This window comes from Lithobates pipiens, unplaced genomic scaffold (assembly GCF_037356315.1).
Source record: "Lithobates pipiens isolate NorthernLeopardFrog02 unplaced genomic scaffold, aLitPip1_a1.2 Scaffold_8, whole genome shotgun sequence".
Classification (NCBI taxonomy): domain Eukaryota; kingdom Metazoa; phylum Chordata; class Amphibia; order Anura; family Ranidae; genus Lithobates; species Lithobates pipiens.
Window position 1 is genome coordinate 200,116,673 of NW_027507903.1, and position 243,793 is coordinate 200,360,465.

General features: G+C 42.0%; 2 protein-coding genes across 2 annotated transcripts; both read left to right on the forward strand.

Annotated features, from left to right (window-relative positions):
* The first annotated feature begins 34,637 nt into the window (after nt 1–34,637).
* Nucleotides 34,638–102,876, forward strand: IQUB (IQ motif and ubiquitin domain containing). The gene is made up of 13 exons (XM_077473587.1): nt 34,638–34,768; nt 45,833–46,464; nt 56,696–56,830; nt 60,312–60,479; nt 64,523–64,698; nt 67,631–67,786; nt 68,637–68,847; nt 77,519–77,694; nt 84,522–84,692; nt 85,544–85,720; nt 86,542–86,790; nt 92,422–92,607; nt 102,494–102,876. The coding sequence occupies exons 2-13, from the start codon at nt 45,879–45,881 to the stop codon at nt 102,665–102,667; spliced, it is 2,565 nt and encodes an 854-aa protein (XP_077329713.1). The 5' UTR covers nt 34,638–34,768; nt 45,833–45,878; the 3' UTR covers nt 102,668–102,876.
* Nucleotides 102,877–112,713: 9,837 nt separating this feature from the next.
* LOC143962677 (V-type proton ATPase subunit S1-like) lies at nt 112,714–243,293 on the forward strand. The gene is made up of 10 exons (XM_077472042.1): nt 112,714–112,876; nt 153,042–153,165; nt 153,260–153,328; nt 157,478–157,671; nt 162,255–162,295; nt 167,600–167,685; nt 217,770–218,005; nt 221,364–221,417; nt 225,324–225,567; nt 242,717–243,293. Exons 1-10 carry the CDS (start codon nt 112,779–112,781, stop codon nt 242,924–242,926), a joined length of 1,356 nt encoding a protein of 451 aa, XP_077328168.1. The 5' UTR covers nt 112,714–112,778; the 3' UTR covers nt 242,927–243,293.
* The last annotated feature ends 500 nt before the right edge of the window (nt 243,294–243,793 follow it).

The following is a 243,793-nucleotide window of genomic DNA, read 5'->3' on the forward strand; positions in this document are numbered from 1 at the left end:
AGGAGATGGAGAGATTTAAAACAGAAGTATGTTTTTGTTTTTTTGTAGAATCATACTTACCTAGGTGGATGCAGCATCAGACCGATGCTGCATCTGTCCCCTGCAGCCTCTTCACTGAGAATCACGGTTCTCTCTGTCAATCAGCAGCTCTCCTGCTCTGCTCCTCCACGCTCATTGGAGCTCTGAGCTGTGGAGGGGCAGGGAGTGGCTGTCTCAGTGGCTCGCTGAGAGGCTGAGACTGCCATCAGTCCAGGCAGGTGTCGGATCCAGACTTCCTAAATCGATATGACGCAATGCCTGGACTGATTCCAGTGACACCAGCGGAGAGAGGACTTCAGACCGCTCTCTGCTGAAAACGGGTCACAGGACTGAGAAACAAATTGCACTCCTGTGACCCTTAGAAAAAGCCCAGGCAAACAAGCCCAGGCTTGACTTCTCCTTTAACCACTTGCCGACCAGCCGGCGCAGTTGTACTGCGGCAGAATGGCACGGCTGGGCAAAATGACGTTATGTAACGACGCTTTACCCTGTGGTCACCATGGGGTGCGCATGCCCCCCGTGCCGATGCAAGTGTGTGGCATTCTTGATCACCGCCAGGCTCCTGCGATCGCTGCTGAGACATGGAGAACCCAGAAATGTGTGTGTGTGAACAGTTTCTGGTTCTCTGAGGGGAGAAGTGACAGATTGTCTGTTCATACAGAGTATGAACAGCGATCTGTTAGCTTCCCTGCACAGTCCCCATCTCCCTTCAGTTAGAAACACACTAGGAAACGCATTATCCCCTTCACTGGTCCCTAGTGTTAACCCCTTCACTGTCAGTGACATTTTACATTTATACAGTAATCAATGCATTTTTAATTGCACTGATCGCTGTATTAATATAATGCCAATGGTGCCAAAAATATGTAAAAATTGTGTCAGTTAACGCAACACAGTGCCGAAACACAAAAAGTGCTCTGATCAGGAAGCGGGTAAAATCTTCTGGGGTTGAAGCGGTTAATAAGTGAGAACTCTTTATTAAATGTGTTATCTAGGGTTGTTATTTCATTCATTACAAAATTAGTCCACTAGGTGGAGCATGTGTCTGTATCATGGGTCACTTTGATAAGCTTTGTAGGGTTTTATTTAACCACTTCAATACCAGGCACTTTCACCCCCTTCCTTCCCAGACCAATTTTCAATTTTCAGTGCTGTCACACTTTGAATGACAACTGCACGGTTATGTAACACTGTACACATATGACATTTTTATCATTGCTTTCACACAAATATAGCTTTTTTTGGTGGTATTTAACCACTACAGCCCCGGACCAATAAACACCTTAAAGTGGGGTACCCCCTAAAAAAAAAAAAATTAAAAGTCAGCAGCTACAAATACTGCAGCTGCTGGCTTTTAATAATCGGACACTTACCTGCCCCAGGGTCCAGCGATGCGGGGGAACGAAGCCCCCCCCCTCGCTCCCCGCTCCGCTCGCGACGCCGTCATGCATATTGTGGGCACCCGGCTGTGGCTTCACAGCCGGGCACCCACTGCGCATGCGCGAGCGGCGCAGGGCGCCGTGATACGCCGTACAGTCACCTGGGACACATGACAGGTCCCAGGTGAATGTGCGGCGCGAGGGGAAGTGATGTCACCAGCCCGGGCAATGAAGAAGGCAGACTACGAGGGACCCCCTAGCAACCGGTATTTAGAGGTGAGTAAAAAATGTTTTTTTTGCCAATTTTTTTTTTATTTTTTTTATGAATTTTAAGTAGTTTTAATTTTTTGGGCAACACCACTTTAAGGACCAGAGGTATTTTTCCAATTTCGCACTGCGCTGTTTTAACTGGTAATTGAGCGGTCATGCAATATTGCACCCAAACGAAATTTGCGTCCTTTTCTTCCCACAAATAGAGCTTTCTTTTGATGGTATTTGATTGCCTCTGCGATTTTAATTTTTTGCGATATAAATGGAAAAAAGAGCGAAAATTTTGAAAAAAAAAGATATTTTCTTCTTTTTGTTATAAGAAAAATCGAATAAACTAAATTTTAGTCATACATTGAGGGCAAAATTTATTCAGCCACATGTCTTTAGTAAAAAAAATGTCAATAAGCGTATATTTTTTGGTTTGCGCAAAAATTATAGCGTCTACAAACTAGAGTACATTTTCTGGAATTTACACAGCTTTTAATTTATGACTGCCTATCTCATTTCTTGAGGTGCTAAAATGGCAGGGCAGTACAAACCCCCCCCCCAAATGACCCGATTTTGGAAAGTAGACACCCCAAGGAAATTGCTGATGGGTATGTTGAGCCCATTGAATATTTATTTTTTTTTGTCCTAAGGGATTGAATAATGACAGAAAAAAATTAAAATTTTACAAAAAGTTGTCACTAAATGATATATTGCTCACACATGCCATGGTTATATGTGGAATTGCACCCCAAAATATATTCCGCTACTTCTACCGAGTATGGGAATACCACATATGTGGGACTTTTTGGGAGTCTAGTCGCGCACGGCACCCCGAAAACCAATCACCACCTTCAGGATTTCTAAGGGTGCAAATTTTTCATTTTACTCCTCACTACCTATCACAGTTTCGAAGGCCATAAAATGCCAAAATAGCACAAAACCCCCCAAAATGACCCCATTTTGGAAAGTAGACACCCCAAGCTATTTACTGAGAGGCATGTTGAGTCCATGGAATATTTTATATTTTGCCACAAGTTGCGGGAATATTACAAACTTTTTTTTTTTTGCACAAAGTTGTCACTAAATGATATATTGCTCACACATGCTATGGGCATATGTGAAATGACACCCCAAAATACATTCTTCTGCTTCTCCTGAGTACAGGGATACCACATGTGTGGGACTTTTTGGGAGCCTAGCCGCGTACCGGACCCTGAAATCCAAGCACTGCCTTCAGGATTTCTAAGGGCATAAATTTTTTTATTTTACTCCTCACTACCTATCACAGTTTTGAAGGCCATAAAATGCCAAGATGGCACAAAACCCCCCCAAATGACCCCATTTTGGAAAGTAGACGCCCCAAGCTATTTGCTGAGGGCCATGTTGAGACCATTGAATATTTTTTTTTTTTTGTCCCAAGGGATTGAATAATGACAAATAATAAAAAAATTTTTTTTTTTTTACAAAAAGTTGTCACTAAATGATATATTGCTCACACATGCCATGGTTATATGTGGAATTGCACCCCAAAATATATTCCGCTACTTCTCCCGAGTATGGGGATACCACATGTGGGGGACTTTTTGGGAGCCTAGCCACGTACGGGACCCCGAAAACCAAGCACTGCCTTCCGGATTTAAATATAAAATGCTACCAAAAAAACTGTTAGCGATTGCAGGGATCAGGCCTGACTCTGCGATCGCTGCAGTTATGTGTTTAGTGTTTTGTAAGTGACAGTGATCGATCGATACTGCACTTGGGTGGGCTGGGCAGAGGGGCAAAACGCAGGTGCTAGCAGGTATCTGGGCTGATTCCGCTAACAATGCGTTTTTTTGGAACCCTAAACTGCTGGGGACGCTAGTATAGATCTGATCAGATCAGATATTGATCTGTTCAGATTCTATACCACTACAGGAGGTTTATGCTTTGCGTGTGGGTGTTAGCGGTACTGGCACTAACCTAGCACTGCCTGGGGCGACGCAGACCCTGACCCTAAAACCTAATTGATATCACCTGCCGGGTGATCAGGGGGTTAAACCTTTATTGGGTAATAAATGGTGGGTGCCCTGATGCTATAAAAAACAAACTAACCAGAGTCACCCGTAACACTTATACGGTGATCAGTGGTGAAAGGGTTAACTAGGGGCAATCAGGGGGTTCAAATTTTTATTAGGTAGTATATGGGGGTCCCTGGCGCTATATAAAAACCTGACGGGGAACCTAAATAACTAACTGGCTAACCAGCGTCACCAGTGACACTTATACTGTGATCGCTGGTGAAAGGGTTAACTAGGGGCGATCAGGGGGTTAAAACCATTATTGGGTAGTATATCGGGGTACCTAGCGCTATAAAAACCTGGCGGTGAACCTAAAAAAATAACTAGCTACCTAGCGACAGTAGCGACACTAATGCAGCGATCAGAAAAATGATCGCTTAGTGACACTGGCAAAAGGGGGTGAAAGGGTTAACTAGCGGCAATCAGGGGGTTAAAACCATTATTGGGTAGTATATCGGGGTACCTAGAGCTATAAAAACCTGGCGGTGAACCTAAAAAAATAACTAGCTACCTAGCGACACTAATGCAGCGATCAGAAAAATTATCGCTTAGTGACACTGGCAAAAGGGGGTGAAGGGGTTAACTAGCGGTAATCAGGGGGTTAAAACCATTATTGGGTAGTATATGGGGGTGCCTAGCGCTATAAAAACCTGGCGGTGAACCTAAAAAAATAACTAGCTACCTAGCGACAGTAGCGACACTAATGCAGCGATCAGAAAAACGATCGCTTAGTGACACTGGCAAAAGGGGGTGAAAGGGTTAACTAGCGGCAATCAGGGGGTTAAAACCATTATTGGGTAGTATATCGGGGTACCTAGCGCTATAAAAACCAAGCGGTGAACCTAAAAAAATAACTAGCTACCTAGCGACACTAGCGACACATGCAGCGATCAGAAAAATGATCGCTTAGTGACACTGGCAAAAGGGGTGAAAGGGTTAACTCTAGGGGCAATCAGGGGGTTAAATCTTTATTAGGGGGTGATAGGGGGCTACCCTGGACCTAACACTAACTGTCCTGACAGTTTTTACTTTTACAACTGACACTGAATGCATTGATCAGTAAAGAAATGATCAATGCAACCAGTGACACTGTGACTGGGGGGGGAGGGGGGGGGATCGGGGGGGGGGGGTTTGTGTGCCTGTGTGTGCCTACATGTCAGTGTAGTGTTGGTGCACACTTACTTTGTGTCTTCTCCTCGTAGTCCGGTCAAAAAGACCGCCCCGAGGAGAATGACATCACTTCCTCCTTCCTGTGTAAACAATACACAGTGGGAGGAAGTTCGTCATTGGTCAGGAGCGATCCAGAGGGGGTGGCCAGAAACCAACGGCCATCCCCTCATCACGGATCGCTCCTGGAGGGAAACGGACCGCCGTATCCAGCGGGAGGGGGTCCAATCGGACCCCCCACCCGCTGGAAGGCAGGCACGTACATGTACGTGCTTGTGCCTGCCTGTGCCATTGTAATGACGTACATTGGCAATACGGCGGTCCTTAAGTGGTTAATCAGCGCTGGGGTTTTTATTTTTTACGCCACAAATATAAAAGAAAACGAAAATTTAACAAAAAAATGCATTTTTCTTAGTTTGTGTTATAAAATGTTGCAAATAAGTAACTTCTCTTGATACATATTGACAGCAGTGATGGGGGACAGACAGAATTTTTTATGGGAACACTGAAATGTGTATAGGGACAGGGGTATATCAGTGGTGCTTGGTGTACTTTGTGGGGTGATCTGTAACAGCTCTCTGTGTAAAATCATCCTCACACAGAGAGCTGTCACAGATCTGCAGATTACCCCCCCACTGAGCTCTCACTGAGCTCTCACCTGTCACAGAGACACGCGTCTCTGTTTACATTGTGAGGGCTATGATTGGACACAGCCGTCAAGTGATCGGGAGGGCCAATCACAGCGCCCATATCCCGATCTCTGCTCAGCTGGATCCTGAGATCAGAATGATCACAGGATCAAGCGGCAGCGTGCCTTGTGGCCACGCTGCGAGCACTCGTTCTGAGGGACGTTCCTGAACGTCCACTCAGAACAAGGAAAGGACCATCCGGCCGTTTATGTACAGTGGCCAGGTGTGGGAAGTAGTTAAAGGAATACTGACAACAGAGAAGGGTGGACGCTGTCAACACTAGTTGGCTGCTTATAATGCTAACCCTTTAATTTAATACTTTCACTCATTGACCTGGGACAGGTATGCAGACAAGGACTTCTGAATTTCCTGATCTGCAACCTTGAGTCAATTACTCTGACAATATTGAATTAATTTAACCGCTTCAGCCACGGAAGATTTTACCCCCTTCCTGACCAGAGCACTTTTTACAATCTGGCACTGCGTTGCTTTAACTGACAATTGCGCGATACGTGCGATACTGTACCCAAACGAACTTTGCTGAAATAGAGCTGTCTTTTGGTGGTATTTGATCACCTCTGCGGTTTTTATTTTTTGCACTATAAACAAAGAAAGAGCGACAATTTTGAAAAGCCTGTGCAGTATGAAAATTCCTACTACAAGCTTTAATGAGGCACTGATAGAAGACAAAGACTGCTATATACTGCTGATGAGAAAGGGTATTTATCCATTTTTATTTACTAAAATGATTGCATTTCCATGTTCTGTGAACTGTGTGAAAATTTTGTTCCTACTCACAAATAATTCAGATTCCCACAATTGGGAACCAAGCAGCTATGATTAATTTTTCATTTTCATAAGATATATTAAAGGGAAACTGTCAGACAATCAATTTTAGGTCTGTTTTATTTTGCATGTATTAAAAGTATAATTTTTAAAAGATATACATTTTGCTAAAATGTAACAGGTGCTACCTTGTCACATGTTATTTCAGCTCTGCATAGGATGCATTAAGGTGAAAAAACTTGAACCTTTACAACCCCTTTAAATCACACTTGTTTAATAATAAAAGTAAAAAGAACAAACATAGTCAAAACATATCCAGAGTTCAATAACCGTAACGGAAAGTCAGCCAAGCAAGAAGTAAGGGATCAAAGTAGAGGAACAGCAAGCAGGATCTGGAGCCAGAAGGGATGTCAGCAAAGCAAGTCTTTAAACAGGACCACAAGAGTGGTTTCTTGTGATGTTGACCAAGGCGAAGGCAGAGACCCTCTGCACTGGACGGCTTAGGGTCCTTTCACACGGGGCGGATCAGTTCTGATCCGCCCCGTGGATATCCGTTTGCTCAGCGGGGATCACTCCGTCGATCCCCGCTGAGCAGGGAGATGACAGTTCCGTCTCTGCACACTGCGCAGGGACGGACCTGTCACAGCGCCGCTCTCCCCTATGGGAGATCGGATGACGACGGACCGCAGTGCCCGTTGTCATCCGATCCGATCCGCAAACGGATGGAAAAATAGCTTTTTCCTCCGTTACACTTTTTCGGATCGGAGCGGGTCGGATGTCAGCGGACATGTCACCGCTGACATCCGACGCTCCATAGACCTCTATGGAGCACCCGTTCAGGTCCGCCTGAAAAACTGACAGGCGGGCCTGAACGGAACGTCAATGTGAAAGGACCCTTAAGTAGACAGGACTGATGAGCAGAATATGAACAACAGCTGAGTAACTGTGGCGAGAGATGGGAACTGCCAATTATCTGACAGCTGAGTGCCCAGCTCACAGAAGGAAGGGCTGAGACCAGCCATGACAGTAACATGACAAAATGCAGAAAATGTCAAGGGGTGTGAATACTTTTTCAAAGCACTGTAAGCCAAGAGCCCTAGGAAATGGTAACATAGGGGGTAATTTACAAAAGGAAAATCCACTTTGCACTGCAAGTGCACTTGGAAGTGCAGTCCCTCTAAATCTAAGGGGTAGATATGAAATGAGTGGATGCTCTGTTGATTTTATCATCCAATCATGTGCAAGCTAAAATGCTGTTTTTTTATTTTCCTTGCCTGTCCCCCTCGGATCTACAGCGACTTTACTTCCAAGTGCACTTTCAAGTGAACTTGCAGTGCAAAGTGGATTTGCATTTAGTAAATAACCCTCATTGTGATATTATCAGCATTTTGTTTTCTCTTCCATTCATTGAAGAACACAGCAGATCTTCACGACAGATGAGATTGATGTTGCCACTATCCCACATTAACCACTTGACCACTGGGCACTTAAACACCCTTAATAACCAGACCAATTTTCAGCTTTCGGTGCTCTCACATTTTGAATGGCAATTACTCAGTCATGCAACACTGGACCTATATGAAATTTTTGTCCTTTTTTTCACACAAATAGAGCTTTCTTTTGGTGGTATTTAATCACCTCTCAGTTTTTTATTTTTTGTGCTATAAAAGAAAAAAGACTGAAAATTCTGCGAAAAAATGAATTTTTCTTCGTTTCTGTTATAAAATTTAGCAGATTAGTAATTTTTTCTTCATAAATTTTGGCCAAAATTTATACTACTACATATCTTTGGTAAAAATAAGTACAAATTGGTGGATATTATTTGGTCTTTGTGAAAGTTATAGAGTCCACAAGCTATGGTGCCAAGATCTGAAAATGTATCACACCTGAAGGACTGACGGCCTATTTCAATTCTTGAGACCCTAACATGCCAGAAAAGTACAAATACCCCCCAAATGACCCCTTTTTGGAAAGAAGACATTCCAATGTATTTAGCAAGAGGCATGATGAGTTTTTTGAAGTTGTCATTTTTTCCCACAATTCTTTGCAAAATCAAGATTTTTTTACTTTTTTTTTTCCACAAAATTGTCATATTATCAGGTTATTTCTCACACACAGCATATGCATACCACAAATTACACCCCAAAACACATTCTGCTATTACTCCCGAGTATGGTGATACCACATGTGTGAGACTTTTACACAGTGTGGCCACATACAGAGGCCCAACATGCAGGGAGCGCCATCAGGCATTCTGGAGCACCCAGGACAATTCTGACATTTCTCTCCTACATGTAAAAATCATCATTTATTTGCTAGAAAATTAAAGAGAACCCCAAAATATTATATATTTTTTTTTAGCAAAGACCCTGGAGAATACAATGGTGGTCGTTGCAAATTTTTATCTCACACGGTATTTGCGCAGCAATTTTTCGAACGCGTTTTTTTGGGGGAAAAAACAGTTTTGTGCTTAAAAAAAAACAAAAAAAACAGTAAAGTTAGCCCAATTTTTGCATAAAGTGAAAGATGAAGTTATGCTGAGTAAATAGATATCGAACATGTCACTCTTCAAAATTGCACATGCCCGCGGAATGGCGCCAAACGTCGCTACTTAAAGAATCCCCATAGGCGACGCTTTAAATTTTTTTTACTGGTTACATGTTTGGAGTTGCAGAGAAGGTCTAGGGCTAGAATTATTGCTCTCGCTCTAACGTTCGTGGCAATACCTCACATGTGTGGTTTGAACACCGTTTTCATATGTGGGCGGGGCTTACGTATGCATTCGCTTCTGCATGCGAGCACATGGGGACAGGGGCGCTTTAAAAAAAAAAAAAAAGTTATTGTTCATTTTACTTTATTTATTTTAGTTTGACATTTTTTTCCCCAAAAATAAATTTTTGATCACTTTTATTCCTATTACAAGGAATGTAAACATCCCTTGTAATAGGAATATGGGGTGACAGGTCCTCTTTACAGTGAAATCTGGGGGTCAATATGACCCCACATCTCACCTCTAGGCTGGGAAGCCTGAAATAAAAATAAATAAAGATTCTGGCTTTGATCGTACTGGCGAGTTGGTAGAAGCACCGGAGGGCGGTGAGGGGTGGGGGGGCGTCTATGGCTGGGTATTGCAGGGTATCACCGAGTATGGCTGGGTATCTCCGAGTATGGCTGGGTATAGCAATTTATGGCAGGGTATTGCAGAGTATTGGCGGGGTATTGGCAGGTATTGACGGGGTATTGCAGAGTATTGGGGGGTATTGCAGAGTATTGGGGGTATTGCAGAGTATTGGGGGGTACTGCAGAGTAATGGCAGGGTACTGCAGAGTATTGGGGGGTACTGCAGAGTAATGGGGGGTACTGCAGAGTAATGGCAGGGTACTGCAATGGTAGGGTACTGCAGAGTATTGGGGAGTACTGCAGAGTAATGGCAGGGTACTGCAGAGTATTGGGGGTACTGCAGAGTAATGGCAGGGTACTGCAGAGTATTGGGGGGTACTGCAGAGTAATGGCAGGGTACTGCAGAGTAATGGGGGGGGTAATGCAGAGTAATGGCGGGTACTGCAGAGTAGTGACGGGTACTGCAGAGTATTGGGGGTACTGCAGAGTATTGGGGGGTACTGCAGAGTAATGGCAGGGTACTGCAGAGTAATGTCAGGGTACTGCAGAGTAATGGCAGGGTACTGCAGAGTATTGCAGGGTATTGCAGAGTATTGGCAGGGAATTGAGGGGTTAAATTCGGTGAGCAGCAATGTGGGCACTGCAGATGCAGCCCACATCGCTGCTGACACCGATCTCTTTCCCCTCCGCTGTACCGATCGGTACAGAGAGGGGGAGGGAGGAACCGGCGTCATAACATGCTCAGCATCTTTCCAAATAACCGTTCTCCTTTATTATGATGCATTTGAAGGTTTTTATACACATGATTACGTAGGTATCACATTAATATTACAATTATACGTTTATGGTAACAAGGGGCGTTACATAGGCAGGCTAATTCTAATCAGGTCTCCAAAGAATGCAAAACATGTACTCAAAACATTATTAGTGCCGTGTGCACAGTCAGGGCATTGTGCAATACATATAAAATAGAATACAATTATATACAGAACCTACAAATTTCCATTACAGTCTCCTCTCTTTTGATCAATATTTTGATCATTAACTATACCTGCTATCACCTTTAACCTGGAACCTCCACACGCTTAGGTGGAGGTAGTCCTGGCCAAAGAGGCAAAAACTCCATTGTGGAGAAAATAATAGCTAAGCCGCTTTTTTCATTACAAAATGACTTTTCATTGTGAAAAACAAATGATTGATAAGACATATTTACAGAGTACTGGCTGTACACTCCTGTGGCCAGAATGGCCTTCTAGCTTAATTGTTGGTATGCTGACTTATCAGCATATATAAACACAGATCACACAGAACACAGATAAACACAATTCTACATAAAATGGAAGCGGTACAAAAGACAAATATGACTTCAACATGGCTAAACTAGTTTTCAAATATATATATCCTTTACAATTAAAGTAATTGAATAAAAAATTACCCTAGACTGTGATCGCAAGAGGGAAACAAATCAAACACAGAGATTTCTTTAATTTAGTAATTTTTTGCAGTGTCTGGTGTGGATCCAGGTGACTTTTCCTTCAAGTTTTGCAAAACTGTACATGAAATAGATGCTGTATTGAGTCTCCAAACATTTCCTTATATATAAATGTCTCTTAACAATCCACAAGTCACCTTGCTTTAGTTTTAGATCCTTCCAAACTTTTAGGATCTGGAATTGGGGAGAAAACATATAAGTGAGTTTGTCAAAAACCTTAAAAGATCAGCAACATTCTCTGTGAGATCCAAATGGAGGACTTCAGCTGCTGAGACAAAATATAAGTAAGCGAGTAACACACTCCCAAACCAATTCCCATAGGGAGAGAGTCCAACATCCACTTAGGGGCTTGATAAAATATAATAAAACATTCAGGCAAAAGTTTTCTAGTTTCTTACTCTACTTTGTCCGCTACATTGTAGACAGTAGGGGGTGTAAAAATAAAACCTCAAAACTTCTAGTAAGGACTCTCCTATAAAAATTATTTCCTCTGTTACTCTCTGTACTTAAAAACTACTTCTGATAACACTTTCTACTGTGGTCTTTGCAGTAGCATTTGCCACTGGACATCCAGAAAACATGTCCATACAAACAAAATACATACTCATAAGATCCTGACTTGGGCATCTGGATATATATTTTTGTTATCTCTGGAAGGGATGTTCAGCTTTTAGTAACACCTTTGGTAACAGGTAAAACAAGAAGTGGTATGTTATAAAAACAAACTGTGGTGAACCCTGGCTCTATCCCATGCTCATTTACTAAGGCAGCCATAACTGCTTGTGACTGATGACACGGTGCATGTGTCAAGCTGAAGGGAAAAGTGTCGCTGGCAGACATAAATGATCACCTTTTCCAAACTCTTGTTTCGTAAGAAGTTGCCCTCTGTGGACCACTTGTTCTTCTCGTTCTGGGGTCCTTAAAGTTGAATTATTAATCCCAGCTATACTGGGCCAGAACTAGGGTGGAATCTGTGAGTTGCACAGACCCAGCAAGTGTCCAGGGCTGTAAATGCAGCATCCTTAAGCCCCATACACACGAGAGGACTTATGTCCGACAGACTTCCGAAGGAGTTCTGCCGGAGTTCCGACAGAGTTCTGACGGACTTTTCGACTGAGCGGACTTGGCCACACACAATCACACTAAACTCCGACGGATTCGAACGTGATGACGTACGACTGGACTCGAATAAGGAAGTTCATAGCCAGTAGCCAATAGCTGCCCTAGCGTCGGTTTTAGTCCATCGGAATAGCATACACACGAGCAAATTTTTCGAAGGGACCGGGTCCGGCGGAGTTCCGTCGGAAAAATTTGAAGCATGTTCCATATTCTAAAGTCCGTCAGACTTTGGCGAATCAAAAGTCCGTTGCAGCCCACACACGATCGAATAGTCTGACAGAATCAGTCCGTCGGACTTTGGATATTGAAAAGTCCGCTCGTGTGTACGCGGCATTAGAGTCACCTGGTCTGCTTCCATGTGTGAGTTTTACTGTTAGTATGGCTACCTCAGCAAGAACCTGGAAGGCGAAAATAGCTGGTCAAATTAACTTGGCATGCTTGATTGGTTTGCCTGCCGAAGTAAAAACAAACTTCTGGCCCTTCAAATGGAACCAAAAGCTCTCTATATCTCAACTATCTATATAAATATATACTCTTTATAGCTCACAGGCTTTGCTAAAATATGGAGCTCTGCTTCTTGAGCTGGGGAAAAGGATCCAATGACTCTGGATACAGAGAATCCTTCTGGAGGTTAAACTTCATCCTCAGTATAAAACTGGGAATAACACTACAAAAAAGTAAATACTCGGGTCTTCAGGGAGTGTGTCCTGCACTGGGCTCACAGCAGTTGATTCCTACGTCATCAATTTAACACATGTGCTTTTTCTTTGTCTCCAGCCTCCTCCAATAGAGGCAATAAGGTGGCTGGATTCAAATATACGCATTTTTCATTGTTAGATTTGTACATAAACAAACAACACAAATTCATATTTTGAACCTTTCAAACATTTAGTTAGCTATATATTTGCTGTGCAGAATGTCAGACCATTAAAAATTAAATATTCAACCAAAATAATGTCTCTAACTTTGTCTAATAGCTACTGCTCTGATATATCAGGGTGAACCCTTCATTACTGGGTCCAGCTTGCATAAATATAACAATGGCTTGTTTTCTATCATGCTGTTTGTCTAAGAACTCCAGTTTCATGTTTCAAAAAGACAACTTTTTCCTGGCAGTATTATAATAAATGATAAGAATACCCTGCAGTCATGCAGAGATGTCCATAAACCCTAAGTATTCTTCTACTTATACCCACTGCACTTACAAGGAAAAGGGGCACATCATTTCACAATCCACACATTCGGCTTTGGATTTCAAAAATAAAAATACATAAAAACAAAAGGACCAACAATATGTATGATGGACCAGAAAGCACTCGGCCATCAAAAACTATAAACCAACTGGCTGCAGGCAGCATGTATCCAAACAGGGTGTGTGGACTTGATGTGATGGGTCTGATATATTTACATTTTATTTATTATTACTCTCACATCATGGACTGCACATCAAGTTATTATCAGACTTTAAGATTTAATTTTTGTAGAAAAACTTCTTATGTATCCCATCCATCTTGGCTTTGTTAAACATTATTGTAGCTGTATTCAAATTAACAACCTCATCTTAATCTTTTTTTTTTCTTTCCACTCAATAAATGTAAAATTACAAAATTGTTATCTTAATCTAAACTAAGCCCATTTTTACCAATTTCCCCATAAACCTGGATTTCATTTCCAACCAAAGGTTGTCTAAACTAGTTTCAATATATCTATATTTATTAATAAAATTGTTAAACTCATATTAGAAATTAATACTCATATGTGATAATTTCAATATCACACTAATATATATGCACAGATAAATGTCCTTAAAGGGGGACATATTACTTAATTTTACTCAATTTCTCTCTTTTTTTTTAATGCACTGTTTCCACTATCACAGGATATTCAATTTGTGTAAGACACGGTTAAATGTAACCTTCATTTTACCATGTTTGGAAAACAGATTCAAAAATAATTGTGATCACATTTTTTTATCATTAGATTCGTTAACCCGGCACATTTGTTATACATGTTTTGTCTAAAAAACTGAAATTGGCATGGTGTCCTTCCAGCTTATCACTAACCTCTCATCCCAGCTACATTCTTTCAGGAGAGCACAAAGGAGGGGGTCACATCTGTGTACATGACACACACAAGCGATAGAACTCAAGGTTCCAGCATTCACAAACCTACACAAATATATCTCTAAAATTGCTTACATTATTCCCATTTGTACACAACACATGCATATCATTCTCTCACTTTATTTTAACACTTTTTAATACTTCTTTGCTTAAACTTCTGCTTTCTTTATTTTGCTCTGATATCCTTTGCATCCAATGTATTGTAATACCATACTTCACATACTGTACCTTCTATGATCAGATGGGCAGCCATAGTGCTCATCCCATCTTCCCTCTCTGACAACATATAAAGCATTCTGTCTTAACTGTCATCACTGTTTCTTGACTTTACTAGTTGTAGTGCCTGACCTCAAATTCTACCCACAACTTAACATCAAAAAGTCCCTTTCTGTCTAGTGTTAATTGTCACCCTTGATCCATCCTGCTCACATAGATAGCTGTTTCTCTAGCTGTATACTCTGCATGATTCTTTGTCCCTGTGGACTTTGGTGGTAACCCAGTTACCCATTGTGGATCCCTGTCCACTTTAACCATTAATCTAGGGGCTCAGTATAGGCGGAACCACACCTTCGGTTCATATATAGCGCTCCTCTTGCGCTGGGCATTTTTGAGGGTCTCTTACCCTTCATTCCCTTACTTAATTTAATGCCCATAATGACTGGCCAGTCTTCTCTATGTGTGCCTATACCCTCTTGCCTCTAAACGAATTTATCTAGCAGATGTACTACATATACCTGTGAACAGCACTATTCTTCCCTTTCTCTATAACACTCTGATGGACAGTAGACAGTGACAACATAACATATAACCACCAATCAATACAGTTTGATTAAGGGAAGTAAAATAGGTACCCTTTGTCCCGAAAATGCCTTAACGACCAAGGAAGTCTGATAACTCAAATGTAAGCAAAAGGCTTACCTCAGCCGGCTGATTATCAGAAATTCCCGGATCGTCTCAAGCTCCTCGTTTCGGATACTCAGGGTCACCTGGGAACCCCTGCTGGCCAAGCTCGCCACCTGAAATTGATATTTTATAGATAGGCAACTCCTATCCTCAAATTGATTAGTGGTTCCAAATTAATAATAACTACTGCAGTAGGCAACAGACACAAAAGATACGCTCAGCATCTTTCCAAATAACCGTTCTCCTTTATTATGATGCATTTGAAGGTTTTTATACACATGATTACGTAGGTATCACATTAATATTACAATTGTACGTTTATGGTAACAAGGGGCGTTACATAGGCAGGCTAATTCTAATCAGGACTCGAAAGAATGCAAAACATGTACTGAAAATATTATTAGTGCCGTGTGCACAGTGAGGGCTTTGTGCAATACATATAAAATAGAATACAATTATATACAGAACCTACAAATTTCCATTACAATACCATTATACTTACCAAATGTATTCTCCTCCTCAGGTTCTACCTATGGATACTTCTGACACCTCTCCAGAAGATGGTTTTTATATGAATTAATTATTTTTGGATGGAGCTCAGTGGGACAAAAATTGATGATTCAATATACTTGCCACATGTCTGTTTTTACCTTTGGCCTATGGTATATAGTATATTATGTGTACAATATTTTTAACTAATACAAGACATCTAAGTTTCACAAGTCACATGCACTTAAAAGGTGATGGTTTCAATGGTTCCCACACATTGGTCAATCAAAACCGACCTCCTTGGCCTTTACTACATATAAGTACTGTTTCTTATCCTGCAAATCACAGTTCAGGATGGATTCTGGGTGAAATACATACATAATCACACTGGTCATGCCATTCTCTTTGGGACATTGGTGCTGAACAAAACACATCTAATTTCAAAATGGTTATCAGAGCCAAAGAAGCGACCACATTGTACCACAAATAATACTGACACTAATTACAGCTGTCAAATGCTAAGTGAAGCATGATCATTAAAAGCCAAACCCCAGGCACACAGCTAGATACAGTGGGGAAAATAATTTTATCCCCTGCAGATTTTGTAAGTTTGCCCACTTACATAGAAATGAAGGGTCTACAATTTTTTTGCATAGGTGTATTTTAAATGATAGAAACCATATATCAACCAAAAATCCAGAAAAACAAACACATGATACAAATGTTATAAATTGAGTTTCAGTTCAGTGAGTAGAATAAATATTTGATCCCAAAGCAAAACATGACTTACTACTTGGTGGAGAACCCCTTGCTGGCAAGCACAAAGGTAAGATGTTTCTTATAGTTAGTAACCAGGTTTGCACACATCCCAGGAGGGATTTTGGTTCACACTTACAGATTTTCTCTAAAAGTCGGCCAGTACCTTTAGCAGAGAAACAGCCCCAAAGCATCATGTTTCCACCTCTGTGCTTGACTGTGGGGATGGTGTTCTAAGGGTCATGCATTTTTCTTCCTCCAAACATGGTGAGTCCCCCTCCTCAAGAAGGCACATGTACAGTCATGCCATTGAACATCTAAATGATTCAGAGAAGGATTTGGAGAAAGTGCCGTGGTCAAATGAGACCAAAATTGAGCTGTGTTTGGAGGAAGAAAAATGCTGACTATGACCCTAAGGACATGGTCCCTACAATCAAGCACAGAGGTGCAAACATGATGATGAGCTGTTTCTCTGCACAAGGCGCCTCATTGAGGGGTCAATGGACAGGGCCATTGATTGTGAAATCTTGGATGACAATCCTTTTCCCTCAGCCAGATATATATCATGAACTTGATTCTTTATATACTATATAGTCATATATAAGCCGTGTAGCTGGAAGGCATTATTCACACTTGTCCATTTTTCTGCAGTAAAATGCATTGGTTTAACTTCCTAAAAATACATTTCAATTAACAATCCTATTTAGTCCTGTGTGACTGACACAGCTGCACTGCAGCTCAGTGCAGTTTTAAATATCAGACATGTATCATTTTTGTAAATTTCTGTACATTGAATGGTAGGTACTCCCTCACCCTGCACAATGCTTGAGCAAAGACATAGGCAAAAAAATTGCACAAAAATGCATGCAGTGGAAAAAATAACAAAAGACCCTTGTGCATCACCCTACTACAGGCATCAGTGGTGCAGACTCCAAGCATTAAGAAACACTGTTCTTACTACTGGGAGGCTGAAGCTCAACCCTGAGAATTGCTTTTAAGGGGTATCTAGACCAAAAAAAACAAAAACAAAATTGAATCGTTAGTTTTATTTTCATCTAGTGATCCCGAAGCAGGGGCAGACTGACAACTGATGGGGCCCCCGGGCAGTAGAAGATCATGGGGCCCCCTGCGTCCCAAACCACACCTGCACAGGGGGACATTGGGGGGGGGAGAGCACACAGGGAGACCCTGGGAGGGGGAGAGGACACAGGGGGGCACTGGGGGAGGGGGAAAGCACACGGGGACACTGTGGGGTTGGACAGCACACAGGGGGACACTGGAGGGGGGCAAACAGGGGGTCACTGGAAGGGGGCACTGGGGGGAGAGCACAGGGGGACACTGTGGCGGGGGTAGAGCGCACAGGGAGACCCTGGGGAGGGGAAGAGGGCACAGGAGGACACTGGGGGGGGGAGCACACAGGGGGACACTGGGGGGAGCACACAGGGAGACCCTGGGAGGGGGAGAGGGCACAGGGAGCCACTGTGGGGGTGGGGAAGAACACAGGAAGACACTGTGGGGGGGTGGGGAAGAACACAGGAAGACACTGTGGGGGGGTGGGGAAGAACACAGGAAGACACTGTGGGGGGAGGGAGAGGGCACAGGGGGACACTGGGGGGGGGCACAGGGCCACACTGGGGAAGGGAGAGGGCACAGGGGCACACTGGGGAAGGGGGAAACACACAGGGGATACTGGAGGGGGCGCACACAGGGGACACTGGAGGGGGCACTGGGGAGAGAGCACACAGGTGAACACTGGGGGGGACACACGGGGGGACACACAGGGGAACACTGGGGGGGAAGCACACAGTGGGACACTATGGGAGGGGGAAGAGCACACAGGGGAACACACAGTGGGACACCGTGGGGGGGAGCACACAGGGGAACACTGGGGGGAGCACACACTGGGACACTGGGGGGGACACAGTGGGACACTGGGGGGGGACACACAGGGGAACACTGGGGGGACACACAGGGGGAGAGCACACAGTGGGACACTGTGGGAGGGGTGAGAGCACACAGGGGAACACTGGGGGAAACACAGTGGGACACAGTGGGGGGTGGAAACACACAGGGGAACACTGGGGGGAGCACACTGGGACACTGGGGGGGGCACATGGGAACACTGGGGTGGAGAGCATACAGGGGGGCAGTGTGGGGAGGGGGGAGAGCACACTGAACACACATACATCTGTACTGCATTGCCCCCTCCCTCCGATGGCGACCCTCCAGTAAAAAAAAAGTTTCACTTACCCCCGGTCACCCGATGCCTGTAATAATACCTAACAGCACGCTGCTCCCTGCTGGCCCCTCCTCTCTTCTCGTCCGTCCTAGGTGATGTTGCGTACAGTGCAAGCACCTGCGACAGACGCTAGAGGAGGAGGGGCCGGCAGGGAGCAGTGCGCCATTAGCGGTATACTTCAAGGGGCCTCTCCTAGGGCCGGGCACAGACCCCTAATGGCTCCGGGCCCTCGGACGGCGACCGAATGAACGATGGGTCAGTCTGCCCCTGTCCTGCAGATAACACACTTCCTGTCCTAAGGTGACAACAGATACTCACTGTATCTATGTAGGCAGCCATGGATGTCACCCAGGCTGGACTTCAAACATGTCTCCCTCTCCGTCTTCATTAAATGAGAGATGGGCAGATTTGTTTTGCAGAACAACGATAACATCCAGCTCAGTTCACAGAAAGTGACAGGGACATTGCATTTCTGGCAAGATCAACGGGTATTTTTTTAGTCTGAAAAATGAATACCAGTGGAGCCACCACATCTAAGGATATTAGATGTATGTTCTTGGGTCTAGATATCCATTCATACCTCCCAACTGACCCTCATGTGAAGGGACTGTCCCTTGTCTACAAACCAATTCCTTTCCTTCTTTCTTCCTTAGTTGTCCCTCTTTTGTTCTGACGTACAGAAGTCTATGAAAATGTACTTGTAACTACCAAAAGTGTTATTCTGCACTAAAACCTTCACCCTTTTGCTTACCTATCTCGTTTGCTGCGTAAAGCCGCGTACACACGGGCGGACTGTCTGGCCTACTTAGTCCGCCGAAACACATTTCAGCGGACAGTCCGCTCGTGTGTGGGCTTCAGCGGACTTTTTCAGCGTGCAGTCTGGTGGACTAAGTATTTCGGAATTTCCGTAATACTGTCCGTCGGACTCGCATTTCGGCGGACAATCCGCCCGTGTGTGTGCCAGTCCGCCGTACTTTTGAAATGAGCGGACTTTTCCCGCCCGGAGAAAAGTCCGCTCATTTCGAGCGGGTATCCAGGTAGGCGGGGCCCGCGAAGGAGACGTCGCTGGCCCCGCCGCCTGGTATGGACTTAAAGGGGAATCCCAACACTGAAAAAAATCGGTGTGGGGGTCCCCCCAAGTCCACAACAGACCCTTGTCCGAGCACGCTACCCGGCCGGCCAGGAAAGGGGGGCGAGCGAGCGCCCCCCCTCCTGAGCCGTACCAGGCCACGTGCCCTCAACATGGGGGGGTGCCTTGGGGAAGGGGGGGCCGCGCGGCCCCCCACCCCAAAGCACCTTGTCCCCATGTTGATGAGGACAAGGGCCTCTTCCCGACAACCCTGGCCGTTGGTTGTCGGGGTCTGCGGGCGGGGGGCTTATCGGAATCCGGGAGCCCCCTTTAATAAGGGGGCCCCCGGATACCGGCCCCCCACCCTATGTGAATGAGTATGGGGTACAATGTACCCCTACCCATTCACCTGTAAAATAAAAGTACCAAAAAAAACACAACACACGAGATAAAATACTTTATTGCACAGCTCCGGGGGTCTTCCGTCTTCGGGGGTCTTCTCGCTGGACTCCTCCGCTATCTTCTTGTAGCTCTTTTGCTAGCGGAGGAGTCCGGCTTTCTTCCTCGCCGCCGGCCTCTTCTCCCGACTTCGGGGGTCTTGTCCCCCTCTTCGGTTCTTCTGCCGGGCCACCGCGCCTCCTTATAGCTCTTTTACAGGCGGTGGCCCGGTCTTCTGTCGCCGCCGCCGCCGCCGCCGCCTTCCGTTCTTCTTCTTCTTCTTCTCCAGGAGATGTTGCCTCGACGATCTCTCCGGCCGGAATGCCAAGGACGCACTGCTCGGCCACTTATATAGGGACAATGGGGCGGTGTCACATGGCTTTATGTCACATGGGTTGGTGTCACATGGTGACCCCGCCCCCTTACGATGTCATAGTCCCCATGTGACATCAACCCATGTGACCAACCCATGTGACATAAAGCCATGTGACACCGCCCCTTGTCCCTATATAAGTGGCCGCGCAGTGCGTCCCTGGCATTCTGGCTGGAGAGATCGTCGAGGCAACATCTCCTGGAGAAGAAGAAGAAGAAGAACGGAAGGCGGCGGCGACAGAAGACCGGGCCACCGCCTGTAAAAGAGCTATAAGAAGGCGCGGTGGCCCGGCAGAAGAACCGAAGAGGGGGACAAGACCCCCGAAGTTGGGAGAAGAGGCCGGCGGCGAGGAAGGCACCCCCCCATGTTGAGGGCACGTGGCCTGGTACGGCTCAGGAGGGGGGGCGCTCGCTCGCCCCCCTTTCCTGGCCGGCCGGGTAGCGTGCTCGGACAAGGGTCTGTTGTGGACTTGGGGGGACCCCCACGCCGATTTTTTTTGGCGTTGGGGTTCCCCTTTAAGTCCATACCAGGCGGCGGGGCCAGTGACGTCTCCTTCGCGGGCCCCGCCTACCTGGAGACTTTCCTCCGCGTGTGTGGGCGAGTCCGTTCATTTCAAAAGTAGGGCGGATAGTATGGCGGACTTAGTACGCCGTATTAGTCCGCTCAAAAAGTGGTGTGTGTGGTCAAGTCCGTTCATTCGAAAGTATGACGGACTGTCCGTCGGATTGTCTGACGGACTAAGTTGGCCAGACAGTCCTCCCCGTGTGTACGTGGCTTTAAAAAGCATAGAAAAATTGGTAATGGTGGAACCCTAATAACGCAACAGGGCACCACCCCTTCTCAAATCCCCCAGAAATCTCCCACCTATAGCTCCACCAGAATGATGGGAGGGGAGAGAGGAATATAATGGGACTTTACATGTGTCACCAAAGAGTGCAAACAATATCTGTAAAACAAAAAATATTCTATTTACAAATATTAATACATAACATATTATAAAATAAGTTTCATACAGTATATACATATTTCCACAGATATATCTATCAATGGATGTAAAAACGCTTCCTCAGGATCCATGCCACTTGATACTACATTCATAAATCTATCTGTGGAAATATGTATATGGCACTTATGTTATGTATTTTTTATATTTGTTTTAGACAAAAAAAATCTGCTAGTCTCAAAAAATTATTATAAACTCAAAATTTTGGAGTGTAAAAATAATGAATCTACAGTTCAAAAGAATTTGTGCGGGAAGTGAATCTTGTATAGTAGATATGTAGAAAGTCCAAAAGCCGATTAGACAGGTATACCACCACCAAAAAGTCATGCAGAGCCTTGTGTGGCACCCCACACCCCGCAGTCAGGGACGCTTACCAGATGGTAGGGACCACCTATCACTAGAATGGTCAGGCAGGCAGGCAGGCAGGCAGAACAACCTCTGAAGGGTATTGAAAACCAAGAAGCCTCATGACACTCTGGTGGTACAATGAATCCTCAAATGTGGTCACATTCACAGTGGGATACCCAAGCCAGCCAAATCCGGGAGGTAGACCTTACAAATAGAGAGCTCCAATAGTGTAATATTTATTTAAAAGAAGAAGCAAATGGCTACTTACAATGGCTAAAACCAATAGAGCATGAAGTAAAAATGTCTGCTGTCAAACATGAAATCTATCAACTGCACTTCCAGGGTCACGTGGGGTGCGATGCCATCAGCATGTTGCTCCACTCACCATTTTTAGTCAAACGTGACATCTTCCTGGGGCATGGGCGACGTACTGAGCCATTGCTATAAGTACCAATGTGAAATGACCAAGCCTCGTTTCCACATGGCGGCCATATTAAGCTAAATTCAAGCCTCTTTCCCATTGACCACTATATTAGCAACCACGCAGCGGTTTCAGATATGAACTGAATAAACCAGACCATCTTATCAAATCGTGGTTGTACTTAACTACTATCAAAAATAAAAAATAAATCTAAAAAACAGCATCTGGAACAGATACCCTATTATAGGAACTACTGATGGACATTGAAAAGAAGTTCCAAAAATATCAACAAACGCCTAAATATAAGGCAAGGGGGACACTGAGGACCTCTAGTGGATATCTGAAATTTAAGTAAAGGATATCTAAAAATTTAGTGACTGGGGAAAAAAACTCAAAATGTGTCTAATAACATAAATTATGGCAAAAAAATGATATTATAGCTCCCCTATACAAATTGGTAAAACTAATAATAATCTCAAAAAGAATGAATATATTCAACAAAAATTGCATAAAGACGAATGAATCCCCAAAATGGAATAAACTAAAACAACAACTAGCAGAGAAAAGGTAGTATATAGGAGCGTGTGATGCATTATAAAAATGCATCAAGCATTATCAATATTTGTAAATAAAATATTTTGTGTTTTACATATATTGTTTGCACTCTTTGGTGACACGTAAAGTCCCATTGTATTCCCCTCTTCCCTCCCACCATTCTGGTGGAGTTGTGGATGGGAGATTTTTGGTTTGTTTTAAAAAGCCAGTATAAAGCAAAAGTAATGTTTCAAAATCTGGGATTTAGCCAATTATTTTTCACATATTAATTCTTAATAGTCCAAATAATTGGGGGTGTGGCAGCGATACTGTATGTCCATTGACTAAATATATTGTGCTAGAAGATGTCCCTCCTTCTCATCTTAGAAAGTTGGGATATATGCCCATTTTAATCTATGCAGTAATAATGAATTTTCAAAGAGCTGGACAAGAGAAACTGTCTGTGTTTATCACAGTAAGCAGACTCCAGCCAATCAATCCCCAGTTATAGTGCAATGAAGTGCAAATTGGAAGACAAATTTCTATTGGTTACTGTGGCTTTCTGTCATGCTATTTTCTCCCAACGTTGTGTATATTGTCTGAATTGGTTTTCTTTCTTTTTATTATGAATGAACTTCCATAGTGGCATGACGGCAGAACAACAACCCAAAAAACGTATTTAACTTGGTGTTGAAAATCTGGATAAAACCAAGTAAGTGAATTGTGTGATAAATGAATATTCAGCATTGTATCTAATATTACTACAGGTAAATTTTTATGAAACAAGAAAAATAACCGCTCCAGGTGTATAAAGATAAGGCTGATTGGAGTATCTTGCAGGGTGCTAGCCCCAGCCCGCCTCCGTGGGAACTTGGAAAGAAGAAAGAAATGGCTGCACACCCAGAACTTCCGATTGCCTTTTATTTGCTTCACAAAGATAACACCAAAGACACCAAACTGTGGTCTCCGCTCCTGAGTCCAATCACGTACACTTGCTTGCAGGCAGCATAGCAAGGGGCGGCGCCAGAGCGTCAGTGGAGCTCAAGGCCCCCCCCCACCCGCAGCCCGCTCCTTGATCGAAAAAAAATGCAGCACTGGCACTGCAGCACTGTGTGTGCATGCTGCTGACGCCGGCTGATGACTGTCTGTGACAGACAGTGTTGGGATTTTCAGCGCCGATTTGCGGGCAACGCATGGGCTTGAGGGGGAGCTCTGCTTTGGGCCCCAAACAGTGAAAGGGCCCTGGGCAGCTGCCCCGTTTGCCCTGCAGCAAAGACGGCCCTAGGTGGAACTCCGCTTTAGGAAATATTGCTGGGCCTGCCAGATCACAAGGGTGGTTGATTAGCATCTCCACTCCTCCCTTAGGGATTGAGTTGCTAAGAGACAATTGTCTCCTCCCTACCTTTTGAAAGTTTCCTGTGAATCCCCTCACAAATCATCCAAAAGATACTTAGGGACTACCCACTTATGGGATACACTCTTCGCAGTATTCCTCAAGCAAGCAAAATGTCAATTGCCTAAATCCACACCATGACCAGAAAGTACCTGGCTGATTATTGGCCATTGCCTAAAATGCTGTGTTGGCAAGACAGTTCTTCAAAGATCACTTCCAGTATCGCTATCCCAAACAAATCCTAGATCGATTTGGGCCTATCCACAAATTAGGCATTTTTTGACCATTCCTCAGGTTAAACCTCTAAATGCAAGACAACTCACTTCGTTTGAGGCTCTGTAACCACCCCCCCCCCCCCCATAGGCACATCACCTCCTCGATATACTTATGGTGGCTTCACACTGCCCCACTGTGCTTTTTCTTTGTGTGGGTTAGCTGCGTTTTCCCATAGACTTCCATAAGGACCTGCAGTTTTGAAATTGTTTCAGAGAGGGCACCAAAGATGCATCATTCAGGAGTTTTTGAGCACTTTATGAAACTGCACCAAGACCGCAGCATCTAATAAAAAGTGTGAAAGTGCAGCTAACCCACATGAAAACCAGGAGTTAATTGTGCTTTAGAAAAAGCACAGCTGTACAGTGTAAAGCTGCCCTTAGGCTGCACATTGACGGAAGAAGGACTCTCTTATTGTTAACATACAGGAAAGCTGATACAGGTTGTGGTTAAGATGGTGCAGGAAGCCTCCGTTAATGCACAAATTCTTTCCTACTGTCTGTGAACACAGTTGGCACTTTGAAGTAGAGGCAGGTATCATACTTCAGATGTGATGGCAGTGTCCAGTGCTGCAGAGTTATTGAAAAGAAATACACTGTGTTATTTGGGCACTGGGCAGTTTCCAGCAGTTCTCTTGACTACACTCCCTCCCAGTAACTAGACTAATTTCCCAAGCCATCAATACTTTAAGACTCTAGCTATGCATATGATAAACATGGCTGGAATGTGTTTTCCTGTCCACTGGTGATCAAAACAAATACCCATGCTGGTGAAATGCCTCTCCTCTTTTAACAAAGTGGCAGAAATAGAAGTGCTAATCCATATTACACAAGACAGACTGATTCAATGCACCACAGTTTGAGCCAGCTGGCTCTACTACAAATCCACAGCAGAATATAAGACTGACCTGGGCCAGTTGTATACACCTTTGTTAACAGCAGAACCACAAAGCCTCCAGGAATGGTAGAGGCAGAGGAGTAGCTTGAAGCTTGTGGGCCCCGGTGCAAAAGTTGACCTGCCCCCCCCCCCCACTACTTCCAATGTGCATGCTTTACATCAGAGGACAGGGATTACCACTGGAGAATCAGAGGACAGGGACCCCTGGCAGGTCACTTGGCTGAGCTCCTTTCCCATTCCAGCACTGTATACAGCTCCCCCCCCCCCCCACACACACAGGGCTGAAATCACTATACACACAGTCTGTCACAGGGTGTATCTGGCTCTTCTGGCCCTCCTGACCTGTGAAATTCTCTGTAGTTGTAGTAGGCAGATAAACCCTGTGCAGATTATGGCCAACTGTCTGTGTTGTAAAGGAATGTGATTTCAGCCCTGCGGAGGAGGAACAGTATAGAGTGCTGTAATGGGAAAGGAGCTCAGCAGCCGAGCATCCCATGCAGGGTGGAGGGGGTGGTCAGGGGTCTTTGGGGGGGGCAACTTAGATCTGGGAGGGCAAAGCTATGCGACACAAAATCTGAAGCCTACAGCCATTCAGCCCCCCCCCCCCCCCCCCAAAGGAGATGTTTTAGCAATTTTGGAAGGTTTCTCTGTTGGTGTTGGCAGGTGCGTCTTTTCCCCAGTTGTCAGGAATGTGGGGTAAGTAGACATCCCCAGGTGGGGGAGTACAGAGAATCCCAGCTGGTGACTAGGAGACACTGAGCAGTGTTATACCTCACCAGTGACATTGGTCCCATCGTGGCTACAGGACGGCACTCTCCTCTTGCCTCGCTGAGCTCGGTTACCATTCCATGTTGTCAGCACATAGCACAGACACTTCCCCATCCTAGACTGTTCTCACCTTGTTCCCCTCTCCATTCAGGAAATGGCTCACAGCTTCTCCCCAGCCAATGGAAACAGAGGGGTGTGGACTGTGGAAGACAAAGTAGAAGCCCAGTACTGGAGCTTGGCTGTGGAGTCCTCAGGCAGATCGGAGCTAGATTTTGTGGAGGATATGATAATATGACAGGGAGCCTGCAGGGGCCCCCTGGAGCTAGGGGCATGGTTGCAATTGTGACCCATGCAACCCCGTATGCTACGCCCATGGATAGAGACTTTACTTGAAGTCAGGACTCTTGTGTGCAACCTTTTGTACCCCCTAAACCAATAACTGTTCCTGCCACTTTTAGTTCCATCTTGCCAAGTTTCTCTACTTACATTTCTCAGCTTTTCCCCTCCTATCTGCCAGGCTATGCGTTTCCCCTCTCTTATCCACATTTTTCTTCTCCATAGTCTTCTTCTCCTTCTTAATGAATTCCTCATTCTCTCTACTCCTCAGCCACCCTCTCCTTTTCATTTAATTATTTTTTAGCCCCATTATCCTCTTCCTTTGTCCCCAGTAGTCCAAGTACATACAGGTCGGGGTGTAACCCCCTGGAGTTCAGCTTTATCCTCTACTTTTTCCAGGGGGTGGGAGAAACTGAATGATGCAGAGTGGCACCCTTTATTCTCCTATGAGTCTGTAAAAGAGGTAGAGCAATGACACCCTGGTTTCACAAGCAATGGGTTGAATGACAATGGGTGTTGTATACCATTAAAGAGGACCAGCGCTGAAATGGTGAGCAGGTAAGTCTGTAGGGAACAGAGATGAAGATAGGGTGAATAGTGCAGCTGGAGCTGCTTTAGATTTTTAAAGAGGTTTAAGAACAGATAGTCCATTATTTGTCTGCTGTAAATAATTCAACCAGAACCTTTTAAAGAATACTCCTGCTGTTCACTAGAGACTTGTAAAATGCCAGGGTAGCTGTGAGATGACATTAGATGATTATTTTCTCAGGTTTGCTGAGCTTGTTGCAGTGCATTTAATGCTATTTTGATTGTTTGTAGGTATTTTTTTTTTTTTTTGAGTAAGGAAGGTATTCAGTTGTGTATTCTTTTTTTAATTACGCCTTAAGATGCTTGTAATCTTAAAATAAAGCAAACAACTGTCAATAAACATTACATGAAATGAGCAGCTTTTATAGTAATCCCATCTACAGAGGTATTTTTTAAATGAATGACAAATTGTGCCATAAACCTATTTAATGCTCAATGACATCAGGTATTGCGAAAAATATGCAGGATGCCATTCGTGACCACTCCTAAAAATATTAGCTTTCAGGCTGATCATCTAGCTTTAGGCTCGGTTCACATATGAGCCACATGCGATTCACAGCATGGGTCCAGTGCGTGCTGTTTCACAATTTCAGGTCCAATTTCAGCCCGAATTTTGGGATGAATTTGGACCTGAAAAGGGACCAAAAGATGCACAGGACCCGCTGCGGATATATGTGAACCGGATCCATAGAAAGTCGGTCAAAATCTCCTGCTATTGCGAATTGGATGATGGTGTGAACACAGCCGTAAAGTGGTATTACACCCAAAAATAAAAATGTGTATATTTTGCAACTCACTAAGACTTAAATGTGGTGGCTACATTAGTTTTCTTTTGTAGGTTTTTTCTCTCATTTTTACCTAGTGATGCAGCCAGTAAGTGTGTTATTTTTCATCTTTCTTTATGGATTTCCAGACTGGAAATATCTTTAACAGACAAAGCTGTGCAGCAAAAAAGGCAAAGGAATTTAATAACAAAAAAAAAATCCTGATATTAAGTATCACAAAGGACAGAAAATATATCACACCATAGAGAGATAAGTAGAGCTGCTACCACCTACATGTGCAATCACTATACACATAAAAAAAACAAAAAAAAACAAAAAAAAACATAAATCAGATAAAAGTGAAGCACTCCACACTACAAACATGAAAACAAAACACAATAATACAAATAAAAATAAGTCCTAAATAAAGTAAAATGGCAAAGGGTTTCGGCAAATTATTTAACACTGACAGAGGCGAATACATTGATCAGCTTTTATTTGTTTACTGAATGTAAAACCTTAAAGCCCCTTTTAAGGCCCATACACACGATCAGACTTTTTGACAACAAACATGCAAATTAGCTGTTTTGGAGCAACATCCGACCGTGTGTACGCTCCATCGGACAAACTTTTTTGGTTTTCATCTGACTTTTGTTGGCTGTGCGAACGGACAAACTTTCTGGCAACAAAAGTCCGATGGAGCAAAGTCTGATCGTGTGTACAGAAAACCATAGGACTTTTGTACAAAGTACAAACAGGCATGCTCAGAACCAATGCAAAAGATCAGACAACAATACAGAAGTTGACCAAAGGTGGCGGTAAAGAGCAGAAAAACCACGTGATTTGGTGAAAGTTGGCTGAAAAAGTCCTGCTGTGTGTATGCAATACAAGTTCAGGGCCGACGCCCTTTGTACAAAAATCCAAGGGAAAGTTTGTACAAAGTCCTATTGTGTGTATGAGGCTTAACACGGGTGCCTCCATGAAGTGGGATCTGCTTGCTTGGTGCTGGATCTGTCCGCTGATCCCTGCTTGGCAGGTGGATAACAGGTCCGTATCCACTTTGCTATACAGAGCAGACGCACACAGCCTGCACAAATCTATGGGGCAATCGGATAGAAACAGACCGCCTGTCCGTTTCCATCCCATGCCTTCCAATCCGCCTGACGGATGGGGAATAGGTTGCCCATCCATCTGTTTTTTGGTGGACACGATCAGATCGGATGGCGGCAGGTGTCAACAAATGTGTCTGCGGATATCCACCGCTCCATAGTAGACTGGAGGGTCCGATCGGGTCCACCTGAAAAACTGACAGATGGACCTGATAGGATCGCCTGTGTGAAAGGGATCTTATACCACAAGAGAAAACAATTGTTGCTGTACTTGCTTTAAAAGTGTTAGCTGCAATGCAACTTTTATTTGTTCACATTTAAATAGGAACTTTACTCATCTCCACTCCAGCAAGAGTGTCCCAAAGCTCTCTCTTGCCAGCCGCTGACATCTTTGGCTGATATTATTGGAGTGGACAATTATTTTTCAATAGAGAAATTGTTGGACAGAAATCTATATCAACCTATTTTTTTTTCCCACTTTGCTGGCCGACAATAGAGAGTGTTGGGACAAATGAGTGGATTTCCAGACTGGAAATATCTCCTACATCCTAGAATTTCTCGACTCGGCCAACACTCTTAGGCCCCTTTCACACATGCGGACATTATGTCCGTATTTCATCCATCCATTTGCGGATGAAATACGGACATACATGCATCCCTATGGGACAGCGGGTGTCTGCGGATGTTCATCCGCAGACACCCGCTATTGTCCGCCTCCGCAACAGTTCGATTGTGCAGACGGAGGAAAATCCTATTTTTCTATCCGTCTGCAGAGCGGATCGGATGAACACGGACAGACAGTCCGTGCTCGTCCGATCCCCATAGAGGAGAGCGGAGAGCTGACAGGGCGGTCACTGCACAGTGTGCGGAGACCGCCCTGTCCGCAGCCGGCTCAGCGGGGACAACGGAGCGATCCCCGCTGAGCGAGCGGATCATCACGGGGCAGATCATTACTGATCTGTCCCGTGTGAAAGGGGCCTAACTATTACAAATCCATCCAATCCATCTGATATCAACTTTTTTTTTTTTTTTTTTTGCACTTTGCTGGCCAACAATAGAGAGTGTTGGGACAAGCAGACATCCAGACTGAAAATATCTCCTACACCCTAGAATTTCTGGACTCATCCAGCACTGTAACTATTTCAAACTGGGCTAATTTTTAGATGCAGTGCATTTACACATACACATGCAGACAGCTGTCCAATCTTGATCTTTCCTGAGCACCACCCCCTATTTTTCAGCTTTCAATCAGCTGTTCAAACAGCACAAGCAGATACTGCATAATGCAGGCCATACACGGTCGAATTTCGAAACAAATTTTCTTTTCAAAATCAGAAAGTTTTTTTTTTGTGATCAGATGATGCCACCATTGATTTTCGAAATTCAGCCGACCAAGGCTTCAATTTCACCTCATGTTGCTACAGAAAAGAATTATCGTGGCCGTGAATCTTCTTTTCTCTCCGTAAATTTTCTTATCTTGCACATGCGCATTTTTTTTTCTTATTACATTTCTCGCACGATTCTCCCATCATTGATTAGAAAATCATTCGTATTTCTAAATATTTCCAAATTGTCAGATTCCTCAAATTTGATTTCCGCATGAATATCGTCATTGGTATATGCCACTGCGGCCCCTTGTAGTCTGTTTACAACTCCCATTAGTCAGTGGTTCACATTGACATTGGTTTGAGTGGGTTGGACACGGATTCACTTGCAGATGGTCAAAACAAGGCGAATAAGCAAGCACTTACTTTCATTATATACATTTAGCCATTCATTCTACAGATCACTTCACACTGATAACTGATACAACTGGACCTGTTACCATCAGAAGGGGGAGCACATTCACTGGAGTGGGAGATAGAGAAGTGGCAGCGATTTTTGGGGAGAGCAGAGTGGGGTGGGTTGTGTTGGGTGGGGGGCCAGGAGGGAGGGGTATATGTGGGGTAGGGTTTTCTTTTTACATATATGTCCAATAAATACAATTTTGTACTGAAATTGATAGCCTTTGTATGCGCGTTTTACCTTTGTTTTTTTTTTGGCATGTATATTTTGGAAGCATCTCCCCTCATTTAATAGAGTATAGGCCACCTTTTTCACAACGCTCCCAGGATCCACACAATTGTGGGGTTTTTCCACTAGAATTACCATCCCCTGATATAGTAAGTTTTGACATTTTTTAGAAGAACTCCTTGTTGTCACTAGAGCAATTAATTCTTTTTGGCCCAATCCAAGACTTGAAGGATGACTGATTGTCCAAATATGGCCTGAAGTGCTTGTCCTGAGGTTTCGAGACCAAAGCTGTAGACTTAAAAGAGGAACAACCAACTACTCATAAGATACAGTAGGTATGGGTAGCAAAATCTCAAAAAGTTTATTGAAAGAAATCTGCACCACCAATCCACTCTTTAGTTAATGTACAGTGGCTAACATTAAAGTGTAACTACTGCACTCCAAATATGAAACCAATAAATATGTGACAGTGCTGTCACATATTTCTTTGTTTCACAATCTCAAAGACGCCAGAAAGAATATTGTCTTCCCGAAGTGGAGCTCTTTCCTGACCTTTTGATTGAGGAATGTCTCTTTACAGTTCCTGGACTCCCAGATAGGACTGCTGGAGTGAACCTCATTTTGGAGTGATTTAGATACTGTGGTTTTCTTTACTTTAACAGACATTTAAGCCCCACACACACTATCAGATTTTCTGCCGATTTTTGTCTTCAGATTTACCAAAACCATGTAGTGCAAGGGCCTGCCTGATTACATAGAAACTGAAACTCCTAAGGTTTGACCTCATATTATATGGTTTTGGTAAATCTGAAGGAAAATCTGATAGTGTGTATGGGGCTATGCAGGAAGCCAGACTAAAACAATCCCAACTCTTTGCTATCAATTGAAACTTGTCCTATGAGAAAGATCGCAATTCCAGCTCTTATAATGCAGACAAGCTCTCTCCCTTGTCAACATATCCTTTAGGATAGAATTAATGTCTTCTACCCAGCTTTCCATTGCATTGAGAGAGAGACAAGGGTTAAAGTGGTTGTAAACCCTTCCATATTCCCAGTGAAGGGACTATCCTCAGGTGATACACAGAGATGACACAAATCCTCCTACATAAGTTGTACTTGTTTATCTGCAGTCTTCTTTACATCCGTTCAGAGTGCAGAGTTTATAAAGTGTGTCTGGCCTGTCTTAAAAAGGGGGCGTAGAGCTGAAGTTACACTCTGCAGAGCTCACTGAAGAGAGTTTGAGGAGCTGATTGGGGAGAAGAGACACACCCCCTTCACACAGTCCACAGGAACAGAGCTGAGGCTGTCAATCACAAGCTGTGCCCTCTCCATCACCATTTTCCTCTTGGTGTCAGGAAAACTCAGAAATTAGTCATACTAATAGCAGAAGAACGAAGCAGCAGACAGAAATGAAACTTAGTCCGCATTTACATTGTCATGTGATTTGACATGTCAAATCGCATGACAAGTCACACCCTATTGTCGGCAATGGCCCTGTTCAAATTAATGCAATGCCGATTTTGTGGTGCCACATCGATTTGAAAAAGTCATTCTTGCACTACTTTTGGTGATTTTTAGGTGTGACTTGCATAGACATCTGTGCATGAAGCCAAACAGATGTCTTCAAAGTCGCACTGACATGCAGCTTTGAAATCGTGTGATTTCAGATGAAATTGTATGATTTCAAAGCCACATTTAATGTGAATGAGGGCTAAGTGCTCTTCACAAAGACAAGTACACATTGTAGACGGATGTGCTTTGTTAATATTTAATGTCTAGGGAAGATGGTTGACTGGCTTGAGAAGGATCTGAAACTGGTTGAATGGCCCTGGAAGGAAAACTGGATGTTGCTAGAGTTAGATGATCCCTGTACAGGGTGAGTAGAAACATCTTCTTTAGGCCCCTTTCACACGCCAAGCCCACTCGGATGTGCCTGTAAAAATGGACAGGTGGATCCGAGCGTGCTTGCTGTGTGAAAGGGGCCTAAAGAAGATGTTTCCACTCACCCTGTATATCCATCCATTGACTTCTATGGGGAGACGGATGTCAGTGGAGATGTGTCCACTGACACCCGTCTGCCATGCGATCCACTAACATCAGAAAGAAAAAAAGTGCTGATAATGACTGCTGAAAATGCCCATGACTTTGCCGTGATTTTGTCGCAGTTTTACCTTGCTTAAGCCTGGTACACACAGGCTGAATGTTGGCCTGTTTAAAAAAAAAAAAAATGGCTGACATTCGACCCGTTTGTATGTCAGTCTGTCCTTTTGGCCGGCTATCCAGTAGGGTTGGATTTACATGCTAGAAAACCAGCAGCCATCCGACTCCCGATCAGCGCTCTTAGCCAATGTCAGAGAGCGCTGATCAAAGTGTTCTGGTTGGGGGGAATGGGGGGCGTCCCCCTGTCAGAACCAGCGGCGGCTGGTGGTTCTCTGCACCCCAAGCCCACCCTATTTTGAAGCCTCATAGAGCCTTTGGCTGTAATCAGGTGCTTCAAAAAAAAGATCACCCAACCCCTAATGGAATCCATGCAGCCGGCGTCCTGAAAGGGGCGGGACGCATGGATGGGGGGGGGGGACCCTTAATAGACAGGCCACCCCTGGTCAGACCACAACAGCTCAGCGGTGAAGATCGCTGCACTAACTTCGAATAGTCAGTACAGTAACTTAGACCTGACAGTTCTCAGTGTGTACCCGGCTTTATTGCTAGGTACATACTGTTTTTCATAGGTCATGTGACTCAAAATATGCATCATAAACACAACAGGGGTGCATTTATGTGTTCTTGCGGCATTTTCAATGCATTTCGATGGGGAGGTGCATTTTTGGTGCGGTTTGCCAAAAATGCAGCAAGCAGGATTTTTAACACCGTTTTAACACTGTTTCATAGGTCATGTGACTCATGCATATTTTGAGTCACATGAGCTATGAAAAACAGTATGTACCTAGCAATAAAGCCGGGTACACCCTGAGAACTGTCAGGTCTAAGTTGCTGTACTGACTATTCGAAGTTAGTGCAGCAATCTTCCCCGCTGAGCTGTTGCGGTCTGACCAGGGGTGGCCTGTCTATTAAGGGCTCCCCCTCCCCCATCCATGCGTCCGGCCCCTTTCAGGACGCCGGCTGTATGGATGGTTTCAAAAGGTGCCGATAATGGGCGATAAAAAAATGTTTAATTAAAAAATAGAATATAATACTAATACAGTTATTTATTAAAAAAAAAAATATATATATATATATTTTTTAAAAACCAAAAATTTTGGTTTTGGCCACGCGCATCCTGAATTTTCATTTTGGTGCACGGGTATTTCCATGGATGTTTATGAACCTGAAATCGCATAAAAATGACCCCGCACCTCTTCCAAAAAAAGCTTTCCAGGAAACTGCATAGATGTGAATGCAGATTCCATAGTAAATCATGTTTAATCGATTATTGTGAGTTCCTGCACTTCTGAAAATGCACACAGCTGCGAACCAATCCTGAATGAGCCCTAACTAGAAGCTGATTGGTTACTCTCCATATCTGCTCCACTCTTAGTACATTCCCCTAACATGTGTGTAATGAGTATTGTTATGCCATGTGACACTATACTGTACACAGCCATCTGTTCTCTCTTATGGAAGCCGATCGTGTATGATAGAAGTCTCTTTACATCAACCAGCTTTGACGATCGTACAGATGATCACACACGGCGCTGTACAATCCTACACCACACATGGGCGGAGTCTTCTCCCGCGACCCGCCCGCCTGTCACTGGAGAGACCTGTCCCCGCCCCCTGTTCCCCTGGAGACGCCGGTGACAACACATCAGCCTGGACTGTGAGCTCGGTAAGAGGGTTACACATGGGGGTCCGATGTACAGGGGGGACACTGCGACACACACTGGACGATATTCTCATTGACTGTCTAGGAGAATGTGAATGCTGATGACACTGAATGGGGACTGAGCAGTAGATAGGACACCATGGATGGGATCATTTCCACATAAAGACTCAATTTCAATGATGGCTTCATCGTTCCATCTCCCAATTCAATTCAGAGGTCTGTTTGCACCCCTGATATGTCATCAAAGCGCAAAAAAAAAAAAAAATTGTAAAAAAAAAAGAAAAAAAATTTAAACAAAAAACAAAAGTAAATAAAAACTACTGACACCAGTTGCAGAACTACCAGGGTCCGGTCCGGGCCCTGGCCGAGAATCAGGGGAGCACTTTATGATTTCTTGCACCAAGCCCTGGAGTTCCACCACTGTGGGAGCCCGGGGGAGGATCGGTCAGGACGCTTTAAGTCCACTTTGACATTGAGGCGCTTTTCAGGCGTTTTAGCGCTAAAAATAGCACCTGAAAATAGCCTTTCAAGCCACCCCAGTGTGAAAGCCCGAGTACACCCCACTCCCAAAACGCCCTGCCCTCGCATAGCGCTGAGCTGAAACGAGTGGCGCTTTACCGCTAGCAGGGGGGGGGCTTTAGTTTTTCTATATTTTTTAATGAAACGCATTCGCTTATACCTTGTGATGGTATATAGAATATGGTTCCACACTGTGTGTTTTTATAGCTCAGTTGAATTGCTGTTTGTGAGTACCCACCTTTTTATGAATTTTATTATTTATTAAATGTCATTGGTAATGCACTAGTTGTGCGCACCTTCCATTTTTTTTTTGCACGCATGTAAAAATCTGAGTTTTGGCCATAAAATTACTTAAAGTGATACTAAAATCACATGTTATATTTTCCTGCTCTGTGCAGTGGTTTTGCACTCCACCTCTTCTCGGGTCCCTTGCCGGTGCTCTTGGCCCCTCCCTCCGGTTTAGTGCCCCCACAGCAAGCAGCTTGCTGTGGGGGCACCAGAGCCGAGCCGCAGCTCTATGTGTTCAGACATGGAGCCGTGGTTCTGCCCCCCCCCCCCCACTGGCTAAATTACTTTGACCGCAGCAGGAGGCAATAGCGCTGCTGCTGTGTCTCAGCCAATCAGGAGGGAGAAGTCCCGGACAGCCGAGGCACGCGTGCAACATCGCTGGATCGAGATGGGGCTCAGGTAAATATTAGGGGGGTTGAGAGGGTTGCTGCACGCAGAAGTTTTTTATTATCCTAATGCATAGAATGCATTAAGATAAAAAAAACCTTCTGCCTTTAGAACCAATTTAACCACCCAGAATATTATATATTTTCTGAAAGCAGAGACCCTGTAGAATAAAAAGATGGTAGTTTCAATGTTTAATGTTGCACAATATTTGCGCAGCTGTTTATCAAACGCATATTTTCAGGAAGAAATTTAATAAAATTAATTTTAGTGCAAACACACACACAATATACTACCTAGTTTTTAGTAAAATATAAAATATGGAGTTGTGTCAAGTAAATACCAAACACATCAAGTCTTAAAATTGCATATGCCTGCAAAAAACGATGGTACCCAAAGTCTCCAAAGGCAACCCTTCAAGGACAAAGTAGAAAAATAGCTGGCAACTGCAATCCATAAGAATCATTTATTGGCACATGTAGGAAAACAAAAAATCAGATGCGTTTTGGCTGGAAAGCCTTGGTCTTCTTGGCAGTGACCAAGGCTCTCCAGCCGAAACGTGTCTGCTTTTTTTTTTATATGTGCCAATAAATTATTCTTATGGATTGGAGTTGCCAGCTATTTTTCTACTTTGTCTACCTATTTGGGTGTTGTCTGGAGGACACCGCAGACTGAGCACCCACCTGTGGGCTCTGCCCTGCCTGTTGGTATTCCCGTTTAGAGCGCTGCACCATTCTGTTTGTATGACCCTTCAAGAACCCCTACTACTTATCAGTTTAGAGTTAACTACGAGACATGGTGCTTTTTTTTTTAACAAACCACCATGTGATGGCATTGGGCAGGTACTTTTTTTGGAGACATTAGGGGTCTTTTTGACCCCAATGTCTCCCCTTCCCTCCAAAGCAGCTAATCAAGCACAGATCTGATAACTTACATGATTCTCTGGCTATATCAGCCAGAGAATGATAGCTCGGAAACCCAAAGGGACAAAATCATTGTCACTTCTCGCTTCATTGACTGCAGAGGAGATTGAGGATTGGATGTTCCTCAGTCTCCTCCCATTTGCCGTCAAATGTAGTCCTGTCCTATCACCTGTGCCCACTCAGCCCCCATACTCTGCCACCTGTCCTATCACCTGTGCCCACTCAGCCCCATACTCTGCCACCTGTCCTATCACCTGTGCCCACTCAGCCTCACACTTTGCCCCCTATCTTATCACCTCTGCCCACCCAGCCCCACACTCTGCCTCCTGTCTTATCACCTCTGCACACCCAGCCCCATACTTTGCCTCCTGTCTTCTCACCTCTGCCCACCCAGCCCCACACTCTGCTTCTTGTCCTGTCACCTGCGCCCACCCAGCCCCATACTCTGCCTCTTGTCCTATCACCTTGCCCACCTAGCCCCATACTTTGCCTCCTGTCCAATCACCTGTGCCCACCCAGCCCCACATCCTGGGGGGACCAAAATTGGCAAGTAAGCCTTCTGCACATTGAACACCTACCTATCTCTCTTCTTCCTCCTCTCACTTTCTCTCTTGTGGTTGCAGGAAAGATAATTGCATTGTCTACGGCCTGCTGTTTGATCTGCAGTTGACATGGTGCTGTGCATGTTATGACCCCAACCATTTGATGGCTTGACAAGTCGATTGAGAGCACAAACAATTGTATGTGTTGAATGTAACTGTTTTAGCAAACCGTTAACTTGGTGGGTTTAGTTCCATTTTAATTTCTATATCAGCATAAATGCCCACAACACTTTCTACTGATGTTGGACTTCAGTAAACAGCCATCTTGAAAGTTAAGTCGGAATGCTGTTTTTTTTTAACATTTGTATTTCCAAGGTGTCACTGTTCAGCCAAGCGCAGAAGCGCCGGCCCTACAGATGAATTATATGAAGTTTGTGCAGTGTAGTCCAGTGCAATACATGATTGATTCTTCTCCATGAAATCAGTTAGCCAAGAGTGTCTTGTGATGCCCAGGAACATGAGCCTATATTTTTTGAATTTGCTAAAATTGCCATAATGGGCAACTGGTATCTAATGTCTGTGAGAAACGTTTGACCTGCCTAATTTTTAACAGATTTAGCTGGATGTATATGTCTAAATTTGTCAAATCAATATGTGCATTATCCAAGCCATGCTCACGTGAGGATAAAAGAAGGATAAGTTCAATACTCACATTCATGGGCATTTTGAATGGCCACATGCGTACCCTACTAGGTGACATTTAATGATTCTAAAGTGACCACATCAGCTTAATAATGTTACCATCAATAAATGTCACCTAGTAGGGTACACATGTACCTAGCTTTGCCATGTCCTGATGGAGGTCCCAAGGCTTTTGACATTTTTATACCAGATGTGTAATATACAGTTTTTACTTATGCAGGTCAGGGGACATGTTTTTCCCCTTGCTGTGTCAGTGCACTGATTTCTTCTTTAAACTGATAAATACTTTGATCTATACTGAAGTTAAATATGTAAATGCTACTCCTTGATTTATCTACGAGAAGAGAGTTGAAAAAAATTTGATGAATAGTTGATCTTATGAATCACTAATAACACATACATATAAATACATACACAATAAATAAATACAAAGTGTTAATTAAACAGTGCTGTTAAATTGTTACTGAAAGATTGTATCAAACAATTAGGGTTGTTCTTTTTCAGTTTTATTAGCAAATATGTTTTTGAAATGTCTCATGTGGTTTATTGATTAATAACAATGCCTTGTGTACTGTAGTTACACATTTGCAGTATACTGGCAGTCTTTTGCATTGACCTAGTGTAAGATTATTTTTTTTTATCATGTTAAATTCATGCATGCCATGAAAATGTATGTGTATTTATTACTAGTTTATTACAATTCAAAGAGGTTACAATACTTTCCCTGGAAAGGCCCTAACTTTTATTTCTTGCCTGAAGGTCAGCGCTATTTTTGTTCAGGTAGCCAGGCCCAGAGATGACACGGTTAGATAATGGTTGTAATGCCTGTCGGGGGGGAGGTTTGGAATAGGGTTGAAGAAAGGGCCTCAATTGCTGATGGCAGTGTTTTTTGCTGAAGTCTGATTGGTGTGTAGTACTGTTTGCAAGATATAGAATACTTGTCATTTATCATAGTTGGCATTTTATAACTGCACCTTTTATGCCCTGTACACACAGTCTGACATTCCGATTTTTTCCAACGGATTTTGGTCCAAACTTGTCTTGCATGCACACGGTCGCACAAAGTTGTTGGAAAATCCGATCGTTCAGAACACGTACGACGGGACTATAAAGAGGCCAACAGCCAATAGCTTTCGTCTTGTACTTTATTCTGAGCATGCGTGGCACTTTGTGCGTCGGAATTTAAACGATTGGATTTTGTTGTTGGAAAATTTTAGATCCAGATCTCAAACTTTGTGTGTGTCGGAAATTCCGACAGAAAAAGTCAGATGGAGCCCACACATGATCGGAAATTTCTGACAACACAATCCGATCGCACATTTTCTGTTGGAAAGTCCGACCGTGTGTACAGGGCATTACAGTTAACCTTTCAAGTGGTTGTAAACCTCAGAAATGAAATATGAACAAAGCATATCCTTCTATAGTATGTACTAAATGTCTCAATTAAGAGCTTCATTCCTCTGCTATAAGCATGAATCCCTTCTGACAAGTTTTCCTGACACCAAGAGAAAAGGGTGACAGGGGAGGGATCTCCAGCATATTGATAGCCTCAGCTCTGTTTCTGTGAGCTGTGTGTGTGTGTGTGTGTGTAGGCTGGGGGGGGGGGGAGGGGGGTGTCTCTTCCCTCCAATCCGCTTTCAGAGCTCTCTTCACTTAGTATCTTTTCACACTGGGGAAGTGGGTCCGTTAGCAGTAAGGCACCGTTGGTTTAAGCAGAGCTTTACCACTGTTTAAGCAGCACTTTTCAGCCGATAGCAAAGGGGTTAACAAGGAGTTAAAAGTGCATGTATTGTGGCGCTTCCGAGTCGCTATTCGGGTGCTTTGGAAGTGCTGCCCATTCATTTCAATGGGCAGGGCTGGTGTAGGAGAGCTGGAGGAGCTATAGAGACCCACAGAACAGGTGGGAGAATCTGTCCACAAGATAACTATTAGTCATGCACTCCACAAATCTGGCCTTTATGGAAGAGCGGCAAGAAGAGAGCCATTGTTGAAAGAAAGCCATAAGAAGTCCCGTTTGCAGTTTGTGAGAAGCCATGTGGGGGACACAGCAAACATGTGGAAGAACGTGCTCTGGTCAGATGAGACCAAAATTGAACTTTTTGGCCTAAAAGCAAAACGCTATGTGTGGTGAAAAACTAACACTGCACATCACCCCACACATACCATCCCCACCATGAAATGTGTTGGCAGCATCATGTTGTGGAGATGCTTTTCTTCAGCAGGGACAGGGAAGCTGGTCAGAGTTATTGGGAATATGGATGGAGCCAAATACAGGGAAATCTTAGAAGAAAACCTGTAAGCCCCTGTACACACGGTCGGAGATTTCCACAACCAAATCCGTCGGATTTTGCCCGTCGGATTTTGTCCGTCGGATCTTGTCCGAAACTGTTGCATACACACGGTTGGACAAATTTGGCAAAAAATACGATCTTTCAGAACGTGATGACGTAATTTCGTTACGATGGGACTACATTCAGGCTAGTAGCCAATAGCTTTGATGTAGGAATTTGATCTGAGCATGCGTGGCACTTGGTCCGATCAAAATTCTCTACACATGATCGGAGTATGTCCGATCGGCCCAGTTGGTCGAGAAATATTTCCAACATGTTGGAAAATTGACGGATATTCCGACGGAATCAGTCCGATGCATACCACTCACAGTCGGATTATCCGACGACACGGTCCGATAGGACACATTCCGACGGATTCTCCGACCGTGTGTACAAGGGCTTAGAGTCTGCAAAAGACTTGAGACTGGAGCAGAGGTTCACCTTCCAGCACCACAACAACCCTAAACATACAGTCAGAACTAACATGGAATGGTTTAGAACTTTAGATCAAAACATATTCATGTGTTAGAATGGCCCAGTCAAAGTCCAGACCTAAATCCAATTCAGAATCTGTGGAAAGACTTGAAAATTGCTGTTCACAGAGGCTCTCCATCCAATCTGACAGAGTTTGAGCTATTTTGCAAAGCAAAAAATGTCACTTTCTAGATGTGCAAAGCTGGTAGAGACATCCCCAAAAAGACTTGCAGTTGTAATTGCAGTGAAAGGTGGTTCTACAATGTATTGACTCAGGGTGGCTGAATACAAATAAACACCACACTTTTTACATATTTATTTGTAAACAATTTTGAAAAACATTTATCATCTTCCTTCCACTTCACAATTATGTCCCACTTTGTATTGGTCTATCACAAAAAATCCCAATGAAAATAGGATTTTTTTAAACCGTTTACCTGTAAAATCCTTTTCTTGGGATTACATCAGGGGACACAGAGCTCTATTCATTACATCATGGGTTAGATAGCCACCTTCAGGTGTTGGACACTGGCAACCCTACCCTAATTGTAAGGAGAGTTCCTCCCCTATATAACCCCCTGTATGGAAAGTACCTCAGTTTTGTAGCAAAGCAATAAGTATCACGATGCATATATATTCATAAATCCCAAGAGGGGTAGGGAGCTCTGTGTCCCGTGATGCAATCCCAAGAAAATCCTATTTTCTTGTTCATACATCATGGGACATAGAGCTCTATTCATGACATCATGGGACGTCCCAGAGCAATGCCCAAATTGAGGGGAGGGAGACAGATCAGACATACACTGCTGCTTGCAGTACACTGGGCCTGAAAGTGGTATCCTCATGCCCCCTTACATCCACCTGATAAAATCTAGTGAATGTATGGATCGAAGACCAAGTTGCAGCCTTGCAGATCTGAGCCATGGAGGCCTGGTGATGCACTGTCCATGAAGCATTTACTGCTCTAGTTGAGTGCACCTTAACTTGAAAAGGAAGAATCTTATTTTCCAAATCATAGGCCTGAACAATAACTTGTCGAATCCACCTAGCTATAGTGGACTTTGTAGATACAGTATGCATCTTTGGTATCTATTGATGCCAGGAATTCAGCCCCCTGAAGGCTGGATAGACTCCATGCAGAACAAATGAATGTTTAGGAACTGATTTAGGTCCTTTAGATCCAGAATGGGTCTGACATCTTTGTTTGGTTTCGGGACTGTAAAGAGGTTTGAATAAAACCCAGAGCCTTGCTCCTCTGGAGCCACCTCCATGATCACCCCTTGAGACAACAGGTGATCCAAAGCCAGAAACAATGATCTCCTTTTTTCTGGGTGCTTGGGAACACTCTACAAAAGAAGACGGGATGGTGGACATTCCCAAAATTCTAGCTTGTACCCAAGAGATACTGTGGAGGATACCCACTTGTCTTGAATCTCTTTCTGCCAAACACCTGAAAAACCCAGAAGCTTTCCCCCCCACTCGGCCGAGCAGGGGCACCCCTTCACGAGGAGGCTTTGGGATTCTGCTTAGCAGACCTTTGACCCCAAGGCTTCTTTTGCACATGGGCTTGGATTTGGACCTTTCCTCTTGTACTGGGCTGGGAAGGCCGTCACTACTGCTCAGAGGCCGAGGTACTCGGAGCTGAGGAGAGAGAACATTTAAAAGAAGGACGTCTTTCTTTTTAACCGGCAATAAGGTGGTCTTGCCACCGGAAATCTTCTGAATATATTTATCCAGATTATCCTCAAACAAGCATTCCCCATGAAACAGGAACCCAGCTAAATATCTTTTGAATGAGGCTTCAGCCGCCCTATGTTTAAGCCAAAGAGATATACGCATGTGTACAAGCAGGAGTGTAAGGTGGGATGCTTGTTGGAGAGAATCTATAATCACATCTATTGCAAAACATAAGGCCCTTGGAAGGGCTGCATAGTCTTGAACTTGTTCATCAGGAAGAAAATTACCTGCATCACCTGCTCCTTCAAATATTGGCACATACCAACTGCTGCAACAGTGCCAACCATGGCAAAAGAGGATTTAAGTAATGATTCCAGCTTTTTGTCAGTTGGATCTTTAAACACCTGAACATTGGCAAAGGGGACAAGTTAGGCTTTTGTTCACACAAGAAATAGCAACATCAATTGCTGGCACACTCCATTTCTTGGCAAATTTTTCCTCCATAGGGTAGAGCAGGGAAAATTTCCTAGGAGTAGAAAAAGATTTATCAGAGTGAGCCCAACCATCATACAATCGTTTTTCCATTAATGGATGGATGGGAAAGGAAAAAGCAGCCTGTGAAGACTTACAAGATCCAAGGGATGAAACAGGGGACACAGCTGGTTCAGTACAGGGCAAATTGTATGTGGTACGCCCCACCTCTGTATAGTATTGTATCTGTAGCCTGAGAGCCTGCAAGGTAGAAGAGAGCTTCTCCTCATCCCCTGATTCGTCCTACTGCTCATGATCCTTGTCCCCCGACAATGTTGTATCATCATCAGACTGCTGATCGTCTGATAGGGAACCCAGAGCAGAGGAAGGATATCTACCCCTTTTCCTGCTATCTGCTAAGGATGCTGTGATAAAAGCAGTAAGCCTTTGTTCTAAACCACCCAATGCTGCCTCTATAGCATCTTCAATGACATATGCGGGGCTGCAATATTGGTAGAGACAGCAATTCCTGAAAGCGGTGATGGCTCACCCTGCATGGCTGCCTCCAGTCCCTACAGGCATGTCTAGAGTACCCAGACGGTGACTTCTTGGTGCTCTTTTTACCTGCCCCTGAAAACCTTTTGTGGGGTGACATAGTCCTATGCTAACAAAGCAGAGGTACTAAAATCAATTGCATACACTGTTGTGCCTAGCTTACAATAGTAATGTTTCCTTAGATTGCACAACCTGATGCTGAGTAGGTGTCTAGGTGTGCCTGTATCCGAACCACATGAGAGCTTATGTGCCCCAGCTCTGTGTCCTGCCGCTTACAGACTCTTGGCGGCCTGGGCTCTTTAAAACAAGCACCTCGTGCCTGCACAGTGAGTCGCCGCGCACGCCACATGTGCATGGCGCTCGCACACCCCCCCTCCTTCCCCGCTATTTTCACCGTAAAAGCATGCTGTAGGGGCAATATGGTGGCGGCCGGGAGCGAGTGGGGAAAAAAGACCGGAGACTACTCAGGGACCCCAAGACTGTGTAGGATCTCCTTATCATTTGAGTGGCAGAGCCTGCAGCAGAGGAGGTGAGCGACTGACAGATCGGCTTCACTGAGCTGTATATCCTGGAAGCATGTAAGTAACACCAGGTATGCCTCTTACTCCCTCTAGTGGCGGAAAACAGGTAAGACATACAACAACTCAAAAAAGCTAATCCTTAAGGTATTTACCTAGGATTGCTTCACTTACCTTATCCCCGCCTCAGGATACTGCTGAGAACAGACCCAACCTTCACCCATCACGACAGGTAGTGTTGTGCCAACCTTCAGGGATCTGGGTTCCTACTTACAGGAGCCTCTTACCTGCACCTGTAGAAGACTCTACCAGAAAAAAACTTTGCGCATTTAATATATATGCTCAAAAGTACTGGATCCCAGAGCCCAGTCCTCAGAGAGAGACATTACAGGCAAACCTTGTTTCTTCTTTTACGGGGCCCAGGTACCACCCATCTTAGGCGACATAGATTGATCCGAGGTATGGATCCGGTTGTGTAGCTCCTAGAACCCCCGCAGGGACCTTCAAACAGAACTTTCTTCTAAGCACATCTTGCATCTTGACCAAACACCTTAGACACTGGCAAAAAAACAGAGGTACTCTCCATATGGGAGGGGTTATATAGGGTAGGAACTCTCCTTACAATTAGGCCGCGTACACACGCGGGGACTGTTCGCTCAACTTTGTCCGGCGGACAGTCTGACGAACAAAGTTTTTCGGAAATTCCGTAAAACTGTCCGCTGAAACTTAGTTTGAACGGACAGTCCGCCCGTGTGTAGGCTTGTTCGTCAAACTAAGTTCCGCGCATGCTCAGAAAGGATTTACACGGCGAAGGTTGCATTGCAGTGTATAGGACGTCGTATTTCTAGTTCCGTCGTACGTGCCGTTCACGTCATCGCGCAAGTTTCAGCGGACTGTTCGTTCGTCGTGTGTGGCCAAGTCCGTCCATGCTAATTTTGAGCGGACTGTCCGCTCAAACTGTTTGACGAACAAAGTTGGGCGAACAGTCCCCGCGTGTGTACGCGGCCTTAGGGTTGCCAGTGTCCAACACCTGAAGGTGGCTATCTAACTCATGATGTAATGAATAGATCTCTGTGTCCTGTGATATATGAAGAAGAAATACATTTACATTTTTGGTTGTAACATGACAAAATGTGTAAAATTTCAAGGGGTATGAATACTTTTTTAAGGCACTGTATAACTTATGTAGGAAGCCAGTCACTTCACTGGGTATATGGAAGGGTTTACAACCACTTTAAAGTAAATCTGGGAAGTAAAGAAGTCTGCATACTAAAGTTGGTACCTCCAAGTGCCATCATACACAATACAAGCGGAGCACCCCCAAACCATAGAAAATGGGGCTTTGCGATGGGGAACAGTGACTAGCTCAAACCCTAAACTTTTTCAACTTTCTTGCCCTTTTGCTAACCCACCACTGTTATGGGTAGCCTTTCCAACCAACATCAAGACAGGAAGGAGCGCAAGTACCAGGAACCATGGGGCGTTATTTCTATTTTCTCATCAGAGTACCCTTCTTTTCTGGAATCTGGTTTGCTCCACAAATAACAGAAAGTATATGCAGTAGGTGGCTGCAACAGTAGATAAGATGTTTTGACCACAGACTACTTTACATTGTTGGATGTATGTAATGCTCTTTTTAGAAATCTTTCATAATGTTTTCTTTTTTTTTTCTTTTTTATTATAGACTTGGGATAAATCTCATAAATTTAAAGAAAACCCAATAACCTAAGATGGAACATTCAGGTCAACCACCTGAAAGCACAGATGTAGGTCTGCAAACTGATGATGAGATCCAAGAAACTGCAGTTCATGATCTTGGTGAAGACATGGCTACCTCTCTACCATCTGTAAAAGATGAGGCAGCTTTTCAGGAACAAGACCAACATTTCAGTGCTCAGAGTAAAGGGGTACAAAGCATTGACGAGCAACCGCACACTGAAGAAAGTCAAAATAGGCAAGAGGATTTACCTACCAGTCAAGACATTGTCAGCACAGGTGATGAACCACCTGATTCAGACATGTCAGCTGAAAAGCAATATAAACAAGAGGCTGAACCTACACCACTAGACGATGTTATAGATCAAGCTTTAACAAGGCAGCAACATATTGGGGATCAGACTGCATCAGAGCTCATTGCTGATTTGCCAGCAGCAGAGCAGGTGCCAGAGACAATGCATGAAGACCATATACAAATCTTAAATGATACAGTGGCAGACGAGATTACAGTTTCACAGAGAGAAGAGGAGGAGCCATCTACAGAAAAAGATGTATTTGAAAAAAAAATATCTTCAGATATAACCAGTCCAACAGCAACAGGTAGTTTATTTGAATGGAATTTAACTGCCTCACTTTAAAGTGGCCAGTAATGTCAAAAAATTCTGATTTCTTGGCCATTTTTTAGAGAATATGAATGATAACACAAAAAGTGTTTGGATGAAAATATTTATTATCAATCAACTGTGTTTACTCTTTTTAAATCATAATGACAACAGAAACTAGCCAAATGACCCTGATCAAAACTTTAGATACCCCAGTTCTTTTTTTTTGCAAATTTCTTTTTATTGGTTTTTGTATAGTACAAAAAAGAGAAATAAAATGATTTTATCCGCAGGGCAGGAATTATAACCACCATAACATAACACCCCCCCATCTCCCCCCAATACAGGTTCACGACCGCGTGAGCAAATCCGCCCTCTCGGATGCAAAGTCCATAGAACAATAGGGGTACACATACCAACATCATATTAAAAACATTAATATAGCAACTGTACAGTTCTCATAGTAAGGAGTCCAGCAATCATCTTCACACACAGCCATTAAAACAGCAGTCAGTCCCTGAATAATCCCAGTGGGGATGCAGAAACAACAGAGACTTATGCCGGCCATACACGGTTCGAATTTCGAAAGAATTTTCTTTCGAAAATCGTATCTAAGAATTTTCGTATGAATTTCGCACCATTAGTGGGCTGCAGCAACAGCCGATTTTCGTGCGGAAATAAAATTTGAGGAATCAGACATGTTGGAAATTTTTAGAAAAACAAACGATTTTCTAATCAATGATGGGAGAATCGTGCGAGAAACGTAATAAGAAAAGAAAATGTACGGAGATAAAAGAAAATGTACGGAGATAAAAGAAAATGTACAGAGAGAAAAGAAGATTCCCAGAAAAGAAAATTCTTTTCTGTAGCAACATGAGGTGAAATTGAAGGCTTGGTCGGCCGGATTTCGAAAATCAATGGTGGCATCATCGGATCACAAAAAAAACCGAATTTTCTGATTTTGAAAAGAAAATTTGTTCGAAATTCGACCGTGTATGGCCTGCATTATACTCAATATCCAGGCCCAGGCACACCTCCCCTTCCAGCTCAGTGAAGTCTTTAAAGTCATTAGGCTACAGAAAGATCGCTGTCCAACCAAATTTTCCAAACTTTGTCAAATTTCCTCTGACATCCTCTGCTCAGGTATGCTGCTCTATAGAACAGAATCGCTTTGTTTACAAGCCGTTTCCAGTATGACAGTGATGGCGTCACAGGTTTTTTCCAATAAAGGATCAGTGCCTTACACGCATAAAACAACAACAGGCTAAGTAAGGTACGTTGGGCCCTGGTAGGTGCCAAGCCCCCCACCAAACCCAGTAAGCATGTCGCCACTGTCAAGGGCACAGGTATAGATGTAATCTCTCTGATCTATCTGATCTCCTGGCAATGCCAAAAGGCGTGACTAAAATTGGCCGGGGACAGTGAGCTTCGCAAACATTCAGCCGATGTGCCCATGTTCATTTTAGATAACTTTGCTGGGGTGTAATATATATCCTGTGCAGGAATTTAAATTGAATTAATCGATCAGTAGCGGACACTAAGTGAGTGAAGTAAACGCTCCACATATCCCACTTTTCTCCACCCAAATCTGGGACCTCTTCCACCCACTGCTTCCTACATCTACATTTGATCACCGAAGGAGGTAAGACAGGAAAAAGCTCCTTATATAATTCAGCTAATGTTTATTTCATGGAGTCATCCAAGAGAACATTTTCCGAAAGGTCTGAAGGTCTAATATTCAGCTTAGTGGAGCCAAACTGGGACAAAAAGGCGTGATGTAGCTGGAGATAGCTAAATAAATAAGGATTTGAGAGCTCAAACTTCAGTTTTAAGATCTGAGAACTGTAACAGCTCACCCCCCTCTGGTGATGTCACCCAAAGTTTTAATCCCTCATGACACCCATATTATTAGATTCGGTATAGTGAGCAGATGGGGAAAAAGGGGGTTCCTCCCCGAAGGCGAGGCTGGCGATTGCCTCACAAAGAGGAAGAATGGGGAGATGCTAAAGTCTCCCCGTTCTGCCTAGCAACAGTGTCACTGATCTCTGCTCCCTGTGATTGGAGCAGAGATCAGTGATGTGTAAAACACAGCCACGCCCCCCACAGTTAGCAACACGCCCCTAGGACACACTTAACCCCTATACTGCCACCTAGCGGTTAACCCCTTCACTGCCAGTGTCATTTACACAGGAATCAGTGCATTTGTATAGCACTTATTGCTGTATAAATAATAATGGTCCCAAAAATTTGTTAAAAATTACTGATGTGTCCACCATAATGTCACAGTCACGATAAAAATCGTTGATCGCTGCCATTTAAAAAAAATAATTATTAATAAAAATGCCATAAAACTATCCCCTATTTTGTAAACGCTATAACTTTTGCGCAAACCAATCAATAATCGATTATTGCGATTTTTTTTTTAAACAAAAATATGTAGAAGAATACGTATCAGCCTAATCTGAGGGAAAAATTTATTTTTTTTTAAATATTTTTGGGGATATTTATTATAGCAAAAAGTAAAAAATAATGCGTTTTATTTTCAAAATTGTCGCTCTTTTTTTGTTTATAGCACAAAAAATTAAAAACGCAGGGGTGATCAAATAGCACCAAAAGAAAGCTCTATTTGTGGGAAAAAAAGAACATCAATTTTGTTTGGGAGCCACGTCGCACGACCTCGCAATTGTCAGTTAAAACAACGCAGTGCCGAATCGCAAAAATTGGTGTCCGTAGACTTCCCCAGCATAAAGCCAGTTTGGTTCACATCAACCAGGGATCAACCAGGGATGGGAGCACTATAGACAATCTAGTGGCCAAAACCTTTGTGAGAACTTTAAAGCGGAGGTCCACCCTAAAGTGGACCTTCCGCTCATCGGAACCCTCCCCCCCTCCGGCGCCACAATTGGCACCTTTCAGGGGGGAGGGGGGTGCAGGTACCTGTACAGTACAGGTATCTGCACCCACTTCCGGGATAGCTCTCTGCGGAAAGGGGCGTAGGTTACACCCCTTTCCGAAAGTCCCCCGCTGCCTGCTGGGAAACACACAGATCCCAGAGGCAGCGGGTCCATCCTTATTGCGCAGCGCGACTCGCATGCGCAGTAGGGAACCGGGAAATGAAGCCGAAAGGCTCCACTTCCTGGTTCCCATACCCAAGATGGTGGTGGCAGCACCCGAGAGACGATCGAGAGATCGGCTTCGGGTGCCGACATCGCGGGCGCGCTGGACAGGTAAGTGTCACTATTTTAAAAGTCAGCAGCTGCAGTATTTGTAGCTGCTGGCTTTAAAAAAAAAAAAAAAAAACGCGGACTCCCGGCGGACTCCCGCTTTAAGATCAGCATTAAGGAGTGCTATTGGTCTATATGAGGAACAACATGTTGGATCCTTACCTGGCTTAGGTATGAGCACCGCATAAGCATCCAGCATAGAGGAAAGCAAAGGCCCATTCTCAAAACAGGATAAGTACAAAGTTCTCAATCGTGCACCCAGTGTGTCTGAATATTGCCTGTACCACTCCACCGGAAAACCATCTGGGCCTGGAGATTTATTTGAAGGAAATTATAGAATGGCCTTCTATTTCTTTGAGAGTAATATCCTGGTCCAACCATGCTCTATCATCATCCTCCAAACTTGGGACAGGAAGGCTGGACATAAGATCTATTAATTCTCCCCTATCATAAGAGGGTATAAGCAAATATAGATCCGAATAGTACTCAACAAATTGAATCATAATAGCCTCAGAGTCAGTAAGCACATCCCCCATCTGAGAATGTATACAGGGTACATTAACAGGAGCCCTCTCATCTGATACCAGCATGGCCTATAACCATTTTTGTCCCCCTTTTCAAAGAGTAATTCAGCCCTATGTAGCAAGGTAGTGTGTGCAAGGTTTGTGTCAAACACGGCAAATTGATGCTTGGCTGCCTTCAAGGATGCAAAAATGGCATCCCCAGGAGCAACCGCATATTCCACCTCCAACCTGCACCCCTTGGACTGCAACCTTTTCCTCTCCTTTCCTCTCTGCAGTGTCTGCCTTACAGGCCGCCGAAATTGCATAAATATAGTGTCCCATCATTACCCACCACCTTGAAAGTATCCCAGACCATCGTTTCCCCAGCAGCGGAAGAATTATTTTCCCAGAAATCAGACATAGGCGTTTGTACTTGTGTCACCTGCTCCACCTGTAGCCAACCAGGCGATAAAGGATCATGATTTTATAACCCCCCTGCCAAATATGTGACAGCATGTACCAGATTTAGGCATTGGCTATTAGCAAAAGCAAGATCGACTCTTGATGCTGTTTTGGTTGTGCGAGATAGACAAGACTAGCCTCTAGGATTTTTCCACCACCATAACTCGGTAAGTTGGGCAGTAGACACCGATGCTAAAAAATCAGTGGGGGAGAAGTCTTAATGCTTATTAGTAGCATCTAGCCTGCAGTCTAGAAAGGCATTGACATCACCAGCCAGGAGTAGAGGGAGGTGCATGAATGGAGCCATCACAACCAACATGTCACACAATAATTGAGCATAAAAAAGGTGGAGGAAAATATACATCGGCTAATACCATTTTTATCGGCAAAATTTCTAGCACTAAAATAATGTATTGCCCTCCTGGGTCAGAGATCACCCTTTGGACCTTGCAAGGGACACTCTTGCAAAGTAAAATAATCACCCATCTGGCATAAGAGGAGTAAGAGGCATGATTAATTTTCTGTATCCATGGCTTATGTAAAGTCAAGACCTTTCTCCCGTCCATATGAGTCTCCTGCAGAAGAACAATATGCGGTCTGGCTGCCTTCAGATAAGCAAACATAGCCACCCTTTTAACTTTATTATTAAGGTCCTGTATATTCCATGATAGTACATTAACCGATATAGCCATTAGTACAGTTTAAAGACCCCGCCAAGATATGTATTCCTGAGAAGCTGTAAAACAACACAGATAACATGATGTAATTGCATCTTGTCCCCACAAGATGGCTTCTGAAAACAAGAAAAATAGTTGCAAAGCAAAGAATATTTAAGATGATGAAATTGTACAGATTCCCCACACACTGGCACCTGGAAACTGGAAAAAACATACCCTGCTGTAATATCTAACATAAAAAAAAGAACAAAAACCTGGCATTCAGCTTATACCCTTAACCCATATTAATAGTCACTGGATGGTGGCTAGAAGATTAGCAAACAATAGTCATCTGCAGAAGTCCTGAGATTAAAAAAAAAACATCCACCTGCAGATTTGAAAAAGACAAAAGAATATAGGCAAAACCAAAAAGAAAAGAAAAACGTACATAGAACTGTAGCACATTTCATGAGCTCACTATGTGACTCCATAGCACAGGAGGAGAAACTCTGCACCAGTTAGCAAACCAATGCAAGGACATTCCTGATGCAAATGGGCAGATAGTGTTATCAGCATGGTAGAGAAGGCAAAAGAAGAAAAAACATTAACAAAACAATGTCAGAGCAAGAACTCATGAGCAAAAAGCTTGCAAAGCAAGCATGTCAGGGAGAATCACATACCCATTCACTGACTTACAGGAACAACTTCCAGAACCCTGATGTAGCAGTGAAAAAAATAGAGTTAAATAGTGTCAAGACAGTCCGTGGCATCCCCTGAGGATTCAAAAAACGTCACAGTACCTTGGTATTCCAACCGCAACTTGCTCGGATACAGCATACTATACTTTAGGTCTTTGATCCTCAGATGCCTGCGAACCTCAGTATAAGAGCAGCGTTTCTTCTGCGTTTCCACAGCAAAATCAGGAATAAGCATTATTTTGGCATTTACATAATGTAAGGCAGCGTACACACGAGAGGATTGTCCGTCCAACTAAGTCCGTCAGACAATCCGACAGACAGTCCGTCCTACTTTTGAATGAACGGACTTGACCACACACGATGAACAGACAGTCCGCTGAAAGCTTGCGCGATGACGTGTACAGCACGTATGACGGGACTAGAAATACGACGTCCAATACACTGCAATGCAACCTTCGGCCGTGTAAATCCTTTCTGAGCATGCGCCATACTTAGTCCGTCCAACTTGCCTACTCACGAGCGGACTGTCAGCTGAAACCAAAGTTGGACGGACAATATTACGGAAATTCCGAAAGACTTAGTCCGCCAGACTGTCCGTTGAAAAAGTCTGCTGAAGCCCACACACGAGCGGACTGTCCGCTGAAACACGTTTTAGCGGACCAAGTCCGTCAGACAGTCCGCCCGTGTGTATGCGGCCTAACTCATCCCTTTTGCGTGCCTCTGTCAGGATCGGGTCCGGTCCCTAAAAGTCTCGGCGGATTTCCAGGAGGGTGTTCGTCTGTGGGTACCCGATGGGCCCTTTCCATCACATAGGTAGGGGAGACTTGATTGAAGCTAGAGTAGATCTTGAAAGAATTGCTCCACAATCTGGGTCAGATTGTGCCTCTTAGCCTTTTCCAGTAGTCCCACCATTCTGATGTTGTTACAAAGCTGTCTATTTTCTGTGTCCTTCTCCATTTTTTACACATTGTTCTCCCCTGGGCCCTCAGTTCAGCCAGTTGTGCAGTATGTGTAGTAGATGAGGGATTCCCACCTGCGTCAGGCTTACCTCCTTCCATCCTCTTTGCAGGCTTGTCTTGATGAGGAGGCCATGCTGTGTGCCCTGGCATGATGACTGTGGCTGCACATATAGGTTTGGTCTTCTGAGAGCACAGGGACCCAGGAGTGTGCTTTGCCGACGCCGATTTTCAGGTTTGCATGGAGCCTGTGATCACCCGATTCCAGGGATGTATAGATGAGGCACTGGGGTGAGAGATTTTTCCACGATGGAACTGGATTGTTCAGGATCATATGGAGCTCTGTGCAGACATTTCCTGTCTTGTTCACATCCCATCCACGCCCTCCACATACCCCAGTTCTTAATACCATATATTGCCCCCTATTTAACATCAATGACAGCTTGAAGTCTTTTGTGGTAATTGTGGATGAGGCTCTCTATCTTCTCAGATGGTAAAGCTGCTCATTCGTCTTGGCAAAAAGCCTCCAGTTCCTGTAAATTCTTGGGCTGTCTTGCATGAGATCTCCCCAGAGTGGCTCAATGATATTGAGGTCAGGAGACTGAGATAGCCACTCCAGAACCTTCACTTTATTCTGCTGTAGCCAATGACAGGTCGACTTGGCTTTGTGTTTTGGATCATTGTCATGTTGGAATGTCCAAGTACATCCCATGCGCAGCTTCCTGGCTGATGAATGCAAATGTTCCTCCAGTTTTTTTTGATAACATACTGCATTCATCTTGCCATCAATTTTGACCAAATTTCCTGTGCCTTTTGTAGCTTACACATGCCCCAAAACATCAGTGATCCACCTCCGTGTTTCACAGTAGGAATAGTGTACCTTTCATCATAAGCCTCCTCTCCAAATTATGGTTGTGGCCAAAAAGCTAAATTTTGGTCTCATCACTCAAAATTAATTTGTGCCAGAAGGATTGAGGCTTGTCTCTGTGCTGTTTGGCGTATTGTAAGCGGGATACTTTGTGGCATTTGTGTAGTAATTGCTTTCTTATGGCGACTCGACCATACAGCCCATCTTTCTTCAAGTGCCTCCTTATTGTGAATCTTGAAACAGCCACGGCATATGTTTTCAGAGAGGCCTGTATTTCACCTGAAGTTATTTGTGGGTTTTTCTTTGCACCCTGAACAATTTTCCTGCCAGTTTTGGCTGAAATTTTAGTTGGTCTATCGGACCGTTGTTTGGTTTCAACAGAACCCCTAATTTTCTGCTGCTGATTGGCATTCTCAATTCCTTGCATATCTTTTTATATCCCTTTCCTGTTTTATACAGATCAACTACCTTTTCCCACAGATCCTTTGACAATTCTTTTGCTCTCCTCATGACTAGGAATCCAGAAATGTCAGTGCAGCACTGGGTGAAAGATGCAAGGGTCTGCCAGGAGTCCAGAAACTCACTGACCTTTTATACACACACTAATTACAAGCAAACAGATCACAGGTAAGGATAGTTACCTTTAATAGCCATTCAAACCCCTTTGTGTCAACTTGTGTGCGTGTTATCAGGCCAAAATCATCAGGGTATGTAAACTTTTGATCAGGGTCATTTGGGTAGTTTCTGTTGGGATTATGATTTAAAAAGAATAAACACAGTCAGCCAAACACTAACCATGAGTGAAAGAAAAGTTTTTGTGTTATCATTCATATTCTCTGAAAAATGGCCAAGAAATTATAAATTCTGCCAGGGTATGTACACTTATAAGCACAACTGTATATTCTGTCAGTGGTGGTCAACTTTCTTCATACAGGGGTCTCAAGTGCCGCCCCTGACATCACCAAAGGTCCACACAAAAAATAAAGTAAATATTCATTCTTAGAGACAGCAAACACCCAACAAGAGATTGTGAAACACTTTGGGTATGTTACTGGAGAATGTCAAAGACAGTGGCTATAATACAATAGATAGTCATAGACTGCGGGCATGATACAAGAGATGGTCAGAGACTGGGGGCATGATACAAGACATGGTCAGAGACTGTGGACATGATACAAGAGATGGTTAGAGACTGTGGGCATGATACAAGGGATGGTCAGAGACTGTGGGCATGATGCAAGAGATGGTCAGAGACTGCAGTCATGATACAAGAGATGGTCAGAGACTGCAGTCATGATACAAGAGATGGTCAGAGACTGCAGGCATGATACAAGAGATGGTCAGAGACTGTAGGCATGATACAAGAGATGGCCAGAGACTGCAGTCATGATACAAGAGATGGTCAGAGACTGCAGACATGATACAAGTGATGGCCAGAGACTGCAGGCATGATACAAGAAATGGTCAGTGACTGGGGACATGATACCAGAAATGGTCAGTGACTGAGGGCATGATACAAGACATTGTCAGAAACTATAAACATAATACAATAGCTGTTGGAGACAGTGGACATTTTTCAAGTGGCAGTTATAGACTAGAGACACATTATATGAGACTACTAGATATCACTGCTGTAACAGGGCAATAGGGAAACCTAGATCAGTGTCTGCAGGGCCACACATAAAGTGCCAAAGGGCCACATGTGGCTCCTGGGCCCCAGGTTGGGCACTGGGGTTTTGTGTTGTCTTCTGTTTTTTCTCATTTAATTTCTGCATCTATTTTACTGGTAATTTACATAATGCAAAGAATTGGCACTGTATGATCTATATGATCTATATGATATGCAGCTTTGCTGCCTTTTGTAACTAGTTTCATAATTACTTTCAAATGGCTGCTCTCTGCTGAGATCCAGTGAATCAGAGCTGAATACAACAGATGTCACTTTTGTGACATCCAAGTTTGTTCAGTTTGGAATGCCATAGCTTGTGACTAAAAGTAAACAGACCCATGTTGGGCCTATGAACATGTCAGAGTAAACAGACATGCATTTAATTTCTTTTACCACCAATCCATCATTTTTTGTAAAAGACTGGAAAATATTTTTTTTACTTTTTTATTTAGATGAACTTAGAGGTAATCAAATGTAAATGGATGAATGCTTGTTTGCCATTTTACATTCGCCTGCCCATAGACTACAATACGCGTCCAGTCAAATCCACCTGAAAAACGAACAGGCCAATGTGATGAAATTGCTCATCTGAAAGGACTCAACAAAAAAATTAAAGTTCAGAGTTTAGATTGACATGGACTCAGATAAGAAAATGACCAGTCATCCATACCTGGATGGGAGTGATAATGTAAGATTTCTGCTACCTGTGAATTCAATGAACTGTCTGGTTTTAGCACAAAGTGGGGAATTGATCTGGACTGAAGTATGCAGAATCTGGAGCAGCATGGCAACCAATCCGTTTCTATCTTGAAATTTCCAAAGCTTATCTGAACAAGCTGAAAAAAAGAACCTGGTTGTCATACACAGCTGCTCCGGATTTTAGCTGCTGCAATTATAATAAATTCCCCTCTTTGACTCTGCTAAAACCAGAAAGTTCACTGTGTTTACTTGATAGCATTAGTAGCTCACTGATTGGTTTTATTTTATGCCTAGAATTGCTCTATATGGATTAACACTTTTTTTCTGAACAAGGCCAGTGATTACCTGTGTTGCTTCTCAGCATTTGATTTACTAAAGCTTTTGTAAATCATCAAAGTACATTGACAAAGTATACCATTTAACAGAAAGGTACATTGGTAATTGAAAAGAAAATGCTTCCGATATATAATTTTGCTTATTTTCTTTATTTTTAGTTAAGGTTATGTTAGTTCCAGTTGGTCAAGTCATTACTATTGCATTTTCCATTGGAAAGTCTGTTGGAAATCTTAAAAATGACTTTGCATCTCAGATGAAAATACCAGAAACAGTCATACGCATTATGTTTGAAGGTATGTAAAATAGACTTACTAAATAGTTTTTTGTACGTTCATTACCCTTCAGGCTCTATTCACACTAATGCGTTTTTTGACGTATTTTACATTTTGCAGCAATGCAGGGAAATTTTTTAACATGTATTCCTATGAAACATGTTCACATCAATGCATTTTTGTGCCTCTACATTTTTGGAAAGGTTTGGGGACGTTCAATGGAACCTCATTCAAAATGCAAGTACCGCGATTTTGCCACGATTTTTTTTTACACTGGTTGTTTAGATGGAGGCCGGGAAGCCTTAAAAACCGATGAGTCATCAGCTGTCAGCGGTGTTCCCGCTGAATGTAATGTTCAGATAAGGGTCTGGTATGGATTTTGGGGGGACTCTCTGAATCCATACTAGACCCAAGGGCCTGGTATGGACCTGGGGGGACCCCATGCTGTTTTTTTTTTGCACAGTTTTTGTTAGCCGGGCTGGTATGGTTCGGGGGGGAGGGGCGCTCGTCCCCTCCCTTTCCTGGCCTTCTGGGCTGTATGCTCGGATAAGGATCTGGTATTGATTTTGAGGGGGACCCTACGCCATTTTTGTAAAAAAAACAGCAAGCACCGCAAAAAGCACTGCAGAAACGCTCTAAAGCAACATGCATAGATGTGAATGGAGCCTAAAGGAAGGCTTAAGTATAATTTCAAATCGGACTGCTGCACCGACTATTTTGCATTTTTTTTTTCTTTTTTTTTACTATTTTGCAATTTAATCATATTAAGTCTGTGGGAGGTCCTAAGTTACCTTGTACCTAATACCAAAATACCAGAAACAGTTATACAAGGTAATAGTGGAAAGTACGTAAAAATATATGTCTGTATGGAATTTTCAGTGTAATGTAATGGGAGACTCAAACTTCATTAAAAATTGATACAATAAAATACCTTTTTTATCCTTGCACCAAAAGATTTTTATTTCCAAAAAACTTTTCCTGTAGTTGGCTCACTGCTTGTTCCACTAAGCCAGCCAAAATATGAGCAAAGATTACATTCACTGTGTGGCATGGAATGCAGCATCCTTGGTAAATCCACAGTTTTTTCTGCATTCAGGGTTTCATCTGTGTTGAAAACTGGCATGCTCTGAAGGATGTCACCTGAGCAACCAACTATTTCTATGCACAATTTCAGTCTCAGCTTTACAATTAATCTACCATATGCACAAAATGTATATCTTGATGACATGAATACTTTAACGTAACAAGCAAGGCATTTTGCCTTTCTGGTTATAACCCCTGTTGCGATAACTTTACATGACACACACCTATGATATTTGAAGTTATTAAATATGGGATGACTGTATCTGTCTTCTCGTTTTATTTATTTTTTATGTATTTTGTGTTCCTTTATTTCTATCAGGGTGGATTTGATTTAAATCAGGTCGATTTAAATCATGATTTAGATCACTAGTAAAAAGGATTGATTTTAAAAATAGTTTTTAAAGAGCAACTGTCATCTCTGTCCCGCAGCGGCTCTTCCTCTGACCCGCTGTTGACTCACTGACAGTCCCATTCACTTTAATAGGACGGCTGGTGATGACATAACAAGATGAGGGACGTGACGATAGCAGGTGAGGGGATGCCCGCTAACAGGCGCTGCCATGATGGATGTGAAATGACAGGTGCTCTTTAAAGTGGTTGTAAACCCTTACAAACCACTTTGACCTACAGGTAAGCCTAGATTAAGGCTTACCTGTAGGTCCAAGAAATATCTCCTAAACCTAAACGGTTTAGGAGATATTTGCCAAAAGACAGGCACTGAGCGTGCCGATGTCAACGGCGATATGCTGCGAGTGGCGGCTCCCGTGCACATGCACGGAAGTGATGTCATCGCAGCTCCGTTGAATGACAGCGCCAGAGCAGCGAGACCCACCAAGAAGATGCAGGCTCTGTACACAAGGGGACAGCGGTGACTTCGGTGGGTCCTGTGTCAGGTAAGTGACACATAATGGACTACTATGCGATGCATAGTGGTCCATTATGCTTTACCTTTGCAGGGAATCAAAGAGGAAGTAAAACCATCAGGGTTTTTTCTTCCTCTTTAAATGTATGGACTTATTCTTGCTGGTAGTTAGAGTCTTTATTATTTGCAAACAAACTGAAGGTTTCCTATTTAGAATAATAAGCTGTCAAGTTAGTAAAATGGCGATATCAGAACTGATTCAAGTATGCAGTGTGTAGTGTACATAGATTTGCAAAACAGTGGGATAAAGGAATATTCCTGAACTTTGTTTTATCTCATGGTTACTGTGAAATTCTGTGAGTGCATCAATGCAGTGCATGTCAACTCAGGTTGCAGAGTTTGGATTAATTGAATGAGTTTACCAAAATGTAAATATTGCAGAATATATAGTCTCATGCTACATAACTTAGCTCCATTCCATGCTGAATAAACTAAATTATTACTTTATCTTAAATAGAAAGCTATCTTTAGATCGATTTTAACTCCAAAAGCATTTTAGTAAAATAAATTTAATAAACAAAAATAAAAAAAATCGATTCAAATAAAAAAAAAAACTCAGATTTATTTATTTATTTTAAATCATTGATTTTTTTCCACCCTAATTTCTATTGTGAATATGCAATATAGGGGGCACTAGAAATAACCAAACCTGCTGCCTATTATGTGCATATAACTACATGTAATCATAAGTAATAGATATAACCTATATGTTGAGATATGTCATACAAAAACACAAACGAATTAAATGATAATATAGATATACAAAATAAATCACATACTCATAAAGTCCGCGAATATCATCGCCAAAATAGGGCAAAAAATTATTTGTGTCTGAAAAGTTCATATAGTGAAGTCCATAGATGAATCCGCCTGAGATATTATTATTATTATCCATGCTGTGCAGACACCCAGTGGCTGATGTGCACACTAAACACTCACCAGACAGCTCCTAAATCACAAGCAGTCTGAAAAGCCTTATTCCACCTCTGCATGTTCCAACCAGGGAATCAGCTCATACATTACAGAGATGTTCCTTCTAAGTCAACTTGCACATATAGAACCAGCTCAGAAGAAAAGGAAATATGGTTGGAAAAATGTTTTTTCAAATCGATGCGGCACCCCAAAGTCAGTGTTGCAGTGATTTGAACAGTGCTATTGCCGGAAATAGGGTGCGACTTGTCATGCGCTTGGTCCTGTCAAGAGCATGACAAGTCACTCCAATGTTAACGAGGGCTTAATTGTGGAAGTATTCACTTAAATTATCTAACCATTTAAAAACAAATTCATGTATATTTTATCTGCACATGAGTGGGTAATTGAAATTAATATTTACACAATATATTGTGTGAAATTTCTCACCTTCTTTATTACATAAGTGTTTATATGTTATTAGATGTCTGTGTCACACTATAATAATTTAGAATTTACTGTAATTTGCCTACATCTCATAGCACCGGAAGCATACTATGTTTTCTGTTTGCTTGTTTCTTACTACAGGCCGGGCAGTGGAAGACCATGAGACTTTAGTAGATCTTGGTATCACACCCAATGGAACTATCCAGCTGGATATGCAGTCGTTGGATCCTGAAAACCATCCAGTCAAAGCTGTGAAATTTCAGCATGAATACAGCATGCCAGATGTGATAACTGTCCGGGTTCAAACAGGTTTGACAGCAGTTAAAATACTTATGATGAACCTGCCTTGCTTGTATTTACGTCTTTGACATACAAAGTGGTGATCCCATCCCTTAAATCAGTAGACTCCAAACCGGATGTGGCCCTTTACTTGCCTTTATCAGGCCCTTGGGACACTATTCCTCCTGTTAATACAAGGCATTATTCCTTCTACACCAGCAATTGGGCATAATTCCTGTCACTGATACCAACAATAGGGCCAGTGGCGGAACTACCGCCATAGCGACCCATGCAGGCGCTATGGGGCCCGCAGCCGCGTGGGGCCCGCAAGTGGCATACTAACTGGGGGTGGGGGGTGGTCCGCACTGGGTGGCACACGCTGCGGGGATGTCAGACGGCGTATGAAACAGTGACAACGGGCAGACTTGGTAGCAGCAGTGGCAATGTGTGCAGGGAGATCCCAGCTCAGGTGGACTGAACCATCAGGCATAAATATAGGGATGTCGGCTGTACTTGACACAATGCTGTGCATTACGTTCTAACAGCCCAGCGAGTACAGCTCCCCCCCACCCCCTCCACAGAAATGGAAGAGGCTGCATCGGCTCTGCTCCCTCTCTCCCTCCCCTCTGTGTCCATCCAAGCTCCGTGCAGCCGTGTGCTGTGTCTGAAAGGAATGTGGGGGCGGGAGCGTTTACAAAAGTAGCCGACAGCTACAGAAGCTAGTGTGAACATCCTGGGAACATCCAAGTGAGTTTGCAGCACTATCACTGTGTCTGGACTCTGCCCTCTCTCTCCCAAATCTTTCTCTCCCCCTCTTTCCTCTGTTGTCCTTCAGCAGAATCTTTCATTAACTCTATCCAAAACATTTTCTTTTAACCAGCCGATACTAATAGATGGCCACATCATGTTCCTTTAGCCATGTTTTTCACTAGTGCAATCACAGACATTGCATGTGATTCGCACCACATTGCTGTGCAAATCACATGCAATGTCTGTGCAATGCAAGTTTAGCCATACAAACTGTATGGCTGAAATCATTGCATTCTCTCCAAAATGGTGCAGGACCCTTTTTTGGTCTGCACTGGAATCGGATCGCATGGGTGTTCACACCTATGCGATCCCATGCCTGCACCATTTCACAGTTCGCACTGTGATCTGCAAACTGATCTGGGGATGTGAGTAACTTTACATTGACCCCCGTAGCAGCTTGCAAAGGGCAGTGTGAACCTCCAGAAAACGACATGCAATGCAGGAGTCCGCACTAGAATCGCGCTGATTCCTGCATTGCATATATGTGAACCAGGACTCGAGTTGATTCACACTGATGCACTGTGGTTCAGTTGCAGTGATGGTGTATACAGATTTTTCCTGCATTTAACTCCATTTCCACTACAGTCCCACAGACTTCTATTAGGTTACACATTTTGACAACATTTTCTGAAAGCGCACCAAATGTCCGCTATACTGCAACTTTGGTGTGCTTTCAGAAAACACAGTAACATTATACAAACTAATAGAAGTCTGTGGGACTGCAGCTAAAAATGGGGATAAAATGCAGAAAAAACTGCGTGTACCCCAGAACTGCGAAAAACTCCAGGACAGCAATGTGAACTCAAAGGCTGCAGGGTGCTGAGTAATATAAAGGGGTCCAGAGATGCTGTGTAATGTAAAGGGGTCCAGAGGTGCAGGGTGCTGTGTAATGTAAAGGGGTCCAGAGGTGCAGGGTGCTGTGTAATGTAAAGGGGTCCAGATGTTCAGGGAGTTGTGTAATGTAAAGGGGTCTAGAGGTGCAGGGGTTCTGTAATGTAAAGGGGTGCAGGGGGTTGTGTAATGTAAAGGGGTCCAGTGGTGCAGGGGGTTGGGTAATGTAAAGTGGTCCAGTGGTGCAGGGGGTTATTTGATGTAAAGGGGTCCAGAGGTGCAGGGGGGCTGTGTAATGTAAAGGGGTCCAGTTTTGGCGAGGGGGTACAAAGTAGTGACAAAGAGATATTGGGGGATGCAGAGGTATGCGGGGGCACAGGGGGTTGTTTTTACATTTTAAAGTGGGGGGGTGCCAGATATAGGATCTGCCCTGGGTGCCAAATGCTCTATGTACCCCCCCCCCCAGGGCCCGGTGAGGATGAGGAATGTAAGTTTACTGTTAAGCCTCCCAGGCCCTGCGAGTCCGGCCATGTCTTGACACACGCAGCCGCATACAGCAGGAGCAGAGAGCAGAGTGGGTCAGGCAGAACGCTTGAGAGCGCCTGTGAAGGGACATCGTTTTCAGCACATGAGGAGGCTCTGGAGTCTGAACAGGAGGTAGGAAAGGAGTGTAAGACTATCATCTTTTTTTTGTGGGGGGAGGGCCCAGTACAACATTTTGCTATGGGGCCCTGTGATTTCTAGTTATGCCCCTGAATAGGGCCTACTCTTACTACTGATCTCAATAATGGGACACTATTCTTCCCACTGACACCAGTGGTGGGGCACTATTTTTTTCCCTAATACCAACAATGGGGCAATATTCCCCCTACTGATACCAATGATGGGCCATTCTTTACTCCCATTGACACCAGGGCATGTTCCACCCACACTGGCCACAGTCTGGCCCCCTCAAAGTCAGAAGGATAGTAAACTGGCCCTTTGTTCAGAAAGTTTGGAGGCCTCTGCCTTAAATAATAGCAGCTCAGCCCAATACAGCAGGTGTGTGGAGTGCCTGCCATGCTGATTTCAGCTTTTCTTCCTTCAGTACAAAGAGTTTGCTTCCAAATGAGTGTCCGAAATAACTGTGTCCCCTCTAAAATGCCAACCCAAGTGGTGACAGCAAGCAAGTTTTTCTTCTTTGCCAGTATCCCAAAAAGGTGATCTCCTTTTATTTGTAACTTACCCCTGCCCCAGTGAAATTTATTCATTCACCTGAAGCTATGTTAAGTTAAAATGTTAGTGATTGTAAAGCTCTGACATGAAATATGAACAAAGTTTGTACTTGCATCAATCCAGAGCACTAAGGTGGTTATCTACGAAAGGCAAATCCACTTTGCACTACAAGGGCACTTGGAAGTGCATTCACTTTAAATCTGAAGGGTAGATCTGAAATGAGGGGAAGCTCTGATGATTTTATCATCTGATCATGTGCAAGCTAAAATGCTGTTTTTTATTTTCCTTGCATGTCCCCCCTCAGATCTACAGTGACTTTACTTCCAAGTGCACTTGTAGTGCAAAGTGGATTTGCCTTTAGTAAATAACCCCCTAAGTGTCATTTCTGCTTTGTTCCTCTACTATCAGTCATTTTTGACAGGTTTTCCTGACAGCAAGAGAAAAATGGTGGCAGGAGAGGAATCTCCAGCATACAGCCTGTGATCAAGAGCCTTGGCTCTGTTCCTGTGTGCTGTGTGAAAGGGGGGGGGGGGGGTATCTGCTCCCTTCAATCGCCTCTCAGTGTTCTTCTTACTGAGCTCTGCAGTGTGTAATTTCAGCTCTTCGTCCCTGTTTTCTGAAAGATCAGAAAAGCTTTATAAATTCTGTATTTTGAACAGATGTAGAAAAGAAAAGACTGCAGATAAACAGGTACATGTAATGTAGGGGGATTTGTTTCATCTGTATTTGTATCACCTGAGGTCAGTCACTTAACTGTAACCGTTTCAACCACTTTAAACTTTTGGGATAACCTTTTATAAACTCTTTCCTTAAAATAACGAAACCCTGCAAGAAAGACGTACGGAGGCTGCCATTATTTAACTTCCCATTTAAAAATACCAGTTATCTGGCTAACAAGCTGGATCAATGACTTCATTTTTTTTACTCAGGCTAATTAATACCGTATATGAAATTGAGGCTTGTTTGCGTAAGTAAGGGGACAATAGCATAAAAAAAAAAACGGAATACATTTTTTTATTTTTTTTAAATGATAGCACATTAATACAGTATATACAGTATAAGCCCAATCGAAGCTAGTGACTGAAATTCCACAATCCAAGCAATTCTTTGCTCTCAGACGCAAAAAGGCAGAACTGGTATAATGGCAACATACCAGTCATTAAAAATATATCAAAAACTGTATTTTTTTTAAATGTAACACTTATTCTTTTGATTAGGAGAAGATGTGTATCAGGATATAGCAGTGGAAATTGAAAGATTAAACTACCGCAAACCATATCTGGGTGGATATCGACACAAGTTGACAGGAGTGGTGTACCATCATGCTGGAACACAAACTGTGCCAAAAAAAAGGCCAGAGAAAGGAGTTGAAGTATTCTGTAGAGACACTCAGGTATGTTGCTAAGATTTACATAAGCTTCTTTTGTTCTGCCTGGGTTGGGATTCTACAAATTAATATAAATTATATGGTATATTGATTTTCATGACCTTTTCCTGCATATGCACATCCCAAAATGCCCATCTTCTGGTCGCTGCATAATTGACCTTGAAAGTATTGCAAACAGGAAAGTTTGTTTGATTATATTTTTTCAAAGGTCCAGTGTTCACAAGTCTGCAGGTCTGTGAAATTAGCATGTTTAGTTATGTACTCAGGAAAGAACTCCACGGGAAAAGTACCTTCCTATTATATTACTCTTCTGTTTTAAAAAATAACAAATCTCTGACTAAAACACCTACTGTTTTAGGGTACACATGTCCCTTAGATTGTTCACATAGCCATCAATTTTCCACCTGGCTCCTTCAATTGCGTGATGACATGTTGGAGGGAACTGCCAGCCAGACACCCGTCAATTGAAAATTCAAAGTAGCTGGACAGAAAATTGTTGGCTGAACAGATTTTGCATCCAGTCAGATGCAGACACTATTTAGGTATTTTGACAGCCAGCTGTCAAAATACAATAGGCACAGTGGGAGATGCTTGATGTTTAAAATTCACTGTATGAAAGCTTTTTTTATTTTTAATCCAAGCATATTTTATTGAAAATATATTTTGTACACAATACAAAGAAATGTTGCTTGTACATTGTAATGATATATTTGCAAAACCAGAATTACAACATAAGAAAGGGGTAAGGAAATATATCTGCAAGGAAGGGAGATAAAAAGAACATAAACTCTCATTATACATATGTGTACATAAATGGTTATAGACTAACAGCGTGTCAAAAGCCCAGGGGATACCATAAATTCAATGGTGAGGCTCTGTGTTATTATACTATAGGACAGCCGTTCTCAACCAGGGTTCCATGGGACCTTAGGGTTCCTCCAAAGGGTGCTAGGGGTTCCTTGAGCTGTGGTCGATTGACCTCCTATCTTAAGGTGTCTGCATAGTTCTGGGGTCAATGCCACATGGTAGAGCCAGTTGCATGAAGCCAACAATCTTTTAAGCCATCTGTGGGGATTGCATTTTGACCACCAGTGTAAGGACTGCCTCATTCCACATGACCACAAATGTAAGGGGTTTTCAAGGGTTCCTCTTGGGTAAAAAGTGTTGAGAAAGACTGCTATAGGAGCTTATCCCCAAAGCATTTTTATATAAAACAAGAAGGAAGTATAAAGAGATTTGTCCTAAGGGTAAATACAAAGTAAAACGACACTCAACTTCCTACTCCTGGAGAGGAAAGTGCACCTTGTTAACATTATGGGGGTGGGAGTAAGAAAGGTTGGTGTAAGAAGGAGTAGTTTGAAATAGAGGAGATGTGGGGAATTAGAAAGAGATGCATGGGTATATACATAGAAGAGTTAAAGCAGAGTTCCACAAAAAGTGTAGCTGCTGACTTTTAATAAACAGACATTCACCTGTCCCACGGTCCAGCGATGCTGGCGGAGGCCCGAAGCCTCGCTTCTCTCCTTCTCCTCTCCACGGTGCCATGATTGCAAGTGTGGGCACCTGGCTGTGACAGCTTGCAGCTTCTTAGTAGCCAGGCAATATTATGGGACCTGTGACGTGTCCCAGGAGATTGCAGGGAGGGAGGGAGAGAGGAGGAGTTGCCTAGGCAGCCGAGCGAAAGTGGGAGCTGGGTATCTGTCAAAACGAGGTACCCACTCCCCCCCAAACGAAATTTACATGCCAAATGTGGAATATAAGGGGGCAAGGAGTGCTTAAAGAGGAAGTTCCACTTTTGGGTGGAACTCTGCTTTAAGTGCTAGGAGGTCCCGCCGGCAGGAGTTCTTCCCATCCATGTCCATCATGTAAAGAAAACGGTGTAGTGATAAAAATATGCACTCACTGTACTAATGACACTAGCTGGGAAGGGGTTAAACATCTAGGGCGATTAAAGGGTAAAATGTGTGCCTAACCAGTGTTTGTGTGTTTACCATGTTCTGTTTTTACTAAGGGATGTGCTTTGCAGGGAAACAAAATCCAACACATCCCTGCTGACAGAACAGAGCTCTCGCCTCTGTGACTGATCAGCGGATGTGGGCATAAAATCCATTGGCTAGCACTGGCTGATCAGCTTCTGCTGTGTCTGATCATAGCACAGCCGTGGTACACATGCGCATGCCCCCTACCTGGAAGTGCCGGATCACGTGCTAGGTATGTGATGCAATGCAGGAGAGCCGCTCTGCTGCTGTACTCCTACGTAAGGCAGTCAGCAAGCAGTTAAACAAAGATGTTATTCAAAGCAGAGTTCCACCCAAAAGTGGAACTTCCGCTCATTTATCCCCCCCCCTTCCCGTGCCACATTTGGCACCTTTTTTTGGGGGGGGGGGAAGTGGATATCTGTCTTTGACAGCTATCATGTCCCCACTTCCGGGAGCCCGGCCTGCAGCAAAATATGTCAGCAGCTTGGCTCCCTCCTCCCTCCTCCTTCCCACGCCGCCGGGCCAGTAGGAGAGCTCAGCGGTGCCTCGCACATGCACAGCAGAGACCCAGCTGAAGCGCTGTAATGCTTCACTACCGGGTTCTCTTACCTGCAATGGCAGCAGCAGCACCTGACAGCTGATGGAAACATCAGGTGCAACACCGACATCGCTGGACTCCAGGACAGGTAAGTGTCCTATTATTAAAATTCAGCAGCTGCAGTATGTGTAGCTGCTGGCTTTACATTTTTTCAGGGGTGGGTGGACCTCCGCTTTAAATAGTACAAATACATCAGAAAAAAATTAATTCAAACCCATTGTAGTCATCTTTTGAAAACATTACATTTTGGACCACTAAACAACTAAACAGTTTTCTATGATTCAGCATGTTTCAAGCCACCTGTGGATTCATCAGTTTTTGTGCCCAGTTTTTCTCATAATTTGTTTTATTTTCTCTACAGACTGTGTTTCAAAAGAACAAGACTCAGCAGTCAAGGAATACAATGTCCACACAAATGACAAAAATCGGTCACTATGTATCAAATATAACTGACAAACTCTTACAGCCCTCAAAATATGTTACAGCAGATGAGTATCATGCCAGAAGACTAAGAGCAGTAAGTGATTGAATGTGTGTGTGTTTGTGTGCTATGCCTGTGCCATTAAAAATAACTACAATATTTTTTGAAGGCGTTCCAATTTCTTTGACCGTTGATCCATTTGTTTACCATAGAGAGGCCCTATCAATAAAGCATGTAGCGTATTAACATTCCTGGCCACATTGCTGCTGGACATCAACAATATTTTGTAAAGCTAAATTTATATGGCAGTAGTTTAGTGTACATGTCATGCAAAATCCAGAGCTTATGGTCCTTGTAATAGACCTACAGAAAGATACACACATTTTATTGGAAAGTCAGTTGCCCAACCATTGCTCTTCAATGTCATATTGAATTCCGGAAAGGTTTTCAAAGTCTTGTGCGACTTATGCTAGCCCACAAAGACTCTTTGTTTAAAAGACTACAGACCACCACCTCAGACACACAAGTAGGCAAAGAAATTGCATCTTTTATAAATAGATTTTGCCAAATGACAACTGTAAAAAATATATATAACAAGTTATGATGTTGATGATGATGTTGAAACCAATGAGGATGAATTTGCAGTGTCAGGAATTCTGAAGTATATAAACTAGCTGTGATTCAGAGTTTTGGTCATCTACTGCCAAAGACCCCCCTCTTTTACTCAGATGCTACACCACTGTCCATAACCTGGCTTGCACTTGAAAGGAGGAGGGGGTGGGGGGCAACAGGGGTCCTGGGTAAAAAATAGGGCACATGCAGCACAATATGTAGTAGGGAACAGGCAAAAAAACTGAGTTGCAATAATAAAAAAAAAAGTTGTGCTGTTTTGGTCAGTTTTTTCAGGTTTTTTTGCAACTAATGTGTAACAATCGTTGTCATTCAGGTCATAGTAATACAGACTTACTTTCGGCGATTTCATGCCAAAAAAGTGGTGGAGCAGCTTAGGGAGGATAAAATGCTGAGACTGCAATGGGAAGAAAGGGAGGAATTGCGAAAGATGGAAGAGAGAGAAGAAAGGCTGAGAAAAGATTATGAACGTCGAATGAATCCGAAGACTAAGGAAGATTTTGAGTTGCTCTACCATGCTCTTGAGTGTAAGTATAATGTACTGAGTGAATGAGTGAATGTAACATCACCCTAGAACTGTCACTATATATACTTCATGGTTATTATCATTTAACTTAGTAAACCTTAGGTCATCTTTGGAAAAAAAACATTACCAAGATGATCTGTAATTTACAAAGAGACCTCGGCCCACACCTCAATTTTTGTTTGCTGCCTGTGGAAAAGGTATGTTTCACTGCTGCCATGCATTCCCAGAAAATCCCCATGATTTGTGAAATTTGTGAATTATGAATCTTTGACTGAAAACATTGTACATTCACTGCCATAAATAGGGCGCAAACTATATTTCAGTGTATATGAACCTATGGTGCTCCTCAAACCTGCTCTTAAAGGCCTTGATGGTACACCCAACTTATAATAAAAAGGCACAAAAGGCAACAGATAAAAAAAAAGCAGATATATTTTGCCATTTTTGTCTATGAATGTTTTCTGCCCATGTAGAATATATTTGCAAGTGAAGCATTTTCTTTTTCTGCACTGGTAGGTAGGGACCTACCAGTGCAGAAAAAGAAAATGCTTCACTTGCAAAGACCTTGTAGGGACAAGATTATCAAAGAAGCTGTATAGGTCTTTAGATTGCAGTTTAGTTACATAGTAGGTGAGGTTGAAAAAAGACACAAGTCCATCAAGTCCCTCCTATGTGTGTGATTATATGTCAGTATTACATTGTATATCCCTGTATGTTGCAGTCGTTCAGATGCTTATCTAATAGTTTTCTTATCGTACATCACGGGACACAGCGCCATAGTAGTTAATATGTGGGTTATAGGCCACCTTCAGGTGATGGACGCTGGCATGCCCTGAATTAAAATGTGCACTCCGTATATAACCCCTCCCACTGGTGGGAGTACCTCAGTTTTTTTGCCAGTGTCTAAGGTGTTAGTCACGAGTGAAGATGTGCTTTGCTGAGCTCCTCTTTAGCAATCCTTGCTGGGGCTAGCCATGCAGACCAGATCCATTCAAAGTGCCTTTTTGGCCGAATTTAATGGTATTTGGGCCTCGTATCAGAAGAAACAAGGTTTTGCCTGTAACGTTTCTATTTTTAGAGAGCTGGACCCCGTGATCCAGTACTTTTTGGTAGTAAGGCCATACCGTTTTACTGGCGGAGGTGCTATTACAGGTCCAGGATTGTGGGTTTCCTCAAGGATCCACAGCTCCTGAAGGTTTAACGGAACCCACCGTGAAGGGTGAAGATTGGGTCTATTACCACAGAAAACCCTGCGGCAGAAAAGGTAAGTGGAGTTTTCTAAGAAATTTTAAAAATGTTCTTATGAATGTCTCCTTTAAATTAGTAACTGTTGTCATGCCTATGTGTAACCACTGGGGGCTGTATTGAGCACTTACGTCTCATGCTTCTCAGAGAGTGCATGTTCCTCTCCCCACCAGACGCCCCCTGTGCCGTTTTTTCTTCCCCTCTTCCCCTCTTCTTAGCAAAAGAGCGCCAAATGATTTAAAAATAAATAAAAATAACGGCGCGAATGGCATGCCGTTCGGTGGTTTACAGACCCCCCCCCTCCGCCATTCCTCCTTACTCCCGGTGGATTCCATGAGATCAGGAGCCCGCGCTCACGCGGGAAATATATATATTTTTTTAATGGGTGGAAGGGCTGTAGACGGCAGAGGGGGGGGGGGGGGGCGTTTAGCACAGCATTTGCCTCCACCAATGTCCAGCACGGGAAGGTCTGTTTTTAAGCACCATTTGTGTTATTACATACTGCAGGAGGGACACAAGAAAATTGAGGTTGGTATCATTTCTTGACACATTTACTGCTGCATCAAGCTGAGCATTAATAGCAGTAACAGAGCTGGACTATTACTCAAGCAGTGCATGCATTTTTTCTGGTACCTCTGCTTTGTGCATCAGGCTATGGTCGGAAGGGGGGTAAAAAAAAAAACACACCTCAATAAAGGGCTCTAGAAGGACTACTACAGTCACACGGAAGCCTAGCTCCATCCAAGTAAGATGGCATCTTCTCCTGAGAGTAATATGGCTGGTCAGAGTGAACCGTCAGGAGGGGCAAGTGTTGCAGCTGCTCTTAACACTGCAGCCCTTGTGTATATTACTAAGGACGTTTTTTCTTCAACCTTTTTAAGCTTGAAGCAAAAGTTTGATGCTTTAATTGTATCCCCGAGTGGGATTAAGCATAACAGATTCCCATCCATTGCTCATGACCCTCATACTGAGGAACTAGGGAGATGGCAAATTTCTCTCAAGGACCAGGAAAAGGCTGATGTCTCCTCTTCTAAAGAACCTAATGTGGAGTATCAGGCTCGCATGAAAGGTTGTTTACAGTCGCTCACTAAATTGGTCTGCTCTACATTTTTACTGCCAGTAATGCAGTCAGTCGATGAGTCCACTTCTGCTTTGGGTTCACTGAAGCCCCCCCAATGTGTTCATGCTTTTCCTATCCATTCATGGCTAAGAAAGCTTAAGTATTCTGAGTGAGAGCACCCAGATAAACAGGTTTTTCCTCTGAAAAAGTTCTCAGTACTTTATCCTACGGAGGAAGAGTTTTATGGAAAGTTCCAGCAATTAACGCTGCTGTATCCTCCGTAAACAAAAACCTGACTTGTCCATTAGACAATGCTCATATGTTAAAGGGTCCAATAGATATAAAGTTGGAGTTCCTTTTTAAAAAAAACTATATTTCGCTCACAGGTTCAGTCATTCAACCTGCACTGGCAGCGTTCAGAGTATCTCAGTCCTTAAAGGACCAGTTTATAGAGGTACTCAAAGTTATTCCTGATCAGAAGGACCAGCATTTGGCTGGCATATCAGAAGCGTTCTGTTTTACAGTTGATGCTATGAAAGATTCTGTTCTCCAGGCCTCACGGCTCATGCTAGGGCTGGTACATGTGCATAGAATCCTATGGTTGAAAAATTGGTCAGCCAAAGCTCTTGGCCAGTTTCCCTTTTAAGGTGAATGGTTATTTCCAGATGATCTGGATCAGTATATCCAAAGAATTTCTAATGGGAAAAGTTCCCTTATACGGTTAAGGAGAAGTTTAAGTATTAAATGTGCTTCTTCTCCAGTGCCAGGGGCATCTGCCTCAAGGTAGTCAAGAAGGCCTCCACTGTCAGGTTTCAAGAGGTTAACCTCAGGGTTAGTCCCAGGGCCAAAAAAGGACCTGGGGAAGAAACCCACAAAACAGAATACTAAAGCCTCCTTATGATAGTGCGCCCCCGCTCACTCGAGTGGGAGGAAGGCTTTTACAGTTTTCAAAGGTCTGGCAGGAACAATGTCTAGACAGATGGGTGGCTTCCTCAATTTCTCTAGGTTACAAACTAGAGTTCCGAGAGTTCCCATCTCCTCGTTTTCTCAGATCAAACATTCCCAGAGATCCAGTGAGAAAGAAGTCTGTCTTTCTAGCTTTGGATCATCTCTTGTCTCCAATAGTGATATCGGTGGTCCCATTGGAAGAGCAAGGTTTGTTTGTTTTTTTTTCAATTTAAAAGAGTTTATTAAGCCAATAAACAGATACAGTAGAAAACAAGGGTTACAGCATATTACCGTATACAGCAAAATATCCAACAGGTAAACAGTAAGTCAGAGCTTGTCTTCAAAAGAAAAGAAGAAATAAATTTGTCACCTGAGCAGCAAATCCGTTACAAGAACGGTTTCAAGACGTAATCCAGGTGTATACACAAACACATTGAAATCATGTCAATAAAACTAATTGTACATAAGAATCAGTAGCCAGGTATCTGTAGATCTTGGCAATGAATTCCAAAGAAGATCGTAGGTATAAGGAGATGAAGAAAAGAATAAAAGGAGAAAAGAAAAAGCAGGTATGAACAAAGGTGGAGAAGAGAAAGAGAGAGCAAGGCGTCAACGGAGAGCGATCCCCCTCTCAACGGAGGGGGTCCGTCAGCTCCTCCCCACCGGGCCTGGAAGGGAGGGGGAACCGGAGAGCCACATTCCACCTAATGTAGGTGTATCACAATCACCCCTTAGTGAGTCTAGAAAAAGCATCCGAGTACCTGAAAAGTACCCACGGGGACCAGGTTGTGTGAAATCTGTCAGCCGATTCATCGGCAATAGCGAGCGTCTCCTCCATTGTATAAATAAGGTTAACCAGACCCAACCATTCTTTCACTGTCGGTATTAGTTGGGATTTCCAATATTTAGGGATCAGTGATTTTGCTGCCATTAGAAGGTGTTTGGTCAGGGATCTTTTATATATCGCCCCAGTGAGAGGTCAGAGATGTGAAGTAAGCAACAGGCCGGGGAGAGAGTCATCTTGGTTTCTGTTATCTGTCTAACTAGTCCCAACACTTGATCCCAATAGCTACTTATCTTGGGGCAGTTCCACCAGATATGTAGCATATCGCCCTTAGCCTCGCCGCATCTCCAACACAAGTCTGAGGACAGCGGGTACCATCTCTTCACTTTATCTGGAGTGGCATACCAATGTGAGAGAAGCTTATATGAATTCTCCTGCAATCTAGTGCTAATAGAGCACTTATGCGCTAGTATACAAGCATTTTGCCATTGCATGTCCGTAAACTGTGTTTGGAGAGCCAACTCCCACTGAACCCTGAATCTGGGTGCTTCCTGGTTCTCAAGGTCGTGTAAGAATGCGTATAAGACGGAGGTGGTTCTCGCCACTGGTTCGCCCTTGTGACATAAGGATTCGAAGGTGGCGAGATCCCCCAACATGGTCTGTTTCCTTGTGGACGTCAGTATGTAGTGGCTGGCTTTGAGATATACAATCCTCATTCAAAGTCCAATTTTCCATGAGACTACAAAACTTACCCCCTTGGTATATTGCTTTTTCATCTGGGTAGATGGCAACCTCAAGTGGATTCTTAGATATCATCTCCAACCACCCCCCCCCCCCCCCGTGGATTTGCTGAGACCTACTGCTTCCATGTACAACAATACTGAGCCTTGTGGGCACATGACAGTCAGTATTTACCATATAGGTCAACATTCTGTGCTGCATTTATAGACATATGTCAGAACTGCAGAATGTGTTGATTGTATCTCTGAAAAAAAGCATATTTTCTGTGCATAAGCCTTAAAATTGTTCATATCTCTATGTACCCGGTGTCAATAAATCAGCTTTGTATGCGCAAAACAGAATGATTCATTTCATATCAGCCCATTTTCTTGAAATAGATTCAAAATATGTCAAGGCACCTCACTAAGGCTATCTTTTGTAATAATAATGTAATAGTGACATTTATCATCAGCTTAGCTTACAGCTTTCTAAAGGCCACGTTTTTATGATTTAAGATTTTTATAGTGAATAATTGAAAAACGTGACCTTAAAAACAAAGATATCTTTACAGCCAGGAGAAAAGGCTTCTAGAAATCTAAACAAGTCTGGAAAGCAAGAAACTGACTTGGGGACTTTTTAAAAACATCTGGCAAGGTACAAGCTGAAACCTTCTACACTTGGTGAAAAACATGCAATTTTACTTCACGAAAACATACTAAAACCAAAAAAAATAAAAAAATTGCTTATGCAATATAAATAATATGAAGCTCAGAAAACAATGTACCTAGCAAAGTTATTGCTTATCAGTTAGTTCAGGTTTTATCACTGTTCCAAAATATTTTTGTAAATTAGTATGTCTTAACCACTTAAGGACCGCCACATGGCAATGTACGTCGGCGCAATGGCACCGACAGGCACAAGCACGTACATGTAGGTGCTCGCCTTCCAGCGAGTGGGGGGTCCAATCGGACCCCCTCCTGCTGGATACGGCGGTCCGTTTCGCTGCGGGAGTGATCCGGGATGAGGGGATGGCCGTTGGTTTCTGGCCATCCCCTCTCGATCGCTCCTGGCGAATGAGAAGCTTCCCCCGCTGTGTATAGTAAACACAGGCAGGGAGGAAGTGATGTCATTCTCCTCGGGGCGGTCTTTTTGACCGGACTGCGAGGAGAACAGAGAAAGTAAGTGTGTACCAACACTACACTGACATGTAGGCCCACATAGGCACACATTTCACCCCCTTTTGCCAGTGTCACTAAGCGATCATTTTTCTGATCGCTGCATTAGTGTCACTGGTGCCGCTAAGCAGCTAGTTATTTTTTTAGGTTCACCGCCAGATTTTTATAGCGCTAGGTACCCCCATATACTACCCAATAACGGTTTTAACCCCCTGATTGCCCCTAGTTAACCCTTTCACCCCCTTTTGCCAGTGTCACTAAGCGATCGTTTTTCTGATCGCTGCATTAGTGTCACTGGTGCCGCTAGGTAGCTAGTTATTTTTTTAGGTTCACGCCAGGTTTTTATAGCGCTAGGTACCCCCATATACTACCCAATAATGGTTTTAACCCCCTGATTGCCCCTAGTTAACCCTTTCACCAGCGATCACCGTATAAGTGCCACTGGTGACGCTGGTTAGCCAGTTAGTTATTTAGGTTCCCCATCAGGTTTTTATATAGCGCCAGGGACCCCCATATACTACCTAATAAAGATTTTAACCCCCTGATTGCCCCTAGTTAACCCTTTCACCAGTGATCACCGTATAAGTGTTACGGGTGACTCTGGTTAGTTAGTTTGCTTTTTATAGCATCAGGGCACCCACCATTTATTACCCAATAAAGGTTTAACCCCCTGATCACCCGGCGGGTGATATCAATTAGGTTTTAGGGTCAGGGTCTGCGTCGCCCCAGGCAACGCTAGGTTAGTGCCAGTACGGCTAACACCCACGTGCAGAGCATAAACCTCCCGTAGTGGTATAGAATCTGAACAGATCAATATCTGATCTGATCAGATCTATACTAGCCTCCCCAGCAGTTTAGGGTTCCAAAAAAACGTATTGTTAGCGGGATCAGCCCAGATACCTGCTGGCACCTGCGTTTTGCCCCTCCGCCCAGCCCACCCAAGTGCAGCATCGATCGATCACTGTCACTTACAAAACACTAAACACATAACTGCAGCGTTCGCAGAGTCAGGCCTGATCCCTGCGATCACTAACAGTTTTTTTTGGTAGCGTTTTATATTTAAATCCGGAAGGCAGTACTTGGTTTTCGGGGTCCCGTACGTGGCTAGGCTCCCAAAAAGTCCCCCACATGTGGTATCCCCGTACTCGAGAGAAGCAGCAGAATTTATTTTGGGGTGTAATTTCACTTATGTCCATAGCATGTGTGAGCAATATATCATTTAGTGACAACTTTGTGCAAAAAAATAAATAAAATTTTAATATTCCTGCAACTTGTGGCAAAATATAAAATATTTAATGGACTCAACATGCCTCTCAGTAAATAGCTTGGGGTGTCTACTTTCCAAAATGGGGTCATGGGGGGGGGGGTGTTTGTGATATTTTGGCATTTTATGGCCTTCGAAACTGTGATAGGTATTGAGGAGTGAAATCAAAAATTTGCACCCTTAGAAATCCTGAAGGCAGTGATTGGTTTTCGGGGTGCCGTACGTGGCTAGACTCCCAAAAAGTCCCACATATGTGGTATCCCGTACTCAAGAGAAGCAGCAGAATATATTTTGGGGTGCAATTCCACATATAACTATGGCATGTGAGAGCAATATATGATTTAGTGACAACTTTTTGTAAATTTTTTTTTTTTTGTGTCATTATTCAATCACTTGGGACAAAAACATTTTTTTCAATGGGCTCAACATGCCCCTCAGCAATTTCCTTGGGGTGTCAACTTTCCAAAATGGGGTCATTGGGGGGGTTTGTACTGCCCTGCCATTTTAGCACTTCAAGAAATGAGATAGGCAGTCATAAATTAAAAGCTGTGTAAATTCCAGAAAATGTACTCTAGTTTGTAGACGCTATAACTTTTGCGCAAACCAATAAATATACGCTTATTGAAATTTTTTTACTAAAGACATGTGGCTGAATAAATTTTGCCCTAAATGTATGACTAAAATTGAGTTTATTCGATTTTTCTTATAACAAAAAGTAGAAAATATCTTTTTCTCTCGAAATTTTCGGTCTTTTTCCATTTATATCGCAAAAAATAAAAATCGCAGAAGCAATCAAATACCATCAAAAGAAAGCTCTATTTGTGGGAAGAAAAGGACGAAAATTTTGTTTGGATACAACATTGCATGACCGCGCAATTACCAGTTAAAGCAGTGCAGTGCGACATTGTAAAAAGACCTCTGGTCCTTAGGCTGACAATTGGTCCGGGGCTGAAGTGGTTAAACAGACCATAGATGATTAGAAAAACAACCGAAAATTCTGGTCCTCGATTTTTGCATAATTAGTGTGTCCGCTGTGACAGCTGATTTTCATGCTGCCATGAAAACTGAACAAATGAACATGTTTGTTTGATATTTTTTTTTTTTTCAGAACCATTTTTTAATTATTAATAGGGGGACTAGTATAAAATATAAAAATAAAATGCAAGTGAGCAGAAGAAATCATTTGATTGATGTTGAAAATGATTGTAATTTCACTTAAATAGTTCCAAAACAATTATGGGACTGTTGCATGTTAAATTGAATGGAAATTTAGATTTTTCTACTCAACTATGACCTGCCTTATACACACTCAGTTGTTATTTCTGTGATATCTGATTGGCCGGTGACACTGTTATCTAAGGGGGGCAATGATTAATATATTCAAATTTTCTCATGGCATTTGATGGTGGAAGTTGTATTTATTATCTTTTTCTTTAGTTTCATTGTGTTTAATTCCTCTGTGCATATTGTTTATAGTATGGAGAAAGGAAGAAGTTGAGCGTATAAACCAACGATATACGGGTGCTGAAAGGAAAGCTGCTCTCTGTGCACTACTGGAACAAGAGACCCAGCTGATCTCTTCTATTGGCAGACACAAAATAGATGCTGGAGAGGAGAGCCAGCAGAAAGCTATACAATCTCTCCTAAACAAGGTAAGTGTAATCCTCACATGTAAGAGCTATGATGCTCATGCTACTTGTGATTATTTCCTGCACAAGTGGTGGACCTTCAGTATGGAAGCTAAAGATAAGGCAAGTAGGGAGGGCCATTGCTAGGATTGTAGAGGACCTGGGCGCATTGAGGAGATGAAGTCACCAGTGAACACTGGGCATGCCAAGATTGCACCAAACAGTGCAAATGACCTAAAGAGAACCTGAACCTACATGCTGTATACACTACACACAAATATTCTTTTATTACAAGACAACAAGTGAGAGTCTCACAGGCACACATAAACCTCAGTATAAAGTGTCATTTATGTACAACATAAAATATTCAGTCAGAATAAAGTAACATACAACATGATGTATATTGTAATATTGTCAAGACAATGTATTGTACTACATCCCTTGTACAGTACAGAGGTCAGGAATATGTAATTTAAAGCAAAGCTTATAAAGTGCCGGAGTCAGGATTATGTAGTGCACAGCACAACTTGCAAAGTGCATTAGTTAACGCTTTGTTATGCTGGTGGTCAGTGCCCATTTATACTTTGATGGTCAGTGATGTTGGCCAGTTGTAACTGCCCTCTTAAACCGTGGTCAGTGGTGACTGTGCCTCTTATCATTGGTGGTTAGTGCTGAGTGCCCCCTATAAAGTTTGTGGTCAGTGATCACTTAATGTTGATGACACTTGGGGAACGCTCTCTTACCTTGGTGGTCAGCGGGGAGTGATCAATTAAATGTAGGTGCTCACTGGCCCCCTTTCATTAGTATTCAGTGGAAGAAAGGTTTAGTTAACTGAGAAATGTTGCAGTGGTCCCACATCGCTTTCTCCCACCTCCATAAAACGTTGTAATGTTAAGTTGGAATTATGCAGGTAGCATCTGGGGCTTGATATCCCTTCACATGGCAAGGCCAACATAGAACAGAGTAATGCTGGCCATACACTATTTGAAAAATCGGCTGAACCTATATTAGAAAAAACAAATATTCGGCCGTGAGCAGAAATGATAGGGCCATCATGTAATGACTGCTAAATCATTCAGTGGACATAAATGAATGTATTTTTTGTTTTGTTTTTTACATATTTCTAGTGCAGACAGTTCGGACGGGAAACACATTAACCTTTCAATTTATCGTTTGTTCGGCAGAAAAATTCCAAACTTGTCCTTTGTTTTTTTGGCTCAAAAACATCCCAGAGATCATTAATTTTGTGGCCATTAACTGGCTGAAAAACGAACACACTGTCTAAATGACCGAATTTCGGCAGATTTTTCGTATAGTGTGCAGCCAGCATAAGTCACTCTGCTAGATGGAGCGACAGCTGAATTAGAACTGTCACTAAACCCAGGGCATCTAGTGATGCCTTTGGAAGTAGATGTGTTGTCTATGAGTAACTATTCAGTTGCTTTCTTTCATTTCCTATTCCACAAAAAAAAAACATAGGCTATGAGACTACTGAGTACCATTTTTCATCATTATGACTGCTGTGGATAACGCTGATGTGCTCCCTTTTTTATATTTTCTGAATGTTAACTGCATTTGTATTTTCGTAATAAACCTAATGCAGTAACTAAGGTTGGAAGATTATAACCAACTGTCACCTTGTCTAAACTTTGTATTGTTTACACAGCACCATTGCATATTTGTTATTAGTTAGTTAAACAATATGTAAAAATGAATGCAGTTCTCAGTGTGTGACTTATTTAGCACATAAGATGGAGTTTAGCTGGTACAGGAGACAAGGCTTGACATTTTCTTTTTGAAAGACAATAAAACTATATTGCAGCATATTTTTTTGCCCCAAGACAGTTTGTAAACTTAAAGCTAGGCAATTGTATAATTGTATTTGTGTTCTCAAGAGCTATTGGAATCTATTAGCTCAGTTCATTGTAATCTGTAGTACTGGAATTCCTGGTTTGTCTTTTGTATGTGTGCTTTGAGTCTGTTATTTGGATTCTATTTATTTGCATGTGATCATCTTCTTGGCTAGATTACAATGCTTAACTACTGGTGCTTATAATAGGGTTTTCTGATACAGTAAGAAAGTTCCTCTCTGATTCATAAATAGGGCTGTTTTTCGCATCCAGTCTCACCTTGTAGTGAAAACACTAAACTATGGATTGCAATTCTTCACACTAGGTTTCATATTTACTTTTTTGGCACCCCTTTAGTCTGTTAAATGCCTCTGGTGGATATGCTTTGCCAGCTGCTTTATTCACACTACTGCCCCCAGACAGTTGCTGCACTGGCTCCCTGTTGATTTTAGGATTCATAAAATGTTTGATTGTTTTCTACAATAGTGTTTTACTGTACTTGTCTGTCCCTGGTTCCCTGTCCCCATGTTTACAATATACACATACTATGTGTGCATATGTGTATATATATATATATATATATATATTTTACATTTTTGACTTTGGCATTCGACCATGTTACCAACTCCCACTCTTATATACATATATTGTACATTCACATCAGACCCTGCCCTCAAGAGCTTTCCATCTAATGTCAATGTCTAATGTCAATTTACACAGAAGCTAATTAATCTACCAGCGTGTCTTTGGTGTGTGGGAGGAAAGCAGAGCACCCGGAGGAAATGCATGCAAGCACAGAAAGATAATGCAAACTTTATGAGAGTAGTGTTGTCATTGGAATCTGAACTGATGACCCTATCAGACCCTTTATCCCTGTCCCTTGATATTTTTATCCAGTGTGCACAAACTTCTATCTACATCTCCTGTGCACTTATAAATTGTTGACATCTCCTCATGCTTTATCCTACTACTTACCTAGAATTTTTTGCTTTGATTTTCCTATTCTTCAAGATGTTTGGTGACGTCTGCTACACTAGATCAACTATGTGGTGCAAAGGTCTGATTTTATACAAATGTAATGGCTTGTTGACATTGTATGCATGAAGGTAAAAAAATCTTCCATGTGCTGCCCCCCCCCCCAATATTCACCTGAGCCCTTTTTCAAACCAGCAATGTGCATGGGAGCCGCAGCTCTCTCAGGTCTCTCCTCAGTGGCTAAGACAGCAGCGGGAGTCATTGGCTCCCGCTGCTGTCAGTCACGCCCAGTGAGCCAATGAGGAAAGAGCGGGGCAGGTCAAATCCATGGCTCTATGTGCATAGAGCCGGGGTTTAGGAGTGAGAATGCACCATTTGCCCCCATAGCAAGTGGCTTGACATTGGAGGCACTGGTCAAGAGGGGGGGAGCCAGGAGCACTGGCGGGGGACCCGAGAAGAAGAGGATCGGGGCTGCTTCGTGCAATTCCACTGCAAAGAGCAGGTAAATATAATATGTTTGTTATTTAAAAAGCAAAAAATTAACCTTTAATATCTTGTTAGAGGTCACTGGATTTTACAGACATGGCATTGCAATAAAAATTAGACAATTGGTCCACTTTTTCCAATAAAACATAGATATGTCCTCCACAGCTACTGCTACCCCTCCTTAGCATAAGTAAAAATCTGAGTTCTTATAAACAATCAGCTCCCCTCTACCAGAACTGTCAGTATTCTGGTCTCCATGGCAGGGAAAATGACCTCCCTTTCACTCTGACTCATAAAAGCACAACGTCCATTATGCCGCGTACACATGAGCGGATTGTATGGCGTACTTAGTCCGTCATACAATCCGACGGACAATCCGGCGTACTTTCCACTGAACGGACTTGACCACACACGGATACACAAACAGTCCGTCGAAAGCTTGCGCGATGACGTGTACAGCACGTACGACGGGACTAGAAATAGGAAGTCCAAGACACAGCAAAGCTACCTTCCGCCGTGTAAATCCTTTCTGGGCATGCGCCATTCTTAGTCCGTCGAACTAGCATACTGACGACCGTATTGTCCGCTGAAACCAAAGTACGAAGGACAGATTTTTGGAAAAACCGAAAATCTTAGTACTCCGGACTGCACGCTGAAAAAGTCAGCTGAAGCCCACACACGAGCGGATTGTCCGCTGAAATGTGTTTCAACGGACTAAGTACGTCAAACAGTTCGACCGTGTGTACACGGCATTAGAAATCGGGGCTTATAGTTCTGCAAATCACATCCTATTATTTCCTGAGGGACTCTGGACATGTATGTGGTAGTTAAAAGGGCAGATGTGTTTCCTTTTGCTATCATAAAGTGCTGCCCAGTCCCATCAGTGAAGTGAAGAACTGCATTTATAGAGGTCTGTTTTTTACATAAACTCTTATGAGAGAGACTGATGTGAACTTTTTTTTTCTATTAGAAATAAAATGTGTACCTTTTGCCAATGCTGTTCCACCAAAGACCTATTAAGGTCAGAACAGTGAGCAGACCCTACCACCCTAAAGCCTGAACAGAGCTGTTTTATGCCAAGCACCGTGTTTCCAAGGGTCATAGCTATGCCACTGCAAACCGGTACCTTGTCTTTATAAAAGCAGAATAGAACTGTGGCACACCCAGAACAATGCCATCATACAGCCAGAGTAGATCCTACACAATTATCTGTTGTTACCCATATTCCATTTCCCTGAAAAATCTCAGAACAAAAGCCTCTATCTGGTCATGGTAATTACCTTGCTTTCTAAATAATTCCCCTTGTGACAAGCATGTTGTAGGTGAAGTCATACATTCTGATTTGCCTGCTTGTTCCAGGTCAGTAATTCAGAAAATATTGATGCCATTAGATCTAACAGAACTGCTAGGAGACCATCATCTTTTTTTAGAAGCTGAAGTCAGCAATGTCCGCCTACATACTGTATTTCTGGCAGTACAGATTTCCTTTCAGTCTAAACAATACTATATTCATATGATCAGGTTGCTCGCTAAGTCTCAAAACATATACTGTGTGTGCACGTTAAATAAAGTTTCTGGATAACTATGGTACTTATCCTTTTAAAGAGCTTTATTGATTCTAGGAGAAAAGTAGTCGGTGCACCTGAAGTACTGTAGATGACCATTCATTTCTTTTTGGACAAAGAGTCTATTTTATTCTATGTGAATTGTACACTGCCTTGTAAGCAAAAAAAAAATAAGACATGTGAGAGCTGTTATTGTGTCAACCGTTTTAGCTGAAAAGCAAAACCAGAATTATCCAGAGTTACTACACATCACAATGCACTTTGCCTCCTCTTTGCACCCATTCACACAGTACCAGAGCCTACTTTTGACTATAATATGCAGTTACTGGTTAATATAAAATAACATGTATGTCTGTTACGTAAAAAATGATGATGGCTGTAATTAGATCTTCATTGGCGCTTGCTGTATTTTTAAGGTTATGCATGCTTATATTTACGATACATGGATCTTTCCGTATTTTTAAGGTTATATATTTACTATACAGGTGTTTAATTTCTTTTTTAATTTTATTTGAATGACAATTAAAAAATGTACAGTAATAACAGCATGAAAGTGTCATGATTTTTTGGGCATCCTACCTGAAATAATGTTGTTTAGGATGATGCTCAAGGAGGATTATCCAAAATATGAAAGCATTACTTTCAAAAACTGTTTTCATGAAATGACCTTTTATGAGGAGATAGGGTTTTCATGGTATGTAGTTAGAGTATTAAAAACTTTATCTTCAGACACATAATTTAATTTGATTATTTTCTTTATTATATGCTTTGATACAAAAAAAATCCGAAATGTTAAAGCTATGTTAAACTCCAGGCTCACAATAAAATTAATAGAGAATAGCCTAATGGTGTTTGTGCTTGAATATGAAATTATTATTTAAAAATAGGTCATTTTAAATACATGCTTTTGATTCTAAAACTATCTCCCATTATTCCTGGGTGCAGCTGCAGAGGTTTGTATAGTCTATCGCTGCTGTCATACCTGCTGGTCATGTTTGACTCTGAAATGTACTTACCAAGTATTTATATTATGATAACTCGGCTATTGTATTAAGCTAGAAAACTGATTGCTCGGTACTGGATGTCATCTACGGTAACTACAAGAAAACAGTGGGTTGAGTATGTCAACTCCTTGAGTGTAGGGACCGATGTGAGTGTGCAATGTACAGGGATAGAGACAATTGTAGACACTCACTCAGGTTGATTTGGATGGTCTTTATTCAACCTTACTAACTATATAACTATGTAACTCCCTCCTATTTGGAGAACAACTAGCTTATTGCCACCGTAATGCGATGCGTCCATTTTATTGTATTTGGCAGAGTTGGTTAGACACTCCAGGTTTAGCACCTCCGCAGCTAGTGATGGATAGACTACAAATGTTAAGCTTGGCTGAACCCCTGTTAAAAGGGCCCAGGTCTTTTGTCCCACTAATGGCTTAAGTTGTTTTATTTTTGTTCTATGTGATAGTTTACAAGAAAAGATTTTCCAAAAAATAAGCTGTTGTTGATAGGATCTACCTATGTTCATACTTTTTGTTTTGTATAGAATGACTGTCTACTATTCAATCTCTGTATACCACATGATGTACATGTTTTCTATGTTCTCTGCTGATCATGTGACTCAGAGGTAGGCAGCAGAGGGGGGCATGTCAGGGAGTAGACTTAAAAAGTGTATGAAAAATAAACTCAGTGTTTCTTTAAAATCTAATTATTTAACTGGGCAACATGCAAAGTGGTCTACTGCTTAACGCTTCTGCACAAAATGGGCCATTAGTCTGTACCAAGTTGTTTTTCTCACCACATAGGCTGATTTAACAAACAACACTTTCTGGGCTGCTATCATTTTAAGCAGTATGTTTTCCCTGAGCCCAGAATTCATCTTTAATTGTTATACGCTTCTTTTAGTTTGCATTTGCTGTATGTTTATGTAAGCCTTAATGTATCTATCTAAAATCAAATTCCTCATTTTAAAGTGTTGTGAACCCAAAAAATGGAAAGCCCTTGATGGAAAAGTTACAGAGATGGATACCCAGTTTACAATCCGTGCCAGAGAGCTACGTGATATTTATAACAGCATTAACACCCAATACTTCACTCGTGATGAAAGGATTGATGCTCTTTTGACGCTTAAGCATACTGTCAAGGTAATTTATTTTTCTTTTGAAAACCTGGCTGTGTGAACAGGTGTTTTGTAACACTATTAATATTTTACAGTTCATTTATGCAGATATCAATTATTAATCCAATATTAAGAAATACAAATGTCTAGTTAAAAAAAAAAAGCTGAGACAGAAGTGACGTATATTGTATAAATGCCTAAACTGTAGTTAGCCAAGGCACGTCACAAACTTGACCACTAAATCGTAACTACCAGCCTATATTGCCAATGTACTATAATATTTATCGTCATGGGGGTCTGTACCAGTTCAATAGACAGAACATTTTGAAGCCAGTTATATCTAACAAAGTTCTAAAGTCTACATTCATTTTAGTATATCTATCCATATGCTCTACCTTTTTTACAAACACCATAGCAGGCAGCCTTTTTATAAAATAGAGGATATTTGCTTTCTGATTTAACAGTTGCCTCATTTATTGAATAATTTCATGTTTCTGAGTTTCCAATTTTTAAATGTTTTCCTGATATAGTGGCAGTAATTGGATTGCCATGTTTTACTCTGTGTAACAATATAATAGGGAAAGTCACTAGACAATCCCACTGGTGAACATGTAAAACCAAACGTAATATTTCAAATTGTTGCGTGTAATGAACCACATGAGTGCTTCATTATATTCTAAAACTATTCATACTTTAGCTGATTATTGTTAAAATTAGGTCATTGCGGCCCCTATTAAATGAAAAATCTGCCTTTATCTGAATCATGAAGTAATTGCAACTTCCTGTGTCTGAGGTCAGCTATATTACTATTTCCTGCATGGCCCAGAAATATATATAATTTATTTTTATTTGATTTTTTTCATTTATTTCTTATAGGAACACAATTGCAAATTAACTCAAGAGATTGTGGAGCTAATTGACAGAGAGGCTGACCTTTTATTTCGTGGCGTAGAAGAGCACAACCTGAAAGGACTTCGGAAGAGAATATCTACACTTTTCCTACAGTACATTAAAATTCCCACATTTAACCCAGAAATTGCCAGATTACTGAAGGTAGTGATTCAATACATTTTTAAGCAAACCTGTCAGTATAGCATTAAGTCCTATGAGCAAGGAAGCATAGCTAAATTCCTACATACAGTGGGGCCATGGAGAACAAATGTAGCCACCCTCTAACAGGCAGTCAGAAAGCAGCAGCAAAAGAAAGGAATTCAGAGATTGGAGGAGGCTGAAAACAATAGAAAGTACATTTCTAAATTATGAACACTTGAAAGATTTTTCTAAAACCAATTTCACTTTAAAAAAAAAAACATCTGTATCATAAAGGTGCCAAATAGGCTACAGCAATGAAATGCAGTCCCCTAGCAGTACCTAGATTGCACTTCCAGCTCCCAAAACTCAGGCAACTGTAAGATGCCAGCACTTGCTGATAGTGTCAAGCAGTCTCAATCTACACGTGTTCATACTGGGCTAACACCATGGGTGGCCCTACTGGCTAATAGTGAAAATCAAGCCATCTCATGAAACCTACAGCAAGTGTCAAAACTACATAAAGTCATATAAAGTTATATGCGGGATCTCCTGATGATATATTTACAGCAGCGTTGATCTAATGCACAAACCATACAAATCAATTTAGAGATCATTCATCACTATACTTACTATAGCTGCCTCTATATAGTGAATAAATCATTTTTGTTTGTGTGGATCAGTGATAAATTAGAGCTTTTAGCATTATCAGGCTGTACTGTCAGAAATGCCAGCGTTAATGTTGGTGTGAATTCAGCCATAAATTCAATTGCCTGGCTATGGTTGTGGTTTCCATTTTACCTCTGGTTGTATGATAGTTAACTAATTACAATTTTTATCTTCAGGTTCCTCAAGATCCTGCTGTTCTTCGCAAAAATATATATTTCTGTAACAGCTGCAAAAGTTACCTACCATCAACTGAGTTTTCTCTCTCTGCCAATGCTCGCAGTATTGGCAGGTGTAGAAAATGTTCAAAACTGGACAATGAAGCTCGACAAAGAGAAGAGTTTTCAAAATATAGACTTTTAATGAAACAACTGAAAAGATCAGAAATAGAATATGGTGATGATGCTAAAATAGCATTTGTGCTCCAGGTAAGTGTTTTTTTTAAATACATTTTGAGGTTGATTGTTCTTGTTGGTACATTTAATTACATAAATAATTGGAATATTTGTATAGTACTAACCATTTTCAGTTGGTGTCAATGTACACTGCTCATACAAATTACAGGAACGCTTTTTAATCAGAGTATAGCATCAAGTCAATTAAACTCCTGGGATATTGATCTGGTCAGTTAAATAGCAGAGAGGGTTGTTAATCAGTTTCAGCTGCATTGGTGTTAATGAACTTAACAGGTGCACTAGATGGGAAACAATGAGACAACCTCATAAACAGGAGGAGGCCATTCACATTTTGTTCCCCTGCTCAGCTTTTCTGACTGTTTTTCACTAGTTTTGCATTTGGCTAGGGTCAGTTTCACTACTGGTAGCATGAGGCTATGCTATTACCAGAAGGTTTGCTGTGTCTCTAAACACAGTCTCAAGAGCATGGCGGAGACAGGCAGTTACTATAGGAGAGCTGGACAGGACCGTAGAAGGTCCTTAATCCATCAGCAATACCGTTATCTGCTCCATTATGCAAGGAGGAACAGGATGAGCACTGCCAGAGTCCTACAAAATGATCTCCAGCAAGCCACTGGTGTAAAGGTCTCTGACTAAACAATCGGAAACAGACTTCATGAGGGTGGCCTGAGGGCCTAACGTCCTCTAATGGGCTCTGTGTTCGCTGAGCAGCACCATGGAGCTCAATTGTCATTTACCATTGAACACCAGAATTGGCAGGTCCACCACTGGCGCCCTGTGCTTTTCACAGATGAGAGTAGGTTCATCCTGAGCACATGTGACAGACATGAAAGGGTCTGGAGAAACTGTGGAGAACATTATGCTGCCTGTAACATCGTTCAGCATGACCGGTTTGGTGGTGGGTCAGTGATGGTCTAGGGAGGCATATCCATGTAGGGACGCACAGACCTCTACAGGCCGGACAATGGCACCCTGACTGCCATTAGGTATTGGGAGGAAATCCTTGGACCCATTGTCACACCCATGCTGGTACAGTGCTCGGCCTCATGTGGCGAGAGTTTGCAGCCTGTTCTTGTAGGATGAAGGAATTTATACCGTTTGAATGGCCCCCATGTTCGCCTGACCTAAATCCAATAGCACACCTCTGGGACATTATGTTTCGGTCCATCCAATACCACCAGGTTGCACCTCAGTCTGTTCAGGAGCTCAGGGATGCCCCGGTCCAGATCTGGGAGGACATACCCCAGGACACTATCCGTTGTCTTATTAGGCACATGTTGTCTGGCATGCATACAAGCACATGAATGGGCAGCACAGTGGTGTAGTGGTTAGCACTCTTGCCTAGCATTAAAATGGGTCACTGGTTCGAGTCCCAACCATGACACTACCTGCCTGGAGTTTGCATGTTCTCCCTGTGCCTGCATGGGTTTCCATCGGGTACTCTGGTTTCCTCCCACACTCCAAAGACATTAATTGGCTTCTGTCCAAAATTGACCCTAGTATATCAATGGAAACCTTGGATTGTGGGCTCCTTGAGGGTAGGGACCGATGTGAGTGTGCAATGTACAGGGATAGGGACAATTGTACACACTCACTCAGGTTGAATCTGGATGGACTGGTGTCTTTATTCAACCTTACTAACTATGTAACTATGTGAAGGCCATAGGAACTTTCAGCAAAATGGACTAGTCTGCTGCATCATTTTTTCACTTTGATTTTCGGGTGGCCTTTGAATTCAGCCCCATGTAGGTTGAAAATTTTAGTTTCCTTCAAACGATGTGACATCATTTTATTTCGAACACATTACCCAGTCCATATCAGTATAGATATCCAGCATGATATTTTTCACTATTGAGATCTGATATGTTTTCAAAGTGTTCCTTTCATTTCTTTGAGCAGTGTATTTGTATACCCTAACTTATATGATACTTATGCTGCGTACACACGATCGGACTATCCGGCGGACTTGGTCCGGCGGACAATCCGCCCGTGTGTGGGCTCCGGCAGACTTTTTCTTCTCAAAAGTCCGGCGGACTTAGAAAGAAGTCTTGACTCAAAATTGTCTATCCGGCGAACTAGCCCGTCTGTGTGCTAGTCCGCCAGACTTTTGAAATGAACGGACTTGCCCACACATGGAGAAAAGTCCGTTCCTTTTGAATGTGGCTCCAGGAAGACTCCATCGGCGAGATTGAAACCTCACTGTCCCCGTTAACTGGTATGGATTTAAAGGGAAACCCCTGCACCAAAAAAACGGTGTGAAGGTCTCCCCAAAGTCCATAGCAGACCCTTATCCGAGCACGCAGCCCGGCCGGTCAGGAAAAGGGGTGGGGACGAGCGAGCCCCCCCTCCTGAGCCGTACCAGGCTGCGTGCCCTCAACATGGGGGGGTGCTTTGGGGAAGGGGGGCCCTGCGGCCCCCCCACCCCAAAGCACCTTGTCCCCAAGTTGATGAGGACAAGGGCCTCTTCCCGACAACCCTGGCTGTTGGTTGTCGGGGTCTGCGGGCAGGGGGCTTATCGGAACCCGGGAGCCCCTTTAATAAGGGGGCCCCCCACCCTATGTGAATGAGTATGGGGTACGATGTACCCCTACCCATTCACCTGGTGTAAAAAGTGTAAATAAAAAAACACAACACAAGTTTTGAAAACTATTTATTAGACAGCTCCGGGGGTCTTCTTCCGTCTTGGGAGTTCTTCTCGCCGGACTTCTCGGCTATCTTCTGCTAGCTCTTTTACTAGCGGAGGAGCCCGGCTTTCTTCTTTGTTGCCGCCACCGTCCGGGTGTCTTCATCCGACTTAGAGTCTTGTCCCTCTCTTCGGTTCTTCTGGCTGGGCCTCCGCTACCTTATAGCTCTTTTACTAGCACTGGCCCGGTCTTCTGTCACTGTCGCTACAGCTGCTGCCTTCTTCTCTTCTTCTTCCTCCCGATGTTGACACGCCACTCTCTCTGGCCGCAATGTCCTCCAGGACTGTGACATCATAAGGGGGGTGGTCACCATGTGTCATCACCCGGTGACCCCGCCCCTTATCCCCATATAAGTCTCCGCACAACGCGTCCCTGCCATTGCGGCCAGAGAGAGCGTCGTGTCAACATCAGGAGGAAGAAGAAGAGAAGAAGGTGGCGGGAGTGACAGCGACAGAAGACTGGGACAACGCTAGTAAAAGAGCTATAAGAAGATAGCGGAGGCCCGGCAAGAAGAACAGATGAGCGGGACAAGACCCCGAAGTCGGAAGAAGACCCCTGGATGGCGGCGGCAACTAAAAAGAAAGCCAGGCTCCTCTGCTAGTAAAAGAGCTTCGGGGGTCTTCTTCTGACTTCTCCATGCTTTCCAGTTCTTCTCACCGGGCTCCTCCGCTATCTTCTGCTCTTTTGCCGCTCTTCTGCTAGCGGAGGATCACGGCTTTCTCCTTCACCATCTTCTTCTTCCTTCTGTTCTTCCGATGTTGACACGATGCTCTCTCCCGCTGTAATGCCGTGGACACGGTGCATGGCGACTTATATAGGCATAAGGGGCGGGGTCACCGGGTGACATCCCCGGTGACCAGAAGGAGGAAGAAGAAGACGGTGACGACGAAGGAGAAAGCCAGGCTCCTCCGCTAGCAAAAGAGCAGCAAATGAGCAGAAGATAATGGAGGAGCCCGGCGAGAAGAACCGGTAAGTGTGGAGAATTCTGAAGAAGACCGATGCAGTAGGAAGAAGACCCCCAGAGATGCCTAATAAACTACTTTAAAAACCTGTGTAGTGTGTTTTTTTATTGACACTTTTTCCCCCAGGCGATGTACCCCATACTCATTCACATAGAGTGGAGGGCTGGGATCTGGGGGCCCCCTTATTAAAGGGGGCTCCCGGATTCCAATAAGCCCCCCGCCAGGAGACCCCAACAACCAACAGCCAGGGTTGTCGGGAAGAGGCCCTTATCCTCATCAACATGGGGACAAGGTGCTTTGGGGTGGGGGGCCCCTTGGGGTGGGGGGGCCCCCTTCCCCAAAGGACCCACCCCCCATGTTGAGGGCATGCAGCCTGGTACGGTTCAGGAGGGGGGGCGCTTGCTCGTCCTACCCCCTTTCCTGACCGGCCGGGCTGCGTGCACGGATAAGGGCCTGGTATGGATTTTGGGGGGACCCCCGTGCCATTTTTTGGCATAGGGGTTACCCTTAAAATCCATACTAGACCTAAGGGCCTGGTGTACAGTACCCTGTAGTCAAGAACCAGCGTGATAAGATCACGCTGTAAACATTTTCGCGGGCAGTTGCGTTGTAGTTTGTCCGTCGGACCAGCATACAGACGAGCGGGCTTCACGACAGGACTTTCGGCGGGAAGATTTAAAGCATGTTTTATTTCTAGGTCCGCCGGACTTTGGGGAAGAAAAAGTCCACTGGAGCCCACACACAATCTAATTGTCTGACGGACTCTGGTCTGCCGGACCAGGTCTGCCGGATAGTCCGATCGTGTGTACGCGGCATTAGATGTGATGACTGCTATGTTTCCATTTTTAGGCTTTCTTTCCTTTATTTTTCTCCTCTGGTGATTCTGCCAGTAAGTCTGTTGTTTTTCAACAGATCAAGCTGTTCTGCAGTGCAGCAATTTAGAAGGTTAAGACATTTTAAATTTAACACTAACAGGAGGGCTTATAATGGCCAGCTTTTATTAATTTATGTAAAACTTTTGCTTCAAAAGGAAATGAAAATACTGTTGCTGTAACTACCTAAAAAAAGTATTAGTTTGGCTTCAGTTTGTTAGTATCTAAATCTACAAACGCTGCCCTTCCCTCATAAAATGCTGCTACCCAAGGGTGTCTTTGTGCTCATTCCTCAAGAGTGTAGGCATCCTAATGCAGTAAGGGTGTTACTGGTCAAATCAACAGGTGAAAACAGAGGGGGAAAAAGCCTGAAAGAGAATGAATGCAGCCACCATATCTGATGACTGGAAATCAGCAATATTTTACATTTTTGGTTTTGGGTTTAATACCACTTAAATGTTTACCCCGACTCTCGTCAACCCTTTAACATTTAACTTCCTTTTAAAGTGGTTGTAAACCCTGTACAACTACTTTTACCTACAGGTAAGCTTATAATAAGGCTTGCCTGTAGGTACCGTGAATTTCTCCTAATAATGGCATAGTTAAGGAGATATTCACTGTATCCTCATGTGCCGACGTCATTAGGACATGTGTACTGAAGAAACTGCTCGCTGGTGCCGTTACTTCAGCTGCTGTGACGTTACTGGCAGCTCCCACGCACATGCACGGGAGTGACGTCATCGAGGCTCCGGCCAATCACAGAGCCGGAGCCCACTAACCCAGAAATAACTCCAAGATGACATGTCACCAGTCACATCGCTGTACGGGGACTGCTGCAACAGCATCATTCTAAGGTAAGTATTTGATAATGAGCTAGTATGTGCCTTTTTGTCTTGTAGGTTTTTTTAATCTTTACAACCATTTTAAACAGTTACCTAAAACATAAAAAATTTTGCTGGCTAGCTGGTAATTGCACTGGGAAATTATTGTATTGTATGTCTACACATTGTTTTTCTAAGCTGCTGTAAAATGCGCAAAGCTCCCTTTTAATGCCTCTTTTTTATTATTGTGCTAAAAAAATGCTACCACAGTCTTACCAAATATATGTTTATATTTTATTTGCAGCAAGAAGACCTCCAATATCTGGTTGAAAATATCTGGGCAGCCCAGTCTGTTCTCAGTGTCTGTGATGACCTTTATGATCTGGTCATGGTTAGGTGGGACAAATACTATGAGTGGTCTCCATGGAACTGTATCCTATTAACAAAAGATGAAGCAGCTGCCCATTTAAAACTTGGCAATGCGGAACAGGTAACTTAACACATTTATTTGATTTAGTTTGTGTGTGATTTTATATTTATATATATATATATATATATATATATATATATATATACACACACACATATACAAGGAATATATAATTAGACATCACTATTGAGCCCTACATTTAAAACTGTTCTCATGTTTTTAGAACCATTAGCTACACTTTCTTTACTTTTATCAATTTAAAACCATCATAGCTTTGTAAACTCTGGTTAAACGTTTATAAATCACATGTCTGAGTAACGTGTATTGCATTAGTTTACTGATAACAGTACATTTCTGCCAACAGAGGGCATTGCAAGTCAGCTATTGTGTGTTGTAATTATTAATCCGGTGAGTCAAGTAAGTAATTCAAAACGTGTTGCACGTTTTGTGAGAAGCTGTAAGATGTTTGCCTCATTCACAGGAAAAGTGAGCAGTGTCAGCGAGATGTGATAACCACCATATTCCATGAAAAAATCTCCTTAAATCTCAGTTTTAACAACTAAGCAAGCATATGTTTGGTGCAAACTGCCTAATTTTGTATAATTGTATACACGTGTAGAAAAAAAAAATTAAAAAATATATATATATATATATATATATATATATATATATATATATATGCTCATGAGTTTACATACCCTTGCAGAATTTACGATTTCTTTGCCATTTTTCATAGAAAATGAATGATAGCACACAAACTTTTCTTTCACTCGTGGTCAGTGTGACTAGAGGCGATTCAGTTCGCATTGTGTGCTATACAAGTATACAAGTATTTCATTCATTCATTCATTCAGTGTTTGGCTGAAGCCATTTATTATCAATCAACTGTGTTTACTCTTTTTTAAGTCATAATGACAACAGAAACTACCCAAATGACCCTGATTACATACCCCAGTTCTTAATACCGTGTATTGCCCCTTTTAACATCAATGACAGCTTAAAGTATTTTGTGGTATTTGTGGATGAGGCTCTTTATCTTTTCAGATGGTAAAGCTGCCCATTTCTCTTGACAAAAAGCCTCCAGTTCCTGTAAATTCTTGGGCTGTCTTACATGAACTGCATGTTTTAGATCTCCCCAGAGTGGTTCAATGATATTGAGGTCAGGAGACTGGGATGGCCACTCCAGATCCTTCACTTTATTATGCTGTAGCCAATGACAGGTCGACTTGGCCTTGTGTTTGGGATCATTGTTATGTTGGAATGTCCAAGTACATCTCATGCGCAGCTTCCTGATGCAAATGTTCCTCCAGTATTTTTGATAACATACTGCATTCATCTTGCCATCAATTTTGACCAAACTTCCTGTGCCTTTGTAGCTCACATATCCCCAAAACATCATTGATCCACCTCCGTGTTTCACAGTAGGAATGGTGTACCTTTCATCATAGGCCTTGCTGACTCCTCTCCAAATGTAGCATTTATGGTTGTGGCCAAAAAGTTACATTTTGGTCTCATGGGTTCAAATGACTTTGTGCCAGAAGGTTTAAGGCTTGTCTCTGTGTTTTTTGGGGTATTTAAGTGGGATACTTTTTGGCATTTGCATAGTAATGGCTTTCTTCTGGCGACTCCACTATGCAGCCCATCTTTCTTCAAGTGCCTCCTTATTGTGCATCTTGAAACAGCCACACCATATGTTTTCAGAGAGTCCTGTATTTCACCTGAAGTTATTTGTGGTTATTTTTTTTGATCCCAAACAATTTTCCTAGCAGTTGTGGCTGAAATTTTAGTTGGTCTACCTGACTGTAGTTTGGTTTCAACAGAAACCCTAATTTTCCACTTCTTGATTAGAGTTTGAACACTGCTGATTGGCATTCTTAATTCCTTGGATATCCTTTTATATCCCTTTCCTGTGTTATACAGTTCAACTACCTTTTCCCACAGATCTTTTTTTACAATTCTTTTGCTTTCCCCATGACTCAGAATCATCAGTGCAGCACTGGATGAAAGATGCAAGGGTCTGTCAGGAGTCCAGAAACTCATTGACCTTTTATACTCACACACACTAATTACAAGCAAACAGATCACAGGTGAGGATGATTATCTTTAATAGCTATTCAAACCCCTTGGTGTCAACTTGTGTGCATGTTATCAGGCCAAGATCACCAGGGTATGTAAACTTTTGATCAGGGTCCTTTTGATAGTGTCTGTTGTGATTATGATTTAAAAAAAGAGTAAACACAGTTGATTGATAATAAATTGCTTCAGCCAAACAATAACCATGAGTGAAAGAAATACATAGTTACATAGAAAGTAGGTAAGGTTGAAAAAAGACACAAGTCCATCAAGTCCAACCTATGTGTGTGATTATATGTCAGTATTACATTTTATATCCCTGTATGTTGCGGTCATTCAGGTGGTTATCTAACAGTTTCTTAAAACTATCAATGCCCCCCGCTGAGAACACTGAGAAGGGAATTCCACATCCTTGCCGCTCTTACAGTAAAGAACCCTCTACGTAGTTTAAGGTTAAACCTCTTTTCTTCTAATTTTAATGAGTGGCCACGAGTCTTGTTAAACTCCCTTTTGCGAAAAAGTTTTATCCCTATTGTGGGGTCACCAGTATGGTATTTGTATATTGAAATCATATCCCCTCTCAAGCGTCTCTTCTCCAGAGAGAATAAATTCAGTGCTCGCTAAGGATGAGCCGAACACCCCCCTGCGAACAGACCTGCGAACAGACCTAAACTTCGTGTGAACTTTAGAACCCTATTAGTCTATGGGACTTGAACATTCACAATCTAAAGTGATAATTTTAAAGGCTAATATGCAAGTTACTGTCCTAAAAAGTGTTTGGGGACCCGGGTCCTGCCCCAGGGGACATGGATCAATGCAAAATAAAGTTTTAAAAACTGAAGTTTTTTCAGGAGCAGTGATTTTATTAATGATTAAAGTGAAACAATAAAAGTGTAATATTCCTTTAAATTTCGTACCTGGGGGGTGTCTATAGTATGCCTGTGAAGGGGCGCATGTTTCCCATGCTTAGAACTGTCCCTGCACAAAGTGTCATTTCGCAAGGAAAAAAAGTCTTTTAAAATCACTTTCCATTGTCGGCTCCCGTAATAGAGAGAACAATCAATTAGTGTTCTCTGTATTAGCCGACAATTCATTCATTGATAAAAAAAAAAGCGTGGGGGTTCCCCTAAATTCAATTACCAGGCCCTTCAGGTCTGGTATGGATATTAAGGGGAACCCTGTGTCAAATTTAAAAAAAAATTGACGTGGAGGTCCCCCTAAAAATCCATACCAAAGTACCCCTACCATTTCACAAAGAAAGTGTAAAAATGGTTAAATAAGACAAACTTCAGCGGTGGTAATCCACTCTTGCTATCCAGCGACGGATGATCATCTCTCCGGGGTCCAGCGATGGCTGATCTGATCCAGCGACTGGTGATTTTCAGTCCAGCGCTGTGTTCTGTCTCCACTGCGGAGACACTGCGGGGATCCCAGCACTGACGTTTCTTATATTAGGAGGGCGGGGCCACCCGTCACCTGACCCCACCCCCTCTGACGATGATGAGGGAAGCCATGGGGTTCCCCAGTGACGTATGGGTGACCCCACCCCCCTCTGATGTAGCGCACTACACTCACCTTCAAGACTTCTCCAGAGCCTCTCCCATCCTCTGGAACTCCCTGCCCCAGTCTGTCCGTTCAGCCCCTACCCTGTCCACCTTTAGGAGTTCCCTGAAAACAAATTTATTCAGGGAAGCCTATCCCACACCCACCTAACTGTCCCAGAGCCACCCTCATCAAATCATTCTCTGCAGCTATTACTGCAGCTATTACTTTTTGTACCACCACCCCCTCCCTTTAGAATGTAAGCTCTATGAGCAGGGCCCTCCTGTACCTTTTGTATTGTACTGTAATTGTGTTGTCCTCCCTATACATTGTAAAGCGCTGCGTAAATTGTTGGCGCTATATAAATCGTGTATAATAATAATAATAATACATAATGCATACCTGGATGCAGATACACAATAGTACAAGCTTCCTGCTGGTCCCCCAGTGTCTTCAAGAAATCCATATATACAGTGTAAGGTATAAAACTGTTTGTTTTTGTCCAGCTCCTATACAGATATGCCATTGTTTGTTAGCAACTATCTTGGTTTATTGAACATGAACGTAAAATTTTATTTATGTTATGCCACTGGCTTGGAAATAAACTGATTTGTCTAGATTAGAAAGATTGCAATGGGTTGAGACCAGAGTAGTTAAAGGAGAACTATAGTCAAAACTTTTTTTTTCTTAATTTCAGATAGAGTAAGGCCGCGTACACACGCGCGGACTGTTCGCCCAACTCTGTCCGTCAAACAGTTTCGGCAAACAGTCCGCTCAAAATTAGCATGGACGGACATGGCCACACACGACGAACGAACAGTTTGCTGAAACCGTGCGCGATGACGTGAACGGCACGTACGACGGGACGAAAAATACGACGTCCTATACACTGCATTATAACTTTCGGCGTGTAAATCCTTTCTGAGCATGCGCGGAACTTAGTTTGACGAACAAGCCTACACACGAGCGGACTGTTCGCTGAAACAAGGTTTCAGCGGACAGTTTTTCGGAAATTCCGTAAAACCTTGTCCGTCAAACTGTCCGCTGAAACTGTCCGCTGAAAGCCCACACACGAGCGGACTGTCCGCCCAAACACTGTTCAGCGGACAAAGTTGGGCGAACAGTCCGCGCGTGTGTACGCGGCCTAAGGGTTGATTATGACAAAACAGGAAGTAAGAGAAAAATCTCTTCAAATTAAGGGAATCCCTTGCCCCCCCAGGTCACTAGAGCTGGTGGCCCCATTGGAAGATTTCCCCTCTATTGCTTTTCTGGGGACAACCTAAAATTTGGGAATTTTTTTAACGTTCATTTCATTGTTAATGTAAACAGGACAAATAGAGAAGGTGAATCTCCCTAATGGGGGTCACAGGCAGCAATAAAAACCTAATAGGTGTTTCTAATCCCTCTCTGCTCAATCCAAAACTAAAACTTTTTTTTGCCTTTAGTCATACTTTAATGCAGTCAGTAATCTCTGTTCAATGAGTGGCAGCATAATAAAAAATGCAGTCCAACAATAAGGTGGTGGTTAAAGCCAACTTCCAGAGAAAACAGAAAAAGTAACTAACAGCAGTAAAAACATGAAAGAGGTTCTAACCCTTCTCCACTCTATTCAAAAGTAAAACAAAAATATGTCTGGAGTTGGGCTTTAAATGATGAAGTGAATTTGAAAAAGGACAAGTTAATATTTTCCTAATTAGTAATAAACCAACATGACTTAAAAATGCTAGAGTAGTTAGCTTATGGGAAAATGTATGTAGTAAATGTGGTCTTCCTCAAGATTCAGCCTTGCGACATCTGGTTACACAGATCCATTAGTGGCCGTGTGTCAAACAGATGAGCTACAAAATTATCTTGCCAGGAACATTTCAGATTACTTTAGAGTTTGACACCAAAACTGTGTGAAAATGTCTTTTTCACAGTTAGAAGATGTCACTTTAGGACAGCGAGTAGCCTGTGAACTTAGACAAATTTGGCTGCATTCCCTATCATGGAGAAGGTCCTGAGCTGTCACTGTTCTTTCTACAGCGATGTTGGCGTGAGACAAATTAGATTTTTTTTAATCAAAGTTACATAATTTTAACAGACCTGTGGGACGCAGATATTTTTGGGATATATTAAAGCACATGCTGTAGTTAGTGCTGCCACATAAAGGCTTGTTAAAGTGGGATTGAAGGCAAAACGTGTTTTTTTTTTCATTTGAATAGAGTAAGGGAGGGTTCTAACCCTGTCAGGTTTTTTTTTTTGTGTTTTTTTTTTTTCCATTTGTGTCCCATTGTGGAGATTTCCCTTCACTTCCTGTCCCATAGCCAAGTGAGGGAATCCTGGTGTGTCACCAGAAATAGTGTCCCCATTAGAAGATTTTCCCTCTAGTAGCTTTCTAACGTTAACCCAAAATTTGGGATTTGATTTTACTTTCACTTTTGATGATAATGGTAAGCAGGACTAATAGGGTGGATCTCTTCAATGAGGGCACAGACAGCAAATAAAACTGACAGGTGCTCTAATCCCTCTCAACCAGTGGTGGCCTGTCCATTAAGGGTGCATGGGCGCCTCCCGATCTGTCATGCCAGCCCCTATATGTAGAATGGATAGATTCATGCATTGCATGAATCTATCCATGGCCGCTGTAGCCACCCCCTTTTCAGGCGTCCTGCCCCTTTTTGGACACTGGGCACCTGAATTACAGTAATGGTGTTTTTTTGTTTTTTTTAAGCACCTGATTAGTAACTAGGCTAAATAGGCTTTAGAAAAGGTGGACTCCGAGCTCAAAGCATTGTCCATCGAGATGTGTTAGAAAAGCAAATTAATATTTTCTTTTCTAACACTGAACCTCCTCTTCGCCAATCGGGAAGTGTGTGTCTAATACCCGTCACCTGATTGGCTGAAGGCACAGGCATTCCTATTGGACGCCTAGTGGAACGGAAGAAGAGAAGCACGAGAACCATGGAGGATACAGGAGACGTCGCCTGACCCGCTGTGTGTCCCACAGCTCGCCACTGTCACCCGCTGCCTGACCAAGATGGGGTAAGTGCTGGTCAGGCGGGGGGGGGGGGTCACAGTGGCTGCATTTTGATGGCAGAGTGGCTGCATTTTATGGGCACAGAGGCTGCATATGATGGGTACAGTGGCTGCATGTGATGGGTACAGTGGCTGCATGTGATGGGCACAGAGGCTGCATTTTATGGGCGCAGAGGCTGCATTTTATGGGTACAGAGGCTGCATATGATGGGTACAGCGGCTGCATATGATTGGCATAGTGACTGCATTTGGTGGGCACAGTGGCTGCATATGATGGGCACATTGGCTGCATCTGGTGGTCACAGTGGCCAGTGGCTGAATATGATGGTCACAGTGATGGCATTTGATGGGCAGGGTGGTTGCATTTGATGGGCATGGTGGCTGCATATGATGGGTACAGCAGCTGCATTTATGGGTACAATGGCTGCATTTTATGGGCACAGTGGTTGAATATGATGGTCACAGTGGCTGAATATGATGGTCCCACTGATGGCATTTGATGGGCACGGTGGTTGCATTTGATGGGCACGGTGGTTGCATTTGATGGGCACTGTGGCTGCATTTGGTGGGCACAGTGGCTGCATTTGGTGGGCACAGAGACTGCATTTTGTGGGCACAGTGGCTGCATTTTGTGGGCACAGTGGCTGCATTTTGTGGGCACAGTGGCTGCATATGATGGGCACAGGGGCTGCTAATGATGGGCACAGTGGCTGCATTTTATGGGCATAGAGGCTGCATATGATGGCCACAGAGGCTGCATATGATGGGTACAGCAGCTGGATTTTAGGGGCACAGAGGCTGCATATGATGGGCACAGTGGCTGCATATGATGGGTACAGCGGCTGCATTTTATATGTACAATGGCTGCATTTTGGGGGCACAGTGGCTACATATGATGGTCACAGTGGCTGAATATGAAAGTCACAGTGATGGCATTTGATGGGCATGGTGGTTGCATTTGATGGGCATGGTGGCTGCATTTGATGGGCATGGTGGTTGCATTTGATGGGCATGGTGGCTTCATTTGATGGGCATGGTAGCAGCATTTAATGGGCACAGTGGCTGCAATTGACGGCATAAAGAGGCTGCAATAGATTTTTTTTTTTCAGTATTTTTCTGAATTTTTACGTTTGTTTGCACCAGCCGCCATTGCTCTCAACTCTATCCAGAAATAAAAAAAGTTTTGTCTTAACTTACATACAACAGAGTGAATAAATATGCAATTTGTGATAATTGTGTTAAAACTCATTATTATACAGCAGTGAAGCTTTTTTTTTAGCTAAGATCTTTAAATTGAAAAGCAGCATACGCAATGACACCTGGTTATGTAAAGTTGTTCAAGTGTGGTCTAAATCAAAAGCTGCTTGCATAATGAACCCATAGGTCCAAATTATCAAGACATAATTGATGGAGACAAATCATGACTAATGTATTTTTTTTTTACTGCCATTATTTTATATAGATAATCACCAGAAGTTAAAAATCCTTTTTGAATGCTCCCAAGGAACCATGCACACATGTCACTAGGTCCCATTTGTATCTGTGCAGTGTTTTACAAGCATTGTGGTTATATAGCTCTCATACTTTTCAACCACTCAGCTAGTAAGGAGATAAGTATATAGATAGAAACTAGTTGGCATCATTAAAGTGGAAGTAAAGTTGTTTTTGAATCAAATGGCTGACAGGCAGGGTATTTATAACAGAAGAGAGTCTATTTGTCTCTAAATGCACCCTTCTGCCTGTCAGATGTCATGTTCACTGCATGCGCAGCTCAGCAAACATTTATGCCCCCGATCGGCCCCTATCCATGCCATGGGATGTGACTTCCGTGCACATGAGCAGTAATGGCGGTCATTGGCTGACAGCTGTGATCAGCTGAGTCCAAAGGGGGCATGCGGGCAGTGCAATCATGGAAGGAGGGGAAATGTGCTCAGTGTATGCCTTGCATTAGGTCTTTTGTATGCTGTCACACTCCACAGAAGGAAAGTATCTGGCTTGTTCCAAGGGAGATTTTCCTGCAAATTAGGAAATTTTCATGTGAGATAATGGGCGTATGCTGTATAAATACAGCCTGATTATCTCAAGCTGTGCTTACAAATTAGATGTATCACTTGTTTGTGGGGTTATTTATGTGAAAGTTTATTGTTCCTCTTATATCATTGCAGGTTTTGCACATATAGTAATTCTGTAGGTGCCATACACTGTAAGCAGTATTCTCTCAGAAGTGCTGTAACAAACATGCTGATTGCAGATAGCCCTGAAAGCAAAAATACTGTATTTATTGGCGTATAACACACACTTTTTCTACCTGAAAATCGGGTGCAAATAGCTTGTGCATGTTATACACCGATACTGCAATTTGGGCTGCCTAGGAGGGAATAGGGAAGGAGGGCGGGACGAACGCCATCAGATTACATTCAGCAGCCTCTGTAATAGGAAGTCCCGTCTCCATTGGACCAGTGTTCTGTGTATCATATAAGCCAGTCCAGGAGGTGGGACTTTGTATCAAAGAGGCCACAGAGTAAACAGGAAATTCTCACTGTATGTAATCTGATGGCGCTCATCCCGTCCCCCCCTCCCTGTCTCCTCCGAGGCAGCAGTAATCTGAGGTGAGGCTGCAGATGGGCATTGATCAGGCTGCATTCATGGCAATGGTGAGGCTGCATATGGGCATTGATCAGGCTACAGATGGGCATTGATTCAAGATGCATTGATGGGCAATTGTGAGGCTGCAGATGGGCATTGATCAGGCTGCATTGATGGGCCATTGTGAGGCTGCAGATGGACATTAATCAGGCTGCATTGATGGGCAATTGTGAGGCTGTAGATAGGCATTGATCAGGCTGCATTGATGGGCAATTGTGAGGCTGCAGATGGGCATTAATCAAGCTGCATTGATGGGCAATTGTGAGGCCACAGATGGCATTAATCAGGCTGCAGATGGGCAATGGTGTGGCTGCATTGATGGGCACTGACCCTTATTTTGCTTCAAAGTTCTATAGTTAAAATTTTTGTTTTTTTCCTTTAACTTCCCTCCTAAAATGAAGGTGCGTGTTATATGCTGATAAATACAGTATATACTTTTTTTCATGAAAATATGGCACATTAGGCCAATACAAAGATAGAAAAAAAAATTGATGTTTACACACTAGTTTCCCTTTAAAACTGATGTTGTTTCTATATTAATAGTCATTACAAATAACAGGCTGTGCATTCATATAATTGATGCGCTACAAATTTAGTTATTTAATTAGGATAATACAACTGCACACATTTTAAAGACCTTGTTTATTTCTTTCACCCTCTTTTCCAGGCTTATGGTATTGTTTTTATTCGAAAGATCAAGCACAGACATACTCTTGCCAAGAACTATTTTTCACAGATTCCAGAGATGGCACCATTTCTTCATCAAGAGAAATCAAATCAGATGTCTGCTGTTAATGATCTGGTTATTAGTAAACCTATCGCTACTGCTTTCCAAGCCTAGACTATTTACCACTCACTTCAGTATGTTTATCTTTTTCATTAAATGCCTTTATATTTTCCCTGCTGGATAATTCAGTAATGGAACATTTTCTGACTTCAGCTATGCTCTCTACAATTCTATGGATCCCATATTTCCATCCCCAAACATGAAGCAGTGATTGTATAACTATCAAACCTGTTATAAAAAAATAAAGTCAAGACTAGACCATTTGTATGGGTGTTGATGTGTGTTCACATTGTGTTAACATTAGTTATAGCATTATTTTATTGTATCACTAATGATTTAGCCATGCAATTGAAGTTCTTCTCCGTATTGAAAGCCACTGCTTCTAAACATAGATTTTTGTTTAGTTTTGGATAGCATGAAGAATGGTTAGAACTTCTGCCATTTTTTACTGCTATATGTGTCCCAACTGTGTATTATTTCCTCTTACACAAATAGATATATATCAGGCAAAAAACACTAAAATTTTATTCTCAGAATTTTATTGCTCTAACTGCACTTTTAGTTTCAATCAAATTTTATTGTAAATTATAATACAAACATAAACAAATTCAGACATACACAAGTACATACATATATAGACAGCATAGTTGTTTCATCCCACAAATTATGGATACATTTTCACACACCCATCGAAAGGAAAAAAAAAACACATAATATCCTACATTGAAACTTTGCCTAGCCCATCCATAGTCCGTCATTTTTTCTTTTTTTCTTTTTTCTAGAGGTTTTTCTAATTTCTTGTTATTTCCCTATACACCGCCTCCAGGAGGCCCACATCCGGAGACACCTCTCGTGTATATCTAATTCCTGTGCTAATTCTGCCATTCTTTCTATACTGTCCATTTCTAAGGCCCATTCGTTGACCGATGGAGACTGTGTTGACCGCCAATGCCGCGGTATAACCAGTGTCGCTGTCATCAACCTAGGTATTTTAGTGCCGGGGAACAAATTTTAAATGAAAAGTTATTTCTCAGAGCCAAAACTTGTTGTGATGTAAGTGACACATTGAGGATTTCTGATTTTAATACGTTTACTTTAAAATTACTCAGAGTCCCAAAACACTGGAATTCAGATAGTATAGAGCAGGGATATGCAATTAGCAGACCTCCAGCTGTTGCAAAACTACAAGTCCCATCATGCCTCTGCCTCTGGGTATCATGCTTGTGACTGTCAGAGTCTTGCTATGCCTCATGAGACTTGTAGTTCTGAAACAGCTGGAGGTCCGCTAATTGCATATCCTTGGTATAGAGGGTAGCGAAGTATGTGGGTTAGTAACATAAAGTAATAAATCATCGGCAAACAAAGCTAATTTTATTTCCTTTTGCTTTATCTGTATGCCAGTAATGGAAGGATTCTGTCTAATTGCTGTTGCTAAGTGCTCCATTACTATGACATAGAGTAATGGGGATAATGGACATCCCTGGCGGGTACCATTTTGTATAGTAAAACTTGTTGTCAATGATCCATTAATCTTTATTATAGCCACCGGTTTAGTATATAGTGCCAAGATCTTATGAAGTAGATTTGACCCTAGTCCTATTTGCATCAGAGTGTTTAAGAAAGGGCCATCCAACCCGGTCAAATGCCTTCACTGCATTGAGTGAGAGAAGGCATACTGGTATTTTAGCCGTTTTTAGCATGATTCTTCCTTGAACGAATCCTACCTGGTCCGTATGTATTAAGCTCGGAAGAAGAGGTTGAAGACGGAGGGCAGTGAATTTAGCATATATTTTTATATCTATCCCAATCAGGGATATATGTCGATAGCTAGAGCAGAGTGTTAAATCCTTTTCTGGTTTCGGGAATCAAGGTGATATGGGATTCTAGAGTTTGTGCTGGGAATTGCTTGTTAGGGGAACTAGAGTTAATTTTGGGATGAATCCATCTGGGCCCGGACTCTTGTCTGTTGGAATATTGGCAATTACGTCTAATAGTTCTTCATGCAAGAAAGGGGAATCCAAGGATTTCTTGGTATCATCATCTAATGTCGGTATAGCATTTTCCCGTACATATTCTTCAATATAGTGATTTCCAGCTCCTTTATCCTCCAAAGATGGTGGATGAGCCAAGTTAAAGAGGGCTGAAAAGTATTCCCTAAAAGTTTGTTGAAGGGATTGTGGATCTGATGTAAGTTCTCCCGTTGACTTCTTTATATATAGTATAAAGGTTTGGGAGGGGCACGGGTGCAGTGTGCCAGCTAACAATCTCCCACACTTGTTCTCAAATCCATACCTTCCCACAGCACGTCTTTGTTGATATGAGCTATAGGATGTTTCAAAAAGCTGTAATAGAGACGTCCTTGTAGATGATATGTTAGCTGATATTTCTGCAGAGGGGTGGGCTTTGTGTAAGGTTTCTAAGGTTTCTAGAGTGTGGAGTTTAGACAAGGTATTTTCAATGGTTTTGAATTTTTCTTTAAGGCGTGAACCATGTTGAATGAACACCCCCCCCCCCCCCCCATATTACCGCCTTTAAGGCTTCCCATTTTAAAGACAATGCAGTTTCGTCCTGTTCATGATCAGAAATTGCACTTTTAATATACATGTTTACTGCAAGTAATGCTACAAGAGATACTCACAAAGAGTGACGATTCTATTCACAGCTAGTAAGAGTGTGACTATAGCGCACCATAGATGGACAGATTTTCTTTTGATTTTCCAATCAACACAGTGTTGATGAGGGAATCCCTCAAGCAGATTGTGTTCTCCCAGGCTGGTGAGCAAGAGGGCAGGGGGAAAACACAGTGATTACTGCTAGCTGCTATAATAGCCCCTAGCAATAATCACATGTAAAATCTGAAAGTCTGGTTATACCCAAGTAGATTAATCGATCAACTTGGGTACAATCATCCTGCTGATACATGGTTCGAATCTCGGCCGGTCCTTGCTGAACCAGCCAAGACTCGAACCGTCTATGGCCAGCTTTACAATAGCACAAAGTACAATATTTTACCATTGAAAACACAAATTAATGTCCTCAGTTTAAACACAAAAACAAAAGAACAAGTTGAAACCAGGGCAGGCAACTAAGGTCACTAGGGGCAACTGACTTCTTGCAGAAGGGAGAGATGGTAAAGGAATGTATTAGATTTAGAGCAGACAGAATCTGGTGTACCTTAGCTTCAGCTTGTACATTGAGGCCCCTTTAACAGACGCATTCAATAGTCTGGATCTTTCTGTCAGTTTTTTAGATGGATCCAGATTGAACCACCTATACGACTATAAGCAGGTGGATGTAAACAGACATACACCCAGTGTGCATGAGGTCTCGCATCCAAGTCAGTTTATGTCCGCAAAAAAAAAAAATGGAAAAGAACTGCATCATAAATCAATAAATAGATGTAAACTGAACTGAGTTGATCTGAAGATAGATGTTCAAACTCATGAACTGAAATGAACGTACATGCTGACGTAACCCAAATCAGTATACATAATTTTTTTTCTTAACAAAAACTGTGACTAAACTTATGTTGCTGCATGAAAGAAGGCTAAGGGTCCTACTATAAGCCAGCTCTCCACTCCCTTTAGCAGGGGATCTGTGAACAAATCTCCTGCTGAATCGGAGCTGAAAGGGATGGAAGTCAGTATTGTGACATATGCGCCTATTCAGTTTTTGTCCATGTTTTGACAGCAGACTGTGGCAGACCTATGATTGCTCATGGTCAGCTGTCCATTTACATCAGGCTACCTGCAATCTATCACCTTTTAGGTCTAGAAAAACAAAACAGGATACAAACCTTTTCCTTTTTTTAATTGGATCTTGACTGAGTTAGAGGTAGGCGGATAAAACGGACACAAGTCTGTTTATATCAGCATGCCCGTAGGCCTGCATGGAGCTTCTGATCAGGTCCCTTTGAAAAACTGACTGGCGGACCTGATAGGAAAGCCCATGTAAAAAGAGGCTAAAGCTTTTAAAATGAAAGATAGAAGTTCTCCTTCTCCAGATCCTGTCTGTTCAGTTTTAATACATTTATTTTTATATCTAGCACTTTGTCTTGCAGTGTAAGGGTTCTGAATTCAACTTCCACCAAAGACTGTCTGCATGGAGGTCACATGCTCTTCCTGTGGTTTGATGAGTTTCAGTTAGTTAACATTTATCCCCCCAAAAAAATATTGAAAATATACTAGAATATATACTATCACCGTATAGTACCAGAAGATAGCATTCTACTATACTTTTGATCTTCCTAAATTCCAAACTATATGCTTTGGAAAATACAGTCTTCCTAGCTATACTCACGGCTCTCTTCAAAACTGAGTCTAAATAAACCTGTTGCTGAAAGCAGCTACTCATGTGGGCCAATTTTCCCTCAAAGTTTTTTTCTTTACTACATATTTCCCATAGCCCCAGGAATTGGCCCATGGGGATACCCCTTACTGTGTGACTGGTATGACATGAATCAGCTCGCAGGATGCTGTTACCTGACAAAGGTTTTCTATAAAGACTGGTAACTATACGTCTGCCACATCCAGCCAACACAACATTGATGGCCAGTTTGTAGGTGCTTGCGGGTGAGGCAGCATATTCATCTGGCAGTTAGGAGCAGGTGGTACTGGTGGACGAGATGTACATCCATGGTACCCTACAATGTCAGTGTTTAGCGTTAGTTGTTCCCTTAGTTAAATGGAAAGATTATGAAGCAAAGGTTTAAATATGTCACGTTGTTGAATGCACATCATGCACAGCTTGTGTGCAAAAAAAGGACACCAGCAACATCATATTCATCTTCTTCTTGTCCCATGACAGTTGAGACATGCCTCAGAAAACTAACTGTATTATAATCATTAGATTTTCTTTTTTCCTACTATGTGTAGTCACACCCGATACTCCTGACTGTTGTGTCTCTGGGTTTCGAGTATCCTAGGGGAAAAAAAAAAAAAAAACTGTTACTGTATAGCAATAATATTTTCTATTTTCCACTCCAGTTTCCTATCAATTCAGAGGAGTGGCAAGCCATCGCCAAGGAATTCCAGGCTATGTGGAATTTCCTGAATTGCTGAGGTGCCAACGATGGAAAACATGTGCAGATCATACTACTTGTGTTACTTCAGCATTGTTTTACTGGCAATAGTAAATGCCAAGTATGAATTTATGTATCTTAATATTAGTGAAAAAAGCTGAAGAAATTCTGATGGAAGCCTGAATGAGTGCAGTGTTTCTGAAAAGATTGAAATAAGGTGTTTTGTATCTGCCATCAACTACTAAGACTGGAAAGCCTACATTTTGTATTTATAGGGGATGACGCATTTGGGTTGCATGAGAACCTAATTAAACCTTATCTCTTGAGGAATTTAATGGCACAGAAAAAAAAATTCACTTATCACTTGTCCAGGGCAAGGTGGGTGGTTGAAAACACTTTTGGAATAATGACCACCCATTTCTGGATTTTTCCACACTGCTATAAATGTGACAGTGGAGAAAATGGACATAATAGTGGAGTGCTGCTGCGTGCTATTACATTTTCTAAGGTGCACAACAGTGTCCTATGTGCCATTTTCTTCAGTGGATAATGAAGACATTACAGCAAGAATAGGCGCCCAATTCTAAATCAACACTGTAAAATCTTCCAATATATTTAACTAATAAGAATAAGAAACCGGATAGGAATATAAGTCTCTAATGGTAACAGTCCAAGTTCTAAAAATATGTAGGATCCAAGGATATGCAGACAAGGCAGCCAGTTGGAAATTAAACCGTGTTCCATAGAACTGCAAAATTAGATAATAAGTAGATAAAATTAGATAAAGTAGATAAAAATAAGTAAAGAGGCGCCTATGAGTGCAGTAGTTAAAATAACAGATTTTAATAAGCAACAAATTGTGCACTCACATTTAGCAGAAGAATGACAGGCATTGCATATGAGTTTGTATAGACGTTTTCCCGGAATGGAATGTAGCCATCTGATCACATTGTGAACTGGATAGTATGTTTCCGTATGATGGAAATGCCGGCTTGCGAAAGAGAACCTCAAACCGAGGCTTAGAACACACTGTTCAGACGGCTCCAGGGGATGTCGTCATTAGTGAAGGACGCGTTTCGTGAGCATGCGCGCTTGGATGTCCTTTCAAGTCGTACTCCTTTGTCAACAACCTTGGAAGCTACTCTGGTGTATACAGGTTTGCCTCTTCATGTGCAACCTACAGTAGACCCGTGTGCACCACCACTTCTATATGGGGTATGAAGCTATTCTATATGGGGTATGAAGACTTCATCCCCCATATAGAAGTGGTGGTGCACAAGGGTCTACTGTAGGTTGCACACGAAGAGGCAAAGCTGGAGCAGCTTCCAAGGTTGTTGACAAAGGAGTATGACTTGAAAGGGCATCCAAGTGCACATGCTCACAAAACGCATCCTTCACTAATGACGGCATCCGCTGGAGTCGACTGAACGGTGTGTTCCAAGCCTCAGTTTGAGGTTCTCTTCCGCAAGCCGGCATTTCCATCATACGGAAGCATACTATCCAGTTCACAACGCGATCAGTTGGCTATATTCCATTCTGGGAAAACGTCTATACAAACTCATATGCAATGCCTGTCATTCTTCTGCTAAATGTGAGTGCACAAGTTGTTGCTTATTAAAATTTGTTATTTTAACTACTGCACCCAGAGGCGCCTCTCTACTTGTCTAATCATTAAGACATTGCAAGTGGAACAATTGTGCTGGGTAACTGGAGAAATGGCAATGTTTTTTTATGTGCCTTTATTTGTGTACAGCAGTTCAACATTTGCAATTGTCATAAAAAAATAGATTTTTTAATGAATTCACCAGTGTCACTATCATTTCTTCAAGTTCCTTCACATGCTCTGTAGGGGACAATGGAATTGAGTCTGATGAGCCACTTGGTTGCAGAGTACAATGAGTCTCTGGCTAGAAAACACAGGCACATAAATGTGGCACATAAACATCACCTGCTACTACACCTGACTTTTTGGAAGCTAGTAGTTCCTTGTTACAGAGATCGTCAATCTTGTGCCTAACGTAGTCTTCTGTGGGATTAACACAATCCGCAGTGTATAATTCTGTTTTTGTAACTCCTCATCACACTTCATGCGATTAGAGTAATCTTTTGACTTCCCTTCCCATAAGCAGGATAATTCTCTCTACAATTCTATGAACTGTGGCAGAAAATCTAGTACATTTCTTTGTCATTGCTGGAAAAAAAAAAGTTAAACACTGCAGGAAACTTGTTATGCATAACATTACCATAAAGGGTTATATTGATTATATAGATTAATTATGTTATTATCAGGGCTTTTTTTCATACGGGATTGGGGTGGAACACCGTTCCCCACATCAGTTGATAGATGCTCGGGTTGAGATGCCGCAACTGTTTTTAGTTGGAGGCTTCCAGTGGCAGCTTCTGTCTCTGCCTGCTGCCTATCAGATCAGTGTAGAAATACAAAGAATTACCGCTCCAAGGTAAGGACTTCTCCCAAAACAGCTGTCTCCACAATCCCACAGGGTGCCGGCTCAGTTTGCAACAGGAACTGAAGTAGAAAAGATGTAGCTGGATAGCTGCACTCCGAATTATTCAACTAGCTATGACTAAGCACCATGTTCGGTGTGAAACATGTCAGCGGCTGTGCAGTTAGTCTGTTTACAAGCCTAGGTGCTATGAATTGAATTACATTTTTGAAATAAAGTTGAATAATTCGGAGTGCGGCTAACCAGCTACATCTTTTCTACTTCAGATGAGTGTAGTGCTCTGGAAGTCCTCCTCGGCTCTGTGCTACACTGATCTGATAGGTGACGCTGCACAGATGAGACCACACAGTAGGCTGAGAAAAAAACCCTACCTAATAGAATGTAACTGACTGCACTGTTCTAATGCTGTGAAGCTAAACTGTGTGCTGTAAACTGTGAAGAGGTGAGAAATCGGAAGGGGCGGCTGTGCAGAGGGACAGCTGTGGAGATGTTGTGGTTGTTCAGCAGAGGTCAGGTCCTTGGGATAGGAGGGGGGGAATGTAAGATTGGGCAAAGTGAGAGCTGAGGGGGGATCTGGAGGTTCAGAGGTGAAATATTGGAGGTTGCAGAGGTTGAGAGCTATATATTTGGGTGAGCTGTACATAGGGGTTCAGAAGTGAAACATGGAGGGGGGGTGGATAATCTGTGGAAGGGGATGCTGAGGTGACATGTTGACAGAGGGTAAAAAAGTGAGTTGTGTATGGGGGGGGGGGGGGCACATACTAAGGTAAACTGTGGAATGTGGGGGAGAGAAGGGGGGGTTGAGCTGTGTATAGGTGTATAGGGGGAGGATGTGGAGAGGGTGAGCTGTGGATGGGGAGGGAAGGGGAGATGGGGATGAGGGGAGAGAAGGGGAGCTGTGAATGAGGGGGAGGGAAGGTGAACTGTGGACAGGGAGAGAGGGTAAGCTGTGGATGAGGGGAAGGGAAGGTGAACTGTGGACGGAGGGAGAGGATGAGCCGGGGAGGTGGGGGGGAGAGGATGAGCTGTGGATGGGGAGGGAAGGTGAGCTGTGGATGGGGGAGAGAAGGGGAGCTATGGATGGGGGGGAAGGGTGAGCTGTGAATGAGGGGGAGGGAAGGTGAACTCTGGATGGGGAGGGAAGGTGAGCTGGGGGTGGGGAGGGAAGGGGAGCTTTGGAAAGGGGGGAACGGGTGTGCTGGTGATGGAGATGCAGGAGTTAGGGTGATCTGAGGTGTGAAGATGCAGGAATTGGGGTGAAGGTCAATATGCGTAAGAAATAAATGTAAATCTCTTACTAATATTCAAGTAGTAGCAGTAGCATTTACTTTATAAAAATTTTATTTTTGTGATTGAGAATGTGAAGTTGACATTTTTATATAACTGGCACTCTCAATTTCTTTGATAACATCTTTCGGCACACTGTGCTCAAAAGGTTGCCTATCCCTGGTCTAAACCCTCTAACTGCTATTTTGTCTGGCCAGTTTGGTATGCCAAAGGAAGTTGAGAAATAACAGACCTACTGGCTGAATCACTAAGTGAAAATAAGTGAAAAGAAAAAAAAAAGAAGAAAACAAATGCAGCCACCACATCTAATGATTAGTGAGATGTAATTTAATATATTTTATTTTTGGGTTTATTACCAATTTAGGTGTAAGTTAAAGTGACTGTAGAGTCTTGTTATTTTAATTTTATTTTATACAAATAACAAACATGTTATACTTTCTTCCTCCTCTTCTTGGGTCCCTCTTCTGTGCTCCTGGCCCCTCCCTCCTGTTGAGTGTCCCCACAGCAAGCAGCTTGCTACGGGATCATCAGAGCCAAGCCGCAGCTCCCTGTGACCATTCAGACACAGAACTGTGGTTCAGCCCGCCCCCTCTATCTCCTGAGTGGCTAACTGGCTTTGATTGACAGCAGCGGGAGCCAAGGGTGCCGCTACTGTGTCTCAGCCAATCAGAAGGGGGAGTCCCGGGCGGCTGAGACACTCGTGGACATCACTGGACAGAGCGGGGGTTCAGGTTAGTATGAGCGGGGCTGCTCCATACAGAATATTTTTTATCTTAATGCATAGAATGCATTAAGATAAAAAAAACTTCTGACTGTACAACCCCTTTAAGGGTTATGCCTTTGTTAGATGTAAAGGACTTTTAGAAGCACAATCTAACATATTCTCAGGGCTGAACGTCACTCAATGAGACCAAACTACCTGTGCTGAAAATAAAAATGGTTGTTTATTTTCAGAGTTTGTGCTGGACCTAAATCATGTGGTCAGTTTATATATGTATGCTATGTACAGGAGAGTTTTTTTATTTTTTATTTTTTATTACTGATGAGCAGCACGCTGTGCAGTATTTTTATACCTTTTATTTACTTACATGCATTGTTTGCTAGTATTGGTAATGTAGTAATTAACCAGAAAACCCCTTTAAAGTAGAATTGGCAAAATATCCCTGTTTTTTTAAGGCATGCAGCTCTTCAAAGGGCGGAAAACTGAAAGCAGCATCAGAACTGCCTTATTTATGGTATAAACGCCGTTCATTGTATTAATGTATTTACACAAAACAGTCAACAGAGTCTTGGTTTTAACCAGCTACTACAGATATAACCAGTTTTCCTCTGTACTTGGGTAGGATAGCTATATAATATATGTTCATTCTGTAGTTCACTTCTACTTGCAAACATGCAGCTGGTGCTTGTATATCTGTCCCTGGTCTGTGTCTGCATGTCAGGCGTGACGTCTGTAAGTCACGTACCTGTACTTTTATGGTCATCTGAAAGGTAAGTAACACAATATATATGATTGTATTTCAATGTAGAATACAGGACAATGGGCTCTACATGTAGACATAACTGGCTGGTTTAGTGCTTGTGTATTTGGTGGCTAACAATGAACATTTAATTTGGGTAATGTGAGTCAGCCATTTAAAAACCATTCACTGATGCCAGATCCAGGTGGTTTTCATTATATCTTTAAATACATTTGTATAGTAAAATCAGCACTGACAGTGTAGCCTATTGAGCAATATACATTTGATTAGACAGTATTCACTTTTAATGCTATAGTAGTTCCAGATCAATATTTGATCTGGAACTATTTAAGATTTCAAATTGCTACCCATAGATGTTAGGGTTCATATTACAATTGCTCACCACCCATTGTTCTCTAGGATGAAACATGGGCTTTAAGGGCGACTTCAAGTTGTGTTGTAAGTCTCCCCAAGTCATGTTGAAGTCGCCCCAAGTCATGCTGTGATTCATACTTAAGTCGTGTCCAAGTTGCCGAGTCACGCTGGAAGTCGTGTTGCCTGTGTGAATGGACTCTAACTCTGCTCCACTGAGCATATCTCTATTATTGCATTGACCCAAACCTGTGAATTGCAATCCCAAATATGCTTAACTCAGACAGTGAATGTCTGAGTCCAGAGTTGTTAAAAATAATACAGTATTCAATAGGATTCTATTGGGAGTAAAAAAAAAAAAAAAACGCATTGTGGGAAACAACACTATGGAAATGTGATAGAGGTCCTATAAAATGTAACACTGATATAGTGAGGCTGCCGCATAAAACAGACTGAGCATCTCTGAATTATTAAATAATATTGTATCAAGAGAAGTGGGGGGTTACTCAAGCAGGATTAATAGATTTGAGCAGATAAACTTTTGTTCACTTGAGATACTCTCATGTTGTACAGTGGAACCTTGGATTACGAGCATAATCCGTTACAGGAGAATGCTTGTAATCCAAAGCGCTCGCATATCAAAGAGAGTTTCCCCATAGAAGTCAATGGAAACAAAGATAATTGGTTCTACATTGACTTCTATTGCATGCAATACCACATGTGGCCAGAAGTGGGGAGGTGCCGGAGAGCCTCGGAAATACACAGGGACATCTCGGCTGAACTCGGAAAGCCTTGGAAAGGCTTGGAAACACTCGGGGACTGAGTATTTCCGAGTATTTTTAAGTGCTTCCGAATGGCTCCAAACCATTCCAAGTGTCACTGGCGCCCCCGCACCTCTGGCCAAATGCGGTACTGCACACCCCATTAGCTTAAATTCTGCTCGTTTTGCGAGACTACACTCGCAAACCAAGTCAGAACTTAAAAAAAACAGTTGCTCGCCTTTCAAACCGCTTGTTAACCAAGGTTCCACTGTACATTGAAAATGCTCACTCACTGAATACCAAGATGCAGGACCATGTGGCTAACTATTTAGAAAAGACTGTCAAATATTTTTAATGCTCGCATTTATGACAATATAGGGATTTTATTATGATCGTATATAACAGACAGTTTGATTGCTGCCTGCCTTTGTAAGTATCCAGCAATGTTCATTAAAGTATTACTAAAGGTAAAACTTTTTTTTTTTTTAGTTTTGGATAGAGTAGATATGGATCAGAACACCTATTAGTTTTTTTCCCCTATTAGGGAAATTCATCTTCTCTATTTGTCTAGTTTATCATTATCATTGAAAGTAAAAGAAAATCCCAAATTTGGGTTGTCCCCAGAATAAAAATGGTGGGGATATCTTTGAATGGGAACACTAGTTCTGGTGACCTTGGGGGTTACCTTCATTTGCAGGGATTTCCTCTCACTTCTTGTTATGGCTATGAGACATGAACTGAAGATAAATCTCCCCAATGCGACACAGATGGCACAAAAAACCTGACAGGGGTTATAACCCTCCCCTACTCTGTCTAAAATAAAAATAAAAAAGCTTTGCCTACAGTTCTAATTTAAATCCTGGTTCACACTGGTGCGATGCGGTAAACCCTTTGATTCAGTGCTGGTTCTCGTACACTGGTTCACACTGACATCTGCGAACCGCTGGGGTGTCAATGTAAAGTTAATGACACTCCCAGATCGGTTCGCAGATTGCAGTGCAAACTGTCAAATGGTGCAGTAATTGGATCGCATAGATGTAAACACCCATGCAATCCGATTCTAGTGCAGACCCAAAAAGGGTCCTGCACCATTTTGGTGAGAATGCGTTTGAGTTTGCATGACTGAATTTGCATTGCACAGACATCACATGTGATCTGCACAGCAATGTGGTGTGAATCAAATGCGATGTCTGCGATCGTGTAAGTGTGAACCCAGCCTAAAGGGTAGACACATTTTCTCAGTAATATTTTAGGCATAGTTTTCAAAGTCTGCAATTTCTATACAATATTTGTAAGTCCTCTTGTCTAGCTTTCTCATAGGACTTCAGCAATTTGGAGAATGGTCACTGTAATGTAATGCTAGAGAAAAAACCAAGAAAACTGCAGAGTAAGCAATTAGCAAAAGAGTAAAGTGTCAAGTACATCATGTTGTCAGTGGTTGGAAAGGTTGGAAATAAAATGTATACAGACTTTGAAATAGGAATGAATAGCTGTTAAGGTCACTTTACTCTCAAGTAGGGATGAGCCGAACACCCCCCGGTTCGGTTCGCACCAGAACTTTCGAACGGACCCCAAATTCGTACGAACATTAGAACCCCATTGAAGTCTATGGGACTCGAACGTTCGAAATTAAAAGTGCTAATTTTAACGGCTAATATGCAAGATACTGTCCTAAAAAGGGTTTGGAGACCTGGCTCCTGCCCCAGGGGACATGGGTCAATGCCTGAAATGTTTTTAAAAATGGCCGTTTTGGCGGGAACACTGATTTTAATGACGATTAAAGTGAAAAAAAAAAAAGGTGAAATATTCCTTTAAATATGGTGCCTGGGGGGTGTCTGTAGTATGCCTGTGAAGTGCCACGTGTTTCCCGTGTTTAGAACAGTCCCTGCACAAAATTACATTAAACGGAAATAACATCATTTAAAACTGCTTGCGGTTTTAATGTTATATTTGGTTCCTGCAATATGGTTGAAAATCATTGAGAAAAATGGCATGGGTAGCCCTCCCTGCCCATTGCCAGCCCCTTTGGGTCTTGTACGCATATTAAGGGAAACCCCGTACCCATATTAAAAAAAGAAAATGCGTGTGGCCCCCAGGCCCTATATACTCAGAACAGCAGTATAAAGGCGGCGCAAACAAGACAGGGACTGTGTAGGTTTGTTGTGTTAAGTTGAATCTGTTTGTAATTTTCAACTGGTACATTTTTAAAGTGTAGCTCCAGTCAAAAAAACTATTTTTAAGCTTTTTGGAAAACATAAGGAAGGGTTATCACCCCTGTATAATTTGTTTTGTCGTACATCTTTTTTCATCTCACTTGCTGTTGTCTCCTTCCGTTTGCAAGTAGGAGATGTTTGTAAGTTGGATGTTTGAAAGTAGGGGCCTGCCCTATATGCTCTGCAGAAATGGCGGAACAAGGTGTTGGTTTTGCCACAACATTGTAAGCCCTCAAAGTGACTCTTGGTGGGCGCTGGAGCGCCCTGCTGTGAACGATTATAATCAACAATTGTAATTACATGCCATTGTTGAACAGTGGTAGAAAAATTGACCTTTGGTGGTTGTGGTGCTGGTGCCACAACACTATAAGTCCTCACAGTTACTCTGGATGGGCACAGGAACGGGCCCTCCTGTGAAATATTATATCAAGAATTGTAATTACATGTCCCTGTTAAACAGGGGCAGAAAAATTGGGCCTTAGGCACTGGTACTGGTGCCACCACACTGCAACCTCTCCCATATACTCTAGTTTTATTGCAGGAATTAGCCCTGCTGCAAAGCATTGCATCAAAAATTATAATTAAACGCCCCTGTTAAACAGGGGCAGAAAAATTGGGCCTTAGGCACTGGTGCTGGTGCCACCACACTACAACCTCTCCCATATACTCTAGTTTTATTGCAGGAATTAGCCCTGCTGCAAAGCATTGCATCAAAAATTGTAATTAAACGCCCCTGTTAAACAGGGGCAGAAAAATTGGGCCTTAGGCACTGGTGCTGGTGCCACCACACTGCAACCTCTCCCATATACTCTAGTTTTATTGCAGGAATTAGCCCTGCTGCAAAGCATTGCATCAAAAATTGTACTTAAACGCCCCTGTTAAACAGGGGCAGAAAAATTGGGCCTTAGGCACTGGTGCTGGTGCCACCACACTGCAACCTCTCCCATATACTCTAGTTTTATTGCAGGAATTAGCCCTGCTGCAAAGCATTGCATCAAAAATTTTAATTAAACGCCCCTGTTAAACAGGGGCAGAAAAATTGGGCTGATGGCATCACCCAGAACCAGAAATGTTCTTCCAACATATCAGCGGAGGAGGAAGAGGATAGACAATCAACATAACAGGACAGTCACTCAGCATCAGCATAGGCAGTCTTGAAGGGATGTGATATTTCAAAAAAAATTATTCGGTTACATCAGCTTCAGGTGCTTGGTAGCTGTGGGTGATCCAAGACTGATTCATCTTGATGAAGGTCAGTCGATCCACTGATTCGGTGGACAAGTGCACCCTGTGATCGGTAACAAAGCCACCAACAGCACTGAAGGTGCGTTCCGAAAGAACGCTGGATGCAGGACAGGCCAGTAGCTCAATTGCATACTGTGCAAGCTCTGGCCAGTGATCCATCCTCAAGACCCAGTAAGCCAGAGGATTTTCGGTGGGAAAGGTGTCCAAGTCTGACCTTGCCCCTAGGTATTCCTGCACCATGTAAATCAGACGCTGGCGATGGTTGCTGGAACCGATCATACCTTGGGGCTGCGGACTAAAAAATTGTCTGAAAACATCAGTCAGACGGCCACCTTCTCCACCGCTCCTTCTGACCGATGCCTCAGCAACACGTTGTCCAGGACCAGGAGTTTGTAACCTCCCAGTCTCTGGGAACGCGTTGCACAGACCTTTCTGCAAGGCCTCCCGGAGATGTCTCATCCTCTGCTCCCTCTGCGATGGCAAGATAAGGTCGGCAACCTTACCCTTGTACCGTGGATCAAGGAGAGTGGCCAGCCAGTAATGGTCCCTCTCCTTGATCCGAAGAATACGAGGATCCTTCCGCAGGCTTTGCAGGATCAGGGAGGCTATGCAGCGTAGTTTAGCTGAGGCATTCGGTCCGGCGTCCTCTGGGTCACTAAGGACAACATGATCCGCAGCTACCTCCTCCCAGCCACGTACAAGTCCACGTGTTTCTTGGGACTGTAAATCATCCCTACAAGACTGCTGCTGCTGATGCTGAGTGCCAGCCTCCACCTCCATGCTGACACAATCATCCTCCTCCTCCTCTTCCTCCTCCTCATCCTCTTCCTGTGTGATGGGTGGCACAGCAGGAACACTGTCTGGATAAAGGGGGCCTTGAGAGGCAAGGAAGTCCTCCTCTTCCTGCCTCTGTTCTGCCTCAAGTGCCCTGTCCATTATTCCACGCAGCGTATGCTCCAAGAGGTGGACAAGAGGTACAGTGTCACTGATGCATGCACTGTCACTGCTCACCATCCTTGTGGCCTCCTCAAACGGTGACAGGACAGTGCATGCATCCCTGATCATGCCCCACTGGCGAGGTGAGAAAAAACCGAGCTCCCCTGACCCTGTCCTGGTGCCGTAGTCGCACAGGTACTCATTGATGGCCCTCTGCTGCGTGTGCAGCCGCTGCAGCATGGCCAACGTTGAGTTCCACCTGGTGGGCATGTCACATATAAGGCGGTTCTTGGGCAGGTTCAACTCCTTTTGGAGCTCAGCCAGCCGAGCACAGGCATTAAAGGATCGGCGGAAATGCACACAGACTTTCCTGGCCTGCTTCAGGACATCCTGTAAGCTGGGGTACCTGCCCAAGAACCGCTGCACCACCAGGTTAAGGACGTGAGCTACACAGGGCACATGGGTCAGTTGTCCCTGTCAGAGGGCGGAGAGGAGGTTGGTGCCATTGTCGCAAACCACCATTCCTGGCTTAAGCTGGCGTGGCGTCAACCACCTCTCGGCCTGCCCCTGCAGAGCTGACAAAACATCCGCCCCAGTGTGGCTCCTGTCCCCCAAACAAACCAGCGCAAGCACGGCATGGCATCGTTTTGCCTGTGTACTTGCGTAGCCCCTGGAACGCCTACGGAGCACCGCTGGTTCTGAGGACAGAGCACTGGAAGAGGCCATGGAGGAAGAAAAAGAGGAGGGGTGGAGGAGAGAGGTGTGTCACAACCAATAGTAGCATTTTGGAGGCGTGGTGGCGGAACAACCTCCAACACTACTGCACCTTGTCCTGCATCCTTCCCAGCTGCCAGAAGAGTGACCCAATGGGCCGTGAAAGACAGGTAACGTCCCTGTCCATGCCTGCTGGACCATGAGTCAGCAGTAATATGCACCTTACCGCTGACCGCCCTGTCTAGCGAGGCAAGGACATTGCCTTCCACATGCCGGTAGAGAGCCAGAATTGCCTTCCGTGAGAAAAAGTGGCATTTGGGGACCTGCCACTGAGGAACCGCACATTGTACAAACTCACGGAAGGGGGCTAGCAATTTAGCCAATTTAGCCAAGCTAGCATTCAACCGCTGGGCATGTGGATGGCTGGGAGTGAACTTCTTTCGCCGGTCCAGCAGCTGAGGCAGGGACATTTGCCTGCTATAATCGGACGTGGGTGTACTGCTAGCAGAGTGCCTGGAAGCACTTGGCTGTGACACACCTAATTCTACACCTTCATTCCTCTCAGAGCAGGTTTCAGAGAGGACTGAAGGTCTAGTGGGGTTGGAGATGCCAGCTGATGAGGAGCAAGGAGAGGTCCGCTTTGTTCTTTGGTGTGGGTCTTTGAGGTACGCTTGCCATCGAGCTGCATGGCAGGTCAACATATGTCTGGTCAAGCATGTGGTGCCCAAGCGGCTGATGTTTTGGCCACGCAAGATACGCTTGAGACATATGTTGCAAATAGCAGCAGTGCGATCTGATGCACTCGTCTCAAAAAAGGCCCACACCAAAGAACTTTTAGAATAACGCGCAGAGGCAGCGCCCTGCACAGGCGGAGCTCTGCGGTGTGATTCAGTCGGTGTGCTGCCCCTAAGCTGGCCCCTGGAGGGCATCCTGCCTCGTTGGACATGTGCCTCCTCCTCCTCCTCCTTTCTCCTACCAGGCACCCACGTGGAGTCAGTGGCCTCATCATCCCCTCCCTCTTCATCGCTGTATTAAACCTGGCAATATGCTGCAGCTTGTGGAACATGACTGCCAGATTGCTGCCCTTCTTGAGCATCCCCTCTCTCTGCATTCACGCTACTGCCTTCCTCTAGCTGAGTGTCATCATCAGAGCCTACAAAACACTGGGCATCCTCCTGGAGCATGTACCCAACACTGTGCTCAAAGAGTTCTGGAGACTCTTCAGGAGGACGTGGTGGGTCTAGGGAAGGAGTCACTGATGATGACATTGAGAGGAGGGAAGACGATGCGTTGGCAACTGCTTTGCTAGTACCCTAAGACTGGGTGAGAGAGGATGAGGACGATGAAGAGGGCTTGGTCATCCACTCTACCAAGTCGTTGGCATGTTGCGGTTCAACATGTCCAGCTGCCGAAAAGAAGGACAAGCGTGTCCCATGGCCACGTGCTGGTGACAATGCACCGCGTCCATGACCAGCACTGTTGTCTCTAGACACAGAGCCTGCTTGCCCTCTTTTATCGGCTCGCGCCTGTCTGCCTCTCCTTGCTGGCCTTCCAGACATGGTAATGGCCTGAAGGGAGTTGGGTAAAACAGCAGTTGGGTAGTGTATATTGTGCTGGAGGCACACAACACCCACTAACTCCTGCAGATGCCTTTAGTATAGAACACCAGAGATAAAGGGGTATACTGTAATGGAGTCACACAACACCCACTAAGCCCTGCAGATGGCTCTATTAGAGAACAGCAATAAAGGGTAGATACAGGTGTATATTGTGCTGGAGGCACAAAACACCCACTAACTCCTGCAGATGCCTTTATTATAGAACACCAGAAATAAAGGGGTATATACAGATGTATACTGTGCTGGAGGCACACACAACTTCCAATAACTCCTGCAGATGGCAAGTGGGCTCAAATAGAGAAGAGCTATGTAGGTGGATATAGCGGTGTGTACTGGGTACAGAGCACGCAGACAGCACGCACAAGCTCCTAACACTACTGACTGCAAGCTCTATTATAAAAGATAGATCACTAGCTATATAGGTGAGGTGAATATAGCGGTGTATACTGCGGTCAGGGCACGCAGACAACAACCACTACACAACAGCAAGATCGAAAATCGGCCGATAACGATCGGTGTATACTGTGTTGAAGGTACACAGAACACCCACTAACTGCTTCAGACGCCAACACACTACACAAGGCCTCCGCGCTGGCGGCCTTATATAGTGTGGGGCGTGTACTACACAGTCTGAGCTATGATTGGCCACAGGCATCCTGCCTGTGGCCAATCATGGCTCTCCTCGCTGCTGGCGCTGTGATTGGCCAAGCATGCGGGGTCACAGTGCATGCTTGGCCAATCATGAGCCAGCAATGCACTGCGATGACGCAGTGCATTGTGGGCCGTGAGCGCCACACGAATTTGGCGCGAACGGCCCATAATGTTCGGAATTCGCCGAACGGGCGAACAGCCGATGTTCGAATCGAACGTATGTTCGACTCGAACACGAAGCTCATCCCTACTCTCAAGGCATTTTTTCTGTCATTAAACCAATTGAGGACTATAGAATATACATTTTGCTGTAGCTATATTGGCTCTTTTTACATTATGTATTGTATCTTTCAATGACTGAAAAAATATCAGTATTTTCTACACCAATAATGCTATTTTGAATTAATGATCATTCTATTAGTTTTTATCAGTGCTCTCTCTAGATCTGTCTGCAGGAATACTATAAAATCTAATATCAAAGCTCGCCCATTCCCATGGGATAGCACAAAGTAGCATAAATTATACAAATAAAAAGTCTGACAACACCAATAATTTTAAATGGTAATAACTGGCCACAGTGTTTACTTAAGGGTAACTCAGGTTTAATAATTACAATAACCAAACTTAAATCTCTGCATAATTAAATATTCATATGCCTTAAATTAGCAAATACATCAAAACAAATAACGCTGTCCATCCTGACTAGACTGGATGACAACCCCTCTAAACAACACCGTGAAATAGGGAAGGGAGGGTGGGAGGGAGCGCGGTCCGTTCCTCTTCAGGTGGTTGGAGTGTGAGGAGAGAATCCAGCTTATAAAGGCTCCAGAATGGCGCGAATACAGACCTGCCAAAAAGCACCAATTAGCTGCTTGTTGCTGTGGGAGAAACTGCAGGAGAAACCAATAGCAACCAGAAATAGAAAAGGAAAGGAGAGCAAGGCAAAACTGCCCTTTGTACTCTCCTACGAGGGTGCCTGCTTATTGCAAGGGACCCAGACATGAGATAGCACATAGTACCATAAATGATACAAATAAAGAGTCTGACGACACCAATAAGTTTAAATGGTCATAACTGGCCACGGTGTTTATTTAATGGTAACCCAGGTTTAATAAATACAATAACCAAACTTACATCTCTGTATATTAAAATTTTCATATGCCTCAAATTAGTAAATACATCAAAACAAATACTGCTAACCATCCAGACTAGACTAGATGACAACCCCACCAGCCTAGGCCAGGCGTGAAGCGACTGGCTGAGGCCCCCCCAAAAATCCCTGTGGCTTGCTCAACCATGCTCTGTAAACCCATGTTGAACATATCCAAACCTATATTGGATAAATGTACTAAGTCTGGTCTAAAAAGACCTGGGATAAATCCTTCCAACTCAAAATGGTGATATGGAAAACCATTAGACTGGATCAGAAAATTGTGAATTGTTCGAATCCAACGTCTACGCATCTGGTCTAAATAGAACATTTTTCCAAATGGAGACCAAAGTAATCTAGGTACCATTTCAGAAAAATCAAAAATGGTATGTGTAAACAGGACTTTAAAGGAGTATAAATCCTGTTTAATTTCTCAAAGAAGGTCCAAGGTTTTAACCTTGCCCAGGTAATTTGCCCCGGCATGCATTATGATCAAATCTGGATTGGGCCAAATACTAGATGAATTAATTAGAACATCCTTTAAATTTCTCCATCTTAAATCTCTGATACCTTGCCAATACATTTGGAATACACTTTCATTTAAACCAAGAGTCTCAGTATAAGTCCTGGATGCTGCCCTCTTCTGGGCCCAATATATAAAAGAATGGCCAACAATCCAGACCATAATTTTTGGAGGACCTGAAAAATAAAATTAATTGATAATTAAATCAGGATGAATGTAAATCTTATATCTGTTACTATCCCATCGACCCATTATTTTAAGTTCATCAGTGGAGAATCCCAAAGAGCTAGCTAACGTGGCAGCCCCTATCATAATTGATTGGGAGGAGAAGTGAAAACCTGAAAGGCCAAGATGCTTAAGGCAATTGGAGAGGACAGAAGAAAATTGGTATTTGGCAAGGGGGAAAGATCCAAATTAATAAAGAGAACCACTAAAGAGAGGTCAAAATTTTAGCATCTGGGCAAATCTGTATAAGGTGATAAAACGACCTTTACCAGCTTGATCAGATTTTGACCTTCTAATAAAAAGCTTTCAACAAAAGATGACACATCACTATCCAGTAAAAAGGAACTTGAAGATTTATTGGGAGCTGAAAACTCTTAAGGATCCAAAACAATGCAATAGAAAAGGCTGCTCTAAACAAAACTACTTCAAAAGGGAAGAAACAAATGACTTCCAAAGCCAACATTAATTTTCTTAGCAAGTCAATAGAAATAGGTCTCCTGCCATCTCTAACTGGGTTGGAATGCCTAAAACCTTTAACCACTTGCTTACTGGGCACTTAAACCCCCCTCAGTCCCAGACCCATTTTCAGCTTTCAGCGCTGATGCACTTTGAATGACAATTGCGCGGGCATACAACACTGTACCCAAATGAAATTTTTATAATTTTTTTCCCGCAAATAGAGCTTTCTTTTGGTGGTATTTAATTACAGCTCGGAGTTTTATTTTTTGCTAAACAAACCAAAAAAGATGCAAAAAAAAAAAAATCATGTTTTAATAGTTTGTTATAAAATTTTGCAAACGGGTCATATTTCTCCTTCATTGAAGTGCGCTGATTAGGCGGCACTGATAGGCTGCACTGGTGGGCACTGATGGGCTGCATTGGTGGGCACTGATAGGCTGCACTGGTGGGCACTGATAGGCTGCACTGGTGGGCACTGATAGGCATAGTTAAGGCGGCACTAATAGGCACAGATAAGGCGGCACTGATGGGCAAAGATGGGCACAGATAAGATGGCACGGATGGGTGGCACGGATGGGTGGCACGGATGGGCACTGATAGGTACCACTGATAGATGGGACTGATGGGCACTGATAGGTGGCACTGATAGGTGGCTCTGATAGGTGGCACTGCTGGGCACTGATGGGCGGCACTGCTGGGCACTGATGGGCGGCACTGCTGGGCACTGATGGGCGGCACTGGGGTGCAGCACCTTTGAGGCAGATTGTGGGCACTGCTGGGTGGCACTGTGGGTGGCACTGCTGAGTGGCACTGTGGGCAGTGCTGGGTGGCACTGTGGGCACTGCTGGGTGGCACTGACGGGGGGCACTTACTTTTAATAAGTGGGGCACTGCAGGGGGCAGGTGGGCACTGGCAGGGGGCAGGTGGTCGCTAGCAGGGCTGGCCGTGATCGGGACATCAGTGATCGGTGATCGGCTTTTTTTTTTCCTCCTCGCGCTGTCAGCGCGAGGAGGAATAATAGCCGATTACCGGCTCCATTATATCACATGATCAGCTGTCATTGGCTGACAGCTGATCACGTGATAAGGGGTCGGGATCGACCCCTTGCACGGATCGGTGATCAGGCGAGTCTCATGGACTCGCCGATCACAGAGCGCGCCGCGCGCGCCCCTCAGGGGGCGCGCAGGCCGCTCGTACACGGTACTACGTCAATAGACGTAGTCCCGGAAAAGGAGATCCGCGCTGTAGCCGTCAATTGACTATAGCGCGGATCTCAAGTGGTTAAGCACCTGACAAACCGGAAAGGACAGTGGAGGGAGATCAAAAAAAATCTAAGAAAAAAATGAGACTCCAGCTAGTATTTTGTTAACGGAATATATACTAAGACCAGATTTTAATAAGAAAGAAACAAATGACAAGGCTGTATATGAATTGATAACAGTAACCTTCAGGTTATACATAGAGCAAAAGATACATCACTTTGGCCAAGCTTGGAGATATTCTTCTCATGTTTTGGGTGTGACAGAATTCTTCCAATTGGCAGTAACTCGTCCCAAATCAAACCCCAGAGGTAAGCTGGGCATTGGGATCCAATCAGGTCTGCTTCTAGTGCCCGCTCCCGGAATCTGGAAAACTGCAAACAAGACAATGGGGTTGAGTTACTAAAGGCAAATAGACTGTGCACTCTGCAAGTGCAGTTGTTCCAGATCTCAGTAAATGAGCAGAAGCACTGCTGACTTTTATCATCCAATCATGTGCAAGCAAAAATGCTGTTTTTTTATTTTCCTTGCATGTGATTGGTTATTTAAACCCTTCATAGCTATAACAAATCTATGGGAAAAAAATACTAGCGATAGGATTGATCCTAGCCACAAAGGCAAAGAGCCCGAGTAATGATGGACATCTTTAACCACTTCAGCCCCGGAAGAATTGACCCCATTCCTGACCAGAGCACTTTTTGCGATTCGGCACTGCGTCGCTTTAACTAACAATTGCGCGGTCGTGCGACGTGGCTCCCAAACAAAATTGATGTATTTCCCCCCCCCCCCCACAAATAGAGCTTTCTTTTGGTGGTATTTGATCACCCCTGCGGTTTTTATTTTTTGCGCTATAAACAAAAAAGGTGCAAAAATTTTGAAATAAACTCATTATTTTTTACCTTTTGCTATAATAAATATCCCCTAAAAATATATAAAAAATAATAATTTTTTTCCTCAGTTTAGGTCGATATGTATTCTTCTACATATTTTTGGTAAAAAAAAAAAATGCAATAAGCGATTATTGATCGTTTGCGCAAAAGTTAAAGCACTTATATAGGTATAGATAGTTTTATGGCATTTTTATTAATACATTTTTTTTTAAATGGCAGCGATCAGCGATTTTTATCGTGACTGCGACATTATGGCAGACACATCAGACATTTTTGACACATTTTTGGGACCATTGCCATTTATACAGCAGTGCTATACAAATGCACGGATTCCTGTGTAAATGTCTCTGGCAGTGAAGGGGTTAACCAATAGGTGGCAGTGTAGGGGTTAAGTGTGTCCTGGGGCATGTTGCTAACTGTGGGGGGCGTGGCTGTATTTTACACATCACTGATCTCTGCTCCAATCACAGGGAGCAGAGATCAGTGACACTGTTGCTAGGCAGAACAGGGAGATGCTTGTCTACTTTAGCATCTCTCTGTTCTTCCTCTCCGAGAGGCGATTGCTGGTATCCCCACAGCGATCAAGTCCATGAGACCTGCGACCTGTATCGCGGAGCTTTCCGTGGGTGCACGCGCTTGCCCCCTGCGCCTCGTAAAGGGCAACGTACAGGTATGTGATTCAGCCTGTACGTGCCCTTCTGACGACGTATATTGGCGTGAGGCGGTCAGGAAGCAGTTAAGAAGGACTTCGCGCTTTGACAAAAACATGGCGATCAAGAACCTGATCCTAACTAGTTTAGACAGTGGAAGATGAAATTCAATGGCAGTGGAGTTAACGATGATGCCCAGGAACTCTTTCAATTTTCTCTCTTAGCCCTTGTACACACGGTCGGAGAATCTGTCGGAATGAGTCTTATCGGACCGTGTCGTCAGATAATCCGACTGTGTGTGGTATGCATCGGACTGATTCTGTCCGAATCTCCGTCCGATCCAAATTTCCAACATGTTGGAAAGATTTTCCGACCAACTGGGCCGGACGGACCTAATCCGATCATGTGTAGAGCATTTTCATCGGACCAAGTGCCACGCATGCTCAGATCAAATTCCTACATCAAAGCTATTGGCTACTAGCCTGAATGTAGTCCCATCGTAACGAAATTACGTCATCACGTTCTGAAAGATCGGATTTTTCGCCAACTTGTGTGTATGCAACAGTTTCGGACACAATCCGTCGGACTAAATCCGACGGGCAAAATCCGACGGATTTGGTTGGCAAAATCTCCGACCGTGTGTATGTGGGCTTACAGCCTCTAGATCAGTGATTCTCAACTAGGGTTCTGTGGAACCCTAGGGTTCCTCTAGAGGTTGCTAGAGGTTCCTTCAGCATTGGACAATTTCTGCCTCTCAGATAAGGTCCCACACCATTGATCTTTTTAGCTATCTGTAAGGAGGTAATTCTTACCAATGACCACAAGTGTAAGGAGCATTCTTCCCACTGACCATCACACTAATATATCATGAGTTGTAGATTTCTAATTTTTAGCAGGGGTTCCCCGAGACCAGAGAACTATTTCAAGGGTTCCTCTGTGTTGAAAGGGTTGGGAAAGGCTGCTCTAGATGGTAAAACACTGAACGCAGGTTCTTAACAATTGCTCAACCTTCCCTGGGAAAACTGGGAACCAAAAAACCTTCCCCAAACCCACTACGAAATAATTACGCCATCTTGCTGTCTGGATAGATTTCTAACCAAGGCAACATTTCTAACAATCTCACTGGCGTCTGAGCTTTTAACGTTGGAATCTCGTGATTGCTGGTGAGCTGAAGCGCCAGATGCTTTGCGAAAACATTGACAAGCAGGGTGGGACCCTGTGCAGTATGAACATTCATGTCTATACCTGCAGTTGGACAAGAATTTACATTGCCCTTCATTATAGGTAAAGCACCCACCTTTACGAAAGGAATTATGAGTGGGGCTGGAAGGCTTATTCTGAAATAATGGCTTCTGAAGAAGCATTAGGTTCAGCCACAAACCTACATCCTTAATTTCCCAGCATAATGAGGGGTTTTTGCTTGATTTTTGCTTGAAATTCTCGTCGTATGTATACCAAAAAATGCCTCCAAAATGCCTAAAGGCTTCCGCAACAATATCTAAATGTTGAAACAATCTGGAACATTTCTCTTGAAGTTTCTCACCCATTACCAACGCATATATACAAAAAACTTGCAACCAATATGCTGAATACCCTTAGGTGTACTAACAACTTGTGTGCCTTGTATTGCACCAATAAGCTGTGCACCTTGTAAAGCACCAACAGACTGTGCACCTTGTAAAGCACCAACAGAATATGCATCATGAAAAGCACCAAGAGGCTGTGCACCTTGTAGGGCACCCAGAGACTGTGTGCCTAGTAGTGCACCAATAAGTTGTGCATTCTGCATTGTATCCAAGTAGGGTGAACCCTGTGCTATGCCAGTAGGCTGATTTAAATCAGAAAGGCGAGGAAAGTACCCAGCCCCAGCAGAACAGGGTGATTTAATGTCTCTGTCTTTTATGAGCAGTAACGAGTGGCAATAAAACAGGATTGACAGAGGTTGCTATTGTAACTGGGGCTCTGCTCATGGGAGAAAGGGTACACCTAGCCACAGTTAAACACCTTGCCATCAAAATCATGAATAGCAAATGTGGGGCTCAATCACTTTTCCCTGAATTATGTGACCTATTGTGCAAAGAGAAAGCAGGTATAGCTGTTGGGGCATTAGGTATGAAGTATTGGTTTTGAGATGTGATGGTTTTGCGTATAGAAGGAAATATGACAGGCAAGTCTGCTGTATAGTTATAGTGGTTGAGGATGTTAACCACTTCAGACCTGGAAGGATTTGCCCCCTTGATGACCAGGCCATTTTTTGTGATACAGCACTGAGTCACGTTAACTGGCAATTCTGGGGTTGTGCGATGCTGTACCCAAACAAAATTGACATCCATTTTTTCCCAGAAAGAGCTTTCTTTCTAGGCGGTATTTGATCTCCTCTGCGGTTTTTATTTTTTGCGCTATAAACAAAAATAGAGTGACAATTTTGAAAAAAACAAAACAATATTTTTTACTTTTGCTATAATAAATATCCACCAAATTAAAAAAAATTATTTTTTCATCAGTTTAGGCCAATATGTATTCTTCTACATATTTTTTGGTAAAAAAAATCGCAATAAGTGGATATTGATTGATTTGCATAAAAATTTTATAACGTCTAAAAAATAGGGGATAGATTTATGCCATTTTTTATTATTTATTTATTTTTTACTAGTAATGGCGGCGATCTGCGATTTTTAGCGGGACTGCGACATTGAGGCGGACAGATCGAACACTTTCATGGGACCATTGACATTGATACAGCGATCAGAGCTGTAAAAATGCACTGATTACTGTGTAAATGTTACTGGCAGGGAAGGGGTTAACACTAGGGGACGATCAAGGGGTTAAATGTGTTCCCTCGTGTGTGTTTATAACTGTAGGAGGATGGGATTGACTGGAGGAGGAGACAGATCGCTGTTCCTAATTACTAGGAACAGCAGATCTGTCTCTCCTCCCCTGTCAGAATGGTGATTTGTGTGTTTACATACACAGATCCGCGTTCTGGCTCTCTTGCGGGTGGCCAGCGGAAATCGCGTCTGCTGGCTACGCACATTGTGTCCCCCAATGTGTAGCACGCACCTGCTATGGCTCTTAAAGGAGTCGACGTACCAATACGGCGATTTGTGGGAACGAGCCGACCTGCTGCCATATATTGACAGCGGCTGGTCAGCATGTGGTTAAACAATAGGTATACGAATGAAGCCTGAGGGTCCTGCGCAACCTCAGGGACCAGATATGCCAATATATGCCACCTATAATACATATAAGAGGAGGTCAATGGCATGTCATACTTTTGTGCAGTGACAATATACAGTATGTGTCTGTGGGTAATGCATAGATTAGCTGACTAGTCTGCTTAACAAGTGTATTATGTTTTCATATTTCATGGACCTTCATTGTTATTTATCATATATAGTCTGTTTTTATTGTTGTGATTGCTTGGCATGTCCGGAACTGCAAGGTGCCCAGGAAGATAAATGTTACTCCCAGTTGAGGGGACCATCTGGTCATGTGGCCGTGACTTTCTTTTGATTAAAGAAGCTCATTAAAAATGCATGGCACAACATTCCTTTCAAATCAATTTTTCATAAGCATTCTGTATTAAAAAGAGGCCCTGTATGATACCTTTTTATATAATTTTTCATAAGCATTTCAGCTAAGAGAATGCTCAGCATTATACCTTTATTATGATTTTTATAAGACTTCTGTACTAAAAGAGGCCTTATATTTTTACCTTTTCACATAACATTTTGTGTTAAAGAACGCCCATTGCTTTTCCTTTGTAAATCAAGGACAAATTTAAAAAAGGACAATTGGTGCCCTTCAGATAAACTTATCTTAGTTTGCTAAAAGGACAACCTGTATTTTAGCATGTTCCCCAGAGAGTTTGCTGTGCTAAACGTAATGTAGTTGTGTAAGTGCTAGGTATAGTAAAAATTTAAGTTTTAGCATAAAACAGAAAATTGTTTCATACTTACCGTAATTTTATTTTCCTGATGCCTATCCATGGCAGCATACCTGTGACAAGCTCCGCCATGGCTCTTCCCTCAGGACCAGTGAATATTATAAAAGAAAAGGATTAGTGCACTCCCAGCATTCTATGAAATATAGCATACTGAGGGTGGAATTGTATGCTGCCATGGGTAGGCACTAGGAAAAGAAAATGACGGTAAGTATGAAATAATTTTCTGTTTTCCTGATGCCTCCTGATGCCACACCTGTGACAAATAACTACCGTATTTATCAGCATATAACACGCACTTTTTCCCCCCTAAAATCAGGGGGAAATCGGGGGTGCGTGTTATACACCGTTGTTCTCGTCGGCTTTCGGAAAGTCGAAAGCCGCCGAGAATGGCCGAGTGTGGCCAAAAATAGCCGAGAATGGCTGAAGAAAGCCCAGAACAGCCGAGTGCGGCCGAAAATACCCGGAAGCCACCGAGATACACAGGACATCCCCTCTGTATCTCGGTGGCACCATTTTTAAATGGAAAACCCACAGACAAGGCTGCAAACGACTGACAAGGCTAAATAGATGGCTGCAAATGACACTGACAAGGCTAAATGCAAGGCTGCAAATTACACTGACAAGGCTAAATGCAAGGCTGCAAACGACACTGACAAGGCTGCATTGATGGGCATTTAAATGTACGTTTTTTTCCTTAAACTTCCGTCCTAAAAGTTTTTTTCTTTTAAATTCCCTCCTAAACTTGGGGTGCGTGTTATACGCCGGTGTGTGTTATACGCTGATAAATACAGTAGCTGAAATGGGTAGGATGATGCTTAGTAAAAGATTTATTTGAAAAAGGATTTAAAATAGGCTAATGCCAGCCTAATAGCCTGTCTGCCAGTTTCTACAAATAAGAAAGCTGCCAGGTCTACTCTGTAACTTCTCGTAAATGCATGTTGCGATGACCATGATGCTCCCCTTTAGATTGTTTTGATGGAGACGTCTGCTCTGGCTGTCCAAGAGGCAGAAAACAGTTGGGTGGCCCGACTGAAGAGGGGGTTCTAGACCCCCTAGCCCTCTATGCCTTCTTAACCAATTTGAATATCCATGAATCTAATTACTAAAACAGGATTCTGCAAATTATGGCTTCCCAGCTGCTGCAGAACCACATGTCCCATGAGGTATTTCAAAGCTCTGATATTCACAAACATGACTAAGCATGATGGATACTGCAGTTCCGGAATGGCCACAGGACCACATTCTGGAGGCTTCTGCCCCAGATGATGCTTTTATTTTTTTGGGGTATTACAAATAGGTTAGATAAAAGTCTGAAGGGAGTTGTGGCTTGAATATAGTGTCTTAGTACCAAAGTAGTATCGTCTTTGTGAAGAAAGTCGAAATTGGATATGCAAAGATTGGCAGGGCCCAAGGCTCGGAGATAGTAGAGGCAGAGGAGAACTTAGGGATGAATCTATGTACCGTTCTAAGGTTCACTGTATCTGAGTACAGAAAATAATATTATTGTCTTCTGATCCCAGAACCTGAAGTTCTGATACTCCCCAGCCCGATGCCATTGCTACAAAAAAAATAGTTTCCAAGTGTGATTCCACAAGGATGCTAAATTAGATGGGGCAAAAGGCTGTTTGGATAAGGGTTCCAGAGCGATAGAGAGATCCCAAGTGGGAAAGATTTGTTTTAATTGATGGGCTTATTTTCTTGAACATCTTGAAGAATTTGATCTTTGGCCCATCTCTTGTGGTCACAGCAGAGATTGCCACTAGCTTAAATTGCTTAATCCTAATCCTAAATCAGGTCTATGTGCAGGAAGTCAAGGAGTTGGGAGGAAGAGGGTACATCAGGATTGAAGTTTTGCCATTAGCAAAAGATATAAACTTATTCCAAACCTTGTCATACGTAATGTTCGTTGAAGGCTCTTGTGCTTTGAGCAGAGTTGAAACAACTCTGGAGGAACATTTTAATGATTAAAGCCTCTGTGTTTTAATATTCTAATGCGAAGGTTCAATCTGTGAGTATTCTGATGGGTGTGATGCCTCGAGCCAGAAGAAAGGGTATCCGAGGAATATTTACCTGAGGCTGAACACTAAAATATATTGCCCTAGGGAATCATGGGTCTCCCTGCAAATAAGGCAGGATTGTTATCACCATTATCGTTGATATTGGTTTTTATACTTCAGGGTTGGTGCATCTTCCCAGTGTAATTCAGCAGACACCTTTGCAACTGGCTAGTGAATATAAAGCAACAAATATTTGTGAATAAATTATGAATTATTCTGAATTAGTTATGAATAAGCATAGGGAAGCTACAGAAGTTGAGGAAGAAAAATGTATTCATTGTTCCTCTGGCATCTCTAGATGTAGCCTGTACTTTGTTTAAAAGAAAACATTTAATTTTATATTTAGTTGGTAAATATCATTGTTTGAAAAACCCATCTTTTGGTGGTTGTTTTTTTTTTACAAACTTCTAAACCCAAGTAAAAAGTTAGAAAAAGGAGGATTATATAAAAAAAAGAAAACATTCATATAGCATAAGACAGTAAGGCTGCTTTCACACTGAGGCGCTTTACAGGTGCTATAGCGCTAAAAAAAGTGCCTGCATAGTACCTGTAAAGAGCCTCTCCTCTCACTCCAGTGTGAAAGCCCGAGTGCTTTCACACTGGAGCAGTGCGCTGGCAGGACGCCAAAAAAAGTCCCGCAAACCGCATGTTTGCAGCGCTATAGGAGCTGTGTATACACTGCTCCTAAAGTGCCTATGCACATTGAAATAAATGGGCAGTGCCACTGAACCGCCGGCATAGCACTGCTGCAGCGGTGCTTTCCGGGTGGTTTTTACCCTTTTTTGGCTGCTAGCAGCAGGCAAAAACCTCTGCAAAAAGGACGGTAAAGCGTTGCTAAAAACAGAGGCCCCCAACGCCCCAGTGTGAAAGTAGCTAAAACAATACTTCTTACAGCACATTCCACTTTACCTCTTACTATAGTAGGGTTGCCATCCTCATTACCTAGGGGACAGTTCTCATTTTATGGGATTTGTGTTTGGGAAACAAATGTTTCTGGTGAATTGATGATGCCCCAGTAAATGCAGAGCAAGCATCCAGAGAATGCTGCACCTCCATTATGTATTTTTTTCTCTTTAGCCCCAAAAACTTTATTGACACCCGAACAGAAATACAGCAAGCCAAAGCACAGATTGACAAACATGTTAATTTATGTGAATTGTATCAGAACAGAATCATTTTTCCTTTTTCCTTTATTGCCCTAGAACTTGCAGAGCTTATAGATTAGACTATGGCCTTGTCTTTTTTCTGCAGTAAGATAGTGTACAAAGTGTAATATTCTAAGGCAATCAATGAGATGTTCGTTTTGGATGCGTTAATATACTTTGACCTTTATTCTATTGCATAAACTGGTTTGACAGCAGGACAGAATAATTTACATTCCACTGCATAGGAAAAAATGAAGAAAGCATATGCAGGCTAACATGTACAGATCACTAATATCAAATCTACACATCTACTAATAAACAACACTAATGTGTACCAAGGACATGCAGTGAGGTGGCTGGTGAGGCACTGGCTAGTATCAGAGCCAGATATACACAGGTTACATACGCCGCAAACATTAGGGCAAGAACAAAAATTCCAGCGCTAGACCTCCTCTGTTACTCAAAACATGTAGGGAAATAAATAAGCTGCGCTAAACCTAACGTGTACCAAGGCCGAAGCCCACCGTGCATATACAAATAATGTGACAGTAAATTGTAAACTCTATCATACCCCTAACTGATGGGTAAAAAAACTCAATCATGAGCAATGTGCATATACAAATAATGTGACAATATATCATAAATTCTATCTTACCCCTAACAAATGGGTAAAACACAAACTCAATCATAAACAATAAAGAACACCCAGTGAATGGATTAAAGAGTCTCTGTAAAAATAAAAATTAAAAATCAAGAACAGTCCTTCTATAATCTATATTCTTGATTTTTTATTTTTATTTTACAGAGACTCTTTAATCCATTCACTGGGTGTTTTTTAATTAATTAATTTAATTAAATTTTTTTATTATTCATGAAATAGGGTAGCACCCCCCATGTTGAGGGCACGCATCCTGTTACGGCTCAGGAGGGGGGGCGCTCGCTCGTCCCCACCCCCTTTCCTGACCGGCCAGGCTACGTGCTTGGATAAGGGTCTGATATGGACTATGGGGGGACCCCGCGCTGTTTTTTCGGAGTAGGGGTTCCCCTTTTAATCCATACCAGGTGACGGGGCTAGCGGCGCGTCAATCACGCCAATGGAGGCGGCGACATTGACTTCCTTCTCTAGTCCCGTCTACCTGGAGTCACGCTCAAAATGGACAGACTTTTCTCTGTGTGTGGGTAAGTCCGTTCATTGCAAAAGTCCGGCGGACTAGCACTCAGACGGGCGGATTGACAATTTTGTGTCAAAACTTCTTTCTAAGTCCAAACAGCAGAAAATCAACCAGCGCTAAATAACAAATACAGAAACTGCAGCTAAAATAGTGAAGGTCAAATTACCAAATCCCAGAATAGTTCATCATAAAAAAGCAGTACAGCGCAGATATTTAAACTAAAACATTAAAAAAAAAATTAAATTAAATACAGGAGACAGTCCATTCTCTTTAAACTTAAAGATGAAAATGATGTAATCAGCAAAGAAGCCCCAAGGAATCCAGTGAGTCAGCTGAACTATACATCAGGTATGGTGACTTGAGTGACACCCTCCACCACTGATAGTAATGGCCGCTCACCTCAGGATATGGACCCCTGAATGAATCAGACAGGTCAAATACAGCAGTCCCTTCCTAAGTCAGAAGAAGAGGCAGCGGCGACAGAAGACCAGGCCACCGCTAGTAAAAAAGCTAAAGGAAGAAAGCGGAGGCCCGGCTCTGTGCCCATCATATGCAGCCACTTGAGCCCAACAAATGCAGCCATGTGTGCCCATCAAATGTAGCCACTGTGCCCATCAAATGCAGCCACTGTGCCCATCAAATGCAGCCACTTGTGCCCCATCAAATGCAGCCACTTGTGCCCATCAAATGCAGCCCCTTGTGCCCCATCAAATGCAGCCACTTGTGCCCCATCAAATGCAGCCACTTGTGCCCCATCAATTGCAGCCACTGTGCCCCTCAATTGCAGCCACTGTGCCCGTTAAATTCAGCCACTGTGCCCATCAAATGCGGCCACTTTTCCTGTCAAATGCAGCCGCTGTGCCTCCCCACCTGCCCTCTCGCTGACTACCCGGCACTTACCCCATCTGGGTGGGGAATCAGGCAGCAGGTGACAGCGGTGAGCTGTGGCATGGTGGGATGAGCAACGGGTCAGTCAGTGGCTCCTGTGACCTCCATTTGTCTCTTCTTTTTCTGCCAGGCATCCAATCGGAGCATCTGTGCTTTTAGCCAATCAGGAGATGGGTATTAGAGGCTGAGAGGTGGTTCAGTGTTAGAGAAGCGAATATTCATTTGCTTTTCTAACACACCTGGGTGGACTGCAAGCTCAATATCTGCGCTCCAAGTCCACCTTTTCTTAAGCCTATTGGCATGATAGAGGGGGGCGGCGCCGGGCGCCCCTAATGGACACATCGCCAATGTTGGACTGTCTGTACCAGATATTGCATCTTGTGTGTCATAAAAATAAATCAACATTGAACCAAAAAGAGTATACTTTAACCACTTGCCTACTGGGCACTTAAACACCCCTCCTGCCCAGACCAATTTTCAGCTTTCGGTGCTCTCACACTTTGAATGACAATTACTCAGTCATGCAGCACTGTACCCAAATGAATTTTTTGTCCTTTTTTTCCCACAAATAGAGCTTTCTCTTGGTGGTATTTGATCACCTCTGGGGTTTTTATTTTTTGCGCTATAAATGAAAAAAGACCGAAAATTTTGAAAAAAAACGCATATTTCTTTGTTTCTGTGACAAAATTATGCAAATTATTAATTTTTCTTCATAAATTTTGGCCACAATTTATACTGCTACATATCTTTGGTAAAAATAACCCAAATTAGTGGATATTATTTGGTCTTTGTAAAAATTACAGAGTCTACAAGCTGTTGTGCGAATCTCACAAAATTGATCACACCTGATGTACTGGTGGTCTGTCTCATTTCTTGCGACCCGAACAAGCCAGGAAAGTACAAATACCCCCCCAAATGACCCCTTTTTGGAAAGTAGGCATTCCAAGGTATTTAGTAAGAGGCATGGTGAGTTTTTTGATATTGTAATTTTTTCCCACAAATCTTTGCAAAATTAAGATTTTTTATTTATTTATTTTTTTCCCACAAAATTGTCATTGTAATAGGTTATTTCTCTCACATGGCATGAGTATACCACAAATGATGGCCCAAAATAAATTCTGCTACTCCTCCTGAGTATTATGATACCACATGTGTGGGACTTTTTCACAGCCTGGCCACGTGGCACTAATACATGGCACCGATGACAGATGGCACTAATACGTGGCACCGATGACGCGTGGCACTGATGACAGATGGCACTGATAAATGGCATTGATGACACGTGACACTGACAACAGATGGCACGTGACACTGACAGGTGGCACTAATGACAAATGGCACTGATACGTGGCACTGATGACAGAGCGCACTAATATGTGGCATTGATGACAGATGGCACTATGTGGCACTGATGACATGTGGCACTGATGACAGATGGCACTTATACGTGGCATTGATGACAGATGGCACTGGGGACAAATGGCACTGACAACAGGTGGCACTGGGGACAGATAGCACTAACAGGTGGCACTGGGGACAGATAGCACTAAGAGGTGGCACTGGGGGCAGGTGGCACTGGGGAGGATGGCACTGGGCTAGGATGGCACTGGGGGTGGATGGCACTGGGACGGATGGCACTGCGGGAGGATAGCACTGCGGAAGGATGGCACTGTGGGAGGATGGCACTTTTTTTTTTTTGAACTCACGGCCGCTGCAGCCGTTGATCTTTCCCTTCTCACAAGCTGTCTGTGTGAGGAGGGAGAGCGGCACTGAGAGATGATCTCATATGTTTACATATGAGATCATCTCTCATTGGACATGCCGATTGTGCTGTAAACGGCCGCTGTGATTGGCCGTTTACAGTGATCTGTGACTGGCTGTGTCCGGGGGACACGGTCAGCACAGAACTTCCCAGATGCACGCTCCCGGGAGCGCACATTGCGGAAGTAAACAGGAGGACATCCAGGGACGGTCTCCCGGCAGTTAGCGTCCTGTAGCCGTCTTTCGGCTATAGGGCGGGCGCGAAGCAGTTAATGCTTGCCGCTGTATGAGTGGTCAGGGAATATAACTTAGTGTAGCGTCACCTACAGCAGTCCCCATTCCTATAAGTCAAGAAACCCTAGCCTATTGGTATGTGGCTGCCCCCAAAAATTCCATGGTTACTGGCACAGGAGGCAAAAAAAAAAGTTTCCTGTGGATTCAGGAGTGAAGTTGCCCACAGAGGATGGCTGAGACTGGTGTCTCACAGGAACATAGTCAGTGGGACATGCAGCTGGGCCAGTTCAGATGACAGGCAGAGGAAAGGGTCAGCAAACAGGCAAAAAATCAGTCCAGGCCACAGGCAGAAATGTGGTCAATAAACAGGCCAGGCTCAGTGCAGGTGGCAGACAGAGGCAACACTGCACTGGGGTGGTGGTGATAAGGAGCACTGTTGCTGGCTGGACTGGCTCTGATTACATTGGTCTGAAGTGTCGGTGATCAGGGACACAGACACTGCTCCAAATTTGACATCTGTAAGGGGGCACGGCCCCGAATGCACACTGTCTACATTCTGGTCTTTGCACCCGCACATACAAAGATGTCATATTGGGAACACTTGTTCATCCCTGTGCAGGTAAATACAGCCTTTCATAGATAATCACTATTGTATGCCTGTGAATGAGGCCTAAAAAAAATGATCACATTCACCAGAGCAGTGCATTATCACTATGGTGACAAACAATGTACTACTGTGGCTAGTGATCAGAGACACTGGCTGCCTTCACTGGTAAAAATGTCGCCATAGTGACTCTGCATTGCTCTGGTGACAGTGATCTTTTTTTATACTGTTGTAAACACTCTTTCCTCTCACAGCTGATAGCTGTGAGAGGAAAGAGATCAAAGGCTGCAATGTGCATCCTTTCTTTACAAGTGTGATTGGTCATAGCAATTACATGGTACAGGGCCATTTTAATTTGATCTGTGATCTGCTGTGTCAACATTGAAGGACACACACACACAGTGATCATTCCTTTTATGCTTATGTTATGTTTATGCTTATGCAACTTGGCAGCTTTCTAACCCTCCAATGTAAACATGTACATCGCATGTTTCTAAGCTGCTAGACAAACACTAAAATCTGACTTTAAAATGAACCTTCAGTCATTTTTTAATCTTTCCATTAAATCTTCTGCCCTTGATGTTTTAACTTTGGATAGTAAAACATTTTTTTCTGCCAATAAATACTTTATACAGCCCACTTCCTGCTTCTTGTCTGGTAAAAAGCCTAGGCTTATGACATCATGCACAGCCCTCTCACTCTCGTGAGAGTTTGCCAGGAAGGGGAGGGGGGATGAGTCATAAGAGTAAATCCAGAAAGTGAACAGGCAGCAGCTTCAGTTGCCCACAGTTAAAATGGATGCAGCCAGACTTAGTGGAAGGAGATTTCTGCAGCATATTTTGCAAGTACAGAATCACAGTATATAACAATACAATAATATGCAAAGTGGTTGGAGGGAAGCTTCAGAATGGCAAAGATGTTTTATTACAAATTATGTGAGCAGTTCCTCTAAAAAGGCTTGTTTAGACCAGTGAATGAATTATACAGTATGCATTATAAGGAGGAGCGGTGCTGATGAGATGTCATGACACATCACAATGTTTCTTTTTCTTTTTTTCAGCTTTATTGAAATGTCACATTCACAACAGACTGTGTTAAATAGTGTAGAGCATGTCTTACTTTTTTCAGCGCACATCACTGCAGCAGATTTACGTGAACTAAGCTCACATGGGTATTGGCTGTGATCTTTGAGGTTCATTGAAAATTAACTACTTCACAGTACAAGCAGCTAGAGAGGCCAGAGTGCAAAATCTAGAACAGCTGCGCATGGTAGCCAATCAGCTTCTAACTTCGGCTTTTTAAATGAAGCTTTGACAATAAAACCTGAAAGCTGCACCAGATTTTACACTCTCAAGGCCCCTTTCACACGGGGGGGCGGCGTCAGCAGTAAAGTGTCGGTGGTAAAGCGGAGCTATTTTTAGTGCTGCTTTACTGTTGTTTTAGCGGCACTATTCAGCTGCTACCGGGGTGGTTTTAATCCCCGCTAGCGGCCAAGAAAGGGTTAAAAACCACTGCAAAGCTCTGCTACAGCAGCACTATGCCCGTGGTATTCAAACCGCTCCTTCACCGCTCCAAAGACGCTGCTAGCAGGACTTTTTGGAGCATCCTGCCAGCGCACCGCTCCAGTGTGAAAGCCCTTGGGGCTTTCACATTTGAGAGACTATTTTGGGGCGCTTTGCATGCGTTATTTTTAGCGCTGTAGTGCTTGCAAATCGGCCCAGTGTGAAAGGAGTCTAAATGAACCCCAATGTGTAAATACTTTATGCCTTAGTCTTGGCATAGGTTCACTTTACCTGAGCATTTTTTAATGCAGGTGATTCTATGTCAAAATCCTTGGTAACAATGCAATGTTCCTGTGAGCAGAAAATGTTTTACAGCAAAAATGCTGGGATCAAATTCCATGGAAACAGGGTTCATACAACTTGATTGTTACAAAGTTGCCTTTTAGATTGAATCCCACACTTGACGCATGTGCAAATTAACTTTGTTATATAATTAAAAAATAGACTAATCTGTCCTTGTCCTTATGATAGTAAGGTTATTTAGGATATTTAGCAGTGGCTAAGATTCCCTGGTCATATCCACATTTCACTAACAGAATGCATTTGTAGTATTTTTTGTTGAAATGCAAGCCTGTAACTGGTATTTTCTACTTAAACCAGTTTAATTTTAGGAAACACAGATTAGTGGCATTAGGTTAAACCTATGACTCAGAAACTATAAATTCTGCAGTATTTGCTAATCAATGTGGAGCCTATTTATTGTGGTGCCTAATTATTAGTATTTCATTAATACAGAGTACAAAACTGAATATATCCAGAGGTGATAAAAACAGAAGGGTGCAGATAGACCTTTTATGTTGACCTCCTTTAATCTGTTGATAATTAATTCATATCTTGCCTAACATTGATAAATTGCCAAAAAGTAAAAAAAAAAAAATCCACTTCTTCATAATGAGGTCCTTTGTGCGACAACAAAGAAGCAACTGCATATGATAGATAACTGTCAGTTTATGTAACAGTCTAAAGTACGAGTCTGCTTTTCATTCTTCATTGTCCCAGTCATTACCAAGTCACGCTCATGTTGATTGTTAAAAATGCTAAGACTATTGATTAAAGGAACAGGGAAAAGACATGTTACAAAAACATCATACATATTTGATAAGCTCAGTGGGAGTCACCTCCCTTAGGGTGTCACTGTGTTAATGAGGTTTCATTAAAGGTCAGACTGAAGCATGAACAAGTAAATAAGGCTTAAGCCCCATACACTATCAGTTTTTCTGCAGAGTTTTTCCTTTAGATTTACCAAAACCATATAATATGAGGTCAAACCTTAGGCGTTTCAATTTGTATGCAATCAGGCAGGCCCTTCTACTACATGGTTTTGGTAAACCTGAAGGAAAAAATCTGCAGAAAATTTGATAGTGTGTATGGGGCATTAGCCTTAGCGTGTAGACATGCCATGGGTAGGGTTCAATCTTACAAAGCACGCTTCCAGGGGAACAAAATAAAAAATAAACTTCGGTGATGAGTCATTCTATGTAAATGATCATTTAAACGTGCCCACATATTGATTTTAAGTGTATGAGTTGGAAGATGGAAGTACTTATGGCAAATAGCAGAACACAATAAAAAAGAAAAACCTTTGCTCAGCGTTAGTAAAGTGATAAATAGAATTTGGTGACAGCAGCACTCACTGAAACCTAAATACAATACCACCAAAACATATAGGCCAAAGTTGTGTGGCGCTCTACAATAAATTGTTGTTTGTTGTACTATTTCTTTAAGGAACTTACAATATATTTCAATATCATTGCAACATGCTCAATATTTATATTGAGCATTATCAGTGAAACAGTGCAATATTATCAACATTTTCAGTGAAACAGTGCAAAAATATATATTAAGTGAAGTGTGAAAAAATTATATATGCACCACATACTGTATATAAAATCTGCGCAATTGTCAATTAAAGCGATGCAGTACTGAATTGCAAAAAATGGCCCGCTCATTCAGCAGCCAAATCTTCTGGGGCTAAAGCGGTTAAACAAGTGTGATTTTAACTGCACTTCTGTCTTGGTCTGATTTATGGTTTCTGACAGTTATATGTATAGACAAATGCTCCATTTAATGAATCGCTATAAATATACACAGCGAAGCTATAGTGGTGATGTCATCACTGGCTTGAAGAAGCGGATGTGGCGTTTACACGTTCTGATTCTACTTTAAAATTGCGAGTACCTCTCTTTCAATAAAAAAGCATGTTTTTGAGATACTACGCTATGGGCTTTTCCTCTTTTCCTTTCCTGTGTATATTTATTGCACTTCATTAAAGAGGAATCGCAGATGGGTTTTACTTCCTCTTTTGTTTGCTGCAAACCCTGCAAAGTAAAAGCATACTACGCATACTAGCCCATTATGTGGCACTTACCTGCAAAGGAAGCCTACGCTGTCTCCACTGCAGGAAGCGTCCATCTTCACCCGTCATCCTTCCGGGGCCATGGACTCCGTCTCTGTTACTGGCCGGAGTCATGTGATATCACTCCTGCACATGCACGCGGGAGCCGACGATCACGCCACAGGCACTATAGAAATGGCACAATCTTGCCCTTTCTTCAGTGAGCATGCGCCGATGATGTCGGTGCAAGTGTATATAATAAATATCTTCTACACCGTACAGGTTTAGAAGATATTTCCAGGACCTACAGATAAGCCTTATTATAGGCTTACCTGTAGGGAAAAATGGTCTGTAAGAGTTTACAACCACTTTAACCAGAGCATTTGTCTATACAGATGACGTTACTATGCTTGGAGTATCTATGCTGAAAGACCCTTTTTCCACTACTAACAACCTGGTGCTGTGGAGATAATGAACTGCAAGTTGAACTCCATCACCTTGAGGTCTAATTCTCTGGTAAGAAGCTTTCTCATAAGAATTGGTGGAACACAGCACACCAGATGAAGTGGCATTGAAGTCTTTGTTATTGAGACTTTTTATTACAGTTATTGATTTTTTTCATAGATCTTATATATGTGATAGATGCATATAGAACTTTTGCACACGTCACTTATGATATATGCAGTGTTTTACTGCTAATGATGGTAATAAAAATATCGAGCATGTTGCAATGAACATGACATGTATTGTCTTTAGGTCAATTCTTTAAAGAAATAGTACAACACAAGCTAATTTATTGCAATATAAAAAAAATTATATTTCAGTTTAACGGTACAGTGCAACACAACCTTGGTCTATATATATATATATATATATATATATATATATATATATATATATATATATATATGTATATAGCAGAACACAAGCCTGTTGGTGACACTATTCTGCTTCTGTTTGTTACAGAAACAATGGAGGCATTGCAGTTAAATCTGACCTAGCAGTGGATACACACAAATCCACGTGTACTGTTATTGCAAATTTCTTCTCTAATGCTTGGAACTAGTTTATACCCTTCAGCACATGTACTTTTGTTATTCACAATACCAAGACTAGATGCTATTATAAAACTGTAAACTGAAAATGTATATACGCCCAATTTTATTTATTTCTTTTTATGGATAAAATGGGGAATGGTTACCATTTGTACCAAATTCCAGGAAATCATTTTCAAGATTCCAACAAGATGGTACAGAATGGCAACTGTCATCCATAAATTGTACCCAAACATTCCTGATTGATGCTGGCTTTGTGATACAAAGGGAAGCGAGGGAAGCATCCTAGAAATTCCTAGTAATATGCTCCTTTTTTTTTATGAAATTGTTTCTAACTGCGATAAATTCAGTTATGATTTCCTGGATTTTCAAGATCCTTAGGCTGATTTTAGACATTTAACTCCTAACAAAAGAGAACATAGACTCTACCTGCATTGATAAGGTGAGAACATTTGTATCTCTTTACGGGAATATTGGAGTTAGGAATGCTGCTGAGTTACCCCAGTTGGCATTGGCTATGCTGAAACCCATCTGACCTTAGCTCAGGTATGCAGACAGGTGGGTGTGCTTTAGCTGAGAAAGCCCCTCCTCCAGATGAAATTAAAAAAATGCCCACAAAGACTTGTGAGATTTATGACATCATTTTGGCCCAGGCCAGAAACCAGGAAGCAACTGAAAAAAAAAAGGTTAAAAAAAGAAATTAGAATATACAATCCTATCTATTTACTAATACTTGCAGCATGAGGATTATAAATATTTATTCTTAATTGAGAGAGTAGAGTTCCGCTTTAAGAAGTATATTGTTTACCAATCCAGTTGCCATTGAACCTGTAGGTTGTCTACATCTCCAGCAGAGTGGTGAGCATCATGGGAGTTTTTTGTTTAGAACAGACAGTACCTGGTAGCCTCAAGAGCAGTGGTTCTCAACCCCTGTGTCGTGACCCCTTGATAAAATTTTCCAAGTTGTGGGGACCGCTAACAGTAAAATTATTTCTGTAGCGTGAGTTGTCGCATGGGTTGTTGCCTGCGACCGCAAAACGGCTGGAGAGTGGTGCGGGCTTCAGGAACAGCCCAGGATTCGGTGACCCCTGGCAAATCGTCATTCAACCCCCTAGGGGGTCCTGACCCCCAGATTGGGAACCACTGCTCTAGAGAGAGTATTAGATCCTGATTCTTGAATTTTGTTAGCTATAATGCTTTATAGGTGAAAAAAAAATGGTGGTCCCTTTTTAACTAACAGAAGAGACTGCTATATTGGGAGGATTGTGGAGAATGAGAGAGAACTTAAAGGGTTTTTGGGGTTGATTTACTAAAGCCAAATAGACCGGTAACTTTGCGGGGGAATTTTCCCTCAGAGACAAAGTACTTCTAACTTCCATCTAATCATGTGCAAGCAAAAATCCTGTCTCTGATAGGTGATGGGAAGATGGAAAAGCTAACATTTTGAGTGTTCACAGGAACAGGAGATGAAGGGAGATATTTAAATGGATACACTTGTACTGGCGATAGCTGTTCAAGATGGGATATCCCTTTACTTTGGATAGTTCTTCTATTACTCCCTTCTGTTCTTCTGAGACAGGAAGTTAAATGATGGGACAGATAGAAAAATTCACCATTCTCTACTCTATCTGACTCTCCCAAAAAAAAAAAAAAATCTTCAAATATTATCATTTACTAGTATAGCTTCCAATATGTGGTTATACATAGTTTTTATAGGCTTGAAATAATATTTTTCACTTCATGTACTTTTCCACTGTGCTCTACAGAGACCGTCTGTCGTAAAACACAGTCAAACCATTTATATATACTGTAAATAGTTTTTCAGTATATTATAGTGGTCATTTACTCACATAGAATAGTACTAACTAGAAATAAATAAACCTTTTTACTTATGTCTGATGGTTTTGTAACACAGAGAATATTCTATATGTGATTATGACTCAGATTTCCAGTATTACCTTAAGGACCCAGACAATGACTGGCATTGTGTGATGCAATATAACTTGATTAGAAATACATTAGCGTATCTGTGCCGCAATAGTCTGATCTTTATTTTCTTTCTCTTCACCTGGAAGGAAAGAAAATGATTATAATCACTGCAAGATGGAATATAGCGGGTATTGTTAGACATGAATCCTCTGTATGGTTTATATATTGTAGGCGCACAAGCCATATTTGTTGAAAATAATAAAGTGAATTAACATTTTCAGTAGAAGTTTTTTTTACTGTAAGTGCTTCTGTACCTTGGTCAGATTACCCTTATATACAGAGCATTAAAGGGGATTGCGCTGTCAAAGGGGGAGAAGGGCAAAGCTCCACGCATGTCTTGTAGATGTGTTAGCTGCATAAAGCTGAACTTTAGCTTCATCTGGAGGATGCATTGGGCTGTGCTGAGAAGCCTTGACAGTTGCTAAAAGCTTGGTTCCCTATCACAACGGTTCACACCACTGTGCTGTGTTGGTCTGTGCTGAAAAAAAAGTACAATCCGCAGTACACTTTTTTTTCTGGGCAACATATTACATTGCATTACATTGTGCTGCAGCCAGTAGAATTGAATGGAATATCAATGTAACATTTCAGTAACATTCTAGCAAAAAAAAAGTCTCACCCTAACCGTGCCTGGCCAGCCCATTTCATTCATTGGATTTCAGTTATTTAATCATGAAGGTTCAGCATCAAATCTGGGCATTGCCTAGGACAGTTAGTACACAAATTAAGTGTTCCTAGGAATGCCTACTCCTTCAGACTGGCATTCACCCACTAAGACAATTTTATATTTGGATAACTCCTCCTAAGAGCCAACCCACACACACCACCACATGATCTGCTTGCATTGCGTAGAGGAGCCCAAGTCCCAGTCCCAGTCTAAAATAAGGTATGTAATATAAACAGATTTTTATTTAAAAAAATCATTAACATGTTCGATGTGGAGGGGGAGGAACCAGGGAAGGGAGAATAGACGTCATCTTTAACGGGAGCCAGTATGGTGGAACCTTGGATTATGAGCATAATCCACTCCAGGAGAATGCTTGTAATCCAAAGTACTCACATATGAAAGCAAGTTTCCCCATAGAAGTCAATGGAAACAAAGATAATTTGTTCCACGCTGACTTCTACCGCATGTGGCCAGAGGTGGGGGGCGCCAGAGAGCCTTGGAAAATACTCGGGGACAGCTTGACTGAACTCGGAAACCCTCGGAAAGGCTTAAACACTCAAGGATAGAGTATTTCCGAGTGTTTTCAAATATTTCCACATGATTCCGAGTATTTCTGAACGGCTCCGAACCATTCCAAGTATCATCGGCACCCCTTCTCCTCTGGCCAAAAGCGGTACTGCACACCCCATTGGATGGAATCATTTTGCAAGACAACACTCATAAACCGAGTCAGGATTTAAAAAAAAAAAGTTGCTTGTCTTTCAAAGCGCTCGTTAACCGCGTTACTCGTAAACCCAGGTTCCATTGTACTTAAAATATGTAAGTATTATTTATGACTTCCTGTGTATCCTCATATTTTACTTTTTTGCATACCTGTTCCAGGTCAGGGACTTTAGAAAACTGAAATAAGCAATGAAGCCATTAGTGGAGAGATGTAACACATAGCAGAAGAAAGGGTAAAAGATGCTTTTGAGAATGGCTTGCAGATACAGTGGTAGCAGATGGAGACCCTGCCACAAGAGGCCACTGAATGTGGCCATCGTTACCTTAACAGAATAATGTATAATTATGGAACTGATAATAGCCCAAGTATTTTGCTCCATATTGTTGTGTTTTTACAGCCTGTGATGATGAATGACTATGAACATGATTACAGTAGGTATAAAAACTGAACTAACCCTCTCCTTCACTAACCCTTAAAAGCACCTGTGACTTTTGAAATAGCTTGTTCATCATAGATTCATGCTAATTATTAAATACATTTCTACATTTTACCATATAAAAAAAAAAAAAGATATATATATATATATATATATATATATATATATATATATATATATATATATATATATATGGCTGAGTGTGAAAATCCCAGTTTTTGAAATACTCAGATCAGCCCATCTGGCACCAACAACCATGCCATGTTCAGAGTCACTCAAATCCCCTTTCTTCTCCATTCTGATGCTCAACTTGAATTTCAGCAAGTTATCTTCACCATGTCTAGATGCCTAAATGCATTGAGTTGCTACCACTTGATTGGTAGATTAGAAAATTGTAAGTACACCTGTTCAAGTAATTGAACAGGTGTACCTAATAAAGTGGCCAGTGAGGCCTGGTTCACACCTGTGCAGGTTGCAGTTTACATATTCCAGGTGCATTTTGCATTTTCCATCAATACAATAAATGGACTGTAGTGTGTTTCTGCGAAAGGTGTGAATCCAGCCTAATGCCACGTACACACGACTGGACTTTCCGGCAGAAAAGGTCCAACGATCTTCCTGACGGAGTTCTGACCGAACGGACTTGCCCACACATGAACAGACCAAAGTCCGTTCATTTTGAATGTGATGACATATGACTGGATTAGAAAAGGAAGTTCAATGGCCAATAGCTGCCCTTGCGTCATATTTGGTCCGTCAAACCAGCATACAGAGGAATGGTTCCATCAGAAAGATTTCAAGCATGTTCTATTTCTAGGTCCGTCTGAATTTTTTGAAGAAAAACGATCAGAATATTCCACACATGATCGGAATATCCGACTGAATGATTCCATCTGACCTTTTCTGCTTGAAAGTCCGGTCGTGTGTATGTAGCATTACACTAACACATATGGTGTGTTACTAGACAAATCACCAGTTGAAAATAAAGGGAAAAAAGTCTAAAAACAGAAAACTAAAGCAGCAGCCACATTGATAAGCTGCAACAAATAATGCTTTGGGTTTGGATACACTTATCACTCTGCATAAAGTATAAGAACAGCCAGTGGAATACATCACATGAAAGCCACAATTCAGAATAAAAAAAGCCATCATAAACTTATCCTAATCTCCTACTATGAAATAAACAATAAGGTCTTTACGGCCATTTTTGCCTGGCCATACAGTAACATATAAACTAGAATGAGTGATCCTTTGTGATTAATTTTCTCAATTCTGCTATGTTACATAAAAGTCGCACTAATGTGATATCACTTTGATCAGTGACTATACTTTGCAGTAATTATCTGGGAGTACACAAATTATGTAAATGTCGAATTTGGAAAATTTGCAAGAAAATTCTTTTTTTCTAACTTTTTACAAATTATAAAAAAAAAAAAAAAAAAAGAGTAAAATAAAAAAATATATATCCAAATTTCCGACCAATTTAAAGTTCGTAGACTGCAAACACTAAAACATATACCGGTTGATTTACTAAAACTGGAGAGTGCAAAATCTGATGCAGCTCTGCATGATAGCCAATCAGCTTCTGTGCAGATTCACATTATGCGGTGTGGGAACGGCATGCGATTTTGAGCAGGAATCGCACCACAATCACATGTGATTCTTCAGCAGTACGATTTGAGCCATTATTGTGTATAGCTCAAATCACACTAAATCTGCACCAAAAAATTAACCTCATAATATGAGGCTAATGATGTATATATTACACAAAGACCTAACCAGAAAGGAAATCTGGAGGCAAGTTGTGCTATAAATACTTAATATAACACTCAAAATTTAAAGTGTCTAAATCCCTGTGAAAAACAAGAAAATATAAAACAATATATATTAAACCTGTGAAAAAGCGACCATAGACGTGGTCTGAAAATGCATGTGATCGCATAAAAATAAATGTATATTTCAACATATAATTAAATGTGTATATAAAGATATATAAACGCAGTACCAAATATATTATTAATACCCAAAAAAATAAATAAAATAATCAATAAGAAAGTGATGTAGGTACAAGGCTGTACAAAGAACTAAAGTATAAGTGAATGGCTGAACATCACATATGAAGACATGCAGTCATAAGATGTGACCGCAGTCATTAAATCACACTAGGGTAATTTAAACAATTAAACACTGAGGTCCAAAAACATATATTCATGCCCACAAGTGTCACATATGGTGATATGCAAACACTTGTGGCGGCTAGAAAACTTAAATGTGAAAAAAACTAGATATAAAATGTGGTAGTGAGGAACACATATAAGTGAGTGTTATCTCACATAAATACCTCTCATGGTGTGTAAATAAAACTGGTATACAATATACACATATATAATACTGCAACTGCAAAAAATAGGAAATAGATGACACCCCTGGAGGGGAAAATGCAAGTCTGCACTGGGGCAACCCAGTTGAAGTCTCTGCAGACGAAACACGTTGAGTTTGATATGCTTGCCGAGCCACTATTTTATAAGCTTTTATCTTGGGGTATACTCAAGTATACCTAAAGCCAAAGGATTTGTTTATTCATTTTAGAGTAGGGTATTTTTCTCCATTTGTGTCTAATCTTGGAGATTTCACTTCACTTCTTATAAACTCAACAGGAAGTGGGAGGATACCTTTAGCAATGGAGGAAACCCTCTTGGGCTTTGTTCACACATGCAGTTAGGCAGTGGTAAAACCAGGTGGTTGAGGTACAGATTTACCATCCACCCGAACTTTGGCATGCAGTCTGCACTCAGGGCTGTATACAGTGCCTTGAAAAAGTATTCATACCCCTTGACATTTTCCACATTTTGTCATGTTACAACCAAAATGGGAAATGTATTTTATTGTGATTTTATGTGATAGACCAACACAAAGTGGCACATAATTGTGAAGTGGAAGGAAAATAATAAATGTTTTCCGAGGGGCATGAATACTTTTTCAAGGCACTGTACATGTTGTGTTTTGTGGCCACAGCAAAAATGAACATTATGTCACATTCGGCAGGCATTACCACTGATTAACCTGACCAATACAAGTCCATGGTGGCACGCAGTAGTGCAGTATTTTCAGGGTTAAATCAAGCAGTGAGGAGGTGACAGAATGCCTCCTCACCATCTGTCAAGTGCTCTCTGAAGAGCTATCCAATGTAGATCACACTTCAGAGAGCACTCTGTGTGTGAACAAGCCCCTAGGCAGTTGTCATGTGTACAAGTGCCCCCATTGGATGATTTTCTCTGTCCTTGTTCTGGTGGCAACTCAAAAAATTCTGGATTTACCCTCACTGTTTCTTCCGGTGATATTGGTGATCAGGGCAAATGAAGAAAGTGAATCTCCCTGATTGGGACACAGATTGCAATAAAAATCTTGACGGGGGTTCTAACCCCTTATGAATCTAACATTTAAATAAAAAAAAAAGTTATGGCTTACATACAATTGGTACCACTCTCATACAATTGGTACCACTCTGAGTTTCTGTGCCTCCTGTCTCCCTACAACCGCAGGTGCGGCCAGCCTCCGGGTTCCGTCACTTACCCACACTGTCTGCATACAAAAGTACTGAAGCTGAAAAAGGTGATCCCTAGCGTGCAACACTTTATTCTTCCAGCAGTGACAGAGACATTCTAATACTGTTTTCAATTATTTTTATTTTTTTTAACGCAAATGTGCCAAATGTAAAATTACATTTTAATTTAAAGAAAAATATCTCTATCTTTTCTACGGTAAAGTAATAATTGGCACCAGATTTTTTTGATTTGGGGCCTGAGCAGCAAAAATAGGCAGATATTCTGACACATAAAGATCTAAATTGCAGGTGTTTTTTCGGAATTACAGAAAAAAAAAAAAAACATTTGTATGTATTTAATCAAAATCTCCAACAAATGTGTGAGCGCAGTGCACTTTGTATTCTGTTTCTCCTTAAATAAATAGTATTTTGTGAAAACATCATGCTTGATGGAGAAGTGGTTTGCAGAGTCTAGCATTATTAGAGTAGTTGTGTTTTGCCTAGGCATAGTAAAAACAGACTCATGTATGCTATAAACAGGCAAGCAGTTCTCTCCAGCCCGGCTCCTGTCGTGTCTGTTTATATATCAACAGGCAGACCTTTATGTGTCGGTGACCTGCTTGGAGAGTAGGACAGGTGTGACAAGCTCAATATTTGCCTTGGCCCTCGGTATCTGTCTGGAGGGTCAGTGAGAAAATGCATACTAATTAGAGCACTTCCTGTACTTTTCCGCATAACCAGTTATGTGAGATCTTGGCGTTGGCTATCATTAGTTCCGTGTTTTTTAATTCAGTTCCAGTTAATCTTAATTGGAGGTAACTTCTCTGGACCGCAGTTATTTACAGATCCTCTAAATAGTACAGCACCATACCAGATAAGGTCATTTAGAGTTACTAGTACTTTGCACTCAGTTTCAAATGATTATTTAGATTACAATTTATTTAGTTTTACCGCTTTATTTTTTTAGTGCAAAGGCAGACTGTTTAGGTGCCCAGACAGGACTTTCTTGAATAGTAAAAAAATCTAAATGTTATTAATAAAGTAATTAGACATACTAAAAGCTCATATAACTGTAGCACCCTCTTAGATAGGCGCTAGAAGAAAGTATCGTTTTTGATCTTTCTGCTTACCAGGAAGATAGTTAGGTAAAATTTAGAGGGCGATCTGCCTACCAGGGAGCAGGATCTATTGGTTAGGTCTGTTCATTGTACTCAGGTGCAGCTCAGCTTGTTCTGACTGTCCCCCACTGGTCCAACAGGGAGGCATATAGGACAGTGAGAGGGGACCTGACAAGTGAGTGCACAGGCTTTCTTACAGCCCTGGCAATTGACAGAGGGAAAGTGCTGCATTGCATGTTGGGATACTGTATATAAAGCCAGAGTACATGTGCTCAAAGTGAGTTGAGCTGGGGAACAGAGTCCAGGAGGTGGTCATGCGACCCTGGGTGGTTGACCCAGGGGCCTAGAGAGAGAGAGAAGCTGAACCTAGAGGTCCTGCAAAGCTGACTGGAAGGGAGACACAAGGAAGGATCTGATTCTGCCTACTGTGAGTACAGAACTGTATCTTTGGGGCCTGTCGAGTGAGGGCCACCCCCTTCAGCTAGAAGAGTCAGTGGATGAGTGTCAGTAAAAGGGCATGCTAGAGAGTGTCCTGAAGATAATGTAGTGCATCAAGTCTGCTGCTAGTGAGAGCAAAAAGACTTAATCCCTCCATACATGTGGCTGTATGGTTAAAGAAGTGTGGCTACTTCTACAAATAATCCGGTGAGGCCAAGTGAGAGTTGTACTTATCCATTGTGAATAGTTCCAGTGGGAGTATCCCACTAATCCCTTCTCCCATCCAAGTTCCAAAATAAAATATAAAAACACAAATACCCTGGACTGGTTATTGAGCAATGAGCAAGCTGGAGAAGGTTGGGACAAAAGTGAGCCCCTAGCAACCAAGTGGGAACACTCAGCAACCAAGTGGAAACTATTAGTAACCAGCTGCAGGTAATCAGAAAGAGGCCTAAGAAGTCAACATTCAGCAAGCCCTACGGGGCAGTGCTACGTAAGACATACAGTAATATGTAGTATTGGCATTAATTGTTTAAATCCAACACCTTATTGACTATCCAACATACAGTATATGGCACATTCATTGATACTGATAAGGTCACACTGATATGCAGGAATGTGTTTTATTGCTAAAGAAGGCAATAGAATAGGGCTCTCTCTGTATGAGTTTCAAGCATGGTTACGGATTAGTCTAGAATACACAAACAACAGCTGTAAGTACAACGCATGCAGTATACAGTAAAGTATCGTAGATATCTGTATAACACATAAAAGATTATAATCCAAAATATACTATGTCAAGAAAAACCAATAAGATCTTGGTGTTACTGTAACTGCGCATTCTCTTGTTTCAGCTCTCTGTGGGCTTCAGCACCAGCATTAAATGGAGGACACATTGCATCAAGTGATGAATTACACAGTTTACTGCAAGAGGTTGTATCAAGGAAAGGATCTATTGTGATTTTCTTGCAGGACACAGTATGTATCTTACTGACATTACAAGCGAACACAAGCTGAAATACTTGTGTAATAGGATTACTCTGTGAACACTTCTTATTTTCTCTATTTTCAGCTAAGCATGGATGACATCACATATTACAGCACAGTGTCTGGAAGTGAGAACCCACTGTATAATGTGCAGGCAAGTTTCTACATATGCTTATTTAGGTGTCACAATTTATATAAAACACAGAATCTTATCACATATCCAGTTTTAAACACCCATTCCTATGATGCACCTTTTTTCTACCAGTTTAAAGCTGAATTATGGGCAAGTTTTTTTTCCCCATGCAATGGGGTTGTGCCTGCACTGCATGGGTTAACGGCTCGTTTTTGTCTAGGGGTTCAGACGGCCGAGATATACTCACCTAATTCTCTAATCCTCCAAACTGGTCAAGTGGCCTTATGCAGTGGTCTGCTCCTGACGTGATCACGCCCAGAGACCAGCTCTGGACATGAAAACGTCAGGAACAGTCCACCGCTGTATGTGGGGGGCACCATTTTCCTGGAGGATTGAAGTATTAGCTGAGTATAGGCTTTGTGTTCACCTCTAGACAAAATGAGCAGTTAACCCATGCAGTGCAGGCACAGCTTCACTGCATGGGAAAAAACTTTTTTTGCCCAGAGTTGAACTTTAAGTCTGTTTTGGCACTCATGCAGTGATTATTTGTAATTTTCCTAACTCAAATAAACACAGAAAAATATATTAATAGAACAGGAAAGGCACACATAGGTCCATAGAGGGCTCACGGCACCGCCTCCCCTATCCATATGTCCTCCCCTATCCATGTGTCCGGCGCCCTGATCTACTTAACCATGGATTTAAAATCAGCCGGGTGTTTTTGCGAAGCACCTGATTAGAGCCAGAGGCTCTAGTAGTTACATAGTTACATAGTAGGTGAGGTCGAAAAAAGACACAAGTACATCCTATGTGTGTGATTATATGTCAGTATTACATTGTATATCCCTGTATGTTGTGGTCTTTCAGGTGCTTATCTAATAGTTTTTTTAAACTATTGATGCCCCCTGCTGAGACCACCGCCTGTGGAAGGGGATTCCACATCCTTGCTGCTCTTACACTAAAGAACCCTCTATGTAGTTTAAGATAAACCTCTTTTCTTCTAATTTTAATGAGTGGCTACGTGTCTTGTTAAACTCCCTTCCGTGAAAAAGTTTTATCCCTATCGTGGGGTCACCAGTACGGTATTTGTAAATTGAAATCATCTCCCCTCTCAAGCTTCTCTTCTCCAGAGAGAATAAGTTCAGTGCTCGCAACCTTTCTTCATAACTAATATCCTCCAGACCCTTTTTTTTAGCTTTGTTGCCCTTTTTTGTACTCGCTCCATTTCTAGTACATCCTTCCTGAGCACTGGTGCCCAGAACTGGACAGCATACTCCAGGTGCGGCCAGACCAGGGTCTTGTAGAGTAGGGGAATTATTTCTTTATCCCTGGAGTTAATCCCTTTTTTAATGCATGCCAATATTCTGTGTGCCTTGCTAGTAGTAGCTTGGCATTACATGCCATTGCTGAGCCTATCATCTACTAGGACCCCCAGGTCCTTTCCCATCCTAGATTCCCCTAGAGGTTCTCCCCCCAGTGTATTGCATTCATATTTTTGCCACCCAAATGCATTATTTTTCATTTTTCTACATTAAAGCTCATTTGTCATGTAGTTGCCCACCCCATTAATTTGTTCAGATCCTCTCGCAAGGTTTCCACATCCTTCAGAGAAGTTATTGCCCTGCTTAGCTTAGTATCGTCCGCAAATACAGAGATTGAACTGTTTACCCCATCCTCCAGGTCGTTTATAAACAAATTAAACAGGACTGGTCGTAGCACAGAACCCTGTGGGATCCCACTACCCACCCCTGACCATTCCGATAATTCCCTATTTATCACCACCCTCTGAATTCGCCCTTGTAGCCAGTTTTCAATCCATGTACTCACCCTATGGTCCATGCCAACGGACCTTATTTTGTACAGTAAATGTTTATGGGGAACTGTGTCAAATGGTTTTGCAAAATCCAGATACACCACATCTATAGGCCTTAAAATGCAAAATGCTCTGCACTCTGAGGCCACCTTTTTTTTAAGCCTTTTACCCAGTTGTGTGACCATAGCGAATAAATTTTCGCGATTTTCACACTAAAGTTCCTCTCCACCAATCAGGAGGCAGGTCTGAGAGACCTGTTTCCTGATTGGCCATAGCATCAGGTGATCCTAGTGAATGCCTAGCACTTTGTCGAAAGAGGAGACACATGGTGGAGGAAGTTTGAGGAGTGGACACCATTTTATGAATTTACAAATAATAATAATAATAACAATAATATTAATAATTTCACTTTTTGGACCATTTTCTTGAAGCCTTTGCTGGATATGAACAGGAAACATATAAGTATGCATGGTGAAACATTGTATTTTCTGGCAGACTCCATGGCAGCCTACATGTGGGTTTATCCCGCCTCCTCTCCACTGCTATAGGACCTCAGGCCGCGTACACACGCGCGGACTGTTCGCCCAACCTTGTCCGCTGAACAGTGTTTGGGCGGACAGTCCGCTCGTGTGTGGGGCTTCAGCGGACAGTTTCAGCGGACAGTTGGCCGAACAAGGTCTTACGGAAATTCCGAAAAACTGTCCGCTGAAACCTTGTTTCAGCGGACTGTTCGCTCGTGTGTAGGCTTGTTCGGCCAACTAAGTCTCGCGCATGCTCAGAAAGGATTTCCACGTCGGAAGGTTGCATTGCAGTGTATAGGACGTCGTATTTTTCGTCCCGTCGTACGTGCCGTTCACGTCATCGCGCACGGTTTCAGCAAACTGTTCGTCCGTCGTGTGTGGCCATGTCCGTCCATGCTAAGTTTGAGCGGACTGTTCGCTCAAACTGTTGGACGGACAAAGTTGGGCCAACAGTCCGCACGTGTGTACGCGGCCTCACTCCCATAAGTTTTGTCTCACGGCCAGAGACTACCTTTCTAACCTTTTTCTCAGACTGGGTGGTATACCCATGCTTGACTCAAATCCTAAAGTTATGTCAGTCTTCCACGAAAAACCAAGAGATTGTCCTTCTTACTTTCAAGGCTCCAGAAGCTACTGAGGCTTGACCCCTAGATGTGGGGGAAACACTAAAGAAGTATCTTCAAACTATGTCTTCTTTTAGATGATCAGATCATCTGTTCATCCTTTTCTCTGGTAAAAACAAGGGAAAATGTGCCTCGTCCAGAACGATTGCATCCTAGATCGTCCAGGCCATCCAACAGGCCTATAGGGCAAATGGCTTGGCTCCTCCAAAAGCGGTGATGACACACTCCACTAGGGGCGTCTCGACTTCCCGGGTGGCAACGTGACAAGTGGCTCCAGACGTTATCTGCAGGGTGGCCTCCTGGGCCTCTATCAACACCTTCATGATGCATTATTGTGTAGAACCTGCATCCTTATCTGTATTCCTACCCATGTTGTATTGGCTAGTTATTTCCCACACATAGGCTACCATGGAGTCTGTCAGAAAAACTGAAATTTTCCTGTCAAATACTTACCGTAATTTTCCTTTACTGATGGACTCCTTGGCAGACAGAGTTCCCACCCACTGGTCAAGAGTTGACTAGTTACAGAACACAGTCTCTGGCCATGAGCTGGAATTTATGGGAGTGGGGTTCTATAGCAGTGGAGAAGAGACGGGGTAAACCCACATGTAGACTGCCATGGAGTTCATCAGGAAAGGAAAATAACATGTAACATGTAAGTATTTGAGAGGAAATTTTCAGTTTTTTGTTGTCGTGTCCTGCAACATTTTGCGGTCTTAAAATTTGTAAACATAAATGGACACAATGGTTTAATTGTAGATTTCAATCCCCAAAAACTGGGACTTATAGGAGGTGTGATCCTTCTATTATACTAAATATAGTGGCCGTTTAAAATTACAGTATTTTACTTATCTATGCAATAAAAAGTGCCTATTCTTAACCACAGACAGAAAGATTTCTCTATAGCCTTATTAAATGTTTTTGTATTTGTTATTTAAAGGAGGAACACCAGCATAGATCATATGAGTTTATTAGTGTTGTTTAAATGGCTAAATTATAGCATTCTATAGTCACTTTTAATACAAATTAATAATCCACAAACATCAGTTTGTTTACTTGCTATTCATCACTTACAACCCTTGATCTTGACTCATTTGACAGGTGACCTTTACATGAAATAATTTGCTATACCTAATTCTGCTACTACTGAATGATCACTTAATACATTTGTCATGTTTAATATAAATCCTTCATGTATTACTATTTATCACAGGACATTATAGATTCTTCACCATCCTCCCTAGTTCTTCCTGCTGTTGACTGGAAGACAATTCATAATCTGCATGGATACCTTAAAAGCCAAGCTGACTGGAATCTGATCAGTGTAGACAATTTAAATGAGCCTTTATTACATCTGGATTACACTAAACCAAACTTAATTACAATAAATCTACAGTCAATACCAAGGTACAGTACATGCTAATTTAATGATAATTGTGTTTGCTCCTGGAGCTGAAATGCTTTCGTAAAATGCTATTTTTCTACATTTCCCTTGCATATGATTAGGTATTCAAAGTGATCACGTGTTCATCTTGTTTGCTATCATTTACCTTGCAAAGTGAACATATACTTTGCTAAATGAACACAGTGTAGGCATTTGATTGCTTGGTATTCAGCAAGCCAAACACACTAAATACAAATTAGACGATATTGCTAACAAAGGGCCTGCAGTGGATTGCAAGTAAAGCTGGACATACACGACCATACATTCCTTCATCCACACATTTGCTGTGGATGGGGAACCCCCCCCCCCCACTGCGCTATTGTATTCTGAAGGTGGGGAGACTCCCCCCACTGTCAGCAAACACATATCAGCACTGCAGCATATTGCCTGCAGCGCTGATCAGGTGGCTTTTACCTGTCAGGACGGTTGCACAGAAGTCAATTAATAGACTGCAATGGCCACACATGGTTTGAAATTCGGCCTCTCCCTGCTGAACGGGCCACATTTCGTTCCATCTTTGGCAGCCTTTTCTGTAAAATAGATACTATATTTAAATTTGGCTACATGTGCTTTAGAACAAATATATCATAGATTAAATATATCATTATTAGCAATTGGAAATTGGTTTATCTACACCAAATGGACGTAACTTTCAGTATCAATACAGCCTGTTCACCCAGGCAAAGTGAATGTTAGTGATTAATGTGATCCCAATTATTGCTTAAATATCTATTCATTTGTAAGGAGATTTTTTAAAAGAGATATACAGTATCTCACAAAAGTGAGTACATCCTTCCCCTTTTTTTGTAAATATTTCATTATATCTTTTCATGTGAAAACACTGAAGAAATCGCACTTTGCTACAATGTAAAGTAGTAAGTGTACAGCTTGTATAACAATGTCAATTTTCTGTCCCCTCAAAATAACTCAACAGGCAGCCATTAATGTCTAAACTGCTGGCAACAAAAGTGAGTACATTTCTAAGTGAATATGTCCAAATTTGGCCCAATTAGCCATTTTCCCTCCCCTGTGTCATGTGGCTCATTAGTGTTACAAGGTCTCAGGTGTGAATGGAGAGCAGGTGTGTTAAATTTGGTGTTATTGCTCTCACTCTCTCATACTGGTCACTGGAAGTTCAACATAGCACCTTATGGCAAAGAACTCTGAGAATCCGAGAAAAAGAATTGCTGCTCTACATAAAGATGGCCTAGGCTATAATAGGATTGCCAAGACCCTGAAACTGAGCTGCAGCATGATGGCCAAGACCATATAGCAGTTTAACAGGACAGGTTCCACTCAGAACAGGCCTCACCATGGTCGACCAAAGAAGCTGAGTGCACATGCTCAGCGTCATATCCAGAGGTTTTCTGTGGGAAATAGACGTATGAGTTGCACCAGCATTGCTGCAGAGATTGAAGGGGTGGGGGGATCAGCCTGTCAGTGCTAAGACCATACGCTGCACACTGCATCAAATGGGTCTGCATGGCTGTTGTCCCAGAAGGAATCCTCTTCTAAAGGTGATGCACAAGAAAACAGTTTGCTTAAGACAAGCAGGCTAAGGACATGGATTGCTGGAACCATGTCCTGTGGTCTGATGAGACCAAGATAAACTTATTTGGTTCAGATGGTTTCAAGTGTGTGTGTGGCGGCAACCAGGGGAGGAGTACTTGCCTACAGTCAAGCATGGTGGTGGGAGTGTCATGGTCTGGGACTACAAGAGTGCTGCCAGCACTGGGGAGCTACAGTTCATTGAAGGAACTATGAATGCCAACATGTACTGTGACATACTGAAGCAGAGCTTGATCCCCTCTCTTCAGAGATTGGGCCGCAGGGCAGTATTCCAACATGATAACAACCCCAAACACACCTCAAAGATGACCACTGCCTTGCTAAAGAAGCTGAAGGTAAAGGTGATTGACTGGCCAAGCATGTCGCCAGACCTAAACCCTATTGAGCATCTGTGGGGCATCCTCAAACGGAAGGTGGAGGAGCGCAAGGTTTCTAACATCCACCAGCTCTGTGATGTCATCATGGAGGAGTGAAAGAAGACTTCAGTGGCAACCTGTGAAGCTCTGGTGAACTCCATGCCCAAGAGGGTTAAGGCAATGCTGGAAAATAATGGTAGCCACACAAAATATTGACACTTTAGGTCCAATTTGGACTCACTTTTGTTGCCAGCGTTTTATATATTAATGGCTGTGTTTTGAGTTATTTTGAGGGGACAGCAAATTTACACTGTTATACAAGCTGTACACTCACTACTTTACATTGTAGCAAAGTGTAATTTGTTCAGTGTTGTCACATGAAAAGATATAATAAAATATTTACAAAAATGTGAGGGGTGTACTCACTTTTGTGAGATACTGTATGTTTTTTGTGGAATCATACTTACCTAGGTAGATGCCGCATCGATCCGATGCAGCATATGTCCCCCAGCGCCTCTAACACTGAGAACCAAACAATCAAATATCGACATTCATCTCATGTTGTTTTGATGCTCAGTAAGCTGTAGTTTGGATTCTTCCCTTTCCCTTATATTTGTCATGTTATGTTTTCTTTGTCTGTTACCTGAAAACTTTAATAAAAAATATAATTATAAAAAATAAGACATACAAGTGTAGTATTTTAGCAAAATGTGGTCATCTCATCCCAGTCCATAAAATAGAGTTTTTGGATTCTCCTTGACTTACTCAACTGTATATCTTTAAAAAAAAATGTTGACTGCTTTTTGTCAATAGAAAGCCGCGTACACACGGGCGGACTGTCTGCCCAACTTAGTCCGCCGAAACCCATTTCAGCGGACAGTCCGCTCATGTGTGGGCTTCAGCGGACTTTTTCAGCGTGCAGTCTGGCGGACTAAGTATTTCGGAATGTTGGAAATACTGTCCGTCGGACTCGCATTTCAGCGGACAGTCCGCCCGTGTGTGTGCCAGTCCGCCGTACTTTTGAAATGAGCGGACTTTTCCCGCCCGGAGAAAAGTCCGCTCATTTCGAGCGGGTATCCAGGTAGGCGGGGCCCGCGAAGGAGACGTCGCTGGCCCCGCCGCCTGGTATGGACTTAAAGGGGAACCCCAACGCCGAAAAAAATCGGCGTGGGGGTCCCCCCCAAGTCCACAACAGACCCTTGTCCGAGCACGCTACCCGGCCGGCCAGGAAAGGGGGGCGAGCGAGCGCCCCCCCTCCTGAGCCGTACCAGGCCGCGTGCCCTCAACATGGGGGGTGCCATGTTGGCTGCGCGGCCATTTATATAGGGACAATGGGTCGGTGTCACATGGCTTTATGTCACATGGGTTGGTCACATGGTGACCCCGCCCCCTTACGATGTCATAGTCCCCATGTGACATCAACCCATGTGACCAACCCATGTGACATAAAGCCATGTGACACCGCCCCATTGTCCCTATATAAATGGCCGCGCAGCGCGGCCCTGGCATTCCGGCCGGAGAGATCGTCGAGGCAACATCTCCTGGAGAAGAAGAAGAAGAAGAAGAAGAAGAAGAAGAATGGAAGGCGGCAGCGACGGCGGCGACAGAAGACCGGGCCATCGCCTGTAAAAGAGCTATAAGAAGGCGCGGTGGCCCGGCAGAAGAACCGAAGAGGGGGACAAGACCCCCGAAGTCGGGAGAAGAGGCCGGCGGCGAGGAAGAAAGCCGGACTCCTCCGCTAGCAAAAGAGCTACAAGAAGATAGCGGAGGAGTCCGGCGAGAAGACCCCCGAAGACGGAAGACCCCCGGAGCTGTGCAATAAAATATTTTAACCCTGTGTTGTGTTTTTTTTGTACTTTTTTTCCACAGGTGAATGGGTAGGGGTACATTGTACCCTATACTCATTCACATAGGGTGGGGGGCCGGTATCCGGGGGCCCCCTATTAAAGGGGGCTCCCGGATTCCGATAAGCCCCCCGCCCGCAGACGCCGACAACCAACGGCCAGGGTTGTCGGGAAGAGGCCCTTGTCCTCATCAACATGGGGACAAGGTGCTTTGGGGTGGGGGGGCCGCGCGGCCCCCCCTTCCCCAAGGCACCCCCCATGTTGAGGGCACGCGGCCTGGTATGGCTCAGGTGGGGGGGCGCTCGCTCGCCCCCCTTTCCTGGCTGGCCGGGTAGCGTGCTCGGACAAGGGTCTGTTGTGGACTTGGGGGGGACCCCCACGCCGATTTTTTTCGGCGTTGGGGTTCCCCTTTAAGTCCATACCAGGCGGCGGGGTTAGCGACGTCTCCTTCGCGGGCCCCGCCTACCTGGAGACGCGCTCGAAATGAGCGGACTTTCCTCCGCGTGTGTGGGCGAGTCCGTTCATTTCAAAAGTAGGGCGGATAGTATGGCGGACTTAGTCCGCCGTATTAGTCCGCTCAAAAAGTGCCGTGTGTGGGCAAGTCCGTTCATTCGAAAGTATGACGGACTGTCCGTCGGATTGTCTGACGGACTAAGTTGGCCAGACAGTCCGCCACGTGTGTACACGGCTGTACCTTTATAGTTAAATTGGATAAAAAATACTATTTGTTTTAACTAACACAATTTAATCTTTAATTGTTTTTGTTTACGTCTGCAGATCCAGTCAAATATATGCGGCCTCCGCTTTCTCTGAAAATGGTGAGTTAAAAATACATTTAAATCTGAAAAATTATTCAGATTATTTAAAGGTAGCTTCTGCCTACAGTAGTAATTCATTAAACAATTGGACACTAGTTATATTCTTGTGTTAGATGTTGCATAACTTGCAAATATCTTCATCCTATATCCTATATGCTTGATCCTATATCTCAAGGGGCCTCCATCTCTGCAGGTCTCCCACACTTTTCAGTATGGAATACACAGAAAGCCTTCTCCCACATTACAACACCACAGTTATGATTTTAGCTGAGAATGCAGATGGGAATGTTTAGAAGGTGTTGTCACCAGAGTCACACGAAGAAATAACAAGCTAGCAATTTAACTGCATCCAAAACAATTATAAATCAGTATAAACTGGATTTTTTTTCAACCCGTAAACTGATTATTCCAGCATTGTTCTTTATTTCACGAGATCCTCTATGTCACCAGGGGTAGGGGACGATGCCAAGGTACCCTGTCTATGGAGAGTGTTGTTTGCTTCCTTCATCCTTGGCCATTGCAAGAAGGGATGGATTTTGTGGACCTGGTGGTGGCCACGTGTGGCTAAGTACAGACTTGCAGCAGTGAAGAACACATACAGCAGCAACAGTAATACGGGCCAAAGGTTAAGCCAAGTTATAACAGAGCCTTGAAATCAGGAATAGGGGGCCGAGCTGGAGCAAGGGGTGGGGGTCAAGCTGATTAGAAGCTAGGAGAAGCAGGCAGAATAACCATAGGTAAAGTAAATTCTTAACCAGGAACAACAGGGACAGAAACTGGGACATTTGTCAAAGAATTTTTGTGAGCAAGTGATCCTTTATTAAAACTGTGTCTCAATGCACTGAACACAATTTTTAGTGACCGACAGATGATGGCTTGAACGAACTAGAGGGAGTTGAAATACTGCATTAAAGCAGCCAGTTGATGCTGGTTTAGACCTAAAGCACATGTCTAGCATCAGAAAGACAATTCCACTTAGAAGGAGAATGGGAAGACGTTGACTTTGGGAAACAACAGAGGAGCCACAAGATGCCAGGACCAAATAAGAGATTGGATGGCCAGCACTGGCAAGCACTTGTCCATGGATCATGATAAGAATGTATTGAAAACAAGGCAAAGTGAAACTGACTTTTATGTTCATAGGGGGTATTGAGAGGCACATTGAGTAGCCTGCCCAGGTTCAAGTGAAATAATTAGGTTTGGGTGGACTTATGGTTAATCCAAATCAAAACAGTTTTTTCAGTATTCAGTAAATGTCAGGAGGTTGAATCACTCTTGCCATTATTGCCATTTTAGGTCGCTTGGATCTAAGACAGCAGATCACCATGTCTGAGTGTCTAGATCTACAAATCTTCTATAGCCATTGTGAGAGTTCTCACACTACCTGTTGGAGTTTACATTTATTTTACATAAGATAGATTCTCTATGAATTGGGAGTGAGACTCCATGGGGATAAAGGGCAGAACCGGAAACTTCAGTAAAGATAAATTATTGTTGAAGTCCCTGAAAGAAACCAGTAACATATTCAGCTGGCAAATATCCAAAAGTTAAATATCAGTTTTGAGGGGACTAACCCCACATTTCACTTTCCAATGGTAACGTTTGAGACCATGGAGCTGGAAGCTGTAAAGAACCGACTTTACATTTACTTATACATTTACACATTAAATGACTTAACACATATTTTTTTTAATTTTATTTCTTGTTATATAAAACTTGTTGCTTTCAGTACACCAAATAATTAGTATGTCTGTGTAAAACAATTATTTTCCATCCCTGAAATGTTGTACTTTTCAGTAGATGAACTGAGAAATGAACTATTGTCAGCCATAACTGTGTACAAATGACAGTATGTTAGCACGGAGGTTGTTCTTTGCTAAACTGTAAAGATTGGTGACATTCTTGGTAGCTATAGCTACAGTTGTTGCCTTTTTCTGTAGAATGCTAAATAATATATCTTTGTCTCTAAGGGCCTCAGAATGCTTTAAAAGGCCACATATGTTTGGCTTGTAACATACTTCACGTTATTTTTAAATAGTGTTATCAAGAAGAGGACATAAATTAGCTAATAGTCCATTGAAATATCTTTGTAACTAGACACAGTTCAACAGCATTCATTATAAACACTGATACTTGACAGTGGCCTAAATATCATCTAACATTAATGATAGTAATATGTCTTGTTATAACACCACAGTGGGAAATAAATAATAAATGTTACTATACATACATAGATTAGGTAGCTGTATTTAATAATTATATGTTCAGGCTCTTATTCCTGTAGAATGGCATAGTAATTGCACTGTTTTTTTTCTCTGATTGTAAGTCAGACAAGGGCCTACCAATACAAGGCTGAGCATTACAAGCACTGACCTCTTAGGAGACAATAATGAGCTCCTCTGGCATTTGTTTTGCCTCTGTATTTGAAATACCATCATAATAATTTTTCAAATCAAACATAAAAAAAAATGTAGGAGTAACATTGTTTGTAGGGTAAGACAAAGTTAATGTTCAATTTTTTCACTTAGTGTTCACTGAGCATAGTAAATGGGGTGTAGCTGTGTTCACTTTGGATCATGTGCAAGAGATAAAAACAATACAGGTCTTTTCCTTGAACACGATTGGAACATTAAAGTTACCGCAGCTTACCCTTATTTACAAAATGCGGTCTATTGTTAGTATGGAAGATGAACACTCATTTGATGATGAACAGTCTCTGGTTTCACTCATAATATTTAGATCACAACCAACCAAAACACTGAAGACCCATTCAAACCACTATGCTGTGGTAGGTTGCCCCAAAACACCTTCCCAATGCACCTGCTTTGAACTGCATGGCAATGCTCGGTAGTGCAATACCATGAATTACAAATGCTGCCGGTGTTCTATCAAGAAGTGCCTCCCATTGAAAAATATGACAGGAGGTACTTCTCAAGAGAACACTGAAACCATTTTCGGTCAAGTTGTGGTGTGTTAGGCAGCCCACTCAAATTAATTGACTGCTTAAGTGCAATGCCTATTAACACACAACATAATGCCTTGAAAGTGAGACTTATGCCGCGAGCACATGACTGGAATTTCCGGAAGACTAGGCCCGAAGGGATTAGTCCGTCGGACAATCCGATTGTGTGTGGGCTAGTCCGATCGTTTTTCCAAAATAAAAAATAAGATGGACTTAAACATAGAACATGTTTCAAATCTATCCAAAGGACTAAAATTGTAAAAACCATTAGTCTGTGTGCTGGTCCGACAGACCAAATACGATACAAGGGAAGCTATTGGCTACTGGCTATTGAACTTCCTTGTTTAGTCCCATTTACGTCATCACATTCAAAATGAAAGGACTTTCAAACAGACTTTTTACATTAATATTACACAAATAGTAAATCCAAGATGCAGTTTTTTTAATTATTATTTAATTTATTAAGGGAAAAAATCTGTTCAAACCTGTTCAAACCTGCCTTGCCCTATGTGAAAAAGTAATTCCCCCTTCCCATGCTGAATCATGACTGAACTTTGATTAACCACAATATTTTGGAAAGCTGAGTTAAATTTCACTTGCCATGACAGGGCCTGATTACTGCCAGACCTGTTAAATCAAGAAATCACATAAATAGAAGTTGTCTGACAAAGTGAAGCATGCTAACAAATTAGAAACAAAATAATGTAAATATATCGGTCTAGAAAGGCTTTGGAACTCCTGTGAACCATGGAGAGAGCCATTATCCACAAATGGAGATAACTTGGAACAGTGGTGAACCTTTCCAGGAGTGGCCAGCCTACAAAATGACTCCAAGAGCATGACAATGACTCATCCAGGAAGTCATAAAAGAACCCAGAACAACATCTAAAGAGCTGCAGGCCTCACTTGCCTCAGGTAAGATCAGTGTTCATGATTCAACAATAAGGAAGAGACTGGGCAAAAATGGCATCCATGGGAGAGTTCCAAGGCCAAAACAACTACTGACCAAAAAGAACACAAAGGCTCATCTCACATTTACCAAAAAACATCTTCATTATCACCAAGACTTTTAGGCAAATATTCTGTGGACTGATGAGACAAAAATTAAACTTTTTGGAAGGTGTGCGTCCCGTTACATCTGGCATAAAATGAATGCAGTATTTCATAACAAGAACATCATACAGTCAGACATGGTGCAGGTAGCGTGATGGTCTGGGGCTGCTTTGCAGCCTGGATGACTTACCATAATTGATGGAACCATGAATTCTGAGCTCTACCAGAAAATCCTAAACGAGAATGTCTGGCCATCAGTTTGTGACCTCAAGTCCAAGTTCACTTGGGTTATGCAGCAGGACAATGATCCAAAACACAACAGCAAGTCCACCTCCAAATGGTTCAAAAAAAGCAAAATTTAGGTTTTGCAGTGGCCTAGTCAAAGCCTGGACTTAAATCCAATTGAGATGCTGTATCATGAACCTACGCAGGCTGTTCATGCTGAAAAACCCTCCACTGTAACTGAATTAAAACAATTCTGCAATGAAGAGTGGGACAAAATTGCTCCACAGCAATGTGAAACTAATTTCTAGTTATCGTAAATGCTTGATTGCAGTTGTTGCCGCCAAGGGTGGCACAACCGCTTATTAGGTTTGGGGGCAATTCCTTTTTTATATAAAACCAGGCAAGTTTAGACAGCTTTTTAGCCTTAATAAATGAAACCATCATTTAAAAATTGCATTTTGTATTTACTCGGGTTATCTTTGTGTAATAATAGCATTTGTTTGATGATCTGAGTCATTTAAGTGCAAAAAAAAAACTCTGAAAGGGGGCAAATATTTTTTCACACAACTGTATATAAACCTGTTTTATTGAAATTCAAAACATTTCAACTTGGATCCCCAGTGTATAGTTACATTTCATGTAGGTTACCTAATTGACATTATTTTCATAACCAGCTTTTTATATAAGATGTTTAAATGGCATTCGTGGATATCTTAGCAGACATTTTGGAAGAATACTAGGAGTGAAGGTATTAAGCCTGAATTTGCTTAGTAACTGCAGCAATGTTTTCTGTCCTTCAGCTGGCTTCCTATGTGATAATCCCACATTTTCCTCCAGTGAAAATTTACACAGATAAATAGGCTGTGCCAAAATTAGGCATAAAAATCAACATCTCTGTACAGACACGGAACCATTTACATGTTACGTGATTGTAATTGTTTTTTAGTTAGTCTTTCACATATTGTATAGAATGTATTTTTGTATTGGGCAATAGTACTCCTTTAATTATACCGCCATAGTATATATTTTATCTGACTACAATTACATTTTTCTTTAATTTACAGATAAACACATCAAAAAGGTCACAAAAATTCTGCAAGACAGTGGAGTCAATTTCACTGCAATTTACACTGCGCTGAAAACGTCCAAAGTAAGTAACACACAACTGTATGTGTGGCAATGGAATAGCAGTTACACTGCCAATATATTATTTCCTTTGGGCCCAATGCTAAATTGTCAAAGCTTTTCCACCTCATAGGCCTCGAAGCTATAACCCGGTTGATGAAAGGTAGGCAGTTGAGGTCAAAATATGGGTTTAAATTATGAAAGCATGGTTAAAAAAATGCCTGAGCTTCTGAACACACTGGGGCCAGCAAAATAACCTATTAAACTGTTGAGGTGCCTGTCTTGTTAATGGTCAGGTCTTCATGAACCCTGGTCATGAAAAAGTTAAAGACTTCAAGAAACCTTATTGAGGTTTCTACCATATAGCTTTTCTATGGAGTTATAGTAGTATATGTTGTAAACAGTTTCCTAGATAAGATCACAGCAACAAGCCTTTCCTGATAAATTCAGAGCAGGTGAAGATGGATACCAGGGATTAGATGTATATTACAATCTTGTCTTTGCCAATATATTTTGCTAATAAATTTACACATTGGGATTTGGAAGCGGATGATATGATGTAGTAAGCTTGTTGCAAATTACAGGGAGTCCTGTGACAGCTCAATATAGATCATTCAGTCATGGCACCATGATGTGCAGAACACCAGTGATTTACAACCCCACCTCAAGGGACATTAGATTGCAAGGGACACATATTTATTGCTGCTGCGGAAATGGCACGCTACAAATTACTATTGCGTGGAGAAATTCACTAACCACAAAAGGCACAAATAGCAGAAAAACCTTGTTAATGCTAGATACTGGCAACAACGTAGAAGTCTATTGAGACCAATTTAACAGTTTGTGATTGCTTTCTATGTAAGGCTAAATGTGTGTGCTGAGTGTTTAACAAAAACCTTTAGTATTCAGAAAAATGAAGCTGGTCCATACAACCACTTGCAGATTTTGGAGGGTTTATTACACCGAAAAGTGTGCAAAGAGGCGCTGTCACCTTGGACATTTAAGGCAAAGTGACAGTCTATAAAAAAGGGATCCCTTGACTAACCTGTACTCACCTTGCTAGCATTCACCTGCTGCTCCTTCCCCTGTCCTAGCTTGCGATAATACCTTGTCTGTTGCTTTTGGTTGCTCTTAAGTATCTCTATTTTTATTTGAAAAGTCTGAACAACTTATGAAAAATCGTACAGGAATTCCCCTTTAGCTAATACATCTGTGACACTGACAATGGATTTGGTGAAGCTACTTTAAATAGAGGGAACACCTGTCCTTTTTTATTAGTAGAATCTGTGTAAACTTCCAGACAAATAATATCCTTGCCAAGTTAAGTGACCACAAGTTTTGTCTTTTTGCCAGAGGTCGGAAAGTGTTTTTTTTTCTTCTCATTCACCCTGCATTGACGCTGTCATAAGGCTGTCCTAAGCTGTCAGTGTTCCTTTATTTCTACAAATACAAATTTCTTTACCAGTTATAATATTTTTTTGCTTTAATAAGTGATAAATAAACTTAAACTTAAACTTTCATTACTTGTTACTGTACTTTGGGATGGGACATTTATGTTGAAGAGCATTATGGGACTACTACAAAAGAAAGAAGTTGTTTTCCTTCAGATTATCTCTCACCAACTGAAACTCCTTGCAGCCTTGACTAAACACTCCAGGGAAGAAGGGAGAGGAGTCACTTATCTGATTCATTAAGTCATGTTTGTAGATGGGAGCTCTATACATAACCAACTGTGCAGCTAAAAGTATAAAAGGACAAAAGTCAGAACCTACAATTCTACCTGTTGTCTGAGAATATAAAAATTAAATATACAAAAGCAATATTTGATATATTCCTGACTTAAAGAAATAAATTAAATCAGAATATACAGTTTATGTAAAAACACTACAGTATATGCTCCTTTTGATGATTTTGATAAAGGTAAATATCCTTAAAGCATTACTAACCCCACAACAGTAAGATCAGTCTGTATATGCAGTAAAGCATGCTTGTTATACTCACTGGAACCTAAATTAATCCTCTGCAAACAGGCTGTTTGATCCTGTCTTGTCTGATTCTCCCCTTCTTCCACTGTCCCCAATCCACCTGCTGATAGTACAGAGCCTTGGGGGCACTCTGCACATGCTGTTTGCTGTGTATTGCTAGAGAGTTGCTGTTTTTATTTTTATTTTGTGAGGGTGCATTTGATCAGCAAAGGACAATCAGCACTGTTCAGACAAAGGGTCAGGAGTACTGCAGCCTCATAGGACAATCAGAGGAGAATAAAAACCCATGCTAAAAGCTTTTACAGGTGCTAAGCTGGACACTTGGGAGGATTTACTCAAACTGGAGAGTGCAAAATATGGCACAGCTATCCAATCACCTTCTAACTTCAGCTTGTGCGATTAAGCTTTCACAAAAAAAATAAAAAAAATAAAAACAGAAGCTGATTTGTTTTTTGCAGATCTGAACCAGGTTTTGCACTCCCCAGTTTTAGTAAATCAACCTGACTGCTAGAATTCACAAGACTGATATATACAGTTGATGAGGAAATGTATTTATCCATTTCTATTTGCCAAAATAATTGCATTTCCATGTTCTGTGTACTGTGGGACACCAGATATAGCGAATGCAGGGCCCTGGGTTTAGTAACACTTTAAAGCGGGAGTCCGCCGGGACTCCGCGTTTTTTTTTTTTTTTAAAAGCCAGCAGCTACAAATACTGCAGCTGCTGACTTTTAAAATAGTGACACTTACCTGTCCAGCGCGCCCGCGATGTTGGCACCCGAAGCTGATCTCTAGATCGGTACTCGGGTGCTGCCGCCGCCATCTTGGGTATGGGAATCAGGAAATGGAGCCTTTCGGCTTCATTTCCCGGTTCCCTACTGCGCATGCGCGAGTCGCGCTGCGCAATAAGGACGGTCCCCGCTGCCTCTGGGATCTGTGTGTTTCCCAGCAGGCAGCGGGGCACTTGCGGAAGGGGGTGGGCACTTGCGGAAAGGGGCGTAATCTACGCCCCTTTCCGCAGAGAGCTATCCCGGAAGTGGGTGCAGTTACCTGGATTATCCAGGTAACTGCACCCCCTCCCCCCTGAAAGGTGCCAATTGTGGCGCCGGAGGGGGGGAGGATTCCGATGAGCGGAAGGTCCATTTTAGGGTGGACCTCTGCTTTAAGTTAGAATTTTAATCTACTCTGCATTTAATTGGGTTATATGTGAATTACATTGTATTTGTGGTGCAATGTCAGTGCCTCATATGTTATGAAAGGCCAGTGGCAGCAACCCATGAAATGTTCTGAAGGTTTTATAGAGTGGTTGCTGGCTGATCTAATATTGTAAGATATACTGCATTCCTTACAGAGGTTGTGAAGGTGCTAAATAGACTTGTAACTGCTCAGTTCACTTAAATTCATGTCAGAACAAGAGTCATAATTGCTAATGATGGCTTGTGCACATTCAGAGGTAAAGTATTAGCTAACATGCACATCCATTAACCAATTTTTGCAGCATGGGGATCCTGGCACTGGTATCTTTTAGTGGAGGGTATACTGTACAGGAGAGGGGATTATGAAAGGGTTAATATCACATTAGGAAAGGTACGTGCAGGGCTACAGAGAGGTTTAGTATTTGGTTACAGGAGTTGTTACTGCAAGGGTTAGTGTTAGATTACAGGAAGGCTTGGGGGAATGCATCAATTCCAGTACCAGGACATCTCTGACAAAAAATCATGCTAATGCATCATAGTATGTTGTTACAGTCTTTGTTCACATCACATCTGTTTTTGCAGTAGTGAAGAGCAGTAAACTTTCCATTATAAATATTGATGAGGCTTGGGTTCACTGTTATCATGGGTTTGAGGCAAATCCTTTGGGTTTGAGATTCACAGTCCAATAGATTTTATGTGGAAACTGGTTTGGGTGAATTTCTTTTAAACCATAGTCTTCAAACCATGGCCAACAGGTTTAGAAGGGCCAATAAGCTAAGCGGGGTCTTATACTTTTAAAGGTAGGCGGGCACAGAGCAGCCATATTCTCACTGAATTTTAAACTATTATAGGGAAAGCATACAAAAATCTGACAGCATATGACAGCATAGAACCCAGCACAACATTTTTTTGCTAGCTCTTTTGCCAATCAACCCCAGGGCTGCCTTTTTTTCTTATTATTGGTGGCTCTTTTATCCTTCATTTAATTTTTGTACACATGGGCCGAATGTCGGGAGACATCGGCCAATTAAAATAAAACATTCAGCTCATGTGTTTGGCATCCTATCTGACAGAAGCCAGCTGTTTGGCTGGCTTCTGTCGGACGATCTTGCTGGAAAACCAGCAGCTGACTGACTTCCAATCAGCGCTCTCAGCCAAGAGAGCGCTAATCTGACTGTTATGAAAGGGGGGCATCCCTCTGTCAGAACACAACAGCCCGGCAGGGCAGATTGCTGTATTAACTTTGCATAGTTAGTACCGCAGCTGAGAGGTTTTTTTTTGTTCAACCCATTTTTTATTTTTATTTTTTGCTCAACTCATAGTGTGTACCAAGCTTTAGAGTAATTTGTAGCTGTTGTCGTGTCAGTGGCAAACTTTTTTTTTTTTGTGCAAGGTTTGCTTTAAAAAAATGGGGAAGGGGGGTATTTTGTTTTTTTTTAACTTATTTTAAGGGTATATTTTTTATTTCATGTTAATAGGGCCATTGTTGTAGCATAAACTGCCTTTTGTTTTGCTGCAAGGCTTCCTTTAAAAAAAAAGCATTGTTTCAAGAATTTTTTTTATTTCTTTTGTGTTTTTTTGATTTGCATATTATGTTTGATCTTATGGCCGAGCATTCACTTGTTCTTGGGGCTTCTTTTTTTCACAGCATGTGGCTGCATCATTTTAAAGGAGAAAAAGTGTAAAACAGAGCGTACCTAAATCACCTCACATTACATCACTCAAATTTACTACACTGCCCTATCCTTTTTAAAAGTTAGGCATACACCAGTTATGCCGCATAGACATGTAGCCAACTATCTGGCAGACTTAGTCTGACGGAATTCCCGCCGGACTGTCCGCCGGACTTTCCGAACGGGCTACTTACCCACACACGGCACTTTTTCAGCGGACTAATATTTCTAAGTCCGCCGGACTATCCGCCGTACTTTTGAAATGAACGGACTGGCCCACACACGCGGAGGAAAGTCTGCTCATTTTGAGCACGTCTCCAGGTAGCCGGGGCCAGCGAAGGAGGCGTCGCTGGCCCCGCCACCTGGTATGAACTTCAAGGGGAATCCCTACGCCGCAAAATCGGTGTGGGGGTCCCCCCTAGGTCCACATCAGACCCTTATCCGAGCACGCTACCCGGCCGGCCAGGAAAGGGGGCGAGCGAGCCCCCCCGATGATGTCCCCACCCATTATGATGTCACAGTCCCAGAGGATGCTGGGACTGTGACATCATAATAGGCGAGGACATCATGAATGAATGAATGAAATACTTGTATAGCGCACAATGCGAACTGAATCGCCTCTAGGCGCTGTATCCGGTGATGTCCCTATATAAGTCACCGTGCGCCGCGTCTCTGCCATTGTGAGCGGAGGATGCGACGAGGCAACATCTGAAGAGAAGAAGAGAAGAACAGAAGACGGCGACAGCGGCGACAGAAGACCGGGCCACCGCCTGTAAAAGAGCTAGAAGAAGGCGTGGTGGCCCGGCAAGAAGAACCGAAGAGGGGTACAAGACCCCCGAAGTCGGAAGAAGAGGGCGGCGGTGGTGAAGAAGAAAGCCGGGCTCCTCCGCTAGTAAAAGAGCTAGCAGAAGATAGCAGAGGAGTCTGGCGAGAAGACCCCCGAAGACGGAAGACCCTCGGAGCTGTGCAATAAACTATTTTAACCCTTGTGTGTTGTGTTTTATTTTTACTTTTTCCACAGGTGAATGGGTAGGGGTACATTGTACCCCATACTCATTTACATAGGGTGGGGGGCCGGTATCCGGGGGCCCCCTTATTAAAGGGGGCTCCCAGATTCCGATAAGCCCCCCCCGCCAGCAGACCTTGAAACCAACGGCCAGGGTTGTCGGGAAGAGGCCCTTGTCCTCATCAAGATGGGGACAAGGTGCTTTGGGGTGGGGGGGCGCACGGCCCCCCTTCCCCAAGGCACCCCCCATGTTGAGGGCACGTGGCCTGGCACGGCTCAGGGGGGGGGTGCCTGCTCGTCCCCACCCCCTTTCCTGGCCGGCCGGGTAGCGTGCTCGGATAAGGGTCTGATGTGGACCTAGGGGGGACCCCACACCGATTTTTCGGCGTAGGGATTCCCCTTTAAGTCCATACCAGGTGGCGGGGCCAGCGACACCTCCTTCGCTGGCCCCGGCTACCTGGAGACGTGCTAAAAATGAGCGGACTTTTCTCCGGGTGGGAAAAGTCCATTCATTTCAAAAGTACGGCGGACTGGCATACACACGGCGGGATTGTCCGCCGAAATGCGAGTCCAGTGGTAAGATTGGAGTGCAAAACTACTTTCTAAGTCCGCCGTACTTTTGGGTAAAAAAAAGTCCGCCGGAGGCTACACACGGGGGATTGTCCGGCGGACTTGAGTTTGCCGGACTTTTCCACCGGATTGTTTGATCGCGTGTACGCGGCATTAGGCATACCAGATAGAATTTGGTAAGAGGCGGGGCAGTTTTGCATCAGTGAGAACCGGGACAATCCCAATGAAGTCATGGGGGCAAATCTCGATACTACATTTTCAAGGCTAATAGGCAAACTATTATCAAAGAAAGGGCACAGTGCCACTGCCCACTGCCATATGGAACATTTACCGTATATACTCGAGTATAAGCCGAGATTTTCAGCCTCTTTTTTGAGGCTGAAAGTGCCCCCCTCGGCTTATACTCGAGTCACCGCTGTCTGACTGCCCGAACAGCGTGTCGAGCAGACAGACAGCGGCCATTCTACCTTTCAAAAGCCGCGCCTCCGCCTCTGCCTCCGCCTGTGATAGGCGGAACACTCAATTTCCCAGCAGTCAGTGTTCCGCCTATCACGGACATCGGCTCATCCTCGGATGAGCCGATGTCCGTGATAGGCGGAACACTGACTGCTGGGAAATTGAGTGTTCCGCCTATCACAGGCGGAGGCGGAGGCGCGGCTTTTGAACAGGGGAATGGCCGCCAGGGCGCCGACGAAGAGCGGCGATCCTGGCATGGGACGACACGGAGGCTCGGGACGGGACGACACGGAGGCTCGGGACGGGACGACACGGAGGCTCGGGACGGGACGACACGGAGGCTCGGGACGGGACCGGACGGAGGCTCAAGAACAGGTAGGCTGGACACACAAGGCTGCACGGACACACACACACACACACACACACACACACACACACACACACACACACACACACACACGGATGGATGGATGGACACACACACACACACAGGGATGGATGGATGGATGGACACACACACACACACAGGGATGGATGGATGGATGGACACACACACACACACACACAGGGATGGATGGATGGATGGACGCACACACACACAGGGATGGATGGATGGACACACACACAGGGATGGACGGACACACAGGGATGGACGGACACAGAGGGATGGACGGACACACACAGGGATGGACAGGCATATCTCACCCTCGGCTTATACACGAGTCAATAGGTTTCCCAGTTTTTTGGGGGTAAATTGGGGGCCTCGGCTTATACTCGGGTCGGCCTATACTCGAGTATATACGGTATTAAGCAAAAAAAATAAAAAATCTATTTTAAGGGTGTCATGGTAGAAAAAAAAGCATCAATTATTCAAATTGCCTTTAAGCTTTGTTGTGGAACAGAATGAATATCATGGACAGGATCAGGAACACCATATTGTGGCATCACATATTTTGGATGTGTAATTGATTTTTTAATCTGATTAATTTTAACGTGAAAAAAAAGGCTTTAAGTTAGTTTAGGCTGTGACACCTGACTGTTTTTGTTAAGCAATAATAGGCCTGAACTGAATGATGGAAATAGCAGTCTCATAGATCTTAAAGCGATAGGAAAGCTACAAAACACATTGTCTTAAAAGTTAACTAAAATGTCAAAACAGAGTGCACAAAAACACTTCAAAATCGCATTCCCAACATTCACTGAACCTCCACCCTTCCATAAATCCCCAGGCATGCATTTGGTAGATATTGGCTAGCATCAGGGCAGTATGCAAGCATGTGACAATGATAGAGACAATACTGGTTTTATCTTGCACTAAAAAATCAAGTGTATTATCTAAGAGACAATAGCCACATCTATTGACCTTTACCTGTAGAGTATGCAAGCAGCTTGGTTAGGCCTAAATATAAGAAGGAAAATGAGGTAGGTCTTATCCTGAAATAGTGTAATATCTGAGACACAATAGCCACAAATATTGTTCAGTGGCTGGACAGTGTGTAAGCAGCTTGGCTAGGCCACAAAATTAGAGGGAGAGACAAAGCATGTTTTATCTCGCAATAAACATTTGAGTGTTGAGGTTATTTTTGAGTGCCAGACTAAGCTGCAAACTTCAAGGATCAATGATAGACTTAACATGCGGCAAACATTAGAAATGTGACAGCTGAGGTTCAGAGCACTGGGATAGGCAGAAACCCATTGAGACACAAAGGAGGATTTACTCTACCGCAAACATGTCATGTTTGGCAGCTGAGGTCCAACTGCAGAAACATTGTGTGCCACCTTTAGTTTCATAGCTCTAGACTAGGCCACAAACTTGGAGGCCCAATGCAGGCTTTATCCTGTAGCAAAATGTACATAATTGTGAAACATTGCGTAGCACCTTTACAGTGCTAGAGCACTAGAATAGGCCATACAGAAAAGGTGACAGAAGTTGGTAATGATGGCAGAAATAATGTTTTAAGGGGGCAGATGACATATTAAAGATTAGTATGTAGAATCAGCCTCAGGGGTTTCATAGTAATTGGTAATCGAAGACTGGTAAAATTGAATAAAAGAGAGCAGGTCCACACTGTCAACAGACTGGCAGATACACATCTCTTTAAACTTCCCAGGCAGCATGCTGGCTGCAGCGCAAACCAGAAACTTCATTACGTAATGTTTAAGCTTTAGTCAGCGGTTAAGTCTGAACACCTGCTAGCCTTTGGGATCCTCACTTCTGAGAATGTCCACATCAGCTCTGGACCCTATATAGTCAGCAGCCCGGTGGATCAGGCACTTCCTGTGAGCTTAAAGCCCACTGCAGGCACCAGAAAAAATACCTTTGTAGTGGGGTTAGTATTACAGCCTTTTCCTCTACCCCTTAAACACATTTTTAATCCTTGCAGTATGGGGGAGGGGGCACTGCAGGATATATTTTAATTCCTGAAGCTAAGCTGAAGCAGTGGCCACCACCACTGCTCTTCCTTTCAGTTTTCAGAGGATCAGATGGAAGTTAGTTATCAGTGGGAATGATCTTGTCACCTACAGAAAATGTAATAAAAGTTCTTATGCAGCACCTCTGCATTTTGGGCTTCCTCTGGGATGGTTGCCGGTGATCAGCCATTTTACCCTTGTATCAAAGATTTATTAGAACAGTCACTCAATAGTCATCCCTCTATTTGATGTACTGAATACTGCGTCATATAGGACCTCCCTGCTCTTTAATACTTCCATGTGTAAAACCACTGGCTCTCATTTTAGACCTGTCTAACAATTTTATTAAAGAGTTTTGCCTAAATGTAATAGTAGCTATAACAAAATGGGGAACAAATATGTGGTTCTTTAATGCACAATAATTTACTTGTGATGATCTACTGCAAACACAGGGCGACTTTGCCTTTGACGGCAACAAGTTTATGCAGCTCACCCTAAAATGATAAAAAAGCCCTGCCAACAAAAATAAAAAAGACTGTATACCTCCCCAAAAGAAAATAAACACTGAAACATTAAACCCCAACACATTTTTAACACAACATTTTAAAAAGTATGGATAAATGTGAAAGAAAATAAAAAAGAACTCAATAAAACAACAAACACAAAGAAGAGAGTGTGGGGGCCCTGCAGATAAACACACAAAATGGTAGTCCTAAAAAGGAACTGGTGGGCCTTCTTAATGGTGTACATAAGAATATGTAACTCACACATTGCAATTCACAGTAATTTAGCACAATATAGTATAACACTATGGGGGTTATTTACAAAAGGCAAATCCACTTTGCACTGCAAGTGCACTTGAAAGTGAACTGAAAGTGTACTTGGAAGTGCAGTCGCTCTAAATCTAAGGGGTAGTTCTGAAATGAGTGGAAGCTCTGCTGATTTTATCATCCAATCATGTGCAAGCTAAAATGCTGTTTTTTATTTTCCTCGCATGTCTCCCTCTACAGCGACTTTACTTGCAAGTGCACTTTCAGTGCACTTTTAAGTACACTTGCAGTGCAAAGTGGATTTTCCTTTAGTAAATAACCCCATGTATAGCAACTAACATACCCAGACTGTCAGCTCTCCCTAAACAATTTCAAAGCACACTGGCAAATGGCTGCTGGTAACCCATCCTGTTATAGTGAGGGGTTGGCACAAAACAAAGCTCCTATTATTGGTCCGTCTAAGCAACTTATGGCTTAGGCCATGCAGTGCATTAACATTATGAAGAACTGGGCCTGGTAAATTCATCATACATTCACTGGGACCATAAACCTTGAACATACAGGATTTGCCTTAAACACATAGGAGCGGAAAACCTGGACATCATTTTTTTTCCTGATACTCTTTAAATGATGTTAGTTGCTGCAATAGTAAATCTGTTACAAGTTATAAAAAAAGAAAAACGTTTACATATAGTTACATATATATTTATTCCGATTGATAAAAGTCCATCTAGTCCTAAAATATAAAACCTTCGTAAACACAGTCCTATGCCTACAGCTGATCCAGAGGAAGGCAAAAAAAACCCACCCCAATAAAGCATTATCCAATTTGCTCCAGCATGGGGGGGGGGGGGGGGTTCCCGATCCCTCAGGAGGCAGTCATATATTACCTGGATCAACAATACCTGATTTTATTATCTGTAAATGTTAATATCTAGTTATTTTTGTGACTTTAAGAATACATCCTGTTCTTTTTTTTAACAATCTACTGAGCTGGCCAGAAAAAGTTCTTGAGGGAATTTATTTCACATATTCACAGTTCTTACTGTGAGGAGGCCTTTTAATATGTAAAGGTTAAATCCCTTTTCAACCAGAAGAAAAGTGTGCCCCCTTGTCCTCTGTATTGACTTAGTGAATATCTCTACACCAAGTTTACTATCATATACCCCATTAATCACCTCTTTTCAAGAGTGAATAAAATCATTTAAGCTAATTCTTCTTTATAGCTGAGCTCCTCCATGCCTCTTACCAGTTTGGTTGTTTTTCTTTGCCCTTTCTCAAGTTCTGCAATATCCTTTTTGTGAACTGGTGCCCCAAATTTACCGGATATTCCAGATGATATTTGTATACAAGAAATTATATTGATATCTTCAGAAACTGCAGCTTGGAATTGTATGCTATCATTGGGTCTATGATCTACCAAAATTCCCAGATCCTTCTCCACATTTGACTTTCCCCAGGTGTTCTCCTCCTAGAACATATGAGAGATGCATATTTTGGCCCCCAAGTGCATTACTTTAGATTTTGACACATAGTTGCCTTATTAAACAGTGCACTGAGGTGGGCTTGTAAGCCGGAGACACCCTGTAAAGATGACATTCCACTATATAGCTTGGTGCCACCTGCAAAAACTGAAATGGTGCTTTTAAGCTCAAACTATATATCATTTATGAATACAGTGCCTTGCAAAAGTATTCACCCCCTTTGTCACTTTTCGGAATTAACATGGATTGTTTGAGGATTTGCACAACTTTAAAGATTTTTTTTCTTCTGAAGCAAACAACAAATAGGACAAAATAACAGTAAAAGTCAGTAAAAGTCAATATGCATAACTATTTACCCCTTAAAGTCTTTGTAGAACCAAGGTCATAGAGATCAACTCTCTATGATCTTGCCACATCTTTTTTTTTCTCTATTTTTTCCCATCCCTCCTTGAAAAACTGCTCCAGCTCCTTCAAGTTGAATGGTTTGAGCTTGTGAACAGGAATCTTTAAGTATGACCACAGATTTTTTATTGGATTGAGGTCTGGGCTTTGACTATGCCATTCCAACACATTTACATGTTTTGCCTTAAACCAATCAAGTGTTGTTTTAGCAGTGTGTTTGGGGTCATTGACCTGCTGGAAGGTGAACCTCCATCCTAGCCTCAAATCACACAGGTTTTTCTCAAGAATATCCCTGTATTTAACACCATCCATCTTTCCCTCAACTCGGACCAGTTTCCCAGTCCTGACTACTGAAAAACATCCCCACAGCATGATGCTGCCACCATCATGTTTCACTGTGGGGAGGTGTTCTTTGGTTGATGTGATGTGTTGGGTTTCCGCAAGACATAGCATTTTCTTTGATGGCCAAAAAGTTAAATTTTAGTCTCATCACACCAGAGCACCTTCCTCCATACATTTTGGGAGTCTCCCACATGCCTTTTCACAAACTCAAAAGGTTCCGTTTTGTTTTTTGCTGAAAATAATGGCTTTCTTCTGGCCAACTCTGCCATAAAGCCCAACTCTATGGAGCGTACAGCTTATTGTCATCCTATGTATGGATACTCCAGTCTCTGCTGTGGAACTCTGCAGCTCCTCCAGGTCTCTGTGCTGAATCTCTGATTAATTCCCTCATTGCCCGATCCGTGAGTTTTGGTGTGCGGCCATCTCTTGGCAGGTTTGCTGTTGTGCCATGTTCTTTCCATTTGGTTATCATAGATTTGATGGTGCTCATAGGAATCATCAAAGATTTGGATATTTTTTATAACCTAACCCTGACTTGTACTTGTACAACATTGTCCCCTACTTGTTTGGAGAGTTCCTTGGTCTTCATGGCAGTGTTTGGTTAGTGGTGCCTCTTGCTTAGGTGTTGCAGCCTCTGGGTCCTTTCAAAAAGGTGTGTATATGTAATGACAGATCATGTAACACTTAGATTGCACACAGGTGGACATCATTTGACTAGTTATGTCACTTCTGAAGGTAATTGGTTGCACCAAAGCTTTTTATGTGCTTCATAACAAAGGGAGTGAATGCATACGCACATTATCAGTTTTTTATTTCTGAAAAATAGTTTTATGTATATATTTTTCTAATTTTACTTCACCAACTTAGATTATTGTGTTCTGATCCATCACATATAATTCAGATTAAAAAAAACGTTGAACTAAAGGCTGTAATGTAATGTAAGGGTCCCAACACTGAATCATGGGGTGCCCCACTAATAATCTTAGACAAGTATAGACTATGAATCGTTAACCACTACTCTAAATATAGTCAGTCAGTTTTCTATCCATTTACATTTTTCTAAACCTGTAGAATGTAATCTGCACATTAGCCATGTGTCAGGAACTCTGTCAAACATTTTTCAAAATCCAAGTATACTGTATCCATAGCCAATTTTTTTGTCTAAGCTTTTCTTACTTCCTCATAAAAAGAAATCAGGCTATTGTTTTCTAGCAAAAACTCTTTTATGTGGTATTTTATTAAAATCTCCACTAACCATTATGTTATTGCTTTGTCAAGACTTTGATCCCTTTTTATTTTTGGAAACCACATTGTCCTTGTGCAAATGCAATGGTACCACGCCAGTCATTAAAGAGTCTCTACACATTACAAACAATGGCTGTGAAATAGCAGAGCTCACCACCTTGAGGCAACTTGGATATATACCATCTGGTCCAGGTGCATTATTCACCTGTATTTTATCTAAATATTTCTGGACCATATCAGTTTTGAGCCATTGGGGTTCATTTAGGGCTATATCAATACAATCCCCATTATGGACTTAAGCTCCCCATTTTTCTTTGCATACACAGAGGTAATTAATACATTTTCCTTCTCTTTGTCTCCAGTCACCAACTCTTGTAAAGCACCTACAGTGGTGTGAAAAAGTGTTTGCCCCCTTCCTCATTTCCTGTTCCTTTGCATGTTTGTCACACTTAAGTGTTTCGGAACATCAAACCAATTTAAACAATAGTCAAGGACAACACAAGTAAACACAAAATGCAATTTGTAAATGAAGGTGTTTATTATTAAAGGTGAAAAAAAATCCAAACCATCATGGCCCTGTGTGAAAAAGTAATTGCCCCCCTTGTTAAAACATACTATAACTGTGGTTGTCCACACCTGAGTTCAATTTCTCTAGCCACACCCAGGCCTGATTATTGCCATACCTGTTCACAATCAAGGCATCACTTAAATAGGAGCTGCTTGACACAGTAAGGTCCACCAGAAGATCCTTAAAAGCTACACATCATGCCGAGACCCAAAGAAATTCAGGAACAATTGAGAAAGAAAGTAATTGAGATCTATCAGTCTGGAAAGGGTTATAAAGCCATTTCCAAAGCTTTGGGAATCCAGCGAACCACAGTGAGAGCCCTTATCCACAAATGGCGAAGACATGGAACAGTGGTGAACCTTCCCAGGAGTGGCCGGCCGCCCAAAATTACCCCAAGAGCGCAGCGACGACTCATCCAAGAGGTCACAAAAGACCCCACAACAACGTCCAAGGAACTGCAGGCCTCACTTGCCTCAGTTAAGGTCAGCGTTCATGCCTCCACCATCAGGAAAAGACTGGGCAAAAATGGCCTGCATGGCAGAGTTCCAAGGAGAAAACCACTGCTGAGCAAAAAGAACATCAAAGCTCGTCTCAATTTCTCCACAACACATCTTGATGATCCCCAAGACTTTTGGGACAACATTCTGTGGACCGATGAGACAAAAGTGGAACTCTTTGGAAGGTGTGTGTCCAAGTATATCTGGCGTAGAAGGAACACTGCATTTCATAAAAAGAACATTATACCAACAGTAAAATATTGTGGTGGTAGTGTGATGGTCTGGGGCTGTTTTGCTGCTTCAGGACCTGGAAGACTTGCCGTGATAAAAGGAACTATGAATTCTGCTGTCTACCAAGAGATCCTGAAGGAGAATGTCCGACCATCTGTTCGTGTACTCAAGCTGAAACGAACTTGGGTTCTGCAGCAGGACAATGATCCTAAACACACCAGCAAGTCCACCACCGAATGGCTGAAGAAAAACAAAATGAAGACTTTGGAGTGGCCTAGCCAAAGTCCTGACCTGAATCCTATTGAGATGTTGTGGTATGACCTTAAAAAGGCCGTTCATGCTCGAAAACCCTCTAATGTAACTGAATTAGGACAATTCTGCAAAGATGAGTGGGCCAAAATTCCTCCAGGACGCTGTTAAAGCCTCATTGCACGTTATCGCAAACGCTTGGTTGCAGTTGTTGCTGCTAAGGGTGGCCCAACCAGTTATTAGGTTTAGGGGGGCAATCACTTTTTCACACAGGGCCATGATGGTTTGGATTTTTTTTCACCTTTAATAATAAACACCTTCATTTACAAATTGCATTTTGTGTTTACTTGTGTTGTCCTTGACTATTGTTTAAATTGGTTTGATGTTCCGAAACACTTAAGTGTGACAAACATGCAAAGGAACAGGAAATGAAGAAGGGGGCAAACACTTTTTCACACCACTGTACATGCTCAGACCTGACCTTTTTACTATTCATTTATTATTATTATAATATTAATTAATTAAAACATTTGAATAATGTTTGGGACTTTGTCCTACTCTCTTTTTCAAACTATTGTTCACATTTATATGTTGTAAATGCTCTTTTTTATTATTTATAGCGTCTCTAACTTTGGACGTGAGCAACTTAGTTTTTTTTTTTAGCCTATTGAACGTATTGCCCACAGGAATAAATAAAACAATGTGTTTGCATACAGTCAATTTGAAGCATTCCCATTTTTGTTCTGCATTGCTTAATGTAAATTGCCTCCGAGTCTAAATATTGGACAGCAACCCACATCTTTGGAATTTTTTTCTCTCTTAAAAGTAAGTGTTTTTATCTTTCAAGTATGTGCCTATTGTTTACAGTTTACATTAAATTAAATCATGTTATAGTCACTGCTACCCGGATGTTCTTTTATATGAACATTAGTATTACGCCCTACAGTGTCTGAGATTAAGGGGTCAAGCAGAGGATCATTTCTAGTTGGGGCTTCTATAAACTATACCATAAATAGCTGTAATGTAGTGTAGCTGTAATGTAGGAGTAGCACTTGTAAACAAATGTTACCTGGGTAAACGGGTAATACTGTCTTCCATGAACTGGTTTTAATAAACAGAAAAACTCAAGAATGTTGTCTAAATCTGAACTTCTGTAAAAAAAACAAAATTCGTTAGTAATACATGCTGCTTACCATGTACATCTTAAATGGACCCATTCATCAACTGGCATTACAATTCGCCTTTGAACTCTGCATTTATTTACAGGAAATAAAAATAGTTCTGCATGCATCTTGCATTTTCTTCCTGTGGTTTTCATATATGTTACCCTGCAGATGAGGTCTTATGTTCCTCATAAATAATGCCGTGTACACACGACCGGACTTTCCGGCAGAATAGGTCCGACGGAATAATTTAGTCGGATAGTCTGTTCGTGTGTAGGATAGTCTGATCATTTTTCTTTAAAACATTCCGTCAGACCTAGAAATAGAACATGTTTCAAATCTGTCCAACGGACTCAGTTCCTATCGGGAAAACCGTTCGTCTCTATGCTGGTCCGATGGACCAAATACGACGCAAGGGCAGCTATTGGCTACTGGCTATTGAACTTTCTTTTCTAGACCATCGTACGTCATCACGTTCAAAACAAACAAATTTTAGTCCGCTCATGTGTATGCAAGTCCATCCGTTCGGAAGTCTGTCGTAACTCCATCGAAAGTCCGTTGGGAAGACCTTTTCTGACGGAAAGTCCAGTCGTGGGTACGCCGCATAAGTAGGCATTGATTTATAAGTAGGCATTGATTTATTTGCCATTGTCTATAGGTTTGATATTTTATTATATTCAAGAGTGGCCACAAGATTTTTTTTGTTAACACTCAAGTCATATAGGCCTCCATAGTAAAAATAACATACAAGGGCAAGATGCTTCATAAGTGTGCTGCATTCTAACACAAGAAAATGTAATAATGTTGTGTGAATTCTGTAACAAAAAATGGGTTCTAGGCATGTGTCAGTTCTTGTTTTATGAGCAGAGGATAGCAATGCTGGGGCTTGTACACTTATAAACAGTTGATATCAATGCTGGGAACTGCAGTCCATCAGAGACTGTACAAAAATGCCAGGCCTTGCAATAGATACATGATAATAGTGATAATATTTGTAGTTTCACAGAGACTGAACAGTTAGACTTGTAGAACCATGGACATAGATTGCTAGGATTTCAATAACTGTATGCATGTCTGATGACAAATCTGAGACTTCTGTAGACACTGGATAATACTGCTGAGACTTGTAGCCCCACAGATAGTAGATAACAAATCTGAGCATGTAGCTCTATAGACAGCAGGTGGCAATGATTGTACCTTTAATCATGCAGATACTGGATAGCATTACTGGGGTTTGCAGTCCTGTAGACACTGGACAGCAACGCTGAGATCTATACCCCTAGAAATGCTAGTTACCAATGCTGGATTGTAGGACTATAAACATGGGGTGGCAGTGTTGGGACATATAGTAATACAGACATTGTATAGTAATGCTGGGACTTACAGTCCTGCAAACATTGGATAGCACTCTTAAAACATGTAAGCCTATAAATGCTGAACAGCAATTTTGGATTGTGTACACTACAGATGCTAGATAGCAATGTTTGGACTTCTAGTACTACAGAAGCTTCTTAACATTGATGGGACTGTCTGACACAGAGAAGCCCTTTACTCTATCTGTAACATTGTAAGTCTTAAGAATTACTTTAAGGTCTTAGGAATTACCTTAAGGTTATTGCTCTAAAAGAAACAAGTTAGAGCAATGACCTAATTTTAATGGTACTTTGTTCCATATCATATCTAAGAGGAAATTCAAATAGCTGCTGTTGAACCTAGAATATCAGTAGATAAACTTATTTCAGTGTGAAAATAATACAACAGCCTTAGATGATGACAGTTTTGATGGATGATAATGGCTTATTTGGCTCTACAGTGTTACTTATCTCTGTATAGTGTCAAAGATGTCCTTAGTGACTGTGTCTTAATGAATGAACTTCTCTGGGTTCAAGGTAGTTGAGTTTAGTTGGGGTTGATAAACTGTGGCTCATGACCCAACCAGTAATAGTGACATTAAAGGTGATTACTGATGACCATAAAATCTTTTCCATAGTTCCACCTACTAGCAGATCATGACTTAGCAAATAATAAGTGGCTGGTCTGTCAGCAGAATTTTGGATCTTTTACTTTAGTTTTGCAATTAGCTACCCATATTCATCCATTTACCCACCAGAACAATTCTTTGCCTCTACTCACTATACAACTGGATTCCACATTGTTTAATATGAAATACAAAGCCCATGGACTTTGGATGTTTAGATAAGCTAATAATAAAGTTTGCTTGATTATGTTGATAGTGTTATATACATTGTGATATGTTGGGGATTTGTAGCTCAGTGGTAGTGCCAAAACAGTGAGTTTACTCCATGGCAAAAATAGTTTTCAGGGCTTTCGTGCCCACTTTTATTTTTTAGAATGTCAAAAGTTCATACAGGTATGTCTTCCCACGCAGGGGATCCTCACCATCAATACAAACCAAACACAAAATTTTGCCACCAGGCTCTCTTGGCAGCTTTACTGCGCAGATCAGTACCTCTTGGCCCTCCTGACCATTAGTACATTTTAATCCTACTGACCATCAAACACGTCCCAGTGTTCATGCTCAATAGCTGTACCAGGACAGCAAGGTGCATATGAGCATCTCTCACGGCTCCTTTCACACACTGACCCCCTCGTGAGGGTGGGTGCCTGAGCTCTAACTCTGGCTCTCATATGAAGCCAGAAAAAGAGGGGGGACTTTGGGACTTTAAATGAAGCATGTACCTAGACGCAAAAAGCACAGTAACATAACATGGAGGCACAAATGGTGTCATGCCCACTATTGACATCCATGTTCACATGATATAGCACAAAACATAGTTGGTAAAGTTGCAACGTAGTCAGAAAGGAGTAAAGTACCTTTTAATCCTCCTGACCATCGAGCACGTCCTAGTGTCCATGCACTAACGCTCCCTCCACACACTGACCCCCTCAGGAGTGTGGGTACCTGAGTTTTAACTCTGGCTCTCATATGAAGCCAGCACACATCTGTACCATTAGAGTATATGGCCTGGAGCAAAAGTGCAACTTGGAGGAGGGCCAGCATGACTGGGGTGGGCAGTTGAGGTGGAGAGAATAGTGGTATGATAGGGGGAGGTATTAATCCACTTACCTGGATTGGTGGGTCCCGAGGGATGGGGGTGTCCTGTAGGGTGTAGAGGGTCTTGTCGGAGATTCTCATAGAATCAGGAAGGTTTCTCTTTGCCTGCTGGGAAGGGACAAAAGATAGGGACATGAGGGTTCTGGATGTTCTGTTTTCCCAGCTCTGTGCTGAGGCTGTGGCCAGAGGCTCTGGGTGGCTCCAGGCTACAGTTGTTGACTTACTACAGGAGGCCAGTCAGGCCTCTACTGATCTGTCTCCTGGCCCCTCATCGGCCAAGCGTAAGCCTGCTTAGCCAGTGTGTGAATCGGGAGGAACCCCCATCCATGGCGGACCTGGGGTGGGGGCTCTACAGCTACAGCCTGCTCCTTCTAACCTCTAATTGCCTGAAGGACCATTCAGCCGGCTCTACAGGCTCTCCGCCTGCAGCGAGTGTGGCCTGGCATAGGAAAGTTAGTGCGGCAGGTGCTGGCCTGGTTCCAGGAGTAGCCAGGGCCCCCTGTGTCAGAAGACATGGACGGCAGTGATCCCCAGTGATGGTCTGGAATAGTGCAGCGGTTGGCGCCGTTGCTACGACTCTTGGGGTTTCCCCTTCCCTGCTTAGAGCTCAGAATGGGAGTTTGCTGGACAAGGCCCGGGGCTCTGGTATGGCGCGGGTGGATGACATCATCGGGAGGTGTCTGCCAGCTCCTGGGGCCAGATTGATTCTTCCTGTAAGGCCGGAACACAGGGGGACTACCAGGAGAGATGAAGACTGCCTGTCTGATGGGGAGATCAGCGGCTCTGAGGAGGGGAGATACCCGAGGTGGCGCAGGGAGCTGGAATTGTGGCTGGATGTCCTGTTGGGCAGCAGCAGCCAGGTGAGCTTGCTGTGTCTTTCATTCCTTTATCTCTTCCCACTGCTATCTCTACTGTAGGGGGCTCCAGGGGTGTGTTGGGGGGCTCTGGAGGTGCTGAGATGCAGGGGGAGGCAACTTCTATGGGGGTGACAGTGTATGTTCCTCTCTCCTTTCTTTGGCAGTGTCCTAGGGTGTGGAAGGGGGTTATACATACTTTGCTGGCAGGCCTTAGGGAGGTGCTGGCACGCTGTGAGGCTGAAGTGTGGCCTTTGGCTGGTTCATCGCCGGTGAATGGGGCTATGGGGACTTTGAAGGCGGTGCTGGATAAAATAATGGAGAATAAGGGGTGTTAGGCCCATCTGGAGGTATGGGTGTCCCTTCCCTTCCTAATAAAACAATGGTTTTAAGTTGGTTGTATCTGGTAGGAAGCAAGTTGTAATTGTCCCTGAGTCGGTGTAAGTTGTGGCTGGGGGCCTTTCATGGGGTGATAGATACAACCGGTTGGTCAAGAGCAAAAAGCCCTTCAAAGACCTTAGATCAGGTAGTATTAAGCTAAGGCTTTTTGGTTTAATGGTTATGTATAAAATGTATTATATGCATTACAATTGTTTATGTTGATATTTGTATTTCATTTGTTGTAATAAAAGGCTGATATGGCCATTCAACTCCAAAACAATATGTGTTAGCTACTCAATCTGGGGGGGGGAGAGAATAGGGTTAATTATTTATTTTACAGGAAGCCTGAAACTAATCTGCACATACCTCAGTCAAGTATATGACCTGGAGCAAAAGTGCAACTTGGAGGAGGGCCACCATGACTGGGGTCGGCAGTTGACGAGGAGAAAATAGTAGTGTTATGGGGGAGGTATCAATCCACTTACCAGGATTGGTGGGTCCCATGGGATGGGGGTGTCCTGTAGGGTGTAGAGGGGTGGAGGATCTTGTCGGAGCTCAGGTGGAGCTTCTCATAGAATCAGGAAGGTTTCTCCCACCCACCTTTCCTTGTTTGTTGTTATGGGGGGGTTACATAGCAAGCTTTTTGGTAGTACAGGGTTGGGGTGGTTTCACTAGTGGGAAGTTCTTGGTGGGATATTTTTTTCCATGACCGTTCGTGTTATGGGTTCATTTCTTACTAGTCATAGCAGCAGAGGGAGGTCTATGGGGTCTTTGTCTTTGGTCTTCCCTTCACTTTCTAGTAATACAATGGTAACAATGGTTTTAATTTGGTTGTATCTGGTAGGAAACATGTGGTAATTGTCCCTGAGTCGGTGTAAGTTGCGGCTGGGGACCTTTCATGGGGTGACAGATACAACCAGTTGGTCAAGAGAAAATGGCCCTTCAAAGACCTTAGACCAGGTTTTTTTTGGTTTAATGGTTATGTATAAAATGTATTATATGCATTACGATTGTTTATGTTGATATTTGTATTTCATTTGTTGTAATAAAAGGCTGATATGGGCATTCAACTCCAAAACAATATGTGTCGTCTGGTCCATCTTGGGGGGAAGGAATGGGGTTAATTGTTTATTTTAAAGGAAGCCTGAGCCTCGGTAATCTTCACATCCCTCAGTAATGTGCTTGCTTCTTTCAAAATCTGGCATAAACCATCATATTAAATAGTGGCACGGGCTCGCCCTGCCACAATGTGTTACTGAACACATCTTATCAATGAACAGCTATCATTAAGAATAACTGTAACCCTATTACTTCTGTTAACAATGCTTTTCTAGATATGGTCAATTTTCTTTATTCCGTAAAATTACTCTAGCTATAGTATTCATAACTAAATATTTAACCACTTGCAGACCGGACCATTTTGCTGGTCAAAGACCAGACCACTTTTTGCGATTCGGCACTGCGTCACTTTAAATGACAATTGTGCGGTCGTGCGACGTGGCTCCCAAACAAAATTGACGTCCTTTTTTTCCCACAAATAGAGCTTTCTTTTGGTGGTATTTGATCACCCCTGCGGTTTTTATTTTTTGCGCTATAAACAAAAATAGAGCGACTATTTTGAAAAAAACGCATTATTTTTTACTTTTTGTTATAATAAATATCCCCCAAAAATATATAAAAAAACATTTTTTTCCCTCAGTTTAGGCCGATACGTATTCTTCTACATATTTTTGGTAAAAAAAATCGCAATAAGCGATTATTGATTGGTTTGCGCAAAAGTTATAGCGTTTACAAAATAGGGATAGTTTTATAGCATTTTTATTAATAATTTTTTATTATTATTTTTTTTACTAGTAATGGCAGCGATCAGCGATTTTTATTGTGACTGCGACATTGTGGGGGACCCATCGGACATTTTTGACACATTTTTGGGACCATTGTCATTTATACAGTAATCACTGCTATATAAATGCAGTGATTCCTGTGTAAATGACACTGGCAGTGAAAGGGTTAACCAGGGGGTGGCAGTGTAGGGGTTAAGTGTTCCTAGGGGTGTGTTACTAACTGTGGGGGGGTTGGGCTTTCATTTAGTGAACACTGATCTCTGCTCCAATCACATGGAGCAGAGATCAGCGTCACTAGTTGCTAGGCAGAATGGAGAAATGCTGTTTACACGGCATTTCCTCCATTCGGCAGCTCCGTGAGACGATCGCGGGGATGCCCGCGACGATCGAGTCCGCGGGTCCCGCGACCGGACTCACGGTGCGCTCCCGATGACAGGGCGGCATTGAATATTGGAATGTACCTGTACGCCAATATGCCTGCCCGTGCCATTCTGTCGACGTACATCGTCGTGCGCTGGTCGGGAAGTGGTTAAAGAAGCTAAACTATTTGTAGTCTTATTTGTAGTCAATTATATATTTTTTGGCTTAGGTAAAGTATAGTGGGTATAGAAAATAATCACATTTTGTTTCTTTGAAGTCTGAAATGAAGACAGACACAGTTTTTGTTTTATACAGCTGTATTTACTCAGTACAACTTATAACATACAAGTGAAAGATATAACACCAACATTTCAGAAAAAAATAAAAATAAATTAAAAAACAGAATTGAAAAAAAAGGATCACCCCCTTGTGTCAGTATTTTGTTAGACTTTGCAATATCTGCCCACTCTGCTTTGCATAACTGCTCAAGTTCAGTTAAATTTGGTGGTGACTGTTTGTGGACTGCAGTCTTCAAGTCATTCCACAGATTTTTAATGGGGTCTGTCTAGGCTCTGACTAAGCCATGCAAGGACATTCACCTTTTTCTCCTTCAACCACTGTGTGTTCATTTTTGCTGTGTGCTTTGGGTTATTGTCATGTTGGAAGGTAAACCTGATTCCCATTGACAACTTTCTGGCAGAGGGCAGCAGATTTTCCTCAAGAATTTGACGGTATTTTTCTCCATCCATTTTTCCTTCTATCCTGACAAGTGCTCCAGTCCCTGCTGCAGAGAAGCACCCCATAAAAGGATATTACCACCTCCACGCTTTACTGTAGGAATGGTGTTATTTGGATGGTGAGCTGTATTGGATTTCCGCCAGACTTATCGTTTGGTGTTGAGGCCAAATAATTAAATTTTAGTCTCATCTGACCATAACACGTTTTTCCATGTGGCCTCAATATTTTCAAGGTGCATTTTGGGAAAGCTCAGTCGTGACTGCATGTGGTCTTTCTTGACGAGTAGCTTTTTTCTTGCAACCCTCCCATACAAGCCACATTTGTGGAGACTTTGTAATATTTTTACATGCACACAATGACCACTCTTTGTCATAAATTTCTGCAACTGCTTCAGAGTTACTCTAGGCCTCTTGGTAGCATTTCTGACCAGTTTACTCCTGGCTCTTTCTTCCAGTTTGGAGTGACATCCTGAGTCAAAGAAGGTCTGTGTTGTACGAAATACCTTTCCCTTCTTCTCATTTTTAGGAGGGGGTGGTCCTTTTTCCAATTCAGCGATTCTGTTTTTGATTTTTTTTTTTCCTGACATGTTGGTATTATATCTTTAACTTGGATGTTATAAGTTGCACTAATAAATACAGATGGATAAAGATAAAAACTGTGTCTGTCTTCATTTCAGGATGCAAAGCAACAACATGTGATTATTTTATTCTATACCCACTGTATCCAAGTGAACTCTCTTACTGTTGTTAACCACTTCCCACTCGGCCAATGCAAATATACAGCCGGGTGGGAGCCGTCTACTCCTGATAGGACGTTCAGGAACGTCCTTCAGAAGTAGCGGGATCGCGTGCGCACGTGCCCGCGCATCGGCGCGATCCCGATGTGCTCGTGTCACCCGGACACGGCACATCTCAGATCGGCAGGAGGGCTCTGTGATTGGCCCTCCTGATCACATGACGGCCGTGTCCAATCACGGCCGTCATGTGATGTAAACAAACAGCCGGTTGCTAGGCAATCGGCTCTCCTCTCCTCACACGGAAGTCATCGCTGAGGAGAGAGAACGCTGCAGCCGGCTGATGATCAGTGAGTATGAGCTGTTTTTTACAGCTTTTTACTCACTGATCATCAGTCTAGTGTCAACACACAACACACCACACAGTATAAACACAGTCCCCACATATGTCCCCAAAACACACATGTCCCCAAAACATACATGTCCCCAAATAATAAAAACACATGTCCCTAATAATAAAAACATGTTCCCCACATATGTCCCACTAAAATCACATGTCCCAATGATTATCTGCACACATATGTACGTGATCACCTGCACACATATGTACATGATCATTTGCGTACATATGTCCCTGATCACACAAACCAATTATTATACACTTAACGGAATTTTTTTTACCAAAGACATGTAGCAGAATACATTTTGGCTTAAATTTATGACAAAATTTGATTTTATTGGATTTCTTTTCAAATAGAAAAAAGAAAATATTGTTTTTTTTCCAAATTTCCGATTTTTTTGCGCTTATATCGCAAAAAATAAAAAACTGAGTCGTGAATAAATAACACCAAAATAAAGCTCTATTTGTGCGAACAAAATGATAACAATTTAATTTGGGTACAGTGTAGCATGACCGCGCAATTGTCATTGAAAGCGCTAGAGCGATGAAAGCTGAAAATTGGGCTGGGAAGGAAGGGGGTGAAAGTGCCCTGTATTGTAGTGATTAAAGGAAGTGTATTTTCAGTGAATACAAATTCTCAAATCTAATTTATAGTTTATCTGAAAGTATTTTATGAGTTTCACTCTTTTACTTTCAATTACATGTTTTATTTAAGGAATTTATATATTCTCCATCTAGCTGCTCAATGTATGTTAGGCACTGCAATTACCATCCTCATGGAGAGACCGAACAGATAACACAATAACACACCTTTAAATTATATTGTTTTTAATTAGTCTGCAGACACTGTGCAGCACTACACAAGCAATAAGCCAGCACGATTGCATAATTTAAAAAAAAAATGTTTTCTTCTTATATACATTTATTTTTACAAACTATAACGAGAAATATGATTTAAAAAAATAGATAAAAATAGAAAGAATAGTACACATTGATGGAACTATTTATGTTAAAATGATTACATTCCCATTTCCCATTAAAAAAGGACTATTTTAATTAAATTATATGTTGTTAAAATAAATACATCAGAACCACGTGCTAAAAAGACTTATATAGAAAGGAAAACATATTTCCAGAGTAACTTGCTCCAGATCACAACCAGAAGGAAATTCAAATAGTCGCTGTTCAATCTGTCACTGACTGATCCACCTGAAGTAAATGTTTGGTTCATTTATTTTTTTTAGAGGATATTTGTATAGCACAGAAGAAAAAAGTGCCTGCAGCCCACTGGATACTAAACCCACAACAATAAAATCAGTCTGTATATGCAGTAAAGCATGCTTGTTATACTCACTGTGGAACTGTAGGGGTTAATCCTCTGCATTGTGTAAAAAGGCTGTTTGGACCAGTGTTCTTTAATCTTCCCTTTCTTCCACAGTCCCCAAGCCATTTCCTGATAGAACAGAGCCATGGGGGCACTCTGCACATGCTCAGTTTGGTGTGTATTACTAAAGAGGTTTTTTTCTTGGGAGGGTGCATGTGACCAGCACAGGGCCAATCAGAACTTGCCAGACAAAGGTCAGGAGTCATGCAACCTCATAGGACAGTCAGAGCAGAATTAAATCTCCTCCTACAAGCTTTAACCAGACAATGATAGAAGTCATCAGACTGCTCTATACTGCTGATAAGAAAAGGTATTAGCAGTTTATATTTAGTAAAATAATTGCATTTCCATATTCTGCATACTGTTGGAGACCAGATATGGTGAATGCGGAGTCCTTGGTTTAGTAACACTTTAAGTCAGGCATGCCCAAAGTCCGGCCCGCGGGCCAATCGCGGCCCGCGGTCCGGTTTTGAACGGCCCGCCTGGTTATTTAAACATATACATCTTTTGTGGCCCCCGGCGATCTCCCAGCGCCGGGGTCACAAAAGATATATAGTCCAGCTGCCTTGGAGGGAGGAGGCAGGACGAGTGCCGTGCACACAGGCTGAGAATTTCCTGTGTACATGGCAGCTGTAATAGGAAGTCCCATCTCTGCCATTGGACGACTGTTCTGTCCATCAGAGGAGGCGGGACTTTCTCTTAAAGGGGCCATTGTGTAAACAGGAAATTCTCCTGTAGGATGTCTTTGGCGCTCGTCCTGCCCTCCATGGCTGCACTGATGGTAATGGTGGCTGCATTCCTGGCAATTGCAATTGTGGGGCTGCATTCCTGGCAATGGTGAGTGAATTCCTGGCAATGGTGGCTGCATTCCTGGCAATGGTGGGTGAATTCCTGGCAATGGTGGCTGCATTCCTAGCAATTGGGGGTGAATTCCTGGCAATGGTGGCTGCATTCCTGGCAGTGGTGGCTGCATTCCTGGCAATGGTGGCTGCAATGGTGGCTGCATTCCAGGCAATAGTGGGTGCATTCCCGGCAATGGTGGGGCTGCATTCCTGGCAATAGTGGGTGCATTCCCGGCAATGGTGGGGCTGCATTCCTGGCAATAGTGGGTGCATTCCTGGCAATGGTGGGGCTGCATTCCCGGCAATGGTGGGTGCATTCCCGGCAATGGTGGGGCTGCATTCCCGGCAATGGTGGGGCTGCATTCCTGGCAATGGTGGGTGCATTCCCGGCAATGGTGGGTGCATTCCCGGCAATGGTGGGGCTGCATTCCTGGCAATAGTGGGGCTGCATTCCGGGCAATGGTGGGGCTGCATTCCCGGCAATGGTGGGGCTGCATTCCCGGCAATGGTGGGGCTGCATTCCGGGCAATGGTGGGGCTGCATTCCGGGCAATGGTGGGGCTGCATTCCGTGCAATGGTGGGGCTGCATTCCGTGCAATGGTGGGGCTGCATTCCGTGCAATGGTGGGGCTGCATTCCGTGCAATGGTGGGGCTGCATTCCTGGCAATGGTGGGGCTGCATTCCTGGCAATGGTGGGGCTGCATTCCTGGCAAAGGTGGGTACATTCCTGGCAATGGTGGGCACTGCATTCCTGGCAATGGTGGGCACATTCCTGGCAATGGTGGGCACTGCATTCCTAGCAATGGTGGGCACTGCATTCCTAGCAATGGTGGGCACTGCATTCCTAGCAATGGTTGGCGCTGCATTCCTAGCAATGGTGGGCGCTGCATTCCTAGCAATGGTGGGGCTGCATTCCTGGCAATGGTGGGCGCTGCATTCCTGGCAATGGTGGGCGCTGCGTTCCTGGCAATGGTGGGCGCTGCGTTCCTGGCAATTGTGGGTCTGCAGATGGGCACTGACCCTTATTTTGCTTCAGTTCTTTATTTAAAATTAAACATTTTTTTTCCTGAAGCTTCCCTCTTAAAGTGAAGGTGCGTGTTATACGGTGTATCCAAATAATACACTTGAGTTCATCTCTTCACCACACACAGCCACAAAGGCATGAGAATTCTTGTTGGGTAGTGTATTAGTGCTCGGCCGAACACACTTAGACCGAATTTTAATGGTTCAAAGAATGTCAGGCAAAATGGCCGGCCCTCGAGCATGTTCAATTCATCAAATCTGGCCCTCTTTGAAAAAAGTTTGGACACCCCTGCTTTAAGTTATACAGTTATCTGTCCATATTCACCTATTTCTTTACCAGATTTTTGACCCACTCACCATACAACTGTTTTCATCCATCTACTGTATAAACAGTATGCAGTATTAGTATATTATTTTATAATAATTCCTTGTTGCTTACCAGTCAATCCCGATTACATATTTTCACATATATTTGGATTTTAGGATTTTAGCTTAAAATCATGATATTCATATAGCAGCATTCACCCATTGTTCTTGGTGTTGTTAAAACTCAAAATCCTGAAAAGAGCAATTTTAAATGCTGGTGAATGGAATGGGATTCCAATCTAAATAAAATAAAAATCATCACCAAAACGAATGTTATAAATAAATAACATTTCAACTAGTATGCAGTAGTAAAGTAAGCACACTTACCATTTATTAGCTAAAGGAAAGCGATGCCATAGCAATGAATATACAGTAGGGATAGGTCTGTTGAATTGTATTTGAAATTCTCATAGCCCGAAATTAGCAGGAAGTCCTATTAAAGTCTATGGAGGCAAATCTTCCTACTAAATTCTGTCAATTTAAAGCATGCCCGGTACACACGATCGGACATTGATCGGACATTCCGACAACAATATCCATGGATTTTTTCTGATGGATGTTGGCTCAAACTTGTCTTGCATACACACGGTCACACAAAGTTGGTTGGAAATTGCAAACGTCAAGAATGCGGTGACGTACAACACGTACGACGAGCCTAGAAAAAATTAAGTTCAATAGCCAGTTCAATAGCTCTTCTGCTTGATTCCGAGCATACGTGGAACTTTGTGCTTCGGAATTGTGTACACACGATCAGAATTTCCAACAACGGATTTTGTTGTCAGACAATTGCCAGATCTCCAACTTTGTGCGACGGAAATTCTGATGAAAAATGTCCGATGGAGCCTACACACAGTCGGAATTTCTGACAAAAAGCTCCCATCAAGCATTTTCCATTGGAAAATCCAACTGTGTGTACAGGGCATAAAAGTTACACTGTTGTCTGCAAGGTCTCATTTACACCTGAGCATTTTGTAGTTTGAAGCTCAAAAGCGAAAATCAATTATTCTCTATGGTGGTGATTCACTTCTCCACTCCAAAATGCCTGAATCCAGATGCCCGAAGCTCCAAAAAATTTTGGAGCTACTTTTGTAGCTTAATTTGGGCAGATTGGTTGTGTTTTGGAAACAGCTGAAAGCAGAAACACATGGCAACAAGTGATGTATCAGATGATAGTTTTTTCTTTTGGTTGATACAAAAATTTCAAAGCTCCAAAATGCTTGGAAAACACTGTTGAAAAATGCTCAAAAAATGTGCATACATGCATGCGACAAAATGCCTGAAAAAAAGTGCAAAAAAACGCAACGCTCAAGTGTGAATGCAGCCTATGTGCATGGGGACCTGGACACTGTCATAGGCATATTTACCAAACCAATTTTTTTTTAAATATCATATGGCAGGGAGAGGGTTATTTTTAGTTCAGTTTCAGGGTCAACATGGAAAAATACCAGTCCTATAAATTACACGTTTGGGAAATGGCTTTAAGTTGTATGTGGTGTTACGAAACTGTACTATTTTCTTTCTCCTCCCAGGCACTCAGAAGCTAGTTGTTTTTCTTCAACATATTTTAATTTCATTATAGTCAGGGCGCTGGTGGTGTCATAGCTGCAGGTGGAAAATCTATAGCCATAGACTGCTTACCTTTCCACGACACAGGGGGAAAAATTGAAAATAAAACTGTCCCACGGAGTTTTCTTCTTCTTCTTTTCGCGCTCCGATGGACCGAAAAAGAAAAAAAACGCAATCCGCCTACATTCTGCCTCCATGGGAGGCACCCGCCATAATGGCGGGCCTCTCAGGTGACAGTTCTTTTATAACTGAGGGCACGGGGACATCCCTATGGCTTTCCCGTAGCATGAGAGGGGGCGGGGTCACTCTGTTACGTGACCGGGTGGCCCTGCCCCCTCTGACGCTATGGGAAAGGGGGGCGGGGTCAACCGGCAATGTCATTGTGTGGCTCTGCCTTCAGTTATAAAAGAACTGTCACCTGAGAGGCCCGTCATTATGGTGGGTGCCTCCCATGGGGTCAAGGGGTCAACATGGGGACAATGTGCTTTGGGGGGCCGCTACCCCAAAGCACCCTCCCAATGTTGAGGGCATGTGACCTGGTACGGTTCAGGAGGGGGGCGCTCCCTCATCCCCCCCTTTTCCTGTGACCTGCCAGGATGCGTGCTCAGATAAGGGTCTGGTATGGATTTTTGGGGGGACCCCATGCCATTTTTTTTTGTTTTGGCACAGGGCTCCTCTTAAAATCCATACCAGACCTGAAGGGTCTGGTATGGATTTTGAGGGGGACCCCCACGCCATTTTTTTTATTTTGGCAGGGGGTTTCCCTTTATATTCATACCAGACCTGAAGGGCCTGGCATAGAATTTGTGGGGACCCCCATGCATTTTTTAAAAATTTGGGTTCGGGGCTCCCCTGTGGGGGTATCCCATGCCGTTTTATCAATGAACTTTTATTACAGCTGCAAGTAGTTTTAAATTACTTTTTTCCTTTAGAAATGTAATTTTGCTGTCAGACTGTTTTCAACATGGGAACATACGCCACTTTACAGGCATACTATAAACACCCCCCCCCCCCCCCCCGGAATGAAATGTAAAGGAATATTACACTTTTATTGTTTCACTTTAAGCATTATTAAAATCACTGCTCCCGAAAAAACGCCCATTTTTTAAACTTTTTTTTTCATTGATACATGTCCCCTGGGGCAGGACCCAGGTCCCCAAACACTTTTTAAGACAATATCATGGATATAAGCCTTTAAAATTAGCACTTTTGATTATTCATGTGCGTGTCCCATAGACTTTAACCGTGTTCACGTGTTCGAACAAATTTTTTGCCTGTTTCCATATTCTGGTGCAAATCAAATAGGGGGGTGTTCGGCCCATCCCTAGTAGGAAACTTGCTTGCCTAGTTTGTGTCCGCACAGTTTAGACTATTCTACTTAGATATGTTAAACCAGCACCTTGCTGCCAGGCAGTATATTCTGAAGTGTCTGTAGGACTGTGTGCTTATATGTTTGGTGTAACAAAATGTCTGTCTTGTGTGTAAGCTTTTTCCCCCTTCAGGCTAGGTTCACATTGCAGCGATGCGGGAACGCTGGGAGTGTCAGTGAAACGTTAATGACACCCCCAGATCAGTTCGCATATCGCAGTGCGATCTGCAAACTCGAACATGGTGTGAACACCCATGCGATCTGATTCTGATGCGGACCAAAAAAAGGGTCCTGTGCGAGTTTGGGCCGTGTGCGATGCGAATTCAGCCATACTATCTGTATGGCTGAACTCGCATCGCACAGAGATCGGATGTGATTTGCACTGCAGTGCGGTGCGAATCACATCCGTTCTCATAAACCTCTGCAGTGTGAACCCAGCCTTAATCTGTTGACAAAATAGCCCTGCTGCCAGTCAATTTTTCTTAAGGAAAATTAACACTTGCACACTGTACTGATGTATGAACATCAGATATTCTTGACAGAAAAAACACGAGGATGGGCTGTAATGTACTTGAACGTATTAGTATCTATCCACGCTTACGTACACATGTGTAACAATTATTTTCACTTTATTTTAAACCCTTTGTGACCACGCTATACCTGAATGATGGCTACAGCGAGGACGCACTTTGCTGGGATGGCGTCATATGACGGTGCGCATTGGCAGTGATCTGTGATGGGAGTAAAAAGCCAATAACGTTTGCTCTTTACCACATGATCAGCTGTGTCCAATCACAGCTTACCACAATGTAAACACGATTTGCCAGTTATAGGCAATCCTCCTCTCACGCTGACAGCCCATGAGGGGAGGAGAGCTGAAAAACAGCAAATCCACACAGGGAAAATATGCACTGACAATTAGGGCACTTATCATTAGTGTCCTGATGATCAGTGCAGCCCCACCAGTGCTGCGAATTGGTGTCCATCAGTGATGCCTGTCAGTGCCACCTATCAGTGATGCCTATTAGTGCCCATCAGTGCTACCTATCAGTGTCACCTATCAGTGCCAATCAGTGCCGCCTATCAGTGCCACATATAAGTGCAGCCACATCAGTGCCTCCTCATCAGTACTTACTCAACATTGCCCACCAGTGCTGCCAATCAGTGCCCATCAGTGATGCCTGTTGGTGCCAATCAGGGCCGCTCATCAGTGCTGCCTATCAGTGCCCATCAGTGCCACCTATCAGTGCCCATCCGTGCCGCATATGAGTGAAGCCTCATGAGTGCCTCCTCATCAGTGCCCATCAGTGCCATATTATCAGTGCCCATCAGTGCCTGTCAGTGGCCATCAGTGCAGCATATCAGTGCAGCCTCATCAGTGCACATCAGTGAAGAAGAAAAATTACTCATTTCTAAAAAAATTATAACATAAACAAAAAAAAATATTTTTTCAAAGTTTTATGTATTTTTTCATTTGTTTGGCAAAAAATGAAAAACCCAGTGGTGATTAAATACCACCAAAAGAAAGCTCTATCTGTCTCAAAGAAAAAATAAATAAATAAATTTGGGTAAAGTGTCGCATGACCATGCTATTGTCATTCAAAGTGCGACAGCACTGAAAGCTGAAAATTGGCCTGGGCAGGAAGGGGGTGAAAGTGTGGCGTATGCGTGTATATGTGTGGATTTGCAGATTTCTGTGTTTTTTTTTACTGTGTATAGGCACATTAAAAACAACGGCCTGCATTTACATCAGTAAAAAAAAAAAAGCCTGTATGCCTAAAAATGCTCCATTTTCGGGCAGCTGTGTGCAATAGGCCTAAATGTCTATGAGATGATACAACATTTCAAACATACTTGATCCACCAAAAAGTGTAAGTGTAAACTGGTTTAGTGAAAGATACAAACACTTGGGGTTCTATTTATGAAACATTTGTGGTACAAATTTCACACACATTGTGTCACACACACAATTTTGGTTCTAATTTCTTTAATTTCTCGAATACTGGAATCCCTATGATTATTTGCTCCATCTAGGGTCCAAACTGTGGTATAGTTTTCTGAAATACCCCAATGAAAATATATACCCCCACTTGATGGATCATAGAGATTACTCTATTAAAGAAATTACAGCAAAATGTGTGCAACATGCTTACAAAAGTCTATGACATCTGTCCAGTATATGTTTTATAAATATATCCCTTGTTGTACTTGATTATTACAGTGACCGTATTAAGCTGTTTCTGTATTCAGCAATGAGTTCACATATAAATATACAGTGAGTATAGAAAATAATCACCCCCTAATCATATTTTGTTGCTTTGCAGCCTGAAAAGAAGACAGGCACAGTTTTTGTTTTATCCAGTTGTATTTACTCAGTACAACTTATAACATCCAAGTGAAAGATGTAACACCAACATGTCAGAAAAAATATAAAAAAAAATATTAAAAATATTAAAAATGGAATCACTTAGTTGGAAAAAGTTGGAAAAAAGTTGGAAAAAAGATCACCCCTCCTATAAATGACTTGTAAACTCAATCAGGTGTAGCTAATCACCTTCTCAAAGCTATTTGACTTTCAACTGTGATCAGCTGTGGTCATTTTGATTAACTCAACTGAAGCAAACAATCGACTATGGGTGGCAAGGCACTGTCAAAAGATCCATGTGATAAAGTTGCAGACAGGCACAAGTGGATACAAAAAAAAAAATTCAAAGGCTTTATCAATGCCTAAAAGTGAAGTCTAATAAGGAGTGTAAAATATATAGTACAGCACAGACCCTCCCTGGATCAGGATGTCAATCCAAACTGGAAGAAAGAGCCAGAAGGAAACTGGCCAGAGAGGCTACCACGAGGCCTACAGCATCTCTGAAGCAGTTGCAGGGATTTATGTCAAAGAGTGGTCATTGTGTGCATGTGACAACATTTTCACAAATTCTCCACAAATTTGGCTTGTATGGGAGGGTTGCAAGAAAAAAAGACACTCCTCGAGAAAGGCCATATGTAGTCAAGATTGCCACATGGAAAAAGGTGTTATGGTAAGATGAGACTAAAAAGTAATTATTTGGATTCAACACCAAATGAATAAATCCAATACAGCTCACCATCCAAATAACAACATTCCTACATTAAAGCATGGAGGTGACAATATCCAATTATGGGGGTGTTTCTGTGCAGCACGAATTGGAGCACTTGTCAGGATAGAAGGAAAAATGGATGGGGCAAAACAAGTCTTGAGGATCTGCAGCCCTCTACCAGAAAGATGCCAATGCCAACATGACAGTGACCCAAAGCACATAGAAAAAATGACCATACTGTGGTTAAAGGAGGAAAGGGTGAATGTCCTTGCATGGCCTAGTCAGAGCCCAGACATAAACCCCATTGAAAATTGGTGGAATGACAAAGACTGCTTTCCACAAACGGTCACCATCAAATTTTACTGAAATTGAGCAGTTTTGCAAAGAAGGGTGGGCAAATATTGCAAAGTCTAGATGTGCAAAGTTAGTAGAGACATATCCCAACAGACTAAAGGCCGAAATTAAAGCAAAAGGTGGTCCAACAAAATACTGGCACAAGGGGGCGATCCTTTTACCAACTCAGTGATTCTGTTTTTGAATGTTTATTATTTTTATGACATGTTGGTGTTATATCTTCCACTTGGATGCTATAGTAAATACAGCTGGATAAAACAAAAAAATGTGCCTGTCTTCATTTCAGGCTGCAAAGCAACAAAAGGTGATTATTTTAAAGGCCCCCCCCCCACAGAGGAAACTTTTATTAAATCTCGAGGAATAATTTGATTCATTAGGGCTCTTTAATATAGTCACTGGCATTTTCCGCACGGGATAAACACTAGTCGCTGCTAGGGCACATAGGAAAGAATTGTTTTCTTTGTGCCCTGTTCACATTTCAATGCAGCGGGGAGGGGATGTGTAGTGAGCTGTGGTAAGATGCAGCTGCATCTGAGGCACTGCAGGTCACATGTCACTTTTGATACTTAAAATAATGTTAAAAAAAAAAGTAAATAGTGTTATGCAATTAAATGGCATCGCACTGCACCCTGACTAAAACAAAGCATTTCGTGTGCAAGAAACGCTCACAAGACCCAAATAAAAATAACAAGTGTGAGGTATGTGATGTTTACATTTATTTATAAGTGATTTTTTTCCCTTGGAAAAAACTGCATCAGTCTGGTTCTAACTAGATTTGCTACTGTGTGACACATTCTCTAACATTTCAGTCTACTATGAGCAAGTAACCAAGGTGAAAAACTTCTCAACGCTGTTTGAATAATCATTTAACAATTTTATAGTTATAGGTGATATATTAGCTCAGTTTTTTTTATTATCATATATGGATGACAGACTGGCTACTGTTTTCGTTTCAGTGAACTGAGCGGGGTCAGAATTTGGAAGAATAGCAGACTATAGGTTTACTCCTTTTGTAATCATTAAAAAGTGTGATATTTATATTTTTAAAGTCTATTTAGAAAGAAAACGATGGTAACATATAGTGAAAAACAACTACGCTCTCTGTTGAACATCCAATACCCAGAAGCTGCTCCCAGATGTACACTCTATACATCAATTGTGCTCAGAATAATCTATAAAGTCTCATGCACAATGGATGTTTTTATTGTGGCTATTAGGGGCATCTGGCATTTTTTTCCTGCCTCGAAAAACCCCTGCATATTAACCTATGTCTACTAGGCATGTTTAGCACTCAAGTATTAATTCGTTCCCATGACCAGAATAAATGATTAATTTGGCCTTGAAAATGAATTAATGCGCCTACAGTATTTGATCCCCTACTGATTTTGTATGTTTGCCCACTGACAAAGAAAGGATCAGTCTATAATTTTAATGGTAGGTTTATTTTAACAGTGAGACACAGAATAACAACAAAAATATCCAGAAAAACGCATTTCAAAAAAAGTTATAAATTAATTTGCATTTTAATGAGTGAAATAAGTATTTGATCCCCTATCAATCAACAATATTTCTGGCTCCCAGCTGTCTTCTATACAGGTAATGATCTGAGATTAGGAGCACTTTGTGTGGGGGATGGTTTTACTGTAAGAAGACAGAGATCCATGTTCCTGCTCAGCAGAAACACAAGATCTGTCTTCTTTACTAACAGAATGGCGATCTGCCTTGTGTACAAAGGCAGGCCGCCTTTCTGCCTCTCTCAGAACTCTCTCGGAATGATCGCTGGGTTTCCGGCAGCCATTGGTCCACTGGACCCTCTAATTGGCTCCCACTGTGTCCAATTGCAGTGGGAGCAGTGCTCGAGTGGCACGCATGCGCCCTAGAGCCGAAGAAGAAAATCACATACAGGTATATGATTTTGCAGATAAAGGCTGCCCTGCTGCAGAATATGTACGTGGGGCAGTTCTTAAGCGGTTAAAGGGGTATTAAACCCTTACATATACCCAGTAAAGTAAAACACAAAGAGAGGGGCGCCTCTGGGTGTAGGCGTATAAAAGTTTATTTGCACATTACATGTACAGGCAACTCACATTTTTAAAGTTGACTGTAAGCATGTCAATTAAAATACATCCATCATGAGTGTCATCAAGTCCGTCAAGGGCTCCTCCTGCTCCCTAGAGGCCTGGCCAAATGTTGTAAACACAGCTGGATAGTAAAGCCGGGCCGTGCTGGAGAGAGTGTTACACTGTTTTATATGACTACACCCAGAGGCGCCCTTTGCTTTGTGTTTTGTTGTAGAATCTTGGAATTTGTTTTCAGTTCCCCTTTGGAGGCAGCCCTGCTTGTGGAATTCAGCTCAACCTCCCTTCCTTTCTTTTAAAATTTGAACTTTAGTAATAATGATTTTTTATTATTATGGACTCCATTGTTTAATCTAAAATGTTCACTTAACTAATTTTTAAATATAGTGTTTCTTTATTTATTGTCTGCATGCTAGGAGGGGTTTTCTCCATATATTTCCCAGACTATTGCACCTTTTAATTGTTTATTATACCCAGTAAAGTGACTAGCCTTAGGTAATACACAGCCTCCTAAAAAAAACACACATTTTACACAACATCTTTCAGCAGTTGAAAGCAGGGGATGGGGATCCATTCATCAGAGCTCTGTGAAATCTGATAGCTGATTGGAGGCAAGGAACAACCCCCCCCCCCCCCCCCCGTAACAGGCTCAAAGAGAAAAAACACAGAGCTGTGTCTATGAGTAACATGCTGTGTGCTAGAGGGGGGCTGGCCATCTCTCATGAGGCTGAGGTTTTAGCTTTGAGTTCTATCAGTGACTCATGCAGATATCACAGAGATCAGAGAAGAACCAGACTTAGTGCTTTGGATTGAGGCTTGTACACGCTATGAAGAAATGTGCTTTGTTCACTTTTCATTTTTGAGGTATACAACCACTTCATATTAAAGTGGACCTATATTAAATTTTACAATTCTTTATGAAAAAAGCTAATCATGCATGTTGCAATCTGATTATGCCAACATATGTGTGATACAAGAATCTGCTGAATAGAACCTATTTGTAGGTTTTTATTCGCCATATACATTATAATATAGTTGTACAATCACGTGTACATCTACCCTTAAATTTTGCAGAACAGCCATACTGAAACCCTAGGGTTCCTCCAGAGGTTGTTAGGAATTCCTTGAACTGTGGCTAATTGACCTTTCGTTTGATGGTGCCAATACAATTTCAGAGCCAGCACCCTTGGAAAAGCTAGCTGCATGACATTAGTGTTTTTCTTTGGTGTTTGTAAGGGTGGCATTTTTATCACCTTTGTAGGGGAGGGGCTTTCTTCACACTAGCCGCCTATACAAGGTACCGTATTTATCGGCGTATAACACACACTTTTTTACCCTGAAAACAGAGGGTAAACTGTGCCTGCGTGTTATACGCCGATATTTTTTTTTTCATGGGGGGGGGGGGGATCGGGCGGTCCGTCTGACACTCCTGGCCGTGGGACAGCGCTGCCAGGACAACTCCGGAATAACAATACTGCCGGCCACCTTCCACACACCGCTCCCCCATGCCATTGTATGGCAATTCAAACCCCTCCACCAACGCCGCTCTCCTCCTCCTGCTCCGCCCCCTTCCTCGAGTGTAGCTTGTGATTGGAGGAGGAGAGCGGTCATGTGACCCTCAATGATTCAGACCAGAGACAGGTCCACGGCGCCAATGGAGGTGTTCAAAAGATCCATAGGTGACACAGGAGGAGCGGCGCACGAGAAGGGGCCGGCAGCGATGGCAATGGAGGTATTCACTAGCTCTGATCCAGAGCATGCTGGCAATGCCGTCCCAGGAGACTTGGTGTTCTCCTGGGAGTGCAGAGGAGGAAGGGGGCTTTATAATGAAAGGGGCCTGTGTACCATGCGGGTGCTCAGTGTGTCATGGAGGGGGGTTTAGTGTGTCATGCAGGGGGCTTCATTGTGTCATGGAGGGGGGCTCAGTGTGTCATGGAGGGGGGCTCAGTGTGTCATGGAAGGGTCTCTGTGTGTCATGGAAGGGTCTCAGTGTGTCATGGAAGGGTTTCAGTGTGTCATGCAGGGGGCTCAGTGTGTCATGCAGGGGGCTTAGTGTGTCATGCAGGGGGCTCAGTGTGTCATGCAGGGGGTCTGTGTGTTATGCAGGGTGCTCAGTGTACCATGCAGGGGGTCTGTGTGTTATGCAGGGAGCTCTGTGTACCATGCAGGGGGCTCAGAGGTCTGTGGAAAGTTTTTTTCCTGAAACTTCCCTCTTAAAGTTAAGGTGCGTGTTATACGTCAGTGCGTGTTATACGCCGATAAATACGGTACATTTTTTCCACTGGCTCCCAATGAATTGTTTTAGCGGGCGTTCTTAGGGACTAGACATAATTTCAAGGGTTCTTCAGTGGTAAAAAGTTTTAGAAAGGCTAATGTAGAATAAGTGCCTGACTGGATGAATTTAGCAAAATGGGTTGTTCCGTGCATAACAGCTAATAGATACTGAGATTAGATAATGCCTGTACTAAATACTGTAAAGTGATGCTACTCAAGATGCCACCAAAAGATGTTTTTTGATCATTTCAGTGTAACTCTACACTAAAATGAAAAAACAAACAAACAAGATGATGGCAGCAATGAGCAAACAGCAACTGTTTCCTTGGTTTAAAAGATAAGAAATAAGAGGCCTAAATATTCCAGAAGAAATTATCAAGTAAATGCCTAATTTGTCTTCAAAGACAGTGAGATCTTATAAAACATATCTACATTTCTATGCAACTGATTTATTTTTGTTTTGTTTTGTTTTGTTTTGTATTGGAGGACTGATCACCAACATCTCTTATTTGCTCCACTGTCCTCTACTCACATGCTCTACTTTCTTCTATCAACCACCCACAAAAAATAGAAACCGAACACACCCAGTAAGAAAACATTGTTCAAAGTAACAAAACAATTTAAAGAGGAGCTCTACAAAAAATTAAGTTATCTGCAAATACTGTAGTTGCTGACTTTTAATATAAGGACACCTACCTGTCCAAGGATCCAGTGCTGTCCTCACCTGAGCTGATTTTTAACTAAGAGAAACCCACTGTTAATGTGCGAGTTATGGTCCCGCAGTCTTCTGGGACTTGATATGGTCCCGCGGTGTTCTGGGACCTGTGATGTGTCCCAGAAGGCTATGGGGTAGGAGGGGAGAGCCAAACTTCTGCTTAGATCATTGCGGCAATCCAACCAAAAGTGGGACCAGGTACCTGACCAGGTACCTGCCCCATAAAAAAATGGTGAGGTCGAAAAAAGACAAGTCCAACCTATGTGTGATTATATGTCAGTATTACCTTGTATATCCCTGTATGTTGTGGTTGTTCATGTGCTTATCTAATGTAATAGTTTCTTGAAACTATCGATGCCCCTGCTGGGGCAACCGCCTATGGAAGGGAATTCTACATCCTTGCCGTACTTACAGTAAAGAACCCTCTACGTAGTTTAAGGTTAAACCTCTTTTCTTCTAATTTTAATGAGTGGCCAGGAGTCTTGTTAAACTGCCTTCCACAAAAAAGTTGTATCCCTTTTGTGGGGTCACTAGTACGGTATTTGTAAATTGAAATCATATCCCCTCTCAGGTACCTCTTCTCCAGAGAGAATAAGTTCAGTGCTCACAACCTTTTCTCATAACTAATATGCTCCAGACCCTTTATTAGCTGTTGGTGGCAGATGTCAGAATAAAATAGGTGCACAATACCAAGATAAGTAAAAGAATGGCAATTTTAAATGCTTTTAAAAACATTTTATTGTTTGCCCAAAGTTCTTTTCTTATTGACAGTGACTGTAAATGTTATCTGTTTTGCTTATATGTGAGGTATAAATTTCAGGATAAAAATATTACATTTTCACATTCAAATAACAACATAACACTTTGTACAGAAATAGAGCTTATAATATTTCATCCTGTGAACTTTATGGTTTTGTAATAATGAAGCAATGCCATTAATTATATTCTTAGCTTCTTTCTCCTTAGCTTCCTCTGTTGTTAAGACAACAGGTACATGTAATGAGGTTATAGTTTATTTATTCCAGCTTGTCTTATCCTGTACACCAGTTCTCCAATAAAGTAGAACATTGACAGTTTGGCAGATTTGTATGAGACCTTGATTAAAGTTTTAACAGACTGGCAGTGCATATACTCAGGTTTCAGCAATCATTGTCCAGATAAAGTTATGAATTTCTTGTTAGCAAAATTCTGCTGTGTCAAATTTCATTCTCTCAAAGAAACACGTTCCTCTGGACAATGTGTACCTTTACCGAGCATTCTTTTCTTAATAGTTAACAAACTTTCGTGAACACGTTGCCTAATCTCTTGTGGCTCTTAGTTACAGTAGTAGAAATGTTTAACATACAACTATTGTAATAAAATGTTGATGGGTTTTTTGTTCCTTAGATAATAAAAGGAGTTTTTGTGTACAATATTTTCTTCTTTTTTAAGTTAACATTTTTGTTATTTACGCATCCCCCTCCATTTCCAGTAAATATTTTTTTCACTTCGGTCACTTTTTTATTATTATCCATGACCTTGTTGGTGAGAATTCAACTTATTTCTTGTCCCTCTGGCAGCCTGAATGTAACCTAATATAGAGAAATGGGTCACTTTTGTCAGTGCCATAGATGGCCACACATTCTGTGCATTACTCAAGGCAGACAGTGCAATATGGGTTGTTGATACCAAAATAACAATAATATGAGAGAGATTCTAACCCCTATATATTTCATTTAAAAAAAAGTGTATTTTTCATCCTGTGTCTCCAAAGAAGAAATTTCCCAACAAGAACTGAAGGGAAATCTCTCCAATTGGGACACAGAATGCAATAAAATCCTAGTAGGGGTCATATGCTTTCCTAACTCTGTCCAAAATTAAAATAAACAATTTTACGTCTTTTACACAACAAAACATTGCCCATGTGAAATTCCATCCTTCTTATGGAAGTGTTAAAATTTATTAGACAAGTTAAAAAAAAAAAATAATAGCCACAGACCAATAAGACTTCATTCCTAACTGTCCAAAAAATTTGTAGGAGACCGTTTATCAAGTAATGCATTTTATCGTAAGGAATCACCTTCACCTGTACAGAGATGTGAAGGAATAATTATTTATTACAGGTATTTATATAGCACTGTCAATTTACACATACTGTACATTGTACATTCACATCTGTCCCTTCCCTCAAGGGGGCTTACAATCTAAGGTCCCTAACTCAAATTCATACATACTGTATACTAGGGTCGATTTACCTAACAGCATGTCTATGACGTGTGGAAGCTAACCCACACAGGGAAAGGGAGAACATGCAAACCCCTTGCAGGTAGTGCCATAGTTGGGATTTAAACCAACAACCCGATGATGCTAGGTGGAGGTGTTAACCACTTAGCCAGCGTGCTGCCCAAACTAAGTATTTGTAAAAGCTTAAAATGTTGTTATGGAATTTGTCAAGGATTTCCCTATTATGCATTGTTTTCTTCATTTATTTAGGTTTTCATCTTAGTAAAATATTACAAATAAATATTAAATACTGTACATTTGACAGCATAATTTTGGGGGCTTTGGACTTCTATGCATTACATTTTTGTCACATAACAACCTTTATTTGATGAAACACTAGTTATTTTCCACAATGACATCAGATGAGAGCTGAAAATAATAGTTGTTAAAATAGCACATGCGTTATAGCTTACGGTTTGGAGCATGACTCAGCAGATAGTGTACAAATGTTGAACAAATGCAGAATCAAGAACACCTAAAAAGGCCACCATTTGTACCATGACAGCCTCTGGACTCGAATAATTCTCGCCCTCTACATTAAGATATTTTGTCCATAGAGTGATGCAAGCAATCTGTAGAATGTTCTGAATTAAAATTGATATTCCAGTTATGGACAGAGCCTAGTGGTTGGAACCACCTGTTGGGTTCATATATGACTTGGGGAGTTCACAGGTAATATAACTCTCATACAGTTCCAGATACTTTTCTGATCCACCCTGAAATTTTGGGTTCCTCTTCTCTCCAAATTAAGAGTTATGTTAAAACTCCACCAGGGACAGAAGTACTTTATTGTTAATGTGTCATATGTGAATGCCTGGGAACATAAATGCAGAGATGCCAATACTGAAGTGTCCCAGCAATATAAAAAATGTTATATTAACTCTCCAGTATTTGTCAAAAACTGAAACTGACCCTTAATCATCCACTTCAAGAATTTCTGTATTATTAACTTCTGTTTAGAATGTTTCTCTTTACAATCTGGTAACATCCCTTGGAAACTTTCATTGGGAAATTTGTGTCATAGGTGATGGAAGAAACTACTACAGTGTTTTGTCTGGTCATATGTTCCTTGGGTTTTTAATTAACTAACTAGACTAAAGGCAAGAGTTCATTAGAAAATCCTATTTCCTTTGGAAAATAGAGTGTGAAAATAGAAATTATGTTTAGGTCAGCCATAGACGGAGCAAATTTCTTTCCTGAAACCACGACAGACTCATCAGACTCAATTCCCCCATCAACACAGTCATTGTTGATGAGGGAATCCCTCCTGTGGAGCCATTGTGTTCTCCAGGAGGGAACAGCTTAACAGCTGCTAGCAATATTTGCATGTAAAATCTTACAGGCTGGTTGTACCCGGGTTGACTGCTCGATTAATTTGGGTACATTCAGCCTGCCCATAAATGATTTAAATCTTGGCCAGTTCCTGTTAAACCAGCTGAGATTTGAACAGTCCATGGCTGGCTTAATGTAACCTTACGAAAAATGAATAATAGAAATAGATTTTGTGTTCAACTCCAGGGACATTTCTTTCAATGTTATGACTCATAGGTCTTGTTGTATGGTATATAAATTCTTGGCACTGAGTGCTTGGCATGATGCAGTACCTTTTTCCATCGAGATCAGGTGGATATAGCTGTCCTAGAGTGTATGTATACCTAAAACTTTTTTATTCATTTTTCAAAGAATGGGGAAAGGATAGAACCGCTGTCAGGTTTTACTTTTAGAGAAATTTCCTCTCACTTTTTCTTTTCTGAGGACAATGTTTCAACAGATAGAGAGTGAAGGAAAATTTGAAACATGGGAACAGACAACAATTAAAATGTATTTATTAAATTATAGAATTCCCCTACTTGACTTTTAACAATTTTTTACTTCTTTTTCTATGTTGCTGTTAGATCGTATCCTTCCCCACTCTTTCCATAACAAGAAAAAAATTTGCTATAGATACCCTTTACGGCAGTGGTCATCAACTCTGGTCCTGAGGGCCCACTAACAGGCCAGGTTTGCAAGATAACTAAGATACATCACAGGTGATATAATTTGCTGCTCAGTGATTGAAGTATTCTAGTCTGCATCTCCTCAAGGTAATACATAAAACCTGGCCTGTTAGTGGGCCCTGAGGACAGGGTTGATGACCAATTCTTTACAGGGTATATTGGTAAATTATTTTGGCCAAGATTCACACAATTGTCATTCAAGATTCACATATTTTTCTAACTGAATGAAATTAGAAAATGTGTGATTCATGGGGAGAAAGTTGTGTAAATCTTCTGTAAAAACATTTATAAATAGACTCCTAACTACCTCTAATATGTAATAAGCCTAATTCATAAAATGTTAACACACAGGGTAAGGATACTTATAAAAAAAAAAATATAGATTTTCAATGAAAGTAGATCCAAACCCACAGATTCAGCTGTTTCCCCAAAAAGTTGCATTCAAGGCATGCGTCTGGTGATAGTAATTGCCAGTGTGCTTATCTCAGTACTCAACCACACTTTCAAGCCCTCAAATGGTTGATGTTGTAGCTGATCACATGTTCAGCACCATGGCGACTACAGCTCTAAAAAAATGCTAAGTTACTGAACTTCACCTGTAAAAAGATAGGAGGATTGATTTCTATTTTAGATCCAAAGACATTTGAAAATAGCATGTGGCTAATATAAAAATAGTCATCCTTGTGTTAAAGCTTTGTGAACTGAGCCTAATATGTCCATTATACATTTAAAAAATACGCCTTTAAAGAGGAATTCCAGGTTGGGATATTTTATTCATAGTTAATTTGGTCCAACCTGCACCAATGTAACTATGCATATATCAAACCTGGCTGATGCACCTGGTTTCTGGAAATTGCTGAAGTTGAGTAGTGGACACCACTACCCAAGTAATCTCCACTTGCTTCTGGGTCCTACTGCCCTGCTTGCATTTTGAATATAGGAAGTCAGCTGTGTGGTATGGGCACCATTTAGAGAATGCTTTGCCTTTTCTCAATGAATGCAAAGTGTTCTCTGATAGGATGAAGTGGGAAGTGTGATGTAATTGCCCTGCTTCTCCAACTTTTCCAATTGGAATATGCTACAGGGCATTGGTGTGCACTACAGTGCAAGCGCAGTGTTTTTAGGTGTCATTGCCAATACACATGTATGGAGGATTATCATACATTGTGGTAACTCAGTGGCGGCCCGTCCATAGGTGGCGCCCGGGCGCCGCCCCCCCCCCCCCCCCCCCTCCAGGCAGTCACAAAAAAAAAAAATTGAAAAAAAAAAATATTTTTTTTTTTTGAAATGGCCCTTTAAAAAAAAAAAAATGAAAAAAAGTCCTTAAGTGCACTGTGTACGAGCGCCGGACACAGTGCACTATGTGAAGCGCCACGTCAACGCAATCACAAGATTGCAGACGCGGCGCTTCATTTGCGGGGTTTTAACCCGCCTTGCGGCGCAACTAAAAATGCCGATCTGCATCCGCCCGGCGCCTGCTATGGGCTTGAGTGACAGACTAGTCTGTCACTTCCGGTCTTCGTCAGATCAGTGCGCCGAGCGGAGGAGCAGAGGAGTAAACTGCAGTGCACTATGAAACAAGGTAGACCGTAGATGCATTGCTGGAAATCCACAGGAGGGGGGCAGAGCTACAGGATGGATGGAGGAGGAGGCTTCACACGGGCTGTGTGTTTTGTCAAGTGCTGATCGTCAGTGCTTCTGTTTATCTCCACTGGTGTTGCTGTGTCTCGGTTTGGCAGTGTCAGTGGAGGCTCTTGTGAAACACACAGCCCATATGAAGCCTCCCCCCACCCACCCATCCCTCTGTCCCTGATTCATCCCAACCACCATCTCTCTGTCCCTGATCCCTGATCCATCCCACCCACCAGCTCTCTGTCCCTGATCCCTGATCCATCCCACCCACCCACCATCCTTCTGTCCCTGATCCATCCCACCTACCATCTCTCTGTCCCTGGTCCATCCCACCCACCATCTCTCTGTCCCTGATCCATCCCACCAACCATATCTCTGTCCCTGATCCCTCCCACCCACCATCTCTCTGTCCCTGATCCATCCCACCGTCCTTCTCTCCCTGATCCATCCCACCCACCATCTCTCTGTCCCTGATCCATCCCACCGTCCTTCTCTCCCTGATCCATCCCACCCACCATCTCTCTGTCCCTGATCCATCCCACCGTCCTTCTCTCCCTGATCCATCCCACCCACCATCTCTCTGTCCCTGATCCATCCCACCGTCCTTCTGTCCCTGGTCCATCCCACCCACCATCTCTCTGTCCCTGATCCATCCCACCAACCATATCTCTGTCCCTGATCCCTCCCACCCACCATCTCTCTGTCCCTGATCCATCCCACCGTCCTTCTCTCCCTGATCCATCCCACCCACCATCTCTCTGTCCCTGATCCATCCCACCGTCCTTCTCTCCCTGATCCATCCCACCCACCATCTCTCTGTCCCTGATCCATCCCACCGTCCTTCTCTCCCTGATCCATCCCACCCACCATCTCTCTGTCCCTGATCCATCCCACCGTCCTTCTCTCCCTGATCCATCCCACCTATCATCTCTCTGTCCCTGGTCCATCCCACCCACCATCTCTCTGTCCCTGATCCATCCCACCGTCCTTCTGTCCCTGATCCATTCCACCCACCATCTCTCTGTCCCTGATCCATCCCACCGTCCTTCTGTCCCTGATCCATCCCACCTATCATCTCTCTGTCCCTGGTCCATCCCACCCACCGTCTCTGTGTCCCTGATCCATCCCATTGTCCTTCTGTCCCTGATCCATCCCACCTACCATCTCTCTGTCCCTGGTCCATCCCACCCACCATCTCTCTGTCCCTGATCCATCCCACCAACCATATCTCTGTCCCTGATCTATCCCACCCACCATCTCTCTGTCCCTGATCCATCCCTCTGTCCCTGATCCCATCCCACCCACCACTGATCCAACTCCCCACCCCACCTCCATCCTTCTGTCTCTGATCATCACCATCCCTCTGATCCCACCACCAAAGGCAAACATGTAAGATATTGCATTATTGCAGTCACTAAATGTGATGACTGTATTTGTTTTATTTTATTAGGCTTTCTTGTACTTCATTGTCTGCGGTGACCTCCACCTTTTTTGTGTTTCCTGTTTTTTTTTCTCTGGTGAACGAGGAGTGTGGCTGGGCTGTCAGACATATTGATGTGTCATTAGAACCTGGTGTATAATGTAGAGCCTGGTATATGATGTACAGAGCCCTGTGTATAATGTAGAGCCTGGTATATGATGTACAGAGCCCTGTGTATAATGTAGAGCCTGGTATATGATGTACAGAGCCCTGTCTATAATGTAGAGCCTGGTATATGAAGTATAGAGCCCTGTGTATAATGTAGAGCCTTGTATATGATGTACTACAGGGGACGGAGTTGGTGGATTCTATAATGGGTGGGGATTATGAGAAGTGGGATGGGTCAAAAGGGTGGGCGTGGTCTAGCGCCCCCCCATCTTAAAATTTCACCAGCCGCCACTGTGGTAACTGCAATATAAATGTGTAAATGGGCCATTACAGTTTTGTTTTCTTTAGAAAGTAGCCACAGCCTGAGTAGAATATCCTGTCCCTTTCCAGCATACTGTAGAGAAGGAACGTTGCTTTCTATGTGGAAGCTGTGGTCTTTCTGCGGAGATCCAACACGTTCCATACTAAATCAGAGATAGAGCTTTTCAATTAGCAGGGGGCATAAGATTAGCTGGCCCCTGGCCTTAACACTAACCAAATCTCCTCTCAACTAATTCTCAGCACTAAATAACCTTATCTATAGTATATTTACCTTAGGCTTTGCTAACTAATGATTCATAAAAAATATGTTATTTTTTTAATCAATAGCCTGGATATTAATATTGGGTATGCACTGAGCATTTTTACTAAGCTTAACATGTTTTAACTTGTTATAAAGTTGAAAAAATTATAGAAAGAGTCAAACCAATCTACCAACATCTTTGCAATATAAAGCTATTTTGGTAGTAGATTACCTTGATCCATTTGATTAACTCTGGGATTAAAAGCTGGTTAAAAGTGCTTTGAATTGCTTGAAAATTACCATTTGGTCAGCAATAAGGCAAGGCCTGAAACTATAAAATCTCTTATGCACCAAACATACACATTCCCTGGACTGTGCAATGTAGATGACCCCTCATAGAACAATACTTAATATTAACCTTTTGTATGAAAAATATGAGCGTCATCTTTGACCTCCTCCTGATAATCCTAATCACATGGCTGTTATGTTTGCCCAGTCTTAATATTGCACTGTCATAAATTTCTTATCATGTTTCACCGTTCACTCTATCACTCAGTAATCTGTTAACATTTTCCTCTGGTTAGGCTTAAACCCCTTTCAAAATAGAAATAAAGTAACTCCCAAACTAAAACATCATAAAAAGTTAGTTTGGGGGGTACTTTAATTTACATAGGGTTCATGCCTAACCATAGGAAAAATTTAACAGATGACCAGAGTGATAAGGAGAATTGTGAGATATGATAAGACTTTATGAGAGTGAGGTATTAAGATATAAGAGATATTACCGTATATACTCGAGTATAAGCCGAGATTTTCAGCCTCTTTTTTGAGGCTGAAAGTGCCCCCCTCGGCTTATACTCGAGTCATCGCTGTCTGCCCGCTCGATCAGCGTGTCGAGCAGACAGACAGCGGCCATTCTGATTCAAAAGCCGCGCCTCCGGCTCCGCCTTCGCCTGTGATAGGCGGAACACTGAATTTCCCAGCAGCCTGTGTTCCGCCTATCACGGACGTCGTATCATCCTCGTACTACGGACGAGGATGATACGACGTCTGTGATAGGCGGAACACAGGCTGCTGGGAAATTCAGTGTTCCGCCTATCACAGGCGAAGGCGGCGGCGCAGCTTTTGAACTTTACAATGGCCGCCGACGAAGAGGGCACGGGACGGCACGGCACGGGACGGGACGGGACGGGGGCAAGGCAAGGCACGACACGGGACGGATGCAAGGAGGCAAGGCACGGGACGGGACGGAGGCAAGGAGGCAAGGCACGGGACGGAGGCTCGGGACAAAGGTAGGCTGGACACACACACACACACACACACACACACACACACACACACACACACACACACACACACACACACACACACACACACACACGGATGGAGACACACACAGGGATGGATGGATGGATGGATGGAGACACACACACACAGGGATGGATGGATGGATGGATGGAGACACACACACACAGGGATGGATGGATGGAGACACACACACACAGGGATGGATGGATGGATGGACACACACACACACAGGGATGGATGGACGGACACACAGGGATGGACGGACACACAGGGATGGACGGACACACAGGGATGGACGGACACACACACAGGGATGGACAGGCATGTCTCACCCTCGGCTTATACACGAGTCAATAAGTTTGCCAGTTTTTTTGGGGGTAAATTGGGGGCCTCGGCTTATATTCGGGTCGGCCTATACTCGAGTATATACGGTATACTTCAAAGAGACAGTATTTCTAGAGATTTTGAAACTCTCAGATAGACTTACTATGCTATAATGATATCCTTAGATATACAACATTAGCTATGGAAACACAAAAGACTCACCCAAGCTCTACCACAGAATTGGAAAATGTATGAGTGGAGTGTCAGTTCTCAGGCTGTAGCGTTCACTGCAAGTTCATAATAATCATGCATGAGCTGGCAACTCGATGGCTTCTTCATTAGAAAAGTTTATTGTTGTACTACAGCAATAGCAAAATCCATAAGATGGCAATGCATTTCAGCCAAAGCCTTCCTCATAGCATACATGTGGATGTGGCTCACAGCAGAGGTCTGGTGCATCCCTGAATTGAGCCCAATTGATCTGAAACAAAGCCAAAGACGCACAGGACCCTTGTGCAATGCACTCCACGGCCGCACCAGAGATGTGTGGACCGGTTTCTAAGAGAGCTGGTCATGCGAATTGGATGCTGGGAAACCCTCCAATTCACATCAGTGTGAACCCAGCCTTAAAGGTAGTACGGAAAATCAAGTTAGTAAATCTTATAGTACACTGGTTAGTTCAGATTATTAAATTAGAAGTTGATTTGTGACTGATGGCAAGCTACTTTTTCAACTTTTTTTGTTGTTTTATTAAAGGTTGCAAAGAGTTTTGACATGGAGCAAAAACAAGGGCGACAGCTGCTGGCCACTGATTTGACAGTTCCATATCCGCCATTTAATGTGACAAATGGATCAGACACCTGCATTCTGATATACGCAACCCAATTTGTGGTCACTGCTAATGACACACTAGTATTTGATCTGACAAATATGACATTCATAGCACGTTCAGCGAATACTAGTCGATCGGAATGCTCTGATTTCAATACCACGTAAGTAACTTTTGAGAAAACATATAAAATATTGAACCAATGATGCATTTATATTTATGGCAAGGGTTCAATTCAACAAACCTGTGTTTCTTTTGGTATTATTTGCCTGATACCACACTTTGTAAATCTCAGATCTCAATTCACAAACATGCTTTCTCTTTTTTAGTCAGCTCTTACCGCCCGTAAGAATGATCATTCTTATGATGTAGGGAATCGCCGATTCTAAAAGACGATATCTGAATGATGCCTGCAGCTGCAGGCATCATTCAGATATTCCCACTCAAAGTCAAGGACGTCATATGACGGCCAGCGTAGTGACCTTACAGTCTAAGGTCCCTAGACCCAATACATACATACACATACTAGGACTAATTTAGCCAGGAGTTTACTAACCTACCAGACATGTCTTTGGAGTGTGGAAGGAAACCCACGTAAGCACATGGAAGAACATGCAAACTTCATGCAGGTAGTGTCAATGTTGAGATTTGAATTGAGTAGCCTATTATTGCAAGGCATACGTGCTAACTACTAAGCCACCATGCTGACCAGTACCACTAATCCACTACTAGTGCTATGATATCCCCGTCATGGTTATTTTATCAGCCCTTATGAAGTATTCAAAGTAAAAGTAAATTCACAAAGTATACCTCACAGGTTATCACTACTTACAATAACACCAGCTTCAGGGTGGTGATAGCTGCCCATGGATAAGAAAAGAAAACAATACTATTTGAGGTGATAATAAAATAACACATCAGAAAATAGGGCTTTCAAATTGATTTTTACATCACATTAAAAAATAAAGATTACACATCTCAGTGACATATATATGTGAATTGTAAATTAAACAATTTTATGGGGAAATTACCATGAAAGAAAGTAAGTAGTGATGTAGTGAGTGTTGATGTAACTGTGAACTGTATATATATGTGGTACAGTATACATGTGAACTGTATGTAGAAAGCTGTCTGTCAACAAGATAATGTGATTTTGGAGGTTTGTAGCAACTGTAAAAATAAGATCTTTGTGTTGACTAAAGATTAATGGCATTCTGTAACCAAAAACTGTCTCCTCCACACAAACTTAAAAAAAAATCTAATTCATTGCAGTTTATCATTCCATACATATGATGGCTGTATTAGTTTTCTTTTGTCAGTTTTTTTTCCCTTATTTTTCACCTGTTTGTGTAGTCGGTAACACACTTCCTGTCCTAAGGTGTCTTTACTCCGGATATGAGAAAAAAGTGTCACAAGCGACATTTCAGAGCCACATAGGACCCCTTCATCCATGACCAAAACATGCCTGATGAAGGGGTCCTGCGTGGCTCCGAAACGTCACTTTTATTTTTGATACTATGTGATTAAATTTTTGGACCCAGTTTTGGAGATCCTGGTGTGCTGGTGACACATTCTTCTCATGATTGCAGTCGGTTCTAGCCATTGATAATTTCAGCACCCAATCTAAGATACAGCTGTTGGTGCAGGAATGTGTGCATTGGGAGTATTGCATTGAAGGTTCTGATTTCCTCTGGATATGGTGCGCTGTGGTGGTTTTCACTTTCTTTGGATAGAAGAGCAATTATGACCTCCTTGGAAAGCAACATTGTCATTATGAGAAGAGGATAGTGTTAAAAGCTCTAGACCAGCCTTTCTCAACCATTTCAACACAGAGGAACCCTTAAAATAACTTTCCAGTCTTGAGATACCCTGCTAAAAATTACTATATCTACAACTCATGATACATTAGTGTGATGATGGCCAGTGGGAAGAATGCTCCTTACAATTGTGGTCATTGGGAAGAATTACCCTCTTACAGATAGCTAAAAAGATCAATAGTGTCAGTGGGAGCTCATCTGAAAAGAAGGAAATGCTCATTACTCAAGGAACCCCTAGCTACCTCTGAAGAAACCCTAGGGTTCCAAGGAACCCTGGTTGAAAAACCCTACTCTAGAATAACACACTAAAGCCAAACTCCAACTAACACTCTTTAACCTCCCTGACGGTATGATTATTTCGGATTTTAGGTACTGAAAGCGGTACAATGTTTTGCATGGAAATTTGGAGTTTTATATTGTAGGCCTGCAATTCTTAGGAATAACTCACTTAAATCTGTCCAAACCAGAGTCTAGTAGACATCCCAGCTATGATGAAATTTGAAAAACAAAATCATAAATTAAAATATAATAAATAACTATAGATAATTATACCAAATAATAATATAATAATAATAAAAAATATTCAATAATGTAATCAAATCAAAAACACAGAAATTTGTCAGAATGACGGATCTCCCCACAAATCGCTATCGCTCAATTCTGCATGTGATTCTAATTTATTATCGCTGTTTTCTAGCTGGTCTAAAACCACTTTTGATGTAAAGGGACAGTTTTGGTTGCTATGGACAATCTCCAGTTTCCAGGCAGAAAGAACAGTTTTTATAATATAAAACTACATGCAGGACACTGGAGAAACCACTAGGGACAAAGGGGATGTGAAATAATTACATAGAGCAATGCAATCTGTAAGATTACACTATACTGTATGTAATGTGTGTGTTTCACTTTTTGAATTTGGCGCTGTTCTCCATCTCCGTGCATCGCAACGCTCGCAAGCAACGGAGCCCGGCTCCATGATAGATCGAGCTGAGGGCGAACCGCTCGCATTGCGGGGAGACATTGCTGGATTCAGGGGACAAGGTAAACATACTCATCCTGGATCCAGCGATGCGATCCAGAGTCTGGTTAAGAAGTTAGAGCAACAGAATACAAGCTGACCATTCTAAGCACCCCAGTCCCTCTACTGCCACTTTTGTTGGACATTTTTGTTTTTGGGTTTAATACTACTTTATTAAAAAACCTTGACAATGTAAACCAAAATCATACCTTTGCTTGAGGATACTACACAATAATTACTCTTGTATTCATAGACAATGGCAAATCCATACAAGCAGAGAACACTGGCAGTACTATTTCATTTTGCAGTTTCAGTGATGTTTTTTTTTAAAGAAATTAGTTATGCATGTTCAACATTTGGTGGTGATTGTATTAAGTGTATTCTGTACACATATGAAACCAATGTTAAAGCACTAATTTGGAATAGTCCAATGTAATATCTATTCTTGTTTTTTGTGCTTTCTGTACTTGTGGATTGTCACATTCCTCTACCTTTATTAACACTCCTACATAATACTGTATAGGTAAATACATGTGAATTTTTCTCTTTTATGTACTGGCTCATAGATGCTATCCTATTAGGTCAGGTACTATATTATATAAAATAACATCTTCCTTTTTTAATTCTACCTAGATTCTACCTAGAACACATTGGTTATAACTCTAAGCTATTTTTTTCTTTTTTAGCTTATCTCTAGTATACTCTAATCCTGGAAATGGACTTAAAAGCCTGGAAGTAAGGTGTGTTCTAAACTTGATTTCACGTAAAGTTAATATGAAACTCTGGACAACCTAACACTAATCAAACAGTTGAACTATATTATATTATATTTTTATTATATTATATGTGATCAGGGCTTTTTTTCTCAGAGAATAGGTGCAGGTACTCCACCCTTCCTTGTCTCCGCTCCCTACCCACATTTAAGCATTATCCCTTGGTTCTACTCCCTACTCACCTCCCAGTACCACCTTTTTTTTTTTTCAGAGAGAGAGAGGATACAGTATTATTGTAACTTGTAATTGTAATTTGTAGGAATGTGTTAATGATAACAAGAAAAGCAGTACAATAGATATTCTGAAGCCAGCAACAATACACCCCCCCAACAACAAAATATCCCCCACCAGCAATAACAGATCACTCAGCAACAGTAAATCCCACTGGCAGCACTAGAGCCCCAGCAACAATATACTCCCACAGCAACAATAGCTCTTCCAGCAGCCTGCATCAGTAGACTCCTCCCTCAACAGTAGAACCCTCACTGGAACAACATGACCCCCCACAACAAGAGATTCCCCACCAACAACAATAGAACACCCTTCCCAGCAACAATATATCCCCTAGCAGCCAGCATCAATAGACCCTCCAACACACCTCAGGACCCATTGCCATTACACATATTTACTGCTGGGGGTGTTGGAACTGTGTTCTGCCATGTTCCCGCTGAAAAAAAGCCCTGTATGCTCCCAGCTTGCTGACTGGACAGCAAAAGCTGCCCTTGTTAGCATATTCTTTAGTATAGTTTTGGGATGACAGCACTGTGCAATGAAAACATTACATGATTGTCTGACATTGAGGATTCGCCCTGAATGGCAGGAAGCACACACAAAGACACAATGGTATACTTATACCAGTTTACTAAAAATTATTAAAATTTTTTGCATAGTTAGCTGCATCAATCAATATTTTTTTTCCACATCTGCCCTGTGTTCAGGTTTAACCAGACAGATATCTACAGTTAAATACATTAACCAAATAATACTACTAAATGAATGGTTCCAAAAAAATATGTTAAACACATTAAAGAGAACTCTGGCATGAACTGTTTATTCCAGAATGAATGAGGGTTCACTCTTGGTAGACCTCCAAATCCTTGTAGGTATATATGCATTCATACATGTTGCAGTGGGCATTGCTTATACTAATTATATTGCTGTATAGTGCATCCATACAGGTGTAAAAATATACATAGTGACATGGATTAGTTGATGTAGATTAAGTATTCCATTTTTACCAGTGTACTAGCATCTTCAAATGACTCTATTGGTTATGTTTCAATGAGCTACAATATTCCTTTACCATTTTGTTTTAGAAAGTAGACAACTTTTTCAGTTAGGGTCCTTGGAAGATCCATTTTTAGCCATAATGCAAAATAGACTACATTATATTCTCCAGTGGGAGAAATTATGTTTTACAATATGGTCCCATGTTCTTTCTGGTGGAGATACAGTTTACAAATACAAGCACTTTGGCACAAAGGTAGAAAAATCACCCATATGTGCTTTCATCAGAGCAAACACACAGTTCCAAAAGCTGATGGTCCTATTACAAGTATGCACTAGAAAGAGCACATAAGTGTACACATGCAGAGCTCACACTGTTACCAAGGCTAGCCATACACATTATGATTTTTCTCATTCGGTTGAATGAGAAAAATCAATAGATTCCCCTATATATGCTAAACTGTGTAGATGAAGGAATCTCCCCTACTTGCTAATGCATTTTGACAGCCACTACTTCCACAGCTGTTGTGTTACCTGAAGAGTGACTATGGGGGGACTAACTAAAACTGGAGCGTTCAAAATCTGAAGCAGCTCTGCATAGAAACCAATATGCTTTTAGGTTTTATTGTCACCGCCTAATTGAACAAGCTGAAGTTAAAAACTGATTGGCTACAATGCAGAGCTGCACCAGATTCTGTCTGCACTCGTTTTAGTAAATGTCCCCCTATATCTGATTGGATGTAGTAATCAGAATTTTCCACTTGGCTCTTTTTATTTTCAAATTAAAGTTTGGCAAGCTGGGTGTTGCCAACAAAGCCACCCATGGCTCCCATTTAGGCCCATTCAGCAAGAATTTAAATTCCTGTATGGCTCACAAAATTATTATATTATCAGAAAATAAGACAGTAGAACTACCTATTAAACACATTCTGAAAACGACTGGTCAAAAAGTGAAGCAGTTAAGCTTTCAAACTCTTCTGTCTCTAATCTGCAGTAGTTGCTTGCACATAATTTACAATTATGTAGAAACAGAAAACACCAAAAGGTTTGTACAGTTAAAGAGATACTGCAAATGAATTCTCAAACATGTTATCTAGCATGATTTTGTGCTTTGTAGAGTGTTGTATGTTTTAGGCATTGGTGGCTCAAAGGGGAGCTGTTTAGGTGGAGAAGAATAAGAAAAACTGTCAATTTGATGCTCACTCACAATTAAATGAGCAGTTTGGAAACAAAGGTTATGAAATTGGGGGATGAAGTGCAGACTGTGTGCTAGTGCTTAGCATGAACCACAGGAAAGGCTGCAGAGACTCATATATATTTCACCTAAAACAGTTGACTGATGATCACAGATAGGGTCATCTAAGATTCATGTTGCACTGTGAGTCTAGTGGTAAAAAACAGCAAACTTTATTTACAGTATCCCTGTCATACTGTTTTATACTACACCTGTATGGATGCATTATACAGCAAAGCAAATGTTGCATTTTAGATTTCCCATTACTGTCTGTTCCAGGGGAAAATGATTACCAGCACGAATAGAGACCAGATACCAGAAAGACCGATGAAGTTGGAAATCACTTCACTAGACACCGCTATTGCAATGATCTCCACTAACTTGCAAGTCCCACACAGAGTGTCTGCCCTGCTGCATTTTCAATATAAGAGGTTGGGCACTTGGTATGGGTGCCATTCAGAGAATGCTTTGGATTTTCTCAGCATTTTCTGATTGGACAGGGTAGAAAGTATGACATAACTGCCCCACCTCTCCACTTTGTCCAATCAGAGAACGCTTTGCTTTCACTGAGAAAATGCTGCATGCTTCTCTGAATGGCACCTGTGCTGAGTAACTGACCCTCTGTGCTTAGAATGCAGCAAGGCAACCAGTCAGCATGGGACACAGAAGCAAGTGGAGATAACTGTTGTAGTGGAGGCTACTGCAGATATTTTCTACTTCTAGAGGGGTCCCACAGGTATGGTATATGCATAGTTACACTGGTCCAAACTGTACCAAAGTAACTGTAAAAAATGTCTTCTTTAAGGTCTGGTTCACACTAGTGAAATTTCAGATGTGACTTTAGTCACATGGAATTGCATGACAAGGAAAATCACATTGTTTTTATCAATGCGACTTGGTGTGGAGGGATTTAGAAATAGATTCCAGTACCACTTTGGTGCAATTCCATTGTGATTTTGGCCCCATAGAATATACAAACCTTATGAAAGTTGCATCCAAGAAGCGCTACATTATCACATTGAAAGTTGGATCAAAATTGCATGACAACAGTGTAAACCTAGCCTAAGAAATAATTGGCTTAGCTTTGTCAACTATCCTAAAATGAGAAATAAATACCTTGATTTTAGATTTGTGATAGAAATAATTACAAGCAAATGTCATCTATTTTAAGAAAATCCAGTTATATTTGCTTTACATTGTTTAAGAGTGGTAGTTCTTTCATTCATGTCCAAATAGATGCTTCAATAAAGCTCCTTTATGTCATTTGCATTTGGCTTTACAGCTACAGAATGAGATGACTCTCTGCTAGAGGATATTAACCCCTTAAGATATTTTGTAGTTCTACTTTAAAAGAACTACATATATTATTGTGTAATGCTACTTATTTTATTTTCGTTTCAATATTTTTCTAGATTTGTTATGTCTAATATGTTCTACGCTGGCTCTGCAAGAAACTGGTTCAACATAGATAACATTCTAATAATTCCCAATGAAGATATTCTGAGAAATGCTTCATTTCAAACAACATATTCCTCTGCACCAGCAGAGTACGCCTTCCACTGCCAGCAAGTAGGGACAAGTTCATTGTATGCAGAGACATTTGTTCCCGCTAATAGTGAAGCTAACAACTGGAGGATATATATTGCTGAGTTCCAGGTAAGGAGAGTATTTTCTAATTTTCAAATACTAATTTATAATTGATTAAATATTGTCCATTTTGGAATAGGAGGGGGAGGGGCTAATGTACAAAGCCTAATTCTTGTAACAGCACAATTGTTTTTTACACTAATAATGCACAAATCCTTATTTAAGCACTTTGCAAACACAAGTTCCTGGTCTTCCATACTTCACTTTTGGTACAATAGATTGGATACAGGCTCATTTAGTTGGCATAGTGGCCCAAAAAAAACACAGGAGCTAAAGAAACTTTTAATCCCTAAAAGTTCACTGCACGTTTCCTGAACACACAATATCCTACAATCTTTCAGTAAATTCACTTTATCCTTCAAAATACTTATTTTCCTTCTTTGTGACATACCACTACATCAGACCTTGTTTTTCAGCAGTCACACTTTTGGATCCAGCTCTTACACAGCTTACTCAACAGTAAAAAGTGCTAAAATCTCAGGGATAGAAGAGTGAAGCTGAGAATACATGTATTGAAATTCACCTGGTTCAGTGGGAACCTGACACATTTAGATTATTGTATACCCCTCTTTGTTTAAGAAAGCCGGTTGTGTAATGCCGCGTACACACGATCGAATTGTATGACGGACTTAGTCCGTCATACAATCCGGCGGACAATCCGGCGGACTTTCTACTGAACGGACTTGGCGACACACGGATACACAAACAGTCCGACGAAAGCTTGCGCGATGACGTACAGCACGTACGACGGGACTAGAAATAGGAAGTCCAAGACACAGCAAAGCACCCTTTGGGCTCCTTCTGCTGACTTTGCGTTAGTGGAAGTTTGGTTAGAGACGATTCGCGCTTTTCAGACTTCAGCTTAATTCGTCCGTTATTTTTTTTTTTTTTATTCTCGAATTGGAATATTAATCATAAGATGAGGATGAATAAAGACATTTGTGATAATTCTGTGTGAATATAAGCAGCAAAGCAACTTCACTTTTCTCGCATTAGGAAGAAGAAAAGAATGTGCTATATTAAAAGATCACAAAATTAGCAGCATGACGAATATGCTAGCTTCAATATGAACACTAGTTTTACAAGACAGAACGCTTCCGCCCTGTAAATCCTTTCTGGGCATGCGCCATTCTTAGTCCGTCGGACTAGCATACTGACGAACGTATTGTCCGCTGAAACCAAAGTACGACGGGAAGATTGGTGTGCAAACCGACCTTCTTAGTACTCCGGACTTCACGCTGAAAAAGTCAGCTGAAGCCCACACACGAGCGGATTGTTCGTTGAAATGTGTTTCAACGGACTAAGTACGTCATACAATTCGATCGTGTGTACGCCGCATAAGGCCTCATGTACACTGCTGCTGATAAAGGATGTTTAGAAGCAGTTGGGTGTTTTTTTTTTCAACTGCTCCTGAACTCTCCTCCATATTATCTTATCAGTACATGTACACAGGGCCGTTTACAGTCGTTTCTAGGCAGTTGAGTTTAGAGGCTTTTTTTGGAAAGCAAAAAAAATGGGTTCAGAAGCTGAGTTTAGAGGCATTTCAAGCACCAAACGCTTCTAGACCCATGACATAGGTGGACACTAATGAGAGGCACTGATGAGGGAGTGGGGTGCTCCGCGCCCAAAAGGATTTGGTCATAAACCATACAGTAGACAAACAAGATATTTGGGGTGCACACCTTAAAAGATGCATTAAAGATGGTGCAGCCATAAGACCATACAACAGAACGAGGCATGTAAATGCAGCAAAACAGACGTTTGAAATGTGGGTTACTATCTGATAAGTTAAATCATTCAGGAGAGGTTGTAAAAATGTCCCGTGTACATGAAGCCTAACAGTCCTGTAGGAAAACCAGCATTCGGTCAGCCAATGCAGCCAATGACTGCAGCACTGATCAATGTGTTCTGAAGGGGAGGTGGGGGGGGGGGGGGGGTGTGAGTCCCCACTGTCAGCAGTGAAATCATAAGCCTTGGGCTTACAATGACAAGCTTATGAATCAAAATGCATATATGCATATTTTTGACCTGTCAATAAGGCTTATTTACCCAGTGGAACGATTTTATAGAGTAATGCTAAAGTCAATTTATCATTCATGTAGATGGCTTTCTCAGTTCAAATGAGTGTCCAAAACATGAGCTATGACACAAAATGGGAACACAGAGGAAGTGCACCACTAGCACAATAAAAACTCTTATTTATTAATAATAATTAAAGCAATATGTACTCACATGACCCCAGCGGTGTGCGGCTTTTACTGCCTGTCACAGATGTAGCCTTGGCCAGAGACATAGCCAGGTAAATGCCAGTAGTACAAAGTTCAATCCTACAGAAAAAATTCTTATGCCGCGTACACACGAGCGGACTGTATGGCGTACTTAGTTTGTCATACAATCCGACGGACAGTCCGTCGTACTTTCCACTGAACGGACTTGACCACACACGGATGCACAAACAGTCCGTCGAAAGCTTGCGCGATGACGTGTACAGCATGTACGACGGGACTAGAAATAGGAAGTCCAAGACACAGCAAAGCACCCTTCCGCCGTGTAAATCCTTTCTGGGCATGCGCCATTCTTAGTCCGTCGAACTAGCATACTGACGACCGTATTGTCCGCTGAAACCAAAGTACGACGGACAGAATTTCGAAAAAAAACGAAATTCTTAGTACGCCGGACTGCACGCTGAAAAAGTCCGCTGAAGCCCACACACGAGCGGATTGTCCGCTGAAATGTGTTTCGACGGACTAAGTACGCCATACAGTCCGCTCGTGTGTACGCGGCAATAGAGAAAAAGTCTGGGAATCAGGAAGGATGAAAAATTTGCTGATCTTTAGTACCAACTTCAACAACCATCACAGAGCCATACAGAAAATAATAAGCATTGGTCCATCCTTACAGAATACAAAATTGTAAATTGTAAAGTCTTACCTGAAAAAACAAATGTCATTTTCAGGAAAGAATTCATTCAAAAACAGTGCATCTGTGCAAAAGTAAATACTGAGAAAGTGTATGTTAGTAAAGCAGTACACACCACAGAAGATACCCTTTCTACTAAATGTAACTGTAATAATACTGTGTTGAGTCATTCAATAACCATAAAATGCTAGTTATAAAAAAAACTTAAAGTGACTTTGCATAGACCTTGAATCTCAAATAAAAATATGCATATAAAAAGTAAACATAATTTGTAAATGAAAGACAAAAATAAAGTCAAATAAAGTGTCCACAAATAGTCCAATCCACAAGTGCAAAACAGATAAAAATAAAGCCTCCTCCAAGACCCTTTTGACTTGCGATACCACCAACAGGCCCTTTTGATGGTAGGAGTACTCGCTTATCAACTCCCCATGACCCCATACTCAAGGGTGGTCATAAAGTGCTTAAGCAATTTTTATAGACCTCAAGGTCTCCTTCTGGAGCACTTCTCTATCCACCAGGGACACCGCCGATCAGACAATTGTAGCCGACTTTCTGACCAAATTATTCATCTAGGCAAACAGACACAGGTCTCTCCATGGTGTAAAAATCTTTTAAAATATTTACTAAATGATGGAATACACTCACATGAGGTTAAAAACACTGCACATGTAAAAAGACATCACTTAGCTGGCATAGAAAGTCCACTGCCTGGAACATGAAGACGTCAATAGGTGGATCCATCCCTCCGATCCTTGAGTAGGTGGTCATGGGGAGTTGGTAAGCAAATATTCCTAATATCACTTACGGTTAAGGTACCTGTTGGTGGTATCACAAATCACTGAGGCCTTGGAAGAGGCTTTATTTTTATCTGTTTCGTCCTTGTCGATTGGACTATATGTGGATACTTTTATTGACTTTATTTAAGTCTATAATTTACAATTTCTGTTTACTTTTTATATTCTTATTTAAATTTGAGATTCAAGGTCTATGAACAATCACTTTATGACTAAGTCACTGTCTAACGCAGTATTATTCTAGTTTTCAGGAAAGCTAGAAATGCTAAGAATATTATGGCCAAGACCCTTATGTATTATAATCATGTTATATATGCATTTTTGTATCTATTCCAGTGAACTGTGATAGGTAGTAAAGAAATATATATATTTTTTAATTCTACATATTTAATAGCATGTATAATTTGGTTCAAATAGGTTTAGTTCATATTTATATACATACATACAGTATATACACATAATTTATATTATATATATTTCTTATGCTTTCAGTTCGTTTTATTTTTCTCTGTGGGTATATTCCTAAAAAAAACTTGATTATCAACTTTTAAATAGTTTTTTGGACAGTACCAATAAAAGGAACTAGGAAAAACGAGTGGGTCAGCTTTTTCTGCTGTTTCTTCTTAGGTCCCTTTCACATAGGCTTTCCCATCAGGTCTGCCTGTCAGTTTTTCAGGCAGACCTGATCGGACACTCCATTCACCTTTATGGAGCAGTGGATGTCAGCGGTGACATATTCGTTGACATCCACTGCTATCCGATCCGATCCTGTCTGTGAAATCCAGATGTCTGGTGGATCAAATCTGATTGGATTGGATAAAAACAGACAGTCCATTTTCATCTGATCGCTCCATAGAGGAGAGTGGGGATCTGACAGGTCTGTTTCTGCACAGTGTGCAGAGACAGACCCGTCATCCACCTGCTCAGCGGGTATCAACAGATCGATCCCCTGCTGAGTAAAGCAGAGTTTCCTGGGCAGAACGTCATGTGAAAGGACCTTGGGGGTCTCTCTTTCTTCTTTTTAATGTCAGAATGGATATACCACAGAGGTGGCTTGTTTAATATGTATTTCCCAATGGTTACTGGAGGAGAGAGCTGAAAGAGAATTCTGCATGAGACAGCTACCAATGTACTAGCACCTATAAGGGTTATATTGTATATGACTGCCTAAAGGACTTCCAAAAAAAGCGCAGAAAATGGGGACATTTTTCTTTCCCAGGACACCATAGTACTTGGATTAAGGTCACTGAGTTGTCCCTATGTGCATTATTACTGGGGGGATATTGATCAGGAAGCTATTTGGATGAGTGGTAGATTTTCACCATTACAGAACAAGTAGAGTTGAACTAAATATCATTATTAAAATATAAAGTAATAAGCATTTAAAACATGAAACTTGCACTTAAAAATGACTTTCAGATAAATTGCATTATCGTTTCTATGGGTGATTAAATCTCTCTGCTACTGAAAGTTTTAGCTGATTATTGACAGTTATCTTGTTAGCATCCCATTGATGACTCTGTGTTGTAAATGAGTCAACTGCTGCATTGTAGCCAAGGGATGTAATAACCCATTTAACCCTAACTTTATTCGGGTCAATAAACATGTGAGTCAACAGAATCAAAATACAAATTAGTTCAAATGAAAGTAGTAATATATGGGGTTGATATACTAAAGACAAATACTGTAGACTGTGAACTTTGAAAGTGCAGTTGCACTCTACAAGGAATTTGCACCAGAGCTTAGTAAATGAGCTTCACGTTTCAAAGAATACCCAATCACTCTGCACAGATTAAGGCACATATAGCCTTATCTGACTTTTGTACATTTATATATACTATGCTTGGAGATCTCCGAGGCATATGTTCCTATTTTGCAGTTTCCTATATATCTTAAATTCCCAGAGACCTTGCTGTTTTTTTTTTATAACTGAATCCTATCACTCTGTTTAGTTATAATTAATAATGGACCATCTGTGATTTTTCTGGGTTCTTTTCTTTTTTCTTCTTTGCAAATTTGCCATGCAAATGTTACAGAACAATTCTCAGACTCAAATATACAGTTATGCATTCTTTTGTTAACTGATTCAAATCCTCTAAATAAAGAAAAAAAGAATACCTAATCACATGCAGGTAAAATAAAAAAAGCATAATTTTTGCTTGCACAATTGGATGACTGAAGTCAGCAAAGCTTCCCCTCATTTTTTAAGTTCTGGAGCAAATTTGTTTTCAGAGTGCAATTGCATTTGCAAAGTGATCAGTCTATTTACCTTTAGTAAATACAATATATCTCTTTATATAACGATTTATAACAACTTAGATAAAAGTTTCCAGCTTGATAATGAAAATGTTAACAACTTTTTGCTCCTACTCTTTGAATGTATTGCAAAATCCAGTCATATACATTATTTTGTTTTTTAAAAGAATGTCGGGATAGATTTGTATTTTATCCTTACCTGTGTGTAAAACTGTCGGTTTATGGAAACTCAGATTTTTCATTAACAAGTCAAAAATACCTTGTCAGGGTGCCAACTGCAGTAAAAGCTCTGGGCAGTAGCAGGAAAATAGAGTACAGAGATCTTAACTTATCACCAATTCATTTGGCATTACTTCCATGTGTTATTTCCAATTTATTCTGATACTTATTATTTGTTTGCACAACCTCACTGGGAGATCAGATTCCTATAATTTGGGGCTACTGCAATTTGACATGTATGAATTAGTGAAATTGACTTGGATTTTTGCTTAAAGTTCTGTATGTGTATATAGTTATTAAATGCGCCAGCTAACCCTTGGCGTGTTAATTTCTTTTTATAGTTAATGTTAATATTTATGAATTATGCAATGAGGCTATAAACAATGATATCTCATTATCTATAATCTTAGATTGGATTCTGTAAGTAGGAGAGCCCCATATTTTTTATCTGCATTTTTAAATATAGACATAAATGACTATAAATTTGTATCCGTTATAGAAAACCTGTACTGAATGGAATATGTAGGCTTTTTGAAAACATAACATGCCTGGCTGGCACTGACTTCAGTACTGTATTAGTCACTGACCTGCAAAAAGTATGTAGCCAGGGGATTCAGAAATATGATAGAATGCCTGATCTGTACACTTGGTGTAGGTCAATGAAAAAAAAAGTACTGAAATCAGAGGATTGGTATGACAATCAAACAGCAAGGATTGGAAATAGAGAGGTTAACAATTGTATTTTTTACATATAAAAATCTCTGTTAGGTTTTTAATTCTTGTCAGGGGGTCTCCTTAGGGAGATGTTGCTATCTAGGAGGAAAGTGAGGGAGAACCTCCAATGCAGTAATGATAGCAAATAGATAGTTCTATGGATCCCTATGCATAATTTGTGTTAGAAATAGATATTCCAATAAAAAAAATTTCTAGAGCATGGTAAGAGTTTTTATATGCATTGTAGCTGTATATCGTCTTACAGTTTGTGATAGATGTATGATGTTTTGGCTTGCTGTATAATCTGCTGAGATAATATTCATTATTTATTGTATTTTCTGAAAAAAAAAGGTGGCTTTGGTCTGCTATATATTGGATTAAGCTAAAGAGATTTATCACTTGTGATATGTATGTTGTATGTTATTATCTGTCCTGCAACACTGCTGGATATTATTTGATTAGAGTTATTTTCATGATAGTGCTATAAATGATTTGGCTCATCTTCCCCATGAACATAAAAACAAGATTGTTCACCTAAAATTCACCTAAAATATATTTAATATTAGAAAAACAGCTTTGAACAGAACTCTGTATTTTACAAAATTATCACTGAAATTAGGAATTGAAGGGATTGATGCATTATATATATATATCTATTCAATTTTAATAAAGATCCAAAGAATTTGTAGGACAGTCTAAAAAAAAAAGTGAATTACCCTACGTGAAAATGAAAGCTTGAAACAGGCATAGTTTTTCTATGACAACATAATCATGTTCCTTTAGTAGAATACACCTACAAATTTAAATTAGACATTTAAATGGCTTCAAACAAACTTGGGACAAATATAGATCTATACTCAGACAATAAATAAAAAAACAAAACAAAAACTAAAACAAAAAACCCCCCCAAAAAATTAAATAAATAGGCAGACTCGATGGACTACTCAGTCTTTTTCTGTCATCGCTTTTCTGTTTCCTATTATCAGTTGATCTTGAGAGATTGTAACGGTATACTTTTCAAAAACATGGTAAGCTTGATCATATAGATAAGATAAAATCTTTTAATGGTTTCTATAGCCTGGGTTAAAAGAGTTAATCAACTAAACATTGCCTCCTGCTCTTACAAAATAACAAACATTGATTTTTAGAATATGTAGAGAATAAATGATTATAGTTATACATTTTTTTAATAACAGTATGTTGTTAGAAAAGTGTCCTAGGTTAACCTCAAATGTTATTATACAGAGACATTAATACCATTAATGATTAGTAAGATTATCCCCTCTGCACAAAATGTACTCAATCACATATTTATGTCTTGCATTGGATTAGTGTATTATAACTAAACTTCATAGGAGATTTGATCCTTGTAAATTTAATCTAAACTCTAAGCAAATTTTTAACCATTTTCCTACCGGGCCAATTTTCTTTCAAAAATTGCAAATTGCACACATAATAAAATCTGCATTTTTTTACTAGAAATAATTGTACCCCCCCCCCCTCCCCCCAAAAAAGTAGTTAATTCTGAAAGCAGAGACCCCGGAGACAAATGATGGTAGTTGCAATTTTTTTTATGTTGCACGATATTTGCTCAATTATTTATCAAACATGTATTTTCAGGAAAAAAATACACTACGATAAATTGAATCACGTACACAGCAGAAGCTATGAACTTGATTTAACCACTTGACCACCATGCGTTTATAAACGTACCTTGGTAGACAAGTAGTTAATGACCTCCAAGCTTAAACTTGGTGGTATTTCGTTCTTATATGGTATGCTCATTTTAATATGACATGTTCATCTCAGGCATGCCATGACTTAGCTGGTGTACAAAACATATTTTTTGTGAGTTTGGGTATTTATATTCTTAGTGCTAGGAGATGTTAAAATAAAATTATGTGATGAAGAGAGATGGGGGGTTATTCATTAAAACTGGAGAGTGCAAAATCTGGTGCAACTCTGCATAGAAACCAATCAGCTTCCAGGTTTTACTGCCAAAGCTTAATTGAACAAGCTGAAGTTAGCAGTTGATTGGATACCATGCACAGCTGCACCAGATTCCGAGCGCACCAGTTTTAGTTAAATCTACACTATGATATCAAAGACCTCCAGCTCTGTTCAGTGATAGTTGCCTCAGTTTGATGTAAATGGCTTCTTTCAAGTCTCTTGTGAACCAGTTGTCCTCTCTGTCCAAAATGTGCACCTCATTGTCCTCAAAATAATGCCGCTAAAAATTTTTATGTTTTTACATAGAACTTGCAGAGGCCTAGCAAAGTTTGTAATGCCATACTACATTAATCTTTTTTTTTTCAAGTGGGAAAATATCTGTATGCAAATTAGCTGAGCTCTTATTTCAGACATTCACAACAATTAGTGTTTGCCTTTGGCCTGCTTTAACATCATTATTATTTTTACATGGTTACAGTGTTTTAGCACATGACTAAAACCCTACAGCTGTTTCGCAATTGGAAAAAAAAATATTTTGTTGTGCTCTGCATAAATGTTTATGTAGGGTAAGGCACCACTAACAACCCAAATACTGATAAGCCAAATGCACTTGAGTTCAGTCTGAGCAAGGTTCTGCAAATATTATTTGGTTAAGTTTGGGTGCCAAATCTGCACTATAATGAAGTCAATAGCAGCCCAATGTTAAAAATATTTCCGGCCATTTTCAGTGGTATTAGGACAAGGATTTCTAAACAAAGGATATGGTGGCTGGGCACTGCCCCAGGAAGATATGTACCAAAGCAAAAAAAAATAAAATAATTCAGTTTGGCTAGTAACAGAGATTTTAATTGCTTGGGGTGATTTTAAAATGTTAAAATCGGCATTTTACTGCCAAGGAAATTATGTAGAACCCAAACATTATATATAAGCATAGGTACTAGAGCATAAAATGGTTGCTGTGATAATTTAAGTTGCATGACATTTGCACAGCCATTTATCAAACACACATTTTTAGGAAAATACACTTAAATGAATTTTAGTGCAAATAAACAAAATATATTATCAAATTTATTGGTAAAATATAAAATATGATGTTGCATTGAGTAAATAGATACCAAACATGTCAAGATATAAAATTTCACAATTCTGTGAAATGGGGAGAAACTTTGGTACTTACAATTGTCAAAGGTGATGCTTTAACAGCCTTTACAGGTTATAATTTTAGAATTAAATGTGAGATATGGTGCTAGAATTATTACTCTCAGCACTGCACAGAGCAGGTAAGTGTAACATGTTTGTTATTTTTTAAAAAATGCCCTAAGGGTTATAATCACCTTTTTTTAAAAAAAAAGGTGTTTATTAATTTTTTCAACAGAACAGCTTATACATCAATCAGGATACATATCGAATATCAGCACTCCAGATGTACAGAAAGAGGTATAAAGCCGTAGAATTCAGCATAAAGTGATGTATGCAGTGGCCCGAGCACCACCCGTGTAGGTAACCCTCCAGCCAGCGAGCTGACATACAGCTCGCTGTCTACACCATCATATTTAGCAAACGCTATGGTGGTACTCGGAGCACCACAAAAATAAAATAAATGGTGAGGGCACACCACAGGAGTAATCAAAACAATTGAACACAATTAAACACAGAAACAAAGAAAACCCCAACAAAACATAGACACAAAAAGACAAGCAGGCATACCAAACACACACACATCACATCCACACAAGTCACCGTCCCACTGAGCATCACCATTTTTAAGGGTTATAATCACTTTAAACATAAAATGGAATAACACATGTATGTGAGCTGCTAATGCTGCATACTCAGAATGTTATACAAAATGGAGAATTCCCCCACTGGGCTTTTTAGCAGCCAAGAAAAATATTCAAATTTGTTGATTAAAATTCTTTTATTTTATAAAAAAAGCAATTAACAATTTCATGAAAATTGTAAAAAATGAGCTCTGGCATTTACATGAAAATAGCATTACCCATCAATCATAATGAAATGACACATTTGTATGAAACCTGTTATTAGCGTTTTGCTGCAACGTGGTCATCCACATGCTATCCCTACGTGTTTTGACCCTTCTAATTATGATCTTCTTCAGGCCGGGTTCACACTGCTGTGGGGGGAGATCCGGATGTGATTCGCACCGCACTGCAGTGCAAATCACATCCGATCTCCGTAGCGATGCGAGTTCAGCCATACAGATAGTATGGCTGAATTCGCATCGCTCCCGCAGCAAACTCGCACGGGACCCTTTTTTTGGTCCGCAACAGAATCGGATCGCATGGGTGTTCACACCATGCGATCCGATTCCTGTGCGAGTCTGCAGATCGCACTGCGATATGCGGACGGATCTGGGGGTGTCATTAACATTTCATTGACACTCCCAGCCGTTCGCATAGGGCAGTGTGAACTGCCGGCGGGAGTCATGCGATGTGGGAAAACGCCGCGGATTTGCGGCGTTCCCGCATCGCTGTGGTGTGAACCCAGCCTCAATGGGGATTTTGTATTCTATGTAGGGAAAACATTTTTTTTTTCATGTTCAATCATCATTTTATATTTAAACATTACATCTAGCCACACACAATGGTGCATATTTACCAATTATGGTGATGGAGAAAGGAATAGACATATCCTGCAGCCAGAGATTTCTTTAAAATCTAGTTTCGGTCATCCTGGGATCATTCATGTGTCGTCTTTGCTCTCCTTGGCACCGGCCTCACCTCCAAACAACTTACAAGAGACAACTTTTTTGGACTTCCAAGGGGACAAGGAAAAGACCAAGCAAGAACCTGTCACATATTATGGCAGCCCTATTTTTTTTTTTTTATAAATAAATTCAGAAATACTTTTTAGAAGAAGACATTTTTAACTGTTGAATGGTTGCCAAAATGGGCAACCACTAAACGATTGATTGAATCATACATTTTTTAACTATTTATTAACCCTTAGGGTTGATGCGTTAATTTGTTTTTATATGTTTGTATTACTCTAACAGCAGAGAGCCCATAAAGATCATTGTGTATATATGCAAATGAAAATCGGTGGAAATATTGTGAGAAAATGAATGAATGTGAATTAAATTAAGCTGAAATGAGTGATTGTGGTAGAATCAGTGAAAAAGTTAAAATTGAATTGGTGTGAATTAATTAGAATTAGATAAGTGATTATAGTGAAAATATATCATAGGTGTATAAAAAATGTAAAGTTAATTGATTAATAAAATGTGATGTGCTTGATTACAAATTAATTTACTGAAAAAAATGAATAAATACAATAAAAATAGTGTGAAAGATATATCTAATGAACTTAAAGCGAAGTTCCGACAAAAAAAAAAAAAATTAAAAGTCAGCAGCTACAAATACTGCGGCTGCTGACTTTTAATCATCAGACACTTACCTGTCCCAGGGTACAGCGATGTGGGGGAAGCCCCACTCATCTCCCCCTCCTCTCTGTGGCACCAGCATTGTCAGTGTGGGCGCGAGACGTGCTGTGACTGGCTGGGCAATCATCTGGGACCTGTAACGTGTCCCAAATGATTGCTGAGAGGGGGAGGGGAGAGTGAACTTACCTCCGGCACTGTGGTGCTCTGGGAGGAAGTGGGAGCTGGAACCCTCTAAAAAGAGGATTTCTGCTCCCCCCAAAAAAATGACATGCCAAATGTGGCATGTCAGGGGGTCACCTTGCCTTAAAGCGGAAGTTCCATGTTTGGCTGGAACTCCACTTTAATATTAAGAAGGGAACGCTCAAACAATACGATGGTTTGACTGTGATAAATTGAATATAAACGATGCACAAAATATAATAATCGTTGCAGAAACCACCAATTAATTATATTATAATAAAATCCCCAGTGATTACCTTTGGTTATATGAAAGTTAGTCATGACCTGCAGTGAAAGTTTTAAAACAAATTCATAATGTGGATGACAGGACTCAAGTAGGACTCAAGGAGGTCAGGACTCAAGCAGGACTCAATCAAGGACTCAAGTAGTTTCCAAGCATCCATATCTGTATTAAAATTAAGTCAGAAAAGAATTTCCGTGGTAATCATTCAAAAGCATGAAGATTTTGAAGTAATTTGGCACACTCCACTTAAGACAATTACTTGATGATGAAATTTGTCCAATATGTCTGTGTGTCAGCAGCTCTCCTGGGATAACTGTAGGATCCACAGGAGCTTGTATCGATTTATATTCACTTTTAATTAAATGCAGGTGCTTGCTCCCCCCAGAAACCTCCCCCCCTGTATAGGTCCTAGCCTCCAGCATGGCAGTGTCCGCATGGTCTCTCTGACGTTCCAGAAGGCATTGCCCCGGCTATCGCCGTCATCACCGTGGCAACTGCATGATGTCCCACGCTCACGCCACTATGTCACACATGTGCGCAACGCCGCAGGATGTCCAGCGATCATCATTTAACACTACTGGTATGATGAAGCTCACTCTTGTGGTGCTGATGGTGATTGCACCAACCGGGAGCAAAGGATGGGAGAAAGACATAAAATGCTTCTCCCTTATGTGCCCAGAAGCTGAATGGAAGGCAGGATACTTACCTCTGGATGCAGCGAGGGCACTGGACCAGGGCATCATCAAAAACTAAGAAAATACAATACATATGATGAAAGAATCATAATCACAAAATACATACAGGAATTGATTATTGCTAATGCTCTATAACTTTAATATTTTTTTATTGTAATTCATTTTTATTAGACTTTTTTGGTATATAAAATGTGCTAGAGGTCTGGCTGACTTTCTGGTTGTTTAGTTAATTCTATCAGAAAAAAGGAGAATATTGTACCATTTAACCCGTTTTACCGGATGCAAACCCTTTCAGAAAGAGAGCATATGTAATAGATGTGTTTAGGCCTGGGAAGATAGTGGCCTGTAATTTAGAAATCCAGCTTTGCTCATATTGGAGCAATACTTTGTTCCAGTCTCCTCCTCGATCAAGAATGTGTATCCATATTTAGTTAGGAATGTGTATCCTGTCGAGGGCAACAAAGGTAACTTTTGGCATTTGGTAATCATGGTGTAGAGCTGCGTGTCTGCCTACTGGTAGATATCTATTTCCAATTTCCATGCTGTATACATGTTTGGAAATTCGACACCAGAATTGTTGCTTTGTTTTGCCTATATAATAAGCCCCACATTCACAGGACATCATATAGACAACTCTGCATGTTTGGCAATTAGCGAAATGTTTAGGATTAAACATCTGGTCATTGGGAAGTAGGAAGAATTTCTCTCTCCTAATGAGATAGCAATGTGTACAATGTCCACAAGGGAAAGAGCCATTCATAGGACAATTTTTTTAGTGTGGGCTTTGCCTTATACTCGCTTTGGACCAGTTTATCTTTAATTGATGGGGCTCATCTATAAGTAATCAATGGGTTGGTTGATAGTAATTGTTCAACCTTTTGATCATCCGTCAAAATCGACCAATGTTTTTCAATGATTTCTCTCATTTTTGTGTCGATTGGAAAAGTGCATGATGATCCTCAGAATCAAATTTAGTATTATTTTTTGGTTTCGATTTGAATAAGAGATGTTGACTTGACTGAACGACCTTCTTACTGTAAGCTTTCCGCAAACAGGAACGACTGTATCCCCGTGAAGCTTACCCACTTTCTCCCTAAACAACTCATCAGGGATTGTGTTCTTTATGGGGCTGGGATGAAAACTTTCAGCGTGCAACACTGTGTTGCCAGCAGTGCTTTTTCAGTACAAAGTACTGCCCAATCTTCCTTCTGAGCTACAAATTATTAGGACATTCAGAAAAATTATGTTTTTTTATCATATGCCATTGTAAATTTTAAATTATAATTGTTGATGTTGATTTTATGAAAGAATTTCTTTAGAGTATATTCTGGTCCCTCCCTTGTCCCCTTGAAAGTTAAAAAAAGTGGTCTCTTGTAAGTTCTTTGGAGGTGGGGTCTGTCCCAAAGAGAGCAGAGGTGACACATGAATGGTTCCAGGATAACCAAAACTAGATTTTAAAGAAATCTCTGGCTACAGGACATGTCTATTCCTTTCTCCATCACCATAATTGGTAAAAATGCATATTGTGTGTCTAAATGTAATGTTTAAAAATAAAATGATAATTGAGACATGAGAAAATTTCTTTCCCCGCATAAAATAAAAATCCCCCTTAAAGAAGACCATAATTAGAAGGGTTGAAATGCGTAGGGGTAGCATGTGGATGACCACATTGCAGCAAAATGCTATTAACGGATTTCATACAGATGTGTCATTTCATTATGATTGATGGGTAATGCTATTTTCATGTAAATGCCAGAGCTCGTTTTTTTTACAACCTTCATGAAATTGTTAATTGCTTTTTGATAAAATAAAAGAATTTTAATCAACAAATTTGAATATTTTTCTTGGTTGCTACAAAAAACCCTTTGAGGGTATTCTCATTTTTTTATAAAAGTAAATAAATAAATAAATAAATAGTTTTGCAATCCCTTTCCTATTAGCACAGACAATGGGCATTACTGATTTCTAAGATTTGGCTCTCATGGATTTCTGTGGGGTTTGGATTCAGAATCTGAACTTCAATCATGTTCGCTGAACCTGCATCAAACCAAACCCAGGGATGTTAGGCTTTAGCCTAGTAGTGATCACGCACAGCTCGTAATTACATTAAATTCTGCTACATTTTATATGCAAAAAAAGTGAAAATCTTTATAATTCACTTTATTTTGGCTTTTCCTATGACTAATGGATCCATATTTAGTTTGAAGCCACAAAAAGCATCCATACAATGATTACACAAGATTGAGGAAAACCTTGCACAGAGAGGTTAGCCTTCTAATTTGATTAAAAAGGAATGTAACGGTTTATTGTGTTTTATATATATATATATATATATATATATATATATATATATATATATATATATATATATATATATATATAATATCATCAAAAAACATTGGTCGATTCTGAGTAGCAATTATCCTACCATTCCTGAATTCAGTACTCCCCCTTGCCTTCATACCAATGGGGTAGAACCATACAAAATAGAATCGTCAGAATAGATCAGTATTGGGTTTAGTAACACTTTAACTATGATTTCAATCTATATGTTTTTGTATAGGTCAGTTGTTGACTCATTTTTTTCTTCTTGGTCTTGGGCTTTTTTTGAGACCATATTATTTTAAGTCTGTTTTCAATATCAGTTATTTTTTCAGAAGTCCTTTATGTGATGTTGGGGGTTAAAGTCAGATCGTTTGTTGACTCCATGCTATTAGCATGTATGATGTTATTTAGTGATAGAGCTTTAATTGTTTTAAAATTGATTAGTTGGTTTTAGATTAAATGTTTGGTATATAAATGTGAACTGTTGGAAATGTATTCAGCTGTGTTCCTACCTGAAGAAGGGCATTAGCAATATAGCCTGAAACTGTTGTAATGGAATACGTTTGACTATTTTTGGATGTTTATGTAGTTTTGGTTTTCTAAATAAATTTTAAGTGCAGCAATCGCTTTTTAAATTTTTACATATGGCCGGTGGGATGGGCATATTGCAATGCACTAGGAAATCACAGTTGTGCTTTTTACCACACCTGCCTTAAATTGATACATATATATATATATATATCCTGTATGGCCTGTATGGTAGTATGGTGGCCTGTAATTATGGGAGAAGCCCAGAAGGTATTTAACCAGACCACCCACAATGGTCTGTGTAGGTTCCAGTGCGCGGTACCCATCCACCTATTTCCCTTCTCTGAGTACTTCTCTTAAAACATCTTTACAGAAACATCCATTTACTTTCTTAAGGTATGCGCCCTTCTCTTGGCATATCGCCCAGCAGACCAGGGCTCACCTTACAGCAGGCCAGGGCACACTTCAGGTCTGTTTTATGTTTTTAGTCTTGTGATGTGTTTATGTGTTCTTTCATATCTCTTGGCTCCGACCATAAATATATATATACATACATATATTAATAGCTGGATAAAACAACTTAACATGTGTTAGCTGGACTAGGACTAAGACTAAGATAATAAAGGGTTGGGGTTCTCAAAACATCCTCTCTCTTGTACAAAATATATTTTTATTCAATATGTATATTTAGTTTTCCTTCTTTCCTATCCATGCCATCCCAAGATCCAGGGTCCAGCTAGCAGACCCCCCAAAAAAGGGTTAAACAATTATTTTCCATTGTCACCCTCATGGGTGGTTAATTAGACTTCCTGAGAGACTGCTTTTCCAGAGGTATAAAGAAAATAGGACCTAAAGCTGGTAATAGTAACACCTATTTTATTGATTACAGATTCAAGGATTCAACATCAACAAAAACCTTTTCTCCTATGCAAGTGACTGCTCATCCTTTTTTACTCCAGCCATTTGGATGGGTCTTGTGTCCGGTATTATCCTGTTGTGGATCTTGGCATATGGAATTTTCATGATTATGCAACTAACAACAAATGATAAATTTGATGACCCTAAAGGTCCAGCATTGTCAGTCCCTCAAGGAGAATAGAATTTTAGCCTTGTTCTTTTACAGTGAATATAGCCATGTGCATATTCTGCACGTGTGTCCATTATTAAACTATTAACTGATTAAATCATTTTTCTGCCTCAAAGCAATTCAGCAATCAAATGAACACTTAGAGCTATAATACGTCAATTCATGACTGACTGGTGTTTATAAACATCCAACATGTTACTCCACAAGGAAACTGAGAAGGAAAATGTAATGTCGAGCTATTGCTGAGGGAACATCATTACCTTGATAATTGTCTCCTGCCTTATTTTTTTGTCTATTAATTGAAATTCCTTTTCTTTTATAAACTAATAATAACAACAAGGTGATTATTTCTCAAAATAAATTCACACGGTTTCCCATGCTATGTTTGCCCATGTCCATATAAAACTTAGATCCAAGGGTCTACGGCCCTTATGGTCAGGGTCCACATGGTAAGTTTTTGTTGTAGCAAGATTCCAAAGGGATTTACTAAAGCAAACAAAACTGTTAATTAGCAGAGTAAATGTTCACTTAGCTCAGTAAAGAAAGTGAAGCTATATTCACGTTGAATACCCAATAATGTATGAGGGACATAAAAAAAAAAGTTTTTTGCAAGTGATAGAAGGCGTCACCTTGTTCAATAAGCTAATCATGCATTCATTTTTCAAAATAAACATCCACTTAAAAAGTAAACATATGCTAAGGGATCATTAATATCACAGTATGTGCCTTATCATGCGTCATTTTTTTAAAAACTTCCTGTGAACCACAATGTTATTGTTATGCACCACTGCCAGATGCAAGACCTTTTATAGTGTCAGAATGCATGACACAAAAATGCAAATTATTTCAGTGTGCAGGTGTGAAATGAAACTATAAGAC

What these genes read in the sequence shown, in the direction of transcription:
- LOC143962677 (XM_077472042.1), top strand. Translation starts at nt 112,779, where the DNA reads ATGCAGCTGGTGCTTGTATATCTGTCCCTGGTCTGTGTCTGCATGTCA. An exon ending in TGCTCTGATTTCAATACCAC is followed by an intron (nt 218,006 to 221,363) that starts GTAAGTAACTTT and finishes TTTCTTTTTTAG; the next exon opens with CTTATCTCTAGTATACTCTA. An exon ending in CTTAAAAGCCTGGAAGTAAG is followed by an intron (nt 221,418 to 225,323) that starts GTGTGTTCTAAA and finishes ATATTTTTCTAG; the next exon opens with ATTTGTTATGTCTAATATGT.
- IQUB (XM_077473587.1), top strand. Translation starts at nt 45,879, where the DNA reads ATGGAACATTCAGGTCAACCACCTGAAAGCACAGATGTAGGTCTGCAA. An exon ending in CGCTTAAGCATACTGTCAAG is followed by an intron (nt 84,693 to 85,543) that starts GTAATTTATTTT and finishes TATTTCTTATAG; the next exon opens with GAACACAATTGCAAATTAAC. An exon ending in AAATTGCCAGATTACTGAAG is followed by an intron (nt 85,721 to 86,541) that starts GTAGTGATTCAA and finishes TTTTATCTTCAG; the next exon opens with GTTCCTCAAGATCCTGCTGT.